This window comes from Gymnodraco acuticeps, unplaced genomic scaffold (assembly GCF_902827175.1).
Source record: "Gymnodraco acuticeps unplaced genomic scaffold, fGymAcu1.1, whole genome shotgun sequence".
Lineage (NCBI taxonomy): Eukaryota > Metazoa > Chordata > Actinopteri > Perciformes > Bathydraconidae > Gymnodraco > Gymnodraco acuticeps.
In genome coordinates this window covers 757512-1045869 of record NW_022992100.1, presented here as the reverse complement: position 1 = coordinate 1045869, position 288358 = coordinate 757512, and the positions used below count along the sequence as shown (strand labels likewise).

The window sequence follows — 288358 nt, the reverse complement described above, 5'->3', positions numbered from 1 at the left end:
CAACAGCTGTGTGGAGCAGGAACAGTTTGAAAAAAGACGTGATATCATGAGTCAAGAAATGTGATCCATAGCTTGAGATTCAAGATGTTTGATAAAGTTATTTTTATTTGTAAATGTTAAAAGCCTAAAAATGCCCCTCATTTAACAGGCCACACCACAGGACCATGTATCATATAGTGTGTTTGATCATAAAAAGGTTAAAGCTATTTCTTTCCACGTTTCCAAAAGTGAATGAATCATCAAGTTATACGATGAGAGCAGCCCCATCCCCTGAGACTCCTTGTTCATAAAGAAATAGGTTAAGCCTTGATGTTTAAATCACAGGCAGTGTAAATCTCCTAAAATCCTTTCATTCTTGTTCAGACTAAAGAGTCTTGTTTGGGAACACATCTTTAAGATCATAGTTTTTGGTGGCAGCGGCTTCGTTTGAATCAATATACAGTGCAATGGTGTGGGAGATGGATGCAAAGCTGGAGACATCGGAGGAAGAGAGAGTCAGGCGGGAAGAATGAGAGTATTTTACTTTAAGGTTTGTCTACCCTGTGAGATTGGGCACCTCTGCAGACATACAAGTTAGTTTAAAATGAGAGAATGATTTTGTGTTTTGGTCCCTGGAGATGGAAACTGTCTGGCCACAGTTTTCACTCAATAGCAGATCAATATCTCTACAATATCAAGCACACCCAACCTGGCACCCTCCTCCCACTATTCCAAGCACAAACAACATGAAATGAAATTTCATTTGATGTTGCTCTGTGGGCAAATGATTGAAGGTTGCCTTAGGCTAAAGAAGATTTGGTAGGAAAAGAAAACTTAAATGTGTCCCTGGTGCTTAATGACTGTACTTACAGGTACTGCAGTGAGGAGCAGAGATGCATCACAAGTATTGCCTTATCTTAATTCAAGTCTTGTGCTGTTAACTCAATATTTTACCTTACAGGCCTGTGCGCTCAGGGCCCGGACGCAAAGGGCAGTTTTATTGCTTTTAAAAAATCGAACAAACAGGCTTTATTTGCCTTTTCCTACTGACACACAGGGAAATTATTATCCCTGACGTGCAGCAGTAAAAGAGTGATATTAAAGCTGTGGTGAATCCAGTATGTTACAGCTGAGGCTACCACTCTGGCTCATGGCCGCTTATAACAGTTAAAATAGAAGAAAAAACAATTGGATCCTTCTTGAAACCCTGACTGCTCACTATATACTTGATGAAAGCCATATCCTCAGAAATGTGTAGTAATGCCCCCCAAAGACTGCTTGGAGATCAGGGGGAGATATGTAGTGGTTTGAAATGATTCACAGGCTGAACCCGCCATTTGGCTGATAAGAGGTTCTTTTATTTCACTCATCCTAGGAGAGGTTCCTGCAACATATACCAAACAAAGACTTGGGAGAAGAGGGAAATCATGTAGTTGATTAGAGGAAATGAGCAAAATGTCAAGGACTTCTCTTCATTACCAGAAAGGCCTTCTCAAAACTCCTCCCGATGAATGAGCTCTTTTGAATAGACTGCAGCATTCACCCACTATCCTATGCAAACAAGTTGTCCAAGAACCACATTGTTTCAAAAGACCTTGTGACACACAAAAAAGCGGGCAATGTCTTGGACACACATGCTATCCCAGACTCTTTCACACCCAGGCTAAACGTTTAGCCACCCTGGCTAATTAACTGCTGTGAAAGAGCGCGCATCAAAGGGAGGCGGAATTTGGAGACTCACTGACCAACCCTCAGGTCCAGGGGTCAGCCCTCTCCAAGACAGAAGTTAGGACGTCCTGGCCCTGGACCTCTGGACGCTAACCCTTAACCCCTTCTGGAGCATATCAAAGCTTCGGCAGCAGAGGGTTGCACAGACGTCGCCCAACAATAACAGGAGGACATCAAAGAGCCGGTTGGAAAAAGACGAGAGGAGAAAAAAATAAAAGCGAGCCAATATCAAATTCCCTCTTATTCTGCAGATATTCCAAAAGATGAATATAATTAATCTCTCCAAGTTGTCATGGGTCTAAAAGGCTCTTGCTGTGCTGCAGCCTCCTTGGGGCACTTGAGGAGAATTATGTGATTAAACAGACCTGTGAATTCTGGACACAGGCGGAGAGAAGAAAGCTTCAGTTCTCTTCATAATGCCCCTAATGAAGTGGCTGGTGGCTCCGTCATCCCTGGCTGGGCCTTGTGCAGCCTGTTCACAATCTGTCTAATGACAGAGCGGGGGCTGCCGAGCGCACCAGTGCTTCCCAATGAGCCACAAAGGGAGATCACAGGCTCCATTGTGGCTAGGCACAGGAGCTTAGCACTCATCAGGCCCAATAAACCTGTCTCTAGTCAGGGTAGGACACACCCCTCCGCCGCCAGCCAAGAGCCCCACGCAGCACACTCCTTCAGTTGCTCACTCATGTCATTATGACATCAGGGTGACATGGCCTTATCATCCACTGAAATACAACTTACACTCTCTCTCACTACTGTTTATATTTAGGTGTTGACACTGGAATAACAAGCCTTTTTTCTCTCTTGGCCACTACCGTTGTGTGTACTGTAGTGCATATAATGTATGGGTATGTATCTGCATACACTGGTTGTTTACTTGCCCGCCCTTTCGCCTCCATTTTAAACAGGGCCGCTCCTCTTGGCCTGTGCTGCCGCCCAGAGCTCCTGCCAAACGTATGCAAATGAGCATGTCCACAATGGTGCCCACAGCTGCACGCAGTCGGCCAAAGACAGAGGACAAGGCGGCCGTGCCTTTCATCCGTAACCCCTGATCCCCTCTCAGTGACACGTCATGTTCACCCCAACACTGGTCCCCTCCAAAAAAACATGTCGCCTCCAAGCCCAGATACCCACTCCCCACAGCTCTCTATACACACAGATGAGCCTTTGGCCCGGCTGTTAGGAGCGTTGGACAGAGCATCCAGATTCTGCTCAGACATTCACATACCAACACCCTGTCAATGGCTCTTGAACTTATGTTAGACCAAAGTGAAAAAGGAAATGCGAGGGAAAAGTAAACAACTTGTGCCTTTTTTCCTCCACACCCTTGAACAGGCTTTCCTCTGTGGTCATTATTTGAGCTAAAATTACTGTGCCGAGTGGACGAGGACAGAAGGAAAGAGGAGGGAGGAGGAGGGTTATCCAAGAAGAGTGGGGGTAAAGAACCTGATTGCTTTAATCTCAGCGCTCGCGGCGCACCCCTTTTCATAAAGCTCTTTGGCCGTGTGATTCAGACCCAGGCCCCAGTGTTCTGCGCCCCACTATTGTTCTCACATGAAAATCAATTCCCTTGAAGACCCTCCTTAATCCCGTTTTTGGCGTCAACAATGGCCACTTGTGCACGGCCTGATAGACTAAGAGCTGGGATGATGCGGCTGTCTGCTCTGATTCTAGCCCATTCAGGTAATGGCGGCCCGCATCACTTTGTAGTGCCAAGTGCAGGACTCGACAGGAAGACGTTTGCGATCATAATTTCCTGCAGAGCAGAGGCCCAGGCACCCTACACACCCACAAGACTTTTAATTAGGACAGACAACCACAGAGATTAGAGACCAGCCTGTAACAATGACTGTCCCTTTGAACGTGCCTCAGCCTCTCTCCCCACTGAGCCCATATGGAGAGCATAGTACCATGATCACACTAATAACGTTCACCTCAGCTATAGCACACAGCAGTAGTTTCTGTACTGGACCTCATGTTCTGCAGATCTGGACAGCTCTCTGTATACCTATGTGAATTAGAGTTTTTGTTAACCTAGAAAAGGGAGTATGCAGGCTATGCAGGTGTCTTAAGGACAACCCAGAGAGTTTCCGGCAGGGGTGTGTTCAGTTTTTGGTTTCAGATAGTCTTTCAGATGCTCAGACTTCACAAAGACAAAAGCAGTCATGTCTTCACCTGTCAGGTGCTGGTTTTCGACACATGTAGATGTCCGCTGATCTTTTATTGGATTCCCACATCAGTGCAGTTTCCTTGATTACTGGACTGCAGATATCATCTTTGATGCAGCCTTGCCTCAACTCTCCAAAGACCAACAGGAAAGGCGGCAGAGAGCAGCATCACAGCAACAATCCCCCTTAATTACAGTCAGAGCTATATCTAAAAATCCTGATGAGGGATACAAAGGCCTAAGTCTACAGAAGAGATTTCATTACTCGTTCCTCTCCTTACCTTTTCTGTGTTTGGTAAAGAAAGGGAACAAAGGAGGAACCCTACTGATTGAAAACTAGCAGAACAGTGAAACAACAGGACACAACTGATCGCTCATGCATGGCTGGGATTAGGATAAAAGTAGAAAGAGCATGGAGAAGAAAGAACACAACAAAAGAAACAGGGGACTGACAAACTTTTTTCTTTTCCTTTTGTGGTGAAAATGATGGAATGAAAGGTTTGGTCATATGAAAAGATAGAGAGAGAATGATTACCAAACAGAGGCGGTCCTTTTTTAGCCTCTGTACGCCTCCATTCTTGTTCCTTTTAACTACAGCTACATGAAAGATGAAGCACAGGTCTCTGGTGGCCGATATGGGACAAACATACCAGATAAAAATGAATTGTTTATTACTGTATCAGTAATTGTTCATTCATTATTTGTTTAAAGACAAGGCGGTTACGTGCCAGATATCTTCAATGTGAATTTCTAAGACCACAAGAATGGAACATTGTGATTCCTTGACCAACTGGCTTGTGAAAGTTGTTCATTACACACTAACTAACAAGACAGCACTCTTTTAAGCCACTGCCTCTGCTAAGTGGAGATCATCCAACAATACTCTGAGTGCCTCCCATGCCTTTGGACTTAGTTCAAATCGTATTCTATTCTTTATTTATTTTCCACAACAAAAAAGGAGGGGAAGGCAAGTGATTAGAATTTCTGTCTTTGACTTCTCCTCATTTAAGGGGGTATTTGTGAATATGGGGAGGTGATGGCTACGCCTCTGTTTCGGCTCGTTTTAAGTGGTGCACCACTCATCCTCCCTCAGTTTGGATCAAGGGTGAGTAGGGGGGCATAGTTAACTTGTCTGGAGGTGAACGAGGTCACGGTGTGAGTGTGAAGAGGAGCACAGGTTTCCTGGTCAGAGAATGAAGAATAAACAGGGAGTGCACGGACAAAAGAAAAGACTTAACTCACATCTGAACAGCTCAAAGCACTTGTGGTTCGTTCACGGAAATGTGTGTAGGCAAAATGTTTGGGTTAAAATAAAGAATAATGGACACTACTGCATCAGGCACTCATCCTTTTATGTAAGAGGGCTCTTTGTATCCTATAGCTGAGGGATTAAGAAATCCATGGACTGGTGATATCAATAGATTATCTGCACTGTGCATCTCTTTGATACTCTGGAGAAGAAATGCATGTTCTATTATCATGATTTTGGTATTTTCCCAGGTGACATTGCATATAAACAGTAATCTGACATGATGTACAGTAAGAGAATAATTATTATTTTAAGTAGAGTAAAGGGTAAAACGTTTTTGCTCGGACTGGCTTTTCTTCCAAATGGTGTTATGCTCCCACAGACTCCACTGCTGTGTGTGTGTGTGCGTGTGTGTGTGTGTGTGTGTGTGTGTCTGTGTGTGTGTGTGTGTGTGTGTGTGTGTGTGTGTGTGTAAAAACACACATAATAATTATAAATTATAACAATAACTAGCATTCTTTTCTCTTTTTGTTCCCTGCCAGATACTATTTTCCCTTTGTCCTGACCTTATTAAAACCCAATATGTAAGAAAGTATTTAATTCGTAACCTTCTCTCTAACAAACAGATTCGCACAGATGGTGACAAAATACAGTGATGAACAAAAAACATTATTATTACACAACATAAGGAAAGACTTCATGTTTCAGATGTTATATGGGCTGGGCATGTACATGCACAGTACATTATGTTATCGTACAGGTTTGAGGTCAGTTAGACTGTTAGAACTGGTATGAAAAAAACTGTTATACAACTTGAATAGTAGATCACCAAATATAATGAATTGGGAATGGGAGGGGTAGTGCTGCTTAAAAGGTTCTGTCAGCATCAATCACGGATGTAGAGCAGAGGAAAATGCATTTTGTTTTACAGTTGAGGTCTCAAGGACCACAAACAGAAGTGATGCCAATTTTTAGTATTTCAAAAAACACGTCATTGGTTCAGAATAGTGTATAAGCCATTTTCATATCATTAACAAAATGTCATTAAATATTAAGCTTTTATGTTTTTTTGTGCTGTGACAGAACGCTTATGGATTCAAAACAGAACAAGAAGGTAAAATCACATACAAGTATTAATTATCACATAAGTCCAGGTGTTACAGCATTGTTAGACACAATATTCCATAATAATCGAAATGGTTCCTTTATTTGTAAATGTATTTATAAAATCTTTATTGGATTGATCATAGTAATGGAAAAAAATAGAATAAAACAAGGACTAGATGAGAAATGACAAAAACGATCCTTTAATTGCGAAAGTATCTTTTAAGCATTGATGGTTGCGGGATGAGCCAACAATAGAAGTGAACTAAAACTCAGATTGATAGATATTGTGTGCAGCTTCACATGAGCAAGTCTCTAAAGCGCAGAGAAATCCCAGAAATACTGTTCGGCATAAATGAAAGGAATTTGTAGAAAGTCTCAGTAGGCAGCTTTGCCTGCACCAGCGAAAAATGCATACATTTGTATGAAAGCTGTGTGTGGTTTGAATCTGCAAACCTTAACTAATGGCTCACACTCTAAGAAATGAACAAACATGAAAACATCCTAAACCGAGCATCTATTGTTGGCTTGACAACACTTAGTGCTGATGGTGTGGGACAAACATGCAGAATGAAACCAGCATCAACCCAGTGACCCAGCATCAACCCAGAAGTCACTTGGGTCTTATACAGGCAGATGGAAAATGTAGAACTATGTCACATTTAAATGCATTCACTAGAAATGGATTTCTTGGAGCAAATAAACCAAACTAAAACCGACTATAAGCTCCTATCATGAATTAACCACAAAAATACACACACTGACATATGCATGTGCAGACACAGACAAACAACAATCACTACACTTTCAGTCAACAGCACAGACATTGTCACATGGTAGTCATATGTTTGCTTAAGTGCTTCTGTCTCTTTTGAGTAAGCTCTGGCTATTATCCTGAAATATAAACCACGCAAGTCGTCAAAGTGGCTTTCTGGAAAACAATAGTGTCTGTCCCCGAATGCAGGGGTCCAAGGGGGGGATTTTTCTGTGTCACCCTGGATTCTCTCGCCTCTTGTAGATGGCTTCTCTAATCGCCATGACTGGCTGACCTTTAGGCCGGTCCCTTTCTGGGATTTACAGCTTTCACTGGCTTGACCTTTGCCACCCAACACTCCTACTGACACTCCCTTCACGTGAACTCAACACCAAAGCTGGACAAGAGCTACTGCGGGCCGGTGTGTAGGAGGCTACCGCTACCTCAGCATGTCAAAACCTCTGTAGGTGGTATGATTCAGTCAGTGGTTTATTAACCCCCACCTCTGACCACCCCCTCTACCCCCTACCTCCATAAAGAAAGTTTCCCCTATGGCCTGGAGCAAGGTAGACCTGCTTAAAGCTCGGCCTAATGACGTGTGCCATGGTAGAAGAGGCTAAATGCCACCACCACATGTGGGGATGATTACAGGAAGTGGTTCAGAGTAGCAGGGGACCTCAGGATTTTGGGGGCGGGTTTGGGGCACAGAGGCAGTGAATTCCCAGAGGCCATTGTTTTCGGGCCACTCAGCACAAGCCCCATCCTGGCCAGGTCACGCAAATTTAGGACCCAATGAAAGTAAGGTCCCATGGGGGGTCGTGCTCTCTTAATCTTTAATTAAACATTCCTCACACTTTGCATCAGCATTTTAAAAACAAAAAACATAAAAAGGATCAGTGGTCTTCTTTTAATGGAGATTACACAAGTGAGGCGACACTGCAGTTTTTTGGCTTTTAAATACAACTTGTCGGGCTCGGTCTCAGGTCGAGCTTCTTAGTCTACAACCCTACTCAGCATAACGCTCCCTTGTCGGAAACACAGTAGCTAAAGTAATACAGCATTTCCTCTTTGGGGGGCAGTTAATCACCCCTGAGCAAACGTGTGTACTGGAGCGTGAAGGCACCATTTCTCGCACACTTCACAATGAACGTGTTTTAAACTGCAGCTCCTCTGTGCCACACCGGCCAACACAGCCAAACCAGAGATTACTTTTCAGTTTGGAGCGGAAAAAATTGTCTAGGGTGAGATTATAATAAAAAAGTTACATTAACAGGTCTGCCCTTTGCCCAGCAAACAGTTTCAATAGGCTACAGGAGTGTCTTTGTGAGCTTTTATTTCGACTTGCCAGAGAGAAACTTACTCTTCTCACTTATTTTTCTGTAAACCTTCAAAGGTCACAAGTTATTATTTATTGCCTTGTTTGACTGTGGCTTATGAAATCCTAAATGACTTGGTAGAGCAAGTTGGTAACCTCCTACCCAATGAAGTGGTCTTTTTCTCTCTTTTCTCACAGACAAACAAAAACAAAACAACAAAGAGAGGCGGTACATAAAGGGGCTTTGGTCAGATGGGTCACATGCTGTCCATTGAGTCTCTGGTCCATCAAGACCATTCAGCAGGCTCTATAAAACCGGCAGACTGCTTAAATACCTGACAGGGAGAAAAGAAACAAAAACAAAGAGAAGGAGGGAGAACAAGAGATAAAATAAATAAGACAGCCCCTGTGACTGATGTGTATAGATGGTGCCGGAGAGTCACTGACAATTCAAGAAATGTGGCTGTGGCCACAAAAGGCGGCTGGAAAATACTGAAGGGGCTTGCTGGGCACATTTTTAAGGCCTTTCCCACTTGGACCCCCTTTTGAGTCTTTGTCTGTGCTCTGGCTCCATGAGAAAAGTCAATCACAGATGCTTGGCTGTAAATTCTTGGTTTTCCTTTTCTTGTTACAGTGTGTTCCCCATTATTAAGCCAAAAGCAAGATACTCTATGTTTGTGTAACTAATTCAAGATGGGGATCTCTATTCCAGTTAACCAACAATTAAAGAAAATAGTAGAAATACATTGCTTTTCCTATCATACCCTGATTAAGATGTTACTCATATTTTAGCCTGAAAATATGGCAACATCAAAAGATGAGTGGAGAAGAAAGATAAATACTGGGCAGTGATTAAAATCCATATTTATGCAGCCCAATTTTCCTTGCGAGGGAATTCAATGTGTTGGTTAGCTGGCTCCATTTGATCTGTGCAGAGAAAAGAGATGTCTGAACCTCGGGGGCCTGTGATCCCAGGCTAATGCATTGGCAAAAACAGTAAATTATATTGTAAATTATGGGGAGAGGGGCGTCAAAATGTTTGAACAACACACTTTTTTTCATAGAATAAAAAAGTCTGTGGAACACAGAAAATGTGAAAATAAACAGGTTGGATCAGTGAGCTTTTGGAGAGTCAGATTGATCAACACTGACGTTTAATTACAGCGAGGTAATCACACAGTTTGTGCAACAGAGCAGCTCTAAAAAATGACATGACCTCAAAATACCTTCCCAAACCTCACACAGCACATAACAATGACATAGGAATTATTTCAGGGACTAAAGAAGGAAGTTTACATCAATGGCTCTCTATGTGTCTCTTTTCCTGGCACAAAGAATAGGCGAAACAGTCAGATGTTGTTTTATATCCAAAATCCAGTCAAGTTATCCAGCATTGCACCGACGCACCCCCCCCCCCTTCTTTAACAGAGCCTCAGAAGGATTTAAGCTTCTCCACAAAACTGAGCAAAATTTCCAAGCCTGCAAAATAACAGAAGTAGCAAAGTTTACTCTCTATTTGAATGGGAAGTGTTTTTATGTTCAAGCAAAGGAGTACGTTTATAATTTCCCTAATGCCCCATTTCCATGCAGTGTTTGCTGTAAATCAGAGTGCCCGAGGGCTGAGAGGAGAGCATTTCAACTGTGTCTGGCTAAAATCCCACTCAGCCTGAATCTGTAACCCTATGTTTATTCTGAACCTGCAGACATATAAATCACAAATATTAACGTAAAGCTGTAAATCATTCTGCAGGCCTACACACTGTTTTAGTCTAATCCATATTGAGGAATCTTTTCCATGTCTACAGTGAGAAATGACCCACATCATCAATACTCTGCATGTTGATGTATTTATTTTAGCTTTCATAAGCATCGATAAACCTTTGTTTCAAGCGGAAAAAAGATTCAATCAATCTAAGCAGTTATTGATAGAGATACTATTCTTCCTCACATTTAAACACATGTTACAGGAAAGCATGTTTATGGTTCTAATAATCAAAATGTAATATGAAATGGTGCATAATAAAATGCAGAAGATCAAAATACAATAAAACAAAGCACAAATCATCATGATGTTAAGATATACTGCACAAGGTCCCAATTTTCTTTCAACATTAGCCATAAGGCAAATGATATATTCACGCTTTACAATAAACTGTTTTGATTCCCTCCGTCTGGTGTGCTTCAGATGTGTGTTCCAAAATTACAATTACACTTTTTCCCTGTGACCAGTGGGCAAAAACTAAACGCCAGTTAATTCTCTGCTTGAAATAGCATATACACAAGTAATCATCTGTCGTAATCTTGGCCATGTTTTCCAGTAATGGAATAGATATTATGTTATTTCTTGCATGATGAGATGTGGTCGGCTTCCTCTTTGATCTCGTGCACTCGCCAGGAAGAGGTAGATTAAAAGGTTCATGAAATCAAAATAAAGCTTGAATTGGTTTTTAGTGGGACGCTTGAATACGAAAATTAGCTTTATGCAAAACATTAGGGGCACACTCTGGGAATACCAACAGCTGCCTCATGCTCATAGAAACCAATGTATTTCTATATCCTCATTTGAAATGCAGTACCAGCCAAGCGGGTGCAGTTTTATTTAGGGATCACGTGTAACCTGAAAATCACACGTTTAGGTTATGCTTTTACATGTGCTCAAAGATCACAGTCTATAAAATAATAAGCATGTCTTTGGTCATATTGCTGTGTGGTCAGAGGAAAGATGAGGGCTCCTTTTAGTGCAGGGCTGAAGTCAGGGGGGTGGCTATTTGAAGTGAGCACAGAGAGCTGGGTTTGATTGGATAAATCTAGGGCTTCACAGAGGAGCTGCCCCTGGTACAGGAGGGGAGAGGAGATATATATTTTTCTTTCCCGTGGCATTTTTCCCCATGCAAAAAAAAAAGATGGGCACTGGAGCTAGGCTGGAACGTGATCATAGGCCAGCACCAGACCAGAGAGCTCCCCATTAAGGTTTTGGGTTATAAACAGCATCTGTTTCAAATAGGGCTAAGACTAGAGGAGCACTCACTCCCTTTTTCCCTTTGCCTGTACCACAGATCTGGCACAAACTATCAAGTCTCTCTTCTCTCCCATTGCTTCTCCCATCTCATCTCATCTCATTGCGTCTCTATTCTCCCACTTCTTTAGAGTTTTATACGCCTCCTGCTCATTATGGCCTTAAAAGAAAGGGATTTATTTAGTGCATAAAAAACGAGGCACAGCACAAGCATACATGCTAGGTTGTGTTTAGTGCCATGACTTTGACGTGCCAGGCTGCCTGCAGCCTACAGAGCCATGGTGTCAACACAAACCACAAAATGACCACTCTTTTCTGGTTTCCTATGACCTTGTCCTTTTTATCCCTGTAAGTACAGAACAAGAAGGACACTGCGTTTTGAGCACAAATTACATGTTGCCCAGAGGAAAACAGTACTTATTTAATATTGGCTCAATTATCGGATATTACAATATAAGCAGCCTTTCAATTGTCACAAAACGAAAACAGTCTTCCAGGTGAGGCTGCTTCTCTCAGAAAGACTCTGAAAGAGGCTGTGTGCCGCCCTCTGCTGGACAAGATATAACATGATGTTTGATACGGCTGTGATAATTAACCTCATGTACATCAAGTAGAGTGACTGTAATGGAGACATCACAATTGCCTTCCATAATTTATGTTTTATTAATTGATTTATATTTAAATCAAATGCATTGAAGGGTGAATCAAAAAATATTTGAAATGAATAAAGAGCTTAGAAGAAAAGTGCAGTTTTTTCACCTTCTGATATTATACAACTTGAGAATGGCTTTAGTAGCTTCTCCTCTGAGTAAACAGGAAGAGTGTTATATGTACACCAAAACCCCACTAATCCTTCCATCTCTGTGGACATTAGGGACTAGCATGAGAGCGTTCTTGGCAAGTTGCCTCTTCAAATAACAGCTATCAGGGGGCTGCATCTTGTTTTTATCCTACACCAATGGACATTTGACACCAACTATCTCCAGAAAATGTCTGAAACATCGCCATTATTATTCATATACAGATACAAAAAAAGGGTAATAGACACTTCATTTAAATCTGGTGCGTTTTTGTTGGTAAGTGATAAGGTGGCTGATTTCAGGTTGAAAGGCTGAGGAGAGGGTGGAGGTCTTTGTTCCCAGCTTGCTGAATGTGTGTGCAGAGCTCTAAGCAGCACCTATTTAAACACTATGTATTCAAGTGTATAGCAGCTCAAAGCCCCTGGAGTGAAAGAGAGATACAAAAAAAGAAGGAGAGAAATAAAGAGTTTCAGGAACGAGAAGTCACAGCCTTGTCTATTTAGAAGTGACATGACACAAAGTTGCTGCTTTATTCCTCGCCTCTGTGTGACAGCTGAGCTATGATAAGAAATGTGTATGGGGTGACGCATGTACACTCAGCCACTCTTTGTCTGACATCCATGTCAAAATAAATCCTTGCAAAACTCAATTTCTACCACTTTAGTTTCCTTCAAATCAGCCAATTGAAAAAAAACATGTGACCATGTTGATGGCTGACTCCAAGATTTCAAGGACTTTCTGACAGGTCTGCTTCACTATAATAGATTGGCCGTAGATTGGACATGCTGCTTGGCACGAAAACGTTGGGTAAGGACAGGCTTACCCCATCAGCGGACACGGTCTGGACTGAGACTGGCCAACAGATGGTCACCTGGATTAATAGAGTCAATTAATTCATCCCATTATGTAATTAAGGATGGAGTCTGGTGAGCGGAGAGAGGCAGCCAAGAGAAGGCTTGGCTGCCTAAGATGTTAAGCATCTGATTTATCTCCTAAAAAAAGCAAACCTGTGGGTGTTATCAATCAAACAACACCTCGGTGTGGAAAACAACTGTTCAAAACTTGTGCAAAGGCAAGTCTGGGAAGATTACTCCTTTGTTTTTTCTCACACTTTGTCATCAGGGCAAAACAAATATGATGTCCTAGTGAGTCTAGTTTGGTTAAAAACACAAGAAGAGTATTTAAGACAGAAATACAGTAAGGTATTTTGTTTCCCTTATTATATAGTCCTTTCTGAATCGTAGAAGGGTGTTGTTGTAAATAGTTTTTATCCTAATGGAAAATGTAATAATAGAATGGAAAATGAACATTGACAAATTGCTCCGCCTTTATGTGATGCCATACTTACTTTAATAAATCACTTAATATGCTAAACAGTTATTTCTAGAACAAAGTGTTATTTGTCAGAAACGCCTATCTGACCCTAGTTTATCCACTAGAGGGAGCTCTGATGCCGCAGCTCCCATCTGCTCCCCCTGTATGGCTTGCTGTGAGTTTCTGAGTGGATCTGAGGTAAAAAAAAAAGAAGAAAGAAGCAGTTTGAGGACACAGCTGATGAAATGTTGGATCACAGTGAGGAAAGGGATGACATAAAAATGTCTTACTGTTCACGTATTCCTTCCTTCCCTGAAATCTGTGAGCAGATCAATTACATCTGGATTCAGACAGAATTAAGTAATCCTCATTATGTGGCTTCCTGCGCTATTGCAATTGCTTTCTCAAGTGTGTGCAAGTCTGCCTGTGTGTTACCATTTGCATTACTGTATAATAAATGCTGTATTTACACACCTGGTGAAGAGTGGTGCAATAGTCAGTGTGAGTGATTTCCTGTCAGGAGGATCAATGCATTTGATCTGTCATCAGTTACCTCATATTTCAATTATAAACCTTACTTCTACTCTGATGAAAGTTCTCTAACAACATGTGCTCTGAAATGGAGGATGAAAGAAAAAGAAGAAGAACATTTATAGAGAGAATACAAGTATGTCTGATGTAGCTTTATGTCACTAATAACAAAGGTACATTTCAAACAGGACACGTTTTTTTATAAGTACAAACGTTCTCTACAAGCGGCACAGTTGAATCCTACAATTTATATTGTATCTATAACAACAGACGTGTTCATTTGGCTAAAAAAACACAAAAAAGCGGGAAACGTCTCTAAACGGGCATGTGGCTAGAGTCGCTAGACACTTCCCAGTAGGGAGCATTCAGTGGGGGGTATGTCCAGCTGAAGACCTCCTGTGAGCTGGGGGGTCACACACACACTTATACACACACAGATACAAGCATTTCGTAATCTCAGCTACTCCTATTAATTACCCCTCTGTAATCTCCAAGGGTTTTCACACATATCAAGAGCAGGCCCTGTGCTCATTTAATTTAATGTAGGTTAGTATGAGAGGATAAGAGGTAGGACAATTAAGCTGATCTTTCTGGCCATCCCCCGCCTTCCTCAGCATTCCAATAAAAACCCATCCCAGCCACAAAAGAGGATGTTGTCTAAGACTAATCTTGGCGCAAACTCTTAGTAAGTCTAGCCAGCTTCAAACTGGTAAACGTCTGAAAACAATGTTGCGTCTGAATCAGATGTTTCTTTGTTTTTGTCCTAAAAGACGGTCATATGGGACCCGGTGGATTAGACTGGCTGTTTATGGAGCCTCGAGGTCTGAGTGATGGGAGGAAATGGCCTGGCCCTCAGTGTGGCCAGTAGGGTGTGTCTCGCTGCCCTTTGCCAGATTGCATTTGCTACATCAAAGAGCCTTACTTATCCAAGAGCATAGCTATCCATATGGAGTTTAGACCTCACACGGGAGTATGAGAAAATGAGGTTAGTGACACACACTTTGGAGGTTAGAGGTGTGAAAGAGAGAAGAGGACAGGAGAGGAAAGGAGAAGAAGAGAAATGGGAATAGGAATAGGAAAAGGCAGACGAAGTGGAACAGGACGAGGAAGAGAAAGAGGAAGAGGAAGAGGAGACAAGGTGCCAATGATGTCACACCACATTTACACTGTTTATTTTTAGCTTCCACTGTTCGAAGCCAGTGTGTGAGATGCTGTAATTAAACAGTTCAAACTTCACATGCCATGTAACGCTCTTAAAATAGAAACTTAACTGCAGTATGAAAAATATGTTTCCCAACCTAAGTAGAAACAGTCAAAAGAGAAAACTGTCTTTCCGTTTGTTTTGATCCTAGTGAGATGTGACAGCTGTGAGCAGAGACATGTCTTTCAGATGCCAACTCCAGGTTGATCCCAATGTCTGACTACGCCAATATCATCTACAAGGTGAGATAAGACACCTCACATTTCATCTTAAATATAACAACTGATATTATGTTTTCTTTCTACATTTCTATATAATTGTTCTTTAAATTCATAAAGATGTCACACATTCTTTAGTTTGTGTTGTTTCAATATATAAAAGTCCCTTATTTTTTTACAGCAGATGGCAGCATTGCACATAAAATGCATTCCACAGAAATAGGGACAAAATCATCAACATCTCACTGGGGCCATAATTAATTCCAACTATCTCTTGATGTATTTATATCTACAGCATTTTTGTGTTCATCAAATGACAAATGACACAGGTTATTTTCTGGAAGCCAGATGACTTTTCATGCTCTTATAACAATGACAGAATGCAAGTGAACATGTTTTGACATGAGTCTCATGGGATTGTTGCACCTCTGTCCCTTTATCTTCTCACTATGCTAATATCATTCTGAGAAATGACGTTAAATAGACAAGCTAAAACATTTATGTAAGATAATAAATAGTGGAATTGTGTTTGAGCAGGAGGATTTTCGCCGGTCTATAATAGTCTCTTGTCCTGTTTTATATAATGTTCCCACTTGAATCGAACTGAGTAGATGAGGCTTGAGCCCTAAAGCCATATAGTCCTAAAGAGCCATTACTTGCTCTTGTGTCTAATCGCACAGGGCTGGTTATTGACTCTTCTGTGTGAATGCATCTGCCTGATAGGCCATAACTCTACAGGGAACATTTCCACTTGTGAGGGCTAACCTCTGGAGCCACTTTGTGAAAGCACTAAAACGTGCTGTGGCTTGCTGTCTGCGGACGCCTAATGCACCAAAAAGAAAATAGGGGGCCAAGCAAAATCAGGAAGTTGTTGCAAAAATGAGATAATGCGATGTGGAGGAGGAGGAGGAGGAGGAGGAGGAGGAGGAGGAGGAGGAGGAGGAGGAGGAGGAGGAGGAGGAGGAGGAGGAGGAGGAGGAGGAGGTGTGGAGCTGTTAAGAGAAACATGACCCCAGGGCTTTTTACCACTGCAAAGAACTGTGTAAAGTGATATATTAGCTGGGCCATAGGGGGCATCGACATGGGAGTCTCTGGCATCAGTAGATGATTGACTCGGAATAATCCCAGAGAATATCAGACAAGACAAGATAATGTGGACTCAATAAAACAACGAAAGAAAAATGGGACATCTGAGACAACCTCTTTTTGTTTCTTTTGGGTTCAAATTAATGACATTAGATAGTATTTTGGGCTGTCTGGAGAAGTTGATGATCCAAACTTTGCTTGCTTTTACACAAATCTACTAGTAGTAAGCAAGCCCTGAAACCTGCACACACATAGCTTGTTGCTACAAACGAGAAGAGATTCAGTCTTTCTACCATATAAGGTTAATTGCAAAAAAAGTATTTATTTCCCCTTTGTCACGGTTAATTTCCCCATGTTGGAAGATAAAGAGTACTGAAGCATCAAACACACGGCCCCTTTCCAACCGTGGCCAGTCAGAGGATTTTCCTACACAGTCCTTACAATTCTCTATGTTAGCTGACAAAATCATTGACACTGATTGCTAAAGGAAGACTGCACTATTTATTTTCTTTCACCGTCTCTGTCAGCGGATGTTGTCTTGACCCATTGCCCCGTCTTTGACCCATTTCCTCTTCTACCTGATCTGTTATACGTCCTTGGCATTAAACTCAGATTGTTTTGCTCCTTACTGAGCTGACAAAATGAGAGTTTATTAAGCACAGGGCATGATAACTACCCCTCACCTCCTCACATCTGAACCCCAGAGGTATTCCTGACTGATCCGAATGGCCAACCTAATAAAGAAGGAAGTGTATACTGCTCTTGAGAGCTCACTGAGACTTTCAGGTTTATAAAATAGTTATCTATATCGGCAACCTAACTCCCCAGACCTGGTGTGCTGTGATTACATAACCAGAATCTGAATATGGGAGAAAAGACTGGAAGGAATAGACATACTGTATGGATGATAATGATCAAGCACTTCATCCTGGCATTGTAACAGCCTCTGATAATATTGGCTGTACAACAGATCAGAGACACAAACTCCAAATCCAGATTTATTTAGATGCTTTGAAATATGAATAGATAGTATCTCCTTTGAGGGTGACACTAATACCAAAGAGTTTCTGCCAGTGTAAGGTAGCACGACTGAAGCATTTGTAATGAGTTTTTTAATAACGGCTAATCTAAAGATCATTGTTATGTAATCTGACTGCACTATCAGTAATAATGGACGTGTGGTTAATAAAGTGATGGGTGAATGATTCGAATCCCAATATGAAGAGAAGTCTTCATCTGTCAGACCTTAGTTCACCCTGTTGTACTTTATTAAACATGCATTATCATCTCACTTTCAACTGGTCTGCACTTGTTATTAATGAAACTGATATTGATGAAACTGATTTGCTTGACTGTCTCAAATTGTAATGATTGTATGCATTGCTTGAATTTTACTTAACAGACTGTATGTGGTTTGTCTTGTGTGTCATGTTTCGCATTTTGTCTTTTTGTTTGTATGTCTGTAAGTTGTTGCTATTGTCGGGACCCCCTTGAAAACGAGATGGTGCATCTCAAGGGGTTTATCCCAATCAATAAAAATGTCTATACATAAAGCCAAATGTGAGATATGACCCTGACATGTAAGTCTAATAAGTATCTTAATGAATCATACATAGATTATTAAGCCCCAGCTGTGTTTATTTCAAATCCTCAACAAAAAAACGAGGGCCAATATTGATTTCCTGAGTTTTCTCATTTCTTTGAGGAGCAGTGGAGCATTTTTGTTTACTCTCTATTGATTGATGACAATAGCTTTCCCATCTCGCTTACCCACCTGGCATCTGGCTGAAGTAAAAATGAGCTTGTGATGATGTTGTGAAAATGCCAAATGTTTATACCGTCTGAACAAATGTGAATACAAGCTACTTAAACTGAGTTCCTTTCATGCTCCAAAGCCGGAAGAAGATACACTTTATGCTTTTGGACTTTTACACAACTCAGGGTTTATGACACATTTGCCCCTCCAGGAGTCGTGTTTATAGGCCTTACTTTGCTGAGCATGATGTTGCGTCCTCCTGGGAGTGGCGAGCTTGGGGTTAAGTGCTGTCAGACGTTAGGTTAGGGTTAAGGCCATGGGTGACATGACTGGGCTTGTAAATCACACGAAGGAAGCAACGACAGAGAAAGAAAGTGAATGCCAATCTGCGAGGAAGGAAGTCAAGCTTTTAATGCCTCCTCTGATAAGTGTAAAACTGTGACCAAAGGCCTGTCGGTGCTTCAACAGCCTGGAGGCCCAGATGGAGGGAAATGGGAGAATGAATGTGTGTCACTGAGGAGCGGACGGCACTGACAGGGACCCCTGGTACGTCCCATGTGGAACATAAAAGGCAGCTACAGTGCCATTAATCTCCGTCATAAAGCTGCAACTACCACAGAACAAAGGGTTTCTTCTTGTTAAAAGTCAACAAGTGTGATGTTAAGTCAAAGTCATCTTTGAAAGTCGTACTGTATAGTAGTAATTTGCCCCAAAAATATTATCATAATTCTTGTTAAAATGCAGATGCGTAAATAACCTCACATGAATACAAGACAAAAACAGGAACAATTTGACTATCTCCTTTTGTTTCTGGTGTTGGTTGCAATACAACCCTATTGATGTCTGCACTATCCTGCCTCTTATCCAGGGGTTTCCTTCCATTTTGGGCTGTGTGTGTCTGAGCTTGCACTTACACATGTGTGGTGTGGCAGAAGTGGTACAGTAAGGTAAACATACTGTATAAGAAATCAATCCTATTTTGTAACACTGTAACTTGTTTGTATCATTAACCATTAATACACACTTGTTTAGTGACTGCTGTCCCCTAACATGTAGAACAATTCTGCTTGAACAAAAGCAATTCAACAATTCAAACTTTTTTTTTTAAATGTTCCCTTCTCACATCACTCACATTGTTAAAAAAATGCCATTATAGGGAGAAACCTCGTTCAGAATTTGTCAAAGAACATAAGCCATGTTATTAGAGAGTCAGCATGCTGCCATGAAGAAGAACAAAAGGTTTCAAGTTATCCAAAAGATGTCATGTTATTCTGTCCTGTCTGCCGCATGGACTAAATGTAACAGTGAGTGCAAGAGCACAACGAATAATCGCTTTTAACTTTTCTTGCCACGGTTCTATAAATCGTGTCTTTGTGTCTGTCTGGCACAGACGGAACATTTTCTGTCTGACCACGCCCAAGCATCTATTTCCTACTCTCCCCTCCATCCCTCCACCCTCTGTGCCGCCTGATCCTCCCACAGGATCGGCCTCCTTCTCAGTGTCTCCAACAGTGGCTCCTCAGCTCCTGTACTTGTCGTCCTGGGTGACATGAATTAATGATAACAGCAGAGGCTTCAAAGACCAGGCTCATCCATTACGTAACCCAGGCAGGTCTGCTGCAGATCTACTCAGGTTTTGACACTTAACGCAGAGTATTGTACCGCACCTTCCACAGCTGACCCTTTTTACCCTCCTTTCTCATCCCCTCTGTGTTTGCCGCTGCACACAACATATGGTGCAGTGGGTATGCAGCCATACGGCAAGTGTCACAAGTATTTATCCATAACCTGTGCAATGAAAGGATATTTTTGTACACAAAACGTGGCTAGTAGAGCAATGCAGTAAAGCTGGAGATAACCTGATTTGACTGTGGATGTTGGAGACTTTAAGGATACTTTCCCAAGCCAACTTTTCTCTGAGAGTAATAAGCACAACTTTCACAATCAGGATATTCTGTTCTGCACTTACAGTACAGAGAGGGAGCCTGGATTGCTACCAATTAAAGGGATGGCAATCTGCAAGTCATCTCTCCAGTGCCATTAGGCACCAAAAGGCTGTTGTGCAAAAATCATTAATATAAATTCATCGACCTCAACACACCAGGGAGGCCTGAATGCCCTGGGTCCCCTCTGCACCTGGATGCACCTTGTTACATGTTTTCTAAAAAGCCACACAGGAGATGGTAACTATAGGCACTGAGCTCTTGTGTTAGAAAGCTCTTAAAATCAAACTGCCTGGATAATTCTTGATTGTTTCTACCCTCAGCTGTGTTTTCAGGGGTGCTCACCCCTTCAGGAGACAGAACTTTCTACATGAAGTGATTAAAGTATTTAGAACTTTGCTAACCTACAATAAAACAACTATTATTGTGGATAACTGCCATGACAAATTAAGAATCCTGTTAAAAGTGATGAGTTCAGCTGTTGTTGAGGTTTTATTGGTTTAACAGTTCAAATTAAGCTGTGTTTCAAGGAGGCTGTTAGTGTAAGGGTGCAAGTAAAGCACCACCAGGTATTTCCCTGGTATGATTGTTTCCGTTCATCAAAACAGGACATGTGCACTAAAACCTTATGAAATATTGAGCAACTCCTTGCAGGACAACAAACCTATATGCTGCCTTTAGTATGTTGCACTCTCTTCTTGTTTTTCACATGCTGAAAAACAAGGGGAGTGTTGGAAAGAATACTAAAGGTTGCCTCGCAGAGAACACTTCATGAGACTGTGCATTTTAGTAAAAAAGAACGTATCAACACACTGCATTTTCCAAGTTTCAGGTTTTTCTCAGGAAATGTTAACTGAAGTGTTTCAATTGTTTAACATCTTCCCTGCAATGTAATTTATTATTTGTGTGTGCCGTAACACAAATAAGGCAGCAAGCATAGTTGGCACCTCAGTGCTGAACCGACTTCCCATAGATGATTAATACAAATAAAAAATCCAATCAAAAAGTATGCATGTGTTATTGTTTAAAACATGTTCTAGGCCTCATGTCTTTGTTTCTTTGTATGCATAATTTGTTAATGGCTCCCTTCTCTCTGTCTCGCTTCTGTCTTCTTGACATAGTCCTACTGTTTCCTCCCCCTCTTCCCCCTTATCTAGCTCCCCGGGTAAAGACTTCCATTAAAGCTGCGTAAAACCTGTGATAGGCCATTAACAATGGATTAGCCGCAACAATTCCATTTCCTCTCAGGGTGCGTAGTTATCATATTGTCAAATGCTCCAAACCTCTAATTATAGGCTGTTTGAATCATTATCTCAGGACAAAGAGCTGGGTTGAATCAACTGAATTAGATTTACACATTGCAAAAGGTGTGTGCCAATTACAATTTTATTCTCAGGTTACTGTACTGTATATTGTGACAATACCAACAGCACCTGAATTTGATGGGAATCCAAATGGAATTCTAATAGGTATTAACATTTTTTCTTATATTAATGTTTTTCAGGACTCAGTGTTCAGTTCCACACTGCAAGCTGGGCTATCTAAATCCAAAATGCATAGCTTTTAAATTCACACACTCACACACTCACACACACTGATGCTAAAAAAATGATCGTGATCAGTTCTGACCTCTACCATGTTGGCAAATTTGCACAGCTGTTAAAAAAGTAGGCTGTAATGGAAGTGTCATAAATAGTTCATAGTCGTTTTCCTGCAGGCAGCAGCACATCTTGCAGCCTCTGAATTGCTGCTTGGCTTTACAGTGGGAACTCCTCCAGAATTACATAATACGCCACAATTGTGTTTTGTTTGCCGATATGCTGGCACACATTGTGAGTGGATTGCATGGAATTATTGCTCTCTCTCCTGCTCTCAGCCACAGACACACAAATTACACAATTTATAAGCATACAGGATATTTTCTTGCAGCAATTTGACCAGCCCACTGCTGGGCAGTCCTTTGGTCCATGCTGTCAAAGTACAAATCACACGTGTCTGTGTATGTTTGTGTTTCAGACAGTAAAAGAAGGTTATCTGGATTTATCTTTTCAATAAATCCCTAATCGTGTGCAATTCCAACTGAAGTGCCCACTTCTCTGTAAATGTCATCTGTCTGTATGCTGTGAAGACATTATAGAACCTAAGCTGATTATGGATAATGCAATCCTTGAATGCACCAGGGAGCTCAAGAGGAGGCTGAGGCTGAGCAGGAACACAACTGGTGAGCATGAAACCCTAAATCCACTGTCAAAATATTTCCATTAAACAAGCTCTTTATAGTAATCACTTTGGGAGGTGCCTTTGAATATTTGCCTGAATGCTTATTGTAGAGCTGAATCACAGCTAAGCTTGAAAAAAGTTAATTGAAAAGGAGAGGGGTTGTTAGAAAATAGACTACCTCTGTCACAGCTCACTGCTCCCCTCTCTGGTTGTTGCTGTCAACTCTGAATGGCCCGTAAACAGCCATTATGATGCAGCTGAGACGCTAGAAAGGAGGAGTGTAATATGAAGCCGGTCCAAACAAGGCAAATCAAATTTGATTTCAAGTGACCAATCACCGTCTTTATTCCAAAGTATTGTTCAAACTGTGCCCTAGGGCTTGTGATGATTCATAGCTTCAAAATCTGAGATGCTTTGTGGATTGTCTCCTTTGAGCCTAGGAGCAGATTGGTGAAGAATGGAGTTTTAGTATACCTGAGATTTGTTCACAATTGTCTGCAGTGATGCATCAGGCTGGATGATTAGGATGAAGGATAATTGAGCTTCAATTAATTTGGATGCTCCTTGACATTGGCAGGCAGCAGTTGATATGGTTAGATGGTTCTAGATCCTTAACCCAGAATATGTAGGCCATCCTACATCGAAATTCCTTGCGATCATCTTGGAATCTGTAAAGTCACTGGAAGAATTACATCAAGGCTACTTTTTCTGCTGTCACATCAACCCAGTAATACACATAAGAGTATTAAAATGGAGGTAAACAGACAGACATTTATCTATTATTAAAAACATGGTCACTATTTCTGAAGGAAAGCCACCCAATATACCAAGAGACCAAATCTGAAGCATGTAAACACCTTCACTCTGATTTCTATAGCTTTTCTCTTGCTTGAAAACTGAGGATTTGTGTAAAGCTTGTTCCAAATCAAATAGTTTGCTCTAAGTCACATCCCCACTGCTCTATGATCGGTATGGCTGAACTCATAGTTTAAGAAAAAAACGTGCGCAAAATAAAGCAAACTTATTCAGTAAATGTTCCCCCTAGAGCTTATTTCAAAGGGTTGCGTAGTAGATGAAAGAAAAAATTAAGGAAAAATAAATTGCTAATTTTCATGTCAGCATTTCATCTCCAGGAACACTCCGGTCATTGATTTCCACATTAAGCAGACCTTTACACTAACATTGGTCCCAGACGCTGCTCAGAAAGCGTATTGATTGTGGTGGACAGCCAGACACCGCAGATGCATCCTCAATCACCAACAGCAAAATTAAACATGTCCTTAGATAGCTGGGTCTCTAATTCTACTTTGAGTTTGCATTAGAGAGGGTAGAGAAACAGATAATAGAGGCAGATAAACCCCCTGGCCTTACATGAGTAGAAAATGAAGTGATTTCCTCCTGTATGCAGATAGGCTACTGCAATATTTTTTGTAAAACAATGGATGGTCTCAATGTTTTGAGGCACCATACTGTATATTAAGATTGTATAGCATTATACAACAAGCATTATGATCCTCCCATCACAGTCACATGTCTTAGTGTAAAATGCATCTAAGTTGTAATGTCGACATAGACTTCCATCAGACATCCGCATTATTCTCAAGATAAAGTCTATCAAGACTGAAAGGAGAAGTGTGCTGTGAGGAGTCAACTTCAGTCTCCATGACAGCAAGATCGGAAGGTGGGTGTAGAACTATTCACGAGGGACCGGCCCCTGCAGTGTGACCCTGATCAGAGGAATCAGAGGAGCTAAGCTACTATCCTCCGTTGCCTAGGACCTGAAGCCTGGCTCTGGGATGCCTGCTCCTCTGCTCCAGGCTACAGCCTTCTCAAAGACATATTAAGTCTTGTTTAGCTTTATTATGGAATACACCATTTTAGGCTTGTGCATGGTATTAGTGTGGAACACAGCAGCCAGTGGGCAGAGTGTGTGGGATTGGATCTGCATACTGTACTTGGCTTTCTGTGTGTGAGCATGATGTGGTTGAAATTGCTCAACATATAAAATATGCATTTGTTTAGAAGTAGGTCATGAAATGTGAAGACATTTCAGAGACATTTCAGATGTATTCACTGTAAGCATGAACTAAATCTGTTTATTGTTAGTATGGTATTTATGGAGCTTGCAGTGTAGGATGGTTAACCCTGGTTCTCCTTCTTCTGTTTTTGGGTTTACCATTTGTATGTTGTTGTCGTTTGCAAAGTCATGTTCCTTCTCTTGATTGGGAAATGTGACAAAGAATGCTGGCGGCCGTGCTTGTCTACCGAAGTGAGGTGATGGACAGGGGTGCCTTTCGGCCCCCTGTTGAGGCACAGCAGGGGGGTATGTAAAGGTGAAGTCCTGGGTTTCAGGGCCCACAAAGCAGCCCCCCCGGGGAGGGTAATCACCATGAGGCCAGCAACAGTCAGCACAGCAGTGGCCCCTCGTCACAAAGACACTCCTCTCCAGAGACATGGCTGCGCCTTTGTGCTCCCTCACACTTTGAGTGTGTCCCACTCCAGGGGGCTTGAGAGGCACCGCAGGGTGCCCATTAAACCATTAGGAGCCCTGACAGCCTGATACACAAATACACACACACTCTCACATACAAATACACACAAGCTTTCGAGATCCTAGACGTGTACTGTACGTACACAAATGCCCTGAGATGACAAAAGCAAAGCATTTTGTTCACTTAACATCGCTGTCAGCCATTTGGAGCCTGAATGGCTGAACAATCTGTCATTTCTGTTTGTTCACTCACTCACTTCCTGCACTCATTGACTCACTTACTGACTGACTAACCGGCTCAGTCATGTACTGTTCAAGTTCAATCGTTTATTGCCATTAGGAAACCCTTACCTACAAACAAGATAACTGGTTGGATCCATAGACTGTATAGGTTCGATCCCACCCCCTTCAGTCAACATATCAAAGTGTCCTTGGGTATACTTACACCTCAATTGTTCCTGTAGGCATGTTTACTGTTTGGAAGTGTATGTAGCTTCAGATAATAGCATCAGCTAAATAAAATCTATCGTAATGTAATGTAATTTACTGAAATATGTTGGACATTAAAGAGGGGGGGGGGGGGATTTCTCATTTACCTATCTATTTTACCTACTTCATGTTTGAGGTAGGCTTCGGTGCAATTGATTAAGGCTTCAGCCAACACCTTGTGTCATTGTAACTTTCTGCTTTTTCAAAAGTAGCCTGATGATTATTTATTGTATTTAATATTGCTGAAATGTGTATTTTAGTTGTTAAAGCTAATACAAATACATATATATTTAGCCTGGGATGTCCCTGTTAAAACAAATACATTTAACTATTTTTCAGTCTAAAATAACCCATAATTATAACATATTTTGTGTTCTTTTTATAGAACGTTTAACTCCTTGAAAACCCGGAAATTAAAACCAGAAGTAAAATGCCGCAAATTTGAATCGTTCGTTCGCCAAGCAAAGAAGCGCCTTGTTAAATAATTAACCTCGCTTTGCTTTATGCTATGTGAAACGTTGTTCAACATACTTGCATACCTTCGACTATTTCAGGATTATAGTTCCCTTTCAAAAAAGGCAAGAGTGTTTTGTTTACGTCAGGTTTTTCAAAGTTGTATTTCATTTATTTTCAATTCAGTGTTTCTGCCAATGTGCAGATTCCACACTACAAACTATGGATTTAAAAGTTGCCAGACTAACTGGTCAGACGTTAGCTGCCATGAAGGAAAACTTAATACCACCGTAGGAAAATTCACCTGGAAGTATGGAAACACTGAGGTGGATTAATGTAAAATGTATGTCACCTGATGCTATCGTTACCACAACCCAGATCTACACAAATAAGTGCAGGTACTTTTTTGTTAATCTGATATTTGTGCATTGTTGCATTGCATGTGTTTTGATGGCCGCCGTGTCATTAGCTCAATGTCTTGTGCTATCTTCAGCTTAGTTTGTTTATTTACAGCTTGTTTTAAAGTGACTGCTTCTGAGCCTGTTGTGATCAAACTGGATATGTCACACTGTTGAGTATTGTTTAAGGCATATGGAGAACTCCGTATGGTTTTAAAATCAGGACTATGTTGTCTTTTAACAATGAATAATTATTGTAGCTGCAGTGCCATTGAACCTGCCAGTGACTTGCTGTTTGTTTTTAAGCTTAATGTTTGCCTAACATAGGTTTGTCTGAGATTGGGTAGTTGGACAGGATTGCAACAAAGAGTCAGTAAAGCATTCACTATTTATTTAGTTTGTTTTCACTGTCAAGGACACTTGCATAGTCCTGCGTTATTCAGTCAGTAGGTTGCAGTGTTTGTGAAATGTTGTCATTGAATGTAACTGGGGGTAATACTTTGTTTCTCTTCGGCTGATATTACTCTTCCTGCCATAAATGGGGCGAAGCCTGCGAGCTAGTTCAGGCAGTCAACTCGAGCACTAATCAATCATACATTAATGTCAATAAATAAAATTCAATAACGTGCTTTAACCACTAGGTGTCCCTTTATATCAGCTGTGCACCGTTATGGTGTAAATACAGCCTATCTACCAATTGGATCAAATATAAAAGTCAGCCGAATTAGTGTTGATACTGCAAGGAGACGTATTGTGTGAAAAGAAATGTAAGATGTTGTTTAATTGCTGATATATTTATGATCCACGTCACGTTTTCAGTTTTGGCGGCAGTTCTTCCTGTTTGTCCAGAAGTCTTCTCAGCAGGGCTCTATAAATAGAGAACTACGGCAGCTATGTAATATTTAATGCAGCCGAACCGTGTATTACAAAGCCGTTATGTGATGACTTTCAAAGAGAAAAGCAAGCACACTCGGAATAAAGTATTATTTTATTTTTAAAAAATGTTTTCGGATTTCACATCGCATAAACACCATTTCCTAAACCATCGAATCACCGAGCTGAGGACCTTGCCTACGTCTGTTTCCGGTGTTGTTAATGACGGATGTATTTTGTTATACACACATTCCTTCACATTTAAATTTAAAGTAAAGTATTTCGTGAGGCCTTCTAAAATGTTTTTAAATATAACTACGGTTCTAGTTGAAGAGTTTGTAAATTAACATGAACCGAAGCTGCTGCCTGGCAACGCAATCGCACAACGTCACGTCCGTTAATTCCACATCCACACACATGGATTAACATCAATTTAATACATTAATGTAGCCTTTGTTTCTGCTAAAAGAGGTGTCGACCAGCTGGGGCAACAAGAAAATCGGCGAAATCGAGTGTGACTATTAAAAAATAAATCATTATTATATTAATATCCAACTTTATAACTCAACAAAAACCATCACCCCCACAACACACTCCACTCTCACCAACTATCTCTCAGAAATAAAAGCATGGATGCAAACAAACAATCTCCAACTGAACAGTGCCAAATCAGACATCATTATCATCGGCCCCCCATCCCGTACCAAAGCCATCCAGAATTTCAACTTCACCATTGACAGCCACATGCTATCTCCCCCCCCCCACATCCTTAACCTCGGAGTCATCTTCGACAGTCAGCTCAAATTCAATCACCACATCAATCACATCACCAGGACCGCCTTTTTCCACCTCAAAAACATTGCCCGTCTCCGCCCATCACTCTCCTCCTCTGCTGCTGAAACCCTGATTCATGCATTCATCACATCACGACTCGACTATTGCAATAGCATCCTCTACGGCAGTGGTTCCCAACCTTTTTTCCCAAGAGCCCCCCCAAATGACTCCTGTTGGAAGTTGTGCCCCCCCCCCCCCCCGCTCCCGAGACCACATCACTCCCATCCTCCAGAACCTCCACTGGCTCCCCGTCCGTCAAAGAATCAACTTCAAAGTCCTGCTCATTACTCACAAAGCCCTCAACAATCAGGCCCCCCCCCCACCTCACAGACCTGCTGCACCACCACGCCCCTTCCCACTGCCTCCGCTCATCAGAAGCCAATCTCCTATCCATCCCCACCCACACCAATCACCGGACCTGGGGGGACAGAGCCTTCTCCGTCGCTGCCCCCTCCCTCTGGAACTCACTCCCACAACCCATCAGAGACTGCACTGACCTCACCACCTTCAAAAAACTCACAAAAACTCACCTCTTCAATCTGGCTTTTAATGTGTGATTGTTTTTGTATTATTTGACTTTAACTTTAACTATATATTTATTTGTTGTTCCTTTTCTTTTCTTTTCACTATATCTGTAAAGCGTCTTTGAGCACCTGTAAAAGCGCTAACAAATTAAATCTATTATTATTATTATTAATATTGACAATAACAACCGACCGTCGGGTAGCATTTGCTTGGCATTTCCGGGTATATCTCCACTGGTCGGGCCATGTTAACAATACCGTGTAACTGTCACGTTTGAAGGGACGAAATCGTGACATCTTCACGTCTCCCACCATGGTAAATCGTCACATGTTCACGTCTTGCCGTGATACCGGGTTGGTCATGCTTCACAAGAATGAGACCCTTTCAGCACAACAACCATGAGCTCTTGCACAACTTGGCGAATGCGTAATGTTCAAAGATGTATACCCGTAGAATTCTGCGATTGCATATCAGGTGGTTGCTGGTTTAGATTATATATCAACCTTAGCTCAAAGTGTTTCCCCCTCGTAGCCGCTGTGCACTTGGGAAAAGGTCATTGTTGCTGCTTCCAGACTTCGACATAGAAGTCAACAGGTAGTATCTTCCCCTCAAAGCCGCTGTGCTCGGAGGGGGATTGGCACTGGTCTCTCCTAGGCCTACACAGCAGTCACTAGGTAGTATATTCCCCTCAAAGCCACGGTGCTTAAGAGGGATGGCTTTTCGGGCTGTTCCCGGGCCTTCACACAGCAGTCACTAGGTAGTATATTCCCCTAAAAGCCACGGTGCTTAGTGGGAATGGCCACGTGGCAGTTTCGCCAGGCCCTCTACTTATCAGACTAATATCACCAGCGTCAGGCTCTCAGTCCTCGCAGTTTGGGGGATAGCTATGTAATCTCCATGCTGTGTTGGGGGAGAGTTATCTAATCTCCACGCAGTGTTGGGGGATAGTTATCTAATCATCACTTAATGTTCCATGTACATCTGTGGAGTGATGAGGCCCGAGCCTAGATGCCAAACTCAAACTCTATGCTGCTTATAATAAACATATTAAGAAACACGTGAGTTGTCTGACTGAAATGGGGAGAAACCTGCGAGCTAGTTCAGGCAGTCAACTCGAGCACCAATCATACATTAACATGTAACGCACCTCGTCCCTCTTACAACCAACCAAACGCATTCTCCTAAACATGCCGCTCTATTTAAGCTGCCAGGTCTTCCTGCCTCTGCCTCGCTATGCTGCTGCTGTACTGCTGTGTTCACTTGCTATTGCTGCGTTCATGTTCCTGCTGCTGTGTTTCATGTTGCTGCTGCTTGCCTGCCCCTCCACCACCCCAGCTCCACCCCAGCTTCCACCTGTAGGCTCGGGGGGATAGTTATCTAATCATCACTCAATGTTCAATGTGCATCTGTGGAGTGATGAGGCCCGAGCCTAGACGCCAAACTCAAACTATATGCTGCTTATAATTAATTAACATATAATGTCCTTTGTTTTCTGTCATGTTTGTATTAATGTTTGGAACTAATTGAAGCAGGTCACCATTGTAAAAGAGGTCTATGATCTCAATGGGTTTTATCTGTATAAATAAAGGTTTTGAATTGAATTGAATTGATATTAAGAAACATGTGAGTTGTCTGACTGAAATGTATTATATAATGCAAACATTGCCATATGTTGCAGACTATGTAAACCTTTGACCAAGTAGCCTATACTGGAGAACTGTATTTGATTTACATGAGAATATAATGGGTGGTAAATATTCCATTCCCTGTTATGTTCTGAGGACCATTAAGACAAAAAGTGCACAAAAAATAAGAATAAAAGTGCTGCACATTTAATTAAACTTTTATGATTGTAAGTTTCATAAGGTTTTTAGTGCATTGAACAACTTGAAAGGACATGAAGGAAATATGAGAGCTGGTTGGTTCATCTCGCAAAAAAAGTGTCAGTTGTAGAAAAAATAACAAAAAGGTTGCAAAGTGGTTCTGCTGAAGTCATGAATTATGAAAGGTGGAGCAAACTCTGTTTCAAACGCTGAGCTGAAGTGAAATGGCCCCTTGCATCTTTAAAATGATCTAACTGTCACACACAGCAACGTTAAGATAGCATTACTTTTCCCTTTGTTTCGAGAGCGCTGCTCAAAGACATTCAGTATGAGCAACTCGTATAAACATGGCAGGTGTGTCGATATGATAAAATATATTATGAAACAATATACATTTTTCCACAGACAGAGATTTTGTCATTCAGTTTATACCCTGGTAGCTTTCCCTTTGAAAAGCTTTTAGTTGACAGAATTGCTCTTTAATATATTTTTTAAATGATTTTTACATGTATGTAATCAGGCATAATGACCTATAATGTACTTAATTTGCCAGATTAGCTCACATACATTTTCTGTGGGTTATACCATTTCATCCTTTGACTATATCATACATTTCACAAAGATCGTAAAGAATAAATACTATATACACTTCTAGATTTTTGCCTTTGTCAAATCTTTTAGTCTTGTGATAATAGGTAATAATTATATAGATATATATATTGAAGTAATATATTGAAATCCAAACCTCTTTATCAAAATGAATTCAACTCAAAATATAAAGGATGTATGTTAAACAATGTGTGTGCTGATTGACCAAATGCGTATGCAGATCAACACGTGTGTACAGATTATAAAACACTTAATAAGAGTACCACTGTAATTCATTTTTGTCAACCAGACTTGCAGTGCATCACTAGGCTAATTGATGTTTGATGAATTGATGATATTTTTTTAATTCTGTGTGATAGTATCAAGACATACATATGCTGTTGTGAGAAAATTAGGAATAGATGTTCACAGTGTTTGGAGATGAATGATTGTTTTTAAAGGATTGTGCCAAAGCAACTGTAAATGCTGGCCAATCTGGATAATTACACACAAATCTTACTTGATTTTTTCACAATGAGTGTTTTTCTGGTGTTTCCATTGTGAATGATTTAAGTGTTTCCATATCAGTGAATGGATAATGCTGTTTTCTGTCAGTCATCTGACACCCACCGAGAAATCAGGAACTTATCTTTCAAAACATGCTGCCATGCACGTATTATTGTTACATATGTCTTCTTTGTTTGGCATTTAAATGGCCAGATGAAACCAGAATAATTGAAGAATTGCAAATTGCATAATTGGTTTGGCTACGACCCTTTGTTTTTAAAATGGATGCTTGTTTGTAATCTAGCACATCTGTGCAGATGCTTACCACCATGAATGATGACATCATTTTCTGGCAAATGTTGTGTTGTGCATTTTCTGCAGCAGCAACATCTGTTGGACAATAAGCGTTTGTGTGTGTGCATGTGTGATTACGTGTGTGTTCAGATATGTTATGTGGTCAGTCATGGTTTACACCATCAGGTCAGTTAAACTGCCCACAAATACTTAAGTCATTACATCATCATTGTGAAATAGGCTTTGGATTTGTTTCTACTCTAACTACCATGTCTTTGTGTCGATTTGTTTACTTTTTAAAGGAAGATATTACCTGATTGCTTGTCCTGAACACTCGTGACAACGAATGTCAGTGTAGATCAATACGTCAAGTCATGCCTGTTCAATAAGTCCAAAACAAAATAAAGCACATTATCCAGTCGTGTCATTAGAAAAATATATTACAACTAAAGAGACAGTTCAAATGCTGAATTGTAGTCACAAATCTATGGAGATAATTAAATTGAATTTCTTCTCTGTCACACAAATACGAGTATAAATCAATTCTTATAAACATATTTTTTCAGATAGTATTGTAGGTGATGAGAGAAAAATCACAAACCATGATTCATAGCAGTGTTAGAAATACATTGCACTCTTTAGAAATTCTGATTATCCTGCTGTATCCTTGAGAGCGAATCAATACATTGAGTTCAAACATTGGTGTCATAGTGCACCTCCACATATTCAGTACAAGTGGATACGTTTTGCATATTGCAGTTTTGATTACATGTACACCATGTATAATATCTTTGGGGGTTCTGTTCCTGCTCATTGGTAAAGTGCAGTTCAGCAGCAGCCTGAGGCCTGTGGTGAGTTTCTCAGTTTAATTTGGCCTCCTCCATCTCTGTCATTGAAGGGCTGTTTTTGGACCTGGCTACCACATTATTAATAACACTGCTGATACATTCTCATTTGACCTGCCAGAGGATATTAATTATTCTAATGGGAATAATTTCACTGTCGCTCCAATCCTCCCTTCTTAGCCTGTGGGGCAAGAGGAATGAGATTTGTGAATGTGGCGAACCGTGACATGGATGCAGGGAATGAATGTTCTTAAGCTGTGCTGTGAGCATGACTGCAGTGTCAGTGTGTGCTGCAAAGGAAAACACTTTCACCAGAGATTCATTCAGGCGAGCGCAGTAGCAGAGACATTGTTGGGAGTGGGGAACTGTTCAATCATGTCATATTGTAATGACTATAACAATATGACATGATTGAACAATGATTGACAATGATTTTAAATCTTCACTGAGTGAAGACACACTTCTTTTCTCTGGCCTTCTAGTCAGAGCTGAGCATGATACCTGACATTTCCCTGTGTTTTTTTTATTTATGTTGTAAATGTCTTCATATGTTATTGTAGTGTGTTTTTATTACATGTACAGCACTTTGGCTCGACCAAAAATAGTTTTTAATCTGCTTTATAAATCAAACTTGATTTGATTTGATAAGTTTGCCGATATTACCAGGGTTCCCTCTTGTCAAACAACTTCAACTTCTCACAGGTCAGCCAAGCCAGTGCTCACAGGTCAGCCAAGCCAGTGCTGTCCAAAGGGCAAGAAAGCTTTTTGTTCATCTTGATGACTAGCTGCTCCATTCCCACTATCACATTCTTTCTCTCTCTCTTTCTGTTCCTCCCAACTCTTCTGCTGCCAGTGCTTTGGTCCAACTCTGCTTTTCTACATGCTCTTATGACAAATACGCTCTCGGTGATATATCATAAAAATCCAGCAGCCAACTAGTTGGCATTGCCTGATTTGAAACGGAGCCATGCTCTAATTGGAAACAGTGCCATCGTGCTGGACTCTAATTATGGTTTCCATAGCAACAGCATAAAAAAAAGCTTTATTCTGTGTCACGATGTATTTGAGAGAAAACAAATCAAGAGGAAGGTATGGTTTGCTTTCATCTGTTCTTTTCCTGCTCTCATGGAATACACAGTGAGCTTTGATCCAATCTGCATTAATAATATGATGCCATTAGGGATGGGTATCGTTAGGATGTATTTATTACCGGTAGGCCTACTGCTTATCGGTATCGGTATTTTTCGATACTCTTATCGATACTTTTCAATAATTTGGTGCTCAAAATTATATAGACATGAATACAAAATGTGAAGATTAAGATTTCTTGCAGAAATAACTGTATAACTTATACATTAGCTTCTCAGAAGCAGACACAAATAAATAAAATAACTTAAAGGGGCCTGGCTCGCCCTATCATGCTTTTTGGGGTTTTCCCTCAGACAGAGGATGAAAAGAGGCATTTTTTAACATTTGTAAATCAGTTACATCTTCATCCAGACATTTCAAACTGACAACCTAGCTCGACAAGAGATCCTTAAAACATTGTCCTACAGTGACATCATGCACAACTGTGATATGAAGAAATTGTTAAAAAGGCTAAGATGGCAAAAAGATAAAGGCGAGTACGTATATTATTCTGGATTGTACTTTTAAATCATCACACAATAAATGATGTGCTGAACTGAAACACGTCAAAATGTGTCTGAAGGTTTAAACATAGAACAAAGTATTTGAGCTTAAAATATGTCAATTCCTAGTAAACGACCAACAATTGCTGAACCATACATTGAAACGTTGACCTTTAACAGCATTTAAATGCAGTTTTCCAATTCACAATGACATCTGTACGTTTAACTGGTTTATAAAGCATTCAATGAAAGGCCAAATTATTATAGGTGTAGGAGCTCACATTAATACACTGTCAGTGTTAATAAACTTAAAAAAACACAAGGCGATGTGCCTGCAAGACCTCCCTCAGGTACAAAAAATATATTACCCGTGTGCAGCAGCTAACCGGCCTGCGAGCCTCCCCTCAGGTCACATTTACACACGGCGCGGCTGAAGCCCGCTAGCACTATTAGCACTAGCAGTATCGCTAGCAGCCACATTGTTTAGGCTGTCAAATACGCTGCACCGTTTTAGATTCAATGAGTGTCTCGTTTGCAAATGCGTCATTATGTTGCTTGTGTTACCCCCTTTACAAATTGAGTACATAGATTGCACCTTGCACTATCGCCACTACATTTTTTAAAGTGCACCCAGACCTTCGATCACTTCGCTCTGTCCGCCATGCCTGCGGGAGTCTCACAACAACAATGTTGAGAGAGATGACGGGTGGCATTTACAGAGGGGTCTCAAATCGGATACATCACACGGATGAGGGTTACCAACCAACCAGAATGGTTTAAAGTTAAACTGACGTAACATATATACCGATAGCAGCACCGTTTGTCCAGCGGCTTAACGGTATACCGATACCGTCCAATCAGGTACCGGTTCTCGATACCTGCTCGATACCCATCCCTAGATGCCATGCTGCCAAGGTGTGTGTATGGCAAATCATTACAGGGTTCTTCGTGTCTCATGATGCCTAGCTATTATAAGACTTATCTCACCCAGGGTGAGAGCACAGTTATCATTCATAACACTCCTTTCGATGTCTCACTATGGGATGCGCCTCATCGCGGAGCAAACAGAAGCATCAATCTCATTACGCCAATCCTGATTGGCTGGTGATCTTGACGTCAGCGTCAGGGAATTCACCCCCTATAAGTAGCTTGCGCCACACGCATGCATCATTCAAACACCTCTTCTCGCTTCAGAGCACATCTCTATAGTAGCCGGACAAGCTTAACGGTCCACAGACTGAACCCAAATATAACCATTTCGGTCGACGGGCGCTCGCCGGCTACTCCTTCTGCTTCGCAAGAAGACGGTAATACTAACGCCAGTTAGTATTAAAATCGACCTCGCCGTTTATTTCCCCGGAAAGTAAGGTAAGGTTTTGATTTTTTTCTCAAGCTAGCTACGCACCTGTTGCTAGCTAGCTTCCCCTTACTACCGACACCACGGTAGCAAGGACGCTTTTCTTTTTCTCTCTCACGGAGGAGAAAAGGATTAGAAGTATATTGACACACCAGTCAATATCCTTTGAGAACAAAGGACCCACACCGTCCCTTTTTCTCCGGATTAAGGACGGGTTGGTAACACTTTTTCTCTCAACGACGTACCTGTTACGAGCGGGTCCTCTCTACGCCACGAGGCGAACAAGATGGACGCCTCTCCCCCTCACACCAGAGGAGTCAGGGACTCGGAGGCTCGGTCATGCGGCTGCGGGTTGAAGATAGCAGGCACAGACTCACACCAGGTCTGCTCGTCCTGCCTCGGGCTGGAACACGCCCAGGAGGCTATCGACAACCCCGGCTCGTGCGGGCATTGTGCCCTTTTCACCCGAAAGAGCCTCCACCGACGGCTAACACACCAAGCTAGCTTGTTGGAACAGGACTCCCTCATGTCCACTGATTCGCCGTTTGGCAATCAAGACACGGGGGCGTCCGCCGCAGAGACTGAGCCCCTCACTGTGTCGGTATGGGGCTCACTAACAGCGGCAGTTGCGGAACTGGGATCCCACGACGTGTCAGGCCGGGACCCGGTGGCGGCAAGAGACGCGGGAACGGAGCCCCACGCCTCACCAGGCGGGAGCTCCCGGCGAGACCTCACCATGGTCTCGCCCGCAGAGGCTCGGCCTGCTCCGCATACCGCTGATGGAACTGCTGGTGGCAGCCCACCTCCTACCGAGGATGGGCCCGTCACCAAGCAGGAACCCCACGCTGCCAGCGAAGGTGGACCGTTTCCAGTCGACCATGACTGAACGGTCCTACAGAGCCGCAGCGTTATCCGCCAGGGCTCTGAACGTTTCCTCACTGCTAACCGCATACCAAGCGGAGCTCTGTGAGGATATGTTGAGTAATCCTGGACCGGCCGTTCTGGATGAATTGGCCGCGGTCACAGACATTTGTCTCCGTGTCCAACGCTGCGCCGTCCAGGCCACGGGCAAAACAATGGGGATCATGGTGGTGCAGGAAAGAGCTAGATGGCTCAACCTCACCAACCTCCCAGACCGGGAAAAGAAGGATGTGCTTGACATGCCCATCGTTTCCGAGGGGATTTTCGGCTCCGCTCTTGCCTCCATGCAGAAGAGATGCGAGTCGAAAAAGAAGGAGGACGAGGCCCTCCACCTCTGCCTCCCTTGAAGGGCCCAGCCGCTGCCTTCGCAGCGGCAGCCCTTCGTCCAAGCTGCTCCGAACCCTGCTCGATTCAAAATACCGAAAACGCAGAGGTCGCAGTCCGCCCCGAGTCCCCAGCCCAGGCAGGGGACGAGGGCGAGCTGGCCTAGAAAATCTCCGGTTCCGGCTGCAGCCCAGGCGCAGCCAACCCAGAATTTCGGCCAGCAGTCGAGGAAGAAGAAGCGAGCGGCGTGACAGCCCCTCCTTCTCCCCTCTGTGACAGAGCTGGAAGTCTACGGTTCCCCAGCTCTAAATGTGTTCCCGCCGCCTCGAGAGATGCCTCAACACCATCCTCAAGTCCGCGTAAACACATGTCACACACTTATTGATTTTTCTGTCATAAAACATTTTCCACTGACGCATCCAGGCTTCGAGCCAAGGGCGCAGCTCGAAAATGAAAAGAAAAACAATAAAAACAATAAACAGTCCGTCAACTGTTCCCCTTCTGAGAGCAGCTACGGCCTCTCTCAAAGGGCGGACAATTGCCGGGTCTGTGAAGGCACCACCGTCACGCGCATTCGCAGTGCCGGCTGTAGAGCGCTTGGCTCTAGAGCGCTTGGCTCTATGGGCCTGGCCCGTGAGTGGTACAATCTGAATACAGTGTGACATGAAGCTGACCCTGGCAGCTGCCAAGCGAACCAGTGGCACTCATGCGCTATCTGTACAGTCTTCATGCACTCAGTTCGCCCCAGAGCAAACAGAGTGTGGTTGAAGCCCAACCCTACCTTTATCTTAAGGCGGTTGGTTCAGGTACCACATTTAACATTGAGGCATCCTCCCCGCCACTGTATTCCTCCGGGGAACAGCGGCCGGATTTGCCGTGTCCAGCCCGTGCTTTACGCACGTACAGGGACAGATCAAGGGTGCTTCGTCATAATGACCAACCCCTTGTGTCCTGGGCTAACCCTTATAAGGGCAAGCCTGTTACTAAGCAACGGCTCTCCCACTGGTTTGTGGAAGCAATTGCTTTGGGGCCCATATGAGTCAGAGTTCGCAGGCACCCTCGGGTCCGCGAGCTCTTTCTACTCAGGGTCTGGCTGCATCCTGGGCTCTGTCCAGGATGTCTCCCATCCAAGACATTGGTGCAGCGGCGAGCTGGTCCTCGCCGCTCACTTTTGTCCGCCTCTTAACAGGCTGAACGTTCTGCTCCCAGTGTGACTCAAGCAGTGCTGGGCACCTGGTTGAGTCAGAGCTCTACCTGTTAAGTTCTGGTTGGTTTGGTGATTTTCGAGATAAGCTCGTCTGACAATACGGGAGCTACAATTTCCCATAGTGAGACATCGAACGGAGTGTTATGAATGAGAACTATAGGTTACTTACGTAACCCCAGTTCTCAGAGTAACATGAAGTGAGATGTCTCACCAGACGGCCCTCCTTGCTATGGTGAAGCGAGAAGAGGTGCTTATTTTGAATGATGCATGCGTCGTGGCGCAAGCTACTTATAGGGAGTGAATTCCCTGACGCTGACGTCAAGATCACCAGCCAATCAGGATTGACGTAATGAGATTGATGCTTCTGTTTGCTCCGCGATGAGGCGCATCCCATAGTGAGACATCTCACTTCATGTTACTCTGAGAACTGGGGTTACGTAAGTAACCTATAGGTCTGTGAAGTTATTAAAGTTCAGATGTGTGGGTTCAGTGCTCCTCTTGTTATTGTTTTCAGCTGCCACCTCTGTTTATCTCTCTTCCTCAACTTTAAAAGAAAACCATGTACAAACACACACAACATGAACATGCATGGACATGTACACCAGATCAAAGCACAAAACAAAATCTAAATGTTTTAGGGGCTACAACATAAACCAAGTACTGCCAACCTTAAATCACAGAAGAAGCCTCTTTTGGTACTCTGTGTGGGTGTGCAAACAGACAATCTGCTTAGTGAAGTACAGTTTAAGAATAAATTGTGGGTTTTTAAGTTCAGGCGCAGTGGTTAGAGCGTTGATCATCAGATCAAGGGCCGTTGGTGAAACCCGTCTCGGCCGCCACTGCGTCAGGCCGTTGTGTCCTTGCTTGGGCAACACTTTACCTGCATTTGCTCCTGTGAGTAATGTCCACAGTAATGACTCTTACATGTCTAATATGTGTGATGTCATGTGTAATTGTAAAGCGCTTTGAGCACCTGTAAAAGCGCTCTAATAAAAAATGTAATGTATTATTATTATTATTATTAAAGGACATTTTTAAGGTGAGTGTCATCTTTTGTCATTCAAATACAGTAGATAGCCTTGTAGTTGCACTGTATAGGCAAATTGCTGTTTGACGAAAATTAGCAGCCTTTGAACTGTGAATAGTTCTGTGAGAGGGTACAAAGTAGTAGAGGCTACTGTGAGTGTAAAAATATTTTGGTTACTATTGTGATATAACTTTTTATTAAAACAAATCTTGGTGAAGCAGATCAAGGACATGCTTCTTGAGGTAGGATCGTTATTTAGAGTTGTCATTGAAATGTAAGTTGTTGGCAGTCACCCATTCAGAATATATTAATTTAGATAATTTCTCTTTTTTTCCTTTTTCAAAAATAGCAATTAATACAATTGAAGTACGCAGAGAACTATATCCATCCGCTGCCTTGTTGTATACCTTGGAGAAAATGAAGAGGACCTTTTCAAGGAGTTTAGCGAAGTAATTACAAATCTTGAAATACAAATAAAATCAATGGGCACAGTGTAACACTGTAAACACAGGACAAAAGCACTGCTCTCTGTCAGTTACATTTTGAAGCATATTGCACTTTTGGCCACACCCCAATCAATAATATCTTAGCAACGTTCAGCATGGATAGGTGTTGACAGCAATGGCATGGGAAAATAATTGTGTACAATTTTGAAAAGTGGCTTTTGCTCTTCACTTAACCAGTTCAAATATTGTATGGAACCTGCAAAAAAGATGAGAAGGTACACTAACATTTGCACGGTTATGATTGACAAAATTTGTCCACCACATGCATTTAAACACTAGGCAAAGTACTCAAAAGCACCTGTGTCTTCAGGACCACATTGCCATGATGACACACACATGCAGACTCAATAGGTGAAAACAATACCAGTGTTGCTTTAGCAGCTGGTAATAATGGCTCTGAATTTGCTAATAGTGACAGTTTAAAAAGTATGCAATTACCTAATTCATTATCTCTTATGCGCTAACCTATTATTTAATGTGCTTCAAAAGGACATGAATATCGCCTTCATCAGTAACCGGTCCACCCCAGGATCTGACCATACGATGGCAACCATCGTGGTCGAGGGAAACAAATGAGCGTTCTGCGTTAAATGTGTTCATACTGTTTAAAATAATGACTGTCGGCAGTGTAAACATCTTCTTTGTAAAATTGCCCTTTGATGTGTGAAATTGATGTGTGTGATCTGCAGATTGGTGGCCATTGAAAGTTTGTTACTGTAGTTTTACAAAAACTTTACAGATTTTACATATTTGGCACTGGTTTTAAATATGCAAAGGCCTCTAACTTCGATGTGATTGCAGCATTTATTTGCCGTGTCCCCATTTCCCATGGTAATATGGTTAATGTGTTTATTTATTATTTGTGGGGCAATTTCAATTTGTGTTATTTATCATTTTCTGAAGATTTAAATGAAGCTGAGCACAAGTTCTTTCAGGAAGACTGGGTGTATATACATTCACTCCACAGCTGCCTAATCAGCTCATCACAGGCGTTCTCTTTAACCTATTACATTTCACCTCATTCTCCAGCAGCCAATCACCGTGCTACAGCCAAACTTTAAAATGGTTCTCCTCTCTCCTGCAGTCAGTTGTAATTTTAGGTTTTCATACTGCTGCCCGCCTCCTCCTCATCCACCTCCTTTCATCATATCCAGTGCCAAGAGAGCTAATCCAAAGACCTCATCACATCCCCTCTTCATCCCATCTCCTCATCAAATCCAGATCTTCAGCATCATCACCGGTGTCTAGACCCTGGGGGGGGTTCCCTATATGCTCACGGGCCACGGCTGCATTTCACCCTATCCGATTTCAGGATTGGGGTCTAATCGCCAAAGACTTAACATGTATCATATGACATGTGTAAATAAATGTTCAAACTAAATGATGTCTCTCCTGATTGAAATATCATGTGTTGAAATAAACAACAGCAGTTCAAAATAAAAAAGTGAATTGCCCAACATTTTTGTTGTGGAATTAATTAATTTCTTTCTTTAAAGGCAAACACATGAAAAAGCTAAAACTACTGAATACAATATATTTGGAGCAACTTAATTTATAAATAGTTGTCAATTTAAAAACTTATGTTCACAATGATGGTAATTAAGTATTTAAAACAAAAAATCCTTTTAAATAATGTGGTAAAACTAGTTGGAACAACTTAATTTTTGGAGCAATCAACTTAAAAACTTGTATCCCGAATGACGGTAATTAAGTACATACAACTTGAAATTCCTTTTAAATAATGTGGTAAAACTAGTTGGAACAACTTGATCTTTGGAGTAATCAACTTAAAAACGTGTGTTTAGGCTACCAATTATTAAGTAAGTGGTAATTGAAAACACCTCTGATTGTAGAGGAAAAGCCTTCTCCCCTAACTCAAATAAGTTTGTTGGTTTAACACAATTTTACGGAGCCCTGGAGGGTTCATAGAGAGAAAAATAAATAAAACGTGACCACGTTTTACTTTCTCGTGCGCACGCTTTAGTAACTCGTGCGCACGAGTTACTAAAGCGTGCGCACAAATTAATAAAGCGTGCGCACGAGTTACTAAAGCGTGCGTACGAGTTACTAAAGCGTGCGCACGAGTTAATAAAGCGTGCGCACGAGTTACTAAAGCGTGCGCACGAGTTAATAAAGCATGGCCTCGTTTTGTGTGTGTGTGTGGGGGGGGGGGGGGGGGGGGGGCATTTGTTTATGATAGTATCGTTCGTTCCGGTCTACTCCGGCAGGACTATAGCACATCGAGATTAAGATTAAACACATTTCTTTCACTTGGGAATACACTTAACTATGGGGAACCAGATTTGTTTAAAGTACTGTTCGTGGTAATTTGAAAACAAATGCCGGTGGTGTCGGATACACACGAACACGCACACAGAGCGGAGCTGAGCACACACACACACATCATGCGCCCCGGTGACAGGACATCTCCTTCATAAAGCGAGGGGGAATACTCTGGTAGTTCAATGTGTGTATAGGTGTGCGTGGTTAAACGTAGCAGCCTCGATCTCTATTCAGCGGTTCTAATGAAGGGAAACGCAGTGAAGTAAACAGTAAAAGGCACAGCTCTTTGCAGCTGGTGCTGCTCTTCTCAGATTCTGCTGAGTTACACGTTACTGCCTCCAGTGCCCTGTACGACGAAGCCAGTTCAACAGACCCTGGACCTGGACATGTTCGATTTACCCGGCTTAACTAACCCTAACAAACGCGATGTCGATAAGCGGTCCCACGAAGCTGGTTATCAACTCAGTAAATCAACCAGGGTTTCTTTGTCCGGCTGAGAGCGCGTTCACGTGAAAGGGACGGGGTTAGCAACATTTGACCAATCACAAACATGGAGACGCGTGCTGACAGCGCAGCGTCATACTTCATGAATGAATAGTGTAAATAGCAAATCCTGCTTCGTAGTACAGGCCACTGGTGCCGCAGAGATTTCATAAAGTGAAGGAGGTTTTCCTTCTATAAAACAGCTGTGGGCAGCAGATACTGTGAGTCACGGACAGGAATCCCTCAATTTAAATAAAACGAGGCCACGCTTTATTAACTCGTGCGCACGAGAAAGTAAAACGTGGCCACGTTTTATTTATTTTTCTCTCTATGAACCCTCCAGGGCTCCGTAGAATTTCATTAGAAGTTGTCATAACTCAATGAACATTGATGCAAACTGTTGCGTTGATGTTCTTTGTTGAGCCAAAGCATTTGTGTGTGTGTGTGTGTGTGTGTGTGTGTGTGTGTGTGTGTGTGTGTGTGTGTGTGTGTGTGTGTGTGTGTGTGTGTGTGTGTGTGTGTGTGTGTGTGTGTGTGTGTGTGTGTGTATGTATATGTGTGGCCTAGCATTACTATACTTTTGGGGACCTAAATCTATTTACACAGCCACGTGTGGGGACTCGCCTCCCTTATGAGGATAAAATGGAGGTCCCCATGAAGGGAATAATTAATTTTAGGGTGAAGACTTGTTTAGGGTTAGGCATGTGTTGGTTATGGTTAAGGTTAGGATAAGTCTCCAGGAAATGCATGTAAGTTAATGTAATATCCCCTGAAGTGATGTACATGGTGTGTGTGTGTGCGTGTGCGTGTGAGCGCACTTTGCCTGGATAGGATAACGATGACGGGAATGGTATGACACATGTAGGCGTGGGACAGTGCCTGTGTGTTCTTGGAAACCTGCGCTGCTCCATCTGCTGCTATAGGCAACCAGCTGCCTGCCTCCCATCGGCCCAGCAACACCAGCCCCAACTCCTCTGAAACCATGGCAACCGACTCCTTGCTGTGGGCTGCCCAGGATGACTGACCCACCTTCTCCTTTTCCTTCTCTTTCTCTCATCTTCTTTTTGTAAATAATGTCAAGGATATTTTTATTGCTGATATAAATCCTTTTGTTTGCTTTTCATTTGTTGGAGAGATAAACGTAACCCAGTGCTTTACTATGCAGTGTACTTTACTCTAATGAAACATATGCAGTGTGTCAATACAGTGTGGCACTGAGAATGAACAATCGCTAACCAAGCATCCACATTACACACCCACTCATCAGTGACCCTCGTTCTCACTGGCTCAATCATTTGCAGACAAATTAATTCCACAGACACATTGACTTTGACCCAAACTGTCATTCCCGCTTCCCTCAGCCTGATGTAAACACAACCGGAGAGGATCCCCTCCATTCAGCGAGGGCCTCTCTTTCTTCCGTGTCTCCTGTAGCGAGATTGATTATCAGCACTCATAGCTTCAGGGACCCCCGCCCCCCACCACCACCTCAATCCTCATCACCAACACCAACAGAGCCTTCACAATTCCCACTTTAGTCAGTGGGAATCAACACCCAGCAAGCACACTCATAAGTCATAACATCAGAAAATTCCCAAAGATACACAGCGTTCAAAGTAATTCATATTCAGCAAATATGTATATCTATATTGCTATTAACAGGGTACATGTATATTACATATATTGTACGTATTTGATTGTCCAGCAAATTACAGCAGTAAACGTGTTGCATTGATTTTACTTTTCTGTGAGTCGTGGAGTGCATTTTTGTATAAATTAACAATATGTATATTACATTGGGCTACATTCATCATAGCTTTAATGCACTGAGATCACTCATCATTGGCCGACAGCGGGAGACAAAATAGCTCATCAGCCAATCATTGTACTGCAGATGGAACGGAGGTGTGGCCCGACCCCTTCCAAGACCCCGTTCAAGATCATGGCAGAAGATTCATTGTCTCTGTCTCTTTCAGGCATATGTATGTCCCTGGCCAAACATACTACAGACCCTGTTTGCCCATTTGAATGATAAGGATCAAAAGTCGTAATATGTGCTGCCTATTTTGTCGGCCCCAAAATTATAAACCTCTCAAGCTTAAAGAATTCCTCATCAAATTGAGAATGTGGGGTATTGATGTAATAAGTCGCATCGGATTTGACTTCTTGGGCCAGTATAAATTAACAATCCTTTCTTCTTAGTACCTTTTCTCTTTTACCCTAACCACCACTGTCTGTGTTTTTTTTACAGCTCGGTTTGAATGCGTTTTATAAGCTGTAACTTTGAGCTCCTGTTCTAATTACAAACAACATATCTATTTAGGCTAACGTGGTTACAGATATTGTTTAACAATATGTGTTTATTTAGGGGTTGAGCAAGGCCATGCTTAGCCATTTTGAAGTAATGACAGCATTGCTGACATGAACATAATTAAGGTGCATGTAATGAGATGTATGTGACAACAAAAAGCAAAGTGATTCTGGCAACCTCTTTGACAGGTTCATCTTTATAAGTGGCTACAGAGCCTCAAGGCAATATGTGTATTCAACTAAGACCCTCTGAGCATGCAATGTGCTATAATAGGTAATGACAAATGCAACTATGCAGTGGCACACACACACACACATACTCTTATTTTCCCACCACAGCAATCTCTTACATACAGTAAACTATGCGCACATGCAACCACCAACCCCATTTTTTACCTGCCAATGAAAGGAAAGGTTAAGATGTGCAATTTTACCAACTGTTTGGCATTGGCTAGTTTCTCCTACTGCGCCAGAGCAGCTGTCATTGCTTTACCATTACGCACATTTGAGCCTATTGGAAGTGCCCATATACCATCATTGAAATCATAGTCATCATTATCACACATCAGTAAGATGATCAATGATTCAATTATAGTGTATGCATGTCATGGCTTGGCAAGATGAACACAGACTGAGCTCATTAAAACATAGAGGGCAGAAATATCAGATCACACTTACGTTAGTGATGTCAGAGCCGTATTTCTTCCCACAGCTGCCACTTACAAAACCTGCTGTTACTCCCCTGATTGGGATGTAGCCAAAAAGGCAATATGCTTAAAATATTAAACCCACAGCACTCAACGCATTGCAGCAAAATCTGTCTGCCATATGTGAGTCAATATTGAAAACTTTCTTTAATACACCAAGTGAAAGATTATACTTTAACAACTTGACAGAGCAGAATAACTAAATCAGATCTGTCCTCCTTTGTCATTTCATGTTATGGCTTTATACACGACATGTACATGTTTTACTGAGTATCTTACATGCATGGTGGTCTGTGTGTACTTTCTGAGTTTATCCTATAGAATCATTTCTTGAAAGGGTTTTGCTAAATGTCACTGGCAATACTGGGCAGTATGTATTTCTGTGTGGGCCTTAGTGTGCAGACGTACATATGTGTTGCAGATTACCAGTGGGTGGTGAAGATGCCGTATTCTTGCCAGGCTCACCCAGTGAGCTGGCAGACTGTGCTGCCTCTTGGTGAAACAAGCTAAACTATTTGCTTCCCAATGTAAACAGTTGATATCATTATGCTAATGCATATCACCAAAGACATATTTTCGGTCCATATCTCGCGTGAAAACTACAACTGTGATGACTTGGTCTGTCTCCTACTACACTGTCGTCATTTTACTATTCAGATTAATGTATGAGTGGCTTGTGCTGCTAAGGATGAAGCAATTTAAGGTGAAAATCATGACCTCAGGAAATCTGTTCATGTGGTGCATGGTTGTACACAAGGGCTCTTCTCTCCCTCCTGCAAAGATCAGATTCCCTGTGAAGGTCTCCCTGGGCTGCTGGCTCCAGCTCCACTTATAGGGCTGACAGACAGCTGGCCAAGATATCGACCTCCTGGTACATTTGAGCTCCGAGGCAGAGCTGTTAATGGGGATGCAAGCCACCAATCCAAAAGCAAGTGCATTATTGGTCCTAACCACAAATCCCACGATTGAAGTGGAATCAACAAGTTATTATTTTGAAGGGAAAGGAGGCTGGATGAAAGCAGTTTCCGCAACATCGTGTGTAGCACAGAGAACACAATCACTTCTAGCTAAAGGCTAAATATATGACACACAAGCATAACACACAAGAAAAGCTCCAGGAGGGAGAGAGAAAGTGATTGTGTGCAGCAGATAAGACCGAGAGATAGCAGAACAGAGAGCCATGAGAGAAACTGAGAAAGGGTGTTGTAATAATGTGGAAAGGGAGGGGAGGCAGTGTGGAGTTGTGTGATAGAGGGGGAGAGAGAGTAGGACAGAGGGCGAGAGATATGTGTGTGAAGATGGACACGCATTTTATTTGACTGGCCTGTACAAATAATCCATTAGTGATTGGACCAAGCTGGACTGAGTCCATCTAGTCTGTTCTTAATCTGACAATTGAAGAATAAAGGTGTACACTGGAAATAACATTAATATCTTACCTCAACAATGGCAATTCATTTTCATAAGGTAAAAAATACCTTTTTTATACACACGTCTTAGAATATTTATTTTCCTTTGTCATGCCCAAAACAATAAAAAACCTTTAAGAACCAAAAATGTTTCCAAATAAGTATTGTCCTTCCCTAAAATATATGTAGATGGAACAAGATGCTTCTTTGTATATTCTTCTGCTGGCCTCTGGTGAAATGCTTTCAGCTTTAGCAGAATAGTAACCTGCACATCCGTGATGCCCTTAGGAAACGTACAATTATTACAAGCAGTCAACCTTATGATGAAATAGATGCAGAGCCGGTCCGACCCATTAAGCGACATAAGCGGCCGCTTAGGGCCCCGCAGCCAGTAAGGGCCCCCTAGCAACAAAAAACAAACATGAACATTTTCTTTTTATATTATTAAATATTAAAAAAAAATGTTTTTATCTCAGTACACAGTCGCCGTGATAAGTATGTTTAATTAATTTGGTTAATATGCCTAGATTGCCTACTCTCAAAGTCATGTATTATATTATTGAGTCAATCATATAATACATTAACCGTGCTTTACCTGAACCTCATCAAGAGAGGATGGCAGGATTGTAATTTCCCGTGTTCAGGGATTGCAACATGAGGCAAGGCACCAGACCAACCAGAGAGTTGAATGGAAACAAACATCTGTCTTATTGGCTGACAGATACCTATCCTGTGAGCTGTGACAATATTTAAAATAAACTGTCAGTCGGACTCAGAGTTTTTGAAAATGGACATAAGAAAAAAATGTCTTAAAAAATATGACAATTCTCAAGTGGTGGCTCACACAACAACCCCAGAGCCACCACTTGAGCCAGGTGAACAAGGTATGTAAATGTCAGTAAACTTCCAAGTTATGCGAACATGTAAGCAAAGCAAAAATTACAGCTACGTTGACGTTACTTTGAATTGCGGAGGTAAGCTAAACCGTTAGCAAGTAGCTATGGCTAGCCAGATATATTAAATAAACACTTTGTCATACAATCTAAATGTTATGTTTTTTAGCGTTACCTGGTGATTTCAAAGAAAGCTCTCTGGAAAGTGTTGACTTACTGACTTAAGTGTTTCATAGTTAGCTTAGCTGATCATCAACCTAGCACTGAAATATATGGATGTTATGTGACAGTATTCCTGAGAAAAAGGTGGTGGCATAGTTGCCACTGTGTGCCACGTATTTGCAGCAGCAAATGTGGCTGTTTGGCCACTGACGTTGCCATAACAACACCTGAATTTAAATGTGAAACCTCTTTTTGTGACAGATTTTTGCATGAAATTATAATTTTTCTGAATGATATTCCTATTGACAGCTAGTTTCTATGTGAACATTATGAGATGGACAGCCAGAGAGAATACATGAAAAACAGTTATGAAATACTATACTGTATGACAAAACAAGAATACAATTTAAAAGGGGGAGTGATTTGTAAAATATCCATAAGGAAAAATCTGTTTACAGTTCTGTTTCATATGGGTGTTGAGAGATGTATCCATAGATCTCTTAATTTTGCTCTCAAAGTGCACCAGATTGATGCTTTTAACTTCAATATTTAAAAACAAATCTTCCTGGGGGAGCATGCCCCCCGGACCCCCCTAGAGGAGGTTAGGTCCACGGTGTTTACATGCTTATTGATACAATATGTGTGCTTATACTAACATCATAAGACAAAAGTTGGTTCCGTGTTGTGTGTAGTGAGAGCGCTAGAGTGAGGGGGGCCCCCAAGCCAAAGTTCGCTTAGGGCCCCAAAAGTCTAGGGCTGGCCCTGAAAAGATGGCTTCTCTGCACAAAATTTGAAATGTTTCCCCTTTTTCTGTTCTGCTTGTTTGTTTTCTCCTATTAGTCCGTTTTGAGTTTTGTCTGGCTCACACGTGTCCTACGTCCTTTTTTTCTTCCTCTTTTCACTCACTTCATTCTAACACCACATAATGTCAATGTTTATTTGTGTGGGGTTGTTACTGGTATGGATATGGCGGCAATATTGATTGATTCCCGGACCTCGGCTTGCGGCAGTCACTCGAGCTGGATATTAAAGCCGCTCATGTTGTTTTGACAGGGACAGACATCACAGAGTACATCTTTCACACATTTTGATTTAGTCTTGCTGTTTACCAGTGATGCATATTCAATTTAATATCAAAATGTATGACACACATTTCATTATGTGATCACAGACACTGATTATATCAGATATCCTGAAGACATCCAGTCTCATCTGTTCCGCTTAATTCAACACGTATTTGCTGTTTAGACAGGCAGTGATCTGAGTTTGCATTAATGTTCCCTTAGGCGCACTTGTTTCTTGTTTCCCTGTACTCCATGTTCCAGCTCCCTTTTTCAGAGTGTTGTGGTCGCAGGATTTAATGATGCACGATGGAGGACTGCAGGCAACATGTTTTCCCCATGCAGACATTTACCAAGTGCTGTCTACTGTACTGTAACAGGGAAGGGGAAGAATATTTGTGCTGCAGAAGCCTCATGAATATTATATATGGGGCCCCTGCCTGCCTGCTTACTGCCTGGCTTATTGCTTGACTACATGAGAGCAGAGGTTGAGGCTAGCTGTCTGGCTCATTTGCTCCCCGTTACGTAACGCCTGACCTCATCCACTGCAGTGAGGCAAGAGCTGGGATTCCCTCCTGCACATGGAAACGAGCACAAGGAGAAAGGTAGGAGGGAGATGGAGAGGAGGGGGGGAGAACACCAGGCATAACAAAGGGAAAAGTGGGTGGTTATTAACAAAAGGAGTGCGGACATGCATAAAGTCGAACACTACATAAAATGCATTTGGACTTCATATAACAGGGAAATCATGCTAACAAAGACAAGAATGACAGGAAATTAGTAGAATGAGATTATTCACTTTGCACTGGGAACATAGAATGCTGTTTATCATTTAAATTGCTGAATGTTAATGGTGTAATTATACAATCAGTATGGATAAAGTCAATGATCAACAATCCAATAATATGTAGCGAACACATTGGTGCATATGACTATCTACAACATTCTCCTTTATTCTGAAATTCTTCTGGCACATCTGGGTCACAATTTACATCTAAGTACACCCCCTTTCTAAACATTCAAACAGTGATGAGAAATGTGGTATTTAATAGCGAACAACCGGAGGTACATTTGTGTTGTTTTTACCAAAAACAACAGATAATAAAACTCTTAAGATTGTCAAATTTGAGTTGCTTTTGTGAGTTAATATAAGTGTATATGTTAAATGGGTGTATACTATCACAATATCATATTGAAATTATAACTGCATTGTGGCAAACTTTGTAATTATATGCAAATATCGTGTTGATTGATTATACAATTGTATCGTGAGCATGGTTAATTGAAGCTGGTGATTCACAGTGCTGGAGATGACATGGTGAGTGCGCTATTTAAGGCATGGGGAAATGAGTTCTACTGCAAGTGTTTCCCCCAGTCCTGAGGGAATACTTGGCTTTGCACGACTGAGGTTTGAATAAGTTGAGGTAAAATGTTCTAAAGCAAATCCTGTTGGAACAGGTAAAGAATAAGTGAAACAAAAGATGAAAGCAGTATTGAAATGTACTGTAGTTGCATAACACACCATGCTGGTTGTTTGGAAATCTCTTGAATACCTCAAATTTCAATTTAATTGATATCCCTATCTGTAAGAATGTATTCCATTTATTTATATAGCAATGGGGATGAAGGTGTTGAAGACTGCAGAAAACACAATAATAACTGAGAATGGAGAATATGTTTAGTTACAGGGTGAGTCTGTTATGGATCTGTTCATTGGATCTGATGAAAGAATATCTCAAAAACAAGACCCAAAAGTTGAGTATGAGATGAATTGAGAATGCAACATCTTTTTTCCTTTGAGTGGTGCGTAAAAAGTGAGGGTATGACTGCGGACAGTAGTTGCTATTTGAACTCACAATATCAAAGTAGATGAGATGTCTCTGATCCTGTTCTCTCACATAACACACACAGCCACCCTCAACTCTCTGTACCACTATGTGTTTGTTTTTCCCATAGACACTAGTAAGTACTGCATTTGTAGTACACAAATCCTCATAACTTTTAACAGATTTACAGATAATTGTGATCGAAAATACTAAATGAAAGCACTACATCTATTGTTCGAAGTGTGGCATATACACATTTCATTACAACATCATACCAATACATAATAAGAGAGCCCCGGTGTTATTCGGTTGTACAAACAGTATTCTAACATCCCCGACAGTAAACATCAGGCTTTAGTGTCAGTTCCTTGGATTCAAAGAGGCAGTGCTTCTTGGCAGATAACATTTTCCACTGACATTTAATAATCCTCCTGTAGGAAATGCATCATAACCAGAGATACAAACTCCATACTTAAACCCCAGCAGACTATATCACAAAATGGGCACACAAAATACTGAATACTCCCCGCATCCTTATAAAAGAGCTTAACATAAAACAATAAGACTACATCTGGCGTTTTTAACCTAAAGACAACTAGGATTAATTTCGGGGGCAAACACATAATAAATACTCTAATGAGAACAGCTGTCATACACAACAGAAAACATTTCCTCCTTACATTATGCATAATTCACATCCAAAGCTGCTCTCTATGTTATTAACTGAGGATTATCCATTGAATAAATGGGTTGCTCTCTTTGTCTGGATTATAGTAATGTTAATCTGACTTTCCTGGCTGAGACTGAGATATGTGATCACTCACTGTCACATCATCGCTGATACAACATTGAGAAAGCCAGATGTGCAGCAGGACTATGTCATATGAGAGGCGTGCAAAATATCACGGCATTTCAGGATTTAGCAAAAGTTGCTCGAACCAGACAAAGGGCTTTTAAAAAGTTAAAAAATAAACAACAGTTTATGTGTAATGTTATACTCTGGTGTTCAAATATGTTATCTAAAAAACTACATATAGTACAGTGCTAGGGGTCAGTCACAATAATGCTATTATCCTGCCCGGCATCCTTGGATTCGCAAATATTTTCAAACAAAAAATCAGTAACTGTATTTCCTCTCTTGAGAAGACATGCCTTACTGAAATGGGGAACTCTACTATAAGTGTTTGAGTGGGGTCAACCCACGCACAGCATTGTGCTGTGAATACTCAAGCATTCATTTAAAGAACTATTACAACTGATATATGATTAAATGGATGCATTTCATTTACATGATATGATGATTTTGAAGTTGGAGTGCACTGTGCGGCCTTTTTAGCCATACCATGCTATTTAGCCAAGCTACTGGTATAAATACATTTTCTATCTGCGTTCTCAGTACAGCTTGAGAGTTTATTATTGCCAAACTGGGGGAATGTTTTTGACTTGAACAGGCTGGGGTCTCCAAATCTCCAAATAGCTTTCTTCTAAAGTTAGTTTGGGATTTATGTGTAAAAAGGCTACACACTAAGCTGTTTACTGATGTGAATGCATGATATAATGCCCTAAAATCATCACGCCTAAAGTAATACACTTTATTTATTTTATGATAAGTCAGCACTTAAACCTTTTAGTCAAATCAAGTGTTATTAAATCCAACAAAACAAAACACTGTCACAAATTATGAGTTCCAATGTATTTTTTAAAAGTAAAAGCAAGTGGGAAGAGCCCACATCTGTGATAAGCAAGTACATTAGATCTAACTATAGCCTGTGGAATAAGCAGGATGCAACACCCCGTATGTACTGCACCTCTAACGGGGTAACCATGATGTCTTCTATTTGTGGTAGATCTTATCAATATGCAATCTCTGGGGAAAGTGTCTTACCCTTTTTCCCCGCCTGTCCCTGGTGCGATGATGGGTTGGTAGGTCTGATAAGCAGAGGTGCGAGACACTCTCTGCTCTGGGTAATCTGTTGAGAATGAAGCTTCTGCCTTTTCTGTTGCCAACCGGGGCCACAAAGGGAGGATGATGGAAGAGAGGGTGTTACAGGGACAAATAGCAGCAGACTCTATTTGGGTTTTCGGCTCTCAAAGGGCACGGGGTGGGGTGGGATTGAGAGACCTGGCACTTTCCGCATTAGAGGTGGAGTGTTTTATTCAATATCGTCAGTTCTCCACCTGACCATTTTGTTATTGCTGAAGCAATGTTAGTCGGCTTGTGTTTTTGACTGCTGTCACCTAATAGGCTTATTTTTTGGTTTGTTTGTTTTTCATCTGTGAGCTCTGGCATACAATGCAGCTCTTCGCACTGTTATTAGACAATAACTAAACTCAAGTGTCACTTTTCTGCTGTATTCTCCCCAGGAGGGATATGCTCAGCTTTGTTTCCCAACAGTAGCTGACTGTGCGACATTATTTATCTTGCTGTTAAGCCTTTCTATCACATTTTCTTTGTCGCCCGCAGTCTCATTCCTGTTTAATCTTAGTGTGTCTCCAGGGTTTAGAGCCAAATAGCGTGGCATTATTTTTAGGCTGCTAGCTTCATTTTTCCTTCCTGATTGTTTTGGTATAGTTCATTTTCTCAGGGACTTGGACTTAAAAATGACAGCAAAGCTTAATGTTCAAATAAACCAATTATTAACAACATATTATATTCACATACCCATATCATTTGCAGATAACTTACCATTGAGAAAATTATTTTTAAATCGTCAACAAAAAACTGATACATAAAAGGAGCAGAGGAAGACAATGAGAGCTGCAGCTGCCCCTCGTGGGAGGATCTGCGTCACCCAGTCAATTACATTACGATGTCATTGTCTTCTTCGAAGGTTGTAAAAGCTTCAATATTTCTGGGAAGCTGCGTTTTAACTAAGTTAAATTGTATGCAAAATGGACGAGTAGCAAATTACTCCAGCTTGTTTCATAATTAGAGTCATTTCATGCATTGACTTCTTGACAGGCAGGTGGAAAATTGTTTTCTGTACAACATACCTTGTGACAACACTGTAAGAAAACGATAATAAATGGCAACAAGACACATCTGTTGTATCAACATTGTAGGTTGAGAAGACTTTATCCCAATAAAGAACAGTATAACATTTAAAAGGGTTTATTTTATAGCTTTTACTGTGGGACCGTTAAATCTGATTATAATACAGTTACTTTAATAGCACATACCCTTAAGCATAGCCATAAAGAGGTTGTACATTTTTATTTATGATATAATCAATGTCAATACATCTATAATTAATGCTCTGCTTACTTTCACAATAACAATATTGTATTCCTTAGCCTTAACAAATAATTTAGTATCCATTAATACAGCCAATAACAATTGTAAAGTAGCACCAATAATCAGGAAGTGAGCTATGTCATTTAATATTGCAATTTAAAGAGAATTATAGAGAAATTCATGTAATTTTTGCCCATGGAATTTTACCGCAAAACAAAAGTGCAATTGTGAAGAAGATGAAAAAAATGGAGAGACGGAAAGGGAGACTGGGTGAGAGGGTGAGGAATGAAGCCAGTCAGCCTGAGCTGGCAGTGATAAAGGGTAATGAGTTATAGCATTCACAGGTACACATTGCTCACATATATCACAGCTCTATCAGCTTGGCCTGATTCGTGACAGATTATAGCAGTGGGATCTCACTCCAGATCTCAAATCCTCGCACACTGGAGTGGCAATAGCTTTGCTCGATGTGTGTATAAGTGTGTGTATGTGAATGAGATGCCCCTTCAGGATTAGCATATCAGCTCTGTTTTGGAGCTCCATGAAGACTCATTAGTCTAGCCAGAATTGAAGGGCAGAATAACTGATTGGTCAGTGAGCGAGGGAAAGGGAAAGAAAGAGGGAAAGGGAGAAAGAGATATACCTCAGAGTGGAAGTGGCCGTTCCTTACATAACCTCCTCGGAATAAGGCAGGCAGCCTCCGTTAATGAATTGGACTGCCCCATGCTAATGAATGGAGTCTAGAGATGGGCAAAAGGAAATGAAGGGAGTAGGGGGATGTCAAACTAAATGAACGATAAAGTAGATCATATCGGGGCCAAAATTAAAGAGGCCTATTAGTTCTCCTGTCTCTGCTGGCAATGGGCGTAATGAGGCAGTCTCCACAGACGAAAATTATGCCTACTCTATCTCACACTCCAAGGAAGGAGATCTTCCTGTAATGTTGTGCTGTAGAAACCAGCAAAACGTCTCTTTTGTCACTTATTCTTTTGAACAATGACAAAACGTTTTAGCGTTCTAACTCAAATTCAGATCCAGCAAAACTACCCATTCAATCTTTGTCTTTGACATTTCTCCTACGTTTTTTTTCATAATCCATTTTTATTTTATTTATCAATCAATCAATCAATGTTTATTTATATAGCCCAATATCACAAATGTTACATTTGTCTCAGTGGTCTTCACAGTTTGTACAGAATATCAGTATGACAATACGACACCCTCTGTCCTTAGACCCTCACATCGTACAAGGAAACACTTCCGGAGAAAACCCACAGTTTAAAGGGAAACATGGGAGAAACCTCAGAGGAGGGATCCCTCTCCCAGGACGGACAGACGTGCAATAGATGCTGTGTGTAATATTTAAATTTTAACTAGCTGGCAAATCAATGGCACACAGACCGAAGATCTGTATCTGCAACAGCAGTCTATGATGCTTTTTGATGAAATACGAACAAATGTGGATTTAAAAGGAAAAGAAAGTCAACTTGTTTAATGTTATTATACAAATGTTAAAGAAACTAACAGCAACATATCGATTTAGGACAACTAGATCAACCTCATTTTTCTTGTTGTATTTTTCATCGCACAAACAATCGCACAAACTAGGATTTGCCGTGAATTTCCTCTTACAGTGCTTTGTCTCTGCGTCACATTAATTAACTCTTTACCCTTACCATCCCTGACATGTACTGTGGGCGAGAATCAACGCAGAGTGATCATGGACAAAAATTAAGGGAAGTGCTTCTTCCTGAGATGACAGAGGCAGTGAGTGAGAGGGCTGACCTTATTAAAAAGCCCGGCAGGTTAACACAGTGCCATGCCATCATTCAGATCATTCTTTCCCAGGCTTGTTTTAGTAGCACCTGACACGGCAGCTAATTACTACCTCGTGTCACGTCCTCTCTGCACATAAAGACACCGTGTTCTGATTCAACCCATCAAATTGGATTGTTTTTCCTTTGTTTACTTGTCTAATGATGTAACATGCACAGCCTGCAGCTGCCTTTACTTGGAGTGAGCTCTGAAACAGATCAGGTATGGATTTGTGATATTGTGCATTGGCCCACACAGAGAAGCTATATGATCGCTTTTACCGAAACAACAATATCAAGATCAACCCTTGGGAATTACAGTTCAAACTGATATTTCTTAACTTACAACAATATTGAGCCAAGGCAGCATTAGGGCAAAATAGCCAAATATACAATATGCTTTTTGATCAATGTCTATAATATCAAGATATACGTACATGTATCAATCATAATAATGAAAATGTTATGGGTTTAAGAGTGTTCTTCTTAAGATATAACTCTAAAGACACTTGAATATTGACTATGTTTTATATAGAACAAAGATTTAAAAAATGCAATCCTTCTGCTCTTCTAGACTTTCCAAATGTTATTAGACTGAATTGATCAAATTCTGATGTGATTTCTCTGCTGTTCTCCAGCCTAACAGTAGCTATGGAGTAGGCTGCAGTGGAGAATACTTTGTAATGGCTGTTTGTCTAGTTTTCTGATTAATAGAAAAATAACCTTTTAGCCTTATAAGACTCTCCTCCTCAACTCAATGGCAAATGAAGGCATATATACAGTCTTATGTGATACGTCGGTGTTCAAACAGTGAGTGTGTGTTCAGTGAGAGAATGCACCATGGCTCCCAATGTTACACCACCAAGGCATTTGAAAGCACAAAGAAGAAAGTCTGACACATTTTAAAAGTATATCTTAATATAAACATTTTATTCAGTGCATTTTTGTGTATACAACAAATAATAAACAACTGGAAGTTATCAGGCAGCCACAATGTCAATGTCCTGTAAATGTTGTTTGATCAGATTTAGTCTGGTAGTTTGGAACACATGATCCAACATGGGTTAATACACATAGCCTACATCATGCAGCTCTAGACCAGAATTTCCCTGCTTTCTCCCATGCAACATATTGGTTCACCTAATACAAACCACCTCCGGAGGAAACCAAGAAAAGAAGCCTCCCAGAAGCATGTACCAGAAAAAAAGTTATGTAGCTGAAAGGAAGAGTACTTAGCCCACAAAAAGGGTCATTTTTGTACATCATTTAGTTTGTACATGCCCTGTGCAAGACAGGGAAGATGTTCCTTTTTGTATGTTTTATTTTCACTTTTACAAATATGAGGTGTCCTATAAAATGTTAAGCCACCTAAAAGTCCACAGTATTCTTTTTTATATATAGAAAATATTGTCACCACAATGATTTACTCAAACACATAACAAGCATCCTGGGAAGGGGCTTGAACCATAGTCCTATGGTTTTATCAGTCAATAGGGGTCGACAAAAAAGGATGTTGGGGGACTTGAAGTATGACACAAGCACAGAGGAAAAACGGATCACAGGGACAACAGACGAAGACATCGTGACACAGTGGTAACAAAAGGGAATGGGAACACAGAATAGTCGTTTCATAACTCGGCCATCGAGCATATCAGCAAAAAGTACAACATCAAGCACGTTGCCAACTCCAAAGTGTTTAAAATCACTTCCTTTGTCCATTATGACTTTTTTCACAAAATCTTTGCTTTCTTTAATCAAAAATGTACAATGAAAGAAATAAATTCCAGCTTTGCCTTTATCCTGGCTTGGTTTTCAGCGGCTTAAAGGGACACTCTTTCTTTCTGTCTTTGGTTTGCCGGAACCCCCTTCAATCATGAAACAGCAAAACAAATACAATACTTAAAAATGGTAAGGGAGGAGAACAAGAGGGGACAAAAACAAAACCAGTTTTTAAAAAAAAACTCTCAGCTAATTCCAAAAATTAGCAAATACCAAGATGCAGCTGTGGCATTTCTGAAAAGAAAAGAAAAACTGCAAGAGCGCCACACTGTCGCTTTATATTTCAGGTCAGCTGAACATAGGCTTCATTTCCCATGCTAGAGAGCTCAGTCTCTGAGCGTGTGCACTAGGACGCAGGAGAGCTACCGTCTGGCTGGCCACAGTCCCAGCAGCACTAGGATGTGCCACACCAGGGAGTTTATAGGCTTTGTATTCACAGAAGCATGGATTAGACAAAGATCAGGGCTTGTACTGTACCACTGCAGCGTTGTAGTCCAGCACTATTACTGGCGGCCCTGAATGCCTTTATCTCTAACTTCCTGTCCCTGTCTTAAAGATGAACGAGTGCTTGGTGTCTAAATTACCAAAGAAAAGTTATCGTGTACAGGAAATTAAGAACAATGAACTAAGATAAAGATGAGTTATTGGTAAACGATCATCACCCAAAGAGAGTGGTCAAAGTAATGGATACATCTCAAGACCAAAACAGAAATGTTATTTGTCTTTTGAGTCCAGAATGGTTTATGTGACATTAAATTGCTGACTATTGATGATTTTTGACAATGATTGACCAGCATGGTGTCTAACTCTTTTTCTATTGATGGTGTTCGTGTGTGGTTTGTTGTCGTAGCTTGTCCTGAACCGTTGATCGGTGAGAGTTGTCTGCTTGGATTCACGCTCTGCTGGAGGTAAGGTTTCGTGGTTCGGCCCCCGGCCTGGATTCGGCTGCCGGGCTACGTCGACTCATTCTGGCTCGCGGCTTTGCCACCGTTGAGCACAGCCGAGGCACTCCGACTCTTGGTGGGTGTGCCGCTGCCGGAGCGGGAAAACTCTGTCAAGTCATGGAGGGATGGCTCTCTGTACATTGCCACTGTGGAAACACAAAGTAATTGAGAATCAGACAAACTGATATTTTGTGTACATTGAAGAAACAACAGTAAAAGAGAACTGTGATTTATAGAAGATAGATAGCAATAAAGTGGGACTGCTATTGTTTGCAGTTATAATAATTCCAGTGATGTTTTAATATGAAATCTTGGTCATAGTTACTTGTAAAATGCTGACTCAAGAGATAACATCAGGTGCTGAAATAAAAATAATCCTATATTCACAGCGTGGCATTATAAATTCAGAAGAAGCTAGCGCTTTAGCTTTGCTTTGTTTGCAGAATTGGCCCAATGTACATCTCAGCAGTGGCTTTTCAGAAGAAATATCAGTAATCTGAGTCTTTGGTTTCAGGATGTTATCAACATCCTTCTGCCTAGAATGCTATTTGATGTTCAGTCCTAAGGGAGCGTGTGGCTGAAACAGCAAACTTCAGACACTTCAGTGAGCCCAGCATTTTTTGTTACAGCAGCAATCCAGGAACCATCTTTGTAAACACCAATCAATGGCAGGGTTATACTGGGAAACTGCTGATGATTAGTTCCCTTTTTAAGTGACAGTAGTGCACGATTATAACGGTGGCGAATGACCTGATTATCACCTCAACACCACTGCTGCTATTCATTTTTAAACATTAATCCCCAACATTAACCATCCATTTTACATTCATTCACATATCTCCCTGTGTTTTAACTGCAGACGCCCACTTGAAAGAATTTGGTACACATTTTCCAATAAAGGCAGCAAGAATTTCTAAAAGAGGATTTTCTTGTTTGGGTTTGAATGACATGAGCTGCACTTGCTTCATCCAGAGGAAGACAGAATGAGAGGCTGTGGGCTGCGACTCACAGACTGGAACCAGAAGAGAAGTGAGTAACGGCTGGAGGAGATGTCAATGCAGAGACAGCTTTTTAATTGGTGCCCTGTAACACCGCCGCCTCTAAATCTTTATGAGCTGCTGGATGAAATGTTTCTTTATTTCTCTCTCTTTCCCTTGCAAATGTCCAAATGCAAACCACTTGACACACTTTGAATTTAAATTATAAACAATACGTAGTAAATATTGTGCATTAATAGATATTTAAATTCAAAGAAGGAGTATAACTTACTCTACATCTTTGATATTTTTCTCATTATTGATTTGCTTGTTGAATCTAAAAAATTACATATTTCACTTTTTTATTTCAGCCAGCTGAGGGTTTTTTGGATTAAATGTCTCACACAAATATCTATGATTTTAATCACTTTTTCTTTTTCAGTATTTCTTTTTACAATCTGAATTCCGCAATGTAATTATTCTCTGGTTATTTCTCCAAAGTGTATTTCAGACCTTTTGGATGGCCTGTTAAAATGCATGTGAAAAGATCATCATAGTGATTTCAAAGGGCAGACAGAAGCTTTATAGGATGCTGCCTGAATGAGCTCCACCAGAGACAAAATAGGGAGAGCATAACATTTGCATAATGTAGAAATACATTTTTTAACTCAAAGCTGAAATACAGAGCAGTGTTACGGCTTTTAGTGAATCCTTGACTGCATTATATAAAAAAAGGTTTCTAATATTTCAGGAAAATATAAGAAAACACACAGCCACCCTTACAACATAACGTAGTGAAAACATTAAAAGAGCCATGTGTGACGACTCCAAAACGTATAATTCAACAATACAAAATCTAAAGAAAATGCCCTCTTTGTCATTGGTTGGGCTTTCATTTCTTACTTTGTAAAGAAGTGCTTTTCTTGCATCCTACTGAAGTGAAAACAGACTCTCTCTGTCTCCTCTCTGTTGACAGGTACATCTGTGTCTTGTTGAAGATGAAAGGAAACAGAACAAACCATTTCTCCCTCTGTCCTCCACATTGCCACATTACCACAAACAAAGCCTGGTTTGGTGGGGTTCTCTTTGACTTGACTGTACTGAAAAAATCACTACTTTTCAAAGCATAAACATATATTGTTCCGGCTGCTTCAGGCTCAGCATTGTTCCTCACTTTGTCTGCAGCAGAGTGTGCCCAGCTACAGGAAGCTCGGTCTACACCGGCATCTCTAAGGAGAATGCTAAATGGTACAGGGTCATGAGGAAGCAGCTCATTTACTCTTTAGAAACAGAATATCCCCATCGAGAAAATGGTGGCATTTAATTAGAGAAGAGCTAAAGCTTTTCATGATTCTCTTATTGTGAGAAACAACCCATTTACCAAATAGAAAAGTGACTCACTTTCAATGTTCAACATGGTTGGAACTGGCATTGTATGGACTAACTCTATTAAAGCACAACCTGGCCCTTAGTCTTGTGACAGTAAAATGTGAAAGAGGCTTACCTTTGAGAGGTTTGGGAAGGAAGTGGGCTGCTGGCTTGTTCTTCTTGACATGGTTCCCCTTCATGATTTCTCCTTCCTTGTTCAGACCGAGGTACCAGCCCCTGCCCGACTGCTGCTGCCGGTATATCATGGAGGAGTATGTCACATAATAGTTCTCGAACACCGACTCCTTGAATTTGCACTCTGGCGTAAAGTGTTCCTGAGAGAAAAGGGAGAAGCAGTTTCAGTGTATATAAGTTGTTGGACAGTAATTCAAAAGGTCTCAGGAGTCTTTGACATCCTGTTACGAACAGAAGCAACTGAAATGCAATAGTTCATTACTTGAGAGCGCAACTTAATAACGCTTCATTGCCCTGAATCTTCCATTCACACTGGAGCATGAAACGAGAAGCTATCTCAAAGCTCAAGTCCTGATTTTTTTTGTCTCCAGAGAATCTTTTAAAATTATTCATTCAATTTACTGTGGTGAATAATGAATCACTTTATATCATAGATTACAGTGATAGGACAGATAAAGAGTAGCATTAATAATACATGCAGGCAGGATGAAGACTTCATTCTCATTTTGCTCCCAGCTGTTAATTATGCATGGGCAATTCATTATCTTTCAGAGTATTGTCCGCTCTATGTTAGATTCTTTAGACACAATAATTTAGTCCTACCATTTCACTTAAAATACTTATTTAATTACTAATAAACTAACAAAAATATTGTATTGCTTTTGTGTGGCTTTATAGGTTTGTATACAATCTGTATGCACTAGAGCATAGTACTTCCTTATCTCTTTTACCAATTAACTTGTTCACTCCCTAGAGACATGACATTTTCCTGTTCATCTTCAGACTCCATACTGTGAAGCCTTAACTCCCCGTTTCTGTTTAGTTTAGAATACAGTGCCTCTGTAGGATTTGGCCATTAACGCTACAACAGCGTGGCTGAGGTTTATTTCCTCTGAGGCATGGATTTTGTGTGTGTTTGTGTATGTGTATGTGTGTGTGTGTGTATGTGTATGTGTGTGTGTGTGTGTGTGTGTGGTGTGTGTGTGTGTGTGTGTGTGTGTGTGTGTGTGTGTGTGTGTGTGTGTGTGTGTGTGTGTGTGTGTGTGTGTGTGTGTGTGTGTGTGTGTGCGTGTGTGTGCGTAGTTCTATGAGAGTGTGTTTGTCCAATTTGAAGCGCTGCTTGGGCAGTGAGTTCACAAAACAGAGTCTAATCAGTAAGAAGACAATTTCCCCTGAGAGAGATCGAGAGAAAGTGTGAGCTAGTCAGCAGTGAACTGTTTTCGCCATGCCTTTTAAAATTACAATCTTAGAACAATTTGTCCACAATTGAAAACACATACAATTTATGCAAACACCAGCTGAACAACAAGTTACACACAGTTGCATTAGCCATGGGTCGAACTCACACAAGAGATGATAAAGATAGCGCTCTTCAAAAGAGAAGGATGAATGCCTTTTTACGAGTGAGGCAAGTATACCCCGGATTTATCCTATCTTGGTTAAAAAAACATCATTTTAGTGGGTGTCAATGGTGAATGGAAAGTGATGATGTGTCCCGAGTGCCAAAGAGCCACTGTGAGATCATGACAAACAACATGTCACTAGCAGACAGGGAGTCATCTATCTAACCGCCTCCATTTTTCGTTCCGACAGCGTCACTCTTCATGTGAACCGCTAACGGTAGTTAAAAAGACTGAATGAGGTTCTTGTTTGGTGGTGTGTTTTGCTCTGCTGCTAAAGCTTTTGTATACAATGCAGGAGGGATGAAAACGTATTGATGAACTTGAGTATCTTTATATTTTTGGTTTAATTTGGTTTATATCCAAGACTGCTGAATTGTAGTTTTGTAATTATTTTTCAAGTTTTCCATTACACTGCCAGCTGAAACATACACAAGCTTTACAGCGAAAAGCAGTGAACTGTAATGGAATTGAAGATTTCACTTGTTGAGCTTGTTAAAAGCAGGTGACAATACTTTCATATTCTATTGTGGCTATACGGAACATAAAATCCAGACCAAACTTTAGTAAGTGACAGCCACACTCATTATTCCCTCTCAATGATTGAGCCCTAACAGATCACCCTGCAGCAAAATCTCTGACAGAAACAAAGTTGAAGTCACAGGAAGGTTGTGACATATCACCTCTATGGGATACTTCCTGTTGGATCAGCCCTGCTTCTCAGTTAAGCTGCAAAATCACAGGGGTACCAAACACTCAATTTGAATAAATCCTAAGCCCACCAGGAGGGCTGCAGAACCAGCTGGGAGCTCACAGTGTCACGGTTCAGGAAGAAACAAGACTTCAAACCCTGAAGACCAAGAAAGCTGAGGTAAAAGTCAAATGAAATGACAACATGCAATCCCTGTTTCACCACTGTTTATGCAGCGGATAAAGATGGTTATTTATCAAAGACATTTTAGATTTATTTCTGAGATTCAAGCTTCAACGTAGACATACTCTTAAACACATAAACATACAAATGTTTCACCTGTACCAAACCACTGTCCCACAACTTCCCATCACTGGTAAAGTGACAATTATGTCCCAAATGGCTTCCTACAAAAGCAGAGCCAACATTTAATTTTTTTTATATATCTCCTTTCAAATTGAGATTGTGACCTCAATCAATCAATCAATCAATCAATCAATCAATCAATCAATCAATCAATCAATCAATCAATCAATCAATCAATCAATCAATCAATCAATCAATCAATCAGTCAGTCAATCAGTCAATATGTATTTATATAGCCCAATATCAAAAATGTTATATTTGTCTCAGTGGACTTCACAGTTTGTACAGAATATCAGTATGACAATACGACACCCTCTGTCCTTAGACCCTCACATCGTACAAGGAAAAACTTCCGGAGAAAACCCACAGTTTAAAGGGAAAAATGGGAGAAACCTCAGGGAGAGCAACAGAGGAGGGATCCCTCTCCCAGGACGGACAGACGTGCAATAGATGCCGTGTGTAAATCAAAGAGATGATACATTTTACAGCATATATAAAATGCAGAGCTCAACATCTGGGATCCTGTTAATGTAATTATAAGACCTATTTAAGGAGTTATGCAAATGCTCAGGCCAAAACGAGTATCTGAATAATTTATAGTTTAAACTTTCAAGAGTTCCAGAGTAGTCGAGAACCAACTCAGTGTTTTAATCAGTGTATTTAGTGTTAGCACTGCCAGCTCTGATGCTTTTTTCTATGCAGATGGTAGCACTGTGGCACTCACATCAGCAGAATGGTAAAAGGTTTGTAAAGTCTTGCTGCACATATTAAAGGAATTCCTTAAAGAGAAATAAAGACTTTGCTGGCTCTTCCTATATTCACATCGAGGCGGTTTGTGAGTTATAGTAATACGTGGTAAGCTTCCACATGGCAGTATTCTTATTAGAGCTACATTTTAAACATTTTAAACACGTACTGTAATTATTTGTGCAAACATGATTGACACAGACTACAGTGTATGCAGGAACAAGGATCATACAAAATGTTAATGTTGCTCATGCTTTTTGGACACTAACTCTCAGGTCGGGGCATTTGTTTACATGTGTTTCTTTTTCCAATTTAGATATTTTGTCTTCCATTGATATTTTAATCCATCTCGCACATTGTTCATTTTTGACTTTGCAGCAGCAGCTGGCCCCAGGCTCTGTTTTAAATCATCACTCAAGACACACTTCTTCTCTCTCGCCTTCTAGTCAGAGCGGAGCATGACAGCTAACTATTCCCTGTGTTTTTGTTTTTTATATTTCTGTTGTAAATTATTGTCTTTTATTGTGATTGTAGTAATGTGTTTGTATTACATGTACAGCACTTTGGCTCGACCAACAATCGCTTTTAAATGTGCTATATAAATAAAACTTGATTTGATTCATTTTTGACAGTGTTCCTCCTTGAATAGCTTAATGTCTCCTTTCTTTCTTGTGGTCTGACTCTGATTAGCAGCAGCAGTCAGGCTGGGCCTCATCCATCTCAGTTTTAAACAGGCAGCAGCGAGAGCCAAATAACGGGCTGCTCAGCTCTCGAGCCAGCAGATCTGTTCTACCTCTAATAATGAGCTTATGTGGATTTGGCTGGTTACACTCGCCCTGGAAAAGAATAAGAGTCTATTGATAAACAGACTTGTACAGATACAGGCACATTTAGAGCCAAGATGGAGGACAGGCTGCTGGCTGGTACTGCTGTATTGGAGTGAGACTATGGACAACACACTCACACAGACTCACACAAGGAGGGGCCAAAATGGCAGGGGATCCCCATTTCTATTCTAACAGGCCTCTGATAGACAGAAATTGTCATATTCTTTTGTATGGGCTCCAATACCATCTCCTTAAGTATATTGCATATCTATTGTTCACTAAAACCAATCTGCGAGTGAAAAAATCTCCCATCACTTTAATCATGAATCGGGTTCCAGGGTAAATCACTTTAGAAATAAAAAGCAGGACAATATCTGCCTAGTAATAATGTCAGTTGTGTCATCTTGATCCCCCAGTATGGCTATAGTGGTTTGGCTAAATGGATATTAAATGATCCCATTGCACTACATGGGATTTTCCTGGAATTATGCAACTATGCCAAGTCCTTGTCAAAACGATGCACGGCTGTGTCAATGCAAGCGTATTTGTAAAACACATCACAGTACTGAGTGTACATAATGCTGTTAGGAGCTGTTTACATTTCATATAGAACCAATAGGGCTAAAGGAACATGGGATGAATGGCTCTGGTGGGTTTGATACAATACAGATTTAGATTAGCTGCATACCGTGGTTGTAAAAGACTGTCAGCTGTTACTTGCCCTCTTACCTATTTCTGCAAATGTGTTTAATAGTTGCATTGCTGGGAGCTCTACGTAACATTTCTTCACAATTTGTACGAGTGAAATAGGAAAAGGTCCATCGCTATTCATCCTATTTTCTAAAGCATCTCTGTAGCGGTGAGCAGTTTTTCAATGAACTTTATAGACCTCTCAGTATTAACCCATGATGTTGGATCTACCTGGAAAAAAGGATATTGAAAGAGGATTCAAAGCTTCAGGGCCTTTAACTTGTGCTCTATTCCTACCATGTTTTTTAAACCCACTGCAGTGCCAACAGTCACATCTAGTTTCACCTCCCCTGACCATACAGTACATGCATTTTTTATTTTAAGAGCATACTTCACATAGTTTGAATATTAACCCTAATTTCACAACAATACAATAATAGGATATTATCTAATTCTACAGCTTTCGACGTGGTTTGACTTAGAAATCGATCCATCCTTTCTGCTCCAGCATCGCTCACTTTTTTTTACTAAATGTCTTATTATAACAATGCAAATCTCAGTTCACTGCATTGTGTTTAATTAAAAAACATAACTTACAACTACACATGTAAACAAATTAATTAACTAATTTACACTTATCTTTCTTAATGAGAGGATTTTTTTTCAATTGTAAAGTTTCATTCAAAATGTCATTGAAAAGGGCAGAGAATAATCTAATGTTTTACAGAGAGGTGAAATCACAGCTTAAGTTATGGCAGTTTTTCCTGAGCTAATTATGATGAAATGACTGCTTATTGGAAGACGACATTTAAGCTTATGTAAGTGCTAAGTGTGACATACTGAAGGAAATGTTCCAGCCAATTTTGGGTATCAATGAATGTAAAACACAACAAGCACAGTCACTCATTGCCCATCTGGCACACCTCTTGTGTTCTATCATACAATTACACTACTCAGCAGTGGACAATGACTGTTGCATTAGCAAGGCATTTCAAGAAAACACAATCAGTTATGATGCACTCTCAAACAGCAATCTGTTGAATTCAGCAGAGTTACTACACCCCACTAGTGTTTTCCTGATCCAATCAGCAGGAAGAGACATACTAGCATAATGGATCTGATCGTCTCTGTAGAGAATTTGGCTGATTTATTCTCAAGAGAAGCCAATTCAATACTGCGCACTGCCATATCCAAACTGAGATGACACCAATAATGCCAATACAATCATACGAGTGCTCTTCTAGTTTCTTTGCAGACACATCAATGCTTGTACTCACAAAAGCTAATGCTATGGATGGGCAGTGAAGGCCAATCTTCCTAAATCCGGCTTTTCAGTGTCCCAGTCTTGTCAGGAGAGTGGAAGTGGATTAAAATGAACCTCTTTCTCATCGTCGTACACTCATGGTGTTCATTTGTCGGGAATACATTGGAGGGCTTTAAGCTAGTGGAAAAGACCCTTGCAAATACCAAAAACAAATAGACACACCCACACAAATCAGCAGCACACACACATACAGACACACATACTGTACAGACACAAAACACAAAGTAGTTAATGACACAGCTCAGTGGAGTGGAACCTTAGGGCAGTGGTTATTTACCAAAGGCTTTGTGCTTGTGGTTGAAAAGGCATGTGAGCCAACTCCATATCTAACAAGAGTGTACTAAAGTACAAATACACAATGTACAAGCAGGATATACAGAGTGCATTGCTGTTTTTATTTATTTTCTATTCATTATGCTTTAAATTATTATCAGCGTATGTTATTCTCAAGAATAAAATAACCTCTGCTTTTCTTATACAAGGTTTCAGTGACTCTCCTAATGCATTACCTTATCCTTGACTAATCATCATCATTCTTTGTCTTCTTTTACTCATTAATCAGAGGACCCACACACAGCAATCTAGACTCTACTGGAGCATCAGTGAATCACGCTTATTCAAATATGACCCACCAGGAAATTATTAACACTACTTCAAAGGCACCTCATGAGATTTGTGGACACCGCTCAGCTCATGATCTAAAAATATACCCCCATATATAAAAAACATACCGAAAAAGCTCAAAGGCTTTTTATTAACGTTTCAGTAGAAACATGAATACATTGCTACGGATATGTTATGGCAGAATATTTTAGAAAACACGTTTTACTTGTGACTATAAGAGAGGACACTTCTGTAGAACTTGCTTCGTTGCTTTTGCAAAAGTTTAGGGGCAAATGTTGCATGGAAGGATTGTAAAGTAAAATACATTAATTGGTTCTTCCTCTCCCACACAGATGAATATATTTTCACTGGTGCATTCTGCCTCACCCACACATGTGCACTCTTTTTTACACTCCTCATTTCTTTCACTCTCTCTCTTTTTCTTGGTGTATGCTCTTGTACGCACAGAACCCTCGCACATATACCAGATGCAGAAGTGATGCAACCAATTTGACGTTCTAAAAACAACTCAAGTACATAACATCACTTTAAACCTTAATATACATATGAATTTACAGTTTAGCATTGAAACATTTAAATCGACTTTACATGTAAATCATATGAATCCAACTTATTATATTGCAAACTCCATACCCTCACATTTCAATTCATGCATGCACTTATGCAAGCATTTAGTAGATGATAGAAAACATATTCAGATTGCAACAGGAGCACTTTAGATTACGTCATCTGTTGTCCTTCTACTGTTGATTGGGAAACAGGAATCTCTCTCCAATGCAGCTATTGGCTGCTTTAATGTATGGCTTTAAGGCAGCACTATAGCTGCAATCCCTGAAAGACAGGCACTATTAGGCAGCCAGCTACACATTCAATTCAATTCCCTCTGTAATTTCGCAGAAGCAGAAAGCTCCACAACCCATCCCCCGACTGCTGTCTTTCAAGTTAACACACCCACAAGATTTCCTGTGTTCCATATGCGAGCTGGTATTTAAGACGACATAAAGGATATACTGTATGCAGCCAGCATATTTATTTTTAGAATGTTATGCTCTTTAGTATTTGACTAACATTTAACCATTTAAAAATCACACAACACACAATCAACAAAATTCACAATAAATGAAACACAATACAATAGATTCAAATGCAAATTCAGTGTTTGCAAAAATAATGTATTATTGTTTCGATTGTAAACTTGGTAGAAAATGATCCTGATACTAGGTCATTTTAAAGCTTGGTTATGAACTTGTTTTAGATTAATATAAGAAAACAAAATGTTTGATAACTGAATCAATCTTTATTTTCATTAGATACAAAAAAGATCAACACAAAAAACCGAAATAAGAGACACAATATAACAACTTATCACAGTTAATTTTGTATTTAAGAATAACATATCAAAGTAAAAACATATAGGATCGGTGGTGGCGAAGTCGATAGGGACTTGGCTTGGCAACTGGAAGGTCACCAGTTCAAGTCCCGGCAAGACCAAGTGCTACCGAGGTGTCCCTGAGCAAGGCACCGTTCCCTACACTGCTCCCTGGGCGCCGTTCAAAATGGCAGCACACTGCTCCTAACACTAGGATGGGTCAAATGCAGAGAAACAATTTCTAAATGTCTTGCCTCATATTCTTAATTACAGCCAAGTTCAAACAGTATCATTCAAATCACTCACTGGGGGGGCTGTGGACTGCTGGGGAGCCTTGTTAAATATAGAGATATGGGAAGGGGTTGAAGTACTATGTTTTATTTCAATTATTGCTGTATATTCCCATCAGGCATGCTTAGCTGGGGCAACCCCCATGGATATGTTGTCAAACAATTGCAAGCGCTCATTAAAATGTAATTACAGGCAGACTAGAGAACACTTGCAAAAGGCTATACAGTGATTATGTTGTCACTCTTTTGATTTAAAAAAAAACTATATTGAATACATTTTCTTTCTTTACATAATTGTTAACTAGAAAATAGATATTTACAGAGTTATGAAAATAAATGTTAAAGAACATTACATTCAATGGGTTGTAGTTACGATTAAATACTGAAGGAAAGGTAAAACAACACAGTCTCATCAGGTTGCATACTTTCTGTTCAAACTGTCAAGTAAGACCTGCTTGAGTTTGAACTGCAAACAGTGTCTACACATTTAAAATCTAAAATTCATATACAAAATGCATTCAATTCATTATAATGAATAATACACCCAACATATTTTCCACAAAGTCGCCCATCTGCAATACTGTACCGTATAATTACAATGATTTCTTGACAAATTCATATGATACAGTGATTGTGTATGTGACACTGTATATTTGCAGACTTAAATAGCATTTTGATTTTCAAAATTAGTCCTTTTCAGCAGTATTCTTCTTGGTCTTTGAATTCTTTGAGAGCTTCCTGAAAGAGCAGATCCTCTTACTCAAAATCTAACTGTTTATTCATCTGCATTTCCTTGGAGTTAGTGTCTTGCCTGGTGAGAGCTATCACATTAACCCTGTTTATCAATGCGTTTGTGTGCATGAGAAGAGTGCAATCACGAGAGAGAGAGAGAGAGAGAGAGAGAGAGAGAGAGAGAGAGAGAGAGAGAGAGAGAGAGAGAGAGGAGAGAGAAGAAGAGAGAGAGAGAAGAGAGAGAGAAGAGAGAGAGAGGAGAGAGAGAGAGAGGAGAGAGAGAGAGGAGCCATAGGGCCTGTTTTTATCATCACATTATCGTCTTAATAGGTCATTTGTCAGGAGCAGCTGCAACATAAAAAGCTACAATCATTAGGTTTTCTTTGCTGTCTCTAAGCTTGTTTGAATCAATCACCATTGTGCCTGTGTACTGAGACCTTTACCAAACAGAACAATCTTTACTAATTTGACTACAAGGATTGCCTGTTACCATTGATTGTGTGTCTGCACACCCTCTGGGTGAGCGTCCGACCAGCCTGTCAGTGTTCTGAGTGACTTGCCACGCACTTGTGATGGTGGCATTTGGGAGGAACACGAACAGGAACATTGTTCGGTCTGCAACTGAATTATTCATAACCTTGCACATTTAATCAAAGATGAAGAGCCAGCTGCCACGATTGGATATGTCACTGCTCCACCTGCTTAAAAAGCATCGTTGAACTTTTTGTTGACACCGAATTATTTCACTGAATGATGCTGCTCTTTCATCAGTCCTTGGATGAAGCTGTGTCTGAGTGGGCACAGTGAGAGTGAGCTACCCATTTCCTCAAAATATATAAATAAAAGAAAAAAATCTATGTATTCTCTCTCACATGTTCTTGTTGGGTTTCTTATCATCACTCATGTCACCACAGGATGTCTTCCGTAGATATAACATGTTCTCTGCATACAGCCGTACGCTAAGCTAATCCACTAGGATAGAGGTCAGGACCCCATTCCATACACACATACATACACTCATACATAAATGGAGACACTTACTGATGTGTACAGGAAGCCCTCACTGTTCATAGCCAGATAGAGTTTGGTCTGCACCCCCTGGATGGCCACCACTCGCAGCCCCACTGGAATAAGGTTGAACACGGCTGGAAAGAGAAGGACAACATAAACAAATGATAAACAAAGAGTACGCTTTTATTTCCATTTAAAACACTTTTTTGAAGAAAATAAGGCAGTGAATACATTCATTATGTCATACAGTACAGCTACCTTAAATCCTCAAGATTCTATCTTAAGATATTTAGTACATATATATAGTGCTTTAGTAATATGGTGAGAAGAAGAATAGTTAGACTAAACAGAGGCCAATTAACCACTTTGAAAACATAAGCCAGAAAGACAAACATTACATTGAGAATAGCCCAAAGCACGGTGAGCTCCACCTTGTTTAAATGTACCGTTAAGGGGTTAAAATGATGGTCATTAGTGTTCCCTTTCTCTGTCTGGATGGAAGAGTTAGTTGTCAAAACCAATCCACAAATAGAGGTACAACATAAGCTCAGGGACTTAGCCACTGTCTCCCAAGGGTGGTACAAAAAAAAGCAAATGAACAAAATTAAAAACAAAAGAGAGAAATTGAGAAATTGATCAAATTAGGCAGTTGAGCTACAATATTGAAAATTATATATCAAATTATTTTTGATGGAAAGAAATTGAACATGCATACAAATTGTAACCAAATGTAAATCTATGATGGCGTCACCATAATGCCATTTCCCTGGGCCGATTGTGAAGACGGAGCATTACAAGACTTTTAAAAATGAGAGAGGAAACACATGTTGGTACATTTACACGTGACACGCATATAAACTGCTGTGACCAGCGGGCTGGACTCGTGTCGTGAGGCTTGGAGAGCCAGCGGCTGCCCAGCTGGTCAATGAGGTACTCCTTTCTAATTAATGTCCGCCTGTTGTATACAAGTGCGTCTGCTAGTGTTTCATAAGCTGGGAGGGATTCCATGGGCTGATTATAGGAAAGCACATGTGAAAGTCCCTAGTGATGCTTCCATACAAATGATAGCAGCAAACACACCTCCAGAAGAAAATCTCTCATCTCAAGTATCCCTTTTGATTGCTAAGACTCTACATTGTCACATTAAAATAGAGACTTCCCTGTTAGGACGCATATGATAGTAGACATTAAATGCTCACATCAGTTAAGCCGTGAGTCAGTGTGCTGTTACTCTAGGTCCTCTTTTCAACCACTTAGATTCCTATCTGCAGAAGCCTTCGACCAAAGTGCACTATAGAGACTTTTTGATGGGCCATTTAATCTGGCCTTATCGCTTTAGCACTGCAGTCCTACTTTTCTCCGGGCTTTCATTGTAAACAACAGCCACAGGAATGCATAATGTATTTACTTGGTGGAGTAAACAGGCAGTGCCAGCATATACCTCGCTCAGGGCAAAGGTGTTTACATACCAGAACCACTCTCTTTGCGGTCTTCCATCTATCCTTTCTTCTGCTTCTACCTCTTCTGAGTTTATCGTTATTTTATTTCTTTAAATTACATGTTCTAAACATACCCAGAATAATGATGAAAACAAATGGCTTTTGGGCTCCCATGATATGATATGCTTGCACTTTACAGACACAATGATGGCTGATGAGACGCAATATTTATAATGTATACATATGATCAGAAATCCTGTCCATTTCTCCTCAAACTGACTTCTCCTTACTAACGCTGTTATCTTCATGGTCGATGGTCGGCTGCGTGCAGTTTAAATCATCAGATACATTTTCATTTACGGTACGCTCGAGTTACTTAGTTAACTAACTTCAGCTCTCATTTAAATTGCCTCACTTTTCAAACACCAAGTTATTGACAGTCCTATAATGAAACAGTAATCAAAATATGACTAAGGAAGGACGCAGCGCTCTCCGTGACAGATTGTCTCTGGGTTTGCTTTGGCAGCTTTATGCAGCAAATCCTGCTAAATTGTATATTTTAAACAACTAGGACCTACTATTTACAACCGCAGTGATTTAAACACACTTCACAGTAATTGTGTGCATGATTGGTTATTATTATGTATTACTATATATAGCATTAGCTGCATCCTCTCTCAACCTTAACACATACTTATATTAGTGTACTAGTTAACAATGAATCACTTGCAACATTTTCTGAACAAATTCTTAGAAAGAATAAAAGCAATATTCTTCGTGTTGAGGTAGAGTTTCTTCATTTAAAAAAAGTATCCTCCCAACTGTTGCTACTATTTGGAGCATTCTGCAATACTGCAGTGCGTAGGTTCAACAAATCCTTTCCAGAATGTTACGGTCACAGGTTACAGATGGCAATATCAGCAAACTTTTTCTTCAAACCATAGTGCAGATTGATCTAGCTTGGCAATGCTGTATATGGAGCTAGAGGGGATGTTAGTGAGAAAGTATTTCTTGTAAAAACCAACCTGATTTTACAGACTCATTAACAAAACACATTTGTATTTGTGCGAACACATTTTGTGTCCTTTTGTTCCTGTATACAGCACAGTTTTTAGATGATATGATTTGTGTCTTCCTCTGCGGAAACTTCTCGCTACCTGAGCTGTTCTTGTCTTTATAATTGCAAAGCCCACTGAGCTTTCTGCCTTCGTGCTCGCACCACGACACATATCTGCAGTCCACTTCATTTCAGAAGGATTACCAGCCGATGTACCGTTGGACATTTTCAAGAGCGGAAACTCAATTACTTCATGGCTCCTCGAAACACCTGAGCAAACTGAAGAGGATGACAGCACCCACCCACTCACAGACGTTTCCTAGTGCCGAGAGCCACACAGGATGAGAAAGGTGATGAGGCCTGAGAGAAAGTTTTCACGATTGCATGCAGACTGTCTCCGTGCCTAACATGCATCCGCTAGCAGCCTGGGAGTCATGACCAATTTGGTTTGACTATAAACTCGAAGGTTAACAGCGTTCGCTTGTCACATTTGAAACATTTATTATATCTGTAACTTATTCCGAGAGCAGCTTGCGTGCAATTAGAGCTGACTACATATGACAGCATGACGGCTAAAAAGCTGTTGTGATAACATTACACTGCACTTCTGCTGTGGTATGATTACTGTTCGATTGTAGTCGCTCTTTGTTGGAGGTACATTGGGTTACACTGTACCGGAGTAAATAATGTACGACTTATATTCAGATACAGACATTGGATTTGATTGCATTTGTGAGTATAGCGTTGCATAAGAGATGTCACTGTTTTAGACTGTTGCATTCTCAGGAAGCTCGAAAGAGACATTATTCATTCAATAGTCACAGGTTAGACAACTTCTCTTAGGACTACAGTAAAAACTCAGAAAGGGTCCACTCTGAAGAGAGAATATTGAATATACAGGAACATTTAATGCCAGGTGTCAGGCTTGAAAACGTTAATACAATATTAGAATGTCGTTGGATATTAAATTGGAATTGATCTGATGTGAATCACACTTCAGAAGGCTTCAAATGAGTTTGCCTAATTCTGGGATCCACAGCATCCTCAATCTTAGAATAGAGAATGACACTAACAATATCTTGAAACTGTATTGTCTATTTTCAAAGATCAGGGTTGAAGAAATAACATTGCATTTTGTTACTTTGAGACAGTAGCCTTCTTCTTCTTCTGAAGAAGAAAATTATGAGTTGAATTACAGCTCTGAGTTTTGATTCTCTAGATACACAGTGTGTTTGTTTAGTTGTGAGGCAGCACAAGAAAATAGTTGAAACGTTTTACAACGGGAGATTAATCACCGGGATATATGAAACTTGGATTTGTTATTTTTTACATTGTTTGCCATCCTAACGAAATGTCAGAGAACTATAGAACTTCTTTATTACAAAAGCCAAACGGCCAGAGCTGTCATCTCAGTAACTACAGTTGCACAAATCCTTGTATTCGTAAGTGAGGGTGTGTGTGTGTGTGTGTGTGTGTGTGTGTGTGTGTGTGTGTGTGTGTGTGTGTGTGTGTGTGTGTGTGTGTGTGTGTGTGTGTGCATTTGAGTAGGTCCTCTCCCACCATCACAAGACACCAATAACTCCAAGCGGACTGTGCTCTCCGTCACCATGGAGACAAGCGCACCCAGCGCCTAACAACGCTATTTTTGGAGCCGTGCAAAGAGCCTCACTCTTTCTCCTTTTCCTATTCAGCAGCACTCTTTAATTTTCTCTTCAAAAACTATTATGGAGCCACCGCGGGCCAGTTGTTATGCAAGTCAACAGAGAAGTGAGCCCATGCAGACGTAATGGGTGGGGTGGTCAGTGTGTCGAGTATAGTATTATATATGAGCGTAAATAGAGATGTTGTCATTATTTCATTAATTTAAGGTCTACAAAGTCAACTTTGTGTAGTTTTATTTGTTGCTATCATTTTATTCGATTCTACACCAATTACGATGTTGTGTTCTGATAGGAGAACATCCCACTTGCACAGAGTTGCTATTTATATCTGAGATACACCCGCCATCTCCACCAGGGGAGTAATTGAATACTGAGGTACTAATTCAGGGGCTCCAGAAGTGTTTACATCTGCTTAGTGTCGGGATTATCGTGAGTATTACATCAAAGCTGTATCAGTGTGTCATGTAGATCTTTACTCAACAACATACTGGCAAAGTGGATTTCACATAGGTCACTAACCACTGTCCTATTCTAATCTTCAAAAGCATGTAGTATTCACGGCACTGTCTAATTATGAGGTGGTGTATTTCATCTGTATTGTTAAAAGACATGTGGCTGTGGTGTTACTCTTCCATTGATCTCCTCTTCAATCTGCCTATTGGGAAACAGAGAGCTGGTGGGTGTAATGGCAATAATAGGGATGCATCAAGTATAAGACATGACTTGCTCTCACAACAGAGGAAGATTGTCGGAGAGTAAAAAGCCAATCGTTGTGAGTGTTGAGGTTGCCATAGGATGACTTTCATTAGATGAAATAAACCACTTATCCAAACTGCAGACCTTAAATGCACCGGCAATATGAAGTAAGTGTTTTTCTCAGCACTATGAACCGATACAAGCACACTTTTGAAAAGTTTGAAATGATAATCAAGAATAAAATTCACCAAATTAGATGACGAATTATATATATAATACGAGATTATCACAATACTGAAGTCTTGATCAGATGATGATTATAGCAATATTAAACGGCTTGTGATTTGCCTATACTTTTGCAATAACATATATTTGATATATAAGTGTATTACCTTTTTTTTAACTGCAAATTATGCATCTTTTTTATCTAGTAAGATATTGACACATTTCTGATTTTGTTTTATGAGGTTCCCCATGACCATCAGTACATCATGGCAATGGATGTGCGTCGATTAAACAACAGGGTGCAAAATATAAGAGTGAAACTTACAGTAACCATTGTCCTCCTCCTTCGTTCCATCAATGGTTCCATCTGCCTGCAGCTGCAAGTGGAAACCTTGTCGACTGTAGAGCTTCGTCACAATCCCCTTCAACTGGGGCTCTGTGGAGGGACACAAAGACAGGAAGACAGGAATGAAACCACACACTTTAGGAAAACATGAATGTTACAATGAGATGTCACCCGTAGCCTTCTAAAGGGACACTTTCAAATGCTTCAGTTTCGGTTTACTCGTCGCCATCTTGGAAGTAACTGGATCCACAAAATTCAGTTTAGTCATGGGGTATCAAGACAGAGTGAAGCCACAGTGGGACAAAAAGGAGCAGCACAACGGCTGACTTTGATAGGCTGCCACACGTGTCAAGCAAACACAATCACCACCAACACATGTCGGAAGAAGTAATTCAATTGTTACGAATTGAACTTCTCTTGACATTATTAGGTGAATCCTGTTCACTGTCACTTTTATTATAAAGAAGTTGCCTAAACAAAACAGCAGGATGTGTAAATTGAAATTATTTAAACATTTCTGTTTCTTCTTCTGTTATTATTCAATTGGTTTGTGCAATGTTGCTGTATCCACAATCTGCAAACTTTCTTTCTTTTCTCTTCAGGGCAACAGATGCAAAAAAGGCATGGCATGGCTCCCCAGTTGAGAAGTCAGACCACAGATGGAGAAGAGCAAATCAAATTTAAAAATGGCTTTGGGGCGTGAGGTGGCTCTAAGATGGCTGATGACATTTCTTCTATAGCCCCCCTTCTCTCTCTCTTCATGATTCCCATCGCTCTCTGCATATGAACTGTCCAATACAGGTAGAACTTGTGTGAGACATATTGGTTTTAAATGCCTTGAATACTTGTTTTTTTGCCATCAAAAAACCTCTAAATCCTAATCTCGATAACATCTGTGATATAAGGTATACGACAACAATTTGAATGAACTACATTTCGAATAAAACATTGAACTTTTAGTGAAAATAAAAGCACTTGTGAAGAGAGTGCCAAACATGTTTTTCAAATTGAGAATTAGGATCTGTATTTTTAAAATACTAGTTTAGGACATTTTAAACAAGGATAGTAGAACAAGTCAAAAGAGATGTCTGTACCATCACATTTGCAAAGCCACACTATCAAATGTTGCAACATATAAAACAAGCTCCAGTGAGTCTAAAAGACAATAGTTTGAAGTGGCAGATGATTTACTTTTGAAGTGGCTGTGCAGCCTGTCTGTGTTGCATCAGTGTAATGTCTGATAAGAGCTAAGTGCTCTCTCCATTCCCTGGTTACTGTCCCTGGTGGAGTGTCCTTTACTGTGGTTTACCACACCTTTCATCTATCCTTTCATCTCACTTACCTTTCAATACTGCCTCTTCTGCCCTTACTTCGGTTACTTTTGCTGCAGAGAGGTTGTGTGTACTGGAAATATTGTAATGCTTTTGTTGTGAAACTTTGTACTTTGCATTAGTATGTTATGACAGTAGTAGAACATCATTTCATAAACACCTATGTACTTTAAACACAGAAGAGCGTCACAATATTCATACTGCATTATAGACAGCGTACAAAAGTAAATGGCCCAAACTGAAAGATGTGTTTGTGTTTTCGCAGATAACGTCTTCTTTGCACTCATTGCTTTCTCTACAGCACATGGAATTTAAAAGGGAGAAGGGTGCAAAAACTGAAGGACAGTTATTGCATAAGATTGCACCCTAACCTCCAGTTGCATCATATGTAGTTACAGAACAGCTTGGAAATGAAGAGGTTGGGTTGATAAAGATTTGAAAGAAATCTCAGATCATCTCCTGTCATCGTATCCACGCACACACATACAGAAACGGACACAACTAAGAAAAGGTGAGCTTTGGGCCTGAGTAGGATGTGATCAGTTTTGATTTGCAGCTGCGGTCACTTTTTGCACTAGATTGGTAAGGGAGTGGGTGCTTCAGGCGACAGAGACACATTTATGTCATTGCAAGGATACAAGGGTTTTAAGAGCTGCCCTGGATGATGTCCTCATAATACTTATTCCTTATAATATTATAAAAGTACTAGGCAATATATTTAGTTATCATTTAATTATTGTACTATCTGCCGAGTATTATAACAGTTGTAAACATCCTCAACAAAGAACTTTGCCAACAGTAAATGTGGAAATATAACTTTTGAGCTGTTAAAATGTAAAACCTGCTTTATTTTTAAATCCGTGGATGTATATATTTTTTGAAGTTATAGTCTACCCAAAGGAAGCATGTTGAAATCGTATTAATCCTTATAGAGACTGAAATATAATCACCTATGATTAATTGATGATTCAGTATTCAGATCCAACAGTGAGCAATGGTCTGCAAGTGACAGTGAAGTCTTTAGTGATTTCCTAAATCGACTTAATAGTAGCCTAACTTTTGTATATATCTTGTGTGGCCTGGATAAGTGGACAGTGAAGAATAAAGTATACTTGTAATATATCCCTCAGCAGTCTGAGATGCCAAAGGTGACTTCTCTGTGGAGAAACTAAATAAAGAGCCCCGTCCTCCCAACAACTATGACGGATTCATTCATCTTTAGAAATCTGCATAATGGAGCAGTACTCAGTATAATCTCTGGAGTTAAGATGATTTTTGAAAGAAAGTGGCATTCTACAATGGATGAAGCTATAGCGATCCTGAGGATGATAGCCTGGGAATATTCCAAAACAGACCTGGTCGTCTCCTTCGCCTCTTCTTGGAGCCAAAGAGTTTGACCCGGGAGAAAACGTTCAGTCGGTTGGGTTTCTCAACTGTGGTTCCCTTGACTTTAGTGGGGCTGCTAACGCAGCGGCAGGCATTATTCTTCTCCCGCTCCCTCGCCTGCCTCTTCTGCCTTATGAGGGAGCTCGCTATCGCTGCAGCCATGGCCAGTTTGACAGCGGAAACACTTCCGAAGAAGCGTGAAAATAATCACCAAGAAGGATCCCGACGGTAAGCGTCCAGGCGCAGATGGAACAACAAAGGTTCGTCAAATAACAAATAATTTGCCAAATGGACTATTAAGAGTAGACCAAACAAATAGTCCTAGTAATGCGGTAAAGCCTGTTAAATAATGTCCAAATCAATCATGTTTCCAGAATTTGGGCGTTATTCAGATATTGTCCGTTGCATCTCCGAGCGAAAAAAGTGAAACTTAACAAAAAAGAAAATACTTCCACCAAAGCACGTTGCATGTTCTCGCAACTGAATCATTGTCCTTGCATTACAACAAATGTACACTAACCCAGTCTCCGTAAGCGGGTTTGCTTTAAATCACTAAACTATGGCCGTGCACATGGTGCTCGGGTAGCAGTCAGTGGTGAATGAGGCTCAGCGCGCAGCCAGAGGATGGGAACACCTGTTTGCAGGCAGCGGGAGTGTTTGCAGGGCTCCTTATCTGCTTTCTCTAATCCCTCACTGAAGCTGCTGCTGTCACAGATTTAACACCGCGTTTTAGAAAAGGCAAAGCAGAGCATGTGAACGAATCGCTAAAGAAATTCCATTTGTGTTTCTGTTTTTAGTTGAAGCGAGGCAAGGCAAAAGCAGCAGGCGCATCATTGTGGGTGCAGTATCCGAGCTCAGCGCAAAGCACAGACTCAGCTGCTCAGAGCATCCCACCGACAAACTGGAGAGGAGCAGTGGGCGGGGAGGGGGAGGGGGGCAGGGAGTCTAACTAGTGGGACACACACCAAGTAATGTGCACAATTAGAACATCTCCATACAGGCCATGATATGGGGGAATTCATGTCACATATCCAGATCATGGGGTGTAGTGGGGGCGGAGAGTAGCATAGAGGAGAAAGACAAGAGAGAATTGAGAGAATACCACACTTTTCCATATTTTATCAATACGGTGGATGAACAAAGTGGAATGCCTTACTGATACAGCTCGGTGTTAACGAATTTATATTAAAAAAACACGTTTCTAACTTGTGTCAGGGCAAGCAAACAAAATAAAAAATAAATAAAATGTGATTTATTAACTAATGTAATTTCCCACTATAGAGTGCAGATAAATGCAAGGGATTTGACAGCAGCTACCATCATCAAACGTCAGCAGTGATGTTAATGCAAGATGAATAAAGTGGGGCATAAGCAGCGATTTATTTGATTACATTACAGAAAATGCCTCTAACCCGAGGATTACACGGCAGCATACATTCAAATATTATTAATACGAATTTCCTATCTGAAATGATTCCCCCTTTTATCCTATTTTTTTCTCTATCAATTATTGTAATACTTATGAGTTTAGATCATGAGAACGCCAACGGGAAATCGTGTGTTCAACATAGTTGTATGTTAGTTTTATGTTGAACACCAAAGGTTAAATCCTGACACTGAGGGTTCTGTCATTTCCACCCTGACTGCAGGCCTCATCTTTGCATGCTTGTATTTTTTCCTCAACTCTGGAGTTAGACCCTAACCAATGGTGCCATCTACAGTCCTAACCCAAAACTGCCGCTAAAGTTTTATCCATTTCCTCTGTTTAATAATAGACAGTAACACACCTCAATGTTATGCATCTTAACTTTGTTGATTGAATAAAAGTCGTCCTATAATGAAGTGTGAACTCTTGCTAAAATAAAAATAAATGCAAAATAGATCTCGCTAAATCTAAACATCATGTATTATATATAAACAGCATGCGTTCTTAATAAATAAAACATCTCTAAACAAACAGCGACAACAATCCAGAGAAAAACAATTGAGATACTTAAAGGCCGAAGACTCCCTTTCAGCACCACGGACAGCTCCGAGGCGGTCAACCAAGAAAGGAACTACTTTTCAACAAAAATAATGTCTTTAACACTACTACAACATGTATTTTACAAAGTAAAACAACTCAATTATAGTCTAAAACTTGGAAAGCTGGAATCATAGACACTCGAAAATAAAAATAATCTAATAAAAAAATAAAAAAATAAAATAATGCAGCATTAATTTAAAAACAGCAGCATACCTGAAACGGATTTTCTCAATGGAAAACTCATGATTCTCTACAGCGAAGCCAAAGCGGTGATCGGATAGTAGCAGTCGTTGTGAAGTGGAAGCAAGTAGTCTACATTCAGCAAAGTTCAAACCATTGTCAAACAGCTGTCAGAGGCGTAGTGGAAGAGAAAGTATCGAGGCGTGGCCATCAACAGGAAGATCATTACAGGACATTAGCGACATGCCATTATGACTTCTAAAATGCTCATTAAACATTCATTTGGAGGTCTTGTTGATCCGGCAAACACGGGCGTGTGTTCACTGTATTCCTGCGGACGAAGGGGCCGGATTGAAGGAAAGTGATCGAAAATGCAGGCTGAGATTGTACTTCCTTCTTGAGGGAGGGAAGACTTTGCTCTCATATTACAAAAAAATGATGTAAAATGATCCGATAATGCGTTGACTAAACCGGTTATACTGGCCCGTCCACTTTGGACTGAAATATATATTGATGTACATTCAACCGAGACAACATGCATTAGGCAAAGTGTTTTTTACAAAGACAGACCATTCTCTGTAGATCACACAGTTCATGCTGAGACTGACCAAATATGGCATGTTGTTTGATAGTATCACGGCATACATTACTGGCAATACAAGGCATGACATGTGGCCTCTTGTTTCGCTACAAGTGCAGCTCACTTTCTTATTAGTCCGGGACTAATAAAATAGACTTTGCACTTCATTACCATAAGGTATGCAATGAAGTGCAAAGTCTATCTTTCATAAACGTGATTACAGAGGTATATGCTAAATGCCGTATGTAATGATGGACTAAATAATGAGCTCCGGGATAATAAAGCCTTACGGTACTCGTGCCATTTAGTGGACTCGGGTGCTCACTGACCATGCACAACTTTGACCACTAGATGGAGCTAGTGGACAGGCTATGAGGAGCAGCGGATTAACCCTAAAGGTTAAATCTACATCAAATCAAGTCATGCGCCTCTTTACAAAGAGCATCAGGACTTGAATAAATAATCCAAACACCGTTTTTGAATTGTATCTATGTATGTGATCTTGACAAACATCGATTTAACATTTCATTAAATGTAGCGCTATCAGACATGAGGCGAAGCCTGCGAGCTAGTTCAGGCAGTCAACTCGAGCACTTATGCTGCATTCATACATAACGCCCCTTGCCACTCTACAACCAACCAAACAGAGTCTCCTTAATATGCCGCTCTATTTAACCTGCAGATCTCTCTCCATGCATTGCTTGCTGCTGCTATTGCTGCAGCTACCTCTACGTCGCTGCTGCTTGCCTGCTGCCACTGCTGTGTTCACTTGCTATTGCTGCGTTCATGTTCCTGCTGCTGTGTTTCATGTTGCTGCTGCTTGCCTGGCCCACCACCACCCCAGCTTCCACCCCAGCTTCCACCTGTAGGCTCGGGGGTTAGTTATTTAATCATCACTCATCGTGCTATGTATATCTATGGAGTGATGATGCCCGAGCCTAGTCGCCAAACTCAACTATATGCTGCTTCTAATAAACATGTTAAAGGAACACGTGAGTTGTCTGACTGAACTGTATGTGAATTAAAAAATGTCCCAGAAACAATGAACTCTACCAACTAACAACAATAATTTCCCTTTCTCAAAGCACCACTGAGCAGCACTCCCATAACAAGTCATATTTGAAGCTATGTGCAATACTAGCAGGTATTCAAGAATACTATATATTTCCAATGACAAATACTACTACATCATATAGTGAAACAACACATTTATGAAGTCACCACAGCAAATACATACATATTTGATTCAGAGAATGACTGATAATACAAAATGCCTACTATCAACAATAATGTGGAAGAAAGTAGTGAAACTAACATTATAAATAGCTCATGGGTCAAATATATTGATTTACAGGACATGTGGCATAAATGACACGTGACATACTGAAGAGATAAAAGCATTGTTTTTCCTGTTTACCGCTATTGATTTTGTCTATAATGGAATAGAGAAAATGTAGCCTTTACTCCCATACAGTCTAAGAAAATATATTTCAAGGGTAAACTGCGCATAATACAGTCATCCTTTATCTTAAAAACAGAATGTACGGTATGTTAATACAAGGAGCAATTACTGTATATCCATCAATAATAATAAAACACAATATTTGTATAGCGTTTTTCCCCTTGCTCAAAAGACATTTAATCTTTACAGTGATAAGTAGGACGCTTACAAACATATTTTCTCATAACAAGAACAACCAAATATCTTGCCACAGCAACGGGCAAAAAAACATCCTCATTAATAAGAATAGAAGTCTGAGCAAATCCCTAATGTTTCTCTTTGTAAAAGCATTATTAAATGTTTTCCTTTCCTTGATAACCTAAACTCACAAAATGTTACACGGGTAGTTGGTTCAGCCAAGAAACCAGTTATGTTTTAGTGCTTTTCTAATCAATACTGCATGATTTCCTATTTCCTGCCATCTCCTTCTTAAACCCACAGGAAATGTAGTTCTTACACAGCAACACTTAAAACAAGTCTAGGACTGAGTTTCAGTAGAGCTGCAGGTCTTTAACATACATCACATAGATGGGAAATGTGTCTACTTAAATGTGGTGTTTTAAATTCAGCACTAAAATCATACCAAACTAAATGTTACTGTAGCTATTGAAAGGCCAAAGTGTTCTGTAGTTGTGATTGTGTGTAACTAATGTAAATATAAGATGCATTACAATATGATACATTTGAAAAATACATAGATCCAAAAAAACTAAAAACGTAGATGCCTGAAGAAACTATTTTAGGCAAGAGTGGAAAGCTTGTATTGAAAAGGTTCAATCAAATGGTATAAGAGAAGGAGCCCAATATGACTGTGTATCACATGTGTTGTATACTGTGAGTCCTTGTAACATGTGACCTCTCCTACAGCAGCATAGCAATAGCTGCGAATGATACTATAAAGTAGGGATGCAGTGCTCCTACCCTATAATACATGTTACTACCTCACTCAGGAAACGGTGTACAAAGACCCTCTATCCATACAACCTAGTGCAGTATACACTGTCTCTGTGTGGTACTATCTGATCAATCTAATTCTGCCACGAGCAAACACAGACAGACTGAACACCAGAAGCAGATCCCAGGTTTTGCTTCTGTCATCCCACTCCTGATAAACCTGGGCCATCACTCAAGCAGACAGCGTGGCCCTTCAGGAGCATGGCTGGGTTTATCACTGACAGTTAGGAGGACAGGAAACCGTAATGAGAGTCGAGCCGCATTGTACAACAGCGACACTAATCAAATACCTTAGATAATACCAAAGAAGGTGCACATGTGTATAAGCCTGATAATGTCTGTTACACTGTCACTGCTTTTCATAGCAGCAGCAAAGCATGATGGAGGAGGTCAAATAAATAATAGCATGCAATAGCTGAAAGTGGAACTGCTGTGATAAATACAAGAGAGACTTATAAATAGACATGGTGTTGAAACAAAAATAGTATGAATCATACGCTTTTGTTTCATCCGAAGTGCTTCAGTATCATTTGTTTTCAAAATATAGATTTAGTCCTCATTTGTCCTAAAAACAAGACAAGAGGGGACTATATTTGACTCATTTGAAGCCTAACACACACTTTAAGTGAGATCAATTGCAAGTGAAAGTTGGCCGCCGATGAGTCTGTTGTAAGAAAACGTAACCTATCAGATGGGCGAAAAGCCTCTGGTTTTATCAAAATGTAATAAAAGTTTCTGTCCCAACAAATACACTGACCTCTGTAACCTACACCTGTACACACAATGTACACAAGTCAAGCAAGGCCATTCATGTATACACACACCCACACAAAAGCTGCCTCTGTGTCTTTGTGTTGTTCTGCTGTAGCAATGTAAATTAATTACTGTAGTGCCCCGAAGTGAAGGTAGCCTCTTCGGGGACACCTTCACTCTACTGCACTCACACACATACAGGGCGAAAACATAATTAAGAATAGCTAAAAGTATACACTTCTGTAAGCGTCCATCATAATGCAATCATAGTGTCTAACTACAATGCACTCTTGATTGTATATTGAAAGTAGTGTCTAAACCTAGCCAGATAATAAACTCACTTTACTGCTAAAATATGCTTTTAAGAGCCTGAACAGTGAAGAGGTGTTTGCCTAGCACAAAATGCTGAAATAGAAAAATCTTGCAGGTGGTGTTTAATCAATAAACTGTCGAACATAGTCTTATGAAAAGTGCCATTCAGGCTGCACACGCACCTAACTGTGCGAGCAGCGCAGGACTTCACAGACCCAGGGGGTCCCAGCTCCGCTCTGCTCTCGCCCTCTCTGTCCACCAGAGAGCAGAGCTCCAAAGTAAAAGCGGAGATATGCCTGTGAGCTGCCAAGGTTGAGCACTGTGTTGACCTCCGCATTATTAAATATAACCAAACGATTAAACCTATCTCCTCTTATTAATAACCCGAGGCTGTCATGATAACACCAAGGGTTTAATGATTTTTTAAATTCACAGAGAAAAGTGGCTTCAAGGGCAAACACTGCATAAATTGGGAGGTTAACCTTGCTCGTGGAGTCTAATAAAGGGCAAAGTTGCATACTTAGATTGTGCCACTGATTATATCAAGATATTAACTGTCCAAGTATGAATATCTTAACATATCAATGGAAAATGCAATGGCAGGATTTGTTGTTGAACCTCTTGGTACAGAGTGAGGGGATAAAGTGAAATATTACCAGGGGGGGAAAGAAAACGATCTCTGATAAGCTGAAAGGGTTAATGCTTCATTCAACCCCCTGGCAGCATTCTGCTGGCTGTCTGCTCTTTGTGCGTGCGCCGCTACACTAAATCCACTACAACAGCAGCTCCCAGCATGCTAGGCCACCAGTGCCATAGTGACACCACTCGTTACCATGGAGACTGCACACACGCAAGAGGGTGTGTGAGAGATAGAGGGAGAGAGAGAGAGAGAGAGAGAGAGAGAGAGGAGAGAGAGAGAGAGAGGAGAGAGAGAGAGAGAGAGAGAGAGAGAGAGAGAGGAGAGAGAGAGAGAGAGAGGAGAGAGAGAGAGAGTGTGTGTGCTGAGAATGGGGGTTGGCTAATGCAGAACAAGAAACCATAACTCAAGGTTCCAGAAGAGGAGGGGGCTCGGGTACCGTCATGGTCGACTGCCTGCCAGACTAAGGCCAATGATGGTGTGATCGCTCCCCCACACAGGGCTGTGTTCAGGGCATGGAGGCAGGGAGTCAGTAGGCTCGAACTAAAACCCACTAGTCCTATTGTTTTCCAAGCACACATGTTCACCTTTGTGGACAAACATTGCAAAAAAAGTGCCAAAAACTGCTCCTTTGTAGCCAATCATTAGTGAGGGACGGTTACAGGTCTTTTGTCAATGCTGGAACAGATAGAAACTATCTGTCGTTAACTGTGCTTTATTATTGTGCCAGAATGATTTTGTAATAACAGCGTGAATCTTATTTTTAGCTTCATTAAAATAACATAAAACACATAGGCTATATTTTTCAAACATTAACACTGCATTGATGATACCTGAGCTCCTCGTTAAAACACTAGCATCTCAATCTCGCTTTAAAACAAAAACTAATTAGGAGCAGAAAAACACAATGTCTGGAAATGTTCATTCAACCTCTCACCTTTTGTCTAACAACTAGCTTCAAAGTAGTACTGATCAACATTGCCATATTTCCTCTCGCACAGCGACGATAACTGTATATTTTTACCCAAGAGAAAGAAACACAATTCTATTTTCTACATCAATAAAAGATAAATATGGCACTGGAAAAAGGTGTTGAGTGTCTGCCAGACACTTTGTATCTGTCTTCTTGATAATGATATAAATAGATGAGGATGTGCGCTGCTAAAAATGATCAATAAGATGTTTATTTCCAATTTAGATTTTCACTGCATGACACGAAGCAGAAGAGGAAAAGTGACATTTCAATTGATCTTCATTCATGCGCGCCTCAACCAGTTGCACAATATATTATGCAAATAGTGATGCAGTTCTTTCATTATGTAAATATGACATTTTGCCACAATAAGAATAACTTTATAAATATATAATATTGTGATTATAATTGGTCAGTGAAATTGACGACATTACAAACCCGAGGACTCAGCTGACTGTTTAGTGCTCTTTCTCTAATAAGAACCTATATTACAACCTGTATTGTAAATTACAAATAACAATTGACATGTAGCTGTTATGGAGTACACCTTATAAGCTTTTCCTTTTAGATACTTGGTATACCTTTGAGCAGAAATCAGTGAATAAAATACTGCAAATACGCAACTGAATACATTTACACAGGTTCTATAGATTCTGTCCCTTCTTGATTTAACTGCATTTGAAGTACATCATTTAGCTGGGATCCATGCTGTGGGGCTTTCACATGCTGTTGCTGTTGCACTCTTTGTGTCTGTATATGCGTGTGTGTGTGTGTGTGTGTGTCTGTTTGAGAGTGTGTGTGTGTGTGTGTGTGTGTGTGTGTGTCTGTATATGCGTGTGTGTCTGTTTGAGAGTGTGTGTGTGTGTGTGTGTGTGTGTGTGTGTGTCTGTTTGAGAGTGTGTGTGTGTGTGTGTGTGTGTGTGTGTGTGTGTGTGTGTGTGTGTGTGTGTGTGTGTGTGTGTGTGTGTGTGTGTGTGTGTGTGTGTGTGTGTGTGTGTGTGTGTGTGTGTGTGTGTGTGTAAGGCTGTAATGACGTGGAGAAATCTCAATCAGAGGCACCAAACGGTGTGTGAAATGGCCAGAGTTCAGACAGCAGCGTGCAGGGGATGACTAATGCTGTACCAGCGATCTGCTCTCATTACCCCCGACACAAGAGTGTACAACTACAGGCCACCGAGGCTCCCTATCTCTCTTGTGCTCAAACTAGATAGAAAAGATGTAGATGGTTGGCGATACTTTTACTAAAAGGCTTTAGGTCAAAGACCCTGAGACTAATTATTTCTGAGGATAACAGAGTCTGGCATGTCCTCTTTGTTTCTTGGGTGCCCTGAGCAGAAATATGATAAGGAGTCGGGTTTATTATACACTCAGGATCGGTTATGGAACATCAAGGGGAATATGTCAGCAAGCCATGTTTATATTTGGGCTACTAATTGAAATATAATATCTGTGCGTGTACGCGGACAACATTTGTGTGGCTTTTACCACCGACTGCATGACCCAGCAGTTCTCAGGTCCCCCAGGGGATTGTGGGTAAATCATAGCTTGTTGTTGTAAGCCAGATGAAGAAGTCCCCGTGACTGATTGCTGTGTATGGAGACATAGACAGGTTGAATGCTTTACAGCAGCAGAGAACTAAAGCAACAACGTGAGGTTGATTCAATGAACAAGACTCAGCTCAGATTACAGGGAACATATGATGTCATTTTGTACATCCACTGTACTCAATCAGATTGGTGCATATAAGGCCTGTTTCTGGGTTAGCGACCCTGAGGACACATTACTTTTCCATCAGTTGGCTGAAGTAGAGTATGGGAAGATAAGATCATATACCATGATGTATACACCCTTTGCACTTTTGTATGTAGATAATTCAACAAGCACACATCTATACATGCATACAATACACACATCCACACACAGGCAGCCAGCCATTACAATATAATAGAAGTCTCTAAATGCCTGTTATCAGAACAACATCCAGTATCTATCAGTGCCAGCATCACAACAGGAGGTAGCCGGAGGAGGGAATCAAGTGTGGGAGAGGCTCCCTTGCCAAAATGGATGACTGAGCAGCTAACATGTGTGAATCATAGATGGTAAGTCAATGGAGGCCCTTTGGCAATATCCATCACAGTGGGAAAGCTACAGGGAGACGGCATAGGAGCTCAGAGACCGTAATCGAGAAAATCACTTTTATTTTCTTTCAAGTTATCCCTCCTCCATTAAGCAGAACACACTCAGGAAATAGGCTCCCGTCACACTGAAGAGGGACATCTGGTATCAAAGAGAAGTCCAGCCAGTGTGCAGGCGCCAACAAAACCCCCCCCCCCGACTTTCTGAAAGTTTGTATTAATAACTCCATGCTAATTTTACCCTGTCTAGCAAGAGCCGTCTTAGTCCCAGAATACAGTAAGTGATGTGATGATGTCCTACATATTTCCTTTCCAGACTGACACATCAAGGAAGGGAATGGAGTGAGATTAAAGGCATCATCTCAGACACCAGCTGGCTTAAACTGTCTACTTACTGATGGAGACACAAAGGAAAGCTCTGAGACTGGCTCGAGAGCGCAAGGTCATGCTTCATCATTTTTTAAGAGTTGCTAACTTAGGACATCATTTTTGTTCTCTTAGGTGATAGACACTACTTCACAAGGATTATGAAAGCGGAAACGGTGCTATTCTTGAAACTAAAACTGTTGGTTTTATGGTGTTTAAGGTTTCTTAAAGAAGAGGAAAACATGTTTATTTATTGTGCTCACTTGGTGACAAGGAAAGCTGAGTCCTATATATATGTTTGTCATCTCTTTCATCCAAGTCTTTGTTACATACCTTCATCTTGTCTATTAACCAGGTCCATGTCCTCAGAATAACCCTGTTACGTCCCATGTCTGGCCTCAAGAATAACTGAATATTATGCAACGAGGTCAAATGTGCAGTGCAGTGAACTGGGTGTGAACATTAATGAAGCTCATTTAGTCTGGTAACAGAGTCTTTATTTCCCCTGCCACTGTTGCATTTCCTCGAGGAAGTTATTGGGAGTTTTATTCCCCTGATCTAAAACACAGGCAAGTTGCGTGTTTAGTATTTTTTTTAAAGTGTATGTGCTGTGAATAATTATATATCGTTTCTATCCCTGGTACTACACTTAAGTTTAAAATGATTATGTTTACAAAAAATATAATCATTTGTGGAAGCATGTCGTTGTGAATGCATGGTTTGGATTGGCATGGATTATGTCAGTGTACTTAAAAGCCCCAAGTGTTAGGTGGAACTGATTGGCTAAACTGGAAATGACACTACAGGAGACATGACTCAACTTATGAAGGTAAATGGGTCATGTTCCCTGCCCAACACGGAGTATCCCACTTTTCACTTTCAGTCCCTGTGCATGTGAGTAAAGTCAGAACACAGAGAAATCAATGGGAACCTAATGACAATGGATGGTAGTGGACCCGTGTTTGAAATTGAACAGGTGGGAGAAGCTGAGCAGTGGAGAACCCTGCGAGGTATGAAGTAGGCCAAAACACAGCAGTGAAGCCGTAATGGCTCTTTGTGCTCTGTAATAGGCACATCATGTGAAATGCAACACTATTACAGAGTAGCATTGAACTTGTAAATCATAATGAAGCCTGCAATTATAACACAATGTTATCTAATCCCTTAGCGGACATTACGTCATGCCAAGAAATTAACACCCGCCAGCAGCCAAGGGCTTGTTAACTATACCGCTAACTATAGTACTGTGTCCTGGACAACACTGTTTTAATGACTTCTTATAGTAGAATATAAATACTAAATACCAAAACAAAACTCTTTCTCTGGCCTAGTCCACTTCTTTCATTTTCAAAGGCTTCACAGATATTACAAATTCAAAAGAAGCTTGAACATTTGTACAACAAGATTGTATCAGTATATACTACGAGTTAAGTGTTTTTTATACATTATCAATTTATCTGCATATTATTTTGTTGGTCTGTAGAATGTCCGGTGCCTTGCTCAAGGGCACCACAGCAGGGCCCAGGAGGTGAACTGGGACCTCTCCAAGTAGCAGTCCACACTCCATATTTGAGGTCTGATCGGGGACTTGAACCGGCGTCCCTACAGCTCCCAGACCAAGCCCCTACTGACTGAGCCATACAGTTAAATAAGATTCAACTGTTTGCAATATTCAAGCATTCTCCAATCCCTCCTGTCTTTTTGAACTTATCAAAAAGATCAAGAAGGATCCAAAAAGTCCAAAGGCAGCACAACAGAGTCTTTGCTGCAGAGCATACTGTGAATGCAATCCTGGTTTCGTATTGCTATCTTTGTGAGGACCAAATTCAGTTTTACACTGTCGTTGTGACACGATTTCTGCATGTGTTGCGTAAGAACATTTTGGCTGGTTGTCAGTACTTCAAAGGGTGGGTTGATGTCAATGAAGGCCCTCATGAGTATATATGTTTGTTAATCTGTAGCTGTGTAGGCGTATGTGGCCAACTGTACAACTTGATGGTTGTGGACCCATTATCCTGCTAACAGACACATTTTACAGTTTGTTAATTGAGATGGATGAATTGACTAGAACATAATACAGATAGTCTAACTGAGGTCCAGTTAGTTCTTCGAATGACCATTAAGGGAGTAATTACACAATGTCCCTCATTCTCTCCGGGCGCTTTCCTCAATCAGGCCCTATGGTCAGATCGACCCGTGTGACATGCATTGAGTCAGAGGTCATGCTTTGACGTGATTGAATGACAGCAATAAACCTTCTGCTACCGATTGAAGGATCAGTGCAAAAGACTGGAGCCCATATCATATTACTTAGACTAAGTTCGCCAAGTTGCACAGCTGCTGCGGTATTTTGTCTGTGAAGTTGTCCGTTTACAAAAGTGGCTGCAAAAATGCAACCATATAAAACAAGATTCTCTGATTCTCTCACAGATTGTAGAAAAATAACTATCCGTGAATGTCTGGTCATGACCTGTGACACAGACCATTCAGGGTCAATGTGTGTGTATTTGCAATTGAGGAGATAACATGTGGAGATTATGACATATTAACCCAAGCTTTGGCAGGCAGAGGGCACGGATTAGTGAAGCTGCATGACACTGGCCTGTAGTGGTGATGTTTACGTGTGATCAGCTGAAGGACTGCTTCACATTATATCATACTGAACATGCATCTGAGGCCTGTGACAACCTAATCACACACACCAACAGAACAGAGCCATCCTCAGTGTTTTCGTCAGTATATTGATAAGGCACTCATCATTTGATCATACATGTAGTTGCCTTTTTTAAATTTACATTGTGGCACTCTGACCTTTTGTAAACTTTTGAAGAAATATGTTTTCAACTTTCTTAGAAAAAACGGATAGGAGGAAATGTGAGAGAGAATGGGAGAGAAGAAGACATGAAAAGAGAAAACAGAGATAGAGACGGAGAGAGAGAGGAGCTGCGCGACAGCTGTAAATGTATGCTGACCGGGGCAGATGAGATGTGCAGTGTCTAATTATCTCTGCAGCCAGTGGATTAGCGGGCTAACACTAATGGCTGTCATAAGGCAGGTCCCAATGAACGCACGCACACAAAGATCGGAAATGTGGTCTGGAAATGCGAGTGCTACCAGATAATTCTCCTCAAATAGAGAGCATAAGTAGATATGCGGTTTTTTACAGTATTCTACTTTAAATTAAGAGGCTTGTTTTTATATGATGCTCAATGAGATAGCAGCAGAAGGCGCTGAGGATAGGAGAGAGCTTCTGGGAGGACATTAGACAGAAGGGTCCAAGGGGATAGCTCAGTATAACTTTGTATCATCTGTTCTTATTGCTGCAATTTTATGCAGGAATGCATGTGTGTTTTTATGTGAGCATGCATCGTGTGTCACCGGCTCCTGACAGCTGAGGTTCACCTCACGTGCATCACCTCCGTGTTTATTCAGTCTTTTGCCCCAGCCTCTCCTGCTTGGTCGCTCGTATGCTTGCTGTAAAATTAGATTTGGATCCGTGATAATGACTCACGGGCATCATGTTCACAGAATACTGATGTTAGATCGAGGGTCTAGTGAGAACGAGGAGAAGGAACACGCTGTACAACGCAGGAGCACAACACTCTGTTTGATGGAGGTGAAAGGAACGTGGTACATGCCAATGAACTAACTCACATCAAGGCTATTTGACAAACACCTGCAGAGGATACGGAGGGGCACTGTACATTTTAGTGGACAGAAACACATGCTGGAGGGAGCTGATGAAAGGGGGAGGACTGTCAAGTGTGGACAGTTGAAACATTCTCATTTCATTAACATTATGCATTATTAATACATTACCCATCTATTGTTCTGGCACATACATTTACAATGACCTTGAGGAATTGCACTGGGCTCCTAATTATGGTGAGAATATGATATGAACGATTGCTCTACATGAAAGTTTTATCACACGCAAGTGTTTTCATTAAATATTAGCTTTTCCTGTTTGATATATATATTTTCAGACATTTATTTCATACTATTTCACAAAAGATTCATGTGCAAACTCGTAATTTGAGTGAGTATTTCTGAAAAGGACATATCCACACACCTGCCTATTACTATATAAGACAACTGTGCTGGCACTTAGATGTACAAAGCTATGGAGAGGTTTAAGCAAGACTTAAAAAATATAGAAAGTGGATGCCTTGTCTTCCGTTGTTATACAGTAGCTGCTCTTGCAAAGTTGGGAAAAATATTGCAAATCACTAAGTATAATTTCATTGATTGAGGCAACTGTGGAATGCACTGGACACTTTCCAGATACTGTATTTAACTACTTTTGAGAAAGAAGAAAAACAATCTGAGTCTCTAGTGCAGCTCATAGAAAAACAAACAAGAAAGAGTATAGGGGAAGAAGACACACACACACACACTGCCTGGCTTGCAAAGAAAGGTCAGGAATAGTGTTACAAGTCTGATTAAAATCTCATTCTTGAATAAAGGTTCACCTTACCAACTTTTCTCCAACATATGCTAATATGTGGAGGACAAAAATACTTTTCTGACCTTTAATTTGGGATTCACCATGCTGTCTGGAAGTGCCAAGATTTCTCGAGGCTGTCAGGAGACATGATGGGAGAAATTGGGTGTCTGTATGAATCCTAGCCATCGTCAGCCATGGCACTCTGTCCCCTCTGAGATAACACATCCAAGGTCTTTACGTAACCATGCCAGCACCAAAGACCCAACAACTGTTGGTATGTGTGTGTAAGCCAAACTAGCCTGTTCTCCCAATCTCTGAATCTATGTGGGCACTCCTGCACAGAAATTAGGATGTTTACATAATTTGTAAGGTCTTCAATAAGGTCAGGCAATCAGAAAAGTGTTTGTAAATTAATATTCACGTCATTGAGTTATATTAAGAGTTCCATTTTGTTTTACAAATACTATACAGTACGTTTCCATTTAATCAGATTGACTTCTGAAATTCAGTTGATTATGCGTTATTTTTGTTGCCATTTCTCAACAGGATATTCACATTCATCTACAAAACAAAGAATAACAAATAGTTTTAAGATGCCATATCTACACAAAGGAGCCTTATGGGATGGGTATCAGATAAGACTACTCCCTATTCAATTATAAAATAAAGTGTCACTTTTTTGGGTAAAGTTGACAATACACTCAGAAACAACTTTTGGATCACGACCCACTCTGGGAGCTTTTGAAGAAATGATTAATAGTGTGACATTAAAATGGACAAAGAGGTCTGGTCCACTCATTAATCAAAGTATCAGCTGCTGAGTGCGGGATGTTGTAGCTGATGGTAGAACATAACAGAAGGTCAAAGGAAGCAAAAATGAAACACACGCACACTTTCTCTCAGAAGGAGTCGTTGCAATGGAAAGTATAAAAGGCAAATATATAACAGTTTATGCTGTTTAAAACATGATTTAGTATGTCTACATGTTACATATATTTCATATGAAATGTATTCATTCTCCCAATAAGTGACTCTTTTTTGTGTGTGTCTGTAATTGCTATCCTGGCAGCTGTCTGACACTTAGCTAGGCTCCCATTAATGTGATGCTGACTCGGCGGTATGCCTCATTGCCTCAGTTAAATAGCTTAACGCTTTTTCACACTGGGGAAAACGTACATGCTTGCTTGTGTCACAGTTACTATACCTTGACTACTCTACTAATTGTTTCTATTTAGCTCAAATGTATAGCCGGGCCTGTATACAACAGGAAATCTACTGAATAAAACAAGAAAAAGTAAGAATAAAAAGTCAGGCAGGCATGATGGAAGTAAATCTAATGCTTGATTTGGCATATGGTATGGTGATGTTGGTGTTGTATATAAAAACGGCATTTTGATAATGAACCTGTATCTTCAAGTTTCAAGATTCAAGTTTAATATCCTTCAATCTCTTTTGCCATTTTCAAAAATAGAATGCAAGCGGTTTACTAAGTGGTCAAGCTGTATGTTAGGGATGCAAAAGTTTCAAATAAGTTGTGATAAAGATGATAATAGCCACATGTATTACTTATTACAGGAGCACTGTGCAATGTAGGCCTGTCATTAATGACTTTGGTGGGTTTAAGTGTTTTCAAAACGAGTTTAAATGACATGCATTGGCTATATAATATTAACTTTCATAATGTTTTTTCATAACAAAGTGAATCACTGTATTCTATGAACAGAGAAGTCTCGGGTCAGTTTGGTTGTTGCTGAGCCTCCATGAGGAGAGGACAAGGGAGTCGAAGGCGAATACAAGAGAAATGTAAATTGAATAGACAATGATGAATGTAATAGGCCTGGTCACTTTACTCTGCTTCACTTCTCTCCTGGTCTCCAGAGTCGTTTCTCATTAATGTTGTCATAAACACCCACTCCTGCTGTTTGTTTATGTATTTAGTTTTAAGCCCTAGAGAAATTAGAAATTAACACTTGTCTACAGGTCTGCCTTAATCTGAGAAAATTATTATTTAAAAATGGTGTTCTTGTGTTTGTACTGTATGTACAGAACAGAGCAACCTTTTATATTTAACATTTGTTAACGATCACATTCTGCTTCAGAGAGGCTTACATGTATTTTGCTAAATACATGAGGCTTATGAAACAATACTCCTACATACATGTGGGATATTTTGATTTAAAAAAAATGGTCTCACTGTGACTTTCATTCTTACTCTTCTTTGATCATCAGCTGTTAAAATATAAAAGTTTTCAATCAATCTGCTTAAAGTAGATGCTCATGCTAAAACGTTGATGTTAGCACACTTGTATGCCACCACAGAGGTCAGGTAAGCCAAGCAGAACCTACAGTGCTGATGTGACATTGACTCGCCCCTCCCAGCCTCCTCTCTCCAGGCACCAAATCACATTATGTCTATTTATGTATTGACATAGGCAAATAGAGTTGTTGCTTTCATGCAGAAAGACTGCAGAGGAAAGAATGAAAATTAAACAAGCTGTTATTGGAGCGTGAGTGTATCCTTAGGCGGCGTGTTTGTCTCTTGTCAACATAGCAGGAGTGCGCAGGACGCGGTGAGACTCTGCGATGGGATGCGACGTAGGTCCCACGAAATGTAATTGTGCTGTGTCGACTTTGTACTAAATCATCTGCATGCTATTTGCATTGGTGGTGGGAAATCGATGGAGCTACTTTCATTCCTCAGGCTCTTCTGCTTACATTGCCTTGACTGAGTGGGCAGCAAATGAGTGAATGTGTCAATAAGACTGAAACAGATAGTGGACTAAATGCAGAAAGAACACATGCTGGACTTCAATCTTTTTACAAACTGACGTAATACAGTGCTGATTTCATTACTTGCTTTAGATTTAGGAGTTGTATCCTATTCACAGTTGGTTATGACCAAACAAAACCAAAAAAAACATTTGACAGATTTTGCTTTTCAAACAAAGCTTTATGTTTGCCTGGTTAAACGTTTCTAGTTTCCACTCCACAAAATGTACAAGCTATTCCCTGCCGTGGGACTGCGCTGTTAAAACTCAGATATTAAATTATACATGAATACATGTATAAAAAAAGTATGCTAAATATGCATCGGCTAAAAAAGGGTTTGCTTACATTAATATACAAAAAGAATGAGAAATCTCCAACGAGGTGTTTTGGGGCAGCATAGACAGGTATTTTCTGTGTTAGAGTTTTATTCTCTAACTACAGGGTGTAGTTTACCGTTTACATGCATAAAAACCTTCATAACACACAAGGGGACGGGTAATAACCGGAAAAGCATGAACATGGGCCCTTTAAGCAAGGATGGAGTCCCTGTAAGATAAAGAGAAATTAACATAAACTAAAGGCTGCCTGAAGTTATAGTGTGGTTTGGTCTACCAGAAGATCAGCAGTGATGTGAAATATATGTGATTTGTAGCTAAAGTATAAAACAAGCAACACCCCTGGTGTGGGACTTTAACGGTTAGGTTCACAATTGCTAAAACAATATTTAAGTGTCCATATGGCCTTTAAAACAATGCGCTTCCACTGTAAGTTATGGGGGGGGGAAATCCATTGGCCTTGTTCTTGTACTGTAATAACTTAATCACATAGTTAAGTTTAGTCTTTTTAGTTCGCTGTGTGGAAATACAAAGAGAACATTTTGTACGGGAAAGACTGTAACATTGGAAGCTACCTCATGAACTAATAGGGCTGCAGTTGTACGTATTATACAGTATGGGGGGAGGATATTTTATCGACAAATGCTCATGTTAGGCAAAAGTTGCGGCCAGTATAGCCTCTAGGTCAGTTCAATGCATATTTCTCATTACCTTACCTAAGTATTTCAATTGTTGGGCTACCCTATATTGTTAACATCTCTATATGAATAACTATAGTCTGTGTTTATAGTTTCAGGCTATGCCATAGATACACAAAGTCTTGCAGTCTTCTAAATTATGGATGGAATATTTACACAGATCGGTCCCCTCAGGCACCAGCTTTTGTTGTTGTTGTGAGAGAGAAAAGAGAAAGAAACAGAAGCAGAGGAAACAGGAGAGAATTTGAGAATGAAGAGGAATCGAGAGGTGGTGTCACAGATCGAGCCAAAGAGCGTGTCAGGGGATGTCGACATAGACAACACACTTTGTGATTGACAACCGGCAGCACACGCAGACCTGAGGGTGGAGGAGTCTATCTGTGTTCTTACGCTCGCTGTAGCTCTGCAGAGATGAACTGATCTGATTTGAACTCATCCTCTGAGGTGCCACAGTCTAAGCCTGTGTGCTACTGATGTGTTGTTCTGTCAAGTACGTCTCACCTGACTGGTGAAACCAATATCTCTGTCTTTGCTATCCTAATGTAGTGCTGGGATGAGTTAGACTCAGAGGAAATGATACTGCAGATCACTTCTTCTTAATGTTTGACTCTCTTTCAAAACACATCCTTTCATATTTTACATTTGGTCTAATAGCTGTCATGAAATGGAATACTTCACCAAATCTATTACCATTCATATATCAATTACTCCTCCCCTGTTACCTTGAATTCTTAAAAGAAAAAAAGTGTTTTTCTTACATGCTTCTAAGCTGAAAAGAAAAATCTTCTCCCCAAAACAAATTAAAGTGTACACATATGTGCTGATTTAATTTTGCTGTTGTTTAATGCGGCCCTATTTACAATTCATAAACCCTTCTCTCCATTTGTGTATCATTCATACATTGAAAATAAAGCATGGTGACTATTTGTTATACAAACTGTTCTTTAGACGGTGAGATGTGCTATTCCTTTAATATAATATAACCATGTAACTCCAACTGTCTGTCCTCCAATCCACTGTGACTTCTCAACTCAATGTACCCTAAAGCTAAGTGAATATAAAATCCATGCATATGATTAGTAGGTGCAAGACTAAGCAGTTTTAATGATGTTGCTATGGTAACAATAAGACAAGGCTGACTTTTCTGCTCAGATATCTCAAAACATAAACCTTGCTTTTAATTATTAAACAAATATGTCAACATTGGATTTTCTTACAAAGTGTGTTTGTGTTCTACACCAAGCAGCTCTGTAGTGTTTCTGCGTGCCACGCTGCTCCACACTGTTAAACACTTTCCATCCGCATCATGCATCTACATAAATGACGTCCTCCTGAACAGCTTACGCAACAGCTGTAGTCTCCCCTCCTTCCTTTGTAAATTCAGTCACATCCAACTAGCTGCTGCCAAATTGAATAATACATCTGTACTTTTTTTAGCCAGACTACTGCTTGTACTCCACTTATTTATCTCCCTCTCTCCCTTCCTCACAGGGATAAGTGCATGTGCTCTAGTCCTCCAGCGTGCACACAGACATCTATCAACAGGTTAACTGATGTCCACTTGTAGCGCTACCAATCACAGCCCTCTTTAAGATTCAACAGGAGAAGACAGAGCAATACATTGCAGAAAACACATCAAGAGCAAGATAATTAATATCTTACCTATCAGGAAGTCTGCAAAGGAAAGCCATTTCTACAATCTTAGCACTCTATTGAGGGGTGGATGATAAATGAGGCAGCCAAAGAGCCTCAGCGCCAGACAGTGCATGGTATGGAAGCATGCCTTGAGCATATAGGATTTTTTTTGTTTCACTTATTACATATTCTCATGCTGCTTTAGGCACTATAAATGTAAATACAATAGAGGCAGGGTTAAAGGGGAACAAGGGTGCAGTAGGTGGGACTTTTAAGGAAATAAGAGATAGAGAAGGAAAGAAAGAAGAAGAAAGAAAGAAAGGAAAGAAGAAAAGAAGGAAGGAAGGAAGAAAAGGAGAACAAATATAGAAAGGAAGGAAGGAAGAAAAGAAGGAAGGGAGGGAGGAAAGAAGAAAAAATATAGAAAGGAAGGTAGAAAAGAAGGAAGGGAGGGAGGAAAGAAAGAAAGAAAGAAGGAAGGAAGGTAGGTAGGAGGCAGCCACCAAGACCATACAGGCAGAAGCAGCACAGGGAACAAGAGGGGAAGGAGGGGAATTGCTGACTTGCAGTCTCACAACTTTAGTATTGGATATGAAACATTTCAATCTCACATAGTCTTCGGGACAGGAAGATAAAAGAGCTTTGCCTTTTTTTCGTTCTATGAGGACAGTTGAAGTGAAAGCACATACTGGAATGGCCCAGTCATTGAACTCATTAAGGCAACAGCTGCCTCCATCTATTAGCCATTTATTTTGCACTCTGTTTTGGTCTGTGCATGCGCCTCGGGGCGGCAATGACCGAGTTAATGGTTTGGGGTAGGGAGGGGCTACAGATGCTGTGCTCCTCATTCAGTCCAACATAAGAGGTATGCAAGCTGACACATGCACGCTCATACGGTACACACACACACACACACACACACACACACACACACACACACACACACACACACACACACACACACACACACACACACACACACACACACACACACACACACACACACACACACACACACACACACACACACACACACACACACAGTGCTCTCCAACAGGTACTATGTGAGCCAACACACCCTAAGCATTCAATCTTATACTAAATGTTCAAACACACACACTCACACACGCATTCATGCACATACACACACATGCTAGAAAGGGGCAGAAGCATGCCAGATGCTCTCAAAAAATAGGACAGGAATGAAATAAGTTAGTTTGAAGGGGTGGAGAACTATCAGTTCACACAGAATATGAGAGAGAGGGGAAAACAAGACGAGAGTGGGCAGGGGATACGAGGAGCATCAGCAAATCAAAACAAGGAGGGGGTGCGAACAAACCTTCGTGCTCTGAGTTGTCTTTGTGGATGGCTTGCTTCAGCGGGCAGCAGAAGATTTCGTGACACTTAGCACGAAAGGGGGACCCTTTACTCCTTATATCCGCAGAGTGGATGGAGTCCTGCCGTAACATAATGTACTCCTGGGTACCTGGGGCAGCGTCATCCTGGACTGTGGTGATGCCATAACAGAATGAACTGGGATTAGAGAGCTCACCACAACACAGAAACCAAAGAAAACAACAGCAAAAAACACAGGGCAGAAACACAGGCAAATAAAAGTACATCACTATTAGCAACAGCTATAGCTTTTAATTACTGTAATTAGCAATTATTGACAGATAAGGAAAGGAGACGGGGAGAGGAGAGAGGGACAGAGGAGGATAAGAGAGAAAGAGACATGCTCAACAACACCAAGTTCACAAAATAACTGAAATTATAGACAATCATCAACAGTGGGGGCTGCATTAAATAAATCGTTGGTTGCTGAAAAGGAAAAGTGATCAAATAACACAAAGAAATAGAGAAAGGAAACAGTTTGATGTTCAGAGTATTTGTTATGGCAGGCACAGAACATGAGCTGCTGCACTTTAATGTGGTGTCTGTATGGCCATCAGAGGACTAAAAGGATGTGGTATCACAGGCCAAGCATGCAGTCTGCTACTGCGTGTATGTCAGCGTCACTGAAACTGTGGTCATGTGAGTGATTCACCATACCATTTACTGTAAGAGTTGGAAAGCAGATGCAGAAGCAAGTACAGGCTTCCAGGTACACTGGAGCGGCCAGATCTTCTTTTATGAAGTCATGCTTACTGTAAGCGACGTGACTGTAAGGAGAGCGTCTATGACGTCACTGTTCATGTGTGTGTCCATAGGCACTCTGTACTGGGATGCTCTGAAAGCCGTCTTCTGGCCACATTCCATGCTTGGCTTCGATCATTGACCTATTTTCTCTGTGTTGATGGATTAGCTAAGAGCGAATCAACCCATATAAATTCTGCTTTCTTTTCCTCGTGGAGCTGAGTGCCATGCCTCTCTTTGACACATGTACTACTTAGTGAAAATGACTATAGAGTAGAGACGGCTCATAATCAGTAGCCACTACCCCCTCACCCCCCCTCCCTTTATGACAAGTGCGAGCAGCATAATTATTGTCCGTTTAAGTCAAACATACCAGACAGTGGCATCATGAATGGTGTTAAAGATTAACACAGGGAACTGATGTCCCATTTTCACACAGAGTTTGTTCTTGATGACTTGTTATCCACTGTTCTCATGCTGTGATAATATCACAATATTGTAGCGCATGTCCGTAACCTCAGCCAACTCTATTCAGAAAGCTAAAACATGAATGGACTACAGTAGTGACTGAGTTTCTACTCCCAGTAAGAATACACTTTAGTACTAAATATAAACTCAAACATTATGCAGACAGACGCCCACACACTGACTTCCATGTAGTCTATTCACAAGAAAGACCAAGAAGTACAAGTCTCTGCCTTTGTGTCTCAAAAAAGAAAAATACATAACCAAGAAAGAGAAACGCATTTATCGCAGGTACTTGGCTCCAATTAATATTGGTTTGAAAGTCCTTTAAACCCCAGGCCTAATTGGAAGATGGTGAACACAGAGTACACACTAAATATAGAAAATGCTGTGTAGTTAGAATTTAAGGGCACTATTGACAGCAACATAAATGTAGTCTATGTCAGCGCCTAATGAAATGTAAAGTAAATGTTTATGTTTAAACAGACTATTATTAATGAATCAATAATGTATTTGACTATAATGCTCTATTGACTATTGAGTAATAATCAGACCTGCGTGGGTGCAATGTTAACAGCAGCAAACAGCGACGGTACATTTCTGCTCTGCATTCATAAAGCTGACACGCTCACCCTTACTGGAGCCATAAAGCTTTTACTGACGGAAATTGGCTGTAGGTTTACTTTGAATCATAAAACACTTTTACACACATAAACATTAAGTTGGTTTAATTTTCCAGTGAATAGTATTTGAGTACATTATGCCAAATTGGTTTTAATGGGAGTAGAGGGGTGCAAGTAACAGGAGAGTGCAGAATACAAATGATATACAAAATAGATTAAATAAAGCTGAATGATTCCTAACTGTACAACCTAATGCAACATGCATTAAGGATTTAAAGCATTTTATTCTAGGCATATAATATGCATACCCAAAATAAACATTGTAATAAAACAGGGGTATGCTTGCCTTGAAAAACAAATGAAGAATTGGACACTTTAATTTACAATATAAATAGCCTATTCAAGCTGCCCAAGAGTAATTTAAACCTGGGTTGGCAGAGCTATGGATAAATCAACGTAAGATGGTCCTTAGTAAAGATGTTAAGAAGGCCATACAGAAGATAATACAATACTTGAATAGATTAATGTGGATTTTAAGAGGCAGCATATGGCCTTATCATTTAAATGACCACAAACCAGTCAATGCATTTTTGATGATTCTGAGTTAAATATAATTTTGAAAGCTGAACTTACTATAGAGGATACATGAGGTCAGGAGGAAATAAAATACGCCTGTAGAAGCAGGGGCCATAAACTACGCCTCAGGTCCTGTTGACAGGTTTAAGATGAATTCTCAAATGCCATCAAGAGCAGGGCCTCTATCCAGTAAGCCAGCCTTTGCCTGACACACACCTCCCTAGTGTGTTTACCCCACAAAACACACACACACACACACACACACACAGGCAGCAGATCATCACAGTTCCACACCCAGTGCAATTAATCACCACATGCATTTTGTCCTGCGGGACTTATCAGTAACTCTGTGCCTCCTTCAGGCTCCTGGATGACCTGCAACACCGCAGCACCAGCAGAAGGTCCTGAATACCCATCAGATACTATCCATTACAGCCCCTTTGCCAAGAAAACCACAGCACTTCTGAAACTTTAATGTTGCTTTGGTATGACAAGAGAGAAGGTCTTAGTTTCCTTTCAGGAATATGACCCCATTCTCTGCCCCTGAGGCGCAGAGGTGCTGCTACTGTACTTGATCCATTAGAAACTGAGCTAAACTAATCTCCACTTTTATAAGTAAACTGAAAACATTCTTTGTACAGGTTTGTTAGATTGTGTACTGCTGCTGTGGCATTATATTTTTGCTTGAAAACAACAATGAGTGATATCCTTGTTCAGTTCCGTTTCGAACAAATAAAGTATTTGTTTAATTGGCAGAAGACAGGGTTAAAAGTGCACTGAGACATGTCTGCAGGATAGTGGGCTGACTGTCACCAACATTAAAACACACTAGTTATTTTCTCTCTTTCCTTCTAGCTAGTCTCCTTATGTTTAAGTATGCCTAACTGAGCTCATAGCTGAGATAGAAAATATGTGTAAAAGGCCGAGAATATAGACTCAACAAATGTATTAGTCCATCCGACGTTTATTAATGAGGCCGCTAACTGCCGGCTCATCCAAGGTAATAAAACTGAGTGACGGTGGGACTAAGAGGATGAACAGAGGATGGGGTGGGCACCACCTTTTACAGCTTGTCTCCTTCATCCTTGCCCCAGCCTTGATGAAGAGCGCATATTGGGATTGATGAACGACACAGCCGGACCTGGGGCCTCACTCTCTATCAGAACAGCCACTCAGAATGAGCTGTCACCCGGCTTCATAATAGTCTGTGATCTACAGGCTCTGGTGTTGCCACACTGGACCTTCGGCACACTGCAATGGATGTCCTTGCCACTCTGACAGGAATAAATCTCATAGTAAGGTGAAATGGGTACAAGTAGGGGGAGGGGGTTGAGATGTATCTTGCTTCGGTTAGTTGCTCATCTATTTAAGGCCCCTTATGAGAGACGGGTCACATTCAGGTGTTATGGCAACAGTATGGTAGATGTGCTATCTGTGTGGGCAGTATTTACCTTCTGGAGTATATAGCACGTTATACGCAATGACCGTGCTGTGAGTTTATGTTCAAGTGTCAGAACAGAGGAGCAGGCTTAATGGGACGAAGCGTCATCAGTGACACCCAGGCTCATAAATGCCACCTGCCTCATGTTCAAAATGGGGTTCAAGGACATGTGTAATTAACTGAAGCACTGTCAGGCCCAGAGGAATGAACTACACTTCCATGTATGTGGTGCAATCTGCAAGATTAACTCAACAAGGCTTATATCCGTCAACCGGTGGGACACATTCATCATGACTTGACAAATAGCACACTCACTAAATTAGAATCAGAATCAAGCACATAACCAGGTCTGGAGCCTGAGCTTTGTGTTTCCAAAATAGCCTGGCCTCAATGTGGTTGTACTGTACAAGGAGCAGAATCTAGAACATTCTCTGCTGGGATGCCTTCATTGCAGTGTTTCCCCAACACAAGGACGTTTTATTTTGGAAGTCACCTTGCAGGAAGCAGAGAAAATGAGCTCACTTGAGGTTTTCTTTGAAAAGAAGATTGAGCTTAAGTTTGTATTCATGCTTTTTCAAACTCACTGTTTCTCTCTCTTCCTTTCTTTCTTTGTCTCTTTCGTCCTCTTTTTCTTTGTTCCTTTGTGTGACCTGCCCCACCGGGGAGGGGGGGGGGGGGCTGCGATAATAAAAGGGGGTTAGGATACTTAACGCTAACCTGGGTTCCCCAATACGAGCCCTTAGGACAAGTCACGCAGATAAGAATAAAAGGATGGACAGGGACGCGGCCTCAAGTTCAAATGTTTACAAACGTTTATTATATAAATAATCAAGTAAAAGTTCAGTAATATAAAATGCAGATTACAATTTATTCAGCTTTCCCAGTCGACACACCTAAGTCCCACGATTGAAGGCTGGCTCTGACAAGGAGAGAATAACTAGAATAATTACAATATCACACATATAGTGATAGTTAAATAGTTAAAAAGGGATTCTTCTGGCCAACTGCTGAGGGTTTCCCCAAAACCACAATATCACCACGCTGTATTCAATCAACATTCACTGCAAATCACCCATATCTGCATGCAAAAAGTGCCCAGCAAACCACATGCTCCACTCCACAGTATGGCCAGGATCGTCACTGAAGAAGTATAAGCACAGAGACAGTATTAGACCGTGTGGGACAGGGTGGGTCGTTACAAGGAGGGTGCTGTAGCTTTAAAGATTTACATCACTAGTTTGTACACAATACAACAAACTATAAGCAAAACATAGAAGGTAGGCAAAACGGTAGCAAACTAATCCTCTGATGCAAACGCATTCACTCAATTATCACCTCACTGGACACCTCCGCAACGGTGATTCTCTACACAGTCTCTGCTGGGGCTGTCAAGAAGCCTCGTATAGGGGGAATACACGCCTATCAGCCAGCCAACGATAACTGGAACAAGAACACTCGTAATAGTCACATTTGGGTGAGGAGTGAGTGGGCATTTAAAGTGTGGCGGGAGATGCTGAACTACGTACAGCTGCGCGTTTTCCTTATATGGAAGGGCCAGCTGACTAAAGAAGGGGGGGGGGGGGGGTCTTAAAGGGCCAGTGGCGTTCCCAGCCACGTGAAGAAATTATCTGACAGCTAATCCAGAAAACAGTAGCGCCGGCTACATTTGCTTTTTTATTTGAGGTGCAAGGACGCATATTGGAGCCTTTTTTAAATCAACATCAATCACTGGATAACTAGCGTAATGACAATTAAATGTAAATAATGATATAATACAAAATTGTGAGAAACTGAAAATGCTCCATTGTTTGTACATTGAAAGTCCCTTGATAATATCAAGGAGTGATGCAAATGAAAGCACAGGAAAACAATTTCCACTAATGCTGGCAATTTCTGAAATGCAATAATAAAATCAATCAATCAATTTATGCCAGTGCGCAAAATGTCAATGAATCCCACTCAGAGGGAAAACTGCCGTCTTATTGAATTTAGTAATCTAGTAAAAAGACATGTGGAGTGGTCCCATCTTTCTCCCACCTCCCATCCAATGTACATCAGTGTGAACCACACACACAAGGGGAGGTCTACTGAAAGAAGATTCCAGATCCTGAAATATATTGCCAGCTGACCTTTGAGGCACGTGCAGGCTGTATGATAAGGGGACATTCTGGGAATGAAGCACAGGACCATATTGAGTGGATTCACTCCTACTCTGACAGACTGTCACATACAGTACTGTAAAAGAGTCATCATCACAGGCCTGTGCGATTGCTTGCAGAAAAAGGAGCGAGCCAGTGAAATACTACAGATCCCCAACAGAGATGAATATGATGAAACTGCAGTGAAGGTCCAATGATTGACACATACACAGCGCTCATATGAAAAAGTATTGATCCAGCATCAAAGAGTGGCCTTGCAGAGAGCCTCATTCTGACAGCTTCCTTAGCCTCAGGGTCAGTAGTCCGTGCACACACTCATGCGACTCCCACTTCATGAGTCAGAGAAAGGCTATACGCTGAATGTGTTTATGAGCATGTGTTTTTGGTAGTGGGTTGGTTGGGGTTTGTATTGGAAATATGGAATCTCACACATATTGAAAATAGATTTAACATGATTGTATTTTTAGGGAAAACATCTGCGTAAAAATTCAAATGTTCCGATTCATCAATAGAGGGCCTATGGGCACACACATTCTGTTAAGCACAAAAAACAGTGTTATAATATCTCGTTCCACATCTGAAGACAATGATCAGTTAACATGAAGTCCTCACACGCTGCTCAGGAACACAGTGAAGTATTTTTAGTGGTACAGCATATCCTCTGAATTTGTAGATCCTTTAAAGGTTAAACTAACAATCACAAATAGAAAAAGTCCAGGAAAACCAAACTTATTGTAGTAGAATATTATTTTTTCCTTTTACTATTTCATACAATAATCTTACAAACCTTTCAATTCACTTTGTGATCCCATGTAGGGATCCTCACTCCATAGAGACCTTGCCTTTTAGAACATTCAATTGTCCATTTAAAAAATCATACACCTTTACAGTATGTTGTAATTTTGCACTTTTGACCCGGGTCTTTCTTGTCAACTATACAAAGGGATTTTAGATTGCATATTTAAACCGTTTTCCTTACCTTTTTATTATAATTATAATGTTCTACCTATCATATGTACAGTATGTTGATGACACTATTGCTCCTTCTCTGGATATGGCCGTTTCCAATTTAAAATAAGATTTTATCATGCTAGAGCATGCGCTTCTTGATTCAAAACTGCTATTGAACAGTAAGAAAACCAAAGCAATGCATTTTGCTCCCAAGTCAGCGTCCTCTTGCCTCTCCATTGACACCCTTGATGGCGTCTCCGTTGAGTTTGTCGATAAATACAAATATCTGGGCTTTTGGTTGGACAGTAATCTGAACTTCAAACACCACATTGAAGTTCTAACTAAAAACATTTAATTCACTCTTGGCTTCCTTTATAGACTCAAATGTTGTTTTTCAACTTATTCCCGTAAAAGGTTGGTCTCTGGCTTATTCCTGTCCCAGCTGGACTACGGTGATACCATTTATACTACCCACTGTTTTGGTCAAACTTGACCCACTCTACCATGCTGCACTGCGATATATATCAAATGCACCCTACAGTATAGGACTCATCATTGCAAACTGTATAGCCTAACTGGATGGTCCTCACTTAGCATGCGTAGGATGCAGCTTTGGTTTTTATTATTGTATAAAGCCATTTTAGGTAAGCTTCCACTGTATATATGTGCCAGATTTGCTCCAGTTTGTGACTCTTACAACTTCAGATCCAGTGCCTGGATACGGTTCCAGGTACCTGCTGAGGCTGGAAAAAGGAGTCTTTTTTATTATGGTCCTTGGTCTTGGAATGACCATCAATCACACCTCAAACTGATGGCACTTGTCCCTATAGCCTGTTTTAAATTGAAGTTGTCTGAGGTCCTTACCACCAGCTGCTCTTGCAGTAATAAGTAGTGTACCTTTCTTACTATCCCAAATGTGCACAATGTAGTGGCTGCTTTTCGTCTTTTTATTTACTCAGTTGTGTTCTCTGTATTTTATATGTCTGTGTTAGGTGCAATAATGTGTAATGTTGCTGCCTTCTTGGCCAGGTCAGCATTGTAAATGAGATTTTATCTCAATGCTGGTTAAATAAAGGTTAAATAAAATAAAAATAACTTCCATGTAGTGCCTCGGATGGCCAACTGACATCTAAACAGTTAAAAACAAAGCAATATCTGAAATTATAGTCAACTAAATGTGAGGTTGCTGGGACACACACTCAATGGACAGCTACTGCAGGAGAACTAAGTGTTGTCTCACTCTTCCTTAAAAAGCATGCAGAAAGTCTGACGGCTATCTACTAACCTGTGAGGATGCTAACTTTTGCAATAAAGCAAATGAACATGAACACAAACAAACTCTCAAATGATTTAATAAAATATTGTCACATGCACAACTGTACATCCCTATTATAAATTAAAATGTTTTATGGAGATTGTGTCAACAGACAGAGATCCAACACGCACCCCTGCTAAGTCGGATTAATGCTAAGGATCCCTTTCACGGCAATTAACAGCTGACAAGAGCAAATAGGATTGTAAAGCAAATGCTGTAAAACTGCCTGCTGATCGTTAGGCCTTTGAGATCGAGAGGACTGAAACATTGTGGGAGGAGGTTCAAGTGTAATAGGATCAACCAAGTAGCTTATGATATATATCATAAGTCAAATCCCCTAAAAGTCACATATAATTCACATGTGTTCTGATAACGTTGTCTCTGTCAAACGTCAAATCATAAGGTTGTAATGATGGAAGGACGTGTTGCCTGTCCATCTCGCTGTGGTTTGCTGGCAGCTGACAGTGTGTTTTATGAGGTGTGGTTCATCTCCAGTCATAGATTTTAATAGGAAACATCCGTCTTCTTTTTATGCATAAGAATATTATGACTATCTCCTCCACAGAATTATCAGATCTAGTGAAATAAGCACACCAGTGATCAGGTAATGGCTCTGTTTCACAGTGTGTGATCTTTTAAGTAGTAACACCTACATGTGTTTACATAATGTGTACGAAATACACCATAAACATGTACGCTAATTACCTTAAATATTCTAAACTAATGTGTTTTTTTTATTTATGACGACTTGTATAAAATGCTTGCCAAAACACTGACATAGTGACATTGGATGATAAATTAATAATAAAGTCATCATAATTAATGAAGCAGGTAGGGGTCATGTAAAATATATATATAAATATATATTGATGTTGAATTCCCTAAGAATTGCTGTTATTAATAGTGTTAATAAATCCAAATGTTATGCTATGAAAAAAACGGAATACAATTAATAACGTGAGGGTACATTTTCCAAAAAGGACATGTTCCTCTCCATCTCAGTGTTCTCTGTACAAAAAGTAAACAAGTCGGAATAAGCAATATATAAAGCCAAAAATGGACTTTAATAATCCATACAGTATGCTGTTTTAAAAGAGGAAATGACATTCGGTAGCAGCTGAATTAATGTGTGATTGGCTCCAAATACACAGCTGTATAGACCTCTTCTAAAGTCTCAGCCGGGCTATAAAGAGTGACACATACACAATGAATCACTTTGCAATAGGTGCTAGACTAGAAAATGTGATCTATGTATTGAATCAAACTACCTCCTGCGTTTATGACAGCATACAAATAAATAGGCTCACAGTACAAGGCCTTAGTCAACAAATTGAGCGCAATATCATTTACCTTTTACAGTTCCCATGCAGTGCTTCTCAAAGTGTGGTCCGCGGACCACTGGTGGTCCGTGAGCGCCCCCTAGTGGTCCGTGAGTATATTGGTAACATTTCACATTTGAAATAAATAAATACATTTAAGTTTTCCGCACTCTCGCGGGAATATCTCCCCAATGGAACAAGCTTAAGTTTCACTTTCTATTGCATGATAAAGCCCAGCGCAACACCATCGTCACACATGTTAACACTTGTTTGTACCATTTTCAGGCGATTTATAATCTGTTCTAGAAAAACGATGTGTTTTGGGATATTTGTGGAGTTAGGTGGTCCGTGAGTGTTTTTTTATTGGTTAAGTGGTCCTTGGTATGAAAAAGTTTTAGAAACACTGCCATAAAGAGTGCACTGCAGCTATGTACAAACTGCTTTGAAGTTTGCAAATCTCACAAATATGTCCTTTATTGGCCCACTATAGTCATACATTCTTAACACAAAAAAAATAAACTATGCCAATAGAAGGCTGACGTCTGGCAACTTGAAACAGGAGGCAATTCCAGTGTGAGACCTGCATCTTAAAGCAAGAGAGACAGAGTGTGTGAGCTGCTGGATCATGGCACACAATGCAGAGATCTGATCAGAAAACAAACTGTTGACTATTTGAAAGGGGTGCAAGAGCTAAGACTGATAAAACCACACTGGTAGCCAACCGAACGCTGTGGCACATAAGTACTTTGTTCTGGTCAGATTAAATGGCATTGTATAATGGGAACAGTACACTTGGTGTTTAACAGGAACAGCAGTGACCATCTGTAATCTTCTGTTCTATCGCACCCCTCTGTGTACAGTACTTACTGACGTCTCAATGCATGGCGGACTAAGTGCACAGACCTTTTCACTTCTTTGATCCCTTAACGTAAATGAGGGGTCGATGCGCTTGAGAAAGCCTCAGCTCTGACAGACACTGAAAACTTGAATTATCCACCATCCCTTTCTCTCTACATCCTCTCCATCTGAATGACGTTTGACCAAACACTGATGAGATCAAATCAAGTTGACACAAAATATATAGCAATTTGAAATCTTAAATCACTATTCAATCCAACAGTTGTGTTATTGATTGAAAGCACCATATAATAACATCTCCAGTAAACCTTCACACATTTTTAGAAGCCTCTTTATTCATTACTTCACCAAAAAAAAAACTCTTAATGTATCTGCCAAGAACACAGACCTTGGCAGAGCCAATATGGAGGGCATCATCTTCCTCTGCATCCTGCCAGCCAGATCATATCCTAGAACAGCATTGAAACCACACACACTTTACGTAGTTTGTTAACGCTCAAGTACAGCCTTGTTGGAAGAAGAAAAAGTACTAGAGGGGCGAAGAAGGAAAGAGGAGTGAGGCATTTGTACTGTTTTAAAGAATAGGAGTAAGAGGTTGAGCAGAGGAAAGGAGGGCGACCTGAAAACGGCATTTGAGTGAGTTCTAGTGCATGTCAGTTATTAAAAATCAATACTTTATAGAGAAACATAAAGAATGGGGTGACAGATACTTTTACTTCGGAGATTAAAAACGATCCCTGGTTATTCAAAACCAATATGTGGTGGGTACTGGAGCGTTACATGAGTTTGACATGATGCTTTGTGATTATTTTAGATATATTTTCATCATATGAATGACTATATGAAAGTAGGTGTCTGTTTCTTACTGTATATTGTAGGTTAAAGGTTATATATTGAGGTTAAACCATATTTAGGGGACATTTCCAAGAAGAAAATATGTGTCAAGGATGAGCGAAGCAGGCAGGACCCAAACGCAGATTTCTCAGAAAAAACACCTTTATTTCAAGGCTTAAATGAAACAAACTTGGACAAAACAGAACTCTCACCCCGTGAACAACGTCCAACTACAGTACAATAAGGAACTAACAAAGACTAACACAGAACACAGAACCTAAATGCACACATGACTAATCAAACAAACAAGAGACAGGTGAGGAGGGAGGGAGGCGAAAACACAGGGGCACCAGGTGAACACAATCGGGTAATCAGGGAGGGAAAACAGACAGAAACCAACAGGCAAAACAGGAGGTGAACACTTTTCACAAAACTAGGGCCAACAGGGTGGGTGGAGGGGGTCTGGAGGACGGGCTTGGGCTGACAGCGGAGGACCCGGAGGGGGTCTCGGGCGGACGGCCCGGGGGCAAGGCAGAGTTCAAAAAGGGGGACACGGGCGGACAGCCCGGGGGCAAGGCAGAGTTCAAGGATGGGGTCTCGGGCGGACGGCCCGGGGGCAAGGCAGAGTTCGAAAAGGGGGACTCGGGCGGACGGCCCGGGGGCAAGGCAGAGTCCAAGGTGGGGGACTCGGGCGGACGGCCCGGGGGCAAGGCAGAGTCCAAGGTGGGGGACTCGGGCGGACGGCCCGGGGGCAAGGCAGAATCCAAGGAAGAGTCGAGGGTGAAGACCGCAGCTCTCAGGGGGCCGGGCTCGAGGGCGAAGACCAGACAGCTCCGGAGGCCGGGTAGTAAAGCGCTGACGGGACAGCTCCGGAGGCCGGGCAGGACCCGGTGTCGGCCGGACAGGAACCGGAGCCGGTGGGACAGGCTTCGGCAGGATCCCCCATGGAAGAGGACCAGGAGTTGGCAGAACCCCCGGCGAGACAGGTGACGGCAGGACCTCCAACGGAACATGACATGGGATTGGCAGGACCCCCGGCAGAAGAGTCGTCGGCGGGACCCCCAACGGGACAGGACACAGGGTTGGCAGGACCCCCGGCAGGAGAGTAGTCGACGGGACCCCCAATGGGACAGGACATGGAGCTGGCAGGAACCCCAGCGGAACCTCCAACGGCACAGGACATAGGGTTGGCAGGACCCCCGGCAGAAGAGTCGTCGGCGGGACCTCCAACGGGACAGGACACAGGGTTGGCAGGACCCCCGGCAGGAGAGTAGTCGGCGGGACCTCCAACGGCACAGGACATAGGGTTGGCAGGACCCCCGGTAGGAGAGTAGTCGGCGGGACCCCCAACGGGACAGGACATCGAGTTGGCAGGACCCCCAGCGGAACCTCCAACGGCACAGGACATAGGGTTGGCAGGACCCCCGGCAGGAGAGTATTCGGCGGGACCCCCAACGGGACAGGACATCGAGTTGGCAGGACCCCCAGCGGAACCTCCAACGGCACAGGACATAGGGTTGGCAGGACCTCCAGCGGAACCTCCAACGGCACGGACATAGGATTGGCAGGACCCCCGGCAGAGGAGTAGTCGGCGGGGCCTCCAACGGCACAGGACATAGGGTTGGCAAGACCCCCGGCAGAGGAGTAGTCGGCGGGGCCTCCAACGGGACAGTACATGGAGTTGGCAGGACCCCCAGCGGAACCTCCAACGGACCAGGACATTGGGTAGGGACTTGAGACGTGACTCGAGAGGGGACTTGAGAGGAGACTCGAGAGGAGACTCGAGAGGGGAACCCTGGGGGAACTAGAGAGGGGACTCGAGAGGGGACTCGAGAGGGGACTCGAGAGGGGAACCGAGGAGGGACTAGAGGAGGAGCTAGAGGAGGGACTAGAGAAGGCAACTGGAGAGGGGACTCGAGAGGGGACTCGAGAGGGAACTGGAGAGGGGACTAGAGAATTGACTAGAGGAGGGACTTGAGAAGGGACTAGAGATGGAACTCGAGGGGTGACTTGAGAGGGGACTCGAGGTGACTCGAGAGGTGACTTGAAAGGAGACTTGAGAGGGAACTTAAGAGGGGACTCGAGAGGGAGCTGGAGATGTGGCTTGAGAGGGCCCTTGAGAAGGAACTTGAGAGGAGACTTGAGACGGTCGGTTCACCAACAGAACACGGGGGGCTGGAGTCGGCCTGAATGCCGACAGGGCACGGGGAGCTGGCGTCGGCCGGTACGCCGACAGGACACGGGGAGCTGGCGTCGGCCGGAGACGAGGGGCTGGAGTCTAAACTATGGCTGCTGGGGCCAGGACTGAGGCTGGAACCGTGGCTGCTGGGGCCAGAACTGGGGCCGGAACCATGGCTGCTGGGGCCAGAACTGGGGCCGGAACCATGGCTGCTGGGGCCAGGACTGAGGCTGGAACCATGGCTGCTGGGGCCGGAACCATGACTGCTGGGGCCAGAACTGGGGCCGGAACCATGGCTGCTGGGGCCAGTACTGGGGCTGGAACCATGGCTGCTGGGGCCAGAACGGGTGCCGGAACCATGGCTGCTCGGGCCAGAACTGGGGCTGAAACCATGGCTGCTGGGGCCTGTACTGGGGCTGGAACCATGGCTGCTGGGGCCAGAACTGGGGCCAGAACCATGGCTGCTGGGGCCTGTACTGGAGCCGGAACCATGGCTGCTGGGGCCAGAACTGGGGCTGGAACCATGGCTGCTGGGGCCGAAGCAAGGGTTGACTCCAGACGGAACACACCGATGCGTGTGGTGTCATAATAGGAATTGGGAGGCAGGGAGCCAGCATGGCTGGGGCTAGCAGGCAGGGGATAACACACCGAGAGGAAATCCAAAATCCAGCCAGGTAAGAATTTCACTAAGCCTGGCTTCTCCGTAGCCATCTGGCGCACCTCTGCCAGAGCTGCCTCTCGCTGCTGAACCCCGGACGCTCCCCTCCATCGATCAGAGCAGTTAGCCAAAAAAAAGGAAAAATCCAATAATTCCTGCTCAAAAGGATCTGCTGGGCCCATATTTGGTTAGTTCCTTCTGTCAAGGATGAGCGAAGCAGGCAGGACCCAAACTCAGATTTCTCAGAAAAAACACCTTTATTTCAAGGCTTAAATGAAACAAACTTGGACAAAATAGAACTCTCACCCCGTGAACAACGTCCAACTACAACAAGGAACTAACAGAGAACACAGAACCTAAATGCACACATGACTAATCAAACAAACAAGAGACAGGTGAGGAGGGAGGAGAAAACACAGGGGCACCAGGTGAACACAATCGGTTAATCAGGGAGGGAAAACAGACAGAAACCAACAGGCAAAACAGGAGGTGAACACTTTTCAAAATAAAACAGGAAACCAAAGACAGAAAGAGACAAGACACAACACAGACAGATCGTGACAAGATGGGAACAAAGAGCACTGACCCATATAAAAATGAGAACAAAAGCAAACAGTAGGGCCTTACATTATTGCATAAGTGAATAAAATAGAAAAGGATTACGCTGGTATTATGGCTAACCCTTCTGCTATATTAACAAGTGAAGAGCACACTGTCAATTCCAATTGACCCAAGAGTCCCAACTAGCTTTGCTTTGATGCAGGATTACATAAAGGATTCAATCCAGGCATTCAGAGAGAATAGGAACAGCTAACGCCAACACTATCTGAATCATCAAAAATATGGGATTAGTGTTTGATGGCTCGGTTTCCTGATGATGCATTTTAAGAGGGACAGACTGCAAACACACACACATGCCTTAGTTGTTGTGCTTGTGTCTAGGTGGGAAGACATCCAGGCATTTGTTACTCTTTGTAATGGGAACATGGAAAGAGACAAGATGAACCTGATGAAATGGGGTTGCTCCAGAACAAAAGTCCTTATTCAAGTTGTTCTTCAAAAGTTAAGTGACAGGAGAGTTCACCAATCGAACAAAACATTTTCGTGTCCCATTCTAATGTGCACCTTACTCATGTGGGTATTTAAATTGTATTACCCGTACTGCACCTTTGCACAATTCCTTAAAAATCTTCATATATTTTATAAATTACATTTACATGGGAAATTCCAAGCAAGGACTTGAAAACGACCCAGAGCTGCAGTTAATCTGACCCAGAAAGCTGTATAAATAGATGTACTTTGGAAAGTTTGGCAAAACTAGAAATAGAGATTATGTGGTGATTTTTGTTTTTGCAGATTTGTAACCCAGTCTGCAGCAGTGGCCAAGTAACAGGGCTAACGCAGGTCAAATGTGTCATAGAATTCCCCTTCCTGTATCATAGAACAAACCAAAGAGCATCGCATCATTGAAATGTATCCCACTATTTAGAATATGAATTGAAAAATATTTTCCAAGTCTTGTGGGCTGACACCGGACAGATCCTGTTCACTCGCAGCTGTTCCACAGCCTGAACATTTTCTACTACATCAGCCAAATCATCCCACCTGTTAACCATGTGCTCAACAAACTCCAAATCACATGCACCCACATTCTGAAATGGGAAGCCAGAATTAAGCCGGTTTACAGGGACTATAAACGGAGGTGTTTGTGGTAAGTCATTGTAATGCAAGAACAGTTGTGCAATGATTAATGTGTACATCTGTTGAATTGCTAATGCAGTCTACTAAACAACATTCTAAATATGGTTTGTTTGATTTTGACTCTCTTAGTAGATTTATATAGTTTGACACACACTATTTCCCTATTCTGTAATGGTTTCTATTTAACTCTCATGTCTGTTTTATGAGTCAGTGCCCAAACGAAGACCACAGAAAAGGTTATTTTCACCCTGTCCATATTATTACAACTTCTGAAGACGGTGTGAGAACAGCAGCCTGCTCTGTTGGCCCTGTCACTTTGAAGAAATCAAACCAGAGCTCTAGCACGTAACTCCCACATCCCAGCACGATAGCAATGTCTACAATCTTCGCCCCCCCGGGGCTTACAGTGAGGTCATGCTCTCTAAACATTTTGCTTGCGTGTGTGTTATGCACATACAGTGTAAAGCAGCGATCCAGATTTTATAATGTCATGACCTGAAGCTGGAATGTCTTCACAATCAACCAAGACACTTCAAAACGCATGTTAGAGGAACTGATATAATTTGTAAGTAAGAGAGATTCACTCAAACCCATCAACACATTAAAGCAGGACACAACCATCCATTCAACTAATGTGTAATACCTCTTTACTGTATGCACTAAATTAGTAATGGTGCAGTAACACCTTCACTTTCTGCTGCTGACTTCTCTCTTTTTTTATACTCAAAAGTTTGATATTTGAACCATTTAAACTATACTTTGTTTCTTGTCAAGAAAATAATAATTGCTCAGGGTTTCCAAGGTTACCAACTTGTGCTTTCAGTAGGGCCACTGAACCAAACATGTGTCTGCTTTGCTCAAACCCTCAAGCTCATCACTTTGTTTGCACCTTTTTTCTCGACTATCCGTCAAAAGTTACACTTCCTGCCTGATAACGACATTTTGCCAAACACTCAGCTGTCCTGCTGTCCTAGCGGTTAAGATGCAGATCCTAATGTGAGACATGTAGACCTTTCTGGTCTTATCCCAGGTGGCACTCTTGTTGTCTTAACACTAACACACCTTAGCAAACGCTGTCCAAACAAAGGCCGATGCAAGCCTGTACACCACCAAGTGCAGGGCACCAATCTCTCTTTTTAAGTTATTTCTGGCTCCAGCTAATAGCTCTGCAGTATATGTTAATTGATTATGTGTGTCCCCCAGAAGTAATGTTTAACAACAGGTAAATAAATTACACATTTCCTTGAAGGAAGCAGAGAACATTTATTCAATAACCTTGTGTATACATTTCTGCGGTTATAGCTACAAATGATGTCACCAGCTGCAGGCATGACATTTCAAACAAATACAAATATAGCCATGAAACAAGAAAAACAGAAGAAATTGTGAAGATAAAACCAATTTGGATAAGAATGCTCAGAATATAAAATGTAATATCCCTCAAGTCTATCATATACTAGTGTAGAGAGTGTCAGAAGCACACTGTTAATCTTAAAACCTTAAAAGCAAACAAATGTTTAAACTGAAGGACGGTGTGATAAATAAAATATGGCTACAGAGGGCTCTAGTCTGATCTGAGTGCAGTTGTGGTTCTGACTCCGTACCAGTCAGTGTGGAAGAGGTAGCGTGGGCATTAGCTGATGCTACCAGAGTTTTATGACAACCGAGTACCCATTACACAGTTGAGAAGGACAGCAGAAGGGAATTAATAGAGGATTTGGCTCTACACCAAGACATGAATTATGCAGCCAGGCCATCCAGACATGGGGTGGTGTATCTTTTGTAAATGCCTTACACAGGGAAAGCAATTTTTGCCAACAATTCCTCCTGCCACTGAGTTACACTCATCGAAAGAGAGAGAGAGAGAGGACAAAGGGAGGGAGAGCAGCAGAAGTAGAAGCTTGTGGATCTACCAGTGACTAAAGCTCCAAAAGGAGCAAGGGGTACCATTTGTGTGAATTAGAGAGGGATGAAGGGTCATTATGTTAACCCTGCAGATGGCGACCAATCGAAAAGACAAGTGCTTTAAGTGGCCACTCGTTGTTCAAGCATCATTTTAAGTACAATTCACATAAAAGGGTTCTACAAATGCTCAATATACTTATTTTTGTGAGCACACATCTATTAGTCCAGGTGTCTTTGTGCAGGAATGCGAGTTAGTGTACGTGAAATAAAGAAGAAGACAGAAAAAACAGAATATGTGTATGTCCAACACTGAGTCGAGCTCCAGGCTAGGTGTACTATCTGGTGTTTACAGAGCTCCTGATCAGAGGGATTTCAATTACACAGGAACAGCTTAAGACAGCTGCTTTACTCAGCGTTATCAAACCGCCCACACACGGCATGCGCTGACACCCAACAACACTCACACAACAAGTGGTAAACAGAAATCTACACTCTTCCCGGTATTTACAACCCCTTGCACTGGCAACAGGTGACTAACCAGGGTGATGGTAGTTTTTATTGACAACATTTCACCAGGGATTACTGGCCTCAAGACTGTTCTCACAAGAGGCAGGTCAAACCTTGGAAATTACATTTCTATTCAGTCAGCATGATCTATAAAAAGACAAATGTAGACAGTGCCATAATAAAGTTTCCTGTAACTGTGTAACCTTACAGCGCTTAATGTAATATGCATGACGAAGTTTGATGTATGAAGCTGGATTAACCAAGATGAAAGCGATTCACAGGACTCTGGCCAGAGCCACCGTAGATTTTAGTTTTGATTCATAGTTTAACATCTGATTTCACCCGTTGATAGCACCACTGATCTGATTTCACCCGTTGATAGCACCACTGATCTGATTTCACCCGTTGATAGCACCACTGCAACATTAGATGGATGGATCGTAAATGCGTTTAGATTCCTTAGATTATTTTGTTACACACATGTTCTGAACTGGATGTACATCCAACTAAAATCCAAGAGTAGACAACACCCTGCAATCACTGTTGAGTTATTTCACTGTGATACACAACATCAATCAAGAAAATCAGAAGTCTTGCATTGGGAATGACTCATGGCTGGATGTGTATAAGTGAAAAGCAGAACTTCATCAAAGTTGACTTATCAACATTATCAACAACCCCTTCATGCACAAGAAAGGAAATAAAAGGCTCGAGCTGATCAATCACAATTTTTCACAGAATCTGCTGTAACCCCTACTTATAGCTTTATGTTATTTAAGAGGCTCACATCACCTACAGCTTACAGTAGCTATGCCAGCTATGTGCATACTGTTGGCATGGCTGCTCTGGCGTGACCCCTTCACTCACTACTATAAATCCAACTTAAGTAGGCTAAAACAAAAACAAACCAAAAATATGATTCAACGAAAGAGTCATGGTGCATTTTCCACATTAATTGTAGCCATTCTTTAGCAGAATTGTGTCATTAATTGATCGACGTACCCTCTTTCCAAATTGAGTAACTCTAATTAACAAAATGCACCAATGCACTCATGATCACTGAAGCTCTTATTTGTCTTTAAACAACATGACAACTTTTAATTCTGACAGACTTTGCTGAGTTGGTGATATAAAAAGGCACATCAGAATAAAACAACGGTATTGCAATTTCAGGTTACCCCAGCAACTATCTTTAACACAACACAACTTAATCCTTAAGACCTGGAAAGAGCTGCCCAACTATTTATTGATGTTGTGCGAGTGAACGACAGCTACAGGGAGGGACGGCGTGAGATGAAGGAAAGGGCCAGTTGTTGAAGATCCCCGTGTGAAAATGGTTCGGTAACTGAAAACCGCTTGTTACCCTTTCATGCTTTTCCAGAACAGTCCACACTGCAAGGCCAGGGGAGCAGTTGGGGAAACATACCAAAACGCTCTGTCTCGGGTTTAGCTCCACTTGATTTCATTCATGTATTCACTAAACGATCGGTTGCCGATGGATGAATGAATAGCTGAAATACTGAGCCAGTACTTGCATTTTCCGCCACCTGCACACAGAGATTATTGTGTTTTTCCCTCATTAATGGTGCCACAGCTGTTTGGGTGTTTGTATGAACAGCCAACACTGACAAACAGCAGCCAAGGCCACAAAACACTAAACTGCTTGACACTGTTGCAGATAATAACCATGACAACATCCACGGCTTGAAAGGAGAAATGAGACAGTGTGGCTGGAGTGCAACACAGCAATGTTACAGACATCTCTCAATTGAGGCAGTATTTCTCAGGGGATATGAGCTATTAGTGTTGTCGATAACTGTTTAATGAGAGACAATTGTAACAATTAGGCATTAATGGCTTCATTATACTTATCTGTCCTGATTCCTACATTGTTGAGTACAATGTGAGTGGGCTTTACCTGCTGTTTCGTGTCAGAGATGATTCACTTCAAAAACCAACCACCCTTCTTTCAAAACAAGCAGCGGTGAATCAGTATGCATGCCAGGATCTGTGCTGTCAACGTGAGCAAAGTGTGTATGTTCCTGTCTATACTGCTAACGTGGATTTTGCCTTTGCCCTTCAGCAAATACCGCTGAAATGAAAGACGGTTTGTCTACTGCTCCTCTGCAGTTAAAATCCTTGTCAACTAAGGTTTGTTAAATATTTAATGACCATACAGTACATGCAGTAAATGGCTATTTACGGCAATCACTGCAGGGCGCATTTGTGCTCTATGTCATTCGATGACAGCAACAATTGTATGAATGCTTCTTCCTAAGAAGGCCTATAGTTCATGCTGAATAACAAAACTGGAATACAAACTACAGCTTCCTTGCTTTAAAAACACAAGTCACTGCCCAGGCTTAAACAGCAATGATCTTTTAATGACGTTGAATGATGTGTTGAAAGCACTGGTATATGTATTTAGAAAGCCATTTATTTTGGAGATAATAAGCTTTATAGCCTCAGTTTCATAGGTCAGCTCTGACTTTTTGCCACACAAAAACAAAAACAAGCAGCACATTGGAAACAAATGCCAAATTGCTACACTAGACCAATGGAAATATAATGAAGAGAGAGATACTTGATACAGCCTCCATTTCCTCATGTTATTATGGTTGTATTGCTACAGGGCCAGATGTCCTATTCAGCTGAGATGGAGAGATACTGAGAATAAACCTGATATCCTTGGTGCTTCATAATATTGCAGAATGCAACACATAAAGGAAGGCAGCATTTGAAATCATCCAACATGGTTTACATCACATGTGAAGATCGATATCAGCATCTCAGAATATGACCTCATCCCTGCACATTATGCAGATCAGTTGAAGTCAATATCATCTCCAGGTCCATCAAGATCAGGCAATGCCTTCTTTGCAAAGGCTTCAAAATCAACCTCCATTGTCTCACAGATCTACAGTATAGTACACTGAAGTAAATGTTTTATATGTGAAATAAGTAGAACTAGATTTTCATTAATGAATTACATTAAGACATTTGGAACCACAAGAATCAAATGTGTGTGGATTTCTGAGATGTTAGAGAAACAAGCCTGAATCCCTTGTGGACACTGATGTGCCTCATCAGTGTCCAGAATGACATTCCAGTTGTTTTCTAATAGGGTACATGATAGAATGTACAGAGCAGAGAGAGAAAAGGCCAATAGTCCCACGTTCACATCAGAGCTGTTTGCTGTCTGTTTTCTAGGGTCATGGATTCATTTAAACTGTTTCGGCTGAATGTTTAGTTTTTTGCCATTCCTTATGTAGATGCTTGACATCACAGCCCTCATTATTTGCAGAGCAGTAGACCTTAGGCAGCAGACATGAACACCCACTGGAGACATACGGTAGATGGAGGAGCTTACACGTGTATACATCATGCTCACAGTCTTCCAACTGGTGCGCCCTTTACGGTTCATCAAGTTCAAATCTAATGCAGACTTGGCCCTGCTTTTGTCCTTCATATGACCTAGCCACAAACATTCCATTATGGCTTGAGGCCATAAAACCCAGAGGGACCGTAGTTCAGTACATAAAGAACCTCTGATTCAGTGCAATTCCCTTCACTGAACTTTTCCACCGTAACTCTGATTACCAGGCAAGGCAAGGCAAGGCAAGGCAAGGCAAGGCAAGGCAAGGCAAGGCAAGGCAAGGCAAGGCAAGGCAAGGCAAGGCAAGGCAAGGCAAGGCAAGGCAAGGCAAGGCAAGGCAAGGCAAGGCAAGGCAAGGCAAGGCAAGGCAAGGCAAGGCAAGGCAAGGCAAGGCAAGGCAAGGCAAGGCAAGGCAAGGCAAGGCAAGGCAAGGCAAGGCAAGGCAAGGCAAGGCAAGGCAAGGCAAGGCAAGGCAAGGCAAGGCAAGGCAAGGCAAGGCAAGGCAAGGCAAGGCAAGGCAAGGCAAGGCAAGGCAAGGCAAGGCAAGGCAAGGCAAGGCAAGGCAAGGCAAGGCAAGGCAAGGCAAGGCAAGGCAAGGCAAGGCAAGGCAAGGCAAGGCAAGGCAAGGCAAGGCAAGGCAAGGCAAGGCAAGGCAAGGCAAGGCAAGGCAAGGCAAGGCAAGTTTATTTATATAGCACTTTTCTGTACGCGACAATTCAAAGTGCTTTATAAAACAAATTAAAAGACTTTTTAGGAATAAATACATTAAAAACACATTATACAATTTTACAACAGACATTACAAAGCAAAGATAATAAAATAATAAAAATAAACACCACAGGTATACAATACATGTTTAAAAGGCATACTGTAGTTTGAATATGAGCATCTCAATTAAAAGCAGCGGCAAAGGGTACCAGGGTACGTCAAAAAGCCATTAGAGTCAAGTAGTCCTTCCAGAAGAGGGCTTTTTGTGTGCTTCTCATTCTGTGTACTTTGCAATGTCAGCCACTGTAGGCTTTCACTAAAAACCCAAAAATTGAAAGTGAAATAAAGTGAAGTGGATTGTTACTATTATGATATTACATGTTCCACACAGCATGGTAAGCTAAACAGCTAGGATTAATAATGTAGGTGAGAAAAACTAATCAACAAAGCGAGCAGCAGTGGCTTTCCATGACCTTTGCTGCTGCTGGCCTGCAGTTTCACTATCCACAGGGGATTGTGGGTAAAGCAGCTAGAGATGATGGAAGGTGTCTATCAGGATATGACCACTCTGAGCAGAAGGAAGAGACTGATACATAAAGACAAAGAAAAGGATGAGGACACTTGAAAAAGACCAAGATTATGGTCTTATCAGACAAGCAGTCTTTAGTTTAGTGCACAAATTGGACATTAAATATAAAGAATATTGATTTAAAAGTATCATGCCTTTAACTTACCAATACCTAAGAGATTGAAAGAGCCTCGCCCTCTTTAGATAAAAAAAAGGTCATAATTCTCAGAAACAAATGACCTTTAGCTGTAAAAGAGGGCTAAATATAGCACAGTCAGGCTCTGTAACCCCAATGAACTAATTCAACCTCTGACAAGATGTAGAAGCTATTTCTTTATCCCTCCATCCGCCACACCTCACCACCTCAGGGGTCACCCTGAACAAAAAAGCATCACAACCACAAGATAAGGCAAATAGCACAGGAACAATCGACACCGTATCACTCCATCATCATTCTCCTCATCCTCAGCATGCCTTCCAGTGGACTCTGTGCCCTGCCCCCTGACCTGGGCCATAAACAGGGTACTCTGTAGGAGCAAAACTGTGAACATGGAACTCCAAGGCTGAGAGCATGATGACAGCTTAGCAAGCAATCATTTCTTTAAACAAATGGTTCAAACTGGATACAACCTTGGTTTGACAACTCAAATGGATTGTGTATTTTGACTGGTGGCACCCAGAGAGCTGAGTTTAACAACAGGCCAGAGGGAACATGTAAGCTGCAATTAGGCTTCTGACCTTGGGAAGGTGTTAATGTATTGTGACAAGAACAGACAGAGTGTATGCTGAGTTTTAAAATTGCAGCTTTATGCATGTAGTATTACTGGGTAAGATGTGGATGGGCTACACTGCTATGTGTTGTAATGTTGGTTGATAGGGTCCCTGGTCAACTACTGTTTTGTTAATCTAACCTCTGGCATAGTGCTGCTGTGCCATCTGGGCCCCTCAACATAATTTAAACATGTTTTAATAAAGTATTTGTTGTGACTATTTTTAAAATGGAAGGGATAATGTTTTAGGTGATGTAACATCCATCCATCCATCCATCTTCTCCCGCTTATCCGTGGTCGGGTCGCGGGGGTAGCAGTTCCAGCAGAGAGCCCCAAACTTTCCTTTCCCTGGCCACATCAACCAGCTCTGACTGGGGGATCCCAAGGCGCTCCCAGGCCAGCGAAGAGATATAATCCCTCCACCTGGTCCTAGGTCTACCCCTTGGTCTCTTCCCAGCTGGACGTGCCTGGAACACCTAGGGAGGCGCCCAGGTGGCATCCTTACTACTGTAGGTGCCCGAACCACCTCAACTGGCTCTTTTCGACGCGAAGGAGGAGCGGCTCAACTCCGAGTCCCTCCCGGATGACTGAACTTCTCACCTTATCCCTAAGGGAGACACCAGCCACCCCGCGGAGAAAACCCATCTCGGCCGCTTGTATCCGCAATCTCGTTCTTTCGGTCATGACGTAACATTACCCTTGTTATTTGAAAGACAGCATCACAACAGATGCACAACAACCACCCATCCTTTCAAATACAGATGGAATTTTGGAATCAGTTGTTTGTCTTATCTTCTTCCTCCACTGTTATATGTCATTCTCCAATAGAGACACAGAAATAGAAAAAAGATTGATATGAACGGGCCTCCCGACCTTATCTAAATATATGATCAGACACTCTGTATTTATTTTTCAATGTACAGCAGAGACAAAGTAGATATGTGCAGGTTATTATGGCCACCAGAAAGTCCTGCAGTAACAGAGGTAAGAAGGACATAATGAAAACCATGGAATATATTGGCATCCTGCTTAAGACAAGCAAAATATGGCAATATAATCTAGAGGGTTTTCTTTTTTATATAATATTCAAATGTGACTTTCCAGAAATAGCTTATTGTCAGCTTCATCCAGTATAGCTCTCACTCGTGAATAATTCAGAGAACATTTTACAGGTGAGAATGAGCTCATCCACATACTCCTACAGTGCTGCATCAGAGGCGACAAAGATGCTTCAAATAACGCACAATTTATAGTCATATCCGTCCACTGCGTAACATGACATCAAACACTATGTGTGCTACATCACACATGCTGGAGACATAGAGAATGGGCCGCTTCATGGCGATTCCCCCATTTACATGCTTGGTGTTACTATGCTCAGAATATACGGTACATAGGCTACATGTCCTATAGCCTACATTCTGACCTAGATGTGAGAAAGGGGGCAGCAAGGAGACTTAAACACTTCTCTGTTTCTCTGCTGTCTCAGTGGAAGTGTAAAGTCCTTCTCCGACACACTTAGCTACTTAATGGGGCCTATTCAAATGGTTTTTGTGTGTGAGAGAGTGAGACACGGTAATCCTGCCTCCCCTGCCACCAACCCCACGACCACCTCACCAGCCACACTAGGCTCAGGCAGAGAGCATGCACATTAAAGATGACTGCTCATCACGTGAGCCCGCTACGGCAGTGCTTTATAACTGCCTGCTGCATTCAGGCTTTTATAAAATAGACTGAGCATTGCAGGTTTCTGGGTACAGATGATGAGAATTGTCGCACCATGTAAAGGCCCAGACTGCTGGAATATATTCTGCCTTTCAAGGTTAAATTGAGCAGGTTGAATTAAAGTGGACTGAGGAACTGGGCTAGTCAGATCTGGTCTAATCTGGGCCGGGATGTTCTGGGTCTGTCTGTTGACTTTCCCCTGCTCAGCGCTGCCACTCTGTACCCAGAGGGCCTGTTATTTTGGGAGCTCAGCTGAGAAGAGATGACAACATCATGAACTGCTTAAGCTGCTTACATTTCCTGAAGCACTCCCAGTGCACCCTGGGATCGACACCCTTGTGTTGCTACTCTCACTGCTGCTCAACCATGCACCGATTGCATGTTAACAGGCATTGTGTTGAACGTGCAGATGCAAAAATCTACACAGACACACTCATGATTAGAGAAACGCCTCCTGTTTCATCATGTTGAGTGATATCACAGAGAAGCAGGTGACTACCTGATGGATGTGTGCGGATCAAGAGGAGTGCTAAGCATGAGGACAAGTCAGTGGAGCTTGAAGAGGAGACAATCCCAGAAGGCAATAGAGGGGTTAGATGGGGTACTACAGAAGTGAGGTGATGAGGTGCATGTGAAGAAGGAGGCATAACTCAGAGTTGTTATAGTATTGAAATTATGCTTTCTTAGTTTTTCTATTCCTGCATTGTTTGATGTTCAAATGTTACTGCACTTCAATGTTAACTTCAATCCTTTGTTTTTATTACTGCTCACTCTGCTCTCACACATCCAGACCCCGATGCAGAGAGCCCAGACGGCCACTGTTAAACTCCTGGCCTTGGATATTACAAGCTTGTTGGCCAGCAGGGCAACATAACATTTGACAACATAACATCTAAGGGTCACTGAGGGAGGAAAAGAAGGAGTCAAGCGACATTTTGTTCTCAGTGGAGGTGATGGAAGAGAAGTAGACATACAAATATACAAACCCTTTCAAAAAAGAAATTACTAATGTGCTGCTTAAAGTCATTTGAGGTGATGTAAAAGAAGCAAGTGGTGTGAGCACAAACAAAGAGGTGATGACAAAAAGTCTAGAGAAATGTTTTCTGTAGTGAGCTTGTTACTAAAGCACTTGCAGCATTTATCTACAGAAAGGGTAACACGTTATATAACAAGTTATAATTATTTCTCAGTCAATGGACGATCATTTGACAAAATCAGCACATAAATGCCGATTTAATTTGCCATAACTGCTCTTGCTGTAGTTCAGCACAGCTCATCAGTGATTTGTAGATGTGTGTGACACATATGGATGTATTTCTTTTTCTTTCTTTTACTTGGCTGGATACACCAGGGTTGAATTAGAAGGAAGTCAGACAGTGAGATCAGTCGCAGGTTAGCTGTGCAGACATTCATCAGCATTCAGACTGCTGCTGGCTCAGACAGCATCCTACAGTTCAGCACGATTCAAAGTGTGAGAGACGGAGAGAAGCTGAGAGAGAGCAGGAGTGAGGCAGAATGAAACCCTCAGGCCAGAGCAGTCACTTGAAGTAACCTTGCAAGACCGCATGCTGGGCCTCTGCCATGCCAACCCTAATGGACACATACTGTACATTAATAGCAGTCATGACAGGCACAAAGGAGGATGATCAGCAGCTGTGTTCAATGAGTGTGTGCTTGGAAGTTCATATTTCTGCATTTTACCTTGAAAATGCTTTGGCTTTAGCTTTATTATCTTTACATATATTCCAGTCTTAAAAAGTTACTTTGAGTGTCCAAGAACTCCTCCCTTCCACATTCAAATGTGAAATATATTATGCACTGATGTTGCAATAGGGAATCTCAGAAATTACTTAAATAATGATTGTTTTAAATCCTGGTGTGTTGTTTGGATGGGAGTAACTATTAATGTGTACTCATTTGAAAGCTGATGCTGTGCCTTGAATGAGAATGAGCGTGTGTAGATTTGTTATGCGTGTTACCACACGCTGTGACTTCATCCATGCTATATTCATGCTACAACACATAAATGCATCTGCATGCAAATGTTCATTTATATACTCGTCAACACATATGCATACAGTGCATACTCAGACACGCACAGTCTTTACATATGATATGATCATGCATTGAATGAGACATGCACACACTCACACCTTGTTTCAATAATGTCCTCGGGCTAATCTATTATTACATGACTGTTCTTCCTCTCCCTCCGTGTTGTGTATTAAATGACATGAAGTAGCATTGGGCCGTCAATAACCCAAACCTACCCAGACACAGCAGATGGGAAAGCCATTAGGGTTTATACCAGTTCACACAACCCTGCCTCCGAGGGTTTGCTTTTACACACTGTGAGGTAGGAAGTCAAATACTGATCCTTCAAAAATAAAAGCCAGGATTTCACTTCTCACTGCTGTAATATTCAAACTGGACACATGCTCAGCAGAGATAATGTATCTATTAACAGAATATTTTATTTATTTCCACAAATGTCCTTTTTACCATCTCTATCTATTTAGAACAAGCAAGAACTCAAGAAATGCAAAGAAATAAAAGAAAGTGAGTGTAATAAGGGGTTTCATTAATATTTCATAATGTTTTCATCATTTTTACACTGGGAAATTGCAGCCATGCGAATGCATAATCATGACTAAACAGGACATAGTTGATGTCAAAGCTCTTCTCAGGATTATGGGGCATGTGTATTTGAATCCTTACTTTTAATTGTATAAATCTAATGAACAGTTTTCCCATGTGTAACAGAACAACTCAATGTATCCTTAATCTCCAGTGTGTCTCAAATGAAGGAAACATGCGTTGTGAAATACCTCCACAGGAGCCATCAGAGTACACAACTGCCTGTTAATAATCCCAAACTGGCACAAATCAGTGACGTGTACAACAGAATCAGCACAGCCTGTTAGAAGATATTCCAACATCGGGTCATTTACCTTCCATTTCTCTGCTTTCATCATTCCTTCAATCAGCAGGCAGGGTGCCGTGACACAACTACTCATTAGTAAGCAAGCGGAGATCACTTTGCAAAGACAAAAAACTTAATTAGTTCAAGCTCAAAATAGTTTGAAAAACCGGGCGAGAAGCATAATATCAGCAGCACTGTAATTATGTCTGGGCTACATTTGGATTTCACACTTAAAGGGGAGGTTTACTGAAGCCCTTACTGTATGTATGGGTTTCACCTGGACATGGTGTCAACAAACCAACAAGTGATGCAACTGTTTGTATTTTAATAATGAGCTTCTATAATATGTTGTTCTACTTTACTGACATGTAATCAGATTACACAGTCATCACGTGTGTAATTTAGTTCTGCGAGCAAAGATTTGCTTAACATTGTAAATCTGAGGGACTGAGAACATGTATGCACCTGCAGTTAAAACCCAAAAATGTGTGTGTGTGTGTGTGTGTGTGTGTGTGTGTGTGTGTGTGTGTGTGTGTGTGTGTGTGTGTGTGTGTGTGTGTGTGTGTGTGGTGTGTGTGTGTGGTATGTGTGTGTGTGTACGTGTGTGTGTGTGTATGTGTGTGTGTGTGTGTGTGTTTGTGTGTGTGTGTGTGTGTGTGTGTGTGTGTGTGTGTGGTGTGTGTGTGTATTGTGTGTGTGTAGTGTGTATGTGTGTGTGTACGTGTGTGTGTGTGTGTATGTGTGTGTGTGTGTGTGTGTGTGTGTGTGGTGTGTGTGTGTGTGTGTGTGTGTGTGTGTGTTGTGTGTGTGTGTGTGTGTGTGTATTTGTTGGTGTGTTATAGCCTGTTCTTTTTCGTATGTGTTCATGCTCAGACTGTTAGGAGCAAAGAGAGAGAAGTGCCGTGCTTCCTGTACACTCGCAGCTTCTTATCCGTCTCAAAATCTTCTACAAAGGAGAGCAAACACGAAGATGATTGAATAAAAACACTTCCTCTACTTGACACACCTGCACAAACATGCATATATATAAATAGATGCCAGAGTTTTCAATTTATTTTATTCAGAGCCGGATGAGCAGAGATGGAGCAGCTGTCATCAAATCTACCATGAGCTGGGGATATATTAACCATTTCACCTCACTCCACTCTCTCTTTGTCAATTGTAGATCACTTAGGCCAAAAGTACGCCGACCAAATCCACACTGCATCGTTCATTCAATTCGCACACGTGATTTCTTGGTAATTAGTGCCTCATTATTAAAGTAGTGGCTAATTACACAATCAGGGACTGGAACTGCATTCTAACGCTTTCTTCTCTGGGTTACGTTTGTCTGTGTACAGCAAACTCAGAGCAGAAGATACGCAGTAAGTAATGATGCTGCATTATAATACCAATTATTATTTTTGAGGCAAATATGAGGTGTGTTTCGTGTGTGTTTTCTTTTGAAGCTAGTGCCATATAGATATGTCCATGTTATTAAAATCTAATGGTTGATACAGTAATCTGAATCTAACAACAAATGGAAGTTATTGCATTTTATCCCGCTAGCTTTGCCCACTTATCACCTTACTCAGCAGGTGAAGGCAGCAGTAGAGGTTTAATAAGACACAGCTTATGAAGGCACTGAAGGTACTTTAAAACCCTCAGCGTCTGCTACACTTATGTCTCATTTTCATTGTAAACTAATTATCTTTAATTGGTGGTGGTAGTTTGTACATACATGGGTACATTGCAAACATGAACTACAAAAAGCAATTCTACTTTTTATGGGGCACATTTACTTGAATTGATCATCTTAGATCATGAAATGGCAGAAAGCTCTATATACGTAGAAATGAAGAACAACTCTAATGTGGACGCTTAAGACTAATCGTTAGGTAAAGTCCATAGGCTTGCATATGCTTGTAAAGTAAAGTGGTGCCGCCATGAGGTCATTTTCAGCTGAACTAAGACACTCCCAAATGTGTGTGTGTGTGTGTGTGTGTGTGTGTGTGTGTGTGTGTGTGTGTGTGTGTGTGTGTGTGTGTGTGTGTGTGTGTGTGTGTGTGTGTGTGTGTGTGTGTGTGTGTGTGTGTGTGTGTGTGTGTGTGTGTGTGTGTGTGTGTGTGTGTGTGTGTGTGTGTGTGTGTGTGTGTGTGTGTGTGTGTGTGTGTGTGTGTGTGTGTGTGTGTGTGTGTGTGTGTGTGTGTGTGTGTGTGTGTGTGTGTGTGTGTGTGTGTGTGTGTATTGTATGGGTCGGTGGCTATTTCTGTGATGTTGCGGCCAAGACAGGATAGAGACCAAGAGCCAAAGACAAGGGACCGGTAGAGCAGCTCCCAATGAGACTGAGCAGCCATCTGTCCCTCAGAGCTTTACAGCATAAAGTGCTGAACAGCCACCCACACACAAACTATGCAAATCTCACAACACGGGAGCGGGAGCCTGTGCATTTACAGTATAGAGTAGCATGTTGTAGGCATTAAGGAACTTTTACACTTCCTGACACTCCAGAATTGCTTGCTGCTCCAAATCCTCCTATGAACATAAGTTATCATCTGCACCAAAAAATGATTGTCGGGGGATGGGTGAAGGATACATTTGGCACCGGAAGCTTTTAATGGAAAAGTTGAAACTGCCAGGGGTTCAAGGAAAATACCAAGTGAAGGAAGTATTGATCCGTCAGAGAATAATATGATGTGTTATTGTTCTTCACTTTCCTATGTCAGTCTCACAGCTAAGGAGCCAAACAAGAGCTTTTTTAAACGGTGTGATGACTGATTTTAGAGCAAGTGTGAGGACTGCCTCCACACAGTGTTAACAACACATTCTGGTAATCCTACCAAATATTGCCACTGGGTCCAAATACAGTTTTCTAACTGACTGAATAGTCCACACAATGCCTAAAGTTAAGCCATAAAACGTGTTCATGAAGCAACGATGTTCAATAGAGGGTTTCTAAACTCTAAATATCAAACGTCTAGCTTTTTTTAGAAGGATGTATGTGTGTTTTTAATGGTGACATGAGCATGAAGGCATGTACTGTGATTACATGAAAATAATGTGAGTGCATGTGAGGGTCTACAGATGTTCACATTTCATATATTATTCATGCTCCAGTGTGAATGTGTTGAGGTTTCAAGTGCATGAGATGTGGGTAAGATTACACCATATTATTTTTAGACTAAAATGACAGATTGAAATCATCGATTTATTTTGTCAATCAACTAATTGATTAAGGGGCAAATTGTGTCTTTTGTTTCATACACTTAGCATTAAACAGACCGTAAAATAGACAGACAGTAAATAGATCCAGACAAGCACAGTGCAATACACAATGCAAACACGAGAGATAATCTGGGCGATAAACAAACACCAGATGCCTTCCATTTTCATCTACAGGGTACAGCCAAATACAAAGATAGCCATGCAAGATCCTTGGAATACTCTAAGTCAAAACACATGAACACCGGATAGGCCAAAAGACATTATGAACACCGGATAGGCCAAAAGACATTATACAACAAGCAAGAAAAAAGCCAGCTCAAACTCTTCTGGTTGGAAACACGTCTTACAGCGAAGGTAATGTACTGCAGCATTTCCTCTGCTGTGGGACCTGTTTTAAAGGTTGCTCTGACACAAAGGTATTCATGGCATAAATAGTTGAATAACGATTAGAGAAAAAAAAAGTTTAAGGGATGTTCCGTTGCCAAAAGACCACTTGAGAAATGAAACCCAGGGATATGGCATAATTGTCAGAAATCAAACATTTGGCTATATGAAGCAGCTCTGCTCTTTTTCTAAGGACAAACACTACTTTCTGCAGAGAACAACATAATCAACCTGAAATTAGAATGAACTGCTACGGTTAATGAAGGGGGTATTAGACAAGGAACAACAGCCAGGCAGGCTATTTAAATGTTCCGCTGTAACCTTTAAGCAAAGTTGCAGCGTTTTGTCGTTATTGCATATAACCTTTTAATCAGCACTGTTCATCTTCTTTATGGCAAGGATTACTGTTAGATCTCTTTCTCTCACTCTTTCTCACACTCCCTCTCTCTGTCCCTTTGCCTCACTAGCCATCTCTCTCTCTCTCTCTCTGTGTACTGCAGTGTAGGCAGAGGCTTGTCTCCTCTAATTACTCTGAAAATGATGTGATCATTCACCACAGAGTATCTCCGATGACATCTGACAAAAAAAAAGTTTGTCGGGTTGGAAAGTGAAATCACAATGCAGTCCAGCTAAAGGTCGACTGAATGCGAGGTCAAGTTCCGTTTGTGTTGGACTACATCACCATTTGATCTATTGGAACTTCAGTTAGTAAATCTGTGAATCTGAGAGACTGTTTTTTGTATTCTATAGTTTGTATCAGAGCTGTGTGGAAATGATTGTTTATGCTAAGGAATAGTAGAGCTCATTCAAGGTGTTTACTGCTCTCTCTTTGTTAAAGGGTGAAGCAGTTCTCCCCACAGTTTTCTTGCAGAAATTAACATTACTGTAAACATTTATAATTCTACAATATTTGTACAATGTTAACATGTTTCATCTTGTCCTTCTCCTGACAGGATTTAGAGCAACCATATCAGAGTGCGACTGCGACACACAGGTGTTAAGATTTGATTTCTTTGCCGAGGCATAATTCAAGTCTTAGTATAGACAAATCAGAGACATAGTCAATGCTTCTGCCAGAGTGTTGACCCTGCTAGAGAGGATCCTTTGGAGGTTAGGAAAATATATTTTGTGGCAGACAAGGATAAATTGATATCTTTAAGACTAACAGAATGAAATACAGAAATGCAACTCAAACACTCGGGCTGAATGTTATCAAACACTCGTACTTATAAGGTACCTTAGACTGACCAAAATGCTTGTAACACTAAACCACAGGTAACTCTGTTATAGCACATGATCACAGTGCCCATAAACACACCTCCAACCCTTCCAGCATCACCACCCCAGAGGGACCATCCATTTACAGGTGCCTTCCCATCCTTTATTTTCCAATCAAATACGACACTCCGTACGGACTCTCTCTCCCTGGGTCGATGAATATTTCTTTGTGTGTACACATGTGACGGCATTCACAGAGCTGCAGCCTCCAGCACATATAGAGCGCATGTTCTGAAGGCACCTTGGTATCCACCCCCATGACTGACGACTCCCATGCTTACTGGGGCTTTGTTGCCGTGGCAGCGTCTCATTATGTAAATGATGTCTCCCTGATGGGAAGGAGGCAGGCGCAGCCATGATGTTCACTGCTCCAGACCGTGTAAAATTGGCTTCAGGGACCAGTAGAGGATCGCTGCTATATTTAGCACTCATCTTAACAATGTCTTTATTCCCCATTCTTTCTCACATCCTCCAAACAGAAGGCTCCTCAAATGTAACCCTCCCATCATCAGTGTCATACACTCAAATTTGACAAAAATGAATCACACACGTTTAAAGGCCACACCCACATTTCTTTTGACATTTACTACTTCACATACTGTCATTTCAGCCATGTGCCTTATTAAATGAATTTATTTTATCTTCTTCATGTTGAATATATCTCTCTGAATGTATTAACCTTACATCCATCCTCTGTCCTCATCAATGCTGAATGAATAAGCTTTCTCTGAGGAATGGGACTAATAGCTTTCTGCTATATATCATCTTTCATATTCCAACTCAAGAGAAGCTGATACTAAGTGCCTAGGTCATTCCAGAGATTAAACCTGGTCTAACGATCTGAATCTATACACTATGTATATATGACTTTAAAGTAGTTGCAGCTATTTATTAATCTATGCAATATTCATAACAGTCTTTAAGCTGTTGTATGTCCATCTTCTTTATGGATCTATTCTGCACCTATGCTTAGTTTATGTTGACCCGTCCTACCCTTTAGTCAAGACACCTGGAAGCTCTTATTTCCTGTATCCTCAGCCTTCACTCTAGAGACTGTGACCGTACCTTCATTCTAATGAAAAAGCTATTTTGAGTGAGTGACCCATAGATCAATATGGTCAATAGTATTAACCTCCAGAGTGCACGCCGCTTGGAGAAGGTAGAGGTGAGTCAAGACCTTAATTAATGAGCCACGACTTAAATTGCTTACTCAATGCTTACGACTCCTGCAATACGACAACTACAAATTATCATCCACTCAACTCACCAGCAGGTAGCACAGCAATATGTATATATGCAACTGTTTGGGCTTTAGCTAATTTTGAAAGTGTTTTATTTTTGGAGATTCAGGCAAATTTGGCATGTTAATAAAATTGAGTTTTGGCCACAACAACCATTTGGTGGAGGTTGAAAAAAGATTGTGGTATTTATTTAAATACTACATCACTAGAAAAACACATATGTTAAGTCAACATTTCCATTCACACACAACTTGATTTCTTATATAACGGTGTATGCCTACAAACGCCAAAATGAATGTGTCCAGTAGTGCAGATAATGAGTCCAAGCCATTCCATAGAATGATTAGCTTTGGTTTATAGAAACATGGCTTGCATCACAGCTTTTCTTAAAGTATTATCTGCAACACAAAGAATATACAGAAATGTAAATGCAGTTCTAAGCCAACAGCAGCCTAACGACACAGTGCACTGGCATTATGTCGTTAAAATAAATGCAGAACAATTATATCTTTAAACCCGAGGTTGCTCCGCTCACTCCTCACTGTCAGTGTGGGCATCATTAGCTGTAACTGCTGGCTGCTTTTTTGTTCCCGGTGCCTCACACCTTACTGACATATAGTCTGAGCGTTTAGGAAGAGTTTCCAGGGTTTCTAAGAAGCACAGTTAGGAGTTTTTGACATGGCATCCATAAGTTACAACAAATAGCAAATCAGTTTTCACGAAGCTATTGTTAGCCCTTTGAAAACTATTTTTAATAGGTCAGGTCAGGCCTTCCTCTTTGCTTTCCAAATTGACGTTTTTTTGCAGTGGGACCTGCCGAGGTGAGACTGATGCAAGCTGATGTTAGGCCCTGTTAGGAACCTGTTTGTGAAATGAGCAGCAGGATTTAGGAAGAGCAAGAAATGGGCAATCCTGTTAACTATTCTCTGTGTGTGTGCAGGGGAGATGGTGGTTTGCTGTACTGATGACTTCCTGGTTGCTACTGAGCCACCGGCCTTGCTCAAAGTTAAGAACCTGCCAATCACCGATCTGTATTCTGCTCAAACCAGAGGCAATCATTTGCCCTCATACTACAGAGGCCTTAGATGCTGTCTCTCAGCCCGGCTCTGTTCCAGCCTGTGGCTCCTGTTGATTACCATTGGTCCAGCCTTATCGCCTCCCTTTCTTACATCGCTTTAATCCCCATTATAATTTTCATCCACTTTAATTAGTCCATGTCCAGAGCAACTACTAATCCTGAGGTTGATTTAAAGTATAGAATCCAGCAGGCCCTAAAACCTTTGTACACTACATGATTCAGAGACCTTGACTTTGACTGTTTCATCAGTGCCGGTCTGAACAAAAAACCCTTTTCTTAATCTTTTCCTCCACACTTTGGTGCTTCAGTCTCACCAGGCTATGTGCAGTTCGTTTTTGATGACGACAACAAGTGATGGCAAGTACAGTGACCTCAGGACATTATATTTGCTGCTCTGACCTCTTTGTGTCCTTTACAATCTACAACAGCTCTTACGTTTGGTTTTACTTCAATGTTTGTATATGTTAAGCAAACAATAGTATTCTAGTCTGAAGCGAACGTGTTGACATTCTCTTGAAGGACTTTTAGTGGTGCCTTATTCTCTTTGGAGATAAACAAAGAAGACTCGTGTGGTATTCAGCTCCATTAGAAATGCATGTGGCAAATAATGTGCACAATATGAAAGTGAGCTCAGGGTGGTGTGAATTCTTACAGACAAATGTGTCAGTGCTGTCACATGCTCAGTTGAACAGATGAGATCTTCTCTGTATCTCTGATGGGCTAAACGTGTTTGACATGTGGTGAGCCCATTAGCACTCAGAGTTGGATTGTCTCACGCCTGGCAAAGGTAAAGGGTACGAATTGATTCACTTTGCAATTTGTCATCTCTTTCATGTGATGAGTGTGAGAAAGGAAACTAGAAAAACGTCCAGTGTGCTCTACTCAGAGCAACTTGGAAAGCTTAGCAGATACACTTAAGGGCTATTTTCTGTAGATGCCATCTTTGGAAAAAAGGGTCATGGCGACTGCTTCCTCGTCCAGATTGCTGTCCTCAGTTTGGCTTCTAGGTATTAACATATATAGGAAAGGGTTAGTAGGTCCCATATACTGTGGCTGAGGCCAGTGTAAAGCCTTCCTGACATAGTTTTGAATATGCCATGAAAAAAACATTCATCCCACTCTGAAATATTTCAGTGCCCTGGCCCTGTGGTACCGGGGCAGGGTGAACCACATAACCACGATGACAAGGGAAGGGATTATTTTTGGATGGGATTAACTACTGTTGCAGAGAGTGCATTTCTGAAACTAAAATGGTAGTAATCTTAAATCCACAGGTAGGATGCTAATGCCACACCTTTTGCTGAGCTGCACCATTATTTTGATGACAGAATTTAAGTGTAGAAATGTAATTAATATCATGAGCCAAATGGGCCAAAAGTACTCAAAATCTAAACCGAGGCTATTGAGAACAAATATTTGTAAGTGCCAACTCAGTGTTTGGCTGCGAAAACATTCCCTTCATCGCACATAATAAATTATCTCTAAAATGTATTATTAATGAAAGAAATTAAAAAGAAAACATGTTGCACGCAATTATTTAAAAAATGATGTTTTGTGCCTCAATGTTTGAATGGCTTTATTGTTGTCACAGCTACAGTGTCACAACGACACACTTGCAAACACATTTTTAGGCCAGTTTGTGAGATTACACTAACACATGACCACGTCTGCTGCTGTGTTCGTGTATTCTCGTGTTTGCAAAAGAGCAGTGAGATTGAGCGGAGAGACAGATGTTTTAACATTCATGGCCATTTTGTAAACGAGGATTAAAACCCTTCAGTTCCTCTGAGTGAAAATATTTAGAGAGGAAGCCAGATGACATGAGCAACTTAATGTCTACCAAAATAAGTATTAGCGCCGCAAGAAATGATGAGAATAAAAAAGAATAATGTGACTACACTGAGGAGGGGAACACGCTGTTCAGGGAATCCGTGACATGTTTCTACTGGTTCTGTGGCAGGGCAAATTAAAGCAGAGGCTGACATGTGATTTCCCAGTAGGCATCGAGGGGAGGGATCATAAAGCCATTCACCTCAAAAGACATGCGGCTCTGTGGATTACAAGCAGAAAGCTGACTAATGCAGCAGACTCAGGTATTTAGAGATTTTAAGGGCAGAACACTGGCAGTGATGACGTAAACAGAGCTTGATTCCATGTCAAAGTCATAGAAATTAATAGGATAAAAAATGTGCTTTGCCTTTGCATGTGAGTAGATATCTTTCACTGCTCATTGATCTAAAACTGGACACTATTAACTCCTATGATGTGGTTGACACACTTAAAAAATGTTGAACCAAATCCAAGAGAATAAAACTGAACCAGAAGCCAATGCACCAGTCACAGGGCGCCCGTGTCACTCAGAAAACGGAGGAATTTTAGAGAAGGACTCTGAACATTCCCAAACAGCGATCAGTGTGAAAGTCAGCGATTGAGAGTGGCAGATCTCTGATGTGACGCGAATCAGGTTCCTCCAGGCAGTGTGGCCGGATCTGCGTCACTACCAGGAAAGCTTCTGACAGGCAACAACTCCACTATCCTGACAGCACATATACTTTAGAACAACATGTCCTCACAGACCCTGCTGTGTACATGCAACAACATGTTTTGTTTTAGTAGAATATGTTGCGGGATTATAGAAGTTACTTTCAAATAAATACTTAATGATAACTTTAACTTAAAAAAAAATCTGAATTGCATTATTTTGCTTAATGAATTGGTGTTTTTGTACTTAAAGGATATGACTTAGTCAAGTCTACAAGTAAACTTTTAAATGTTTGCATCGTTATATACTTTGGTATGATGGTCTTTGTTACAAGTGGCAGTCCAAAAGGTTCACTGTTTGGATTGAACGTTGTCATAGTATCTTAGAGCGAACACTTTTTTTGCTGACCTTGTCAAAAAGCAGGAAATCCTGTGAGCTTGCTGGGTTTTTTAAGTCATTTTCCAAACCCTGGGATTAAATTTGAGGACCCCCCCACATGAAAATCTCCTGCACTTCGTTGAGCACACACACACCCATGTGAGTGCACCAGACACCATAGTGTGTATCACTGGGACTTGTCAATCTATGCACACTGTACTGTATGACTGCTTGTCACAGCTAAAACAGAGGCTAACTATGCAATAACAAGCAATCTAATTGTACATTTCAACTACTGCAGAATAATTCAAACATTATATTGGAGGTGACGATTAAAGCGAACAGTACATATACAATGATGTCACAATAAAACGGCCAAATCCTCCCTTGACCACATGTTATTGAAAGGAGCTTCTCTGAGATCCAAGATTTTGATCACAGAATGTTATCGCCGCTGTAGAAGGCGCGTGGTTCTCCTGATGATGTTGTAGGAGGTGTCAGTGTTATGGAGGGCTCGGCTGCCTGCATTGTGATTAACGAAGCAGCTCTGAACTCCTCTCTGGGCCTCTATTGATTAAGTTCTGTGGCGGGCCCTGCGCTGAATCTGCCTGCAAATATGGAAGACTTATGCCTTCTGCTCGGCTGGGATCTGCAATTTGAAGCGGACATGAATCCAGTGGCTGACACTCACACCCAGGAGTGGAGTAGTCCATCAATGCACTGCACTGCACTGCAATGAAGTGTGAGCAGAGTGACAGGAGTGCAGTCAAAGTTCTTTGCCCACATGAACGTGGCATTTATGAACTATCTGCAAGAAATGCATTCATGAGACGTGATCATAAAACTATACAAGTTGGCGTTCTGAAAACAGATCATGAACATTTCATGGTGTCTATTAGGCTGTGAGGTTGAATTGTATTAATGTCATATGGCCAGACAGTTAGAGTGGAAATGTCTGCATAATCGATACTGTTAAGAACCTTGACAGACACTTGGACTCAAACGCACGACTCAAAAGAAAGTTTGTTGTTCAAAAGGTCTTTACTTTGGATAAGTATAAAGTTCAAACAAAAATCACTCCTGAGAGGCAAAACGTAGCAAAGCAAACTACAAACTAAATAAACTTGACTATGATCACAAAGTACAAAATCTCTTGGCGTGACAAGCTGGCTCTCTTAATGGCACAAGGCGCAAGACGAACTGTCACAGGAGAAAGGGAGACAGGACTATTTATACATGAGGTAAGGGGGAACAGGTGGAAACAATCAGGGGCGGGGCAGACGCTGACGATGGCGGGAAAACACACAAAGGGAGGAAGTAAGGGGGCCTGAAATGAGAGACAAGAGGTAAGTACAAAATAAAACAGGAAGTGCAATGACAGGACTAGACAGGTGAACAAAAAGACTTGACTAAACATAAATCTAACCTGGGCTATGAACTAAATGTGAAACAATAACATGAACCTGATTAACATGACATGAATAATTTAGCAGACATGACGGGATGTTACAGATGCAATGTAGCATCAACGCATCTCCTCCAAAGAGTTGGTATTTCATGCTCTGGAGAGTTGTAAAGCTGTGAGAATGTGTACGTCATGATTCGACACATCACTTTGTCTGCACAGCTTAGCTTCACATGGACGGGGGGAAACTAACACAACGTGATTCAGCGGTGGTGATCCTGAAGCTCTGCTACACACTACCTCCCTCTACCCAACATGTCTCTCTCTGCATACTTTCTGTTTTCACATGTGCTGCTTCACCATGAACTATGGCCTTTATGACAGAGCTAGAGGGGATTGAAGAAAAGATTACACAGTGACAAAACTGAACTGAACTGAAGTCCTGAGTTACGCAATTTTAATGGCACGTCAGTTTGTGGTGATAACTGGGACCCCCGTCCTGTAACTATAATAATTTAATACAATTCATACTGGAAGATATTTCTTAACCATCCATCCTAACTCCTAATCTTAACAAGCAATACATGTTTTGCTCAAAGAACCATCATTCAATTTCCTAGATCTGCTGTTATGGATTATGTTGGATCAGTTATCAGTTTTATTTGGCTTTACTAAAGGTTCAGAAAGGTTGAAATGGGGTAACTGAAAGCCTCATAAAATTGCAGACAGAGTGTTAATGTAATAAGGATTACATACAATAATGTATTGTTAATCACCCTGGTAAATAAGGAAGGATAGATGAGACACACTGGATCGAGACCCCAAAAAGAAGAGGGCAGATGAGGGGAAATGTGGGGTGTCTCTTTAGTTCTGGATAAGCAGGGCAGGCAGAAGCTTCTGTCGGCATGCAGAAAAAAAGCTGCAGAGATGCAGGTGGTTCCGGCTTTAATGGGCTGTTTCCATAAAATAATTTGTGGGACAGGGGGTTGCCAGCGGCAGGGTTACTACTGATCCCCCCCCCTCCTCTGTACAATTCCCCGCTTTCGTGCCATTGGAGTCTCTGATGGAGGACAGCTGGCACCAATGTGACCCTCTCACTGATGCAGATAATGAACTGCAGTTTAGTTTTGTTTGGAAGGCATCAGAGCCACCCCAGCGTTTGGCTTTCTGCTGTGCATCTATAAAACTAGAGCCTGCTTTGCTGAGCTTTCGTGGTAAAGGTGAGAAATGTATTTATTTATTTTTTAACTCGTCTCTCGTGGAGAGTTTTAGAAATGTTGCTGCCCTAGGGCTTGAATGAGTCAGCCTTTCACTTATGCCATTGATTTCCAGTGGGAGATGAGAGGCAAAGTTGATGTGGAGGTTAATCTTGAAATCAATTCTTTTGAGCATATTTGGCCCACTGTATTGTCAGCATGACATGCTTCTATAGCTTTACAAGTTAGTTGTATATACATTTGTTTGAACACGGCCCTAAAAACATGAATCCTTTATACAGTAAATAAAAGGGATGCTCCGTACCAGATTTAGTTCGCTCTGCACCCAAGTAATTCTAATAACGTTTTTTTTAAGTGATCGGGATAGATGAGCCTAAAAAGCGTTCACATTTAACATTCAAAGGTCTAAGGGAGGGAATCTTGTAAAAGTACAGTCAATGCATCATTAACACAAATGATAAACATCATATACGGTTGTTATTTGTTGTGTTACATGTAAATTGATATCGTTTTGTGTCAGATTGGTGGATCATTCATATTCCTACTGACTATGAAGTAAGTGCAGTATTATAGCCGATACAAAGTATAACAAATTGTGTCTTAATAGTTAATCATCCATAACAAATTAACTTCTAAGCTTGGGCTGTAAGTAAATAAATCAACAACTAAATAATAGTTTCTGCATACATGCTATATTTAGAGTAGGTTACTATAGTGTAACCATGTATATGTAACATGTATAGTAACAACAGGCCTACGTCATCATTTGTATCAGTGCCGCAAAAATAAGCCAATTAGGTTTATTGATTTGTTGTGAGCACCTTAAACTGAGCCAGGACCTGACAACAAGGAGATCCAATTAAACTGCTATACTGAAAATAAATAGGAAGGCTGCAATGGGCAAGCTGCCAAGGTGTAGTGTAAGTTGTGATAACACACCCAGGAACACTGTGTTTATAATTGACCACAGACATATATTTATAGAAAATGATAACAATACAGGCTAAAAATACAGTATGTGATTGTTGCAAATAGATTTACTGACGCAATAAAACTACGTCATTGTTAACAACCATTCATTTGTCTATTTCTCTAATGTATTAATAGAGAGCCGATCATCAAGACAAAGGAGCAGTGATGTGTGTGTCGGTGCGTAAAGTGTCGTGCACACCCGGGTGTAGATGGAGTGGTTACAGTGAATAGTCCCCGCCAGGTTTCTCTGGCAACCCGGTCTCCGCTCCGTGTCCATGGCAATGGCGAAGCAGTTTACATCCTTTTTTTTCTGAGAGGGGAAGGGGCTGATATTTAACGCCATGGGTCATAAACTAAGGCTACGAGACCAAAAAAGGCTCCGCGCGTCATGATCGTGCAGATGTGACGAGAATGTGCGAGTCAGTATGCGGATAAAGGTGCGAGCGAGCCACACAAAGGGACATCTCAACAGGATGCCAGTGACACAATGAGACATCACTGTCATCATATCAGCGTAATAATGTTTACTCGTAATGTAAACATCATTATAATCTCAATATGTGACCCTGTGTAGACTGCCGGTCTGCAACATATTGGATCTTCGCTCTGCCTAATTGCCTCTGTTTACGAAGATCACCAAGTCAATGCAAAGAAAGCATGTGATCTCAGAGACACACCGTGCAGCGTGTAGGCCTACGGTAGCGACTGCTCAAACAGCAACATCCACAGGCAGGGAGCTGGGGATGGCAGACTCCCCATCCAGTGGCTGCTTTTGTTTTTAGTCTAACCTCAAAAGGTGGTTGGAGCACCGTGTTGGGCACCATTGGGTGCACGGTCGCGTTAAAACCTGTGATTAAGGGGGCAAAGCAGTCATTGCAAGGCAAGGCTCACGTCTTACCCTTGGAGGCATCCTTGTCTTCTTTAGGCTTCGCCACTTTTCCGCTCATAGATCCCAGTTTGGATGTGTAATTCCCGATTTAGACAGGAATCGAAATCCCTTTAATTGCTGACTGTCCTCAATGAAATCCTTACCACAGGTTCCAGGTGCTGAGATAAGGTTTCTGTGGAGAGATAAACATTCATCAGAAACGTTCCAGTCATAACAGAAGTGCAGCAGCGTGTTGGTGTTAAAGCAGGGCCATATCAAGAGACAATGGACCGTGGGAGCTTCTCAAGAAGCAAGGTGTTATTGGGTATGCATAGTAATTGGATATCAGTCGAAACTATTGATGATATATAAACACACAAACGACAAAGAGCCCATATGGTTTCAATAAACACCAAGGACCAGCCTGCCGTGTGTATCTTTCAGCAGCAGTGTCTTACAACCACGCGTAAACCTACCTTATCTCCTCCACGTTTTCTGCTACATCAATGCACATTGATGAAAGGAAATGCTCCCACCGCGAATCCCGTTATGTTGCATACAAAAATCACGACCTGCTCTACTGGGACAAAGGAGAGGCGCAAAAAGCTGATAAATTAATCGCAGGTTGTCGTTCCTCCACAGGTCTTTCAATCAATGTTGAAAAAGGGAAAAAATAGAGGTCAAAACACTGACGAACAACCCCTGAGGGATAATTATTGTCCAGTAGTTGGAGCGACCAGGTTCTCCTGTCTGAGGCTTTTCCTACTGACGAGCTGTGCTCCTCTGAACGCGCGGCAGCCAGGATCAACAGGATACACAACGTGAGAGCCCCCCACGTTATAGCGCCAGTTCACACCGTGGACATTTGTTTTTATTTTACTTCAGTAGCACCGCTGAGATGAAAACGACCCCCCTTCGTAATTGCTGTCAGTGTGTTCGTGGAGTTGTCGATGCGGTGAAGAATTAAAGCAGGAGTCTGCACTGCATGTTGCTCACCATCTCTATGTTGCTCTCAATCAGTTGCGTTTGCGGAGCTATGCGTCATCCCATTCACATACAGCTTGCACATTTACCTCTCAGATGATCGCTGGGGTTTTCTTTGACATCATGACATGCATTAACTGTGTTGAAACAAGCGACAGGATGATATAAGTATAAAATAGAAAAACAGAAGCTAATTCATTTTCATTTTTCTTTAGGTAAAATAAGCCTATGGATGTATTAGACGGTAAAAACAGGGACACTTGCAATTGTGTTTCATTTTGTTCAAAATCATCCAGGACTTCATATTTCATATATTAAGAGAGGTTCAAATAGTGAAATAGAAAGCAGCAAACAGTTTTGTTGATTTGTTGGGCTGGTTGGTTCACCCCACTTACAAAACAGATGTTCATATTCATCCCTTGTGGTGTTTTGCCATGTAAAATAAGTGTAATTTATTTGCACAGGTTTTACAATATCTGTCCTCAAAGCTTAATGTTAGTGACAATTAATTTAAGAAATGTGAAAGTAAACAAAATATGTTTTTCTTTTCCAAAAACAATGTGCTGTTTTCCATTAATTATCCATAAACTTCACAGTGAACCGTTTATATAATAAATGGTCTTTCCTTACCTTTAAAACTGGTCAAAACGATGGCTAAAAGTTGCTCCTCATCCTTCACTTTTACTCGCATCAAGCCGTCCTGATAAAATTGTCAGAAATCAGTCATCCAAATTGTTTTCAGGACTCCTCATTCCCTTTTATGGTCACTATAATACAACACATTTGAATTATTGTTTATATCAGCTGTCATTCAGAAGTCCCAGTCCAATCCCAGTCTGATTTTTGCCAGCTTTTTGTCTGGGAGCAGGTCTGTTAGCACTCAGTGGCAGCAGAGAAAAAAGACCTGCAGGTTGAGGGTTACAGGATCTATAGTTGCTATTTTTAGAAGAAACAGGACTCCTTTTAAAGTTTCTTGGCATGCTCAAATCTTCCAGAGACATCTAAGGCACACTGGGGCCTGTTTCAATAATCTGCTATGCCTCAAATGGTCAAATCACACATTTAAATTGAACAACCTTGAAGTACATTTATAAGTTCATAGTATGGTGTGTATGGTATAAAAGTATGTACATACGCACTTTATTGATTTGTGTTACCTTGATAGTCTTCAATCTCTTGTACACCTAAACATGTTCTTTGTTTTTATGGCTTTTGACTTTTACAATTTTAGAACTATTAATTTTTTTGTCCCGGTGGTTGTTGCCATAATGAATTTAGGGAGACAGCTGAATCGATGTCCATGTGCCTCTTAATTTTTTATTAAATCTTAATTTAAAGCCCATTAAAACGCCCAGGAGCTGTTTTAGTCCCCCCTGTTTAGAGTGCTTGGCTCATTTAGCTCTTTATTAAATGTATTGATTTATTACTTTTTCTTAAATCAAGAGATTTTACTCATCATTTACAGTCACTGGCAGTCACAGGCGCGGTTATTATTTATGTCAGCAGAGGCTATCTTAGCACCAGACCAGAATCAAGAATACGTTAAATCGATAGGATCTGACCCCGAGTAGCTCAGGGGTCAAGAGGTAACACTGGAAGAAAGGTGAGGGGGGACAATGAGAGGATGTCTTCTTTAAGGAAAAACTAGCATCATCACACAGAAACACAATGGCTGTGCCTGTTGATGTGCTCCTGCCTCACACACACCTTACTACTTCTTTGATGGTAGCCGGAGGATTGTTGACATCAACCTGGATCCATTTTCATCTTCTTCTTATAGATTTATATATTTTTAGCATTTGGATTGTATACGTTGTTAATGTATAACTTGTTAAATGTATACACACAACACCTATTGCAGGTCTGACCGTCCTTGGAGAGGGATCCCTCCTCTGTTGATCTCCAAGAGGTTTCTTCTGTTTCTTTCCCATTAATTGTGGGAGTTTTCCCTTATCCGATGTGAGGGTCAAAGAACAGGCTGCCGTATTCTGTACAATTTCTAAAGCCCCCACTCTAAAGAGACACATATAAAATGTATGATATTGGGCTATATAAATAAACATATAATCATAAACACATTAAATAAATAATCTGCTTTATTTCAAGAAAAATGTGTAGTAGTTAATGAAAAATATCTTATTTTCATTATTATATGTACAACTTGTTGTTAGTCTCAACCAGGACATTCTGAGTGCATTTTGAATATCTTATCCTTAATTTGGCAATTATCAAATATCAGTTTGGCAAAACTAACATAACCCAAATAAATTGTGGTGTTTTTGCTTAAACTAAATAGGACGGTTTTGAAGGATACATTCAATATGAAGTGAAAATATGTATAATATGTAAATAAGTGTAAAAACTGTTGAGCTGGCAAAATACCAACGGAACAAAGTTGCTGGAGTTTATGACAAAGCAGTAAGGAAGGGTAGGCTATGCAGTCAAGATACATATTGAACTAGATGCAAATACAAATTGAGACTGACATAGGACACATGAATCTTACCACACTTAAACAGTCGTAGTGTTTACATGACGCAGAGCTCTGTATGTTAGGAATGAGTGGGTTAGAAAGAGTGTGAATGTCATTGGGTTGTGTTCCCTCTGTGTCCATGGCCTGTGGCCCCCCATGACCTTTGCCGCATGGCTTCTCTGTTCAGAACCACGTTCAGCCCGGCCTGTTCAGAGCAAAGCCCTGCGGCACACACAAACTCCTGACTCACACCGATGTCACATCACAGGCTGTGACCACCAAGGACACACAAAAACCCTGATTCACTTTTCTTGTTTGCTGATTGCAGGATTTCTGCTAGAATGCATCATTACCTTATAAAACATGTATTCAACTGTTCCTATGAGAGGCATGTTACTCTAAGTAATGTTGTGTATGGGTCTGGGTTACATAATCCTGTCAAATCAACAAATATTCTACAAGGTTCTTAAGGATCTGCACACGCCTTTTAACACATTATGATTTATATTGACTTGCATGAAATTGTATTCTGAAAGGTACACTTCAGTTGTTTTTGTCGAATCCAAGCGCATTCATCTGCAGATGTCCTCCAAATGCACTGTTGATGTATTGAAAATCTTTGAATTGTGTTTTGTATCTATTGATTGGTAGTGTTTATGAGGAAGAGTTGTCTTGGCAGCAAACATATATAACTTGTGTACATTAGCCAGGATTAATTTCCATGTGGACTAAGATCATAGTGTGTGTTATTTGTCATTTCTGTTAGCAGTATTTATGCAAGATATTAGGATTTTTCCAGTTCAAAACAATCACTCAGGGCAGTATGATATCATGGAGTGTGCAGGGGTTTACTCCAGGTGATGTGCTTTCTTTTAATATTTATAAAACATGTGATTCAAACAGCAATGTTATTTTTATTTATCAGCCATCAGACTAACCCTAACTTGTATCATATCAAAGAGCAGAATTTCTCAGAGGAAATTAAACTTGTTGACATTTTTGCGAAAAGCTCTTGATTTGATTTGCACCAGATTTTGTAGACGTCGAACATAAACGTCTATAAAATCTTTACACACCCTCATACGACCATATATGTTATAGACCATGTCATGGTTTTAATTACTAGACATTCAGTTCAAAATCTATTTCCAATCGCAAGGATAATGGCCACTCCTCCCTATCTGCACACTGAGCTGACTTGTAAATCAGCCGCAGGAGGACTGACTGAGTGAACCGATGGAGAATGAGATGCTTTATTTGTAACTTGGCTATAGAATCACCCAAATCAAGAAGAAGCCATTATGGGTGAAAGAAGAGATCAGTCCTAAAAAATCATTCTTTGGGACAGACTGTGATTAGCCCCGGTTGCTCATCTGCCTCTGTTTGTCGGTGTTAGCTGATACAAGCTCTGAGTGTGGCTGATAAGGTGATCCGGCTGGTTCTGCTTCAGGCTGCTGATGACAGCGGACACAAGCTGCGGCCGAGGAGTGTTTGTAGATTGTGTGTCTGTGGTTTGTGTAATGTGGATGGGATTTATCACAATCCAACAACAAATATTGTGTCACTCAATCAAAATGTGCCTAAAGTTACATAAATCACTACGTGTGTTCGGGACAGGATTGATTCATTAAGTACATTGTGCATTTTGGATGCTATACGAACATCTATTTACTCAGTAACTTTGGAAGTTGTTATGAGGTTCTTACCGTAAATGAGTATATTGGATAATAGCAGCAAATGCTTAATTAAAGCCAAGGACTGAAAATGAAGGCAATAAAAAATGTTACGCATTTGTGAACACTTGTTGTGTCAAAGCCTCGCACATAAAAGTGATTGATTTCATCAAACACTATTTGCAGGACTACTGCACCTGCTCATTAATCTCGGAGCCTCACACAACCCAGGAACACTGACCTCACTTCCAGAGGTCACCATGGGGTTAGCAAGTTATTTCAATGCTAAAGAGGTCAGGGTCGAAAGGTGTGACAGTATGTCATATTTCTCTCATGTCTCCCTTTACTACACCACATAATGAACTTGGCAGCTCTCCAGATTGCATTTTTATATCTTTCATGTCACAAACTCAGGGTGTATTTCCTCATAGGGCACGATGGTCTACATGTCTTTGGTGCAGCTGAGACTCTGCCCCTGGTGATTAAACCTTCATCAGTCCACTGGCAGGCGAGTTACGTGCATGTTTTACTCTGTAAAGTTGGGCTTGGTTTATTATAATGAAACATTTATTTGAGCCATTTCCACCTCATTGGCTCTGTCCAATGCTGATTTTTGCCAAGCCATTTTTGACATTTAGCAAGAAAACAGTAAGCGCTTTCTCACCAGGAGGGATGAGAGCTCCACTTTTCATTAACGGTGGCTGAACATCTCGAGCTGGCAGCGTCTGTCAGCTCGGCTGCATCACGGCTCACAGGACCAGGGGTGGACTGGAGCTCTCATTTCTTAGGAACTCATAATAGTACTTTGTTTCTGGGTCACTATCAGTGAGAGTTGGTACATATACTTTTGCAAAACCAGGCACTGGATAAGCATCTTAATTCATCTCATTTAGCCCACACATGGACATGTTTGGACTCATAAACATTTTTGGACTCATAAACATGCACCCATAAATGATGCTTTTGCAAATGTAGCTAAACCTTTAAACTAATTAGACCAAGCATAACTGGGTCAGTGACCTAGATACAGTACCCTCACCTTATTTAATAACTTTCTTATGCAATCATTATTGGAAGGGAAAAGTTATTATATCAGATATAACATGTTAAATGCCCCAAACAACATTTTATTTCCAGCATATCTAAAATTGTATCATCAAAGTAGCCAATACAGTTCGTAAAACAGTATATCCTATATGTTTCCTGTCATGATTTCGTCCGATAGACTTCTAGTGTTTAAGATGATTGGACTGTGATGGGAGTTATGAGCCTGTAAATCCGAACGCTACCTCTCTTGTCTTCTGCAAAATATCAAGCCAATTGTTGAGCTGCAGAGTGTTTGGCTTGGTGGGAATGCATGTGGGCAAGCGGGGGATTGCTAGTGAAACATCAGGCTTTGAAATTACAGAAATGACTGTACTAATTAACGAAGCGAGGCTCTCTCAAATATCACATTAATGTCAATGACTTTATCCAGAGGGGGTGATAGAGGGGAGTAGTGCTTTGAGGCCTGTGGTGCTTCTTTTTACAGCTCACATCATAGAAGCTCCCCACGGATATGTAAACTCACAAGACTGAAGTGGAGTGAGAAATGCCCCGAAACACAAGATTGGATTCAGTCTTTGACTATCAAAAATACATTACATTTTTTTACTAGCACAGTAAGCTCCAGCCCAAGGTTGTAATGTTGGCCAGTGTTTACAAGCTGTACATCACCAAGAAGAAAGGCCAACTGCCTTTAGAGCATGGCTGTAGCATATGTGTTCACGGATTAGTCACTTCTTCCTTCAAGTTCTTGCAAAAAGATTGAAATCACTCTTATGTAATAAAACATTGTAAATAACATTATACTATACAATGGTACAGCTAGGGGATGGTATAGGCTTAGTTTACAACCAAGACAAGACACGGGAAAAAGCTGGACTAGTCCTGTCATCACTAAGCATTTGGCAGATATTTAACCCTTCCTAAAATCATAAACTGTATTTTTTCACTTTCACATTGGAAACAAATACCATATAATGTGTTATTCTGTGAGCTTTAGAGGTAGTCTGGATAATTGTCCCTATGAGAGAGACAAGCCAGCTGTTTCCTCTGGTTTCTGGGTTTATATTAAGCTAAGCTTAGTTTAACGGACATGAGAGTGTTATCAATCTTCCTATTCAGCTCTTGGCAAGGAAGCAAATTGCTCAGAATAATAAACCATTTTTTAAACATTTTCTTCTGTCTAAATTAACTTCCTACTGTTTTTTTCAGCCTGATTATTTTTTTGATTCCGAGTAAATAGTATCATTTAATTACACCATCTCTCTGTCTAATAATGTGTTTCCAGTGGGTGACATTGCAGGGTGTCTCTTGAGGATTTCCCATAAAACCAACATTTCATTTGCCTGCTCCTGATGGTACACTTTTCTCACTTCAGAAGCAAACACAGTCTGCGACAAATACAAAGTCCTACCGCTCACTCAGTCTTCAGTTCCTGTAATGTTCCTGACAGCTGCTCATCTTCCTCAACCTGCCAGTGGGATGTTATCCAAAACCGTCTCAGAGGAAAAACAGGAGTTTATAAATTAACCCTCTATGGCATACTGTTGCCCTCAGGCAACAAACCACTTTTTTCGACCTCACACTGGCCCTCTAAATATTTTTATTTTTTTAAATATACACAATGTCACATGACATGCTGGTGTCCAATAACATGAGGGAATTATATGGGTGTGGCATTTTGTCTGGGGGTGGAGCAGTCCTTTCTGCAAGCAAAACTGCAGGGGACTCAGGGCCACCACTTGGTAAGATACATTTCACTTTTTAACATATTAGAAATGTACACAACTTAAAATAAAAAATACATGCATGTGCATGAATACATAAAGAAGTATATTTGATATTTTATAAGACTTATTATGTATTTATTAATTAGCTAAAACTATGTTTTTTTGTTTGTTGCCTCAGGGCAACACTGTGCCACTTGGACCACTTTTTTCCAGGCAATATCATACAAGTGTGCTCAGCTGTAAAATGATAAACCTAATCAGTGTTTTTACCTCTACTGATATTTACAGGAAATGGACAACAAAACATGTTATGGGCAGAAGGGACACGATCAGGCTGTTAGGGCTATTCCGTCTGACAGTGAGGACAGTGAAGGTCAAGATAGGGTTAGGCACACAGACACACACACATAGACACACACACACATAATACACACACACACATATACACTCACAGACACACACACACACACACATAGACACACACACAGACACAGAAACACACACAGACACACACACATAGACACACACACACATAATACACACACACATATACACTCACAGACACACACACACACACATAGACACACACACAGACACAGAAACACACACAGACACACACACATAGACACACACACACATAATACACACACACACACATATACACTCACAGACACACACACACACACACACACACACACACACACACATAGACACACACACAGACACAGAAACACACACAGACACACACACACACACACACACAGAGAGACACACACATACAAACACATACAGTACACACACACACACACATACATACACACAGACACACATACACACACACACACACACACACACAGATACACATACACACACACACACAGACACACAGACACACACACAGACACACACACACAGACACACGCACATACACACACACACACACACACAGAGAGACACACACATACAAACACACACACACAGAGACATACAAACACATACACACACATACACACACACATACATACACACAGACACACATACACACACACACAGACACACAGATACACATACACACACACAGACACACACAGACACACACACACAGACACACGCACATACACACACATATATACACACACACACACACACACACACAGAGAGAGACACACACATACAAACACATACAAACACATACACACATACACACATAGGCGGAGTTTGACATTTGCGCTTGGGGGGGCAAACCTTTTTTACTGATGTCAGTACACAGTCATAACTATCGCGTGGGATGCTACGGATACAGTAGCAATAAAGCCAGCGCTCACCGCACTGATTATGACTTTTCCACATACGAACACAACTCGTCCCGTCATGCACGCCTCATGCCCGCCGTACACACACACTCATATGGAAGGGGCGGTCTCTCCCCCCAACAACAGTGCATTTCATAACTGTGCACATCTTATACTTATTTGATAACTACTATATCCCTTGGTTACTTGAACACTCTACAATATTATTAACCAGTGTCCTACCTTATTAAAATATTGATATACGAAATATTTGTATTGGAACAGTTTTCGACGTAGTAATGCTGTAATATATTTCAGCCACTAGGGGGGGAAATGCCCCCCCTGCCCCCCCGCAAAATCCGCCTATGCATACACACACCCACACTCACACACACACACACACACACAGACATACAAACACATACACACACACACACACACACACACACACACACACAGAGACACACACGCAGACACACACATACATGCACACACACACACACAGAGAGACATACAAACACATACACACACACACACACAAAGAAAACCTTTTGAATTCATATAGAGTTGTTTTCTCTATTTCTTCTGAATTGTAGAAATCCTTGGTGTTTCAATACCCTCGTAGCACAGTGTTGCCCTGAGGCAAAAACCAACCCCTGGTTGAGGGGTGAGGGGGGGTCACATTTTATAATTGATATAATATCAGGGACCCCTAAGCTCCTTAAACACATGGTGAAACATTTTTTTCCTCCCAAAATAAAAAGTCATGCCATAAAGGGCTAACCTAGATTGACAGAGTGCTAACATGTCACCGAACACAAGTACGGGTTTGCTTTGCATCTGTATATAAATAAGCCCTCAAAGAATATTGACACTTACATGTTAGGGTCTAAAGACGCTCTGAGCTCATGTTATCCCACGATAAAACATGAATATCTTCTCTGTTGTCTTTCTGTATCAGTCAAATGCCACTTTTTACAAACTCACCAACACTTGGTGAGATAGACAATTTTCTATAGTGAGTAAGTATGTCAATTTAATTTCTACAGCACATTTAAATACAGTTTAAGGTATCCAAAGTGCAGTACAAGAAAATAAATAACCTTGAAATATAAAGTGAAAAGTAGAAATAGAGACAAACCAATGACAACAATACACAGCCAATTTCAGATTTAGAATTATAGACGTTAAACATTTTAAATAACTATTGGGCCTAAAAGGTCATTTGATCAAAAACATATTTAGCTTAGATTTAAAAACAGAGTTAGAGGGAGCACATCTGATATCTAAAGACTACTGGTTCCACAGTTGTAGGTTTTTTTCTCCTTTAGTTTTAGTTGTGATCATTGGACATATGAGAGATTTGTCAGTGAATTAAGGCATGAGTTCTAGTTGTTTCTGGTCTTATGAGTAAGAAAGGGCTGATAGTGATAAGCAAGGTCAAATGACGAGAGACTAGTAATAGAGTAATGTACTTGCACTTATTAGTAGAAAATATAATCCAATCAGGGATTATTCGGACAACAGACATCTATATTAGTGTGATTAGATCAAGACAACACAGTGTCTGTCTTTGTAGTGAGTGTCCGAGAGCTGCTGCCAAAATAAATCGAGTCTCTGTAATGAGTATAGCTACAAGGTCATTTGGGGAGAAAGAGTTTAATTCAGGCACAGTAAGCCCTGATTGACACAGCCTTTACCTTGATGAAACATCTTCCCTGTTGTGAGTTGTCATCTAATTATAATTCAAAATGCAGGCCTGACTGATTAGCCCTTCACAGCATTGAAAACATTAGACACTTCTTTTTTTATATTTGGGTATTTTTAGCGTTAGATTATAACATTCAAAGCTCCATCAACTTGAAAGTGATAAAAGATTGATGTATTTTTGGTAGTGCATTTATCCTTTTGTGGTTATATTCAGATCATAGATTGTGCCTCTTTAATTTCATAACATTGACTAAAAAGATATTAAAATATTACTGCGTATCTGTCGTTGTACAGATTTTCCCAAATCATGCTGCTCTTGTTTGAGCTGTGCAAACATTTTTGTTCCACAGCAACAGAAGAAAGGTTTTTACCAGCGCCGAACATAAGCCTTCTGTAAATGACACTGAGTCCCCGGTGAAAGACAGAGGTCTGCCTGCAGTCCAGGAGATACTGCGCGGTAACAATCAATAGCACTGAGCAAGCATCAGAGTTTTTATTATCTGGGAGGCCCTGACTCGATCCCCCACTGTAGTGACTAATCTAATTGGAGCTGACACACACTCCCCAGCTGCGGAGCTGCCAAAGAAAGAGTGAAGACAGTGATGTCAGGGAGATCTTCATCAATCAATAGTCAGTCGCAGACTATTTTACTTCCATCTATCCATCCATGCATCCACACCGTCCAGTTTTGTTAGTGTGCTGAGATCACAATTCATTACCTCAGCGCTACAGAAATAGCAAAACATGTGTTGCTATGTTCTCCTGTAGCTACAAACTATAGTGAGCCCAGTCAATTGTCTACACCTACTCTAAGTTAGTTACAGAGTTACTAACTTAGAAATATGACTCAGCAAGGGCAAAGTGTAACTATAGAAATGTTTTGGACTGTAGTTGGAACACATATCAAAACCTTACTTTACTCCTCCTGGCTGGAAATGATTGAGAAGTTCTTGTATTGAGCAGACAGTGTTAATTACTCAAGCGAATTAATTATTCAGTCTCTGAACGATTCAATGAAATATAAATGCCTCCAGTCAATAGTTGCCAACACTCGAGAAGACTTTGGACTCCCTCTGGGGGGATTTCATAGCCAGAGATGGGTTGCATCTTCTACGCCAGAACACAGAATGACACCGGAGTTAATTCTTAACTGGCTGGAGCAACACAGGTTTCATATGACCACTGCAGCATTGTCTTGGTTATCGATCGGAGAAATTATATTCTAGATGTAAACATATTAAAGTATTGATCTGTACTTGTTACCTTTTTACACTGCCTTTATGTTTAATTGTCCTGTTTGTCATACATACTTTGTGGTTGTTTGCTCTTAACCTGTTCAATAAATGTAAAATCTAGGCAAAATATAAATAATACTAAAACTTTACCCAGCCTAACTCAATATTTAATTTATAATATACACACATTGTGTGGCTTCCCTTCCTCTAATTGTAGAAGTTGCTTTTAAATATAGTCATTCCATGTTATTGTATTTGTTTTACTTAGACTGAGAGCTGTCTCTGTGCTACAGTGATGAAGAATGGCTTATGTGATCCCATAACCCTCCACTATTTGTGTGTAATTTGGATGACTGAGGTGTTTGTTCGCCATCTTGTGGTCAAAAGTCAAAAGTGCATTTTATTATGGCACAAAAAACATGAAGAAAAGCTTTATTTATCAATAAAAGCATCAATCAATTTATATAGTTCATTTAGTTTAATGTCATTTCACAATAATTATCAATCATTTGATCAATATATCTTAATCACACATCACAATCATTGACATTGAAGATGTATGGCACAACAATAACAATAAAAAAACAAATCAATTAAAAAAAACTTCAAATAGATCATTATTATTGATGGGGTGGGTTTAAAAAAATATATATATATATTGTTCCTGGACATTTTTTTTATTTGTCTCAATATGTTTACATATTTTCTTAAATGTGGTAAAAAACTAGAACATTTAATGAACAGGTCTGGTTGAATCCTCTATTCTGATGTCCCCACTGTTGGTTTATTTACAAAACTCAGTGCATGTGGATGTTGACACTGGAACTTCCAGACAGTCAGGACAGTCAACTAGTTGTGAGCGTACATGAGCAAACACAGCGCTGTACTTTGGAGTGATGGTGGTGTGTGTTTGTGTGAGGACACCACAGCAGTTTGGAATGGCACTCGTTACTTTGTCTGTCTTGTGTTGCCTGCTGTTGGACTTTCAGCTGGGATATGGAGGTATTTTATGCTTCATCTTTGTGGTGCTCATAAATAATTTCTCTCTGGAGGTTTATCTTAGACGTTTGTCTTACTTTTGGAGTGTTGTCAATACCTGTGCTAGGTAGAAAAATAAATCAAAATCAATATAGAGTATCTATACTTTACATATTTGTTGTTGCGGCGTATGAGATGAAGACAGTTTTTAGAGACTGCTAATATTTATATTTTTGTTTTACTCACTTTAGCCCCAGCTCCCGCCTCAGGCCCTGTGTTCCTGTCCAGTCAGGCAGCTGACAACGTTCTGCGGAGACACAAACGCTACAACACTGGTGTGTTTGAGGAGTTCCAGGAAGGCAACCTGGAGAGAGAGTGTATAGAGGAAGTGTGTGACCTGGAAGAGGCCAGGGAGGTCTTTGAGAACTATGACAAGACAGTGGGTATTTATTGATATTGTTTTTTATTATACATACGCTTGGCATTCCTTGCTTTACTCACCATAGACTTTACTCTGTATTTTAGATGGAGTTCTGGGCTGGATATATAGGTAAGACATCCGACATCAGCCTCCAAAGATGCTTCTCTTTCTAACCTTTAAACCTTGCTGTCCAAAAGTAAAATGTCTGGGTTTTTCTTCAGATGGCAATCAGTGTAAATCAAGCCCGTGTCTGAACCAGGGGTCGTGCACAGACCACCTGGGCTACTACACCTGCACGTGTCCGTCTGGCTTCACTGGCAGGAGGTGTGAGATCGGTAAGTGAAAGATCAGATGCTCAATATAAAATCTAGTCAAAAGAAATTAGATTTTTATGTTACATGATCCAAAGTTTCTCAGAATACGAAATCAAATCAGATCTCAGTCTCACAGGATAAACAGCCAGACCCTCCTTTTGTTTCTAAATTCAATCAAAAGCTTGCATCCAGCATCATTCAGGTTTTAGGTTCCAAAATTAGATTGTTTGTGGATATTTAAAAAACAGCTTTCAAAGTGCCCTCTGTGAAGTGAGTGCCATTTCCTAAGTCACACTTGTATTTGACAGTGTTGAAGGTGTCCTTAAAGGATAGGTTCACAATATAAAGTCTGTCTTGCAATAGGTATGAGATGTGGACATTAAAACAAGTTGTGCTTGTGTTAATGATTTATTCTGTCGATGATGGACGTCAAAAGATATCTTCTCTATCTTTTTCAATGTAAAAGATGTGGGACAAAATACGTAGCCCTCGTTCTGTGCAAAAAGTATTCACACAAAACAACACGTACACAGTATGGCATCAACATGTCATTGTATATATGTACTAAGAGGATGGGTTTGAATGAATAACGCATTTTTTCTCCTCAGCTATAGCAAAAAGGTGTGATGTGAACAACGGAGACTGTATGCACTTCTGTGAATCAATGAGACCCGTTGGAGCAAAATGCTCATGTGCGAGAGGATACAGGCTGCTGCAGGACGGAGTTAACTGTGAAGCAGAAGGTATCGATGAGTCTCTGATTATGTCTCTTCTAAATATCATAATAATGACTTTTAAATTCAACGATGCGACTCCTCCTTTCTCACATCACTAGTGGAGTTTCCATGTGGCAGAACTGCCCTGACAGAGGTGAGTGCAGTACTCTCTCGCTCTCTATTCGGCCATGGGAATGCCAGCCTGCAGAACACCACAGCTCCGACCATCATCTCCACTACTGCATCCCCTCCTTCAACTCCAGCCAGTACCCCGGCGACTTCTCCCTCTACAAATAACTCTGTAAAAATCCACTCCCGAATGAAATTGCCCTGGTGGGTTTTCCGTGATGCTGAGGCCCCTGAAGAGGAGCCACCCATACCTATTAAACGCATTGTAGGAGGCACGGCGGTAATCCCAGGCGAGATCCCATGGCAGGTATTGTTTAGAAGTTCAAGTATATCTGGCATTGGTACACAAGGGAGACAGCAGCTCTATTCACTTTCTTGAACTTATTCTCAGCGATTGTCTTACTTTTTGTTCAGGTAGCCTTGGTAGAGCGTTCTGGTGATTTGTTCTGTGGGGGCTCCATCCTCAGCGATCAATGGGTTATCACTGCTGCTCATTGCCTGATGGAGGCAGAACGCTCCTTCTTCATCAGAGTAGGTAAGAATCACAGCCACCGACAAGTCTCACCGCCGCTAAGGCCTGAGGCAGGAGCTCTGTGAAGAGTTAAAATGACGTGTCAATTCATTGATTTGTTAATTAACAAGTTGTCTATTTTTAATAGTTGATTAATTGTTAATTTAAGCAAAAAGGACAAGAGATCTCTGCTTCTAGCTTCTGAGTTGTAAGGAGTTGCTGTTTGTATTATGCAATATTTGACAAAGGGATTTTGGACTGTTGGTAGGCCAAAGAAACATTTCAATATATGACTTTTTTTTGTACCAGGCCTATTTTTCTACTATGCAATTTACATGCATGTACCAAATGATTGATAGATATATCAAGCAAACGATTGTTGGATTTATTTGATAATTGATAACAAAGACACTTAATACTATAATCATACCAAATAATCATGATGAAAGCCCAAGAGTAAAGCTTTGCAGCATGTGCGTAGTCCTTGAAATAATTTCATCTTAATGTAATGTTATTTATCACACTTCCATGGGAAATGTATGATCCCTTCTGTTTTGAGACATCCACTGCATGTTTTATTGTATAGAGTTCATCTATCCACTGATATCTGTAATGTCTCTACCTGCAGGAGAGCATAACATCAACATCAAAGAGGGCTCGGAGCAGGATTATGACGTGTTGGAGCAGCACATGCATCCCAGATATAATGGCACTCTTAGCTTGTATAACCATGACATCGCCCTGCTGTACCTCAAAAACCCCATCAGCTTCTCCACAACAGTTCGACCCATCTGCATCGGGCCCAAGGCCTTCACTGAGGCCCTGGTGAAGGGGTCTACCCCGGCCACGGTCAGCGGCTGGGGCCGGATGAGCTTCCTCGGGCTCACGGCGGACACTTTGCAGAAGGTCCAGGTTCCCTTCACAGGCCGGACGGAGTGTAAGCGCAGCAGCAGCGCCAGGATCACTCGCTTCATGTTCTGCGCAGGATACTACGACGAGGCCAAAGACTCCTGTCAGGGGGACAGTGGAGGGCCCCACACTAACAGTATGCACGACACATGGTTCCTCACGGGCATTGTGAGCTGGGGGGAGGAATGTGCAAAGCAGGGGAAATATGGTGTGTACACCCGGGTGTCCCTTTACTACCGCTGGATCAACCATGTGATGGGGATAACTAAACACAGGCTGGCTATTGATGTGGAAGACCCTGACCCTGAAATTGATGAATTATAGATTTGAAAAATATGAATGGTAAACAAATGTTAAAATCTTTTTGCTTTCTAATGTTTTGCACACGATAGTAGTTTGATAACTAAAGGCATTAATACATAATTTACATTGACCGAAGAGCCATTAAAATCCACCATGCCAATTTCATACTGTACTTTTACAAACATTTGAAAAATACTTGATTACGTGATTTTCTGTCATTCGATATTGGATAACAAATATTGTGAAATAAATAACATCAAATGTATGTCATGCCTGTAATGCATTGTTTACAGTAACAACAACAACACACATCACTCCCCTCTGCTGGTGAATACATGTGATTGCAAGTAGTGGTACTCAAGTAGGGAAACAAAAGGTCTCCAGCGTTAAATGATGTGACCAAAAATTCACACAAGGTACAAGTCTGCACAGTTTTATCATACAAGTTGGCTTACATTAAAACAAGAATACAGACATAATATGAAAAAGAGCAGCCTTAGGTTTAAGCCAAACATATCACTTTGTTAAAACAAGTGTTGAATTATTTCAAAACAATTATTGCATAACATAATTGATTTTTCATTATCTTTTACAGTACTGAAGCTGTTCAAAAAACAAGCCGTTTAGAACAGTGAGTCCAACAAAAGAAACCTGCTCATTGTTCGGTTGCCATGCATTTTCACCTTAAAGGAACATTCAGCAAAAAGCTCAGGCTCATCAGGATACATAATGTCTCAAGCAGGTTTTTCTTTTGTTTTCCAACCTGGAATCTGTGCAAAAATCTGCAGCATATTGGATTCAATTTCCAAAAAGAACAATAACTGAATTTGTAAAAGCTAAACAAATGAAAATGGGGTTTTGATGTGTAGTCAAGCGTAACTCCTGTAAATATATGGAGATGTTATTGCATTCGGCAGCGCATATATACCTCACAATATGAAGGAACAACATGACAGCTAAATAAATAAATTAACAACATAGGAAATGTGAAGTGCGCGGCAGCCCCTGCTGCTTTCAGACTCATTTCCATATCAAACAAAACAAATCAAAGGCAGCCCTCTGACTGGGACCTCGATTTGATGTGGTAAATTCATATAAGTCTGCAATCAATATTTAATTAAGCGTTCGACACACAGGCTATATTTCATGTTGGCTGTATGATCCCTTTTAATGGGGAACCCGAGATTAACTGAGCTGCAATGGGCAGGAGGAAACAATCTGCCTCTGTGACTCGCAGCACAATCTCTCTCTTTTTGGTCTACTCTGCGCTCACAGCACACACTGAGGAATACATTGCCGTCAATCATCATCATGTCTGCTTGTGTCTTACATTACAGTCACTGACATGTCAACTGCTGCCTGCATGCAGGGGGTATTTCTCCCCCGACTCCCTAACACATCATACAGTCAGGAATAAATGAAATAAATAACAGCATGAGTAAGAGACGATACACAGTGAAAGAGGCAAAGAAAAGCACACATTCGTTAGACAGTTGGTGGATTTTCTGTCTCTCCTTTCCGTCCACCTTATTAAAGTGCCAGTTGAATATTTGTGAGGTCGGGTTAAAGCAATTGCAGTATTTGATTTTGCAAACCAGTACATGTAAGACTCTAAAAGAGCAGGAATACAAAAGGCATTATGGCATGGCACATTTTGGCAATCTAACTCCTAGACTGTACAGAAGAGTGGTGCCTTGACAGATGAAATGTAAGAAAACTACAATGAAGTCATTCAATGGACAACTCACTACACAAAGATGAGACACTGAGGTACAATACATGTTAAAAATGATACTGTCTATGTACAAAACTCTTTGCTGTAAGAAATGTTCAGGCAAATACTGGACTAACATACATCCAGCACATTCTGAGACAAACAGGGAACACACACGGAGATACAAGAATCTCCAATACTAGCTGCAAAAGGGTTGTGAAATGACAAAGTGCTACGGCAGCAACCTTCCATCCTGACTTTTATGTGTGTTGCAGATGAAAAAGAGGAAGACAATTCAGGATCCACAAATTGTCTGTTGATTGTCCAAAAGAGGAAAGCAATTTCTGAGCCTTTGCACTGGTGCCACAGCACATCTTCACCATCAGAAAACAACGTCCCAGTAGATTGTCAATCGTAACCTGGAAGAAAATCAGGTCTGTACATTCCCACTTTTTTCTCTTTAATGATTGAACTGTGCTGGAGAAAGCAGACGTCACCGGGGAGCGAGGAGTGGGTGGCGGATCAGTGGTCAGACAGCTATGGCTCAACATGTTCCTTCTGTTCATCGTCCACAGGTAAATATTAAAATACATTTACTGTGTTTTCTTCGCTACGGGGAGCTGAGCTTTCTGGCCTTCAGGTTCATGGGGTCTGCAAGAAATAAAGTGAATTGTAAGAAGAACAGTAAGTAATACTATGGCTCGACATTATACTGTTTGTCTGTTGTTTACCTCCGAGTCTGGAGGAGTGTCCTCGGCTGCTGTCTATTAGGATCAGCTGCAGGCTGGTAGCTGCTATGAAGCCGTCTCTACGCTGACTCAGGTTCTTCACCAGCCTGAAGGAGGAAGAAAAGTCAGAAAAGGGTGAGAAAGAAAAGGGGGCAGAAATTAGATAAATGCAACTTTTCACCTCGTTAGCGTTCCTTTCGGTGTCTAACAAAAACATCACATCTCATATAGCTGCTTTAGCCAGATACTGTACTCATTTAAATACGGGATGGTTTGGCGGATCACTAAGACACATTGACAAGCTGAGAACTCACCAGCGCCCCTTGTTGTCTTCACACTGCAGTTGAATGATGTCTCCACATTTGATGGTGATGCTGTCTGGCCCATTTTGTAGACAGTCACCCAGAGCCATGTATCTGCCTGGAGACTAACACAGAAGGAAAGACTGTCAGTCTAGTATCTATAGTGAGTATTTAACTATATCTAATGTGACTTTGTTCAGTCTGCAGGGTGGAAAGACTCAGTTTTATTTAACTTAAGTATTTTCACTATCTGCTACTTTATACTTCTACTTTACAACATCACGAGGTAAGTGTTGTACTTTTCAGTCTAGGACATTCATTGTTTTTGGATCATTGTATTACTAACTGGAAATCCAGGAATACAATTTAAACTAATTCTGAAATAGATTTTCTTTTATTATTATCTCATTTATATTATTTTTTATATTATATTATATATTATAATATAATATATATTATATATATTATATTATATTCTTTTATTATTCTTTTAATGACGTTCTTTCTGACGTGTTTAATTGCAAAGTATACACATGTTTTGTTTTTTTGCAAGCTATACTATGACTTTGTATTTTTATGGAATAACATACCAATGGTTCTCAACTGCTTTAGCGGAATAATCAGGTCGGTGTTAAACAGTGAAGATAAGATCGATATACAGATAGAACACTTTATGGTTTCATGTCTTATGTGGAGCACCTTTTATTGATTACAGATAGGTCGTGAATTACTTTTAAATAAATATTTTAATAGTGAATCATTATTTTTCAATAGCTTTCACGAAATGTGTCATGTGACTCCAAATGCATTATGATATAATAACTACACTGAAAAAATAAGATGTCAGTGCTTCTTCTATTACATTACACTTTTATGAAAATTCTGCTGTATTCTGTTATTTAGTAGTTTAAGTCCGGATTTTTATCAATAGCTTCCATGTCACGTGACCCAATAACTCCCACGACATCCTTCAAAAAAGAAACGTGTCCTACTTGTCTAATGCAGTAATTGTATTTATCTGAGTTGTGTTGCATTGATACAGTGGACAAAGGATTTATTCTTTGTAAACTATGGTATTGCTACTTCTAAGTACTTCTTCCATCACTGATTGGCTCACCAGTTGCACCAAAACCTCCTCCTCTGTGTCAGATGGGTGGAAGGCGTCCTGACCTCCAGACCACTCCTGCAGACCCTCGCAGATGTCTACCGAGTTGTGAGCTCCGGGCCAACCTGGGACACACAAACTCAGGCTGTGACAGCTATTGATGAATGCATTTATCCAAACACTACACCTTAAAGGCACCACGTAGATACTTAGTAACTATATCCACATTATAAAGACCCCTTTGTCACTTACTGGGAAATTAACAAGAACGTAGAATCAAAAGCTAATCTCAGTAGTTGGACCTTTTTCCCCCACAATCCTCGATGTATCTGGTTCTTCAGGTCAAAGTGCACCTGAACTGCTGAAGGGGGGAACAAGTCAAATACCTACATCAGTTAGAGATTATGAAGAGAATCAGCAGTCAAATACTGTCCAAAGCGTGTATGATTTGCATCAATTCCCATAACCTCTTTTATGTGATTTAGTTACCAAGTATCTACTTGATTGTGGCATAAATGTGTGTGGACCCACTCACTCTTGCGGTTGTGCTGGTGTTTAGGGGAGTGAGGCTGGGGGTCTGGACTGCTCCTCCCTGACTCTGTTTCCTCTGAGCTCACTGACGCCCTCTGCTGCTTGCTGTGGGAACAACACGCGTCACCAAATGTTTATATACAGTCAGCACACACGCTCAGGATAGATGTTATCCTAAGCCACACAATCTAGGGTCAGCTCTAACTTCCTGAATCTAATCCACACCTCCAACAGTTTAGCTGGCCCCAGATCAGTGTGAAGGAGCAACTCTGTCCTGTTGTTTCTCACACATGGCCATGACCAGACAGAGCACAGATCAGTCAAGTGCAAGCTTCTCTTTAAAAATAGGACTCAGTGTTCACACATCAGAAGAACAGGTCTCGATTTATCAAGATCAAGAATGAGAGATTTTGTCTCAGAGTAAGAAGGTTTCTAGAAAGCAAACTCTACAGTAGCTGCACACGAGCCCCATTTTTAAAACCAGCTGTCATGAGGAAATTAGGGAAATGTATGGAATGAAAACTAAAAGTCTTCTTTTTGTTGCCCTTTGCTTACATGCAAAATAGCAAATCTGAGAGGCAGAAATAAGAGTTTTTTTTGTTATACCATGTTAGAAATGCCATGATGAGCTGCTGAGACACAGGCCTTTAAACGTGTGGAGGGAGTGTGGGGGTCAGTTATGAACCAGAATGGAGGTTATACAAAGAGGGTGCAGGCGACGATCAGTATGCAAACACAGCAACCCTGGGTAATGTCCCCAAGCCAGGCCGAGTGGGTCATGCCAGGGCGAGGCGAGGCGAGCCAGGCTGAGTTTACCACTGAGCGTTAGGGCAGGTCAGTGGCGCTGGGAGTGGTGGCGCGGGCGGGGCCGTTGCCGGGGGCTTCGGGGACGGGGGCTCCGGGAACGCAGGCACAGAAACAAGTCAGCTGACAGAGACACAAAGTCCAGCCCCGGCAGACAGCCCCTGGGGACCCCTCTGGACGGCCGCATGCCCCTGCAGGTGGGGGTGGGAGGAGTGGGGATAGGCAACCAGACAGCAGTGGACAGAGTGGGGCCTGTGCCCGTTCTCCCACACACTAACACACACACAGCTTCTACCACGGCAACTTGACTCACTCCAGCTGTGATCAGACATTAAAACTCAGCAAATGCAGATAGTGCTGTGAATGCATGTGTGTGTTTTACATATGCCTGTGTGTTTGCGCGTGTATGTTTGTGCCACAATAGCCTATGTCATGCCCCTAAAACCCTACTGTAAACACTGTGAAAAAAAAACTTAAACACTGACCTCTCAGAGAGGGAGGGAGAAAGCTGCATGTGTCCAACCATTTGGCTGTGTTGATATGCTTCATCTGTGACAGGAGAGAGAGAAGGTAGTTTAGGTTTTATGTGATTTAAGTGGAAATCAAAGCAGAAACATCCACTTACAGAGCTTTCAACAACATTTCAGGCACTCTGGGTCTGTGTGATGAAGTTCAAAGCTAGGAAACTAGTAATTGGACATCTTAGCTTAGATTGTTTGTCCAATTGTTTGTATTGAAACGAATGCACCAGCACTTACAATGGTTTGGCTTATTGGTAGCAAATATACCTGCATTTTTGTTTCTTTATGGTTTATTGCACTTATTGTAAGTCACTTTGGATTAAAGCATCAGCTAAATGAAATGTAATTCAGTGTCCCCCATTTACTTTAGTTGTTTACAGACCTCTAAGCAGCTTTTGCTGGCTGGTCAGGATTCTGCGAAGCTCATTGAGCCAGGCCATCTTCACCTCCAATGTAGGAGCCTGAGAGACAACAGAAACATTATTACAGACAATTCTTAAATTGTTTACGTACTTTGTTTCTATCAAGCTACAGTGTCGAGTAAAACTCTAACACAGAAAAGACCTGTCTATGCTGCCCCAGAACGCCTCACTAGAGATTTATCTTTTTCCATTGTTTACTTCTTGGGTATAATGACGTATTTCGGTAGCCGTTACGTTTGGACCAATCCGCGGACTTCCTCACACACACACACTCGGCGGGACATTGCGAGGCTCGCTGCTGCGAGGAGAGGGACACTGTGAGCTGGCTCACTGGTGTGGGGTCGGCGAGACGGCGAGACGGCGAGACACCGCGGAACTCAGCCTGGGCACACACACAAACTCCCAGCCAGGCTGCGGGTGTGTGTGTGTGTGTGCCCAGGCTGAGTTCCGCGGTGTCTCGCAGACGGCCACTGGGCTCACAGGGAGGGGGGGGGGGGGTGCAGGAGCTCCAACCAGGCGTTTAGGACAGAGAGTGAATACACATACTATACAGAGATGCTGTATGAGAAACCAATGTGAGTTTGGAAAATTGCACAATATAAATGTATTCTAGTAGACCTCAACAATGGAATTTATGATCAGTAGAAATGTATGATCAGTAGAAATGGCCATGACATGGGACCTTTAAATGTCAGCAAAATCATCGAAAATTAACCCGGAGCCTGAACAACAGCCCTAAAACGGAATTATTTTAGCATATTAAAAAAAAAATGTATATTTGTGCAATTTTTGGCTTGAAAAACATTAAAAGTTTCATTGATAAGCAAGACTTATTTCCGGCTGCTCTGTACTAGCTACAATATTTAACCACTGGAAATGCTGTCATGAAACTTTTTGGGCTCCTTACCTGAACCACATACACTTCCTCCCTGCCACTGTACCAGATCTCAAACTTCTTCACATCTCCCTTGACGTTCTCTGTGATCCCCACAGCAGTCATCTGCCAAGAGACATACACTGTTTACACCGACACACACACAGCATTAAGAAGAGCAGCTCGTCATACATCAGACTTACATCATGTAACACATCTGTCCTGTCAGAACACAACACTCTCACACACCTCCGCTGTGTGACTGCTTCCTCCCCACATCCTCAATAATAAATCAAGAGCAGCAGCTGTTGGTGGGACACCTGCTGCGATCACCTCCAAAATAACACGTTCAACAAAAGAAGTCTTACAGGAATACACCAGCTTCTGTGGCCAGCTGGATAACTTAGATGTGTTGAAATGTAACAACACAGACACGGACAACAACAAGGTGTCTCTGGTAGATCATTCACCTCATCATTTAGTGCTAAAACCTGCAAGGTTAGATAATGTTGTTGATAATGATAGCGGTATTGAGTGATTATATGTTACTTACTTTTATCAATGTAACAAACTGTTATATTAGAGTCATAATAAGTTGTGATAACATTTACAATGACAGTTTTTTGGATGTGACAAATAGGAAACCCCCGTTTTCATGTATCCACTTATTCTTTATGATCTCTACAAGCTGTGAGTTGTTATTTAATAGTATAATTATTCAGAAGTTTCTTTAAAATACACAATAGTGTACTTTATAGTGAGAATTTAAAAATAAATGTTTTATTTTTGTATTAAATCATCAATGTTTCATGTTGTATAACTGTAATTTACACATCAAGTCAGAACATTAAGCCATAGTACTGTACACTGTATGCTATGGACACTAGCATTCAGTCAGATCCATAGCAGGTAGAACATAGTAAGTTATTCACTGAAAAGTCCTGCATTCAAAATCTTACTCTTAAAAGTACAAGTATATAAAAATATACTCAAAGTACCAAAAGTAAAATAACTCATTACAATATGTAGCATGTCAGCTTTCAGAAACATATTCATTATATCTCTGGATCATAATAAGTGATGCAATGTTGCAGCTAGTAAAGGAAGGATTACATTCTTAATAATATAACATCATGCTTAAGGTGATTTATATTCTGTATTAACAATCTAACTATGTAAAGTTCCTAGTAAGTAGTATCAGACTTAAAATGTGGTTTATAGTCATGTAGAAAAACACAAGGAATTTGTGAAAAAAGAGCATATTTTGAAATGAAAATGTGTAATATGAAAACTTTTACATAGAATGTTTACAGGAAACTTAAATATGCAACACTGAAAATACAATAGGATTGTGGCAAACGACTGTGCAAAGATATGTACAGCATTTCTCTGAGTGAAATAAAAAGAGCTGTTTTAAGAGTGAGTATTGGGCAGAATTGAGAAAGTTTAAATTACCGACAGCTTTAATAACGGTAGTTGAGGAAAAGTACAATATTATAGAGTAGCATAGTATTCAAGTACCAAGACCAGTGTATTCCTTCTAGACGTACACAAACAAAGATGCACATAAAGTTCACAGACGCACCTTCAGACAGTGCTTGAAGCTGTATGAGGGCGTCTTGTCACAGCCGTCTCCGTGCTCCTCCCTCCGCTTGCAGAACAGCAGAGCTCTCTCGTACAGGAAGAGGTGTCTCTGCATCGGCTTGAAGCGAGTCAGCTCCTTCATGCGAGTGGGTCCTTTCTTATGGCTGATCCACACGCTGAAGGAACCCTGCATCAACACCCGGCCCAGCTCGCAAATATCACCCTGTATACAACGGAAAGAGGCGTTTATTGATGAGATTTTATTATCAATAAATTCACTGTGAAAATGTGCATTAGAGATTCAGAATGCTGACCTCATATCCTGTGATGGCTATCTGGTGCATGGAGTCATTGACTGATTTGAGCAGGTCCAGCATTGCTGTCAACGCCCCCTGCAGCTCTGAAGTCCCCTCACAATCTGGGCTGTACTTTAGAAGCTCCTGAATAAACAAACAATCAGAATCAGAATACCTTTATTAGAACAATAGAACTAGCATGTAGGTAGATAAATGCACACATACATTTAGTCAAAACAGAGCATAATCAAAGCAGCTACAACAGCACACTCTGGTGGTCAGGACTTAAAATACAGAGGGGAATGTTAATTACTGTATGCAGAAAGGCAGCTGTCCTATAATGTGAAAATGAATTTATATTAGCGACTTCATTGATACAGAGAGGCTTAAGGGGTGAACTTTAGTATGTGAAGTACACTATGCTGAACCCCACATCTAAATACTAAATCAATGAACTACATTATTTAGATGATTGACTGTTTGTGTTTCATACCCCTCTGTCTCACCTTAAGCAGCAGCTGGTATTTGGTGAGGCGTTGGATTGGTTTCAACAGGTATGAATCCAGACCCAGTTTGTGCTCCAGCTTTTTCTGACAATCCTGGAAGGAAGACAAAATACAAGCAAGGTAAATGTAATGGTGGTCGATGACAAATCACAGCTCCATACATTTTCTACATTTTTTAAAAAGTGACGTAAATGTACTAACTTGTTTCATTCAGTTCAGAACTGCAGTGGTTCATATTAGTTTATGAAACAATTAATTCTATCTTGCATGTCTCTAAAACAAACATAAATCAGCCAAAATGTTATTTTTGAAATCAGTGAAACTGACCTGAAAGAAGACACAGTCTGAGAATTGTCCCCACAGTGCCTCAGAGCGTGGCTTATTCTGACAATAGCATTCATACATTTCAAAACTTTCTTTCTGAGGAGACAGGAAAGATACATCTTTTTAAAACGTATGGACAATTTGGAACACATGGTTATTACTTAAAAAATTGACACAACATATAAACATTTATCATCTCACCCGCGCCAGAAAACATGCTCCTACACTTTCAGGAGCTTCTAGGCATCCTTCCAGGTCCTGAAGGAAAACCCTGGATACCCAAAAAGGTCAAAGGTCATCAGATCAGTCATATTAACCCATATCTAGTAAGCATTAGTGGCTGCTAGGAACCATACCAGCGCCTGTTTCATGTGACTAGTCCTACTAAGTGTTTTGCATATATGAATTTCCACAAACATATTTTATTAACATTAATATCATTAAACTACTGTGGTTATTTATTGAATCTCTCAGTACCACAGACTTATGTCAAGCAAGCATGGTGTATTTATTTTTTAATATCAAACTAATTTGTCTTAAGACAATGTGTATTGAATCTTTTGCATGCTTAACATACTTGTACATACTTACCTTATATTTGAATAGAGTCTATGTGTGAAGTGAGTTGTTAACTTGCCTGCTGTGAAAATTGTAGATCTCAGGCATGTTTCCAAAGAGGATGTCTCTCTTGCTGCGCAGGATGGGGGGCAGAAGCCCTGACAGAGCTGGGTTGTCCATCTCAGCTCTGTAACCCTGAAATGTTTAATCATAGAATATAATTAAATAGGACTGCAACTAATTATTATTTTCTTTATTGATTAATCTGCTTCTAATTTTCTAAATTAAATGTTTGGTCAATACAATTCTAGGGCTTCAGTCTGAAAACCAAAGATAATAATTGTAATATGATATAAAACATAAAAGCCAGTAATCTAACATATTATTTTTTGCATGTAAAACTACTAATCAATAATCGATTATCAAGATAAATGGCTATAATATTGCTTGCAGCACTACAATTAAGGTTGTTGTTTTTTGCATTAAATATATTCTGGAGTCACAGCAACAAACATACAGTCGACACAAGAATCAATCAGACACTTTTGTTCTACTTTTGTGACATTAAATGTAGTCGTTCTCACCAGCAGAATTGACAACAGCTCTTCCACATAGATTCTTTCCGTCTCTATGAGTTCCCGCATCACATGACTGTGACGCAAACAAACAGACAAGCGAAGAAGTAGACCGAGAGAAAGCCAGAGGGCATCATTAGCACTGAACAAAGAGAATCACTAAGGTAACAGCATGAAGAGCAGTACTGAGGACAGATCCTCCTCCTCACCGCTTCAAGAGATCTGGGCTGTCCTCTCCATCCAGGAAGTACGAGACGCAGCTCCGGCTCTCCTGGTAGTCGTGGATCACCTCAATCTGAACACACCACAGATCCATTACTCTTAAGCATCCAATTGAAGTCACAGAACATGATATTATACTAAACAACTTTTGGACCAAACTAAAGAATTATGTAATTAACATTGGTTGCCTCCGATGCATCTGGGACAGGAAATAATCGTACTTTTCTTGAGTTGGGGCTCTTCCGGGATGCTCTCTTCCCTGGTAGAGAGAGGTCGAATGTGAACTTCAAACCATCACCTGTAAAAGCCAGATCGGCAGCTCATCAAAGTGCATTAGTATAAGTCACATACAATATTTAACCATGATGTTTATTGAGAAGATCAAGCACACACGCTATGTCATTTTTTTTATAATGGCACAGTGTGAACACGGTGGCCTCAAAGGGATTTGCTTTGCCCTTCCCCTGACCTGTTCTGTTCCTCAGAAACTTTAAAAAGAACATTAATCAGTCCTGTTCGACATTTGAGGAAATCAATGCTAATAGGTGGCCTCTGCTAATAGGTGGCCTCTGCTAAAGGTTCCGGTATGTAAAGATCTAAAGGAGCGTTTGGCACCACCGTCAGTGTCCTTTTGATCGTAGCTGCTGAATCCTTACATGATAGTCCAAGTTCCACTGAGAGGTGAGCCTTTGCATATGCCATGTTACATTCATCAGTGATATGCATGCATATATGTGAGTGTATACATGTACCGGATCCAATCGATCAATTAAAGCTAACCACTTTTCCCTTCATCTCCTCTCCTTCAAATGACTGCTGTCTCTGATATATCGGGGGTTTCATAATCACTATCATTCTCTTTCTTGTTACTTCACTCATTAGTATGGCTTCATATCATGAAGAAAACCCTTAAAGACATGAATGGAAATGGCCTATTTGAATGTATACTCAATGGATGAAGACACATTCATTGGACACAATTGTCATGTTCAAATTAAAATTAAAACAAACCAGAAAACACACATGGTATTAATTGGGTACCACTGTACTGTATATGGTTAGCTTTGTGCAACCTCCCTTGAGACCCAAAGGGAGATGAAAGGGTCTTTAATGTATATGAACCACATATGGTTCTATGGCAGATATCCTGACTAATAGAGCAGTCAGGTATTTCCCAGTGGACTGATTATACCTTCTCCCCTCGTAGCAGCCTTTTTGTAAAGGTAGCCTGCTAACCCCAAAGCCCATTGAGGAACACCTTAGGCCTGCTCAGTGGGGCCCTATGATGTGTTAATTTAACCATGGAGCCTAAAGCAAAGATCCAAGGGGGGAGGGACTGATGCCAAGCCATAAGGGCTGACAAAAGCCCCCATACCGGGCCTGGGAAACATGGGGGGTGGATAGGGAATTCGTTTTTTTTCGTAGAAAGCCTACTGTATATGTTGAAAACTAGGACAGTGCCAGTTGTTTTTCTTTTTGGTAGTGATAGGGGAGAGAGACAGTAAATATGACGAAAGAGCTGTTAGGTCACCCAATGCTATTTAATCAGCAAGTGTGTCAGAATCCCCTTTGTGTGTGTGTGTGTGTGTGTATGTGTGTGTGTGTGTGTGTGTGTGTGTGTGTGTGTGTGTGTGTGTATGTGTGTGTGTGTGTGTGTGTGTGTGTGTGTGTGTGTGTGTGTGTGTGTGTGTGTGTGTGTGTGTGTGTGTGTGTGTGTGTGTGTGTGTGTGTGTGTGTGTGTGTGTGTGTGTGTGTGTGTGTGTGTGTGTGTGTGTGTTAGGGGTGTAACGGTATCCGTATTCGTCCCGTACCGTCACGGTTCGGACGTCACGGTTCGGCACACACAGTCACACGACGAATACGCGTTTTTTTTACGAGTGGGAAAAAAGTGTCATTCAGGGCAGTATCCACTACACTATATATAATCCAGGGGGCGGTATTGCGCCTAAAAGCTGTTTGCCAGCCGCCCTTAAACAACAAATGAAGAACAAGAAGAAACACAACAACAAAACGAACAAAATACAAGAAGAAGAAAAGTTAGTATGGCGATTTCAGATAACACACAGGAGCTAGAACCCACCTGCTTCTTTTAAATCAGCTGTGTGGGAACATTTCGGGTTCCCTGTGGACTACAATAACGATGGAGTGCGAGTGGTCGAGGACGGTGTGTCGCCGTTGTTCTACAGTGGTGCGGTATGCTAATGGTAACACACGCCAAACATGCTAAATCATATCAGAAGGCATCACCCAGATTTGCCAATCACTGGAGCCCAGCAAAAGACAACAGCAGTTCAACAGCTGATCCCCGCCATGAGACCAAAATAAATAACGGAAGCTTTTGGCATATGTTTTTCAACGACTTTGCGCTCTTGAAACACTTTCTTATTATTTATGATGTCATATTTTCAAGACATTCTTTTTAGCTTTACAGCTTAATGAAACCTTTTTGTTTGACATCAGCCATTATAGATAATATGGCCATCTGAGTGTACTGTGTATGGTTTGTTTTTAACTGTTTAATACAGTTAATTATTCAAAAAAGAGTTATTTAAAAAAAAAAACTGAAACTTGCACTACTGTTCAAGCATAAATAACAACAAACCTGGAATTATGCATTTGGGACTTTTTTTTTGCTTTTTCTTGTTGTACCGAACCGTACCGAACCGTGACCCCCAAACCGAGGTACGAAACGAACCGTGACTTCTGTGAACCGTTACACCCCTAGTGTGTGTGTGTGTGTGTGTGTGTGTGTGTGTGTGTGTGTGTGTGTGTGTGTGTGTGTGTGTGTGTGTGTGTGTGTGTGGTGTGTGTGTGTGTGTGTGTGTGTGTGTGTGTGTGTGTGTGTGTGTGTGTGTGTGTGTGTGTGTGCGTACTGTACCATGTTTGGGGGAGAAGAGGGGGGACTTGGAACGTGGTGGGTTTTCGGGGCGGGGGGCCACCAGTTGGATCGGTCGCACATGTTTATCAGCGAGCTTCCTTAGACAGGCCTGTCGACTCTGAATCATCTGCTGCACGGCTGTATGCTTCTCAAACGTTTTCCCTATCTGAGCCTAACAGCGAGAGAGAAGGACACAGAGGTAGGATATACAATTATGATGGATAACACAGAAATAGCTCTCATTATTTAGAAACAAATAAACACAGAAATATGGCAGCAATGTAATCGTGTCCCCATCGTGCAATTTCTATTTTTGGTATATTCTTAGTTTCAGATGACTCTGTGCTCACTTAGAACAGTCATTGCCTTTTCCTCTTTATTAGCAAGATGCTCAATTCCATTTATATGGAAGGATGTACAGTAACTCCTCCAAAACACAACCAATGGATCAAAGATGGGAACATGCAGAACCTCAAGCAGCTTTTTCAGATCTGTCTGATTTGGATGATGTTGTTTTGCTTTATTTTTGTTTATTTATTTCCTATATTCCCTATATGTCTGTACATATTTGTTATGTGAGATGATAGCTTATGTGTTTGTCTTGTCTAATCAATAAAAAAATCACCTATAAATAAAACATTAAAAAAGAACAAATATGTAAGATCGTCTGAAACTCCATCAGTACATGCAGTTGCTCAGATATGAACAAAGCTTTCAGGAGGCAAGACATCTATATACTTGAAGTCAAAACATCCAAAATGATGTTAAAATGTAAAAGGATTGCTGTGGTCACTGACCTGCAGCTGAGGCATGATGACAGCCTCGTACTCGATGGTCAGGACGTCCGGTCCTGAGCTTAGCATAGACGGCGCCCCCTCCAGGAACCTCTCAATGTCCCTCAGAGCAGCCTGGGCCCCCATCTTAGACTGATACTTTTCCACCAGCTGATTGGCCAGCAGATATGCTCCATCATCGCACCAAGTTTGGGCCTGAAGGTTGAAAACACACATCACTGTAAATAAATCTGTGTTCTCAGATGTCTGTTTGTCTTGATGCAAATGATTTAGTACCTGTCCAAGACAAAGCAGCAGCTGGTGTGTTTGCAGAAGATGAGTGTGTTTGGTTTTGAGAGCAGCATTTAGTGTATCACAGTAGTGGCGGAGCTCGTTGCAGCGCTGCATAATAAGAGCCATGGCATAGTGGTGACTGGCGGAGAGCTGGTGTCCATGAAGGATGATGATCTGAGCTCGAGACATCACCTCCTGATAGAGCCAACAGATAAACACAAGAGTTAAGGAGTCTATTATTTTATATGCATACATACAGGTGCTGTTAATGCATGTATTGCCAGTTTGACAAAGAAACACTGACCTGTGCATTTGATTCCAAACTGTCCAACCTTTTGAGAGCCTGTTCTGTTTGAGCCAGAGTGTCCACAGATATGGACAGCTCCTTCTCCTGCCCTGTTAGATGCTCCAGACACAACTCCATCTAGAGTCAAAACACACATTGAATAAACAAAGATTCAAATGAATAAAAACACCAATACAAAGCCAACCTGGTGGCTCCCAGAGGTATTACAAACCTAATTTAATCTTGAGGCTGAGGATTGCCTAGACCCTAATCTCATCAAGAGATCATATCCTCTTGGGTGTATGGAAATATTGGCGAAAACGCCAAAAAGCATAGACACATGTACACATGATAAATATATAGATGCCTTGCCTCCTGAAAGCTTTGTTCATATCTGAGCAACTGCATGTACTGATGGAGTTTCAGATGATGCTTCTCAAAGAAACCATCAAAGGCTGACTCCATGTCTCTGAGCTGGGCAAGAAGCCTGAAAAAAACAAGTCACTGTGTCATACATCTAATTCATTGTGAATAACTAATAGTTAACAATTCGAAGTTTACAATTATATGATGATACATGAGAATTTTCTTAAACCAAAGAGGGCAGCCTTACCTCTGTACTGTCTCCCAGTCCATCTTCACATCCCACTGGGAGTCATCCTCTTTTCCGGAGGTCTCCAGGCTTGCAAGAAGATGACGCCCTTCCTTTGAAACTGACCTGATTGCATCCTGTTATACGGAGGGCAATTTAAATATTAAATTAGCAATATTCAAAATAGTGCGTCTAGATATATTCGGAGGATACATATATGTAATTGTGGTAGTATTAATAAATTAATCCGTACGAAAACATTTGAAACCTCACCTTGAGTTTCCTGTACTTTTCAGTATGAGACTCAAGGAGATACTCGATGGCCTTCCCATTATCACACAGCTCCGTCTCCGCCAGCTCAGTGCCAAAGCTCTGCAGCATCTGTGCAATGTCTTTAACTGTGACGGCAAAACTTTCAATGCCCTTTATAGAGTCAAAAAACAACACAAATGAAATACTAAGACTTGTGAAAGAATCTGTGGCTCAGTGTTGTTTAGATACAGAGCCATTGGTTGATATCAGACACCAAGACATAATATATAGTTATCCAGTATTAATGTTTGCTGCTTACTGTTCGTAAAACAATCCAGTCACTATGACAATAGTCCAAAGTGCCTCCGAACTCTGAAGTCAGCTGATTCTCATCGATGTAGTGCAGCAGGTCTGTGACAGAGCTCAGCATCACCACCTAAAGGCGCAGATACAATCTAAGACCGCACACAGAACACTCTATACTTTTAGAAAAAGTTATGAGTGCCATGTTTAGAATTTTTGTTTTACGTATATCCTTACTTGGTGTTTTTGAAATATATTATTGATTTTATTTTAATAGAAATATAATTTGGGTAAGTCTGTTCGCCATAATGGGTGCGATGTGATTGGTCAATAAAGGAGTGTTCAAACCACTGGCATGTACACAAGGTTGTACAACATTTTTTGGGGGGATTGCATGACAAACATCAGATATTTTACTTTTGATACTTTACAATTAACTTAATGAAATCACTAGAATCCTTTCTAGGATATCTGCTTTATGTATCTTTATTTGTTTCAAAACTGAAATCAACATGTGTTCTTGGCTGTGTCCACCAGAACATTTTGACTCATGGAGATCAGGGTTGTAACAAGAACGAGGTGTACCTTGTTGTGGTGTGGGACATGTTTGGTAACTGAGGAGGAGCTGCCTTACTGGCATCTTGAGCATGAAGTCCTCTTGGCTGAAGCGAAAGCCAATATCTGTAACAGTGCGGTGGAAGAAGCTGGTGGGTCGGAGCACCAAGACCAGGAGGAGGTTCCCAGGAAACGAGGCCTTGAGAAGGAAAGAGAGGTTCACTGTCATAGTGATGATGCTGGTATGGAGGAGGATTCAGTAAAGAACAAACGTTGTGTTTCGGCTTAAGGGGCAATATACACTTACTCCTGTATGCATGCTGGCACAGGTTTGAACTGAGCAAAAGCATCAACAAGCTCTCCCCCTGCAGATCTGACAGGAGAGACTTCAGGTCTCTGACATCCTGTCAGTCCCACTGTTACTCCAGCATAACGGATTCAAGGTGCACTCACTTAACTATACTACTCATACAGCATGTCATTGTTAAATGCTGCATTTCATCTTTAGGTCGTTTGAGGTCGCCTGACTGTGCAGGAATGTCTGCATTAGCACAGACCATATACAGTATGGGGCTCTAGCCGAGATTACAGCATGTATTAAGAGTACATTATAGCATGAAATATTTTTACCAAACAAATAAAAAGGTAAAATAATGACATTTCATATAGTTTCACATTTACATCAAAGGGATGCAAAAGAAATCTCTGCAGAGGATTTGTATGCAACATTGCCTCCTATTTTGTCTTGATAGGCTATATCACCATGGCATGCATTTGCATGTAGGCCTACGCAACTTCTGACATTCCTATGTCCTCACTCGACCACGAAGGGTCGTTCACCTAAGCTCCGGATTTCAACATAAACACGCATTAAAATCCCGCATTTAAGTCTGTTTGGGTTTCACAGACAGCCAGTCGTATGACTAAGCAGAGACGCACCACCGCAGTGCTGCACTCAGCAGACAGACAGTCGGCCAGTGCCGCATTCACCCTGCCCGCCCAAAAACTTCGCCCTAAACTCTTCACACAGTGAATAAAACTAAGCAGGATTTTATTTTACCGCTGTCCGGCGGATCTTCGGCGTTCCCCGCCGGTAAAAACAATCATCCATCTCGGTTCAATGTAAGTTCCCGCCCGTCCGTTGGAGATGGTGCCGCGCTGAGCAGCTGGTCGGCAGCCGGCTGAGCCGCAGCGCCGCTCCTCTCAGGCGGAGGGTGGCAGCCTGACTGCAATGTTTCCCTCCCGCCTTCCTGCTCATCCCCTGCTCAGCACCCCGCGTCATCACAACACGTTTTGCTTACTCATTCATTTGCAGCAATATGTAACAGGACATTCAGTACAAACAAATAGTTTACCCTTCACCTCAGACTAAACACCACATAGAGCTACCCATCAATCCGAAAGATGCAGAAATGGTAGTTTGATTTTTGACTGTGCTGTCCAGGTATATCTCAGGTTTTAAGCACCATGGACAACGACTAGACAAAAACAGTAGCAATTGAACACAGCCACATTGCAGCTGAAAAGCAATGGTTAGTCATATACATGATGTCAAAACAGTCTAGGAATGGTAGTGGCATTGATTAAAAGAATATGAAACTCACTGCTATCCTGGCAAGTGCAGTTTTGATAGAGGCCCATGTATCCAGTCTCCGGTCTAAAATGATGATAAATTTGACTCCGGGTTGCCTCGTTCTGCAAGACAAATTGGGCAAATGTGTACAGCTTTAATGTCATTCTGTGATTTAAAGCTATAACACGAGAAAATGAGATGATAACCATTCAAGAGCAGGTGGATTAGTCAAGTTATAGGTGCTTTAAAGCTATATACATCATTTATTTATTATTGCAAATGCACTGCAATGACATTATCTAATGTCCTAATCTCTAAGGGGAGTGAGGTTTGGACATAGAGGGCATGAGTAGGACATTTGACACTATGGAGCAGTAAGGACCAGCTGTGCTCAGAATACATGAGCTGGGCTTTTGGTGCACTGCAGAAAGAGAGGGAGAGAATCAGACAGCTATTTATGAAGGAGGACGCACCGAGGGATGAGAGTGAGGTACGTAAAGACTTTGACTAAAGCTTCCTCTGGAATGTCACTAAAAGCCGAGCTCTCTGGGAGGGTGATGATGACGCTGGAGTCTTCCCCACGGCCCCCTGGGAAGAAAGATATGATCAATCAATTTATTTGTAGTCATGAAATCAGAGGTTAGACACTTAGTCGCTTTAAACTCTTATTAAGATATATCTCAAAAAGGCCTCACCTGACAAGTATGCCACCTGTTTCTCTATGTAGCCTCCCACCTCCTTCAAGCTTAGAGGGACAGTCACCTCTGGAAGACGAAACAAAATGATAAAGGCTTTAGGAAAGTGGTGTGCACTGGAAACCTAAGAGTCTCAATTGTAAACATAACTTAGTTTAAAATAATCAGTTGTAAATGGCAGTCAAGTAACTTTCAAATTAAAGAACAATGTAATAGTCTTTTAAATACACAAAATCCCAGTCCAAGAGTTTTTTTAATGGATCTTTTTAGTTTTTTACATTGAAAACATTAAAGTAATCACATTTAAAAGACGGATAATCTTACCTATATGCCTTAATCTAAAAATATAGATGTTATTGTTCGTTTTAAGTGATTTTCCATGACATTACTCAGAATAAATGTCGACTTTATATGCTTTCTCACTGAGGCTGATGTGTATCCTGCATCTGGTGCAAGTTAGACATTGACATCTTTAAAAGACATTAGCTAATTTACTGTACAGCGTCTGAAGGGATGTTGCTGTAATATTAAGTTAACTGGCAGATGGCCCAGTGTCTCGTGCTTGGTGCCATTAGACTTCTAGTCTGAGTGGCTAATAAATGCAGTCTCTTATAGTGTAATCAGTCCAGTTCAAATCAGGCTTTCATCTGCTCTATGGTGCACCAGGAATTATTCAGGCTGATGTGTAGACAGCAGACATGTAAAGACTGTATATTCTCACATTGTATGAACAATATACTTGTGTGTATATGCCTATATGGTGAGTAAGGGAAACTCAACAAGTCGTTTATAGCTTTCTTTCCAAGAATATTAACAACAACACAGGAATACTAATAATACTACTAATAAAAAAACACATTCTGAGGGACTTAGTTATTAAAACCTTACTAAACTACATGTTTAGCAGTTAATGCAACAGATTGACAGGGCTGTCAATTTGCTCACAATTCACCGTTTCCTTATCCATAATGGATAAAGACATTAAAAATGAATTGCAGAAGAGAATATGACAGAGGTCAGAAGAGAGAGAAAAGGAAGAAGAGGTGTTATTTTCCATGCGTCGACTGCAGTTACAGAGTCCGTCAGGCTGTCAGGGTGAAGGTAATGAGCTCTACTGGTACCTGCTGAATATTTGATGTACGTCTGTAACAGAGAGGGGCTGAGCCAAGCGGGACCAATGGCTGGACTGTGCACACACAGACGCAGGGTAAAGTTACCGTCACACTGCAATAGTTGTATAACCATGTATACCCTGTGCCACAAGACATTCTGGAAGTTGAGACAGGTCTTAAACAAATAGATGTTATTTTCCATTTGGATAACTGTAGTGTACAGATATATCATGCTTTGATTTGTCGATATAGAACAATATGTACGCTGGTGAGATCTAACTACATGGGTTTATGTAATGGATACGTTTTCTAATCTTGCAGTCGATGCAAGAAAAAAGGAACACACTGATACACAAACACACACACTGCGGACCTGTGTTTGATCAAAGCAAGGGCAGCCTGTGCAGCATACTGCAATGCTGTTAATACATTTGCCAGTCTGTGGAAAATATTGTACTCTTCCCTAACCCTGCCAGACACCATCCTATCACATGAGTAAGTTATTTTTAAGACACTGCCACATGAAATGCCTTGTAGTCCATCAAATAAACAATAACAGTTATACAATGATGCACTGTTTTAGCTTTAATAACTCACATCTACACACACATTTTAAACCGTAAAATCAAATCGAAGTAGGACAGGTGTGATTCTGCTTGCATCGTGACCTTTCCAGGTGACATGCTGGATGGTTTGCACAGGCGAAAGTCAAATAACCTCCGTTTGCTCCTCTGCTCTGACACACACATAAAGAATAATGTTTGCCAGTGTGGATGGAAACAGAGCTTAGCTGCCAGTCAAACAGATCCACACACCAAGACCAATCTTCCAGTCTGCATACAAAGCTGAAAGCTTATGTCTGGTGTCCAAACAGTGATAAGCATCCTCACTGGCTTCATTACATACAGTTCATATGAAAAGCCTTAACCCCCTTGTACTTTTCCACATGTTATTCTTTTACAACATTGATTCAAAGGGGATTTCATTATTGTTATTTTAAAATGTCTCATGAAGAGAATTAAGCGTGTCAAAGGAGTCAAAGAGACATGTATACATTTAATATGCACCATACAAATTAATTTGAAGAGGTTGACAGAACATTTAACCCACACATATTGAGGCTGTTTTAAGATTACTTTGTTCTGAATATCTACTGAAGAATTCTGTAAATAAATACCTTTTTTCTCAGGGCAAACAATATCATTTTATTTACTGAATGACCAATTAATGAACAGGCGCCAAACATTTTTCACATAGTGTAGTACGTCTTAGTGAATCATACCAAATGTCAGCAAAAGGAGAGGCTGGTTTGAATGTAAAACACATACCCAGCATGAATGTTATTTGTAGTCAGATTTTGCAAAAGTGGAAACATGTAATCCCAGAGGAAGAAATCCCTTCTTACAAACATGTTCACAGTACCCACAGGCCTCATACTGCTTTTGGGTCATGAGATATTTTGCTAAACAAAGCTTTCAATGCTAAGGGGATTAAACTGGTGGGCGGCTGCATGCTGATAGAAAATGGTAGAAGAACATGCAAGGATACATGAAAACTAGATTGGTTAAAGGCCAGAAATAGATAGACAGTAAACCCTAGATAATAGCTTTACATATTTGACTGGACAGCCCCTATGGAAGTAATGTCGTGGGTTTGGTAACATTTGATTCATTCAAATAGATCAACATACTTTATGGTGTCGAAAGAAGAATATTTTAGTTTTCCTTGATCTATCGGTTACTAGTTTCTGTAGTATTCTAGTTGTATAGTGGTTTATCAATGTGACTGTCTGTCATATAATCAGATTGTTTAGCATCTACTACACTGCTGTAAAGAAAACTAGAAGTACTATTTTTTTTATAAAGAAGATTCTGTTCTTATTGATGATGAAAATCAAGAAGCAAGCTAACATGTATTTTAAATGGTATTTGTATGCACGCAAATGTGGAAATTGCAGTCTAAGTTGAGGCATTTTACGCATTTAAATGAGTTGAAGTGTCATTTCCTCGAAGGAGAGGACATTTCAGTTTCACATTAACTCACATAAGCCCTTTAAGCAGCTAAACAATAGGTTATATACGTGAAGAATGAGTGCTGAAAGCAGTTAAACTGAGCTGAAAAGTAAGACATTAAAGCAAGGGAAATGTCAGCCGACGTAATAGCATTAAACCAAATGAAAAGCCATTCAACGAATAAACACTAAAAGCAGCTAAACTGTCTGTTGAAGTCTGAGAGACAACATTATTTGGACTGCTATCTTAAAAGAAAGGCAATGAACTACAGTTTAAACAAAACTGTTGGACTTAGTTGGGTTCCGTGCCCTGTGAATAATTGAAGTCTTTATCCTGTTGTGTAGTTAGGTAGTAAAGTGTCAGTCAAACAATTATGAGTTGAAGTCTAGCTGACATGCAGAGACTAAAGGAAGTCAGACTGTAGTTGAACTGGCAGTGCAAGAAGGAGAATGTTTTAAGAGTCTGTTTTATGTACCAAACTGCAGCGCCAGAGTTGAAACATGTGTTATTGTTGACTGAAACAGATTGAATACTTGTTTACAGTTACATAGACTTTAACTGATAATTAAGAAAACACAAAAATAAAGATTTAGCTCATACTCAAGGGGAAGTAAAGTCTTCCTTAGGGTTTTGTTAACAACACAGACACAGGTTTTGCCTAACAACATAGTCATAAGGCCCCGGGTTAAAAGGCCCTGTTAGTATTGTGATTATTACAAGTTCACTTGGAATTGTTCACATTCTTTAAATGATCCAAAGAAGGCTCAGACAGAAAGGAAAGTGTAGAAATGTGTAGAGGGAAAAGGGTAAAGGTGAGCTTAGAGGATATTGTATCATTACCCATTACTGAAATGATGATCTATGGTTTTTGTTTCATACAGCAGTGTTTTTTATGCTTACCACTGCATCCCCTATAAGCAGATTACGACAAACCCAGAGAGCGAGGCTCACATTTCACAAAGAGAGATACAAAAAATGTTGGCTGGTATAAATAGAAACTCAGCGTGGCCTTGTCTCTCTTACCTACACACACAAGCCCAGGTGCAATGAACCCACAGGAGTCATACAAAGGCAAAAGGCCCATCAATTAAACAATGATGCTGCCAAGATCCCAAAGTAATCACATTAACCTCCGGAGGACGCTCCTAGATAGTGCTGTCAATCACATCAGACAGTATTTCTGTCCATCACCTTGCCTTCATTATTTTATTTATTCTGACATTTGTAAAAATACACGGTTAGAGTGATGACTGACAAATGTTGAGGAGGGTAATGCTTGTGATACAGACAATGTAACTGTTGTATGGTAAATATATTTTGTAACTCATAACATTATTTAAGAGGTAATAAAATAGTATTTTAAAGGCCATGCACTTTTCCTTTCCTGACTAAATTCAGTTGCTGCTTCAGGAAAAAGTGTAGACAGTTTATTGCCCCCCCTATTTAATACATGACACAACATCATGAGGACACATTATGTACTTTTAGAACATCAGCAGTATGGATTTTTCTTTGAGCACTGTCCCAATTTAACATACAACCCACCATCTGCAGATATTCTCTAAATCATCACTACTGATAAATATCTCTCCATTTGGGATGATGACATAATCCCTGCAATGGCCCGGTGTTTGAGCAAAGCTGCATGAACTGGCCCATCAATAATACTGACTAATCTAAGATACAGGCTGCAGTTCTCCAGTTACTTCCTGTAATGGCTCTCAGAAGTTACTAATGTCCACTGTCAATCAAACTAAATGGACCTCTGCTACGGTGCTTTTAAGTGTCAGTCTGCTCAAATGTAGTAATGGGAAATAGTTTTAAAGCAGATACAGGATTATATTCAAAAGCCTGCATGAGGCCAGCAGAAGTGAAATGAGGACAGTCAGCATCATGTGTACTCACGCTGCAGAGTGCTCTCTAGCTGAGAGCCGGCCTGCAGAAGGCAGCGGTAGCTCTCCATCTCCCTCTTGGACTCTTTCTCCGACTCTCTCTCCTCCTGCAGTGAAGCTGGGCCCATTCCCTCCGTGTCCGACCCTGGATCAGACTGAGAGAACTGAGGCTGTGGTGGGATGTATTATCCAGGCCTCACATCCTCCACAGAGTCCTGCAGCCCTGCATAGTGTCCCAATGATCCAATCTGGGAGCTGCCACAAGGAAACTTATGCCCACCTGCCTCTGCGGGTCCCAGGACAGTTCCCTGAGGATCTTCCTGACCTTGAGCCGCATAGAGTGACTCCACACTTCACAGTGACAGAAGACTTAAGAGGGTTTTTAGTCCTGTTGTTGCCTAGACTAGATATTTTCCTACACATACAAACTAGTGCCGGCTGACTGTCCTGCTTTAGCAGCAGCTACTTCAAAACAAACTAGGCTCCATCTGGCCACTGCCGTCTGTATCTCTGTCGCCCCTCCCCTCCTCCTCCCTCCCCTCTCCTCTCTCCCTCTGGGCTTCAGTGCGTCAGCTCTGCAACAAGCAGTGCTCAAGATTCTGCTCCTGCCAACTCCCTCCCAACTTTGCCTCTCACTTCGCACTCCCTGGTGCTGTTTTCTATGTCCCCAGTATTAGGCAGACTGTACTACAGTAGGCTGGATCGTAGGCGGTCTGGCTGCCATGTTCATGTCCCCACTTTCTTCAGCTTTACAATCATATAGACGCAAACACAGTGGAGAATAGATCTATTGTAAACAGAAAATGCACCACACCCTCAGCCAACAAGTTTGGCCCATGCAAAGCACAGCCTTTAATACATAACAATCACATTCAAACAGAAGAACAAATATGAAAGGGTGTCATTGTGTACATACTGATACACAGAGCCTTTCTCAACTCCATTCCCCACTGCTTAGCCCACAACTACTGTGAATGGATGGTTGCTTATGAACAGTAGATATGTAAGTGGAGAAAACTGATAAATTGTAAATGTATGTATGTAAACCTCCTCAGTGTTTGACGTGTTCTTGATGTGAGGCCACACATGGAGCAGGGGGAGAACAGCAGTACGCCGACCTGATACGCAGCCACTCAGCTGATCCAGCTTAGCCTCTCAGCCATCTCATTACCACAGCATCTGCTTAGTGTGGCCAAATGCATACGCACACACATCAGACAAACCTGCTGACATAAACATTAGCATAATGAAGCACTACAAGGCAGTTTATCTTCAAAACATTCTGCTTTATTTCAGAAAATCTTCAGGTTTTTGAACATACTAGTTTCAAAGAGGTACATTCAGCTTGGAGGTTTGGAGTGTTGAGGCTGGAGACCCAAAGGGCTGGAGGTGGGGGGGGGGGGTCCCTGCTGCATGACGCAGGGCTGCTGAGGTGCCTGAAGAAGTCCACCTCCAGCCCTTTACAGACAGGGACAGCGTCCACAACCACAGAGCCTCTCTTGCTTTTTTTCTTACATTTTCTTACAAAAGTGGCTGGAAAAAGGTTGCATTAAAAATACAATCCATCATGTTATACTTTTCATTTAGACAGGCAAAACGTTAGATTTCAAGATATTTTTAAGCTCTGAAAATAGCATTTCTGATGTCACTTAAAGGTTTTATATATTTTTAACAAAGCAGGCAGCCCCTCTCAGCGTGTCCTCTTACATCCGGGGTCTCCGGCTCAGTGCAGTGTGGAGGTGACATGTGACAGAGTAAAGAATAGCATTCATATTCCTGTCAGAAAACAAGCGACCTTTGTAGAAAATGTCGCTGTCCATTTGTTAAGAACACATCAGTACTAACTTAACACTAATTTAAATGTAATCTGGCATGTATGACTGCCATTGCGCAGATGCACTGTATCAGATATGTCAGGCTACATTCAGTGGAGTGGAATACAAGGCCAGCACTTCAAAGTACTGTACTGGAGATATGTGTTTACAGGAATCAGCATATTACTAAAGTATAAAATCCTCACACTGACAGATTTTGTAAAGCAAAACAAAAGATGAATGAAAGGTATCATCAGTAAAAGTAGTGGCATTGGTTCAGAGTTTGACTCTGGGATACTGGGAGTGTTGGGGGGGGGGGGGGGCTGCCTGTCTTTGCATGTCGGACAAAGACTATTAAGGGATTGGCACACTCACATCAGGGCTGCAGTAAAACAGACAAACTCAACTAGCACAAAGCTAACCCCTTGGACAATAAAAAAAAGATTTATGTAATAAAAGTATAACATGTGTGAGTAAAAGTACAGGTAACAATAAATATGCCAAATAGACAATACATGTTTGTGGAAAAAACAGAAAACTATATTCAGAAAACAGTATATCTAAAAAGGTGATTTATAAATGATGGCATGTTTGAATGGAATGTATGAAGCAGTACACACAAGAAGTTAGAGGAAGGAACACAACTCTGTCTTCCTGTCAGTCAGAAAACGTGACCAAAAACAGAAGGAAGGAAATGGAGCGTGAAGCCGCACGGTGACACAAACTGTGTTGACGCGGCAGGTCGGGAGTTGATGTTCTTTACACTCCAACTTTAGCCTGCTTAGGACAATTCATGCAAACTAGATAATGAGTGATGAACATAAATACCTCATTTAGGCTTTAGTGCATGTGCGCAATGTGCGGTTATTGTGTGTGTCCTCGGGCATATTGTAATGTGCCTAAGTGACCATCTATGCTATGAAGGAACCAGCTTCTTTAATAGTGCAGCAAATGTCTAAGCAAACTATATCTAGAGGTTCAAGTAATCCTGGTTTTCATGACACACAGAGGTGTCTGGCTTTTCTCATCCAACACGCACTTATGTAACACACAGACACACACACCGACTTCTCACTTTCGGGTCACAATGGTGTGGACAGAATCAGATCGCATTACATTCATCTTTTTGGCTTGGAGCAGATGTTTTTACACACCCCTATAGCTATATATACACAATACAGCACATATATTAATTTTCTCATCTTTAATTGAGTCTTAAATTATCTCTGAGGTTTGAAGATTAAGGTCATTCTCCAATGTTAGATTGCTTTACATCTCTAATCTATCTCTCAATCTTGCATACACACACAAACTTTTTGGATTGAGTGGTAATATGGCCTCTATTAACTCCACATATAACAAACTAATAGCAATATAATCTTTATATAATCATCTTTAACCCGGAAAATCGCCAGTAACTTTTCTTCATGAATTATTTTGACCCGAGTGTAATTTCTGAAAATAACCATTTAAATAATACCCTTCAAAAAGTGTCATGACAATAAAGTGGAATAAACGTTCAAAGTGTAACCGTTGCAAAATATAGGACATTATGTCTTCTTTAAAATCTTTGCAGCATACAGTGACAGAACATCAATGGAGTGAAGCTTTCTTTTGAGCCATCTTTCATGCAGGTGAACCATTCTTGGAGTGGATATTATTACAACTGCTTGTTAAAACACAGCAGTGGGATAGAGCTACTGACAAGGCAGCTGTGTATGCATTCGTTTGTAAGCTAGTATTTTTAAAAAGTAAAAGAAAGAAACTAAATCATGCCTGTCATCTGAGTAGATATATTACAAATAATGCAGGGCACTGCTCTGCAGGCATGCGCTGGGGGGGGTTGGGAGCTATAGGGAATGTGTGGAGAAGGACAGATCAGAGTCAAAAGACTGCAAAACCCCTTTTCATCCCTTCCCCCATATTCATGTCTTCTTTTTCTTCTGCTCTTCTTTTTAGATGGAGCCTGATGGCAGCCAGCTCTGACCTGAACGGTACAGGACCCTGGAGGTGTTGATGCCACCGGTCCTCGCTGCCTTTCACTGGCGATCCTTCAGGTGCTTATAGGTAAGTGGTGTGACAGGTGTAATCTGGAAAAGCACAAGCAGACAGATGTTACTTCAATGTTTTCCATATGAGCTTATGCCAACTACAAGGAGAGGAAGAGACACCTTGAAACCAGAAAAATCATCAATCAAGAGAATCGGCAGTGATTGGCAACGTACCAAGGTACGTGAAAACCGTATTAGGGAAAGGAAATTATCTCAATTTTTCTTCCAAGCAAACTGATCTTGTTGAAGTTCAGCAGTGACATTGAGCAGACATTGAATTAGGTTTGTCTTGTGGTAGTTTACCTGGCTGTTTGTAGGAGGCCTTCCTGTGACAGCTATTGGGAGAATAGAAATGCATGTTAAACAGTGAAACCCGTAGCAGAGGGCCTGGTGCTGTTGTTAGGCAACAGTTACCGGTCATGCTGGTCAACAGCGATGGGAAAGTGTAACATTCAGACCTACCGACAGAGGGTGGACAAAAAAATGAAAACACTTAGACATTAATATCAAGCTCACAAAAAGGTGTCAAGAGATGCCCCTTCACCTCTGAACACCTCCAGTGCTCTTGATATTGCTGCCAATTATTTTTCGACATCTACAGATAGTTAAAGCAAGTCCAATTTGACTATATTTACTCAAGGCTTCTGTTTATTTGAGACTCACAAGTGTTTAACATTAGATTAATAAATAGGAAATTATGAAGTAAATAAATACAGACTGAAAATTACTACATTGTGAAATTATCCGACACATTAAAAAAAATTCAGCTCATTATTATCAGCTCAATTAATCTTGCTTCTTTGCAAAATACATTTCTCAGTTTCAGAGTTCATTCAAATGTGTTTTTCAAACCACAATTGCCTTTTTTTAAAGTGATGTTTTTTCATATTCAGACGGGGCAAAGCCTGGTTTGTGATACTAAAGGAACAGTAATTCACATGTTGCCCATGTGCAACATAAAAAAGAAAATAAATACAAAATATTTAATAAAAACAGAAGAAGAAAGTAGATTTAGAACAACTTAGAGGATATATATAATAAAGAGCTGAATTTTTTTTAACGTGTTTTTCAACATAATTTCCCAATTTAATATACATTTCATTTGTGGACCATATTTTGTTTTATTCCACAATGTTTTCTCTATTTATTATTTTATTATTAGATTAATCTCTACAAATACATCTTCAATATTATATCATGTCGTGTTTCGATTCATTTGTTTGCCCCCTTTATGTGATGCAGCACCAATGTCTGAGGTTAAGGCAACATCACACCATGCAGTGAATCAAGCTCAGCACTCACAAATGCATACATTGTTTTGCCAGGAAAGTAAACAGGCGACCAACGTGTCAGGTTTGTACGTGCACACAGGACGACACGACCATGATCAAACCACAACGGTACATGAATGTCAGACTGCAGATGCAATAATGACAGACCAGCCCTGCTGTTTCAAATGGTCAGATAATGAAATCCAAGCAAACTAACACAGACACCTCACGCTCACACATTCCTAGAACAAAAAATAATGAGATGGAAGGAAATTAAAATTTGAAATTGGGTTTGTAAAAGCACATGCAGAAGCTAATATAAGCGGGGATTCCAAAGGAGGCCGAAAGGTGCATGTTTACAAAGTTTGCAGCATTAGGGCCTAGAGATGCATGTATGTGTTAAATATGTGCATCATTTGAAGTAATAAAGTCTGACATAGAAAAGGTGCATCTCTTCAGGCAGCCAATATCAGCTCACAAAACACAGAAGAACACACTGGGTCCTGTCCCTTGAATGTTTGCCAGTAAGCCTTTGAAAACTCAAGAGTTAGGGACCAGAGAAGCTGGACAGTTTGTCTGGGAGGGGGAAGGGGGGGGGGGGGCTGGCGAGTCTTTGATTGGCTTAAATGGCCTGAAGCTGGTACCTGTTTAAATGACAGTATTGGACTCGTCTGAAAAGGTTCTCATGAGCAGGGGCCTGGCTGAAGACCGGGGAGACTGGTGGCCCCCGGCGCTCGAATGAACTGGCTTCATCTAGAAGGGTGAGGCAAGAGACACCAAGACATCACTACGCTGACAAACACACACTTTGCCTCTCGCTCCATCCTGTGCTCCTACTTGCACAGACAAACATATATTGAAAGGGAACACACATAGGCATACACTTGTAGATAGGTGGACAATGGAAACCAGTCCTGGGGCCTTCTTACACGCAGTTTCCTTGCAATAATATTTGTTAAGAAACCTTGGCTCTATATGAATTGGTTCATATTATTCGAAAAGTGGCTATGCTTGCACATTTCTCAAAAGCATTAGCGGTATAACACGCAGGCACAGACAGAATGCAGTGGCCCTCAGGGTTTGTGGTGAGGATCCAGGATGAGGTTGCTGACTTGAGCCTCATGCAGGTAAGTTTGGGTGCTTTGACGTGCTGCATTCACCTGACTCGACATGCGGAGGCAGCAGGCATCGAAGCAGCACGGCAGCTGGGAGGAAACACTGACTGACGCGACTGGACACACAAGAATGGAAGACTGACTGCACGTTTGGACACCCGGTCCTACTCCACACTGCTTGGGCACACACACATGCCCACTGACCTCACAATGTATTAAGCATATCTAAAGACAATAAATCCAGTTGAGGTTTAAAGATAAAGCCATCCCAGGATAGCATTTCTGATGTGACATCTCATCTGATTATTGTCTAACCTAATGGGTCTATCTAAGTGGGTACTGTTTAAAGCCACAGAATGCCACCTGAGTTACTTTAGAGCAGGGGTGTCAAACTCAAGGCCCGGGGGCCAAATCCGGCCCATGACTTCATGCGGCCCCACAAAAGCTTGCAAATAATATAATATGTTTATTATACGGTTACATGCCGATTTATAGAAGCACGTTGCCCATAAACTACATGTCCCACAATGCATCTCAAATATGCATTTTTCTCAGAATTTGACATTTTTTTCTTCAAAATGTTACTTTGTTTTCAACATTTGACTTTTTTCTTAGAATTTGGCTTTTCTTTTTAAATCATTTTGTGACATGCGCACTGAAGAGAGTTGCAATTATTTGCCCCAGACTTCTGTTTTCAGACGTAGTTAAATATGAAGTTATTCCCCTATCCGATGAATAATCCAATGCAGAGGCAATAATGTAATATATAATACATTATTTTATATATATTCAATATTTATATATGTATTTTTATATATCTTAAAATTACAACCGGCCCTTTGAGTGCAACCTTAATGCTGATGTGGCCCTCGATGAAGTTGAGTTTGACACCCCTGCTTTAGAGGGTAAGGAAGGAGTCAAACAGTGGGAGAGGAAGGACACAACAGGTAGGAAACAAGCCAGAACAAGAGTGGCAGAAACAAAAACTCAGCAGGAAGAGTCTTGAGCATAACAGCGGACAGATAGAAATAGAGACCTCAGTCGGTCCACGAGAAGCTGTGAGTGCTAGCGGTCTGTGACAACATGAAGATAGTAGATGTCCCCGATGAAGGAAGGCGATGCTTCATCTTTAGGGAGGCAGGTCAGGCGAGGAGGAAAGAAAATAAGAGGGTGAGAGAGTCAAGGAACACTAGAGCAAGAGCACTACTTAGCAAGAACATGTTAAAATGGTAGAAAATTAGTACAAAATAAGGTTAAAGGGGGTGTTGTTAATTAAAAAGCTTTAAAAAGTACTAGAATGAAGACACAACCTAGAGCAGTCATTTTGATTTACGGACTGCAAAATCTGCAGTATGCCAGCTCCTGCAGCTACATACACAATTATTTATTTTGTACATTTGGTTTGGTTTATTACTTTTCCAAAATAAAACACGTCTAGACACAATTAAAAAAAAACAAGAGTGGATCGAATGCCCAGAAGCACAGCAGCAAACATCTCCAGCTGCTTGGGACACACAAGTTGAGTTAATTGAAACGACAGAATATGTCTAGGAATTATAAATGTGTACTGCTTTTTGTTCTTTAAACCATGGTGATCCATACATTTTACAAACTTGCATATTGAAGGACTCAAATGTCTCTTAATTAAGATGAGAGAGACTACTTCAACACAAATTGACCGTTAGCGAGAAGTTAGCATTGGGTGTGTTTGAATGTGTTTTAGCTTTTAAATGAAAGCTTTTGTTTACATTTCAAAACAATGTGTTTAATGTCCATTTTCTTCATGTCACCCTCATGCTCCACCTCCTGGTATAACAACACAGATAAGAGAGTTGTTGGTTGAGGCCAATAGGATTCTGCACTGAAGCATTTCTCCGTATACACAAAGTCCTGCACACCTGAGCATTCTTACCATATGAGAAGGATTTGATTTATATCCCCCTTGTAACCATACCCCACCCCAAGGATGGGCTTTATTAACAATGACCATACCTTTGGGAAAATAAAAGGTTAAATATCACAAAAACTATACGTCAACATTGAGAAGAGATATTAACAGACAGAGAGAGAGAGAACGTGAAGTAGAGAGTAAATGTGTGTGTTTCAGATTTACCTGTCCAGCGTGGGGCCCGCGGGGCTTGCGGAAAACCACCAGCAGGATCTCTGGCAGTAGGCTGAGCAGGATGAGTAAGATGATGACCAGCCAGGCTGACACCGAGCTCAGCATGTTGGCAAACACAAAGTACAAACGCTGCTGCTTCAGGAAAGGCCTGCAGGAAGGAACAGTTTGGTTTAGACTAACTGAACATGCTACAAGGGTTGAATAAAATACAAAATAACAGGTCACCTACAATGAATATGAGTTATCCTATCGTGAGTTGTTTTCTTACCATATTATTCCTCCCCAGAAGAAGCTGAAAAACACGTAGAAAGCCAGGGAGCCCCAGATAACAAAGTGGTTGATCCATGTCCAGTGCCGTGTGTCCAGAGCGAGCTAGAAAGGCAAAGGAAATGCACTAAATATCATGCCAAATATCCAATTTTTAACACAATTTGCCAAAGACAGATGTTCGGCAAGGCACTACTGTATAAATATGAGACAATAAAACCTTACCTTAAGTGTGACGGTGAAGACGAGGACAGTGAAGACAATCGTTCCATACGACCAGTTGCCAAAGACCTGGATTTTAATACCACCAATTAGCAAATGTACTTAGCAGACGATGCCTGATGAAGTAATTGAATTATCACACAAGAAAATCCAACCTGGCCATTATCCTGCAGTGCTGGGTTACCAAACAAATATCGAACACCAAAGAAGAAGAGCAGGCCGTGGAAGACTCCGAGTAAAGTCCAGTAGAAGAAAGGACCCCACTGTAACATGCCATTCTTAGCAATCCCTCTGAAGAAATTCGAGAAGTAGAAAGATGAACAAAGTTATAATCAGTATTAAACATAGCATATAATCTCTATTATCAAAAAGGGGAGGGAACAATGACATTTCAGTGAAGAATGGGAACAGCTCTCCTTTGTGCAAATTGCCACTCAATGTCTAATGTAGAAGTCTAAGGGGGACTTGAAAAATAAGATTGATATTGATAGTTTTCTGCACACAAGCGCATATATCAGGTCAAAATGTATTATACAAATAAATTGAACATATGAGGTGAATGCCTAAACAGCATAATCATCAAATAGCCAGAGTGGGATGGGGCGAGAATTGTATGTGATATGTTAAAGAATCAGAAAGAGCTTACAAAAATGTGGCTTTGACAAATAGACCGGGTAACTTGTTTATAAAATAAATAATAATTTATATATTGGGCGGTGGTAGCGAAGTCGATAGGGACTTGGCTTGACAACTGGAAGGTCACCAGTTCAAGTCCAGGCAAGACCAAGTGCTACCGAGGTGTCCGGCACCGTTCCCTACACTGCTCCCAGGGCGCCGTTCAAAATGGCAGCACACTGCTCCTAACACTAGGATGGGTCAAATGCAGAGAAACAATTTCCCCACGAGGGATTAATAAAAGTCCATCTTATCTTATACATTTATTTGAACATTGTTGCTTTTCAGGAGGTAAGTTAGTAAGGAAGTAACATTGACATAGTATCCTCAGAATGTACTGCAGATAAGCACATGTTCCCAGGTTTACCTGTAGAGGGTAGCATTGTCCAGCAGAACCTCCATGCAGATGTGCTGCTCCAAAAGGCTGTAAGCCAGGATGGGCATAGAGGTGAAGCAGATGTTGTACATCGTCAGATAGGCTGCGTCATACAGGGGCTGGGGAGGATGGGAGGAGGAGGAGGGAGGGCAAAAAGGGGAGGGATAGGCAAGGAGGAGGTGGACGGGGGATGGGATGGGGCAACTGGGGGTTAATATCATGGAGGAAAAATCTCAAACACACCACCATACGTAAACACACACTCATTGTCTCATATAAGCAAGCTTATATACATCTTTCATGCAATCATGGAAGATCTGTCAGGGGCCCTGTAGCAGGAGATAATGAAATATTCCTGCTTAAAAAGATCAAAAACAAAACTATCAAAAATCAATGCAAGGAAAACGTTTTTATATAAACACTACCATTAAAAATGTATCACTTATACTTATTTCTAATTTATAAACAAGCAACTTCATCAATGTGCTCCAAACTATAATCAGGTCATCTTATTCCTAGCTGGATTTGAATAAGGTATTATATAGTATGACACATACACGGGCAGATACGCACACATGACACTATAATTATATAATATCCACATAGGATGTACCTTGGTGGCAGAACATGACACATGTCTGTTTTTATTTATTAAAGTGCTATGTGCTCTTAGTCAGTCTATAAACATATCAATCAGAGCTCAAACATCCCAGGGGGCAGTGAGGGAGGGGCAAGCTGAGGGAAAAAGACTAGCATTCAGGAGGACGAGTGGAGGAGGTGTTGATTCAAGGGATACTGCCGCCTTTCATGTTCAGAACATCTTTGAACCTCAAAGGGCCTCAGGACATACTCACTTGCTGGGAATAGCCACAGAAGAACTGGTACAAAAACTGAGGTAAGATGAAGCAAAGGTTCTGCAGGCAAACAAAAAAGAGAAAAGGCTCACACTGTTGAATAAAAACATCAAAAGGACATCAAATGCATCCAAGTCCCCCGTGGGGGTATTATGTAGGTACAATGGTGCAATACATTTTTACAAAACGGTTGAGTTTGTTTGCTGTCAAATGTGTCTCAGCACGTAATCCTCTAATCAGTCAGTGTGTGCGCAGTGTGAAATGAAATCAATGCTGATCCTACCTTGTAGAAGAAATATTGCACCAAGTGTGCAATGCGAACATAGTAGAGATGCCCATGAGCCAACAAAAGTTTCTTGAGGTGCTTGAGTTTGGGGATGGCATAATCACTGTTCCTCACTGCCTGTCGACCCTCTTTACCCTTAATACCTGGAACACCAAAAGCAGATATCACACACTACCTTCACCAAAGAAAACCACCATTTCCTCTATCTGATGCAGTCATTAAAGAGCCCTTAGTCAGCTTCAGTGTGAGATTTCTTACCAATCCCGACATGAGCCTCCAAAATCATGCTGACATCATTTGCACCATCTCCAATGGAAAGGGTGATGGGACTTCCTTTAGAGTTTTTCACCATTTTAACTATCTGTAGATGCAGCAAGACAAAGGGGCAAACATTTAAAAACCACTGTGAAAATCATATATTTTAATCACTTAATGAGGAAATATTTCCAATTTGTTCCAGATTCTTCTGACCTGTGCCTTCTGGAGAGGGGCCATGCGGCAGCAGAGCACAGATGTGCAGTTCTGACAGATCTGCAGGAACAGGTTCTTGTAGCGACTTGAGTTGGATTCAGAGGAGGAGTTGAGCACCATGGACAGAGTGGCTCCATCTATGATAAAGCCGTAGTCATGGTTTGCTGAAGACCAGGCCCTACAAAACAAAAACAAATAAGGGAATAGGTTCAAGTTTAGTCATTTCTATTATTCAGTTTAAAGACACAAGAGCAAAGTATCACACGATAACTTTAATACAGGTCATTTAAAGGTCTCCTATTATGCTATTTTTAGGCATATATTATGGGTCTCAGATATATAAAAACATGTCTATGGTGTGTTTTGCTCAAAATACCAAACAGATCATGCATTTTAGACATCCCTCATATCCCTCTGTTTCAGCCCTGTTAGAGAAACGCTGATTTTGGGTCTTTAGCTTGAAAGAAAAAAAAAGAGGAGGGGGAGCTAATGCCTGCTCAGAATTACCCGGCAGCTACAATTACATGCTGCCGTGATTAAACGTCATCATGTTCCAAACACATCAAGGATTATTTCTGAAACAGTGTGGAGCTCAAATGCTTTTTCTCTGGCGGGTTTACCACAAGGTGAGTTCCTTTTTTATTTCCTGCTTTTTTACACATGCTCTCTCCAGTACAGGTTAGCTCTGAGTGTTAGCGATGCTTGCTAATGTAAACAAAGACTATATTACGTCCAAAACACGTCGGGCATTGTTTCTGATAGCAACTTTCTGATCTCTCTGCGTTGTACCCCCGTTTTTAAAGATTTGGGTACGGAGGAAAAGAGAGAGGGTTTTCTTTTTTGACACTTTGTGAGTTCCCTGACACATCGGGGACACATATTTATGTATGAAAGACATCAAAAAGTGCATTTTGCATGATAGGTCCCCTTTAAGGTCAAATGACTAACCTGGTGACGCCTGCCTTAACTGGTGGTGCATCCTGTACGGCTTTCTTGTGATATTCAACCAAGAGCTCATGCAGTCGCTCCTCACGCCTCCTGCCTCCATCTTCTAAAGTACGCACAGTCAGCTCCAACAGTTCTGTGTTTCTCTGGAACAATCTACAAGCATAACAGGTGGACTTTGCTGTCTCCATCTTATCCCCCGTTAGCACCCAAACCTTCATGCCTGCACCCTGGAGAGCCTCCATGGTCTCTGCTGCCTCCTCTTGTAGCCTTGGGGATAGAAACAAAGATGATTGCACTAACTCTTAGACATAAATGCTATCATGAGAAGGAAAGGAAAAATGTCACCGGTAAACAAAACCACTGGCACCTGGGTTATATTTCACAAGAGACATTATGCATGCAAAGAAACGCTTAATGACAATCTGATGATAAAATCTGAAGCTGCTGTGTCACAATTACTCTATTTATAATAGCCTATTATATTGATATATTAAAAATGTGTTTTAGATTTGATGCATTGATACAATTAGGTGTTCCCTACCTTTTAGGTTAGTCAATGCATTATCCATCTTAAATATTAATTATAAAACAATAATCTTGGATTGTGAAAGACCCCTTACCCAATGTCAACCACAAGGGGGCGCCGTGAGCTTACATTGAAACCCTCACCATACTCAATCAGATTAGATATGCCACTTCATACAGGAAACAATACCAGAAGTGTAATGAGGAACAAACTTAGTGTGAAAAGCTGACATTAAAGAAAAGCAGAAATGAATCGCAAAACAACAAAAGGGGCAATCGGAAATCAAGACAAGTGAAGACAGGACATTAATGACACATTTTTTATAACTGGCATCAACCAAAAGTTGGCCTCTCCTATCAATTTTAGATTTAAAGCCTGCTAAAATTATTGGCACTGTTTTTTAAAGAGAGAGAGAGGAGAGCAAGGACAACAGCAGCATGCAAGTCATTATTCAACTTTATATGTGAGCAGGTTCATCAGTGTGAGCTGAGTTGTTTGTTTGTTATGTTGTGTTGGCACTCACCGGTCTTCCACAGCAGTTGCTCCTATCAGACTCATGCCGGTCTCCACTTGGTTGTAAACAGCCATGAGCTTCTCCTCTCTGTCCTGCAGAGCCAGCCTAGCTTCCCTCAGGCCTGCGTCTGCCTGGGCGTACTCCTCTGCATTGAGATATTTGTAGGCCACACACAGTGTCCGGTAGCCCTCCTGAACAACACAACATACGGCACCCAATGTTAGAAATACAAAACAAACAAAATATCTGAAAACATCATTATTATCTTTAATTAAAACCTGTCTGACCATAGTATCATACAGTGTAAAGTGGTGCAGGAATGAGTCTTAAAACCCGGAAATGAGTTAACATTTTACCAAATATTTTTTGACTCGTCTCAAAATGTTGTTGTTTTTTGGCCACAGCCATACATTTTCGGAGCTTGTATGTATTGTAAAATGTGCAGTTGCTAACAAATGTCTAAATGAGATTACTAAATGTCATCACGCCAAACATGAGTCCGTGGTGTTAATATGTAAAGACTATCATGCTGAACAAAACATGTAAGTACAAAAAATAAGGATCAGCCACAGATCTTGTTTTCTGCAGTACTCAGAAAGCCTATTGTTGTTTTTTTTAAGGACCCCTTAGCCTACAAAAAGACATCACTGCACCACTGTACACACTTAAAAACAACAGATATTGACATATTTAGAGTGGCAATCTGTGCTTGTCACCCACTGTTGCATTACGCTCAACATTCATGCGTATCCTTTCGACCTCTTCCTGTCTGACGCGAGGGAAGATGGATGAGTCCGCTCCCTTACAGAAAAGCAGTGTATCACCTGGACACAAAACATACAGAAATACAAACACAGAGCATGGTGAGGGCTGAGGGCCAACATTAAATCATAGTCAACGCAATGAAAATGACGGCAATCTCAAGCTCACCTGATTTGGATCTGACTATAACACTCATTCGCCTTCTCACTGGGTCAAAGTTCAACACGTGAAGCAGTTCATACCTTAAGGTGGTACAAAATGGACTTTAAAAAAGCTGTAGTACAAATAGAAGCATATGAATAAAAACTATGTTTGATAACCGACGTACCTTTCAACATCATTGTCCCTAGTGAGAATTTTCATGGTTTTACTTTCAAAACCCAGAAATGTGAAGCCGTACCTGCAGATGGAGACAAATCATCACAAATGAGCCACTGATGTATTAATGAATGTTGTGATGGAATGCATACCATGTAGGCTTGCTCTTTGACCTTTTGTTACAATGTCAGCTGAACACATTGAGTCACAACAGCCCTCTTACCTCATGGCACCCTTGACCAGAGCCACTTCATCAGGTGAGGAGGCGATAAAGCCTCTCTGCTCCTGTGGGGGTGGATGGAGCCCCTCTCCATCCGTCCCTAAGCCATCCACCCGGTCCATCAGTCCGTCCCTTTGGCCCTGACCCTGCTGTGGAGACTCCTTCACCTGGACTGTGTGGCACAGACACAGGGCACGCAGAAACAGCTCTTCCTTCTCCTAAAAACACAACGTGAACATGGTTTAGTGAAGTAAAATAAGATATTATATAAATTGTGATTAAACAAAATTATTGTATAGATTTATTGTAAAATCACACCAGGGGACTGTTCTCCGATTAGAACACTGAGCAAGTGCATTGAGCACATCACTGACTGGATGACTCAGAACTTTCTCCAACTGAACAAACAAAAAACTGAGATCATTGTTTTTGGAGCAAAGAAGGACCGATTAAAAGTAATCGCAGAGCTTCAGTCGGCAGACTACAAAACCACTAATAAAGCCAGAAATCTGGGTGTAGTGATGGACTCAGACCTGAATTTCAACAGCCACATCACAACAGTCATTAGGTCTGCTTATTATCACCTGAAGAACATATCTAGGATTAAAAAACTAATGTCACAGCAGGACTTAGAAAAGCTTATCCATGCTTTTATCTTTAGTAGACTAGACTACTGCAATAGTGTATTCACAGGGCTGACAAAAAAAATCAGCTGATTCAGAACGCTGCTGCTCGAGTCCTCACTAACATTAAAAGAGTGGATCACATCAGTCCGGTTCTGAAATCTTTACATTGGCTTCAGTCGGCCAAATAATTTATTTTAAAGTAATATTGCTAGTTTTTAAATCATTACATGGTTTAGGACCGAGGTATATGGTTGATCTCCTACATAATTACGAGCCATCAAGGTGCCTTAGGTCTTCTGGGACGGGTCTGCTATCGGTTCCGAGAGTAAAAACAAAACATGGAGAGGCAGCATTTAGCTGTTATGCCCCGACACTCTGGAACAAACTACCCAAATCGTGCACGTCTGCAGAAACTCTTACTATTTTTAAATCGAGACTGAAAACATATCTCTTTGCCGCTGCTTTTAATTGAGCTGCTCATATTCGCACTAGAGTATGCCTTTTAAACATGTATTGTTTACCTGTGGTGTTTATTTTTATTATTTTATTATCTTTGCTTTGTAATGTCTGTTGTAAAATTGTATAATGTGTTTTTACTGTATGTATTCTAAAAAGTCTTTTAATTTGTTTTGTAAAGCACTTTGAATTGTCGCGTACAGAAAAGTGCTATATAAATAAACTTGCCTTGCCTATACACATTGTTTTATTTGCAACTTTAAACTAAATATGAATACAGCCACACATGGAGCCATATACAGTAGCTGGAGTTTAGATAACGAACTGATTTTACAACTATTTGTCTAAATTGAGTCCTTATCAGCATGTGTTTTAGTGCTACAGTGTGTATGGGTTATCAGGCACTCATGTCAAGAGAACACAGCCACTTTGCTCCCCCTCCATATTGAGCGCTTATGTTGACATGTCAAGGAGACTGCATGTGGGTGACCGGTGAAGGGTCTTTCTGAGCAGCAAGCTATGTAATGGCCATATGTTGCCGCATGTGTGACTTTTACAACAGATGGAGGGACACCACAACACCCACCCTGCCAGCTTTGTGCTGCACTTTGTTTACAGGTCCATCTGTGACACAGAATTCGTCCAAGTCCGTGCCTGCGTCCTGGTACTTGTACTGGAAGCCATCGATGCAGCACTCTATGAACTCCATGTTGTTCTGAGTGAGAGTGCCCGTCTTGTCAGTGAAGACATACTCCACCTGCAGGCAATGTGATAAAGAGATGTGAAAGGCTCTTCCAAATCCATAAAGATTCATTTTCCTATTTAACAGGGTCCAACAATAAGATTAGGCAATTACTTCCAGAAATAATTACACTGCATTAATCAGTTTAACGAAGCATCAACTTTAATTGAAGAAATCCTCTGGCAAACCAAGTGTGACTGATCTATAGCAGCACTGTTTGAGTAAGCGCCATTAAAACAACAGAAGTCAGGACAGCAAGACCAATATGGAGTTATTATAAGCTCATATTTTGCAGTAGCACTGTACAGATGGGCTGTGGCAATGCCAATAGCATGTAGATGCTGCGGACGGTTGTTCCAATTAACATTTTTGTTCTTTTTTTTTTACTAGGTTTAATTGTATTAAAGCAACTAATGCTGCCTTGAAGTGTATTCGAATACAATTATTTATCTGTAAATATATTTTCCTTTACATTTTGAATACATTAATCACATTTACACACTTATTGTGGGCTTGTGCATCACATCCTCATTTAGGCTTTGCACAGAGATTGCATTCATATATTAATGGAGACTGCATATTTACTGTTGAGAAAAAGGTTTACTTTCTGACATTTTTGTAATGGTTTATAATATCATCAGTGCCATTAAGGGGGTTACTCAGCTTTAGAGACACAAAAGAAATGACCCAGTGCCTCTTAAAGTAAAAAAAAAAAATCAATATTACAAAAGGAGACTCAATGGCTGAGAGATTTCATAAAGAACTACAGGTTTTGAATAACAAACAAGAAAGGTGACTTTACAGAAAGCATTTTTCCAATGACATTTATGCCATTGAAATGTTGTTTTATTTTACTTTGGACCATCTGCCTCACCTGTCCAAGCTCCTCATTAAGGTCTGAAGTGTTGACCAAGGCACCCTCTTTTATTTCAGGGTCAAAGAAGTCCTTGTCCCATGTGATGAAAAAGGATCCCAAAAACTTTTGCATCTCAACCGTCACATACATGGACACCGGGATAATGAAGTTGAAGAGCACCATGAAGGACAGGAAGTCAGTGAACATCTTTAGGTACTGTTGGAAAAACATGAAAACACAGGGAGATGATTTAATGCTTTTCTTATCTTGATTACCATGAACTCCTATGCAACACATAAACATGGTGGATAAGGTGAGACCAGTAGTCCTTGATAAAGAAATAGTGGAGTCCCAAGGTTGTATCACAATGTTCACAGTTCATTGAGGGAGAGGGTAGAGGGTTATCAGCCAATAAAATGGACCATGTCCCAATATAGGTTTGTGGTGACCCCATTGCTGAGAGCAGTTTTTATTAGTATGGATCAGAAGAGGCTAACACTTGTAAAACAGTGTAATACAAGAAAACTGTGCTCTGAAAAGTTTCAACAACAAGCCTACACAGGGTGTTTACCACAGTAACACATGCCTTCTAGCTATAATACAATGTGTAATAGATATAATACAGTGAACTGATGCAATGTTATCAAGCCCTATTAGCTCTTCTTTTCCCAGGAGTGGTAATTCCTGCACGACTGGGTTTGTGGTGACACTTAACTCACATTTGATTGCTTTAAAAACATGGAGGCGGGTTGATAAAACATCCTCTCACCAGATTGGTGTCTTTCTCTCTCTGGGTTTTCTCGTTGTACCAAGGCTCGTCCTGTCCGGGCTTGTTCTGCCACACATACTTAAGTGTAGTGCACACTAGGGCCTTGCTCACCAATATGCAAAGGTAAACCAGAAGGAAGGCATTGATGGACCTGAAATATAAAAAATGAAATAGATCAGTGCCAAAAGCTAAGTCACATATGTTTTCACTTGTTTACTTAATTTCCTCTAAACGTACTTCTCCACAGCCGAGCGTTTCTGAGACTTGCCCTGGTAGTTGAGAGCCATCTTTGTCTCCATGCCAGTGTAAATTGCAACACCTTGAGGGAGATAAGTGATTAGCTTTTAAGCTATCTCATTAAAATACGTTATTAAAAAAAAGAAAGGCAATATGACTTGACTCACCACATATTGTTTGAGTGTTTTTTAAAGTTGACCCTTTCAGGAGGAGGTTTTCTGGGCCCAAAGACCTGCAAAAGCACATGGGAAGACAGAACTGTTTAGTGATAGTGATACAAGTGATGTGCAGTCCACACAATCCTCTACTCTCTAAATGGAAAACTGGCAGGCCAGCTGGCATCCACTCTAAAATACGCAGTGACAAAACACAGTATGACGGCAGTCTGGGCTTACACCGTTTCCAGTGTTCTTGAGAAGGACATTGGCATTTGTTTGTACGGCCATTACAAATCAGTCAATGATAAATGCCTGTGGGAGTGCTTTGGAAGCCGAGGCTGAAGCAATGCCAACCTGTTTTAATTTTAATGCTTTTCTGCAATGAAGGATCAATGCAATAATGATTTGTTGGTTGATACAGAGAGAAACAAATGAGTGCTTAAGCAATCTGTTTTGATTTTGCTTTCACTTAAAGTGGGCTGGGATTGTCGTGCATTAGCGCTCTCACCTCATTGCAGGCTCCTGATCCGTTTTGTAGATGTGCATACGGCCGACGAACCTGGAACAAAATGAATAACGTGCTCAGAAGCAGAAGTAATTTGTACATGTGATATTTGTTTTTTGTATATTAATCAATCTGTTAATGCTAGAATGGGTTTCAATTTGAGGTATCCAAATGTATGCTCAGTTAATTTCATTTACAAACTTTAAGTACTTATGTGCAGAGATTTGGGAGCCAGCTTATTACTGGGGGTTAGCCAGCAGCAGGCTGTCACTTTGATGTACTCTTTATAGCAAGCATTTGGCGCCATGGCTTACTTAGCTTTATCACGTCTCCAACACCATTCTGATGTCTGGTTAAATGACGACTAATCCTACTCCTTGTCCCAAGGGGGAGCTAAAGGCTATGTGTTGATAGAGAGGAGAGTCCTACAAGTAAATAGGAACCAACTGTGCTGGCTATTCCTAATAGGAAACACACACTATAAGGCTTGCCTAAATGTGTCTACTTAACAATCGACATGTTAATATTAGAGTCATTTAAAACATTTTTAACTGGCATTGAGTGAATCCCTTGCCCGACAGACCACCGGCAAAACATGCTTGTGGTGTAAATCTGTTGGGGCCACAAGATGAGTGCCTACTTGTAAAGGTCAGGCTGTGGCTGTTCACACTCGATGGTGGCGTTGAGAGATTCCAGATCTTTCTCCGTGTCTGGCACTGTGTAGTGTGTCTGAACAAGACGAAGAAGCAGAGAGAGAGAAGTGTGAGCATTGACTTAGTTGACTTTGTTATTATCTTTGCATTTCACTTTCTCTCACACACAGGAAGTGTGACATAAAGAGATAACATTTCCTATTAAGATATGATTTAAAAATTAATAAAATATATACATTTGCTTTCATACCAACTTCCTTTTTCCTAATTCTAATAAGCAATACATTTATAAAATCATAGGGTCAAAATATAAATCAATATCATTTGACCGAAACAAGTTTTTTTGATGAATATACTTCGACAATGTAATCTTAGGGAAGAAAAAGGGGACAGCAGAGCGGCCTGTCTTACTTTATGGTTGGACTCTCCATCCAGACTTGCTGTGGTAACAAAACATGTGTCATCATCTCGACTAGACTGCAGCAGTATTAAATCACAGGGAAAGGTCTCGTCTTCATCCACCTCCAAAACATCTCCAACCTGATAAAGAAGCACAAACAAACGGCACTTAAAGAAGTTCTAGTTTCCTTTCTCCCCCTTCTTCTAAGGCACCAGATCAGTAGGACTTAAACCGAAGTTTAAACAATCACAGGGAGCAGAAGGACTCCAGAATAAACGTACGCCACTGCCAATTTCCTTTCAAGCCGTTGTGGCTAATTTGTTAGCAAGCAGACCTACTTGAAGTGATAGCATAAACAGAGCAACATGAGCATCCCTGCAGAGTCTAACCATTGGTCAATAAACACTCTGATGTAGCCTTTCAACTACGGACAAAAATCTGGTTCTTTGGCTTGTTTGATGTTTATTTTAGCCCTAGTCCATTTAACACTAGGAGGTAGCCTGCAGGGAGCTTGTGTGAGCTCCTGTGCGGGAAGCAGCTGTCCAAACCTTTATCCAAAGCATCAATGTTTTGGTTTTGACAGCTGAATGATCAGTCTCAGCGGGGTCATGAGCACTAGCAGCGCTTAACATAAACATTTGGAGTCGTTTGGTTCACTTTACATATTGGAAAATATTGTTTAATGCATCATGTTTAACCTGAACACCTTTGAAAAAACTATTGCCTTGAGAACATAAGAATGTATAACATAAGTAACGTGCACATGACACCCTAGACACATGAATTACCGTCACAACAATGTTTGAACGTCAAATCAGTTCAGCATACAGGGCAAGTTCTCCCTGTGCATGTATGCAAAACACAGCTTTTTCATGGCCATGTAGCTAAGAAAATATTTATTCCAGTGGATGTGTCTGTTGAAAAGTACCTTGATCTTCTCACTCTCCTTCCGTACCCTCCGGCCTTGCTCTAGCACTGTCACTGGGTACTTATTCACCTCATTGTCAGCCTTGTGCCGTAACCAGTCCTCGTAGCCCTAGGGCAGCATACCAGAATCAGAATTTTGTTATTTGCTTAAGCAACAAAAAGTACAATACTTGTTCACCAGGGAACAGGATATCGACATCAGTACATGCTGACACAGAGTAAAGGTTTGACAGAACCTCTCACCAATCACAATAGAAGACACAAAGAAATGTCTGTGCATACATATAAATCATTATGAAAGAGAGAGAGTGCCTGCCGCAGCAGAAGGGGATAATCATTGTCCAGCAGTGCATTGGAACAGTATGTCATGAAATAATCCCGGGGCTGCAGCAGCACGAGGCACAAATACTAGTGTAGACTTCATAAGTACTTTAAAGGTGGGGTAGGTAAGTTTGAGAAACCGGCTCGAGATACACTTTTTGTTATATTCCATGGAATACTCTTAACATCCCGATAGCAATGAATATCTTAAGTGCTTTGACAAAAATCCATAAAAAAACGTCATCTGTGGAAGCAGTAGTGCTGTAAAAAGCACGACCAATCATTTGAGCCAGCCCGGCTAAAATAACTGGATGGCCTACCTGCCTGTCAGCCTTCCATCTGTGCACAAACTTATCTCGTGCCCTCATTGGTCATGTGCGCGTTCGTGTGTGTTGGAGGAGGGGCTCTGTAAGGAAGTTTTCCGATTTTTTCCGGCTGTGTATTTTCTAATTCTAGCGCACTCGAGCTGGTTTCTCCAAAATGACCTACCCCACCTAGTGATAGTGAAGGAGACGGTGCAAAGATGCAGGGGGTAGAGAGGCGAACCACAGTGTGTGCCAAGGTGGAGCCTGAGCCAGAAAGCAGGATTACCAGGAAAGGTTATAGGACGAGAGAGAAAGTCTGGTTGAGTGATGGTAGAAATGATGCCAGGTGGATGAAGGAGGAAGAGGAGGGAGGGAGGGCAGGCATTCCAGGGATGGTCAGTGGAACTATACAACCATCATCACTTTAGTAGGAGTCAGGCGTACCGCACTTCAAAGCATGATGAAGGCGGTTCAGTGCTATCAGTGTGTTCCATATATTTTCCCAAGGAAGTCCACTCACTATTGTGCATTTCAAAGGCCCAGCAGTAGACTAACTAAAAAAGGCGATCCCAGAACAATACATCTAAAGACGTGACATGCAAGCAACAGAGTCGAGGAAACAGACCCTCCCCTTGATCATTTGTATCTCTGTAATAGACTCTTTCTCTCTCCCCATCTTCTCACATTCCCAGAGAGCCAATTTCATCTTCTTCTCAATCAGAAATAGCCAGCGGAGCACATTATTACAAAACCCACATACGTTACACACAAATCACAGCAAAGGTGTTATGAAGGCAGGGGATTTGTTGTGTTATATGTAGAGGGAGGAAGGGTAGAAAGAAATGAGGGAGAAAAAGAGGCAACATAAATCCCAATTATTCGTTATTATCATACACTTATTAGGGTCTTACCTGCTTGATAGCCGTTACTGTAATCACAAAAAATAAGGGTAGGCCACTGGTGACTGGGCTGGTAGGGGTGTCCACTATCACCTATTGGAAGAAAAAAAATTCACTTGAGAGGAATGTCACGTTGTAAACTGTAAACATATGACCTTTAAACTGTAAAGCTATGCGTTAAATACTAGACATCCCCACAAAGCGTTACTGCAGCACACGTGTGCTACTGGGGTTACAGAGGGAGGAGTCTGTGGTGATAGTATAGAAGATTGGGAAAGCCTTTTAAATGCAGGGTGTAGTCGCTTTCTGTGAAGAAATTCTACTATTCCCCACATGTGTTCATCAGTGGGAAACACAGGGAAGACATTTACATTTTGGAAGGGAGCGAGGGAAGTTCTGGACCGCAGAACCTTTAATCAAGCGGTCCAGGGGCAGTGCTTAATCTGCAGGCATGCCAACGCTTTTGTGTCACTGCCAAGGAATGGGAGAGGGCCAACACAAAGCTTTTTTGGATTCACTTTACCTGCCGAGCTCTGCGTGAGGGAATCTAGTAGTATGCAATGGGTTTCATTTCTGTGCGTAATGAGTGTGTGACCAGCTATCAGGTAATCCCAAACAAGCCGTTTCGGAGCAGCACCTGACCACGGCTCCCAGCTAGAGCCCCGGTACACAATTGGCCTTGTGTGTTTCTTAAAACCATTACAAGATGGATTTACCCTAGCTTTTCTGATCCTGCAGGCTGGCTTCCCCCAGAGCCAGATTGCATATTACAGCACGCACAGACACATCCAGCTCGTTGGTATTCTGACATTACAAGCTGTCAGATAGCCATCAGCTCAAGGAGAGCAGGAGATGCGTTTCGAAGCAGTCTCTGGTGTTTTACTTACCTGTGTGTGGAATGAGAATGAAATGAAAGCCTGCTTCCCGCTCAGTAATCACGGTCAGACATGAACACACAGTTGCACTCTGCAACCACACTTACTCATGCACACACACTCATAGTAATGACAAGGGCAGATAGCTGCCAGCCCAACTTCATTGGGATTAAAATTAACTGTAGGATTAATCAATTACAGGGCAGAGAGGGACCAGTGCACATCGACTATTTGGAGCAGTGCAGATTTAGAGGAGAGCCTGCATTATATTTGAAGTGCTTGGCGATTCCAGTGAGAAAGAAGCAAACGTAAGGATTCTGCCGCAGCCTCAGGTGTAGAGAGCTAGGGGTGGGAGTGCTCAATGCTTCAAAAGGACGCTGCTGTACATGAGGATGTGATAGGGCACTGTTTTAAAGACGCATTACACCTTGGACATTGCTATAGGATAAGTAGCTATAGTGGATTATTGGATCTCAGTCTCCTATTGTTATGTTATTCCTCCACTGTTTGTCATATACAGATCCTCAAAGGAAAACACTACCCATGATGTGATGAGTATTGGAAAAAGGTCATGACGAACTTTATTTTTGCCTATTCCCATGACAAATTAAATGTTGGCTGATTACAGAAACCAAAAAAGAAGCTGCAGGAAGGACCGAGGACAGCATGTCCCTCTGATGCTGAGGGACAGAGCGTGGCCACAGTACAGAGAGAATGCTCAACAAAGCCAACTTTTAGCATAAATGTCGCTTGATTTATATTTGGTGTTTCTATGACACTTACAATGACAACTGTTCAATAGAGAACTATAAAAAGAGATAAATGAAAGTGTTCTTTTTGATCCCATAAAAAGTTATTCTATAAAAAGCAATTTCATCTCACACTAAAATAAAGTATAAAAAGACACTTGACAAGTTTATAGGACAGAGAAGGACAGCAATTAATTTTGGAACAGTACGAGGGTGAAAACTGCCCTTCAATGCTTCAATGGAATCGTTCTGGAAAATACTGCAACTGCAACCTCCTGAGAAAAAAAAGAAAATACTACAGAAAACCTCCAGCTACTGAACTTCTGCCAAACAACACACAGTTCTCCCAGAGCTCGTCCTTCAGAGTTTATCCGTGCTGATTCACAACAAAGCCCACCAAACTTCCAGATGGCCAAATACCTTTCCTCCTCTGCACCAAATGCAAAGCCAAAACATCTCAGCAATAGGAGTGAACTGTGTGCTGCTGGTGTGATGCCAGAGCTGCAGAGCGGAGCAGCACGGAGCCCTTCATCTGATCTGAGAAGTGTGTCAGAGTGAGCGACCGACAGCAGGTCCCCGGGGTCCCAGGGCAGCGCTGTGAGCCCCCTCGCGTCCCCCTACCCCTTTGCCCTTTCGTTTCCCCCCCCTCTCCTATTCTTCCCTCCTCTCTCATCACCATTTCTCTTACTCTCTCACTGCGCTCTATTTCCATTCGATCAAATTCAAGCAAAGACATGCAGGGCTATTTATAGCGGAGTGGTGCTTTTTTATCAGCCTGTGTCTATTTGTGGCACTCAGATGTAGAGAGGGCTTCCTGGCTGCTGACGTCAGCAGTGCAGCGCTGCAGAGAGATGGGTGGAATGAGAGAGAGAAAAAGGGAGAAAGAACGACAGAAAGGAAGAGACTAAATGACAAAGGCAGAGACAAAAGAGGAACGGATGGGAGGATGCATGACATTTTATTGCTGGTAAAGCATTTGCATGAAGCCTCTTAGGGGAAGTGAGAGGGTTGAGAGAGGTTTATTTCTGTCTCTGAGATGCAAGCGTAACATTTGAGCACACGGGGTCTGCGTACCTGTTTCTCTCTCATCCTTTCTCTCTGATATAATAGCAGGCTGCATGGGGAAAACTGAGTGGTTGGGATAAGGAGCCCCTCAAGAGAGGCTGGATTAGTGGAGAAACGCCAGCCACGCTGCAGCTTGGGTAAACACTGTCAGCAAACCCAGGACACCCACTGAGTCATACATTAACACTCACAATCACATGCACGATGTTTTCACAAACACACACTCTACACACTGATAATCCCTGTGTGTTTGTGGGAGGGATGCAAACATGCGCGGTAGCTCACTCCCACATAAGTGTTCTGCATTAGCTCATGATAATTTAATATAGCTCACAACTGTCAGAAAACGTGGCACCTTTATCTCACGATAATGTAGAGTTAAACCGGAACAACTGGAAAATAGGGCAGTCGAGTGTAAATACAGGTGGAAACAAAGCCCGGAGGAGTAAATAAACACTGATCTTTTATTGACTTAAGGATGATGGAATTACTTTGCGACAGCAGATATTTCTCAATTGAGTACACTGCTGGGCTTCTGGGAGCAGTCACTCTGAGCTCATTCAGTCAGTATGCGACTAGATAGAGCACATCCCTCCTGAGCAGACCCAACAGCAGCACCTGTTTACACTAGAGGGCTGTTTGCAGCCATAGTTTAGGTTACTGCTAAAAGCAGAGAGGTTAGTTTCCATCTCCATGGATCAGAACAAAAATGGAGAAAGAAAGAGATGACAGAAGAGCTGGTGCAGATGCGAGCACCTTTTTTTTTCTCTCCTACTTCAATCAACAGCCAGACCCCAAAGAGGAGAGAGGAGAGGTCACTTAAGAGCACGCAGCAGGGGAGGACGGATGCCAGTCAAAGCATTTTAGTCAGCACTCTCGGCCAGCTCACAGTTTCCACTTATGAGGAAAGGGCAGCACGTACGAAACACAACACGATCTAACAATGACAGACATGAAGCTGAATTTTAAATCACCTTATTAGACTCTTGTAAAATGTGTCTTTTTTGGATTGCACTAAACTGTGGTTTTTTGGAGAGGATGAATGTAAAAATAGGCCAACCTCAAATACAGATGTACTCTTTGTACCCTGTAACCTAATTCTAGGGAAACTGCATATCGACATGTTAGATAAAAATACAATTTACACGCTCCTGAATCCTGGTACTAATAGCCCATTAAAAACCCATTAATTGGTTTACACATGACCTCACTACTGTGGAACAATGAAGGCAAACATTGTAGGAGGTTACATAAATACTTCCTTAGAACCATATGCTTATGTATTTCCAATGTATCTCGAATCAAACTAGGTGTGATTGATACATTTCAACTAGTGGTGGGCAATACGGCAAAATTACAGTAAATGTCATTTGATACAACAGTTACCTCGTGTGTCAAGATAGAGTGATGTTCTGTAGTGGAAATCCAATTAAGAAATGGGTTCAAATATACATATCACCTGCCTGTCAGCCTTCCATCTGTGCACAAAGTTATCTCGTGCCCTCATTGGTCATGTGCGCGTTCGTGTGTGTTGGAGGAGGGGCTCTGTAAGGAAGTGGCAGATTTTTCCCGGCTGTGTATTTTCAAATTCTAGCGCACTCGAGCTGGTTTCTCCAAAATTACCTACCCCACCTTTAAGGGAAGCTATAGCCATTTGAACACCTGCTATGATTGCACACACATTTCAAACATTACAGTTGACACATACAAGATCTCTTTCACACCTGCCATGCAAATGGGAAGACTTTCTCACTCTTTTTCACACACTGGGGAAAAACACATTACGTAGGCCAGAACACAGGATGGGAAGACAAGTTGGATGAGACACAATAACCCGTTGAGATCAACAGGCTGAAACCCGGTTAACAGCGTGGTCTGAAAGGGTCACATACGGACACATAATAGCCCTCTCGCCACGCAATTTGTTAAACAACACCACAGACAACGCAGTCATTCATTAAGTTGTTATTAAACAATGATAAACAGACTTTGGATTGAAACACCGTCTGTCCTTACCTGCACCAGGAAGATGATGAGGAAGTAGAAATTGGCAATTCTTCTAAACTGTTCAAACAGGTTCTTTGGTAGGAAGTTCCAAACGGTATACTGTGGGAGGAAACAGAGAAATAAACATTCAAGTAAGTCAAAGAGATAATAAATAGGCATTGCTGTTAGTGGATTGCTTTTTAATGCCCTTTTCTGTATACTTTTTTACATTCAGGCATGATGTTTTTCAACAGAACTTAGGGAGGTTAAAGAAAACATTTGCAGTGGGAGAGAGATTAGAGGAATCCAATATTCACAGACTCTTGGATATGTGTGCTGTGTCTGAGCTGGGGAAAGGGAAGAGGAAACGCAACTTCAATATATTTTAGTCTGTTCTTTGTACTGCCTGGGGAGACGGCCCCTGGGGGACCACAGGTGTTCCATTGATTCAGATTAGCGATTTATCTCCTTAATTTGGCTGCCCTTGAATGCAGAGCCAATGAACTTATCAGTTTGTATCCGTTTATGTGGGTTTTGTTCTTTTTTAAGTGGCCATGACTGCTGATACCATCGGGGCTGAAGCGACACTTTTATCTGCTTGAATCCCGAGAGACGGCTCAACAATACCCTGCTGGTCTCTGGAGCCACACAACAAAGTAGCAGTGTGAAAAAGACAAATACATGCACGCTCACATGCAAGGGAACAGCACTAAGGCAAGGTTTATGAAGGGGAATGTCTGCATGGGGATAGTGTTGAAATGCAGCCGCAGCAGAATGTCCCATCTCATTTTTCCAGAGAGAAAAGAGAGTGAAAGTAATGAGAAAAGGGGGATGGCAGCAGCAAAGAGTGGTGGTGCAGTCGTAGCAAAGAGAGCAGGAGATGAGAGGCGGAGATTGGTCATTGCAGAGAGCAAAAGCAACAGGATGATGGAGAGTAGACGCATGGAGGAGCATAAACACTACAGCCGGGGTAATTAAAGGCTGTTTACCCTGACATACTGGCAGCAGCCAATTGATTGGCCCATCCTCACTGGGACCCTCTGCACCACTATAAACCTCATCCAGTCTTACTCTCAAACCGCTTCCTTCTCCTCATCACTTTCACACTTCATATCCATAAACTAGCCGCCCAAGTACCTGCCTGATCCTGACACTTATCACACGACTGAAGGGTCTGATTTTGGTGAGGAAGAATGGTGTGGGGTCTGTCAGAGCCCGGGGGGGAAAGCATCAAATTGCTCACCCTGCCAGTACATTAATAGCAGCCATGTATTTCACAGCCAGACAGTGCTCCCTGACAGACAATAATCACCTTCCCTTAGGTGCGAAGAGAAAACATGTGGAGAGGCAGTGGGAGGAGGAGGAATAAGCAAGGGAAGACACAGGAACGCTCAGGAGTTCATTCCAAGTATTAGATAAGAGGGGGGAGGGGGGATGCCAGAAGGCACGTGAAACATAATACAGAGGGGAGCTGGAAAACAAACAGATGTTTATGAATGTGTTATTGGTGTTTGGCCAGACAGGAGCCCTGGCATGTGGTTGTGTTTCTTACCTTGGAGGACACAATCCTGTTATCGCAGAACTTGGGTGGAATGAAAGCCTCATTGTTGGAAGAGGACCGATGACCAACGCAGATACTCCTACTGTCCACTCTTCTTTCATCGCGGCCAAGCTGCAGGACAAAGCACCGGAGGCATGGTGGAGATGGGACGAGATCAAGATAAAAAGAGAGAAGAGCGGACATGTTAGTAATCCTGGGTACGACTTGTCACTTAAACAGAGATTAGATATCGAATGAGACAAGGAAATCCAACCAAAAATATGAAATGCTTTTTATCAAATAAAATACATTTGCTGAAGGTGAGCCAAAATGACACCTGCTATCTGTAGCATGGGGGAAGTAGAATTAATAAATTATATAACAAACAAGTTTTATGGACGGTTAATTTGGGTGTAGCAAATCCACAATGATCACAGAGGATTGACTGTAGCCATAGAAAGTATAACAGGCTGATGAGGCCCAAATTCCACTTAAAGGTCAACAACTCAACAGTGGAGACTTTAAAGCCTACTACTGTCCTCTGATAGGGGACATATAAAAAGGTATGACACGGGTCAACAGGCCAAAATGGTGATTGTGCGAGGTCTATAACTTAATTTGTTCTCTCCGAGGTGTTTACTCATCGATGATAAACGAGTCATAAATGCAGGCAGCCAGGAGAAAAATGCTGTGCTCAGATTAATGGGTGGAGCTGCCTTGTCGTGAAGCACACGGCAGGGTGATATGTGTACGCATAAGTGCACACACACCATGTATATATCACTTCAGGGGACATTACATTGACTTACATGCATTTCATGGAGACTTATCCTAACCTTAACCAACACATGCCTAACCCTTACCCTAATCCTAACCAAGTCTTCACCCTAAAATGAATGATTCCCCTCATGGGGACCTCCAATTTGTCCCCATAAGGGAGGCGAGTCCCCACACGTGACTGTGTAAACAGATGTAGGTCCCCACAAGTATAGTAATGCTAGGACACACACACACACACACACACACACACACACACACACACACACACACACACACACACACACACACACACACACACACACACACACACACACACACACACACACACACCACACACACACACACACACACACACACACACACACACACACACACACACACACACACACACACACACACACACACACACACACACACACACACACACACACACACACACACACACACACACACACACACACACACACACACACACACACACCACACACACACACACACACACACACACACACACACACACACACACACACACACACACACACACACACACACACACACACACAAAATGTCTGACAGAGGAAAGACTTCAGGGACCAGGTCAGGAGCCAAAGACAAGCAGGACTCTCCTCAACATGAGGTGGCCGGGGCATTCCTCTTCCATAAAAGGCAGGTACGGTGAATCACGGAGCATGGCAGAGGAGTCAGGCCGCTATGTTGACTTCTACTTAGTCCTTATGTAAATATCACAAACTGTAATATAGATGATTGCCAAAAAAGGAGCTAAGGAAACTGTCAAGTAGGACTTTTTTCTATTAGAAAATACCAATACCTATCCAGTATATCTTATTACTGCATCATTATCATTAAGATCCAACCTCATTACATTGGATTTTAAATTAATTCCAACTTGGCACAAGCACACACGAAAAGTTTCTATCCTGGGGAGTGCAGCCCAGAAAATGTGGCCTGCGCCGTTCCCTCAATGGCCCGGATTTCTATTCCTGACATCCCACACACACAAGCCACGCAGGGCTGGAGGATCGTGATAGCAACAACGGCAGCATACTGGAACAGCCAGAGCTACCTCTCCTTTCTTATCGTCAAGCATGTTCCTTATCGTCAAGGATAATCAACTAACCCCTTGCCCTTATTCCTCCTAGCTTAGCACTTTTGTTGTTATTTTGTTTTACTTGCTTGTAAGCGCTTTGAGCACCAGGAAAAGCGCTTTATAAATGTAATGTATTATTATTATCTCATGCATGAACACTATTCCCACCTTTTCCAAGTGTAAACTAACAGCCAATAAACATCTAAGCAATTACAGAGATAAACTGTTGACCAGTATGAAGAATTCAGTGATATCTACTTTTTTTTCTGTATACATGTGTCTCTCTTTAATTGCTGCTCTTATCTATTAGTAGGTAATAAATCGGAGGTCATATTAAAAATCTTTACTTTCAACCAGAGATAAAATAGATAAATGTGTATCTTGTTGGTGGAGTTGTGACGAGATATAGAGAGCACACCTAACACGTTTTTTAAATGAGCTTGTCTACCGGAATGTGCCATAGTTCAAAGTACGCTGGGGAAATGGAACATGACTACCACTGAATACTTTCAGTTTTTTTCCCATCAGCAAGTATAAGCATGCTAAGTGAAGTCCAAAGTATTTTAAAGGACCCTGGGTTTTAGAGAACTTAATTTATAATACAAATACATTAATAAAAGGAACAATTTCAAATGGTTAATGCGTTGAATGTGGAAGTGAAAGACCAATAGGAATCAGAATCTTTAAAACAAGTTAGCACATGTTCCAAATGATCTCTGACAGTTAAAAGACGTCAGCACTGAGGATCCCACCCCCACCAGTTCTAAAATGTTGTTGTGTTCTCAGCTCAAGTACAAGTTGTGCAGCTATTACTGGGCCTGTATATTATTAAGGTTATGCAAGAGGGGATCTGCTTCATCTAACACAAAAGCCAGCAACATGTGGGTTGAGGGGGACAAATTACCATGAACATCTGATCCCAGACAAGCACCAGGGAACGTGTGAATTACAGCCACCTGGACAGCAAGCTGCGCAAGGTCTGTTGCTGACAAGAGGTGAGATCAAAGAATAGCCTCAAACACTTTGAAAGCTAATGTGTGCAAGTGGAGAAAAACAAACATATAACAATTCCAGGTTATGCAATCATTTGCACTTGGTTAACAGTCATAACACAAAAAAAGGGCAAAATTCCTTATCACGATTCCAAAATATCTGCTATCGCGTCTCGAGTCCAGACTAGAGAAGTGAGTGGCTTACATAAAATAATGCTCCCATATGCATGAGCAGCCATGTTCACACCTCAGTATGACTGTCAAATCTACCAACCCCTCATGCACACTGACACTCCTTCAGCGGGACCGAACGGACTTGGCAGCCAGAGGATGAAAAGAGAGAGCGGGAGGAAGAAAGAGTGCGAGAGAAAGGAAGTACAGCATCCAAGGACACAAGCACATCCAGGTTTTCTTTATCAAACAACAACCAGCCCTCAGGAGAAGCAGTAAGCCAAGAATACCCGCATAGACCACTTTGTTCATTTTATCTGAATCAGAAGCAGCGTTTCTATCAGTTAGGCTTCATCTATGTACGCGGAAAAATGCTACAAATACACTTACAACATTCCAGATATGCAATACAGCGAAAACTTCATTTATGACATTAGGATACAATGTAAATCCAGAAAAGAAAGTAATCATGTACAAAGACTGAGCATGCAAAATACAAAATGCAAGTAAGGAACAATTTACAAAACAAATTGAGTCATAGGACCCGCAAAGGAATCTGGCTCGACGCTTCAGGTCAGACAGTAAACAGTAATAGTTGGCTGGCTTCTGCTGCTGCCAATCTTTCACCTGTGCCCATCTCTTTAGGATTGATTATGCACAAGAGCAATGCTAATGCACAGTTTCAAGGTCGTAGGCTTTTCAGATAAACAAACACTACAGCGTTGTTGCAGCAACCTACAAACGAACGCTCTGGGCCTCAGAGATTATTCTCTAGAAGAAACGTTGGCACCTACACACAGACATAACTCTTGCTGAAAATGAATTTCTATATAAAATGAGGAAGTAGTCCAGGCCCTGGGGTCCTAAAGATAAGAAAATAATTATTGAATGGCCATTGATTTAGTGGTGAATTCACTGTAAAATATAATGAGGGTCAGGACACGAAGCCCACTCCATTTGGGAGTAGTTACGTGATCAAAATGCTCATCTCGAAAATGTTGAGCTCAAGGCCAAACAAGAAATGCAAATGTAAGGAAAAATAGAATTGATTGCATTATCTATACCTTATTGTCAAAGGTCAAACAAAACCATTCAATGCCAATGATGTTAGCAAGTAAAGCAAAAATGGCCGCGAGTCAAGTGCCAGTATGTCAACAGCAAGCAGCAGATTCATCCTCAACGAAAAAGCATCGGCAACAAAACGCGAGCAGCGATCAATATAGTAAACGTCCATTGCTCAGATGAGCTGAGACGTAATCGCTTACTCAGAAATAAATGGTGCATTAGAGAATTGTGTGTCTAGATATTTACATGAAATTATGCTGCTCGCTAAACTATGCTCCAATTGTGAAATAATCACAGGAGCGGACTGAGAAGATAGGTTCCTAACAGAGACTCGGGAGAAAACAAGACTGCATTCAGCTGCTGCCAAACTCCCAATCATGACTCGGGTCTGATGACAGTGCGTCCTGTCACACCATCTTACTATTCAGTGACCATGGCGCTTTGTCACAATCTGCATGCTGTTAGCGGATTAGACACACTGGGTAACCAGAGAAGTACGAGCCCATGTACACAGTATTACAATTCATAACAATGCTAACTGTGTGAAAGCAACATTGTGAATCTTTTTAAATCATTACTTTATATAATGTTTGATTTGGATTTGTGGTCATACTGTAACTAGTGCTATAGAGAGGCGAAGTCCCGCCCATCTACTTCCGACCCATGGGACCTTATTTTGGAAATATTATGTATTGAAGTCAATGGAGAGAAAGATTATCATTCGATCCCGTTTGAATTGTGCCACGAATTACACATATGATGTTTGTCAATCTTAAAAATTAATTTCCGTGTCAAAAAAGTCCCAGTTTGTCGTAAAACTGTTGAAATATAAGACTATGAAAAATACGCAACTAGAAAGACTACAAATCCCAGAATCCCGGTCCCTCTTGCTGGCTCTTACGGAACCGACTAACTCCCCTTGTGTGTACATGTACAGCTCTCAACATGCCCAGACTTGTAGTGATTTTCACCTCTTTTAATACTTTTCGCCTCATTCTGAAAGAAAGAAGTGAAATGAGCCAACGTGACGGTCGTCTTGGTGTGTGGTGCGAGATGGGAGATGTAGTTCATTGAGCGGTTTCACACAAACAAATGTGTTACTTCACAGTTTTACGACACATTTTAATTGTTTTGACTCGCAAAATTATCTTTTAAATTGACAAACATCATACGTGTAATTCGTGGCACAATTCAAACGGGATCGAAAGATAATCTTTCTCTCGCCATTGACTTCAATACATACTTTTTCCGAAATAAGGTCCCATGGAGGTCCCCCGGAAAGGGAGGGACTTCGCCACTCTATAGTCTGTAGTGATGTACAATGTTGCATTATAAATCCATTAAACATGTTAAAGAGTTGAACAAACAATCAGTCATGCATTCAGTTGCATCCATAGAATGTATATATAAATGGACGTAGTGTCCGTGACGTCACCCATAGAATTCTGCAGAGTTGCCGTGAAGCCCTTAGTAGGCGGAGTCGGCCACTAACGGCTCGACTGTGACGTCAGAGTCTAATCCCGCCTGCTCCAAATAAGGGCAAAGAGGCGGAGCCGACTGCCGAGGCGGGACCTGCTGCCTCCGAACTGGAAGTAAACAGAGCTAGCTCAGGCTAAGAAGCTAAGCTAACATGAAATACATGCATACCAAGTTACTGCTAACAGTGTAGTTCCTCTATATAAACGTTACATTCATAATCAAATGAGACAATCTGCAAGAGCATTAGCTATATTTTGTTATTCTTAATGCTTGTCACACGTTAAGAAAAGACGGATTCCACCGCCCGGACCTAACGGAGCCGCAGTGGGCTAGCTCCGGGACGCCGGCTGGAGCTAGCCCCCTGCGGCTCCGTTAGCTCCGGTGGCCACCACTGGGATAATTGGGGTCCCCTATTAACATTTGCTCCCATTTAGCATTATGGGCGTCATAGCCATAGACTATAAAAGTCTTACCCAAGGCTGAATCATAAACTAAAATGTATATGTATTAGGGATGCACGATAATTATCGGTCCGATATTAGGAATTATGACGTCATCCCGATAAACCCGATACCAGTATTAATAGCCCCGATAATATACAATATTTTTTTTGGGTAAAAAAAAAAGAAAAAAATACTGCGGTGTGGGTGGATTGGGATGAGGGGCGCTTGTTTTTCACTCAGCTCCTCCCGTTTTGCCAGTACTGTGGTATTAGTGGTTTAGGAAGAGGGGAGTTCTTCACAAATCCAGCGCTCCCTAACTCATGCCTGGCTGTGACGTAAATGGTGTGCGGCCGTGAAGCCAGGACAGTAAACAAACATATCGTCGGTGGTATGGGCGTTGGAGCTATGTGCAACTCAAGGCATATGCTCGAACCGGAGCTGCCTGGACGCTGCAATCATGTTGCGCACTATCCGTGCTGAGTGTGCTGACTTTTCGTACAATGTCCCACTGTCTGGCTTCCTGCATAAAGTCAAGTGCTCGGCGCAGTTGTGGCGAAATGTCGCTCCTCTGTTTTCATTTAAACAGCTCCTTATATCTGTTAGCGCAGCTAGCTAGCACCAGATGCTAACAACAACAATGCACGTAAGGTCTCTCTCTCGCTCGGGCCACACATACACACACCCTCCCGGTCCTCCAGATGGCCAGTCGGTGCCTGCCGGTGAGCGTGGAAGTGTGGTCTGCCACAAGCGGGCGGCAGGAGCGGGGCTGTCAGCATCAGCTTGTAGATGGTATTTTAAACTCGATGCGCTCTGAAACTACGGGGCGGCCGAGGAAAAAAAATGCACATGCGTTAAATCGCGTTAAAATAATTAGTGGCGTACATTTTTTTTTATTATCGGTCTTGAGAAGCAGGAAGTTATCGGTATCGGTTTCAAAAAACCAATATCGTGCATCCCTAATATGTATGTATAAAGGGTTACGTCCTTAGCTGGCTAATAAGTAGCAAGCTAAGCTACCAAGCACACAAACACCTGCGAACGGGGTTAACATGTATAATATTATCATTTTAGACTTCTTGGAAGTTCTGTTAGTACATTCAAGCGCACAGCACAACATTTTAATTGTCTGGTATTTGTAACAATATTCCCTAAAAGGCACAATCACCACGAACACGGCTAAAGGGTCAAGTACAGTAACTACAACTAACTAACTTTGTAGCCTCTATGGTTGTAGCCTAGCAGAGTGGACAAGTTGCTGTTAGCTGACAGTGAGGAATGTATGTGTCCATCAAAGTGACCACGCCCTAATTTATGCATAACTTTAAAGCTTAATATTAATTAAACAGATGAGTTGAGAAAAAATGCACCCCCCACACAGTAGTCATGAAGGGGGAATCTAACTATACAGAGAATATGGTTTTTTGAACCACGATGTAAACATGTTTATTTCTGCTGTAAAGTTGGGCATTTTAACCTGGGGTCTATGGAAATTGCTCCCTTCTGCAGCCTGCTCCTACTGGCCACTAGATGAACTGCAGTGTTTGGCACTTCCGTATTGGCGTCCCGGCTCTTCTCCAGAGTTTGCCGCTTGGTTGCATCACATCGTACAGGTGTTTGTAGTTTTCTAAACGCTCAGTCTAAACATATCATGATGTTAGTTTGCAAACCCATCAACACCTCTGTGTTGTATAATATGAGTAACCCACCTTGTCAAATATAATCTTAGTTAACTGCTATATGAACTATGACTGCAACCAGCTAGGGACTTCTTTTCTCGATTAATCTATTGCTCATTTAGTCTAAGAAATGTCAGACGAAGAAAAAGCCATTCCAAACATTTGAGCAAATAATTGGACTTGCTATTTTTTACATTTGCTTGAACAATGACACCAACAATGGGTCCATTATCAAAATAGTTCTAAGAATTGTTTCTGCTCCCAACTAAAACCACAACCACCAAATCAAAGGAAGTCCGAAGTGGTGGTGTTAGGATTACTCACATAATTCATCCCAAAAGACACCTGTAAAACTACTGTTACATCAAAATCAACCAATATCATCTTATGCAGCTCTCCTGAATGGTGGACAGTCCCTTGAATGTTTTCTTCCTTCTAATTGGTCACATATCATCATGCCCTCGGGTTACAACATCATGTGACTCCCACATGCAAGTCCAACGAAAAAAACAGTTTCCTTTAAAGTAGCCCTTCTTTATTGACATTTACAAGGTTAAGGTTTAACTGAAGCATGGCAGCAAACACGTGTATCTCCAGACACAGAGTAATTCGGTGTCAAGAAAGTTAAACTGACAAGCATCTCTAAGCCAGCAGCAAATAGAGATGCTACCAGGGTGCACAGAGAGAGAAAAGGCCAGTGACAGAAGGTGTGACATCGGCACAGCGAGGGTTATTTACTCTGACACAAATAGGTCAAACAGAATCGATGCTGTAACTTATTCTCACAAAAGTGCTGAAGCAAATTGAAGGAAAGTAAGCCCAAAAGAGTACAGTAGGTTAAAGCTTGTCTGCTTTTGTGGTTTCGCAACTTGGGTAGAGAGGATAAAAACACTCATTCGATACGGAATGCAGGAGCTGTGCCATTAAGCTCCTCTTAGAAAATCTACTTAAACACATTTAATGAGATGTGAGGGAGCTGTGTGAAGAAGAGAGAGCACCGGGAACTCTGCTTGTACAGTACTTCTTTATGTCCTGGATGTTCTAATACCACTGCAATATACTGAGAACGGCAGATTTGTTGTTAAGTACATGTACCCATTTGACCTCAGTATCTATTATATTGTAGTTCTCTTCAGAAAAATGAACCGAGCTACAAAGAGTCTTGTGTCTTTTTCAGTTGTACCAGTGCATGGTAATGGTGGGTTAAAGTGTGTGGCAGACTCAGTCCTTTATCATTCTCAACTACTGCACCTTATCTATACTAGCAGGCTTTATGATGCTCTCAGCTTAAGTGGATTCATATCAGGTCAACCTTATCTGCCTCTTAATGCAGTTCATGTTTGCAGTTTTTCCACTCAGCACGGCACACATCTGAAAGACCGTAACAGGGAAAGCCCCAAGACAAGACCTATGACATTAGAGTAAGTCCAAGTAGGACTAAGAGTAAGGGAATGAATACATGCCAGAGCAAATCCAGTAAGCTGGTGCAAGAAATGGGGATTACAACAGTAAAAAGACCATAACGGCAACATAAAGTTGCCGTTATGGCAGGCTGAATGGAGTTGAGTGATGAATGTTTTCATGCAAGGGGAAAGATGCATGTGTTGAGTTGATGCTGTTAGTCATTGCAGTACTCTCTCTGGCACTCGCCTCTCTTTCTCGTCAGCCCTCTCCCCTGTATGCTTTCAGGAAGCCCACTCTGTCTCACTAATTGTAACTATTTCAGATTTGATTACACATCCAAGTGCTCATTGCCTACGCTGCAGAGAAATGACACAGGCTAAATCATCTTTTGAAGAAAATATAGACATATTGTTGACTTTTGAAAGGACTGATCTCTTTGTGGCATTTCCTGTTCAACAAACGTTCCAAATAAAGCTATTTTTAGGGAGTCAAATCAAGACAAAGCAGAGCCTTATCCCACCATAGTGAATTCATAACTGGTGTTATATTCACCATGGATCCACCAACACTTGGCCTATGGCACAGTCTACAGAGCCCATATCAGAGTCTCCTCTCTCTCCTCTGTCCACTGATTGCACAGTGATGAATGGCCCCACAGAGTAATAATAGTTCAACTTGAACTGAGGGCTGATCCTAAGGAGCAGTTGTGGATAGGCAATGGCTCATTGTTCTACGAGCCTCCCTGCAGCTGTACAAGACACAGAGAGTACTGTACTATGGGCTGGTACTGGCCAACATGCCACTGTGACCCTCAACAATGGGGAGGAGGGGAAACTCATCTAGCCCTCGCACTGGGAGCTACTTCCTCATCCTTTGAGCGCATACAAAACCGACATATAGACAGATATTGTTCTACTACTTATACCTGCGGTCTGTTGACAACTTTTGAAATGTGTACCACAAAATAACTTGACATTTTGTGACTAGGTGGCTGGGAGGTAAAAGTAGAGTACAATGTTACTATGAAAAACGTAAATCACTGATGAGAAACCGGTGGCCACTGTTGACAATCTACCACAGCTATAGTTTCCAGAGAAGTTGATAAAGAAATGTTGTGGAGCACAAATGGGTGTAGACAATGACATTGCAACAGGAAATGTGTTAGCAAGTTTCACAGTGCTGACAGTGGTGTGAACATCAGCGTATCTGAGGCACACTGTTCCTTAAATAAAACCTTACACATCAGGGGCGGCGGGTACTGTAGGCTAAGCCTTCCCAAATATTTGTGTCACTGCATCCTGGTAAAATTAAAATATAATGTATAATGTTTGTGTCTTTGACATTAGCGCTGCTATGCAGCCACCTGTGCCCTGTACTACGAAGCCAGTTCAACAGACCCTGGATATATTTGAGTTATCTTAACTAATCCAAACAAACGAGATCTCGCTAAGCGGTCCTACGACGCTGGTTATCAACTCAGTAAATCAACCCAGGGTTTCTCTGTCCGGCTGAGAGCACGTTCAAGGGGCGGGGCTAGCAACATTTGACCAATCACAAACATGGACCAGCGTACTGACAGCGCAGCGTCATACTTCATTAATGAAAATGAAACTATAATATTAGTCAAATATGAAGAAGTTAAACTTTAAACATCCATGACTTAAACACTTTATCCAGGATAAAAGCAACATAGTTGCATCTGCAAGGTGAATACAGAACAGCTGGTTAAAAAATAAATAAACTACAGAGTGTTTGAATGCGTAGGCCTACATTAACAGGTTTATGATATCACTGCCTCATCTAAGACACGAGTGATCTGACTTAATAATTAAATAATTAACATAATTACATTTGAGTTGAGTGTTTCGTCAACTTAATGTGTTGCTTAAAATAATACTTCTGCATACAGTAGGCTATGTGACACTGTAAGTGTTGCACGGTCCGATACGCTGACTCAGATAAGGAAATATGATATATTATGATGTGATATGATCGATGATCTGATTGATAATGTGATATGAATGCTAAGTGTGACACGTCGGCATCTTCTCTTCATACGGCACTTTAAACTGTATTTCCTTTATACTTAATAGATTTAAACTCCGCACACTGAGCTCTGATCAGGCGGTGCTTTCACTGAGTTTTCTATAGACGCCAGAGGCAGGCAGCGCCAGGTAAAACAACTTATTTAGCCTTCCCAAACCTGAGCCTCACGCGCCGCCTATGGACTACATACAAGTGCAGAATGTACCCTGAACTTCACAAATCAAACCTGGGTACAAGTTCAGTAGTTTTTGGTTTAAAGTGTTTAAGTATTCATTTACTGAGGCTTTGATTGTGCTTAAGAGATTATATGTTACTCCAATTTCTCCGGATTGAACTTTGCCCAAAATGCTTCCATCCTTAAGACAAGTATGCTTAGTAAGACCCAGAGAGAATGACAAAAGTGAAAAGGCTTTTCATGGAGAAAACCTCCACACTTTGTGCTTTATGACGGGAAAAGTGAGCACATTTGGAGCTGCAGCCTTGTCACACTTTAATCTATAATTAAAGAGAATTCTAAGTAGTGTAGCCATAAATGGAGTATGTTTTTTCCAGCCAAGTGCACATACGCTCTCTTCTCCGTTTTGTGTATGTGTGTGACAAATCGCCAGATTCAGCAACTTGGATGAAGGTTCATGATCCAGCTGCTTTTTCTTGATAGTGTATGGGCTATAACAAAACTAAACTGCAAAACACAATGGATGTCATCCCCACCCAACACGTCTGGCATAGAGCCATGCAATACCAACAAGAAGGCATTTACTGGTCGTCCTACTGCTGACAAGGTTTAAAAAATCTCTATCTCAGCTACTGCCCTACTGATGACATTATCTTTAATAATGTACTGCGCTACACTGACTGTAATTGCTATTTCATTAATTATCCTTAGACACTGCATACGAGGGCAACGGGTCTAATGCCAAAAATCAATGTGGTTCTTTCCTGCAGATGGTTGATCAGGGTTTTCTCAGCTAGCCTTTCGTCCCACTGAACTGTGACCACATTAAAAAGAATCATTTCCCTCCATGTGAATGAGCTACACTGCTTGCCTAGCTGGGAGTTTTTGGTGTAGATAATCATTGCAGGCTGTTGCTTAACCCAGGTGTTCATAAGAGCGTGTGTGGGAGGGGGCCTGTTCGCATGTCTCCCAGCACTCGTTAAATCCTCACATGCCATTCCTCTTCTCTCTGTCAGTTAGCACCCCATCATCTCAGGTGACGATACAAAAAAATGGGATGACAAAACATCACAGATGCTGGCGTCCCCTCTCTTTCCTCCGTGCTCAGACACAGAGAGTGAGACATAGTCACATAGACAGGAACAAAACAACAATAAATACATCCCCCCCCCACACATCTCAGCATTCTCTTCACATCTCACTGCGAATGCTCTCTGGGTAATGCTAGAGCTGGAGCATGGCACAGAAAAATCCCAGCATGAGCCTTTATACATATATGGATGACGAGGATGCTTTTGGAGTGCCGCTAGCATGGCGAGGATGCGTGGGTCAGGAAAAGGAGGAGCGATGTGAGGAGAATTCAAAATAAATGAAGTGACCTGAATTATTTAGAGGTACAAACTGAGAATTCAACCTAGCTTTTAAAGGGAAGTGGGCAATTGCCACAAAAAGCCATCCACAGTCCCCTTGTATCCAACCTGATCTGCCCACTTCAATGTGAACCACTGAAAGACTCCGTCCATTAGGCGGAGAAAGAGATAGAGAGCTGCAAAGAGGCTACAGGTCCACCCCCTTTTCACTCCACTTTCTCTCGTTTGAGTCACGCAGGGCTTTCCGCACTATATTTCATCAGCCCTCATTCCAACCCTTTTTTATTTTCACACTGCCTCCCTCACACTAAATATATTTATTATCCTGCTATGTGTTGCAGATGAGCTCCTTTGGCTGGGTTTCCATTACTGGGTAGAGTGCAGGAGACCAGATGGAAAGAGGAAGGAAGAGAAAGAAATCAGAGTAAGCAATTCTGTTCGCAAGCCAATTCACGGTGCAAGACTAATGGCGGCAAAACTGAGTACAGCTCTAATCAATACACATCTCTCCTAATCAACAGAGCTGATAAATCAAATGGTCCCTTGTATGGCCTGTGGCCTTCAGATGGCACATATAACTGCTCACCCAAGAGGGATAACTCTGTTTGAGGACCTCAGTGGTTAATAAAATCTCCCAATATGTTTCCAACAGACCTGACATGTGTGTACATCTAAGCCTGCCCCGAACGCAATATAAAAACACACTTTGAAGTATTCTGTAGCATGGTGGGTAATGCAGCAAAAACAAAATACAGTAATAACAACATAATCAGGTATATTTGACATTGCAAAGGGCTAATAATGATGGAGACACTTGCAGGTCACATGAAACTACTGTAGCACATCAGTACACAAACTTCCCCTTTTATTGCTAAACCACACATTAACTTCCCCTAGGACGAGTGATAGAGTCTCTGAAATGTATTCAACCTTGTGAATTTACATTATAGCACAAACCACCTCATTGTGCATGTGTGTGTAGAAAGTGTGGAAGTATACTGCACTCAGTTGTGTTTGCAGGTCTGTGTGTACAGGTGTGTGTGTGTGTCTCAGCATGTGATTGCTGCATGTTGACCTGAGAAACAGGTTTACAGAGCCTTGGGGCTTTCAAACACACTTGACATGCAATCTTTCAAACATACACACAAGAACATCTCCTGCCAGGTAAGGGCCTCTTTACCAGTGCATGGGACAAGTAGAGAGAGATCTGAGACTGGCAGGCCTCGGTGCATTGGCCAGCAGCAGGATGGAGAGACTGAAGTGAGCTGGAGGAGGGCAGAAGGTTCAGAGGAAAGCCCCAGTGAGGTGAGGAGGCACCTGACTGAGGCAGGATATGTTTGAGATCTCACTACATGATAAACCACTATCTCAAAATGTGTATGTTAAAGCCATAATGACACAAGAAAAAAGACAATTCTGAGCATCAAAGATGGATGTTCTATGTTATGGAAATAAATTGACTAGCCTAAATGTCATGCATCTCTTGAAGGCACATCAAAATTGAAACCGCAGTTAAAAGAAATATAGGCTAGAATTTCTTTGCCACCCTTTAATAGGGTAAGCTACATTTTCACAGGGTACTTCAGCATGCTACTGAGACAAAGGACAATATTTAAACCTTCTGCAGCTCTGACCTACATATCCCCAAGAGACTCCCTTTGAAATGCAGTCCTACTTCTCGGTGTATAGTGCTGAATGAAAAACAACCTTGGCGTTTTATACTTTATACTACACAATGTGAATTACGACCATAAAACAGCTTACTTCTTTTAAACTAATCCGCCATATTAGGGAAGGGCTGCACAATAGACTATTGTTTCAGCATCACAATGTGCGCATGTGCACACAACAATGTTTTGTCAAGTAACGTAAATGAATCATGCTTCAACTTTTTTCTGCTTGATACAAAAGGAAAACATTTGTAATAACTCAGCTAAAAGAGAACACTTTTATACAAAGTTATTTGCAAGTGAGTGAATTGAGAGAAACCACAATTCAGAGTCATTGTTTATCTTTTTGCAGGATCAAAATACCAAAAAAAGGAAGTGTTGGTGCAAAAAGCTAATCATTTGCACAGAAAAGATGATTAGGTATTTTGTCAAACAATTGCAATGTCTGTTATTTCCAAAAACCTGCAGCCCAAAGGTTTCATAATTGTCAGAGAATTTAGAAATGTAAGCAGGCAGTTTATAATGGAGGAAAATATAAAGTTAATTTTAAAGTAGGTGACTGCATAAAGTGTATATACTATAATAACAAACTGTTCAGAATATTTTAGAGCTTAAAGGTGGGGTAGGTAAGTTTGAGAAGTATTCAGTAAATAAAAAATGTCACAACTGTGAAGCAATAAAGTGTAGAATGTTTGCCATTTTTGCCTGAAAAACGACTTCACATTTACTTATTGTCAAAATACTTATTTATTTCAATTGATGAAATGCCTAATTGTTTCAGCACTGATATCTTTGTATCATCAAGTAAAATAAATGCCTTTACTGTCAGCACCTGTCGAGCTCAAAAGTAATGTATCACTGACTGAATAGAAGAACATTTGCTACAACGGAGTCAAAACCTCACACTTCAACCGAGATTTCAACCGAGCGAGAGAGTAGGAGGAGGCCTTCTGGTTACCATGGTGCAGACAAAAAGATACTGTGTTGCTGCCTGGGTGATGCTGTGTTCATGTTTCAGTGCTGTTCTCCATGCAGTCAAGGCAGGAGGCTCCCACAATGAATACTATCACATTTCCGCCAGGCTCCATCTCTCACAGATCATACTGCTGCCTTCAAGGGCTTGAGCGAACATCAAAGGCAACTGTGATTTTGAATTCCTGTCAGAGCATTACAACCTCTGCAGCTTCCCCCTCGCCGGTGAAAAGCCCAGCCCCACTTGCTCCCACCCACAGCCATCTTTAATGATTTCCCAAAGACACACTCAGGGTTTAGTGGCACAGCGCATCGTAGTGGGAGGGTCAAGTGAGACATAAGAAGCCCCCTCACTGCCTTTTGGTATGAGCAGTCACATTCTCTATATGTTCTCCCTCTTCGTGATGCACACGTACCCCCCGTGGGCAAGAAGAGGTGGTGTGAATCAGGAGGCAGAGAGCCAGAGCCTCAGATAACGGCACTGTGTGCATCAATGACAGTGTGGCTGGCTGCCCTGCACAAAATATTATTTACAGCTCACACTGAAGAGAAATTACAGCAGCAATCCTCTCCAGAAGGAGGAAAACCAGCTGACCTGGCAACACTTAGAGAGAGGCCAGAAGGAGGGTCAGGCACTATAATTATTATATGGCTTCCCCTTATTCACTGTCGTTATCTATACCACTCACATAGCCTGTGGGGGATTCAACCCACTGATGACAACAGGTTACTGGTGCATAAGAAGAAGATACAGAGGCAGTAAAGCATGTATAAACCTGGCCTGGCGGAAGCTTACTCCACTTGCAGCTATAGCACACTCGTGGCTTATTAACGTACGAGAAAGCCAGTGAAACCAATGGATGAACTTTAGAAGGGTAAGCATTAAATTGACCAATCGTGAAATATGATGTCAAAGCAGTTCATGCTGGCAAAATACCAACTTCTGAAATTGAACAAATGGAGCATAGAGGGCTGATTATTATTTTTTTTTTAATTAAGCATGTCTGGGCAATGGTCTAAAACCCAAATATATTCTATAAAACAATATATAAAAACACTAAGAAGCAGCAAATCTTCACATTTCAAAGCTAAACCCAGTGATATACTAAGTATGTTTAATGGCTGAAATAATGTTATTGATTATCAAATAATGCCATAATCAATTAACCATCTCATTGTTTCAACACTAGTGTTAACCACACATGCTACAGAGAAGGGCCTTTTGATGCAGGTCTTTGTGACTTTAAATAGAGTGCATATTTTTAGCTTTTGGGACCCCAGAGAAAAGCAGTCCATGTCTCTGGAGACAGGTAGAGCCCTGTTTTAAAAGAGCCTTAGATCCAGGGCTGTTTTATATAGAGGTGAGACTCACTGTACATTTGATAATACGGTTGTTAAAAAGGTGAGTTTGACGTGTTGGCAGGTCAGAGACAACAATACAAGTGTGTGACCTTAAGGCGTAGTTTAATGACTCTGAGTTTAGCTAACATGAACTTGCATCTGTCGTGACTTCCTGGCTTGCTCAGAACTTACCTAGCAGTGAACTAACACTAACACATGATGTGGGACAACAGCTGTTTCTTGTTGCCAGGCAGTGTGGAGTAACAGTTTGTTGTAAGTTTCACAATCAATTCCAGTGAAATGGGGAAAGGAAATGCATGTCCACATTTTTTGAGGGCAATATCACCACAGTTAAACGCTAGCAGGAGCAGCAGGATGTCACAGGCTGTGTGTGTGTGTGTGTGTGTGTGTGTGTGTGTGTGTGTGTGTGTGTGTGTGTGTGTGTGTGTGTGTGTGTGTGTGTGTGTGTGTGTGTGTGTGTGTGTGTGTGTGTGTGTGGTGTGTGTGTGTGTGTGTGTGGTGTGTGTGTGTGTGTGTGTGTGTGGTGTGTGAGAGAGAGGTGTTGATGCCAGGCACACATACCCATCGGTTCAGTCTTCTCCGTAGCATCTTCCTGTGTGTGTCTTCTCTGATATCTGATGAACTCTTCTGATACAACAGACGCCTCCGGGCTCAGCTTCTCCGGGGAATAACTTTACATGTATGTTAGTTCACCTGCTAGCTCCTCGGCTATCTATTCTCTACTCTAACGTTAGTTCTAGCTATATGAAATGCCGCAGCGTCGCTACATCGTTTCCATTTTGTTTGATTTCGGTATCTTCGCACCATTCGCATTCTCTCCCCCTGAATATTTTCCGCGTTGCGGTGTACTAGTAGCGCTTCCCTTTGCTCAAGGCTGAAGCAGTCCCTGACATTTCTCTCTGTGCCCTGTTGCTTAGACTCCTACAAATCATTTGAAGCTCTCGGCTCTGCCTCCCCGTTGACTCGCAAACTGCCAGACACACCGCAAACTAACTTCTGTCTTCTATCCCTGTGCACAGGTCGCCTCCCTGTCAAACAATGTTCTACTCCAGCAGCAACCCAGCGGCAAAACGTTCCCACGTTCACAAGCTCCACCCGGCGAAGGTGCGGCGAGTTTAGCTCGCAATGTACTATGGGAAATGTGGTCCAGAATTCAAACTACAATCTTTCCTATTTCCCTGCATGTTCTGGAGAAAAGAAGCGGCAGTTGTCGTTGTTTCTTTACCATTGTGTATTTATTGATTGTCCTGAAACAATTATTCTCCTTTTTTTTATTGTATGCATTCTGAGGCTTTATGGCTGGATAAACATGATTGGCTTTTTTTTTTTTAATTGTGATATACAAAATGTTTTGTACTTAGACGACCACAACCTTTTAGTCAATAATATTGTTATTCTATAGTCATTTTATATTAATACAATAAAAAAGCAACTCTACATTCAAGGTATTTCACAATGAGTTTCTTTATTTTTTAAAAGCCCTGTAATAAATGAAAAACAAAAATGCAATAAACTATTTAGCACAATTGAAAACATATGATTTATGTAAAAAGCCCTCGCCCTTTGTTGTATGTAATTAACTTTATTTTATTACTTTAATGCAATTTCTGTTATGTGTATTATTGTCTTCTGTATGCATCTTATCCTTTTCAATATTCTTATTTGAAGACTCTGAAAGCCATGTTGTTTCTACATGCCATTTTCCAATAAAGATCTCAAAAAGTTTGTGATTGCACTTCAAGGATCATTGAGCGTTGCATAAAAGCCTCATATAATTGAATTCTTAGACGATGCAGAAGAGGATTTTCTAGAGTGGCAGCCAATCCCTTGCATTAGAGTGATGAATAACAAGCTATGGTGGATATTATACAAATATGTCAACACAACCCTAAGATGCAGTTGTCCTTGGAAACATATAGCCTATAAACAACAGGTAATCTTTTATGAACAAAAACACAATGGAGCTGGTACGCTATATCTTACGCTGTAGCTTGGAGAATACAAGCTTTTCACTTCTGTATGAAGCACTTGGAAAGGCTTGGCTTATTTGAAGCTAATAGTAGCAATTACGATGGTTTGGCTTATGAAAAGCTAATGTACTTGCAGGAATCTTGCTATTTTGAGTTGCCTTTACATATATGTAATGTATGTCTGAATGTTTAAAAAATGACAATAAAAAGAGCTTTCAAACTAAACAAAAAAGTGTCAGCTAAATGAAATTGGATATTAATTGTATTATTCCTCAACAATATTTCCAAAGATTATTAAATAAGCACGTCCATTTTAGATCATGTTTCAACATAGAACCTCATTTAGTTAGTCATTTAATACTAGTTGAACATTACATTTTATATTTGTATGTGTTTTTTATTTATTTATTTTGTATATGTTTCTAGTTATTGTGCTTTTTATTATGTTTTTAATTATTGTTTTATTATTGTACTCCCATTGTGTTATTTAATATTGTAGTTACTGCCTGTACAGCACTTTGGTCAACTGAAGGTTGTTTTAAATGTGCTATATAAATACATAAAGATTGAGATTGAGATAGTTAGCTTTCTTTCAAGCATCCTGCAAAAGTAATAACATGGAGTTGTTATATCCACAAGTTATGTGCAGGTCTTGAACTGGGTGCTCTAAGGGTAACTGTAGCCTATTGGAAATAATAATTGTGATTAAAACGTTCTTGATTGGAAAATGATTAGCATATAGGAAAGGGTTTTTGTACAATCAGGTTAGACAGCTTAAAGATGGCATCTTTCCAGTTTGTAAGGCCAGCTTAATAAAAAAGCAAATAACCTTTAAGGTAATCAGTACAAAACCCATTTTTAAAAGATCATTACCTAAAGGTAATTGTATGTACATTTGATTTGAGATTTTTAAAAACAATGATCTTCATTTATGAGCTCTAACATCAAATTGCCCATCCACTGTTGGCATTTAATCAGCCAACCAGACTATTAGGGAATAAGCTTGGCCTCTGCATTTTAGAGTGTTAGTCGGAGTCAAGGCTGTTGAGCATCTGGAATTAAATTGACCCGCTTGGTCAAGAAAAAAGTCATACCCTTGAAGTGTTACATTTATCAAGGCATGTTTGCAAAACTCCTCAAAGGTTTCACTGCTTGATACTATCTTACATTGGTAGAGAGATTACCACGTAAGGATTTGAGGAATTCACATTTTCAACCACCTGTGATAGAAAAACACATCTGGATCAGTTTCTTAACTACTGGTGTCATCGGGTATAATGTGACGACGAAGTGTACATTTGTGCTATTGTGGCAAACCTTCAGCAATGAGGAAACTACTGTTCTGTGAACGACTGGAAAACAAAAAACAAAGATTTATATTTATTATATTTTGAGTCTTAGATTATATAATCACGAAATTGCATTAAAGGATAAAGTCTAAACGCTTCAAACTCAATACAGGCAATACAGTATTAAATAGTGCCAAAACATCATGTAGTTCACAAACAGAAGCACTCTTTTGGTTCTCAGAGGCTAATTTGTTTTGTGTCACAGCATGAGTGACCCTGGCAGCTATTTGCATGTGGCAACAGGTTTGCATATTTGCTTCACCTCCTTCCTGTTAAAGGAATGTTGTCAAGTGTAGCTAGATTGCAAAAAATATATTGGTACATAACCTTAAGACATATTTCATGCTATCAAGGACACCAGCTAAGTGAGTTGAGGTCACGTTTAACGTATCAGGTCTATCTTCATATGACCCAAAAAAAACATCAGCTGATCTCGATGTATATGTGGTTTGTGATTAATGTTCAGTTGAAGCTTTACTGAAATCGGTAGAGAGAAAAAAATGTAGTCAGAAAAGTAAAACTAAAATTACAATTAGCAGGGAAAATGGAATGTTCACAATTGAAGAAATCTACTGAGTATGTATTTGCTTAAGGGTAATGATTGTATTTGTACGATTTTGCATAACCAGTGAGGTCAACAGCTCAAACATGGTTAAGTAGCTGGGTTCAATGGCACTTGTTCTTAAGACAAATGAGTTCTTTGAGCTTTTATCTATAAAATGATGTTAATTATGTGAGCATTCAAAGTCAAAACATTTGAGGTGCCCATCCTGTTTGTATATTGTGGTTTCTCTATCTGCGTCATGCCATGCACCTGACAGTGACATCACATCAGGAAGTCACCAGATTGATTAACACGGTGTTCTCCAGCTATGCAGAGAAAACCTTGAACATAATCAAACCAGGGACCATTGACACATTTTACAACACTGGCTCCAGGACCAGTGTAAATGTTTACGTTTCAACAAAACCACTCAGCCAGCTCAAATACTCTAGATATTTTTAGAATTCACAGCACTGTCAACACATACTGTACATGTACTGTGGCACTGTAACTACTTTATAATAAAGTGTATATATAGGTTAAAAATCTGTAGTTATGTTAAATGTGTTGCATTATCTTTATCCTATGCTGTCAAAACTAGAAAAAGCTTTCCTGGCAATTTTGTCTTTTTGCTCGGAAGGCTATTTTTGCAGTAAGGCATGAACATATTAAAAATACACAAAACGCATTTAGAGAAATGTGATGATTGTTAGGAGGAACTATTTGTCACATCAGCCATCCCCTTATGTGGCTGTACCATAGATAGACTGTATCTATAAAGAGCTGTACATTGGACTCTAACTCCACCTAGTGGCCAAATGTAGAAAGGTTTTATCATGTTTTTCGAATTTTGACAATCAATGTCTCTTTTCTCCTTCCTGCTTCCCAGAAGGCAGCAATGAGGGAGCTGCAGTGAAACTAAATTCACTGGATTTCACCCACAGTAAAGACATGTGCACAAAACTGCAATTTAAACCACATATATCTTAAACTATGGGCTCAAAATGATAACAAATATATATATATTGTCATTCCAAGTGATAAAAAAAAACACTCTAATTATTAGACTAGAGAATGCAATTGCTGAAGAAATTGCTAGTGGGAATGCTTTATGCTGAAAAGCTGACGCTAAACTGCTATGCTGAAATGTAATGTGTAAGAAGAAGGTGAATAATTTAGATTGAAATGATACATGAACACTGGGGGCTTGAATGTGTGATGAGAGAAGAAAATAAAGTAAAAAGGCTTGGAAAAGCAGCAGAATATTTGAACTGCAAACTTTTGAACTAATTTGATGGTGAATGATCTGTCGCCATGCCAACGGCATTTGATGACATCCCATAATACGCTTAGATGCGTTGATCGCTGCATCGTTACCAAACCTGTGAAGTTTTGGGCCATTTGGAGCATTTTCACTGAAGTTATAAGAAAACCGTGTTTCATGGTGAGCATTGTGTTGCCATGGCAACGGCATTTGAAGAAATCTCAAAACTGTCCCGTAGATGTCTTCACGGCTGGACTGTTAATAGCCTACTCATGTGAAGTTTGAGCACTTTTTGAAAATGTTCATAGGAGTTATAGCGACATCGTCTTTTATGGCGAGGGATGCGTTTCCATGGAAACGGCACATGATGAAACCCCATAATTGACGTAGAGCTGTTGAGGGCTGGACCGTTAACCATTATCTGAAGTGTGGTGCTGCTTTGACCCTTTTCATAGGCGTTACGACAACATTGTGTTTTATGGCGAGGGATGCGTATCCCTCGCCATAAAACACAATGTTGTCGTAACACCTATGGAAATGGCATATGGTGAGATGTCAGATTTGACGTAGAGCTGTTGAGGCATGGAGAGGTGATATACAGGTGAAGATTGTGGGACGACCGGACCATGTCCATTTTTTTAATGGATTTTATTTGATCAAAACCATTTGATATCCTAAATAATTTAAGATGTTTTTCTTAAAAAGAAAGTTAAGTTTGTCGTTTTTGTTTGTATTTGTTACCATATACTATAAATACTGTCTATCAAATTGTAATGATCGTAATGATTGTTTGTATTACTTCATGAATTTTACTTAACATAGGCTACTGCACGTGGTTTGTCCTTGTTTGTCATGCTTTGCTTTCTGTTATTTTGTTCATGTAGGCTATGTCTGTAAGACCTTGCTTTTGTCGGGACCCCCTTGAAAACGAGATGGTGCATCTCAAGGGGTTTATCCTAACAAATACATGTCTATATATATATATTTGTGTCAATATTACACCACATCAGATACCTTATGTGTACTTGGCATTAAACCAATTAAATTAAATGGCATGGTTGAATGGATTATTCACACAATAAGGAGATTTTACTTAATTTGTTAATTACTTTCATACTGCCTGCATATCAATAGGGTCCTCTATCAACTGGTTGCTGTAGTTCATTGCCTGTCCACATGGTGGCAGCACAGTAACATTGATGAGCTGAAACAAACCTGTTGCACTGAGGAAAGAAAACTGACGCAGAGCTGCAGAGGTGACAACACTTTGTCTCAAGTTACATTTTTACATTCATAGCTGTCGAATATCTTGGAATTTTTTTTTTTTTTTTTAAAAGACTATTATGATCTTATTATGATATTAGTGTCGCCCAGACCTAAATGTAGGTATGTTATATTTATACACATCAAAGCATCCATTTGGACTGGTTGGTCAAAGGTTGTGTATAGTAAGATTTTAGTATCCAAATCATTAAGTGAATGCAGTATACATAACAAAACAACACCACACGTAGTATTCAAAAGGGTTTTCATGCATGTTTAAATTAAAATTGAACTAAAAATAAATATAAACTGTAGGTTTTAATATACAGTATTTCAGTACGGTCAGCTGTGTGCAAATAATAAAAATAGAATAAGTAACAATGCAATTGCATGAAATATCTTTTTTATCAAAGTGAAACTAAGACTCAAGGGTTGATAAGAAAAATAAAATGGGTGTGTTTTTTAAGATTTTCTGTACTGATAGATTTAAGACAACCAAAAATATTTCAGATACACTTAACATTTATTAAAGGTAAAACATGTAAGGTAAGTTATTTGTTTCCTCATTTTAGTAGTTTTTTTTACATGAAGAATACAAAAAATATGCCAATTTATAAATGACATCACACAGCTGTATGTGGTACCCAGAGTGTGATGCTGGTTCTGGTCCTTAGTGATGTATACAGTATCTGCTGAATTTAGTGGGCATTCCTTTACTGGTTCTTCCCCTGTGAGTCTCATTCGTAGTTCTGAATTTAAACTGACAGCCCCTGTGGAGGAGTTGGGAGACTTCCCCAGCCATCTGTCTCAGAGCAGCCCCCCTCCAACACCCCCTTCCCTCCCTCCAAGCATCCCTCATTCCCACACTGGGCCTTTGTCAGCAGTTCCTGTCCCTGGACTAGGCGTGGCGTGCGCAGAGGCTGGGGCGACCGTGGGTGCTTTCAGAGGCACCTGCAGATGGGACAAAGGGCCAAGGGTGCTGGGGCTGAAGACAGATTGATGCTTTGTGCGCTGGGGCTGGAGAGAGCAAGAGAGGGAGAGAGAGCAAGAGAGAGAGAGGGTGGTGGGGGATAGTTAGCTGAAAAGTTTTCAGGGAGAGGATTTTTTTGGGGGAACATGGGTGGGTTGGGGGTGAAGGGGGGAGGTCTGTCACTCCAGTCTGTGTGAGTCCAAGCTTTGGACAACCCGGAGAGATTGACAGCTTTTGTGGACTGCATCTCTGCACAATGGTCGTGCTTTAATGGGCGGTGAAGCTAGAGTAGAGCTTTGGGGAAGGTTTGGAGGGGAGGTGGTGCTTGGTCGTGGTTGCGATGGTGGCGGTGCGGGGAGGCTGAGGGATGGGGGGCCAAAGGCTTTACTGCTTTGCTTGATGGGGACCAATTCATGGGTATTCAGTCCAAGACTCGTTATTCACTGAATGCATCCAGTGGAGGAATGCAGCAGCATCAATTAGAATGTGTTAGCAGATAGCAACGCAGAGAAGAAAAACCTTTCTCTCCCTTTTGCTCACAGGACAACACAGTCCCACTATAGGAGGTGTCAGAGCCACAAAGCCTTTTTTGTGGGTCTCTCTCCATTACATTACCAGTGCAATATGTAAGGTGGGGACTCTTTTGATTTAAATTAAGTGGAAAAAACACTAAATCCTATTTTTATTCAGCAGGGATAATGGTGTTATACTCTATAAAGGTCTTTAACTACTTATGTGTGGCTTAAAATCTTCCCTTGCTCCCTTTTCACTCCACCTCAGTGTCTTACTCTCATTGGGGCATTATATTTATTCAATGGTGGAGGGTCAAAGACAGACGGTTAAACAGAGTTGCTTGTAGCCTTAACTGCCGCATCACTTCTAATTGTGTATCAGTGGGTCAGTGGTTTGTTGTGTTGTCCCCCTGTAAGAAAGGAAGAGCGGATATGAATTTAAACAGTATCTTGTAAGGTATTGTTTGGAGTGGGCTCAGGCCACCACTTCAGACTCAGAGAGAGGGCCTTTTAGAAAAAGAGTTTTTTTTCTATAACTTTCAAGACAGAGATATAAAAGAAGAGGAAGGAGTCGAAAACACTTTGATGGTGATCACATGTCGGGCTTGACACTCCATTCTGTGTTTTGAATGCAGAGAGGCCAGCCGTACATGCCCTACGAACTAATTAGGCTACACTTAATTGAATGTTTTTTACGTTGCGAACAGAAAACACATTCAGTATTTAATAACAATCAAAATAGCTTTAATTTCAATAAGCCACGTCCCTTCGTTTTTTTTCACAACATTCCTACCAAATTTACAAGTAATGCTATTTGTGATGAATTTGGAAAACAGACTTCAGAGAGATAAAAAAAAAGATTATTCTGCTCTGAATTACTTGAACAAACTGATTTTCAAGTTTTCTATCCATGCACTCAGTATCCATTTTGACTCCAATTCCCTTGCTTTTAACACAAGATGATACAGATGGCATGTGTGCTGAAATGGAATTGGACATTTTTGTTCTCCTTAGGTTTAATGAGAACTAACTGGCAGGAACCTCTTGGAGAAAGGTGTAGATTTCAATATGAGCAATTATGCTTCATTTGAAGCCAAATGAGCCAAATTTGCATCCTCTGAAAAGGGAACCAGTGTTAAACTGTGTGAAAAGTGCAGTAAATTGGGGCAAACATCGGAACGTGCAGAAATGCATCTCCGCTGTAATTGTGTAATTGTAGAAGAGCTCTAAATGCACAGGCCAATTAAACTTGCTTCTTCTGCAAGGCAAAGAATTGGCAGGTTATTATGCAGGAAAGTATCAGCACATCTAAATAGCTGCCTCCCTCATGGGTGGATGGAGGGTGGGATCATTTGCAGCAAAATGGAATATCTGATCAAATATGGACAGATGTCTTCATACATGTGGAGCGGCTGTGAATTGGATTGGAAGAGGCAAGATGGATGGATGGCCTCCTCTAAGAGATAGAGCTTCCTGCCCTGAGTACTGAGGGGGCACAAGAGGAAGAGGGTGAGAGAGGGGGAAGGTTAAGCTCTCAGTGGGGGGAGACATTTCCCTGAAACACCAGTTGATGGGTTTCTCCCACAAAGAGTGGAGTGACGCAGTCTGCACTGCTGCAGAACAGCCTGGTCTCTGTCTGGATTAGGCCCTGCAGCACACAAAGGGGAGCTCAAGTAAACGGTTCATGAATGTTGATTAATTGATACCATTTTTTTGCAGTGTGCCATGGAGATTTAGAGGGTAGGGGTGCATGAGGGAGTTTGTGAGTAAGCAGGGAGAACTGTGAGCCGAGGAAGGAAAATGTGTTTTTGTGAGTGTATTTGTCAGATATGCAAATCTTAAAAGGTTGCTATAGATCACGAACTGACATCCACGTTTGATTCATAATTTGTGTGGAATTTCTTTAATCTCTCTGATTTGAATAAACATGACAGTTTTCCAGTTGAAAACGGCTCAATCGAGCTGGCACGCTGTGACTATCTTTGGTCTCTGTGTGCTTTGACTCCCGATGGTGTTGTCAGATCTGCCCAGCTGGCACAGAGAGCCTCTCAGGTGGCGGAGGCGGCGAGGAGGTTCCCACGATAGGGTTTAGGGGTACAGGTGTGCTGGGAGAATGAGGGTGGCCCAGGGCAAGGAGGGGCGAAGCACTGGCCCATAGCCCACCTCAATGGAGGGATCCCAGGGGCCAACTCAATAGCCTGGGTTCCACTTGATGGAGAGAGAAAGGAACGTTTCAGCCGCTGCCCAGCAGGAAAGATCTGGTTGTGGGAGACCTCTTTCAGGACTCACTGTTTGTCTGAAGGCTGTCACAGCAGATGAGTACTCAGCAAACAGCGTGAACAAGGATTTGAACCAGAAAACCAACAGAGCCTTGACAATATTGTGATTGGGCCTTGTCTCTTTAGAGGGGGCTGAAAGCCGAATTGAGAGCAGTAACAAGTGCACATTCAGAGCAGGACGGAGATGCCTTTGGGTTGTGTTTTATGGTTTTGAGGCTTATATGTGGCGGATAAAGCAAAATCATGTTAATCTCCCTTTCCTCTCTTCTAAAAGCAGAATGGGAGTGAACCTGTGGCACTTTAATGGCCTTAGCAAAGTCTTACAAAGACATTGTGTAGTCTTGTTAAGTTAAATGAGTCAAAAAAGAAGACAAGTTAAAGCATTCTTTAAAATGTAAATATAGGCACTGAGACAAACAGTTACACCGAGTTTATTTATGTCACTTTCACCTTCTCTCGGGTTCTTTGGTTGATTTCAAAGGAGCCTATTAATGAGCATGTGGGTACACCAAATAAAGGATCCTACAGATCTTATGGTCGGCAGCTTTCCAGTTTCTTATAGTGTTCAAGATGCCTCTTATGGTGTATTGTTAGTTTTAGTGTGCCTCCGTGAAAAACTACCTTTAAACCTACAACATTTAGTTTGCAAGGATACTTCTGTATTAGCTATGGAATATATTCCATTATCTGCATGCACGCATGTATTTATACAAGACTTACACAGTAGAGCCTGCACGCGTACTCACTTGTGACTCACACACACATGCATGCACCTTTGATTTGTCACCTGGTTTCTGCCCAGAAAAAGGGATTAGAAGAATAACCGCAGCTCATTCCAGCACAACACGAGAGGAGGGGGGAGCTCTTACTAATATCACACATGCTGCTGTAACTATAAGGTCACTTTTGCCGAACTACTATGTTGAGGATAAAAATTATCAAAATAATATGTAAATAAAATAATGCCAGTATCCATCTTGTTTATTTTGTGGTTATAAAATCCACATTCTTAATTTAGAAATAAGGAGTGGGAATCAGATTACACATAAAACAAACCGATGATATGCTTCAGTTTTGTTTTTCCTCTGACTTTGTATACATTTATCGACCTATTTATACCATTTGATGGTGAGTGAGAGGGCCATACAAAGAGAAATGTTGTCTTTTGGAGGAGTTGAGCTAACTTTGAAGGTTTCTGAAGAGAGAGGCTTGTGATGGAATGGGCCGGGAAGGACTGTGACTTCTCCATTGAGAGTGGAGGGGCACGCTGGATTAGCTTGATTTGCCTGTGAATGGGCGCTTTCCATTATTCTTGTTAGGGAGCTGTCACATCGAATTGAGAAAGTGAAAACCTCCTTTTATCCACCTTTTCCAAGTGAAACTGAACGGGCAATCAATAACTGAATTCAGGCCCAGGGGGAAAGTCAAGCAGAATGATATGGGCTGTTATAAAGGGGGTATTTGTCAAATTGCTAATGGGAAAAAGCCGAGAGCTGATGTAATTTTGGCTCGAGATGCTGTTTAGTATAGCAGAAAATTGAAAATAAAGAAATTAAGTAATTTAGTTTAAAATAAAACTAGTTTTGTTTAGTATGAGCAATACAATTGTAAATATAAAATCTGCCACAGTTAAAAATTATATATGCAATAATGATAGTTTAACGGTTTATAATTATGGTAACAAGACAAGTGACACACAAAATTACCTTAATCGATCAAAACCAGCCTTTTTATAATTAAAACTGATTTTTTTTTCTAAAAACCATAAGAAAAATAAATGTTGAGTAACCATCAAGAAATAAAGTGAAGACTCTTAAAATATTCTATTTCATGGTATTGTGATATAATTATAGCTTAAATGTTACCACAAGGTACAATGTATACAACAATAGGTTTATTACGTTACGATGATGATCATTTTGTGACAAATTGAATGTAACCCAAACATTGTTACAAGACCAAACAACCCGGGAGTGGCTCAGTTTTTATCATACGAATGACACCATATTGTTTTGGAGTTTCATTATATTGACCTTATTGTGCCATTGTGCTTGTTCTGACACCATGATAATGCCTGAATACAGAGGGAATTATGCTCTGTATAAATAGATCCCATAGTCAAGGATCGCTTCAATTATCCCTCTACACATTGACAACATGAACAGAATAAAAACTAAAGCCTTAGTCCAAGCTGGTCTCAAGGCGCTCTTCAAACATTGTTGTGGCTTTTGTTAGAGGGGCAGAGGAACATCATCAGTATCAATGGGAATAGAGAAAATAAATACATTCATCTGATACATTAACTGCTTTTATACAACCAAAGCATTAACTGAGAAAATAACTATTGAAAAGTAATTAACAATATTATAAGCTATTTAAAAATTACATTGGCCATGTACGTAATAACAACCAGTTTTTTTTATTTGTTCTCCTTAATATATCATTCTCATATTGTAATACTGTTGAATATTCTTAATATTGTACATATATACAGTATACAGTATATGAGCATTTGCTCTATTTTCTACCATTTTAAGATTTCACATATTATCGTCGCTAAGGGCTTCAAAACCCAAACCATTAATCAACAAATGTTCGCATATTGCTGCTTTCAATTTTTACGCTGGATGGAGAAAATGAATCGGATCATTTGGCCTCATCAATCAGTTTGGTAATTGATGTCTTAATCGTTACACAGTTAATTGAGCACCTTGATTGTTGCCTGTCATTGTTTAAAGTACCAGCCTGCAGCAGTTTTGGGGGAATTAGAACAAACGATATGAATTTTGTTGCCTCGTAATTTTGTTATATTAAAACCACTTTCTCCAAATATTTAGTAGAAAATCTCAGGGTGTTCTTGAAATGTGTTTTTCTTTACACATCATTTGAAAATGCTGCTATGTTGATAAAATAACTCAAAAATAATGGTATAATGATTTTATTGAGTGCTCCTATCCTGCCAATGAGAGTGTGTGAGCGTAATTGTCATCAATCCATCTTCTGTGCACAGTGAGTTGATAACAGCCTATGAAAAATGACTCATGGCTGTAATGAGTGTCTCACCTCTGAGTGGTAACCACGTTAGCAGCCCTCTGTGGAACAGCAATTCCCCATTTATTCCACTTCACTGTCTTTTTATCCACCTCATATACCCTCTTACCTTCAAATGTCCAGGAACAAATCCTTCTTTTCTCAATGCAACCTGTCCTGACATTCGTTAAACACTAAAGGCCTTTGGCTAGGTAACTGTGGATACAGCGGTTAAAGGCTCTCAGAGACACACTCTAACAGCAGATAGGTGTAGGATAGCGGCTATGGCTCGGGGGGGGGAAGAGTCCTTAATTGAGTTACAGAATACTTTAATTACAACTGTTTCCCACATTCCTGCTCTTAACGCTTCACACACAATATGAGCCGCTATGGGGGAAAAGAAACACCCAGTCCCAGCCCCGGAGTGCAGCTGCGAGGCAATTATCATCAAGCATCCTTGCATCTGTGTACAAACAATCCCACAGCTGCTGGCATTGATACTGTATATGCAGAGAGGAGCAGAGAAAGCCCAGGTTGACCCCGGAGCTCCAGTATTGCCTCTAAGACCATGACCCATTCATCTGAGAGGTATTTGTAACACCTATAAACACTCAACATGTTTACAATTTCAAATGACCCATCACATTATGTTCAGCACAATGTGGGCTCTTTGTTTATATAGAATGTTGTATAAATGTTTGTATCATTGTGCCGAAAAAAGCCGAAAACATTAGGCGCCTACTGAATTACGTGTCCTTAATGTAAATCCGCAATTTTATTTAGACTAGCGTACTTTTGCACGTCTTTGAAAGGTTACCAGAGAAGGACATGAAGCCTATAGCCACAAAAGCGTATTGCTCTTTCTTCCCCCTTTTCCTCCTCTTAAGTAGCTTTAAGGTTGGAAAATGCCATCCTTTTCTACAGTGCTTGATGAAAGCTGGTTTGAACTCTAACATATATTGCACATAATCCCTTAGCTCCATGTTTTTTCCCAGAAATTCAGTAAAACTATTTGGTATATTCAGACACTTTGAAATCTCAACTGAATTTAAAATTAAATGATTTAAGTCAACACTGCCGAGAATGAGTGGTAAAGACTGGACCACTCTGATGGCAGTAAAGTTTAAGAAGTTTTTATCTAGTATAGTTACGGAATTTTATTCTGTACATCCCCTTCACATGCAGGACACACTTCAGATTCATTTATTTTTCAAATGTACATATGAAAATACATTTAGTCATTGCTTAAAGAATGCAAATGTTGGAAAATGTGTGTGGTGACTGAGTGGGTTAATGTTTGTGACCAAAAAGTGTGAGTGGGCTAGTGAAAGTGAGTGAGTGGGCTTATTTGTGAGGGCAGCGTGACTGTGGGATCGCAGGGAGACGGACGATGACTTTATGACACAGAGGGGACAGGATCAGGGGCAGTCACAGAGGGCCTGGGTGGAGGTGGTGGTGCGGGGAGAGGGGCAGCCCTAGCTGTCAGCTCTGAGGGGCTGCTGGAAGACTCAGCAGGAGCCCAGCTTGGCCCCCGGGATGCCTTGTCACCACGGCGAGGCCCTGGAATGCACCGGCACACAAAGGGCTCCTGGGGCTCAGAGGGCACTCCGATTTGATAACCACATTAAAGTCCTAGCAACATCTGTTGGGGTGCAGGAGAAAGGCCTACTGCCAGGCTTTAACCCCCCGAAACTGGGATCATTAACCCTCAGCACTGTGAGAGAAGGGGGACAACAGCCCTCTATTTGTCAGCCGCCCTGCACAGTGCTGTGGGGGCTAATATTTTACCAAAAACAGCGTGAGAAGAGAAGCGGCCCTGGGCACCATGGAGGGTGCTCCTTCACACTTTACAAACACATTAGCAGGAACGTACAGTCTGTGTACTTCATGAAACTCACAAAAAAACATTTGCTTAACCTCCAAAATATAGAGGCCTTCTGAAAGTGTGTTCATCATGGGTTACCATTCAAAAAGAAAACTCTTAAACTAATGTTCTTTAGTGCAGGGATTGCAAAGCCTCCTAGGAAATATGAAATACAAAAAAAGACAGATGGGCATAATGTTTATGTCATTTGTAGTATATTAACATACACAAAGATATGCGGGTGTTATTTTCCCCTGTGATTTGTTAATGTGTAGTTAGAGGCGAGGGGGGACGAGTTGATTAAGGACGGAGAAATAACAGGTGTCCTGTCACAAAGACGCGTCTCAGGCTCCAGGATGCTCTGATGCTTCGTGGGTCAGCGCCAAGCCTCATCCACCTCCACAGGTTTCAAAGGGAAGGCCACCTCTCTGTAATGAATAATTAAGGAAACAAAAGGCCCCGAGGGGGTGAGAGGATGGGGGAGGATGCGGGGAGCTGTGGAGGGCCTAATGCAACTAGGCCAGATGCAGCGAGAAGAGCTGAGGTTTTTGCCCCTGCGCTTCATAGAAAACATCATCCTAAATGTATTCCCTGGTGATGAGGGTCTGCAGGAGGTGCCCCCGATGCACAGGGTCCTCAAGTGCCTCCACACAAGTAATCCCATTCACTGCAGCTCATTACATGGGCAATTAAGTGCTGGGGTGGAGGAGCGGGGAAGGGTGGGGAGGGCGATGGCGAAGGCGAAGAAGTGTGTGTAGAGGGGGTAACCATCGTTGGGTTTTAAGGATTGAAAACCCCCCCACCAATCCAATCCCCCACCCAGCTTCGCCTTCGCTCGCCGGGCAGCCCCCTCCCATCTCCTTCACCTGGGCTGGGTCTCTGCGGACACCTGCCTCTCCTAATGAAGATCCATGGCTTCATTTCCATTTCTGGAGTCATATCAGAGACTGCCAAGCACAAAACGGGCCTGTTTCCTCTGAGGCCTGGAGAGCCGGATAGAATGACACGGCTAAGTGCTCTGGCAGAGCGGGGCAGCTGCGGAGCCTGAAAATGGGATTTGGTTGGGGGTTCTGAAGTGGGGAGCTCGGATGGAGAGGACCTGATGTTTGGATTGGCCACAATGGTAGCCGTGTGCTACCTCAGCATCTCCCCGGCACTAATGAGGCTTTCTGCAGGGATGGAGGAGGAGAGGAGAGGGCATGAGGAGGTGGAGAAGAGGAGAACAGAGGAGTGTCCCACTACACACCTACCTCACACACCACTCTCACATCCGCCGCTGATAACAGCTTTGCTCACTCTTGAAGATACACACCAAAGATCTTGTATAACACAATGAGAACACATTCACGACTCACAAGCGCAGGTGTTGAGAAATAACCATCTTTGGGTTACTTGATATTTATCGCAAGGCATTATTTACCCCATAATGCGCCACTGTGCTTTACAGTAGTTTAAGCTGTGTCCTGTATAGCTGTCATGCAGTCCACTACAACTTTTAATCACAAAAATATAATACAACAATTTATAATAAGTGAAGAAAACACAAAATGAGAATAACTTTGGTCAGGTATACTTTGAAATCCTATGATTAACAGATTAAGTACTGCAGAAACTTGTTGATGGTCATAGTAAAGTCTCAGAAAACTTTACATGAATTCTAAAATATATATTCCTATATTTAATCAACAGCAGCCCTGAGCTTACACCATCCCGCCCTGTTACCCCCTGTGCTGGGAGCGCGTGTGTGTCTTTCAATACAGTGGTAGAGGCTGTGCTTGTTAACATGTTCTAGCTCAGTGACTCCTCTCAGCACCCCCGGGGTAGGGCCTCAGAGCTGAGCCAGGTGAGGAAGAGGAAGAGGAAGAGAGAAGGAAAACAAACAAGGTAACACCTCAGCCATATCACAGCTGCCTGCTCCAGTGACAGACCTGAAAGAAGTCCCACCCAGTTACCTCAGCTCATTTTACTCAGTCAACAAACAAACTTGGAAAAAATATTGAGTCCATATTAAGTCATGGGAGAGTACTAGCCATGTCTTAGTGGGGGGTATAATATGTTGATTAATTGCAGGAAAATCAAAGTAGACGAAATGTCGGTGAAGGGTTCTGCACAACGTTTCTGACAAGAAAATAAAAAGTAAATGCAGGCGTTGATTTGAGGGAAAACCTAATTTCACTGGACACAATAATTCAGAAGCATGTCTCCTGTAGCAAACAAAATACAGGTCAGAGCATGAGGCATAAAGGTGGCCTGTGTGTGTGTGTGTGTGTGTGTGTGTGTGTGTGTGTGTGTGTGTGTGTGTGTGTGTGTGTGTGTGTGTGTGGTGTGTGTGTGTGTGTGTGTGTGTGTGTGTGTGTGTGTGTGTGTGTGTGTGTGTGTGTGTGTGAGTGAGTAGAGGTGGAGCCTGAAGGGGAGGGGGCTTAGGTGAGGATTGTGTATGGTGTCACTTTGCGGGCCCCTCTGCACTCACCTGGAACAGAGCACTTCCCCTCCCCGAGTCTTATCAGTTCCCAGAGGAAATACCTGCCGCAAGTAAACACGACCCTTCGACCCCTCGGCCATCCTCTCAGCAGACCCTGTCCCTGTCCTGGAGCCTGTCTCTGTCTAAATCCAAGGATTAGCTCCACCACAGGCTTCAACACCCAACTCCGAGCATCACCTCTGCACACGGCCCTAAGTCTGCATCCAGGACAGGTCTTCTGACAACCCTTCGGCCTCCTGCACCATCCGCCTTAGATGTTGTTCTTCATGCACGGGTGAGGAAACCTTTATCCCCTCCACCCCCTCCTCAATCCCCTCATCCTTCTGTCTCAAATGTAATCTTATCTACATATCATCAGGTGTAACCAAATATCTATCTTATCAACCGAGGTGTCTTCAGCTCTGTTTTGCATTGTCACAGGAGTGATTTATTCAGGTGGAAGCTGAATATAAATAATGTGTCATATGTCACAAGTATCGCGGGGTATTTGCGATGGAAGTTGGCTTCATTAGAGAACGAGCAATATGATGAATTTTTGAAAGTGATCACATTAAAGAATGATTGTAATTAAAATGGAGACGTAGTCTACTTTTAATGACTTTTGGAGTGTAATTAATTCATCTGCAGTATCTATAACAGAGTTTCTAATAAATGTGGGGGTGGTGATTTATTTTTAATTACTTTCTTGAGAATTTTGAAATAAGAGTTTTTCTATGAAATATGACAGTGATCAAAGCACAGCCAATGCCACACCCATACTCATTTTACAGATGACATATGTACATGCTCATGGACTCGGGCACCCATGTGAATGCACACACGCTGCAAAGCACACATGCAAACTAGATTTTGACAGCTAGCTTTGGTCACTGGTACCTTAAAGATATATAGCCTCCTTTTGTGATACACGAAATGCAGAAAGTAAAATGTGCAGAATATATCACAAAAAAAAGTTGTAGCAGTGTGTTTCAACTTGTTCTGCCAGTCTTGCTGTGATATCGCTGGGAAGAAGAGGAGGAGGGCGGGGGAAGCATCGCTGATACTCCCGGAAAGGGGACAGTCTCCCAAGGGAAAGCTGACCCTGTTAGAAGGAGGCAAAATTCCCACAATCCCCTGTCTGGCTCAGGACAGGGGCCACAGGGCGCTGGGCCATCCTTCCCCCTCCCCCCACCTCCTCACCCATACCTCCACAGGGTCAGGGTTACTCTCTCACCCCTGGGCCACCTACATCTCCCCCTCTCCCCTCTCCCCAATCCCACAGCCCCCTCCTCCGCTGTCACCTGAGCCACACAGGTAAATGCTTGACTTTATTTGATGGATGCGGTTTCCCACGGCGACAGTGATGTACGCAGGGCCAGAAGCCCCTCCTCCCCCCCTCCCTCTGGTGGAGTCTGGAGCTGGAGTGGTGATTTTTCGCTGATAACCTCCTCGGCGCACCCCTCTCGGCTGGGGCAGAGGAAACTAGAGAGGACAAGACATCCTGTGTGACGCACCTGAGTGTACGCCTCATCAGGCTAAAACAAAGAGGGATCCATGCTAAGAGCTGCCCATTAGGACATCTGCACACATCAGAATAACATACTTAGTGCTCGAAAGTGAATGTGATATGACTGTGTAATGAATATACATATTTTGTGTACGTATCTATAGTGTGTCTGTATTTGTGCTGGCAACTGTTGGAGACATTTTCCCATTTGTAGTATTTAAAAATGGATGATACACAAAGACTAAGATATTTCTTCACATGTGAAACACATGAACAAGCAAGTTATCTGAAGAACAAATCAAACAAAGCTCTTTACAGAGATACCCTGTGGATATGTAATATATATTTGTTTTAATGTGAACAGCTTATTGGATTAACCAATTGTTTTTTTTGTTATTTAATTTCCTAATGCTCAGTTTATGAATGACTAGAAGCTGAATGTAAACAGTGTTGTCATGTAATCCCATGAGGGATGGGTAAAAGACGTTTTGCATGACGCAGAAGTGAATGTAGGGAAATGTGCTGACTTCATCATATTGAGTCATAACATCTATTTATAAAATGATTCAGCATAAGTAAAGTATGTTTGCGGCTTCCTCTATCAGTCTCCCTGTGGGGCTAAAGGTCTGCTCTAATTAAACATTAAGTGTAAATGAAGTGTCGCCAAAACAACAACTTAATTAACAAAAAATGGCAGTTTGGTTATTTATCAGTGACAATCCTTCCCTCTGTCTCCTCCTCTCTCCTCCCCATTATTAGCAGAGAGCACTACATTAGAGATAAGCAGGACAATGGCCGGAGTGACGGCCTGGATCACAGTTGTTTCTTATCTCTCACCTCATCTGCAGCCTGTGGTGTCTCTGTCAGAGGATGTTGTTAAACCAAGTCAAACACTCAAACATCCTGTGGCATCACCCTGCCTATATAGTCCACAGCCTCAAACACACACAAACACACACACACACAAATATACACACCTCTCCTTTATGGCAGTTCACACTTGGCTGGGGCCTGGCTACTGTGGACGGTTCACGGGCCCGGGCCGATGTTTGCTGATCTGAAGAGATCCTCCACTCCTTTTGGAAGAAATATGGGAAATAAATAGTGACATCAAGTTAAACTTAAATAAAGGTTATGTAAAACCCAGAGGATAGTTTTCATGAGGAAATGAGTAAGCAAAAGTATAAGTGATTGGGATTGTGATGATTGAAGCCTCAGAGCGGGTCAATTTTAATAACCCAATTAATCAACTGGCAAAATAAAATGATGGATCTTATTATAGTGTAAAAATGATTAAGTAAAATCAAAGCAAACTCCTCAGGGTGGCTCTTTTTGACCAACTTTCATCAGCAGTAGCCTTCAGAATGCTTACACGTTTGCAGACACACACACACACACACACACACACACACACACACACACACACACACACACACACACACACACACACACACACACACACACACACACACACCACACACACACACACACACACACACACACACACACACACACACACACACACACACACACACACACACACACACACACACACACACACACACACACACACACACACACACACACACACACACACACACACACACACACACACACACACACACACACACACACACACACACACACACACACACACACACACACACACACACATCTCCTCTGTGAGGGGAGGAAGCCCCGGTGCAGGCAGGTTAATATTAGGAGCACTTGACAACAATGGTGTGTTATGAGGTGCTGCAGCGGTAATAAGGTCTTTGTTGGGACTTTAAAGCACAGCCACATCACATCATTACTCATCCTGGGAGACCAGTTGCCAGTCGGCATGGCAACCGGGACTTGGTTGAAGCCAGAAGCAAGACCAGAATCTCAATGCCAGGCGAGAGCAGACACACACAAAGAATGTTCTGGTGGACGGAGAAAGTTTACAAGTGGCCACGCTGACCCCAGACCAGTGCCTCTGATATGGGACAGGGTTGATCTGAAACCTGGGAAATGATAGAAAATCATGTCTTTACTGGAAAGTCTACTTTAGTGTGATATAACTTGTTAAATTACTTGCAAATGTAATGTTACTGCACAATTGAATTGTAACCTTGTGTTTACATAAATGTTGTGCATTTATTTATTTTTTTAAATGTGACAATGTTACTGGCTCCTTCAATTCCTTTATATGTTAAATAACTTTTTTTCAAATACTGCTACTTATATTTTACCATGGTGTACTTATTTGTTTTTATTTTTATTAACCTGTAGTTGCCTCATTATTTAATTTGTAAGTCTACTCTTTTTACTTTTGCTTTTCATCTGCATTACCTGTTTGTCAGCTGGAACGAATAAAGGATTCACATGATTTTATCCTGCAAAATAAACTTTCGTTAACTTCAGATAAACAACAAGACTGACAGATTATCCAATCAAACAGGAAGTGGATTCAATTCAGCCCTCTTCCCTTTCCATCTGCCCCCACGGCGAGTGTGTGAATGGACAGATTAGGAGTGGACAGTGCAGTCAGTGGAGGTATGCAGCGGTGTGAGAATTTTATCCTGCAGGTTGTTGGGTGTGTTGGGTCAGTGAGGAGCGGTCAGCAGCTGCTGCCTGGCCTAGGTCCCACAGTTCCCAGGCTGGGGGGATTGACAGGCCAGTAATAAAATCAGGCGCCCTGGTTGGGCTGTGTGCGGCCCATTGTTCCCCCAGCAAGGCCCGCGGCTGCTGTTTACTTTCTCCCATATGCATTATTCAACGGCACAGGAGCTCCCGGAGAAAGGGGCCCCATTCAGGGATCCTCTTGCCCTTGTTTTGTTTTGCTAATTTTCAATTAAAATAAACCATCTCTTGCCAGTGCCATGGCTGAGTGGGGAAGGAGAGAGGGACACTGTCCCTGCCAGTTGGGCCGTCTGTGGAGATTAGACCAAATGTATAAATGAGAATAAAGTGGAATGTATCATTCCTACTGTCAGTGATATGTTTTTCTACTGTAGGATTTAAATGGAGATAATGAGAGGAGTTGCTGTTTCAGTTGAGAGCATACGCTGGCCTCTTATTGTTTTTGAACATTTACCCCAGCATGACCTAATTTTTCAAAAGGCGGATTAGATTATGTAAACACAAATCAAACATCTTCATTTATTTTCAGCCAGCCAACAAGTGCCCTTTGTACCACCGAAGCACATTACGAATCTCACCCTTGAGGTTGCAGAAGGAGGATTCCCATATTGAAAGGGAAAGTGAGAACTAATCACAAAGACAATGGCTTTTCAATAATGACTCCCAGAGGTCATTAAATGAAGCAAGCCAGGGCAGTCTGGGCTAATCAATAAATCCAGTGATAACTCTCTTTTTTTGGTTGCCTCTTTCTCACAGGAGGGGGCCTAGCCAACCTTGTGGAGATCAGGGACAGATGCGGGGACAGTGGGGAACCAGCAGAGTTAAAGATTCACCACACATCTGTCGCTTCAGCCAGGGCGGCAGCTCCTAGTCTGCCCCCGCTGACAGCCTGCCTGCCTGACGGACGCCATGCCTACCTGTGGCTGTGGTGTGTTGCAGAGCTTTGCCATCTGTCTCTCCTCTGGGGTCTGTTTGCTTGATTTCCTTCATGTCCCTCTAATTCATCTCTTTGACCTTTACCATTATATTCCCATTTTCTTATTATGTAAACCCCCACTAACACCCTTATTACTACACACACAAACACCTGATATCTCACATCCTCATCTTATAAAACACTGCCTAAAAGAATCTGGAAAGCAGTCTTACTTGGCAGGCACCCAAAGCCTTCACTCTCGCTACCTGTCAAATGCTGATAATTAGAGAGTTTAACAGCAACCTGTTGTAGCACGTTTTGGGTCTTCACAGCCAACATTCATTCAACTAAAACATTTACCACAGCGCATATCAAGAACAAGCATGTCACCCTCCACACTATCGTCTGAGGATCTGCTTCTGTCTGTAAAAGGGGAATGGTTTCTCTGTGGCGGGCATTGGACCCACACTAGCCAGTTAGTGTGCGGTGAGTGGGGATGTGAATGTGGAGGGCCTCTTGGCTCCGCTGGACACAGTCTGTTCCCCCGCTGGGTGCAGGTGAGCTCTCAATGCAGCCCTCAGCACCTGCCCTCTTTGTTCCGTTGTCGATGGCTTTATGGCGTGAAGGGGATCCGTCTGTCTGGCTCTCGTAAAGCCAGCGGCGCGAGGCCTAGTAAAAGCCACACTGCTGCCAGGGCATTGTGTGGGGCCCCCATAGCTCCCAGAGTGACCCCACCAGTCAGTGAGGGAGTATGGTTTAGCGCCCAACACAACTGTCGCACATGCTTCTAGCATGCATCCATATGGGCATTTACATTAACACAAGTAAATACATGAAAGACATGCAAGCACATATGTGAGTGTACATACGTGGAGACATACGGAGGGGGTTCCCAGAGCTGTAGGATGATCACTCCTCACAGTGTGCCAAAACAAAACAACAACAGTTTACTGTCGCCTCTCTGTCATTATTCATTTATCCCTCAACACTTAACTGTAAGAAATATACAATGACAACTGAAGCAGGCTCAATAGTTACTCCCAGGTGATAGACATCAGATTCAAGTCAACAAAGTATAGTATGATAATAATACTGTAGGTGGTGGAAAGTAACTAATAGCTCTTACTCAAATACTAAACTTTTATGTCTACTTGACTCCACCTCTTGATATAATGACATGTTACTTTTCAGATTAAGACAAGACAAACAGTATGATTATTTAATAACATATATATAGAAGGCAATGTTGTGTGTTAAAATAATGGCATATAGCCCAGGCTAGATAGAATTAGCAATGTTGTAAGGCAAGGCAAGGCAAGGCAAGGCAATTTTATTTATATAGCACTTTTCAGTACGTGGCGATTCAAAGTGCTTTACAGATTAAAAGCAAACGACATTTAAGAACAAATACATTATTAAAAAGGCATTTAAAAACAGGCATAATAAGCAAAGGTAATGAAATAAATAAACACAGCAGGTACAGAATACATGACTGAAAAGGCATACTGTAGTGTGAGTATGGGCAGCTCAATTAAAAGCAGCGGCAAATAGGTGCGTTTTTAGTCTGGATTTAAAAATAGGAAGTGTTTCGGCGGACGAGCACGATTTAGGCAGTTTGTTCCAAATTGTTGGGGCATAATAACTAAAAGCTGCTTTTCCATGTTTAGTGGTTATTCTCGGAGCAGAGAGCAGACCTGAGACTCCTGGATGCTTCAATAGTGATGGAGTAGGTCGTCTATATACCTCGGTCCTAAGCCATTAAGTGATTTAAAAACTAGCAATAGTATTTTAAAATCAATTCTTTGGCAGACTGGAAGCCAGTGTAATGATCTCAGAACCGGAGTGATTTTTCTAGTGTCAGTGAGGACTCGAGCAGCAGCGTTCTGAATCAGCTGCAGCTTTCTGATAGATTTCTTAGTGAGCCCTGTGAAGACACTATTGCAGTAGTCGAGTCTACTGAAGATAAAAGCATGGACAAGTTTTTCTAAATGCTGTTGCGACATTAGTTTTTTAATCCTTGATATATTCTTCAGGTGATAATAAGCAGACTTAATGACTGTTGTAATGTGACTGTTAAAATTCAGGTCTGTGTCCATCACTACACCCAGATTTCTTGCTTTGTGAATTACTTTGTAGTCTGCCGACTGAAGGTCTGCGATTACTTTTAAGTTTTAATCGGTCCTTCTTTGCTCCAAAAACAATGATCTCAGTTTTTTGTTTGTTCAATTGGAGAAAGTTCTGAGTCATCCAGTCAGTGATGTGCTCAATGCACCTGGTCAGTGTTCTAATCGGAGAATAGTCTCCCGGTGTAATTTTAAAATAAATCTGGGTGTCGTCTGCATAAATGTAATAGCTTAGATCGCTCTTTTTAATAATTTCAGCCAGAGGTAGCATATAAATATTAAAAAGCAAAGGTCCTAAGATGGAGCCTTGAGGAACTCCGCATAACATATTTGTCAAAGTTGATGTGTACTAGTTGCCTATTGAGACAAAGTTTGTTCTGTCCTCCAAGTAGGAGCTAAATCAGTTTAGAGCTGTTGCTGAAACTCCCACCCAGTTTTCAAGACAGTCTAGCAATATGTTGTGGTCAACAGTGTCAAAGGCAGCGCTGAGATCTAATAATACTAACACTGATGTTCTGCCACTGTCTGTGTTCAAATGGATGTCATTTAAGACCTTAACAAGTACAGTCTCAGTGCTGTGGTTTGGTCGAAAGCCAGACTGAAACACATCAAAACCGTCAGTTAAAAACATGAAATTACTCAACTGTTGAAAAACAACTTTTTCAATCAATTTGCTTAAAAAAGGAAGGTTTGATATTGGCCTGTAATTATTCATTACGGTTTTGTCTAGGTTATGCTTTTTCAGGAGCGGTTTAATTATTGCAGTTTTCAGGGCCTGTGGAAATACACCTGAGTGAAGAGACTTGTTTACTATGTGTAGTATATCTGAGGCCAAGCAATGAAAAACAGTTTTGAAAAAAATCCTGTCGGGATGATGTCGAGGCTACAGGAGGAGGATTTCAGATGTTGAATAATGTCTTCCCGGTCATTAGCATTTATCAGACGGAATTGTGACATGGTGTCTGAATTGGCTTTAGGTGAACATAGGTGTACATTTGCTGTACCTGATGCAGAGGCACTGACTGCCTGTCTAATTTGCATGATTTTGTCAGTGAAGAAGGAGGCAAAATCATTGCAGGCCCTGGGGATAGAAATTCTGAGGCTATCGACACTGGGGGGTTTGTTAGTCTGTTGACGGTAGCAAACAAGGCACGTGAGTTGTTTTTATTTTTGCTAATGATGTCAGAGAATAAAGACTGTCATGCCTTTTTTATTTCCTGATTATAGAAACTCAGTTTCTCTTTATATATTTCCAAGTGAACCTGGAGATTTGTTTTTTTGTCAACATAAAAACTGCTTAAGGCCAAACTCATAATTGTTCAATAATATAGGCCTATCACTTTCCATAGTGTTCTTTTGTCATTGAGACATTAGTAATTTTGGTAATTAGAAAATATTGGTTTAATTTTACTTAAGTATTTCCTTAGTTGTGATACTCTTAGTAATAATTAAGCAGGTAAATTAGTACTTTTGCAACCTTATCTTTTTTATACCCTTTTTAACATTTGTGTATATTACGACGAGTTTTATACGAGTATACAAGTTTATGATCACAGCACATTTGTCGAGTAACTCTGTGGGATCGCTTATTATTGCAGAGCTACGTCATTTATTTTGCAGTATAATTTATTTATTTTTGTATTGATACTATCAAGGGAAAAACACAGGGAATAACTTTTAGCAACATATTTCCAAAAATACTTGTACTATTCAAGTGCACGGTGTCTAAGAGGGTTTGTTGAAGCCTTCACATCAGTTTAAGTGACAAACACTGAGTCCCAGACCCGATAAAGCAGCTTAATGGTCGTGGGAGGTCAATGATTGCACAGAAATAAGCCCTACATAAATGTTTAATTTATATGATTTTCCTGGATATGAAATCTTACTGATAAGCTCAAGCAAATTAAGTGGCTGAAAAGAAGGCCATAAGCAGTTTGGTATTTGAGATCAGGTCTTTGAGTAAGAGCATCTTAGAAACCAATTACCAGACAAGAAATAGATCATTATTTTTTCTTAGAGGATTGGGTTGCGGGGATGTGGGGGGGGGGGCAAAGGTGGTTGCTAAAAGGAAGGGAGGGTTTTCTAGATTGAGGAGGGAGGGCACAATAAAGACATAATCATCTACCCTCAACTTTTCCTATCCAACTTTCAGATTTTAATTTGCCGTCTGTGAAGTGGTACCTAATTTACTTTCGCCTCATCCCTTCAATGCACCATTGTTGCCGCTGCTGAGATTCAGAGCTTCCTCTCTTAGCTCACCTCGGCGTGAAATTGGTTTAATGAAGCTGAAAGGTATGGGGCTCTCACAACACTGTGGATTCCAGTGACACTGCTTGATCCACCCACCCCTCCTCTTGGTCCCTCCCCCCCCTCAACCCGGCTCCCTGTGCACTCGCATTACGGTGACAATTTATAACACACCCCACAAAAGATCCCTATCTCACACATTACATCAGTGCATATTACTGTCGCTTTGAGAGCGCCAACTCTCAGGCAAAGGCTGGAGGGGAGAAAAAAAGAGACTGGCCGATCAGTTTGGGTATATGGCATGCATGAGGCACTTCAAATTAACAGCTAATACCAGTATTAAAATGGATCAGATACTTGGCTGGTAAGAGACCAAGAGATAATTTTAAAGAGGAAGAAATAAAAAGAGGTGAGGTAAATGTGAAAAAACTGAGATATGAAGAGGTGAAACTAATCAGGGAGAAACGTTGCCTGTTTCTCCTACCTCTTCCAATCTGACCCTGTGAAAGGTGTTCTCCTGTTACCTGTTCTGCTGGGTGTGGTTTCTAAGGGGAATGGGGAAGGAAGTCCTGTGGGATTATTGTGTGTGTACGTGTGTGTGTGTGTGTGTGTGTGTGTGTGTGTGTGTGTGTGTGTGTGTGTGTGTGTGTGTGTGTGTGTACGTGTGTGTGTGTGTGTGTGTGTGTGTGTGTGTGTGTGTGTGTGTGTGTGTGTGTGTGTGTGTGTGTGTGTGTGTGTGTGGTGTGTGTGTGTGTGTGTGTTGTGTGTGTGTGTGTGCGTGTGTGTGTGTGTGTGTGTGTGCGCACATTACATTAATATGATCCTCTTAAGTCATATCGCTTACTTCTTCTCGTCCCATTTTAGGACAATCGAATGGAAATGCACCCGTAACCAAATATTCCAGCCTGTCCCACTCGTTTCTGGTTTGAGGCCCAGTTTGGAGCTGGTAGTTTGTGGAAGAAAAAAAGGAGAAGAAATAAAGAAGGCTACGTTAGTGTGAGGGAACAGTAGGATATGAAGGTGTCCCACCGAGTTGGCTTCCCATGCCAAAGGTGAAGAAATATGATGAGCAGATGTTTTGTTAAAGGATAGGCTCGCAATTTTTTCAAGTATGTCCTGTAAGGTAAGTCAGGTGCCTATATGAACGTTAAAACAGGTTTTGTTTGCTGTAATTATTACTCCTGTTTATATTGGCCCTGAAAAGATGGTAATGTGTTTCCAATGTGATTTCCAAACTGATTTGGGACAAGATAAGAAGCTCTTATTCCATTAAAGCATGTGAAAAGTTGATCTGAAGCTCATATGAGGCCTACGCGGGCTTAGTTAGACAATTAATATTTAGTATTTTTTGTACATTTTCTCTTGAGAAACCAAAAAAGGGTTAAAACTTTTTAAGAAACTCTCATGATTTTACAAATTGAGAGATAGATATTTTCCCCACTATCCCTTGTAAAAAAATCAGGAAGGAATCTTTAAACAGGAGGAATTATTTCAGCATATTACAGAATGGAAGTTATCAGACTGATTTGAAAATGTGAATATATCGTCTAATGCCGAGGGGCAGAACACTTTTGACAGGAGAGAAAGAGAGCAGAAAAGGGAAGAAATACAGAATGAAAGATAAAGAAAAAGAAGGAAAGGAGCAAGTTAAACATCTTCAAGAGAAAGAGAATAGCCTAAGGAGATCAGGAGAGGGACAGGGCCGACTCACAAAGGTTTCTTTACCCTGTAATGACACGGACATTATGCTGAACTTTGGCTGCCGTAACTCAAAAAGAACGACCACTTTCACTGCTGTGGAGCTCCGGCCAGCAGCACGCACTACTGTTTGTCTTTCAAATGCCATTGTGGGTGAGGCCACTAGTGTACGCACAAAGTGCCTGTTACAACTTTCTATTCACTGTGGGATTGTGAAACTCACAAAGGAATGTCAAATTACCGTCCTATGATTTTGTGCAATTTCAAATGTCCAACCATCATCTTGTCAGCAAATTAGTTTTAAGCACTTCCTGTGATTTTCACGTAGAGGCTAGTTTAGAGGCATAAAATTGGTTATATGTATAGCACTCACACACATTTACAGAGAATACTAAACTGTTGCATTGAGCTTCTTCCCAAGCTAAAACCTGATCTGCATCAGATAGACTGGGAAGATTACAGCTGAACAAAACCACAGGAGTGCTATCTTTTACAGGTAATTACTCAATTATCAGTAAACACTGTCGCTGGAGACACAATGCCATACAGGGGATCACACAAACCGCTGAATGATTCACTTCAACAGCACGACAACATGTGTTCACAAAGAGGATAGCCATGTGAAGAAAGGGAAGAAGTCATTACAACAGCTTGTCAGAACCTTTTCTCATTATACAAGAGAATAATTGACACAAAAATACATGTGTTTTTTGGCATGACTTCTGTTTCCAAAAACGGGTGCAGCAGGCTCATGTAAATACTAAACTAGTCCAACTTGAATGTATAAAAGCAAAATACCTTTCTATTATTAGATATTAAATGCCTCACAAGGACAAGCAGTTCACCTCCCAGGTTGGCCTTGACATTACTGCTGATCACCACTAGTGGGAGCTAGTCAACAGTTGACATGAGGCTCCCCTGCAGGCTATAGCTCAGAAGAGTTCTTGTTTAAACCGTGTTGGGAACCAACATTGATTTCATATGTGTGTTTCAAGACACAGGTAAGGACTCAGACAGCCAGGTAGATAAACAGATAGACAGGTTTGCAGAGGCTTGGTGTTAGGTTACACTGATGTAGGCTGAAAGGATGAGCAAACCCAGAGTCCTTTCATTGGTCTGTAAACATTTAGGCAGAACCAACAGAGGGAATAAGATGTGACACTTGCCCTGATATGCTGAGCTGATACAGAACTGACTGAGAAGATATAACATTAAATGTTATAAGATTTTATTTATTCTTTTTTTAGGCTGTTGTTTGAAAGGTTAGTCAGAAAGCAGCATCTTTACACCTGAAGCATGAAACCACACACACTTAAACACACAACCAAGGATGGAGACTCCATATGGTGTTACCTGCCTGTGGTCTGTGGTCTGGCTTAAAGCTACTGCCCACGGTCCTTCCTTGCGGTCCTACACACTCACCACAGAGATTTTACACACTCAGTGAAACACTCTCCTCCGCTGAAGCAGCCCTGCAGGCCCTCTAAATCTCTCCTGAGACTACCTGCCGTGAGGTAATGAGGAATTAGAGGGGAGGAAGGAGGTCTGCTGAAGATTTACAGGTTTAAACTCCTGTAACTGTCACCCAGGAAGAGCCACAGGCCTGTGGCTATGTCAATAACAACAACAACCACCTCCTAACCAACACACGACCTCACAACGACTGGGGGATTTGTAAAAGGGGGAGGGATAGTGGATAACACTCATGTAAAGAAAAAAGGCAGCTTTAAATTAATCTTAATTTGTAAATCTGTCATAGACACTAACCTCTCAGTCGTCTATTAAAAGCTCACATGAGTTATTTCTGTGCTATTATTTCCTCTATACAGTCAGCCTTTGACCTCTCGACTCCATACATAGATTTGACTTTCTTTCTGAGTTCATTTGCAAATAAAACAATAGGTCCTACATCACATACATTTATTCATCTCTTTAAAATTGTTTCTAAAGGCCGACTAATTAAGAGTATTTTTCTTTTTCTTCCCATAAAATTAATATAAATAGAAAATCGAGGCATTTTATGTTTGTTTTTTGGGCAGATAAATATAAAAGATATGAGATGATACATACATTTCCATTTGATGTCTCTTAGGCCTTTTATGGGACAGGTCATCTAGGAGCACTGAAATAAAAAAAAATCAAAGATTAGACAGAAAAGGGCAAATTTCAAAGCAATAATTATAGTCAAACATAAAACATCCTCAAGAACAAGCTATTTAAAAGAACCTGTGTGTTTAGCACTTTAGCATTGGTAGGTTGCTGTTGTTGACCTCTACTGTAAGTGTAGCCTACGGTATGTACACTAATATGGTTGAATTAGTCAGTTATTATATATATTATATATTATAGTTATTAATAGTTATGCAGTCAGTGTTTTCTCAGACAGAGCTTGTGCGACAAACTTCTGCACCCACTCCTCATTCCAGTTTGCGTCACCCAGCAACGAGCTGGTAAATACTCTGAAATAAGATAGTTTGATTTCTCTGTGAGCCTTTATTTAATAAGTTCATAATTTCATAATTGTTACATAAAATCAGAAAACTAAAGCTATGATACACAGACAAGAGATTCAGTAACTACACACTCACATATAAAGTCAGAGTGGGTGTTTTAAAGCAGTTTCTCAACTGTGTGATGATCAAAAGGAGCAAAACCTACTGATATAATCTTATTTCACACAAAGATAAGCACTGTCCCTGATTTATGAAGGAAATGGATATTGGTAACACAAACCACCCAAAAGTATCTGCAAAGAATCCTACTATGTGATGTTATCAATGCCTTTGAGGTAACAGACTACATCCTTTACATTTGTCATCGTCACACAGATACATACACACAGACTGACTCATTCAGCTGTCATGAAAATAACCTCAGGATTAAGATCATACCAAATGACTGTGAAAACCATCATGACTTCATATTTGAAGGGGTGATTCTCTGTGCTATTTTGAACTTGTGAGATAAGATACTGGTTATTTGAGATCAAATTTCTTAAGCTGATGAAAATATGAAGATACACACCTTTCTAAGAATTGTCGTAGGGGAGGCTGTGGCTCAGTGGGTAGTGTGCTGGACTTAGAAACAGGGGATAGCAAGTTCGAGTCCCACTGCAGTCAGCATGTCGTTGTGTCCCTGGGCAAGACACTTCACCCCAAATTGCTCCTGTGGGGATTGTCCACAGTACTGAATGTAAGTCGCTTTGGATAAAAGCGTCTAACAAATAACATGTAATGTAATGTAATGTAATGTCGTACACACATGCATCACAGACAATGAGTGACACTGAATGACAGATAGGAGGCTCCCTCTCTCGGTACCGACAATACAGTGAGCTATTTACCACAGGGGCCCCATGTTCAGCATATGGGCTTACACCCAGGACAGGTATGTACCGCGCAATTACCAGACTCGTTCAGAGCATGCAATAATCAGTAGGTGCTGTACCATTAAGTATGGGGGCGGTGGCGCAGACAACTTTAAAGAGACCACTAGTGTCAGGTGTCCATATTTACTTCACCTGACTAATTTTCCCTGCCTTACAAACCTACGAGGTTGTCCTACGACAGTCTTGCAGCATGACATGGGTTGCAGTGGGTGTGTCCGAGCATGGGAGAATGTGTGTAGGTGTGCTTCTTACAGTTTTAAAAATAGGAAATGCCTGAGAGACAACTGACGAACTGAACGCATGCGTGTGTTTATATTTGTGTTGAGGGAGAGCGTGTGAATGTGGCTCAAACGTGTCTACATCTGAAACACGGCATGCCAAGAGTGTGTGGGGAATCTGTTAGCGCAGACAGAGATAGACACAATATATAGATGGCAAGAATGTGTGTGTATGTACAGGAAAAGGTCATAGGTACATAGATAGTGGTGAATGTACGGTAGTGAAGAATGCAAAGAGATTTTTTTACACTCTGTTTGTGTGAGTATGTATGCGTGAATGTTGAGCCATGTCTGCAGGGTGAGGTGGAGGCCGATGCTTTGGCAGCAGGTCTGGCACGTCTTTCAGGCCTAAACCTGCAGAGGATAGAGACAGGGAGAAAGGCAGAGAGGGAGGGAGGGAGGGCAAATAAGTGTGAGTCTCCCTGCCTTCATAGGATATGCTTCACTTGTACCCCACCATCACTAAAAACACACATATGGAGCCAGTCAACTTAGAAGTGTGCATTTTTAAACACAGTTAAAGTTATAAATGCACAGCAATGCATTCATAATCCATTACCTTTTAGTTTTACCATTTGCACACCTAATAGTGTGTTCTATATCTCTGTACACTTCTAATTGTTGCTTGCATCAAGTTGTGTGGTTAGTATCCACTTTTTATGTAGTTTTATTTTTCACTTCATTTCATTTGATTCATATTTTCACACTTCTATGACCAAAAAGCTTCGAGCTAACATGTTGGGTATCTTTGTTTTGCTTAAACGTTTCAGCCAGGCGCATCGCTGTTGATGAACCCATTGTATTTCAGCAGTGACGTGTTACGTGAATGTGTGCAAAATCTATTTCTGTGGTGATGTTTTTAAAAATCTAAGGTAGCTTTTTCTTCCAACTCTCCACGCTTTTATTTAAAGGGGACCTATCATGCAAAATGCACTTTTTTATGTCTTTTATACATAAATATGTGTCCCCGGGGAACTCACGCAAAGTCAGAAAAGAAAACCCTCTCTCTTTTCCTCCGTACCCAAATCTCTAAAAACGGGGGAACAACGGAGCTGATCCCGATTTGCGTCCGATATGACGTAATATCGGAAATGTGGACCCACGGCACTATCAGAAAGTTGCTATCAGAAACAATGCCCGACTGTTTTGGACGTAATATGGTCGGTGTTTACATTAGCATCGCTAACACTCAGAGCTAACCTGTACTGGAGAGCATGTGTGTGAAGAAGTAGGAAATAAAAAGGAACTCACCTTGTGGTATAACCGGCAAGAGAGAAAGCCTTTGAGCTCCATACTGTTTCAAAAATAATCTTTGATAATCCATGATATGGAGTTTAATCACCGCAGTATCTGCCGGTAGATCTAGCAGGCATAAGCTCCGCCCCTCTTTCTTTTTTTTAAAGCTTTATACATAAAATCATTACTTTTGAAACAGGAAGTGAAATAGAGGGATATGAGGCTAGAATGGGTGATCTGTTTGGTATTTTGAGCAAAACACTTCATAGACATGTTTTTTCTATATCTGAGACCTATGCTATTGCCTAAAAAATAGCATGATAGGTGACCTTTAAGTTTAAGTTTCCAGAGATTCAGTTATAAAAACGTGTTGCCATCCACATCACCAGCTGCCTCCTCAGTCATCAGGTAGGTTTAGTATAGTGTGATCAAGATTAAAGGTTACATTTCTAAAATTAAGTCAAACCTCTCCTGCGGATATTGTGAGATAAAAGGATTTCCTGAATAATATCCAGATAATACCTACACCTACACGGGAACTTCTAAAGAGAGTAAATGTCCCCTAAGGCAGTAAATCAATCTACATTGTGACCACGGCACAAAAGTGATGTTAGAGAGTGTATCAACTGCATAACCTCAAAGGAAATCTCTATTCAGCAGCCATAAAAGAAAGCCTTAGCCTGCTATTGCTGTGTTATAGAAAGGGAGAATGGATTAAGAAGGAAAACAGAGAGAGAAAGGTGTACAGGTGAAGTCCTATGGGTATGAAGGTTTGCTCAGCTGTGCGGTATTATTTTCTGTGCCCCACCCAGTAACCAAAGGCTTGGATATCTTTTTCCATTTCACTCTTCTCCACCCACCTTCTCTCCATCTCTCTCTTTCATATTTACACAGGTGAGAGGACAGCAGTCCAATAGGTGTGGGTGGAAGACTTGAAAGTCAGGTTTTCCCTGCTGGTGGGAGGACTGTGGATGGATGGAGACCTGATGGCAGGGGCCCAGCCAGCCTTTTGTCTGGAGAGACAGACAGCAAACACGCAAAAACAGAGGAATTCTGCCGATGAGCGTTTCACTCATTAGGTCATTACTCATAAGGCCCTGCAACACTGTGAAAGAGCAGGAGTAGGGGGGACAACTGTACAAGGAACTGAAATAAGGAGTTGCAGAATAAAAACCTGTCTGACACACATGATTCGAGATCCACGAAAGCAGAAAGGGAGGTACCCAGCGAAGGAGGACAGAGAGCAGGGAGGCAGGTGAAGCAGTGCAGGAGTCATAAGGGTGGGGAGGTTTTGCTCCAGAGGCCAACAGTTCAGTGCGGGGCAGGGCGAGCAGGTAACCCTAGCCTCCATGTGCCAGAGCCTCACGTGTTCTCCTCATTGTCTTAACAAGCTGAAGCTCAGGTTTCCGAAAACGCAGAGAACGTCCTGGGAGATGAGGTCCAAGCACCCCCACCCTCCTCCCCTGGACCCCTTGCTCCACCCTGCGAAGGCAAACACACACTCAATAAGCAAACATATACATAATACATCAACACATACACATGTGAGCATTAGGCAAACATTGAAGTTACACGATTGAACCTGAGAAACCGCCTTTATCATGCAAGCTCAAGCACAAGCAACACCAACAGACACAAAACTGCTCCGAGTGGGCAAATAACGTACATTTGGTCCAAATCAAAGCAAGGCCTTTTTCTATTAGGGAGAATTGTGATGATCCACTCAGCGCCTTCCCTTGTAGAAAAAACATACTGCCCATGTGATATAATGGCAGCAACTGGAGGAACAAGTCGTAAATCACCATAATTACCATTACGCCCATGTCAAGAGAGTCTCGCTCAGACACATGAGGCGGGATTATCAGACGTGAGGATATGTACACCAGAGGCAATTTCCCTCCCTCCCTCTCCCTCTCCTTCCCTCGCTCCTCTTGTATAATTCCATCAGAGGATCTTTAGTCTGATTCATTACTTAGTCGCTGAGATGTTAGTCTTTAGTGACTCTGACATTGTTGGGTTGGGCAGCAACTGAGTGCAAATTCCTTTTTGGTTTCCTGCTAACAATGTGAGATTAATTATAATTACAGATTTGATAAATAGCATAGTTTATGCTGCTTTAATTTGTTGTCCTTCGGTAACTTTTCACTTGCTTGATGTAATTCAACTCTGAGACATACATGCGATTGAATTCTAATTATATTCGGACCAGCATGATTATTTTCTGTTTAAAATACTACCAGTTATGGAAAATCTTTTTTAAAATGTAGATTTCTCCTGGAAGCAAATGTTATAATTGCATGGGTAATCTTCACCTTTAATGAAGCAACTGGAATTGCCTATTGTCTCAAAGATAAAGCCAAGTTGAAGAAAGCCTTGTTTTTCTAATAAGCTTTTGCCAGATGTAAGGCCTTGCCATTGAGAGTCGTGGTCCCAAGAGGAAGAATACTACTAGAGTGATGACTCTCACGCCATTGACAGCAGGCAGACATTTTTTTTATTTTAGTGAAATATCTTGATAACTATTGCATGACTTGTGATTAACTTCTGTACATGAATCCACGTTTAACAGAGGATGAATCCTTCTGACATTGCTGATCTCCTGACTCTTCATCTTGTCTCATCATAAGGTCAAAACTTCAGCTTGTCAAAAGCTTCTGCACTTACAAAACTAATTTCTCGTGACCCTTAGCTGAACTTAATGTTTAGTGCCAAATGGCAAATGTTAGCATACTACACCCTAAGCAAGCATTGGGTAACATATCAAGTGCTCAAGCCCTCAGCTGCATAGCTTCAGACTTTGTTCGCAGTTTTATTTGCAATGAAGATTGAAGGAGTTATCAAAATAGTTCATGGTAATGTTTTGCTTGTAAGGGCTTTGTTTTTCACAGTCAGTAAAAGAAAGGGCCCTTTGTGCAATTATTTAAGCACAGTGTTGAAGTCAGTTATAGAAGATGTTCAGTAGGTGCCCCGGTGGACCACGGATTAGGGTGCTACAAAGAACTTTGTTGATATTTGCTCCTACTTTCTCTATACCCTCATTTCATGTCATATCGTTACGCTAATCCCTCAAATGAAGGAACATTTTTGTTCTTTATGCACTGTAAAGCAATGGTTCAAACAGGTCTAAAAAATTGCCAAAGACTCTTGTGTTGCTAATCTTTCTTTCTTTCTGTAATCATTTGGTACCGCTAACGCTTGTTGCAAGCTAGTTTACCGCAGTTATTGTAAGTGCTGGTGAGGACGCACCAGCCACCTGCAAATTAAGACCACACTACACAGTCAAAATTCACACACTGCACTAAGTGTTCACAGTGCACGACATGCAGTGAACTAAAGGGAAGTATCCGAATTGAGACACAGCACTGGTCTTCCTGTCTCTGTCTCTCATGGCTGAAGCTCCAGCCTGAAGGCCTGATCGCTGAACACACAGAGCCGGAATCACTGTGATGTCATCCGGATTCCACGAGGCCTGCACAATGACCGTCTCCACGACAACATTACTCAACCAATCATAGAGATGTGAAGAGGTAGGAGGTTTTTTTTGAGCCCCCTGAAAAAAATCCCACTTAATTTTTCAATGAACCTAACATTTGACAATGATACCACCTCAAATGTAGAGATTCTGGTTAAAAATGCGGTCCAAAATATGAATTACTGTTAGGAAATATCTGGTTCCTTGATATAAAAAAAGTCAAATATAAAAGCTTGTGTAAATAAATATTTAGGATGATTTAATACGACCAAGGTTTATATCTGCGAGGAATATTGTGTCACAAATTTGAAAGTAGAGCTAGCATCAGTTGGATGCTAAAGAAATACAAACATATTTTGTAATCAGCAGATTAAATCTGTTAATAAAATAAATGTTGTGCCACTTTTTGTTAACAAATGCAAAAACGAAGCAGCCGCTCGGATCTGTTCCTATACCGACTTATTTTCCATGGCAACAGCGGTGGATGATTTGTATTAATTATGGCTGTTCACCATGCCAGAATGATGCTAAAAAATGATTTATCAGACAATTGAAATTGGCAGTGTGTGTATGTGTGAGAGCCCCTAAAAGTATGACTTAAACTCCCATTAAAGCACCTCCCAAGATGGAGTGTACTTAATAACGACATAAAGCATCATGTATCTAACGTCTACATATTTAAAAATAAATGTGAGATACATCCCTGACTTCCAAAACGGCACATGGTATCTCAGGCCCCGGCCACACGAGGACGAAACGGCTAAACGCATAGGATTAACGCAAACGCAATCGCAAAAAAGCTTCCTGTCCACACGCAATATTCACCGGATAGTGTCTGTCCACACGAGACAGCTCCTTTTAGCTCCAACCACTGGAGAAGCTGCAGTACATATGCAGGAGCCTGTACGTGGCGCTGTAACTTCCTCCACAAAAGCAGCAAAGAAGCATGGTTGTCATGGTTGCCCTTCTATTTATTCTCCGCGGTGGGGCCGAGGGAACCGGGCAGAGTTTTTCGCCAGTCAACGTGTATTAAAGTTTAAATCTTCCGGACAAAATTATAAAAGTGCCGGTCAAAGGTCTTCTTTGTTATTTATTGAGCTTTAAAACAAATGAATAACGAATCTATATAATATAATAATAAAATACATGGAGCCTCTCTTTTTCCTCCCTCTCTTCTGACAGTGTCTGTCTCATGCAGCAGCTGATCCAGTAATGAGTGACCCGGCCGACAGTCAAAATAAACATATTTATAACTAGTTTAGGTAGTTTGAGAGGTGTCTCCGTCCTGTCAGATTAGACTTCACTCGCGTTTAGGTCCATATCGAGAGAAAGATAAATAATCTGAATTCAGTGTGCAGTTTACTTTGACGCGGGGGTGAGCAGCAGAGGTGGGGAGAGGCAGGGCTATTGCCTCATCATTATCAGAACATGATCGTATAGGGCGTACACACGGAGCCGTTGGACCCCCCAGAGCGTTGCGTATGCCGTTCTATCCACCTTGGGACCCGTTATCGTTTCCGCAGTCGTTTAGTGCCGTATTCGGTCGTCCTCGTGTGGCCGAACGGTCTATATGACACTAAACAGTAACGCAAACGACCGTTTTCGTCCTCGTGTGGCCGGGGCCTCAGATTGCTGTCATTCCCATAATGGCTGTATAGATACTGGTAGATAAGCAATTCTCTCTCCATAGGGGTCCAAGGGCCACTGGTCTCGCCTTGATTGCTGTTGGCTAGGTGCTCAGGCAAATGGCCCCCCACTGGGAGAACAAATGACCCCAGGAGTTAGAGCTACATGGACTGCTGTAGGTGGGAATTCTAGCAAGTACAAGTAGTCTCACCTGATCAGGTCATGAATAAACCTGAATATGTATCCAAGACACCCCAGCATAGATGCTGACACCCTTTTAAAACAATCGTGTCCTAAAGAGCTGCATCTCTCCTCTACTGAATTGATATGCCACAATGTAAGAAGCGGTGGTGTGTAAACATACCAGGTCTGCACACATCAAAATAAATACCGTAGAGGAAAACTTCAGCCCAAAAGGACAAATGACATACCATGTACTCAACCCTTGTTACCTTGTATTTGTGTGTTGGTTTAAAAGGTTTTAGCCAAAAATGCAAGAAGCAAACAAGCCAAGTGCATAAAGGAGACTTAGAATGTAATGCATGTTGTTTTACACTTTGTAAACTAGTGTTGTAGTTTTGCTGTTGTAAAAAAGCAGGCCCCATTTACTTCCCAGTGTTGGATTGTTTGTTTACTTTGGAGGCATGAAAACAAAGTGTTCTTCATTCATAAGTTTAACATTGCTGAAGTATTTATTTAATGCAAAACAACAACAGCACATGGCTTTAAAACTGAACTTGTTGAATCAACCTCTCTGATAGAGTATGAAAACAATTAAAGCACAAGAAAGTACTATGTCATAAAGAATTATTGTAACGTTAGAGGCTCCTGTTGTTATCTCCATAACTTCTTACTTCTAAGTTATCAAAGCTATGAGTCTGGTTTTCCTTTGCATTTTGGAGCCTCTACCGAGCCATTGGCCGCTGCGTGGAGGTGTGAATGCTAACATGGCTCAATCTGTATGCTACAGAGAAAAAACAATCCATGCTAATCTGCCTCCACAGACAGGAGTCCAGTTAGGCCAATCAGGAGGGGAATCATCTGGAGTGGAGAGGGCTCAGAAGCCTGGATCAAGGCCCTGATTGCAGCCGGGTGATTTACAGCCCGAGAACAATGATGGCTGCCTGGGTCAGCACTGATGAAGAGGCTCTGACTGCACCAGCACAGACAGCAAAAACTCACCTGACGTTTATGCACTGATGTGCATACATGCATGAGCACACGTGCAAGCACACACACAGCCACCAAATTGTGTTAGTAACAAAGGTACTGGGATCAACCTGGCCAGGTTTACTCTGTGACCTAAACATGCCCCCAAGGCTTGCATTTGACCCTCCGTGTTTCACTAACAACACATAAACCAAAACAACTCAGCAAGCTACTTCCTATGAACTCAGCACAGATAAAACGGGAAACTGCCTTTGCCCTGCAGCCGCGTGTGTAAATACGAAAGGAAAGGCTGAGGTTAGCATGAATGAAAGAAGGAGGGAGTTCAGATGTTAAGTGGGCATATGAGGGCAGTGGGAGAAAGAAGCAGGGAGGAGGGGGGGGGGGGGGGGGTCACTATTAAGAGTTCTCTTTAGAGCATCCCCTTTGATCTACCCAGTCATCATTTTGGGAAAGAGTGAGGACCACAAGGAACAAAAAGGTCTCTTCAAAATGACCCCGTGGTTCCTCTGGTAACACCAGCACCTGGGTGGTGCATCAGATCAATTTGGCTAAAAGTAATAGATTACATATTGTCAATGATGTAGGGTAATATATAGAAACATAGGTAAATAATAACATAAATAATACAAATAGTTTAAATTCAATAAATAAATGATGTGAAGTATTCCACAAGTAAGTCTTTTTTTATAAAAATAAGGTCTGGGGTTTTAGATAAAACTTGGTGGCTGAGTCTCTCACCACGAACTTTATTCTTTAGATTTTTAAATAATAGCTGAAAACATACTAATAAGGCAAATGAATACATGTCCTGCAGCTTATGTTCAATATTTGATTATTGACAGGCACCAGATTTACACCTTTAGCTTTGAATAAAGATTTCAAAAAGTGCAAATTTGACCGATTTTGCTGACAGTAAAAGTACTGTGGTCCTGCAGCTGTAAGGTGCTGTTAAAAGTGGATCTGGTCCCTACTTGCATCTGCAGGAGTTATACCGGTATTAAGAAAGAGTTAATTCAGGGTTTGGCTTGTGTGTTTCAAAGTGGCCACACTATTGCCCCAGGTCCTGTGTGGGAGTTGAGAGGCTGGCTTTGACATGCGATGCTACACAGGCGAGATTGCTCTCAGCTTCTAGAATAGGCAGGTGAGTACATGCACATGTGCCCCCCCTCCCCACACACACACGCACACACAAACACAAATACTAAGTCATAAGACATATAGTGATAGAAGAAAGGAGCTAAATATATTGTCATATGTTGTTGTACATTTGTTTTACTAAGTTCTTTAGCTTTCTTGTTTTCTAGTTTCACCTGTATATTTCAACTTGTCTTTATTCTTTTTTAATGTTAGATCGTTTTTGTTATTACATTTTCTTTGTATAATCATCATATTTGTTATGTTGTTTATGGTTTACGGTGAAAAGTGAGCATATCCTACATTTGGTAAACTTTTAAATATATATTTTACCCCAAATGTCCTACAGATACTTTAAGTTGAACTCGTAGTAAAGTGTTCCCAGGGTGTTTTGTAAACATCTGACAGTGATACATGGTGCTTATATGACATGTCTGACGGATGACAGAGAGCGGAAACCATGGTTACTGTTGGCAAATAGATCCAGCTTTAGACCTCAGGGCCATGACTCACAACACCAAAACCAACACCTAATACTTTGAGGGTTCAGTTGTTGTACGATCTCCTGGAAACTAACAGGCGCCTTCCAGCAGCCCGCACTGTACACCCTGGTGAGGGTGAGGAGGCAGTGGGGGAGGTGAGAGAAGACTTTTAGGGTGCCTATGAGTTTTGGGGTCTGAGTGGGTCTATTTAGCCCCCAGCAGACTGCCCCCCTCTCCTTCCCTCCCCGTCCTCCTCCTCCACCCCTCTCCTCCCCCTGGCTTTGTGTGCCCTGAGCCCACTCCTCCCCCTTTTGTCACCCGGGCATTCCGCTTTGGTTAGCACACACAATGGGCGCTCAGTGCTCACCCTCCTGACACTGCATTCTGCCTGTGCACAGGGAGTGGGCACGGGAGGGGGAGGGAAAAGGGGTCCAGGGGGAGGGTTAAAGGATGACAGCAACTCGCCCCATGTGACCAAGTATCACCCCCTCCCCCCCACACCACCACCTCCTCCCCTTTTTCAAAGACCATCGTCTAACTTCACCCATCCATACAGATGGGCAGTAAAAAGTGCCAGCGGGCCTGGTTGGCACGTAAAAAAACAAAACCTCGATTTTGCCTGAGCAAACAAACGAACAGGTGTCTCTCATGGCTGACTGGCGATGTGGAGCCCTGCCTCCCTGCAGTTGGCCTCTCAGGGTCTGTGTGCCCCTCTACATGTGTGTTCCCTTAGTCTTCATGCTGCTGGGCACACATCCTACACGGAATTTTAAGACCTGGCTTCAGAACATTTTTGTCTGAAAATTAATCCCCAACATTTAAAAAAAAAAACGGTAAGTGTTAAATTGGCATCATTACAAGTCCAGGCTTTGCCGCTTTGACATGTTTATCAAATATTTGGAACTCTCTCTGGCCCTCCAGCATCTTTGCCCCGCTGGTAATATGGCACAGTTTGACATGTCATGGCTTATGTTGTGTTTTGTAAATAGCTGCACATTAAAAAACTTACACATGATTCCCCCTATCTATAAAGGGATAAAGTCACATGAACCCAAATACAACAAAACACAGAGACAAACTAAATGGTATCAAGAGCAGCTTTCCTTCTAATCTGTACAGACATGACTCTTCCTTAATGGAACCATCAACAAACACCACATCCTGATCATGTGTCACCTGAAAGAATCTCAGGTGCAGAAAAGTTGAGAATGAAGTTGCAGAACATGTAACTACACACTGACATTTAATTCCTATTTAGGGATAGCAACAAGTGGAGAGCAAGAGGATGACTGGGTCTGTGTATGTGTGTGTGGTGGCAGCAGCTCAGAGGCTGGTGGGGGGTTAGTTTGAGTTTCAAAGACCCTGCTTGTTCGCCCATATTTCACACCACGGTGACATCTTAAAGCCTAGACAGGCCTGGTTGCTTCGCCCTCTCTTTCACTTTCTGAGAAAAAAGGGGAATTGGGATGTGAGGGAGGGGGTTACTGAAATATATGCAAATGGTCCCCCAGAGGGGATACGAATTTTATGGGTTTCGAATTTAGTTCAGCCAACCTGAATAATCAAATGTGGGAACAAAAAAACGAGCCCCCCACCATCCCACCACCACTACTACTCCGTACCTCGAGCTTCTACCCCCACATCAGGCCTCATCTCAGTTCCCTCCTGCCAGGTCCTCACATAAGAGGAACTCAGTACGTCCAAACTCTTATTAGGATCTCCTTACGGGGCAGGGGAATGGAAGAGAAATGAGAGGGGGTCGGGGGGCTGAAGAGGAGGAGGAGGGGTCTGAGGAAAGGAGAAGAGGGGCTAGTGTACCTGATCAGGCAGAACTGCCGGCTCCTGATTACGACACCATTTTCTCAGCAGGCTTCCCAGCCTCATCCTGCTTCTGTGAATATGGAGCACAGGGCCAGCCAATCCCCTCAGCGCTGCCTCTCATCTAATGGCAGAATTAAGACCGTTTAGAGTGATTTCCTCTGCCTTCATGGTCGCACTCTGAAAGGGCTGAATCTTTTTCCCTTTGCACCGATTTACAATGTGGGGGGTCTGGCATGCAACGGGTGAGAGAAAAGTTCTACATGACTGAACATAATATTACAACAGGTGGGGAATTGAACAGAGGCTCTGCAGAACATGGCTGAGAAGCGTTCCACTTCACCTATGCATTCATCGTACATTGAACCACTATTTCAGTTGTGTAGAAAAGTTAGACTTTAGTAGCACACTTACCTTCATGTGGGTTTATAAAGTGTACAAGAAGCTCTCCCGGGGAAGCCCAATTACACCCAGGGCTCTGCCAACATGTCACCCACATATCTCCAACACTGCACATCGAAATCAGGTGATTGTACACATGCAAAGTGATGTCACAGATCCCCTATGTAAACTGTCTTCAGTGTTTCTATATTGTATTACTACTATGGCTGTGCATGCAAAACAACTATGAGATTAAGTATACAAATGCACCCTGATTCATATGTTTTTAATTTACCCAATAACTTAATAATCAAATATGTTAGTAAAACTCCCTGTTCCCCATCACATGACCCCTGAGTGACATTTTCTAAATGTTTTTTGTTTGCCTGTTGAAGCATTTTAAACACATCATTCAAGGGGTTATGGAGATATTGACCCCGACATGTCTTCTCAGTTCTAATTAAAAACAAGAAAGATATCCTCTAAACATGACAGAGCGGTAGGCAACGGTTCAAATGGAAGCTTTAGGCTGAACTTAATATGAAAATAAAAGTGTTATTGCTATTCAAGGGGAAAAAATGCAGTAAAAGTAGCAATGAATTAGCAATATAGTTGTGCATCTGTTTATCTAAAAAAGTACAAAGGAAAAGTATACAATCAGCATACGAATATAAAAAGGGCCAAAAGTAAAACAACCCATTATGCAAAACAGACCATGTCTGAATAATTTACTGTATTATAAAACTGAATTATTAGTATAGATTTATTCGATTTAAGAAATAAAAGCCCTATTGAGTTCATTTCTCATTTAAAGTAAAAACCATGTATCCCCTTAAAATAAAATCAGTGTTGTTTTTTGCCATTGAAAGTTTACATTTTGAAGATTTTCGTGGGACTTGTTTTCATTTACTATACATGTTATCCTTTAATAAAAGTAAAGCATGCCAAAAGTTTAAAGCTGATCTTGCGTCAGATCAAACTGATTCAGAATGACACTTAGCCAAACAGAGTGTAAATCTGGACACAAATCTGCTTAAACGCACTCCTTTCATGTCAAACTGCATTACATCAGGCCCATCACTGGGATATGGCATAGCACCATATCAAACAACCACACTTTGAACCTGTTGCTTTTGTGTTCCCCATGCTTAATGATCCCCCCCCCCTTTTCCTCCAACCTCCAGTAGACGAATCCTTCAGCTTTATTGCCCAGACTCAAGGGCTGCAGGTGCACAGGCCACAAAAGGAAGCCAAGAAGGGGGGAAGTGCAGGGGTGGAGGAGGGAATGGGTAGGAGAATGGTCAGTGGGGAGATAAGAGAGGAAGGAACAGAGCCCCCCTACCCTGGTTTAACCTCTACACCCATCCATCCCACCCCTCATGTCCCTAACCCTGCAACACTTCTGTTTGGCTCCACTGCGCTGCCATACATGAAGGTGGAGCAAACTGTGATGGTGCCGCCTGGCGCTACCAGGCCTTCCTGGTGTGTGTGGCAGCGGGCAGGGGGCAGGCGTGGCAGAGGGGCCATGTGGCGGTAGCGGCCCTTTTCTTCTGAGGCAGCAGAGGAGCAGTAATGGCTCTGAGCTACAGCTGTGCCCACTGAGGCTTGCCCTACCTTGCCCTGCAGTGGCCCCTCAACCTCATCTCACCATGTTGGCCTCTGCTACCTTTAGAGTAAACCTTAAGGGTATGAAAGTCTAGTATTTTTCTCATCAATGAGGCATTTCTTTAAAAGAGAAAAACATCAGATATTGAACAAAACAAAACTATCGTAGGAGTTATAAAATGAGAGATAGTGTTCCTTCAATAAAGCATGAAATACTCCAGTTGGACTCAGATGTTGCACTTTTCCATGTTCATGTGATGTTTTGTTGTTTTGTTTTGTTTCTTTCCGTTAACTGACAAGTGGTAAGTTTTTTTTTAAAGTTTTTGTGTTTCTCTTATTTTCCTACGATACTGTTATGATTGGCTGTGAATAAGAACATATGAAGGACAGACCATCTATTTATTTATTTAATTTTGAGAAAGGAGCAGGTAATATATGATTATTTTCTTCTCCCTGCTCCTTTTCGGGTATGGTGTGTTTATAGAGACATGTTTTGTAAATAATTGTTATACATTAAGTTGTGCATACCATGAACGGAATAAATAAAAATGAAATGAAAATAACTTTCCTAGTCTGTGTTCTGTTGTCCAATCAACACTCGTAAAATAAAACAAACATTTTACAATCACATAAAACAATTTGTTAAAAAAAAGTGTCAAATCCTTTCACATTCCATGTCAGTTTAAAAAATAGCTCAGTCTTAGTTGACGGACAAATGTAAAACATTTAATTGACACAATTTGACACCAATTGAAATCGTTTTTAGACTTGTAGAACTTCAATATCAGTATACTGTGACATAGGTGGAAACAAAGGAGGCTGTGGCTCAATGGCTTAGTGCACTGATCTTTGGATTAGGGGGAGCACTGGTTCAATCCCAACAGCAATCAGCATGTTGCTGTGTCCCTGGGAAAGACACTCAACCCCAAATTGCTCCTGTGGGGATTGCTTGGGGAGTATGTAAGTCGCTTTGGGTGAAAATTACATGTACATTTGATTTGTTTTCATTGGTAAACAGTCCTTGTTAACACAACTAGAGCAGGATATCAAACAAATTAAAAGGAAAGTGAAATCGTATTTGAAAATGTCAGTGCTACATCAGGCCTAATCTTCAAATGCGTTGACCTTTTTAGGATTTGTTTTCCTTTTGATTGTGTGTTTGTTTAAGTTGTTTTAGTGCAGCTACGAACATTTCAAATTGGTGCACTAATGAGGCATACTGCATTGTATTTGTAAGATTTATTTCTGCTACGAGTGTCTTACAGGCCTGCCAGGGTGTGTCATCCTTTTGCTATGACACGCAAATAAGTGTCATTTAGTGATTTACAATTGGTTGCCTCTATAATTATAGCTGTCACTCAGTTGGAGTCGAACTGGGTATTCCACATTATGAAATATTTTTCTGTATTTAGATCTCAGTAATCTTTTAGAAAGCCTACATTTCTTTGGCCATTATTGAGTTCTAAATTGTATCAGCAGGGATAGGGCAAATGCAGAACACGATAATGTGAGAGAAAAATAAATAAATAAAAAAGATAAAACCTCCTTCAAAATCAAAGAGGCTGTTAGATGGCAGGTTTTGTTTGTGGTTTAAATGAGTCAGTTTTAGTGACGGCCTAAACAGGACACACCGTGTGAGTCACAGATAGAGCAGATTACGGTGTCGTGCCACTGAAAATACACCCAACTTTATCTTAGTGGTAATACTTGGCATGTACTCTCTGTTCCTCCATGTTTCCACTTATAGACAAAAAGTCACCTTCTTTGCTCTTGTAAAAATGCTAGCATAATGATCTAGCTCGCTCTCTGTCACACATATAAACATACACACACACACACACACACACACACACACACACACACACCTGCCCGTGTTACTGGAGTAGTTGTGCTGGGAACACACCCTCGGGACAGGAATAACAGGCCACTCCAGAGCATGAGGACATCTGAGACACAGTGGCACCATACGAGCATGAGGACACTTTAACGTGTCCTTATCTCCATCCCTAATCCTTGCCAACTTCACCGTCGGCTACTGTTTACACCAAGCACAAGTCAAGAGTAGAAGCAGAAAATGGACTATCGTAATTCTGATTGACTAAAGTCCACTAGAAAGCCATTGAGGATGGCCTCTAGTGTGGAGGGAGCCTCATATTGAATACGGATGGAAATTTACATGACAACTTAGGAAAAATGCTTTTTTATTACTCATTCATCCCCTAAATCACTTAGCTCCCCCATTCCTTTCCTCTGCCTGAGCTATTAAATCACCATCTTGACCCCGCGACCTGGGGCCGCAACCATAAAGAGCCCCCTGTGGGTCAGGGGCCTGATTGTAACATTTGAATATGAAATGGACTTGGTTGGGCCTGGAAACAGCCCCATGCACTGAGACACTGGCTGACCCCCAGGAGAGAGGCCTGCCTCAGCAGCCTGGAGGCTCCCTCTTCTCTCAGCCAGGATTTACTTGGACTTGAGAATGAGGGAGAGGGCTGAAGTCGGGGGTGGAGGGTGAAATGGGGTAGGGGTTGAGCGAGAGCGAGGGAGAGGAGAAAGAGAGAGGGCAGACATTTGAATAAGACAAGAAGCGATTGGTGTTTGCATGACAAAGGAGCCCGCCATCTCCCCTGATTGGTGTCACAGTACTGCACTAAAGCCATGCAGGCCCCCCCGGGGAGGGGTGATGTGTGGAGCACAGACATGTTTATGCATCCAAGGTGTGATATTAGGGAGGGATAGTGGGGGCCCGTCGTCAAGTTTCGGGTTAAGAAGTTTGTGCGCATATTCTTTAAAGGAGAAGGAGTTTGCATTATTCTGACTAAATTAACTATTTCAAGTGAAAATCCCAAATGTTATTGTTTCTCTTTAAAGACTGTTGTTTAAAACTTTAAAAAACTCTAACAGGAGAAACATTAAAAGGCTTCATTCGGTTGATCAAGTTCTTATTTTCACACGGTTTGGCCTTCTTGTTTTGTTGTGATAACCTTGTTCTCAGAAAAGTAATTTCTGTGATGTGAAAACTATATTGACATTGTCACATCAAAATCCAACAGGGCCAGAAAGAGGAGCGTTCAGCCATTCAGACAAGTTGTAAACAAGCCAAAAGTTTACCCAGATTCTATAAATCAATTTAACATGAACATGAGGGAAAACCAAAAGTGAATTCACCCGAAATGATGGTATTAAAAAGCCTTTGTACAGAGAAACTGAAAAATGTCCTGAACATAGTTTGGCTAAAAATTGAACTGTTGTTGTTTGGTAGTTCCTTACAAATACATTTTGGAAGCAAGGAGTTTGTCTAAAACTTGAATAACTTTATTATTTTTGAGTACCATCTGACTTATTTTCTACCCAATAAAGTTGATGTGTACAGTTATATTTCAACTGCAAGGTAAAAACAATCAAAATCAAGTAGCAGAAAAATCCTTTTCTTGTTAAATGTTAATACAGTTATGCTGCCCCATTCCCTACCTGCATTCTCAAGCCCCTAATTATTCCAGAGAGGTGTGAAGACCATCACCCTCACGGTCCCATGCTGGGCTGTCAGTGGAGTCGTCAGCGCCTGCAGGTGGACCTCCGGCACCACCGGATCCTCCATCTCCCGGCTGCACCCACTCCTGCTACCCCTCCTTCCTAACGTTTGATGGGAACAATGACAATACAAGAACAGAGATGAGAGAGGATCATATGAGTAGGCAAATCCAAGGGGCTATGAAGGGGATTTCCCAGCTCAATTTGTTTACAACCCCCATTATTGCAGGGAGTAGGTGTGTATAAATATTGATGCATTTTAGATATCAGCAGATTAGCTGGGAGTTTGGTCCACTTTGGAGAAAGATGCAAAAGTGCGAGAACCACAGGGGGTCAAAAGAAGACGGATGAGGATGAAGGAAGCGCGAGTGAGAGTTAGCGAGGTCACACGCTCACACTCACGCACACAGGGTACACGCACACACTCTGACCCCCTGCAGACAAAGCCTCCACAGGCTCATCTGGGCAGTGCTGCTGACCCTCGGGACACACCTCCAAGAGAGATGGCCTGACTAACTCTCCATGGCAACTAATCAATAAGTGACAGAGTCAGTCAGGACTGACCTGCAGCCCAGTGTCCCACCTCCCCCCATGTTCCCAGGGTTACACTCCCATAAACCCCACACACATACAGACTGGGCTACACTAAATAACGAAGTGCCCCCCACCTAACTATTACCCTACAGGGAAATAAATCTTTCATCCTACTTTGTATTTGACAACATATGCTTAGTACACATGTGCAAGTGTGTGTGTGTGTGTGTGTGTGTGTGTGTGTGTGTGTGTGTGTGTGTGTGTGTGTGTGTGTGTGTGTGTGTGTGTGTGTGTGTGTGTGTGTGTGTGTGTGTGTGTGTGTGTGTGTGTGTGCTCACACACACGTGGGTACAGGTTACTGAATGACTACTGACAATAGCAATATGATCACATCACACTACCATTGTGTATCTGTCAATCTGTGTTTCCTCTCACTGTCCTCAGCAAACACTAATCAATATCTGTGGCCTAGATGAGAAGCCTAATCTTCCCCCTTGCCCCCCCCCCCCCCCCCCAAGTCCTTATCCCCCAAGACTCTGCATTGTCTTGCAGGAGTCCCAAATTCTCTGTACTGTCCCAAGGCATAGTACATACATCCGCCGACATACACTTGGCCCCATTTTTCTGGGCTTCCAAGACAGGTCAGAAGTGGGGTCATAACTCTAGTTTGGCAAATTAAAAGCAACGCTACATGCTCCAGTGTCCATAGACAAAGTGATGTGTTCTTCAGAAAGGGACCATCTGCAGCAGACACACTTTTACACACTACAGTGTCTCGCTAGGTGCCTCTGCTTTCCTTAACACACATTGGAAGCAACCGTTTGTATGTAATTGCCCTTACAGGTTATTCAGGAAAAGGCCTCCTAATCCAGTTTCATTCAGGGTTGTGTATATATATATATGTGTGTTTGTGTGTGTGTTTTTATGTGTGTGCAATTTTACAAATCTTTGTCAACCACAATTACAAGCGAAAACAAGTCCAAGTAAACCTCAGTAGTGCTTGAACAAAAAAGTCAAAGGATCCTTGTCGGAACAACTCTCTAAACATACAACTGGGCAGTGAAAAAACAGAATCCTCGCTTTCAGCTGTTCGTGTGATTTGTATTTGTTTTGTTTGGGACAAAAGAAGCGGTAATCCTGTCTCATATTTGAAGAGTCTCATATTCACACACACCTGCTGGGACAAAGTAAACACACCTTCAGAGTCAGACACCTTAATGGATGACCCTCGCATTAAAACTCTAAGTCAGGATAAACCCTAAATCAGGCATGTTGACATGATATAGTAAAGAGACATGCCCAATCCGGATATGAATGATGAGAAGTCGCCACATCACAGCGAACGCGTGTGTACTGTGTGTCTGTACATAGGTCGAAAAACATCATGGTCACGTGCTTTGCGATTTATTTCCTCCCTTGTTTTAACAATATCACATAGATTTTTTTTCTCCGAATCTAAAAGGTTTAATTGGGATTAGTTTCCCACCTGCTTCATCACAGGTGTCAGTTGTTTCTAACAAATCTTTCAACAGCAATCTCCTGTATCAGATCAAAGTCAACACTTTGGCTAAGGCAGTAAAAACAAACATCTTTGCTGTTCTTCACTTAGAACTATTATTTTTAACTTCACCTGTATATTACCACCGTAAATAATATCTCTACATTGCTTAACCGATAGCTCAGATGCCAGAAAGTCTATAAAGCCTTAACTTAAATAATTGGGCGGATGCAGTTTGTTGAGTGGCGGCATGCTTGCCTTTGAAGCGTTTCCCACTCGGCATTCCTTGTGGTTTTGTAAGGCATGGCGAATCCAACTACAGCTACCAATAATGAGACATTTGCATCATGGAACAAGTCCTTCAGTGCTCACATGCGTGCAGGCGAGTAGCTCAAAATTGGGGATGTACTTAAAAGAGGAGAGGTATGGAAATGGTCAAATGTGATTTTCTAGTGTCTCCGGTGAGTGCTGTCAGTGAATGAGTGAATGGAGAGGGGATTGAAGGGACGGTGCAGTGGAGAGGGATGGCTCTCAGTGGGTCAGCCCAAAAGCCCTGACCCCAGGAGGATTTGATGCCATTTTCCCACGCAGGGAGTCGACCTGAGAGGAGCTCGTTAACAACATCTGCCCCAGTTCAGGGAGATTAACCCCCACCCCCAACCCCCGCACCTCTACACACTCACACCGCTCTGCTGTCAATCTCAGTACCTCACACAAGTCTCACCACTCTGGACAGGCCTGTCCAGCGTGGACTCTAGGCCCCTCCAGGCTCAACTCAAAGGGCCTCCCAGATACCCCAGCCACAGAAAATCAATACAGTCTGAATGTCAGGTGCAGTCCCAAACTGAACTCATCCGTTACACTAAAAATATGTCGCAGGTGATGACATCAGAGGAGGTTCCTGATTTGAGTTTGAGATTACGTGAAACCCTGAGAGTATGTTCAGGTGTGTCCCCTGATGGAAGTTGCCCATCCAGTCAAGCAGGCAGGTCAGTGATGTCACCAACGTCAGTCTGTCAGCCAGATTTGTGTAATGAGTTTTCCACTCATCATGCTGACGTAAAGAAAGACACTCTAACCACGCTCCTGTTGCTCAAACCACCTTGTTCACACATACACAAGACATAACTGGCAGGGCATGTTCTGACATAATATGAGGAGACGCATGTGAAAAACAGGATGGACTGAAACATGGCCTACAGCACTGCCGCTGTTAAGCTGGAGCCTTGCATACGCTGCACCCATAGGTGCACGTAGACGCACAGTGGCAGAATCCACTGGGAATCCGCTGAATCCATGTTCTACAGGGCTATAATTAGGTTTGCTTTTGGAGAGGGGGTTAAACAAACAGGGGCTGTGAGGTCATCGGCAGATGGAAGTGGGATATGCCTGCACTTGCTGAGTGGGCACAGAGCTCCACATGACAGGAGAGAGAGGCCCTCCGGGTGCTCAGCAGGGAGAGAGAGGGGGGGGATGGGAGTGGGGGTGGTGGGGAGCCCAAACTCGGATGGCCTCACTGCCAGAACATTCAAACACAATCAATAGAGATGCACGGTGAAGCCACACACCTTTCCCCAAACAGTTTCCCTTCTAAATCATCACGAGGGAGGACATGTATGTGCCAGTCACGTATGAACTGAGCTCCACTGACTGTTGAATGTTTTAATTTTTGCATCACTTGTTAAGCAGAAACCACAACATTTTGGTTGAAAGTTTAACTTTTCAATTGATCAGTTTTGCAGATGAAAGCCATACTGAGTCAACATCATTTTGAAGGGTGAGATAAATGATTTAAAAACCATCAGGCTGTCTAGCCCGCAGCAAACTGCTCTGACACAGAGGAGCAGGAAGAGAAAAGCTGCTTAATCACAAAAAAATGAGTTGGAAAGTGTGATTAGGTGACGGGTGGCTGCTGGCACGCTAGAGTGACTTAAGACCCTGTCAGTGAATGCAGGGAGGTCTGGATAATCTTTCCCTCCACAAAGGTGCGTGGGGCTAATCCAGGCCGCTGTGCTGAGCTGTGGATCAAGTCCTACAGGGAGTGTGGGAAGGCCAGCAGGACTGCCACTGCTCCGGCCTTCTTGGTGGCCGGAGCTCATTTATCCCAAGGTACACTGCAACAGCAGGCCCGGCCATTCTTCCACACATCTCTGCATTATTAGTGTCAGCCACAGTAAGTGTGGTTTAGAGCTTTTAAGTTCATGAATGTGATGTAATTTCAGTACTATTTGTTTCATTTAAAAGCACCATAAATTAGAGTTGCCTGAGTCATCTCTAAATGTTAAATAAACCAACTTGCAGGTGGACACACCACCACAGAGATCCGCAATTTCAAAATGATCCAAATGAGCACAAAAAGTGTGCATTTAGTAAATTATACAAAAGACCAAATGAGAAAATATCTTATTAACATTAGAAAATGCTTATTGATGGTTGATGTAGTTTATTTGATTATTTTCCATGCCCAACAGAAAGTCACAAATGATTATTTCAGCACTGAAATACAAAATCAGTTAATAAATCTTTTCAAAACATGTTTCTGATGGCGACTCTTGTGATTTATGGGATATATTTATACATATTGAGTTTGCAAACTTTTAGATGTAAAGTGATCGGTTGTTCATCCCTTGTCTATTTGCTTTATAGGTTAGAGCATTCATTTTTTTAAAGTAAATATATTGTAACCAAATTCTAAAATACAACAAACAATTTATATATGACTGAAGCCGCAAAGCAAAAACAACCTGTGGATTTAAAATCTCTCCACCAAGTAAATACTGAAATAAGTCAGTGCACTGGGTTACTATAGGGAATGACAAAGTTTAACAATTTGATAAGGCAAAGACAGATACAGTCTAACCAATTAAGAAAGAAATTAAAAAGGGGGAAAAGTAAAAGACTACCCTTGGTTTCTACTAATGTCAATACCAAACCTAAAGCTTTTGTAAAGAAGTATCTATCGGAAATGTCAGATAACATTTTCAAAAGGCCTGAGAATTACGTAAAATGTTTTCTTTCATATTAAATGCATGTAAAAACAATTATTACTCGTAAACAAGTCCAGAAAGGGAATTTATAATTGTCCCACTATCCTATAAGGCTTGTAAAAAGTATAAGAACACCAAATAATTTGTATAGCATTTTTTTGCATTAAGAAAATCTGATGTGTTGCCAAAGTAAAAATATCACTGTAATTTTTCTTTATAAAATAAATGTAGTGAGCAAACACATTTAAAATGTATTGTATTAGGGTTAGGGTTAATATGTAATATTATCCTTGTGAATATTACATATTGTCTTGTTTGAAGATCTTTCAACACCTTAAATAAACCTGGTCAACAATTTCTTTCAAAACACCCAAGGTCACATTTCCTCTCATTACACAGTAAAAGACGGAGTCACAAATTATGTTTCATACAAATTTATTCAGCATTTAAGAATAGAGGATGGTCTTAAAATATGTAGAAACGTCAGTTTAAATAAACCTTTTCGTTCAGGATAATGAGTAAACATGACACTGTCAAAACCATCACAGAAAATAACATTTTACAAAAACAATATTTGAACATTTTTCACGTGACAAAAACATCGGGTTCACAAGCTATAAAGAAAAAGAAATACTATAAATAAAACTTGCGTTTGCGACCCGCAGTCTTAACATTTATTTGAACCTATAGGTCATGAGAGGGGAGAAAATAAAAAGACTAGAAAATGTGGACACAGTCGAGACAACTGACATTCTACAAATTAAGTGTAAACATTTATGAAGCAACTTTCCATCCAGCTTTTCTGAAATACAACAGCCTCTCTTAATGAGGCCACATGCCTTTTCGTAGAGAGAAAATATGGCATTAATTAAAATATAGAAGTACAATTCTCCTACATACGTTGATTGCTTATACTTGTGATAAAAAGCCTCTTTGCAATGCAATTTACTCTGATGGGCTCAACCTTAAGTTTCGGTCCACTTCAAATTCATTTCGAATGGACAACTCAAGAGATATTGAGATAAAATTGTTCTTTAGCAACCAAAAAGTTCAAGTATCCGAAGTACTTTTTTTTTTAAGTTTGAAGTCTTTTGCTCTCTGTTGCTCTCAGATGTGGGTGAGAGGTAGCGTGCCATTGACGCCAGTCCCTGCGGTCTGATAGTGCGGATGGACGCTGTGTAATCGGCTGCCCTGCAGGGAGGAATGCTCCGCGTTCTCCCCGCCGGGTGGCAGGTACATGCTTATCATATCCCTCAGGTCCCCCAAACACGCCCGCTGAGAGTGGGATGTGATGGCCGGCGGAGGTGAGCTGGGCTCGGTCTTGCACACGGACGCCATGGAGCTCAGTCCCATGGCGCTGGAGGTCTGCTGCGTGTAAGCTGGAGACATGCCGTACGTGGAAGCTGCGTTCATGTAGGTCTGCGCCGAGGACATCATCGGGTACTGGAGCCCCGCCATCTCGTACCGGTGCATCTGCTGGATCTGGGGGCTGTTCATGCTGTGATGCTGAGGGTAGGCCAGCTGGTCCTGCATGAGGGAGTACGCACTGTTCGTCCAGCCGTTCATGTGCGCGTAACCGTCCATCCGCTGCCCCACCGACACGGAGTTATTGACGGAGTTGACTCCTGGCGCCAACAATCCCCCGGGCAAAGAATACTTGTCTTTCTTGAGCAAGGTCTTGGTCTTCCTGCGGGGACGGTATTTATAATCCGGATGCTCCTTCATGTGCATGGCGCGTAGACGCTTGGCCTCATCGATGAATGGTCTCTTTTCAGCATCGGTCAGAAGTTTCCAGTCAGCACCGAGTCGCTTGCTGATTTCAGAGTTGTGCATTTTGGGGTTTTCTTGAGCCATCTTCCTCCGCTGTCCACGGGACCAGACCATGAAGGCGTTCATGGGTCTCTTCACACGCTCCTGGTCGGTGCCACTGTTGTTCTTAGCGCCCGGCCCCTGGTTAGACTGCGGGAGCGGGGTCTTCAGCTCGGTTTCCATCATGTTGTACATTCTGGTGGCTTTTAGCGTTCACTCACAGGCAAATACAAAAAAAGTTCACTAAACAGCGCCAAAAGTCAAAGAGGTAGAGGTACTGACCAGTTTCCTAAGAAGATGGAAAAAAGTTGTGCCCAAAGAGGCAAGTGTGTCTGCAGGTGCTTCTGGTTGCTCTGCTCTCAAAGCTGCTCTGTCCCGCACGGCTCTAAACAGAAGTCTGTAAACTTGTTCGCCAAGCGCATGTGTTAATAGGCCTAGTGGCCGGACCATGTGATGTAGATTGACAGCATGACAATGAGGGGCCGGCGACCAATCAGCGCGCAGCTCACATATCCCCCGTGTAACCAACCGGAGCAGCCAGCGCTGTGTTTTGGTAGGAGGAGGAGGAGGGAGAGGTAAAGTTTTAAAACAGCAGCTCAGCAACCTGATAGAGATTTACAACCTTTATAATGTAAAAAAACTAGATGAAAAGTTGTATTAAAATGCTGGTGATTAACTTTGTTTTTGGAAACATTTTCCATCGAAACAAGGTTCTAGTAAAACGTTTATTTGTTCACAATTGGGACTCAGATTAAACAAATCTGGAAGACTCAAACACGTAAAATAAAACATTTTGTAGGCTAAGATTCTTGATCTAAAACGAAAATGAGTATGAGCTTTACATGCAGTAAAGGCTGCAGGGAAACAACGTCATGAAGGATCAATGCCAATAAATTAATTACAGAGGCGAATCCCAACAGGCCAAACCAAAACGACTTCCAATACTTCAGGTTAAAAGTGCAATATTAGTATAAATGTGCCCTCAGCAGAAAAACCCTCTCATGTGCCGTCTGAGATGCTTTTGTTGCTTTAATCACAATTTCACAATTATCTTTTTTGCCAACATAAAAAAAACTCTATTTTGAGGAATTAAATGCTGTAAAACCCGTCAACGTGCAGTTTTTTTGTTTTTTTTAAACAGACGGCTTTAAATGATTCACGAGAAAAACATTATAATTGGAAGTGTCTTTTCCCCAGGAGTTGTTTAGCCTCTTTCGACGCTGAACCATAAATGTTTTGATTTCAACCTGCCGAGAGGTTTAAATCAATCCATTTCCAATAAATGTAATATGTAGAGGGATATATTTCAGATTGAAATGTATTGAAATTAAAAGATGATAATAATAAATCAACGGAGTATAAATCCAATAAGATTTTTTTTAAAAAGCAATTCATAATAACCGTATGATCTACCTAACCATGCTTTAGATGAAATAAACTTACATTTTTAAACTTAAATGAATGGCACGTTACGGGGATGTTTCTGCAGCGATCAGGCACCACAAAGCAAAACTGTAATACATCAACGACCTCTTGTGGAGGGGACGGGCCATCTCTTTAATCCCTGAGGGAAAGTTTGCTTTGGGACTCTTTACAGGCAGCTCGTGCGAGTGTCAGCTTCTGTTTGCGGACTTGTTTTCTCTCTGCAGTGTTGATGGTTATTTAAATGTTTAGCATGGAGTGGCCTTCATTTGCATGTGTCTGCTTACAAACCACCTGAAACCCCACAGAAACCGATCGCCCAACAGGGCAAAGCTCACACCTGCTAATGATAATGAGAGAATCGCCCATCGAAAACCACTATCAACATCTCAGTATTTTGACGAGCTCTGCATATGTGCATTTTAGAGGCTTCACCTCCCGGGGCTTGCAATCTGAAAAGTAAGACTCGTGCATTTTATTATAGATACAGATTACTTTAGGGACTGGAGCACCCAGTCTTTTTTTATTATAAATATATGACCGTTGTAGAGAGCAAATGTTAAAACACTGATCCAGGATAAGATCGTACACAAGGGTGCAATGAGCTGCATTTTATTAAATTAGCATTGAACCGATAATATCATTATTTCATTTCAATAATAAGTTGCCGTTAAAAAAATACAACAATATACAATTACGAATATTTTTCGAATGTCAATAACATTTATTTGTACAAAAGTTGTACTGTAGGTTTAAAAAAGACCTACAGTACAAATAAGATGCTTGTTTCAAATGAGACCACATGAAGAAAAATGATGTGTTATCTTACTGTGAGGGAAAGCTTTAAATCTTTCATATAGTTGCAGTAAATCAGCTGAAAAGAGACATCACGCCATGAATTTAATTTTCGCGTTCAATGGGGCGTTGCAAACAGAGCAAGAGCAATAAAACTAACGTCCAATTAGCAGCCATCTATTCTCAGGGACCAGTTATTTGTTTATCTGGGCAGATCTCAATACTGATCCGCTTGTAATCTTCTTATGGAAATTGACCGGTAGCAGAGAGGGAGACAGAGAAAGGGGAGAAAAACACCAGGAGTAACCCGGAGTTTGGTAATGAGGGCCTCTGTGCAGCTAATTTCCTAATTAAGGAACGGAGGACCACCAGCACAGTCTGCTCTGATTCAACGAGCCTGACAGCCCAGAGGGGCTCTCAGGGCGCGCGGCAGCAGGATCCCACTGTTGAATTTTGGGGGAAATGTGGATGTCCTGATGGGAGGATATAACCTGCTTGTTGCTCGATAGATAATTAATCTTTATAAAAATGGATGAATTGCGCATGTATTTCTTCTCAAACCATTGATTTTTTTAGGATAATTCCATTGCATTTAGGCTAAGTATTTTTTTTAATGATTCAGATTCTCAGTATA

General features: G+C 41.3%; 5 protein-coding genes and 1 long non-coding RNA gene across 27 annotated transcripts; 1 reads left to right on the top strand and 5 right to left on the bottom strand.

Annotated features, from left to right (window-relative positions):
* Positions 1 to 56557: 56557 nt before the first annotated feature.
* fgf13a (fibroblast growth factor 13a) lies at positions 56558 to 144586 on the bottom strand. 4 transcript variants are annotated; one of them, XM_034202848.1, is made up of 7 exons: positions 144114 to 144586; positions 143668 to 143830; positions 100773 to 100940; positions 76395 to 76505; positions 71022 to 71125; positions 60862 to 61060; positions 56558 to 58526 (listed from the first exon to the last, which is right to left on the bottom strand). In XM_034202848.1, the coding sequence occupies exons 2-7, from the start codon at positions 143714 to 143716 to the stop codon at positions 58390 to 58392; spliced, it is 768 nt and encodes a 255-aa protein (XP_034058739.1). In that variant the 5' UTR covers positions 143717 to 143830; positions 144114 to 144586; the 3' UTR covers positions 56558 to 58389. The 4 variants fall into 4 exon arrangements, with proteins under 4 accessions (XP_034058739.1, XP_034058741.1, XP_034058742.1 ...); XM_034202850.1 differs by lacking the exon at positions 100773 to 100940 and having other exon boundaries at positions 144114 to 144584; XM_034202851.1 differs by lacking the exons at positions 100773 to 100940; positions 143668 to 143830; positions 144114 to 144586 and adding an exon at positions 81372 to 81645.
* A 12042-nt stretch (positions 144587 to 156628) lies between these two features.
* f9a (coagulation factor IXa) lies at positions 156629 to 160324 on the top strand. The gene is made up of 8 exons (XM_034202887.1): positions 156629 to 156780; positions 157008 to 157195; positions 157282 to 157306; positions 157399 to 157512; positions 158100 to 158234; positions 158327 to 158643; positions 158751 to 158871; positions 159476 to 160324. The coding sequence occupies exons 1-8, from the start codon at positions 156675 to 156677 to the stop codon at positions 160078 to 160080; spliced, it is 1611 nt and encodes a 536-aa protein (XP_034058778.1). The 5' UTR covers positions 156629 to 156674; the 3' UTR covers positions 160081 to 160324.
* A 155-nt stretch (positions 160325 to 160479) lies between these two features.
* mcf2a (MCF.2 cell line derived transforming sequence a) lies at positions 160480 to 184818 on the bottom strand. 12 transcript variants are annotated; one of them, XR_004567748.1, is made up of 31 exons: positions 184356 to 184818; positions 179327 to 179395; positions 179105 to 179219; positions 178663 to 178753; positions 177089 to 177257; positions 176520 to 176611; positions 176222 to 176371; positions 175970 to 176085; positions 175729 to 175843; positions 175375 to 175494; positions 175074 to 175265; positions 174801 to 174992; positions 174004 to 174175; positions 171347 to 171423; positions 171113 to 171198; positions 170913 to 170979; positions 170408 to 170523; positions 169972 to 170041; positions 169774 to 169866; positions 169447 to 169539; positions 168959 to 169084; positions 168646 to 168867; positions 167094 to 167186; positions 166147 to 166225; positions 165729 to 165792; positions 164444 to 164544; positions 164161 to 164269; positions 163921 to 164033; positions 162816 to 162928; positions 162505 to 162608; positions 162370 to 162424 (listed from the first exon to the last, which is right to left on the bottom strand). XR_004567748.1 is itself a non-coding variant. In XM_034202879.1 (30 exons), the coding sequence occupies exons 1-30, from the start codon at positions 184468 to 184470 to the stop codon at positions 162384 to 162386; spliced, it is 3366 nt and encodes a 1121-aa protein (XP_034058770.1). In that variant the 5' UTR covers positions 184471 to 184818; the 3' UTR covers positions 160480 to 162383. The 12 variants fall into 12 exon arrangements, 8 of the variants coding, with proteins under 8 accessions (XP_034058770.1, XP_034058771.1, XP_034058773.1 ...); XM_034202879.1 differs by lacking the exon at positions 164161 to 164269 and having other exon boundaries at positions 160480 to 162424; XM_034202880.1 differs by lacking the exon at positions 164161 to 164269 and having other exon boundaries at positions 160480 to 162424; positions 176520 to 176636; positions 177138 to 177257.
* Positions 184819 to 185607: 789 nt separating this feature from the next.
* Positions 185608 to 231030, bottom strand: atp11c (ATPase phospholipid transporting 11C). 8 transcript variants are annotated; one of them, XM_034202836.1, is made up of 31 exons: positions 230498 to 231030; positions 213236 to 213355; positions 211714 to 211803; positions 207021 to 207101; positions 205485 to 205592; positions 204568 to 204696; positions 204144 to 204232; positions 203507 to 203557; positions 203008 to 203072; positions 202841 to 202922; positions 202604 to 202754; positions 201853 to 202050; positions 200823 to 200993; positions 199158 to 199372; positions 198945 to 199016; positions 198785 to 198858; positions 198575 to 198678; positions 197864 to 198045; positions 196815 to 197081; positions 195867 to 196044; positions 195654 to 195756; positions 195393 to 195538; positions 195110 to 195169; positions 194247 to 194374; positions 193360 to 193495; positions 193208 to 193273; positions 192984 to 193087; positions 192707 to 192863; positions 191630 to 191720; positions 188511 to 188542; positions 185608 to 188246 (listed from the first exon to the last, which is right to left on the bottom strand). In XM_034202836.1, exons 1-29 carry the CDS (start codon positions 230522 to 230524, stop codon positions 191631 to 191633), a joined length of 3444 nt encoding a protein of 1147 aa, XP_034058727.1. In that variant the 5' UTR covers positions 230525 to 231030; the 3' UTR covers positions 185608 to 188246; positions 188511 to 188542; position 191630. The 8 variants fall into 8 exon arrangements, with proteins under 8 accessions (XP_034058727.1, XP_034058725.1, XP_034058726.1 ...); XM_034202834.1 differs by lacking the exon at positions 191630 to 191720 and adding an exon at positions 190123 to 190231; XM_034202835.1 differs by lacking the exons at positions 188511 to 188542; positions 191630 to 191720 and adding an exon at positions 190123 to 190231.
* Positions 231031 to 258345: 27315 nt separating this feature from the next.
* On the bottom strand, positions 258346 to 278776 carry LOC117537580. Its single transcript, XR_004567745.1, has 4 exons — positions 278620 to 278776; positions 262473 to 262578; positions 261583 to 261723; positions 258346 to 260680 (listed from the first exon to the last, which is right to left on the bottom strand). It is a non-coding gene; the product is annotated as an uncharacterized LOC117537580 (long non-coding RNA).
* Positions 278777 to 284116: 5340 nt separating this feature from the next.
* sox3 (SRY-box transcription factor 3) lies at positions 284117 to 285940 on the bottom strand. The gene has a single exon (XM_034202870.1). The coding sequence runs from the start codon at positions 285700 to 285702 to the stop codon at positions 284806 to 284808; it is 897 nt and encodes a 298-aa protein (XP_034058761.1). The 5' UTR covers positions 285703 to 285940; the 3' UTR covers positions 284117 to 284805.
* Between the last annotated feature and the right edge of the window lie 2418 nt (positions 285941 to 288358).

Excerpts from the sequence above, each read along its gene's own strand:
- fgf13a (XM_034202848.1), bottom strand. The coding sequence starts at position 143,716 with ATGAGCGGAAAAGTGGCGAAGCCTAAAGAAGACAAGGATGCCTCCAAG. Across the intron at positions 76,506-100,772 it reads AGACAACTCAGAGCACGAAG|AGCCCCAGTTGAAGGGGATT; the intron begins GTTTGTTCGCAC and ends GTCCCTCCACAG. Across the intron at positions 71,126-76,394 it reads GGAGGAGGACAATGGTTACT|CCGTGTTCAACCTTATTCCA; the intron begins GTAAGTTTCACT and ends TTCTCTTTCCAG.
- f9a (XM_034202887.1), top strand. The coding sequence starts at position 156,675 with ATGGTGGTGTGTGTTTGTGTGAGGACACCACAGCAGTTTGGAATGGCA. Across the intron at positions 157,513-158,099 it reads TGGCAGGAGGTGTGAGATCG|CTATAGCAAAAAGGTGTGAT; the intron begins GTAAGTGAAAGA and ends TTTTCTCCTCAG. Across the intron at positions 158,235-158,326 it reads AGTTAACTGTGAAGCAGAAG|TGGAGTTTCCATGTGGCAGA; the intron begins GTATCGATGAGT and ends TCACATCACTAG.
- mcf2a (XM_034202879.1), bottom strand. The coding sequence starts at position 184,470 with ATGGGCCCAGCTTCACTGCAGGAGGAGAGAGAGTCGGAGAAAGAGTCC. Across the intron at positions 176,612-177,088 it reads ATGTCCCACACCACAACAAG|ACCTGCTGCACTACATCGAT; the intron begins GTACACCTCGTT and ends GCTCTGTCACAG. Across the intron at positions 169,867-169,971 it reads GAGCATGTTTTCTGGCGCGG|AAAGAAAGTTTTGAAATGTA; the intron begins GTGAGATGATAA and ends CTGTCTCCTCAG.
- atp11c (XM_034202834.1), bottom strand. The coding sequence starts at position 230,524 with ATGCTACGGAGAAGACTGAACCGATGG. Across the intron at positions 205,593-207,020 it reads CAGTAACGGCTATCAAGCAG|GGCTACGAGGACTGGTTACG; the intron begins GTAAGACCCTAA and ends ATGCTGCCCTAG. Across the intron at positions 193,088-193,207 it reads TCTTCACCGTCACACTTAAG|CTCGCTCTGGACACACGGCA; the intron begins GTAAGGTTTTAT and ends TTGCCTTTCTAG.
- sox3 (XM_034202870.1), bottom strand. The coding sequence starts at position 285,702 with ATGTACAACATGATGGAAACCGAGCTGAAGACCCCGCTCCCGCAGTCT.